The sequence below is a fragment of the Coregonus clupeaformis genome, chromosome 10 (assembly GCF_020615455.1).
Source record: "Coregonus clupeaformis isolate EN_2021a chromosome 10, ASM2061545v1, whole genome shotgun sequence".
In the NCBI taxonomy this organism is placed as follows: Eukaryota; Metazoa; Chordata; class Actinopteri; order Salmoniformes; family Salmonidae; genus Coregonus; species Coregonus clupeaformis.
This window is the reverse complement of record NC_059201.1, coordinates 24,005,516-24,293,873: the sequence shown is the minus strand read 5'-3', so window position 1 is coordinate 24,293,873 and position 288,358 is coordinate 24,005,516. Positions and strand designations below refer to the sequence as shown.

Below are 288,358 nucleotides of genomic sequence, written 5' to 3'. Positions count from 1 at the left end.
ATCTTATTCAAAGCATGAATTACAATGAAAGCTATAGTGTGCTGTTAGTCATCCAGTTATAATGTTTCCACCCAATTAAAGATGGAGCATAATGAATGAACAAACAAAGCGACAACAGGACAAATCTGGAATGATTAATATCATGGCAATTTCACTGATAGGACATTGACAGAAAAGGCTCAAACACTGCTTGCAATGCTTCTTTTTTAATTTCTAGGCACGTTCTAGGCACATTTGTAGCAATATATTGGTTTCATGACCTTTGAGTTCCGTAAATCCAAGCTTGCCACCAACTTTTCCACATAATAATCAAAACAGCTCAAACATTAACTTTATATACTGAAGAATATTAAACAGAAGAAAAATCTTCTTAAAAGATTTGAGTGCAAGAGTTCAATATACTTTTGCCACGCCTTTAACAATGTCAATGTTAGCTCTATATGTTTTCTACTCCATATTCTAATAGCAACAGAATTCATTTATAATCAGCATTCCTCATCTTTGTAACCATATCTGACTACAATAAGGTCCCTAACTCACACAGTAGATAGTGTAGTGGCTTTGTCCTGAATGGGCCTCTCCTGCACCACACACCTCAGCCTGCTGTTCACCTTCCTGTTGGTGGCTATGATCACCAGGGGGCTAAGCGCTGCATACAGCGACGAGAAGAATATGCGCAGGTCTGAGATCAGTGAGGAGCTCATGGTCTTCCTCACGGTGAGGGTGTACACCCACAGTCCATTATCCACCCCATAGAGGAGCACATACAGGGTCACCAAGGCCACTACAGCCTTAGCTGCCCGCCGCTCTGCCCCACCGCTAGCCCCAGAGCGGAGTCCCTTCACCTGCTGGCTGTGGCGGTACAGGAACACAAGGATGACCAGACTGGCCAGGGTCATCAGGGCCATAGGTACCACGTCCCTCCCTACCTGGACAGCCCCGTTCACCTGTGTGGACAGAGCAGTAGGAAAGCGAACATAGCAGAACTGAACATTAATGCTGTGCTGCATGAGGACTGAGTCATTCCGGGAGCCCAGGGAGAAGGCTATGGCTGACGAGCTCATGGAGGTGTTGATGACCCAAAGGGTTAGGAAGATCACTGCCAGGTAGCGAGCCACCAGGACACGGACGGAGGCCCAGCTGGAGCCGGGAGGAGCGATGCTCAGGCACTGGTAGGCACTCAGCACAAAGGTGAGCCAGATGGAGAGGGAGCGAGACGTACGGTAGACAAAGATCACCCCCTGGCAGCCCGTGTCCCCGAAGACGTTGGCCAGACGGAAGGTGGCCAGGGTCTCCAGCAGGCAGCGCACACCCACCACTAGCAGGTTGGCACAAGCCAGGTGCAGCACGATGGCGTCAGCAGGAAGAAGCTGATGCTCCTGGTACAGTGCCAGGAGGAATGCCACGATGACAGCAGTGTTTCCCGGAACGCCAACCACAGTGAGGAACAGGTACAGCATTCCCCGGACCACCTCCTCTGATTCCATGGCTGCAGGGATGAAGGATATGAAAATATATGTCATAGGCCTATCAGTATTTGTCAATATATTCAATAATCTCAGAAGGCCATTGCATTCATCAGTTCTCTTACCTGAGGGGTATGCTTTATGATGCAGTTGGAGTCTGTTGATCACAAATCTGTTTGTAATCCAGACCAAAGTCCCCATGACTAGTGAGTTTCCTTGTGTTCTTATACTCTTAGAGTGGTTCAGTAACTGTAGGGAGTGATCAGCATGCTCCACTGACTTTAGGCTGCTTTTCAGTCTCCCTCCAATTACCTGATATCAATACAGATGACTGCATCTGTTCCAGCTGTGGCCATATGGCACCAAAACATATGATCAGTACTGAGGACAGTCAGCCAGAATATAAATATACTGTAGGTCTCAGGAAGTATCTGAATGGGGACAAAACCCTATGTCTAATGCTCAATGCATTCCCAGCCAGACCTGTCACTTTCAATTATCATAGACTAGGTCTACTGCTCTATTTCTATGGTTCCTTTGAATTGCTTTCTGCTATGGTCCAGGTAAAGACTAACAACAAGGCTACAGTGCCCCCCTATGGAGAAAGATGTGACAAGATAGATAAGTGTATAATTTTTGCCAGAGAGCCGCATGGTGGAGGTGTCATAATACACATAAAACCTAGCGGTCAAACAGGGAAATGGTTCCAATCGTTTTTCCACCATTCATTTTTCCCATAGGGAATTTTAGAAACACTTAAAATAAGGGCTGTTTCGTGTAGGCTTACCCTGGTGTGACGTTTTGATAAACGTTCAATCTCTCTCGGACAAGGTGACTTTCATCAGTATATTCGTCTCTATTTACTCTCAGATTTGGAAATGGTATTGCTAACAGGTATTGTGTAAATTTTAAACTTGCACAAGACAGTTCACATAATTGCCAAGAAATGTAGCCAATTTATTCATTACTAATTTTGGCTAACATTACATAGTTAATTCAGAGATTCTTACCTTTGCCTCGATACGGCAGTCTCGTCCAGATCACCATGGCATTTGTAGTTCTTTATGATAGCCACATTAGCAGCTAATTAGCATTTCATTTTGGGGGGGGGTAAATACAGGCGAATATATTGATAAAAGTCACCTTGTCCTAGAGAGATTTACATGGCTATCAAAACGTCACGCCAGGGTAAGCCTACACAAAACACAGGCCTCATTTTAAGTGTTTCTAAAATCCCCTTTTGAAAAATGAATGGCGGAAAAACCATTAGAACCATTTCCTTGTTTGACCACTAGGTTTTATGGGTATTATGACTCATACTGTGGTACTCTATTAAAAAAGTTCTGACTTAGGAGTAAAATATTTACACCAAACTGAAAAATAATATATGAGCACCGTGTTTGTTTTACTTTCAGATTGATGCTTGTAATGAAATGCGTAACAAGTGAGACAAAGAGCCTGTTTGATGTCATTGATGTGGACCGCCTCACTGTCACTCTGTCAGAGATGAAAGTGCTGCTGAAGCAAGGCACCATGCGACATAAAAACACATTAGAATTGAATAAAAAATGTATCTTCCTGTAAGTGGATCCCACTCCAAGGAGTGTATACATAGTAGTGTACACCTCTACCCCTCCTCATTAGTCTTTAATAAGACATAATGTCTCCCACAGAGAGAGATGGGGATACGAAAAGTAGGGTGGGAGGAGAAATAGGACAGGAGAGTAAATAACTTGGTGAACAGAGTAGCTTTTAGAGATTTTCAACAGTCGTCTGTAGTTTTTGACAACCTCTTTGAGGCATTGCAATGAATAATACATCAATAAAGTAATTAGAAGGGAGGGGGGGACAGGTCTGGTCTTTGGAGGAAACACATTAAAAACCCTCTGCTCACTGACTTGGAACACATGATCGAATCCCCATAGAAGAACATGCATGAGCTTGCTCTCTAATTAGTCCTGTACTCATATAAACATTTTGATACACACATGGGGAAATAACACCTTTACATGATGTACCCCAGAGAGTGCTTCCAGGATGCGTTTAGCAAATTAAATTCAAACGTCACCTTAGCCTTTATCAAGGATCCTTCAGTATTGGTTGACTTTCTTCTAAGTTTGACTATTAGTCAAAAGGCTGTGCAGTCTAAATTACACATTCCAATTTTGAGAATGGAGCAACACTGTATTACAAATGTTCACTGTCTGGATTGTATGGTGCAGAAGAGTATTGGTGGAACAGGATGATTGTTTTGGAAAACTCTTCGAAAAAAAGATGCTAAGTAGAACCATACAGGGGTCTTCGGTTTGTCCCTATAGGTGAACCCTTTTTGGTGCTGGGTAGAACCCTTTGCAGAGGGTTCTATCTAGAACCCTCTATGTAGGGTTCTTCAAAGAACCCCCTGTATGTGGCTCTTCCTATAACCCTCTATGAACAGTTCCACCAGCCTTATTAGCCTTTAAATGTTATTATCTATGGCAATACATGACATACTGTATATCATAAGGCCTTTCTTTGAGGGCCTAGTTATACCCTAACACAGTGGTGTTAGGAATCTCCTGGTTTACAGGCCACATCAGGCCTGCAAGTCACATTATGCTGGCTTGCAAAGTGATGTGTATTTCCTATTGGAATCCAGCCAGAGTTAGGATATCCAACAAGTGGAATTGTTAATCACCCTCAACCTGCATTCAGTATGACTGCCAGGGTAGGGAATATTGAATACTGAGATTACCTCAATCATCTAACCTGGAACAACCAGCTCAGTAACGGGTGCAATAAATCCAACAGATTGGATTAGTTTAGAAAACTGTATGTTATTTATCTTTGTGTAGCATAAAATGTATTAACCAATCCCAATGTAAATGCAAAAAACACAGATATTACACTAACAATTCTGAAATCTCACTGCAATAGAACATGCTGGGAAATATTATATATAGTTCTATGTAGAACCCTTCTTGCCTTCCAAAGAATCCTGCTTGCCTTCCAAAGAATCATCAAAGAACCCTTTCTTCCAAAAACAGTTCTTAGGATGTTAAAGGTTCTAGGTAGAACCCTATTCCTCCAAAAAGGGTTATTCTGATCAAAATGGTTCTTGGTAGAACCCTATTCCTCCGCAAAGAACCCTTTTGGAACCCTTTTTCTAAGAGTATAGGTGAACAACGCAGTGTTAAGAATAGAGAATAGAACATCAGAATAGAAGGTTACTCTCCCAGTGCTCCCAATTAGACCAGACATATGTTATTGCTGGATAATGACCTGTGCTGCTGTGTGCTTAGGTGACATACTCCCAGGACAGGAGAGAATAGAGGAGAGCAGTGTAAGGGGCCAGCTGTGCATGTTAAAACCTCTAAATTACTTCCTAATAGCTTAATCAAACTGCTTTTACATCAACAATAACAAAAACCTCTGCTGGGGTATGGGAACACTAATACTGAATCTTACCCCTTGACAGGGCCATCCTAAAACATGACTGTTTCCAGAGTTTAGCCAAATTATGACTTTTTTTTCTTTAATTGAAGTTCCAATAGAATATGGCCATTGATGGCTGCCATCTGAATAAAAAAAACTGTTGTTCTTATTCTTGTTTACATATTGTAGCGATTCTTACATCTTTAGGAGGGGTGGGGTGAGTGTTCTAATGTTGTCCCCTAATAATCCCCACAGACTACAACATGCTATATATTGGAATTGCAGGGGAAATTAACCACACTGAATGCCCAATACTGTGTTCTTGTTTCTTTATCAATAATTGCAGGTAATAATATGCTTTCCGCAATCCTTGTCTAATAGAGAGTGCAATAAGTAACATTTGTTCACAGTTGGTGTATTCATAAGTCTGTTTAACAAACTTCATTTTCTGTCTCTATTCTTCAGTGTGGTACACAAGTTAGGTATCATGTTGGATCTCTGTGTCACCATCAAAGGGGTGTCCTTCCTGTTGCAAACAGGGTTAGGGATCCTGGGGAACACTCTGGTGCTGCTGGCCTACACCCAGGTCCTCTGCTCTGAGCGCCGACTCCAGCCTGTGGACATAATTCTCTGCCACCTAGCCTTCGTTGACCTGATGCTGCTCCTCACCCGCTGCGTCCCCCAGACCATGACTGTGTTTGGCCTGCATGACCTGCTGAATGACCCGGGCTGCAAGGTGGTCATCTACTCCTACCGCATCTCCCGGGCTCTGTCTGTGTGCATCACCTGTATGCTCAGTGTGTTCCAGGCAGTGACCATCTCCCCTGCAGGTGGACCCTGTTTGTCCAGGCTTAAGGCCCGGCTTCCCAGCCTCATCGTGCCCACCATCGCAGGGCTGTGGCTCCTCAACATGGCTGTATGCATCGCAGCTCCATTTTTCTCTATTGCCCCACGCAACGGCACTGTGCCTGCCTTCACCCTCAACCTGGGCTTCTGCCATGTGGACTTCAGGGACATGCTGTCCTACAAGATCAATGGAGTGGCAGTCTCTACACGGGACTTTGCCTTTGTGGGGCTCATGTTGTGGTCCAGCGGCTACATCCTTCTCCTCCTCCACCGTCACAGCCGCCAGGTGAGAAGCATCCGACGATCATCCCAGGGTGGAGGAGCTGAGACTAGGGCAGCCAAGACAGTGGTCACCCTGGTGGTGTTGTATGTTGTATTCTTCGGCATAGACAATATCATCTGGATTTACATGCTGACGGTAGCTAAGGTGTCTCCAGTGGTGGCTGACATGAGGGTCTTCTTCTCCTCCTGTTATGCCTCTCTCAGCCCCTTTTTCATCATCAGCTCCAATAAGAAGGTCAAGAGTAAGTTGGTGTGTGCTGCAGCCGACCAAGAGCAGCCATCAGTCGACACCCAGGACTCCAATGACAAGATGTAAAATGTTACCAAAACTCTGGGGAAAAAAATATTTTTTCTGGGGCTATTAATACCTCATGGATGGTCTTGTGATTTATTTTACGTAATTATGCCTATGTAGCCTACTTGTTATAGGCCTTTTATTTATTTGTGTAAATCATTTGCAGTTTTCAGGATTTTAGATTGAACTAGTCTGACCTGAGGTTCGAAACTATATTATCATTCTATTGGAGAAGCAGGAGTTGTGAAGATAGACGGCAAATACAGTAGCCTACAATACAATAATGTAGTCCAACTGTAAAAAGAAAATGAAAAAAATAGCTATACGAAATGCTATGGAAATGAACATAATGTTTACAAAAAATAATAAAAAAATGATTTTCTATTCTGTTCTATGTAGCTATTTACTTTTACTATATTCTATATGCATAGATTTTTATTCTGGAGTACGCTCTAGCTGTCACAGGATTTCCATTGGAATGTGGCGTTTCCACAGGCCACACGCGCAGCCGCTGGCTGCACAGATTTGACAGTTCTGACAGTTATGTCAACAAACAAGCAAGCGCCGATCAACCCGGAAAAAGGAAGTGCAAGAGCCTAAAAACAGTTGTGTCGGTGTGCATTCCTGCGAATTCGACTTGAAATACAACTGATAACGAAGTTTGCATTGGGAAAATCGTTTTGATAACTGTGATAAAATAGCTAATAAGTCATTGCAATTCCTACAGGCGAGATGCTGCTCACGTTAATTGGCTAGTTTACGTCGTCGAGCCGCGCGCCACTCCTCCTGGGCTGAAGAAGAGCTGGCGAGATACTGTCTTTGTTTAATGGTAGCTAGCTAGTTAGCTAGCTAGCTAACGTTACTTATTTCTAATCTAGATTATCTAGATGTGCCACGAATCTGTTTACCTATTTTGAATAGTGGCAAGTTCAAACGTGTTTTTTACGAGTTTAAAAGTATAGCCGAAGTTGCATCAATGATGGCAAGGCAGAGCTTGTTTGCAATCCACACTGCGACATCCCACTTGATGATACTGCTCCTGGATGATGGTTTTACTGACTGGTCTTCAATGTTTTTAGAATGATCACTAGTACAGAGTTTCACCTGAACACAGTTGAACAATTCTATCACCTATCTTCAACCACATTATCCTTTGGGGTAAGTTAAAATCAGTTGAATTTCTGTGTAGTTATTTTTTGTATTGTGGATAACAATTGTACAAGCAGCACAATGAAAAACAGTAAGCTATAGTTAGCTAGCAGTGATCATTTCTGGTATTGAGCGAACATGTTTTGTGGAAATGCCCATTGTACTCCACAATGGCATTGTTTTTGCTTAATCTCTAATGTTCTCTCCTTTGTTTTGTTGTTACACAAGCCTGGGTTGCAGCCAGATCTTATCTGTGCCTGTGTCCCCTGTGAAATGACCTGACACTGAGTGTTCACCACAATCATAAGACAATGGCGAGAATAGCATGGTATCAAGAGAAGGTAAGACATGCTGCACTTACTGACAATGTAATGAGGGTCTAAAATCCCCTACATGATATAATAAAAACTGAAGTGTGTCCATGTGTCAACAGATCGGTGCATATGATCAGCAGGTCTGGGAGAAATCTCTGGAACAGGCTGAACTTAATGTAAGTTCATGACGTTTGGTCTAATATGCTCATATTTCACCTGCCATTAGATTCATTTCTTATGTGATCAGCATTTGTTACAAATATAACTGTCTCCCACACAGGGCATTGACCGTAAACCAAAGAGGTCCGGTCATATCAAGCCAGACCTCATTGATGTTGACTTAGTAAGAGGTGAATATCCATTTATTACAAGGTGTTATATCTATGCTTATTTGCACTATTTGCTTATTGGATGGATATGGTGCATGCAACACTATAGATTGTGTCTCTCCTATTCCAGGGTCTACATTCGGCAAGGCCAAGCCCGATAGTCCATGGACGGCGTTGACCCGTAAGGGTCTGGTCAGGGTGATCCTCTTCCCCTTCTTCTTCCAGTGGTGGATCCAGGTGACCTCCAGGTCCATCTCCACCTGTATCCTGGTGCTCTACTTCATGCAAGGTAAACTCACATCTCACCTTTAGGAATGGTTCAGGTGTCTACTGTGGAATCCAATATTCTTTTTCATTAAACCTAAATGGGTCTGTAACTCTCAGTCCCCTATATAGTGTATTAATAGCTTTCTCTCTGTAGTGGCAGCAGCATTGTTGTACGTGGAGGTTCCTGCAGCCAGTGCTAGTGAGCAGTTTGGGCCAATGTGTCTGATGTTATTGCTGGGGACAGTGCACTGCCAGATAGTGTCCACTGAGTCCAACCGGAGCCCTTCAGTCAGCCCTGTCAGCAGCAGCGGCACCAGCCCTGCACGCAGGAGGAGGTAGGGTTCTTATTGCCAGTAACACACACTGCTCACACACACACTGTTCACACACACGCTGCTCACAAACATGGTGCTCAAACACATGCTGTTCATACGCACCCTTTTAAACACTCAAACGCAAACTGCTCTCACACTGTATAACATGTTCCCTTATTTTCTCACCCGTCATTCAGGCCAAGGAAGGGTAGAGGATTGAAGAGGACAGAGGGACAGGGGAACAACAGGGACACTGAGCTGCAGCTGGAGGAAAACCAGAGGTTGTACAGATCAGAGCAGAGAAGGGTAAGGCCATACAAACAAGGATCAGATCCTCTACCTGAGCATAAAACAATGATTGTTTGTGAGTCAAGCAGTCATTAACAGAGTTGCAGTTTTTCCTTTTTTTTTATGTCTGTGTGAATCAACATTTATTTGTTTCCTTTGTGGTGTTGCTGTTTATCCAGCTAATTATATTGCTGTTTGTGATGTTGTTCCTGACCAATCAGAGAAAGTCAGGCTTTGGGGCCTCTGATGAGCTTTCCAGTGAAGAAGAGGAGGAGGAAGATGATAAGGAAGCAAAACCACCCACTGGTGTAGCTGGACCGACACCTGCCTCTGTCATCAGGAAGAGACACCTTCACTCCTTCTCAAACCCCTCACCACCTCAGGTAAACCCTAAGACAGTGAGTCCTGCACATTGTAGCCAGAGTGAAAGGTGGACATTTAGTTTGACCAGTCCTATTATTTGCACAGGAGGAAAGTAGTGGAGGCACCAAGGCCACTAAGGTAAACCCTCGTCAAGTGGAGCACCTGAGGACCGAGGGCTCGCACCCGGCCTCTGACACAGATGACACGATGTGGGAGGATCTTCTTCAGGGGCCAGACTCTGCTTCCACTGGCAGCAGTGACAGTGAGGGGGAGGGGCGGTACTGCCCGGGCCTGACCCTCCCCCCATCCACCACTCTCAGCAGTGATGATGAGAACCTGCAGCAGGTGGGTCTGTCCACAAGGACTCACTTTAATCACAGTTCCTTTTAGCTACACCACACATATACCCTGTCACCTAATATGTAACCCCAAAAAGGGTTAGTATATCAGCACACCAGCTTTCTCTCCTGACAGGGCCAACTATCGTGGCTGCAGGCGTGCCACCCATCCAGAGACCGGGTCAGTGCCATCATCTGGGAGCAGGGGGAGTGCAAGAAAGCAGACATGTCAGTACTGGAGATCAGTGGGATCATCCTCACACGGGTACACCTCCTATGACCACTTCATTACACTCACTGATGCCATTTTGGTACAATTAACACACATTCAATACAGAGTGAATGCTGGTCTATAATGCTTTAGGGCTGGAATGGGTTTCTGACTGTTTCTATTTATAGAAACACCATTAGGGCTGTGTACTCTGTGCCCCATAACTCTGTCCTCCTAACAGAGGTGATATCTCCTGTGTAGGTGAAGGTGGTGGAGCAGGGCATGGGTTACCTAGCCCTGGGGGGGTTGGTCACTGCCACACTGGTGCTGCTTCCCTTTGGCTTCCGCCTGGCACAGCGGCTGGACATGACACGCCTGAGCTCCCTGTCCCTGGCAGAGCTGGGTGTCATGGCGGTGGGGCCGCCCGACGCCCAGACCTACGCCTTCCTCTTCATCACCACCGTGGAGAGGCTCTGCCTCACAGGACTCTTTTTCTTCATGATGTGTGTGGCAGAGAGGACCTACAAACAGGTCAGCATGTTAGTCCCACTGTTGTAGACAAACTACTACATAACGAACATGTTGGAAATGTTGCATGTTTCTCTTTCAACAGAGGCTTGTTTTCGCCAAACTCTTCAACCACATCACATCAGCACGAAAGGCCAAGAAGTCGGAAATCCCCCACTTCAGGCTGAAGAATGTGCAGAATATTAAGATGTGGCTGTCGCTCCGCTCCTTCCTCAAGGTCTGAGTTCCTCTCACTACTCGAATGCCTTTTTGTTGGTATACTTCAGTGTATGGTTTTGCCACTAGGGGGTGATGAAGGTCCTGCCCTCATTGAAATGTCCCCTAATATTATTTCCTATTCACCACAGAGACGTGGGCCCCAGCGTTCCGTTGATGTCATCGTCTCCTCCATCTTCCTCCTGGCCCTCTCCATCGCCTTCATCTTGTGTACACAGGTGAGACATATCGATAAAAAGAGTGTACTTTGTTTGATAAATACACAGTATTCAAATAAACATATCATGATTTACCATCCAAAATACCTGTTGTAAGACTGAATGTGCATTTGTTAAGCTCCAACCTGTACAAACAGAATAGATTTAAGATCATGAGTACTCATTTTCTATCTCTAACTGCCAGCTCCTGAACAGTCCCCACACATTCCTGGACTCTGAGACCAACTGGGAGCTCATGGTGTGGGGCTCCTCCCTCATCCTCTTCCTGCTCCGTCTGGCCACCCTGGGCTCCGAGACCAACTGTAAATACAGCAACGTGTCAGTGCTGCTGACCGAACAGGTAAGGCCCCCTGCTACACACACAACCAGGGGTATCGTGAACGCAAGATTCTCCATTTTTCACACAGAAAAGGAAAGATAAAACACAGAACAAATATACGCAGATTTTAAAATGCTTCTTATTGTAAATTCTGCTTGGCTTCAGTCAGTGTTCGCTCCAAATCATGAATGTAAAAGGACTCATTTCGTGCTTCAGTTGCACTTCTCCACTCGGATGAAATATCTTTGCTCTCGTCATTGGATCACCAGACAGCGTTCTGACTGATGTAGGCTAGGGCTGTGGCGGTCACGAAATTTCATCAGCCGGTGATTGTCAAGCAAATAACTGTCGGTCTCACGGTAATTGACCATTAATTAACATAAACACATTTAGCATCTCCTGGCTTCCACATATAGCCTACAAGCCACTGGTGCTGACCTTTGGAACATCTACATTTAAAAAAGTCTAGTAAATCCATGTAATATAGCCTATACCTTCACAATAAATCCATTATTTATTTTAGACAGGTCTAAAGAAGCATGATATGAAGAAAATGTAGTCTATTTCAGAAGAACAGAATAGCATACTCTGAGTTGTCCTGATCTGGCTATGCCAAATGGCTGTGGGCTACACTAGTTCATTTAGCAGACAAGATTTGCTTAGAATTCCATAGCATTATTTTATAGTATCAAGAATACAATTGAACAAAGCTGAGTAAAATAGAAAGGATATTTTCTCCAAACGATTTGAGGGAGTGCGCACATGCTGCTATTCTGTGTTGAGCGGTTAACAAAGAAATAGATATTCCTATATGCTTAATTTAGAGTTATTAATGTAACTTTAGTTGTTCTACAAACATTGAGCTATATGTTTGGATTTTAATACATTGTAAGGCTGCATGATGCGACTCTAATGATGATTTGAAAAAAGTCGCTTGAAAGGCATGAGCTCTGCTTTGTTTTTTGCATAAGGCCGTATACACTACATCAGTCACTCATTCACAATTTGACAAGCACTTGATAATACCTAGAATTTCACGGTGGCATCCCCTTTGTGTGTCCGTAATGCACCCTAAAAAAATCCATGCCTTTTGCGGCCAGTGGCCGTTGTGCCCTTCTTGCCGAGTTCTGCACACTCCATCACGTGATCGGGTCTATCTCACAGGCTACAAGTGAAGACAGACACATTGGGGATGCAACTGTGCGCTTCCTTATCCAATTTCTAGGTGCATATTGAAGATATTGGAAGAACTGTCCACATTTACTTTTCGTCAGCCAACAAGATGAGTAGGCCTAACCAACAGCAAAAGCACTAGCCTATGTCAATCTACTAGCCCCCATAGTACAAAGGTCGACCTAGTCTAGGACAGTTGTGGGATGCGATAGAACCCAAATTAATACAACCACTATCATCAAAAAACATTTTTTACGCAATGTGGCTGACGCAACAGATCAGAACGTTTAGCTTAAAATGTTGATAAACTATTAGGCTACTTCTTCACATTATAAGCGCAGCAATGCGCACATGGAAGTAGGCTATAAGCGTGAATGTTCCATTAGCGGAAAACACCATTATCAAAAGTGACCGCAAATGCAATTATGCATGAATTGCTTTTATTATAAAGGTGAATTTTTATGGTGGAAATTATGTTCCCCAAACTTGAAACTCACAAGCTGCTTATGTTTGCCAGTCATTTGATTTGATTTGAGGAGTTAGGCTCTACACCCGTTGTAAAGTGGATTAATGTGCATACATTTTTGGCCACTTTAGTTGTGATACAAACCTTGTTAAAACATATAGGCCTATAGGCTAGGCTACGTGAGGTGTTCGACTATGATTCGAAAAAGTCGCAAAAAAAAGCATTGTTTCTTATGCTGGACTTTATTCACAAGTGATAATATATCATTCACAAGTGATAGGCTAATATTGTCACCCATTAGACTATTGTTGATTTAATCTTGTCTTTACATATACTAAATTATATATGTGTGACATTTGTTTTGATTTAGAATGGACCATTATCATGCACCTGTATCGAAACAGGGGCAGCGGGAAAAAATACATGTCATTTATGCACTTAAATAGCGAATGGAGGATGCTTTTCCCCGTGGTTTATTTTCATGCCAGCCAGGTAGGCAATGTGCTTAATATTAGGAAAGTTGAAAAATAAATATAGTAGGCCTAGCCTATAGAAAGCTGATCCTCCTCTTTTCAGTAGAGGCCATCACTCTGTTTTCTCACGCAATTGCATAGCCTATTGAAATGTTGCGCAACATGTGCTTATGGGCTCTCATGAAGTGTTTGATTAGATTTTCGAAGACATTCGCATTTATGTCAGAGTAATTAGAGGGACAATAGAGTGCTGAGTACGAGGCAGTTAGCAAGTTTGGTAGGCTACAAATAACCATCAGCAGCATCAGAGCTTGGAGAAGCCTAATTACCGTGACTAAACGGTCACATGGAATTTGACTGCCTTCATGACTCGTGACCACCGGTGTGGCGGTAATACGGTCACCGCAACAGCCCTAATGTAGGCTACTTTTCTCTGGTACTAGTTCTTCTCTGGTAGCAAGTTCAAATGCAAGATTAACTTCAAGCAGAACTTTAGGAAATGTAGCTGGCTACATTCTTTCTATGATAAACATTAGAAATATGATGGCCAAAAAATACCTTGGTTTTTCATTGTAAGCTAACTTACTTATGTGTGGCTGCTAGCCAAATAGCATTGCACTTCTGTTGTCATCTGATGAAAATGATTTTCTGCCAAATGTGTTGCACAGCCAGCTCCAACTGGGTCTTCCACGAGGAGAAGCTTCTAGAAACAATGGGGTAGTTCAACGCAATAGTGAAATGCATGTGGATCTGCATGGGCGGTGTCTCTGATGTTTGTTTGATGTTTCAGAGATCTTGATATTGTGTATTAGGTATATGTTGTGAAATTGTTAGATATTACTTGTTAGATATTACTGCACTGTCGGAGCTAGAAGCACAAGCATTTCGCTACACCCGCAATAACATCTGCTGAACACGTGTATGTGACAAATAAAATTTGATTTGAAGTAGGATTCACATCAACGTCAAAGCTCTTCTCTTTCCCTCTGGATATCAGTGGTGGAAAAAGTACCTAATTGTCATACTTGAGTAAAAGTAAAGATACCTTTAATAGAAAATGACTTAAGTATAAGTGGAAGTCACCCAGTAAAATACTACTTGAGTAAAAGTCTAAAAGCATTTGGTTTTAAATATACTTAAGTATTACAAGTAAATGGAATTGCTAAAATATACTTAAGTATCAAAAGTAAAAGTATAAATAATTTCAGATTCCTTATGGGAGACCCATGGGGCGGAGCGCAATTGGCCCAGTGTCGTCCAGGGTAGGGGAGGGAATGGCCAGCAGGGATGTAGCTCAGTTGATAGAGCATGGCGTTTGCAACGCCAGGGTTGTGGGTTCGATTCCCACAGGGGGTATGAAAAAAATCAAATAATGTATGCACTAACTAACTGTAAGTCGCTCTGGATAAGAGCGTCTGCTAAATGACTAAAATGTAAATGTAATTAAGCAAACCATTCGGCACCATTTTCTTGTTTTTAAAATGTACGGATAGCCAGGGGCATGCTTCAACACTCAGACATAATTTACAAACGAAGCATGTGTTTAGTGAGTCCGCCAGATCAGAGGCAGTAGGGATGACATGGGATGTGAATTAGACAGTTTTCCTGTCCTGCTAAGCATTCAAAATGTAACGAGTACTTTTGAGTTTCAGGGAAAATGTATGGAGTAAAAAGTACCAAATTTTCTTTAGGAATGTAGTGAAGTAAAAGTTGCCAAAAATAAAAAGAGTACAGTACAGATACCCAAAAATACTACTTAAGTAGTACTTTCAAGTAGTTTTACTTAAGTACTTTACACCACTGCTGGATATGCACAGATGCCTTCTGGGAATAATTAAGTGCTTTGCAATAAAAGTCTTAAAGGGGTACTGTCAGTAATAATGACTCAATATAGTTTCAAAATAAAAGTATAATACAAAAACCTATGCTACAACTCTATTGAAGCAAAAAAGAAAAAAATACTTTAAATATGAAACGCAGGTAAAATGGTTTAAAACACGTTTTGCGTTTTGAAAAGGCAGATTTGTGAATGCTAATGCGACCCCTGACAACACGCACACAGACACACACACAATCGCGCGCGCGCGCGCGCGCACGCACACAAACATTACTTTAATACATCTCCCTCAATTATTTTCTTCTTTCAGATCAACTTGTATCTTAAGATGGAAAAGAAGCCCAACAAGAAAGAAAATTTGAACATAGTGAACAATGTTCTGAAGCTTGCAACAAAACTAATGAAAGTAAGGATGTCTCTCAACTTCAGCCCCATAATGACATTTTGGACTTTAGTCAAATCTACTGGGCTGGTAGTTGTTTATTCAGCATAACGTGCAATGAAAGCATCTCTGACTGGCTTCTCATACCAACCCTTTCACAGGAGCTTGACACCCCCTTCCGACTGCTGGGGCTGACTGTGAACCCTCTCATCTATAACATCACACGCGTGGTCATCCTGTCTGCAGTCTCCGCTGTGGTCAGCGACCTGCTCGGCTTCAACATCAGAGTGAGTGGAGACACTTCTAATCCCACAATGCTGTTGCTAAACACTGATATCTTTGTCATACAGTGAATCTTCACGTCTGTCAGAGTTGTTTTCCTCCTGGCACAACTTCCAAAAGTGAGTATATATGCTGTGTTTTTAAATGTGCCCTCCTTGTTGTCTCTCCTACAGCTGTGGAAGATTAAGCCTTAATGTGAACTTGCTAAACCACTAACTGTTGGACACTGGAGACTCTGCTAACTCCTACCATCCACAGCTTGCCATCTGTGCAAACCTACTGAGTGATCGCCTATGCATCTCCGTGCCTTCCCAGGAACATTGAACTTTAAATCACACAATACCATTGTGGTCATACACAAGCATGAGCTCTTTACAATCAATGATACACACATCCTAGGCTACGTAATCATTGTGGCCTGAACCGATCTGCTGCAGCAGTTCCAGTAACCCAGTGCCAGAATCTAGAAAGTCCCTGGACCTGGCCACTTCCTGGTTCTTAAGTGGAGAAACAGTAGCCAATGGGTGCCTTCTGAACACTGAGAAATTTGCTGGCCATTTGAATGTGAACCATTTCAAGACATGGAGAAAGGATGGAATAGGAAACAAGAATGAACAAACTGTTATGAAAGAATTTGACATTCCAGCATGGTTTGACATGTACTCAGCTGTTAGACAGCGTTAAATACTTTTTAAATGATTTTTTAAAATACAAATCTTCAAAATGGGTTACTGAACTAAATTGATGAATTGCATAATTTTATTTTTTATATGATATTTAACTACTCTAAACCGATTTTTGTGATATTTTAAGGGGAATGTAATGTAGCTTTTATGGGGGCTTTATTTATTTGGGGTTTGTCTGTATTTCATTACTGACATAATGGTACACATAGATTGTAACCTTTGGCCTTAGTACTGAAGACCAATATGTTCTGCTAAGCAACTATTCACAGATAGTATAGTTTGATTTAAAAAAATTACACAAAGAAACGTTAATAGGCTATAAATTAGGAATGTTTTATTTCCTTTGATAATAAATCTTTCGCAATTATTTTATTACTGCTGTCTGGTCAGTGCACATAATGTTCTCACTTCCACTGCCTACATAATATACACAGTGGTGTAAAGTATTTAAGTAAAAATACTTTAAAGTACTACAGACTCACTAAACACACATGCTTCGTTTGTAAATGATGTTGGAGTGTGCCCCTGGCTATCCATAAATAAATAAAACAAGAAAATAGTGCAGTCTGGTTAGCTTCATATAAAGAATTTGAAATTATTTATACTTTTACTTTTGATACTTAAGTATATTTGAGCAATTCCATTTATAATAATAATAATATCCAAAGCGACTTACAGTCATGCGTGCATACATTTTATTTTTTGTGTATGGGTGGTCCCGGGGATCGAACCCACTACCTTGGCGTTACAAGCGCCGTGCTCTACCAGCTGAGCTACACACTCCATTTACTTTTGATACTTAAGTATATTTAAAACCAAATACTTTTAGACTTTTACTCAAGTAGTATTTTACTGGGTGACTTCCACTTATACTCGAGTCATTTTCTATTAAGGTAATAAGGTAAGTTTACTTCTACTGAAGTATGACAATTGGGTACTTTTTCCACCACTGAATATACATTATATGCGCATCATAAATCTGTATATTATGAAGATTACGGTAAAGAAGTTGTGACGCAAATGGCACACCTTCTCATGCTTTTCTGGTTTGGAAGGACATCAACCGGTGCGGCGCCACCAACCTCCGCACAAGGACAGCGTCGACCACAATACGACTGAACAGTCGCGTCACCGGCTGGAGTGGGACAGAAACCTCATAGAGTCAGAGATAGCAGAACGTGCGGATTGGACGTCCGATCAATGTTCTAATTCCCTCATCGGCTCTCATATTGCAGGTAAATTGCAATAGCTTTTGAGAGTGTACAGTAAGTAGCCTGTGATATTTAGGTGTGAAACAACCATAGAGCTAGATAGAGGACTCTAGTGGTCAAAATGCCTTTTTAGCATGGGCAGCGCCATTGAGGCCATTCACCATTTTGAAGTAGTCAACTGGGTAGGACTTCCTATGGGTTATGGAAGGATCACATAATTCCATCCACGTCATTAGGAGGAATCAATGGGTTATACTCGGGACCAATTCATTATACTTATGAGCAAATATTCCATAATGGCAGGTGGCAGTAAATCGCCAACCTTGGCTTTATACCTGTTCAAATAACACACTCCAGGTGGCAGTATGCACCCTGTCAGTTTGTTTACCAACTCGTAGAAAATGGAGATGGCCTCAATCGCGCTGCCCATGCTCTCACAGACGCAATTATCGGACAGATAAGATGTTGCGCCCTCTAACTATCTCTATGGAAACAGCCGATTCGTCTATTATCAGTGTTCCCGACACAGACAGTGACCATGGCCCGAGACTATCCGATTGGACTGCAGTAGTGTCGTCGCATTATAATATTACATACTGCGGTAAATGGCTTTGGCATCATTTCGTGATTCCCGGTTTTTGTTAGCGCGCTTTTGATGAGTGCATATGGCTGCGCAATACATGGTGGCTGTGAGGATGAAATGGCAGTCCCTCACTTTGCTGTGTTGCAATATGCTTGAAGGCTGTTGACAGAAAAGGAAGCTGTATCTAACCTAATATAAAAGTAGCCTAATTACATTACAGCAAATGTCAAGTCGTGCCATTACTTTCTAATTTATTTGAAAGTTCATCAGACTCATAATACTTAATGAATTGTGATTTGAAGTGCTTTTAGTGTAGCCTATATACACTACATGACCAAAAGTAAGTGGACACCTTCTCATTGAACATCTCATTCCAAAATCATGGGCATTAATATGGAGTTGGTTCCCCCTTTGCAGCTATAACAGCCTCCACTCTTCTGGGAAGGCTTTCCACTTGATGTTGGAAGATTGCTGCGGGGACATGCTTCCATTCTGCCACAAGAGCATTAGTGAAGTTGGGCAATTGGGCCTGGCTCGGACAAACCATTTCTGTATGGACCTCGCTTTGTGCACAGGGCATTTTCATGCTGAAACAAGAAAGGGCCTTCCCCAAACTGTTGCCACAAAGTTGGAAGAACAGTATCGTCTAGAATGTCATTGTATGCTGTAGCGTTAATATTTCCCTTCACTGGAACTTAGGGGCCTAGGCCGAACCATGAAAAACAGCCCCGGAACATTAGTCCTCCTCCACCAAACTTTACAGTTGGCACTATGCACTGGGGCAGGTAGCATTCTCCTGGCATCTGCCAAACCCAGATTCATCCATCGGACTGGCAGATGGTGAAGCGTGATTCATCACTCCAGAGAACACGTTTCCACTGCTCCAGAGTCCAATGGCCTCAAGCTTTATACCACTCCAGCCGACACTTGGCATTGCACATGGTGATTTTAGGCTTGTGTGCGGCTGCTCGACCATGAAAACCCATTTCATGAAGCTCCCGACTAACCGTTCTTGTGCTGATGTTGCTTCCAGAGGCAGTTTGGAACTCGGTAGTGAGTGTTGCTTCAGCACTCGGCGATACCATTCTGTGAGCTTGTGTGGCCTACCACTTCGCGGCTAAGCCATTGTTGCTCCTAGACGTTTCCACTTCACAATAACAGCACTTACAGTTGACCGGGGCAGCTCTAGCAGGGCAGAAATTTTATAAACTGACTTGTTGGAAAGTTGGCATCCTATGACGTTGCCATGTTGATAGGCATTGAGCTCTTCAGTAAGGCCATTCTACTGCCAATGTTTGTCTATGGAGATTGCATGGCCGTGTGCTCGATTTTATACACCTCTCAGCAACGGGTGTGGCTGAAATAGCCGAATCCACTAATTTGAAGGGGTGTCCACATACTTTTGTATAGATTTTGTATCAACTTCAATTGAATTGAATATTGTTCAGATAGTAGATACATTTGTCATTCTTATTCAGGAAATATTAATACAAATGTAATGAGATACGTAGGCCTAGACCTACTGCTAGAATAAATCAACCTTGTGTTTCAGATTGTCTGGGGCCATGCCCTTCTAGAGCCTTTGGGAACCTGGTACGACAAGGACACAACTCCACCATGTCCGCAACCATTCAGAGAGAGACTGGCTCGGCCAACTCTGCTGAAGCCAAGAAAACAGAGCTCAGAGTAAACGAAAAGAAATGCTGTAAGTAGCCTACTGATAATCCTCCAAGAGCAACATCTTCAATGCAGGAGAGCTGTGCACAGGCAGGACCATAGGCAAGACAGCAACAATTCCGCTGCAGTCTGCATGATTGCCTCAGGCTGTTTTGACTGGCACAGAATGAGGTGTTATTTAGTTTTGTCTTCGTTATGATGTAAAGCTTTCCCTATGCCTGGAATGCATTTTTTGTTGATGCTGATGCACACATTAACAAGCAAATGAGTTTAAAAGGAATACAACTGCGTTTATAATATTTTGAGAGAGATTAGTCTTCTCTGAAAATTATTCTTTTGGGCAAATTATTCATCGTCTTTCCACATTATATATTTTTATCATGCAGATTATGTTGAAATCTGATTATATTTAGCCCATATTCTATACAGTATTCAGTCTATCTGCAGTCCTGTTGCAGCCGTAATTTATTTGAGAATAGCAAGCCATGGCTTGCCAGTTCACTTTGATCTATCCCTTTTAATCTAAGTATACAGTACATGGGAAATCAAGGATAAGAAATTAATCCAATGATGTTTGATCATACCAACCAACCACTTTGATAGTTAAATTGTTTTGCCTTATCTACTGTATCTCATTGAATTGTCAGGCCTGTGTATCACTGTCTATACTGTATATAGGTATACAGTATAGACAGTATACAGTAGTATCTGAGTTAGTCCGATGCTAATGCACTATAGTATGTATGTATGTCTGTCTGTCTTTCTGTTCAGCATGGGCATTCTACATGACAAACTCTCCCACAGTGATTGTAATGATCGGCCTACCTGCCAGGGGAAAGACCTATATGTCTAAGAAACTGACACGATACCTCAACTGGATAGGAGTGCCAACCAAAGGTGAGTGGGGAAAGACAGCCTCTACAACATCACTTTTGAAGACATTATACATGTCCCTTTAAGTCTTCCATTATGACAGACTATTGATGGTGGAATCCTCTGGTGTTTGAGATATCTTTAAATAAGCACTTCAGTCAACTTTAAATCACCAGTGTATTGTGTCCTATAAAGTAAGTGCCTTCATTATTAGGTAAATGTCAAGTTTTAAATAAAAAATTTAAAGCTCCTGAGAACTGAGATGCCCCATGTTGAATAGGATCCTAATTTGAACCAGTCCCATTTCTATGATGGGAGACAACCCTAACTTAATAGACCATGTAGACACTGATAAAAGCAAGTCATAACTCAGTTGTTGGTGCCATTTTGGTAATTTTGTAGTGTTTAACTTGGGTGTCTACCGCCGAGAGGCTGTCAAAGCTTACAAGTCCTACGACTTCTTCAGGCACGACAACAAGGAAGCCATGGAAATAAGGAAGTAAGTTACATTTGTTTTATTCAAGCAGAGCCATACTGAGAAAGCATTCACAATTGCCTTGCACACTGTTTTGATGGCACATTTTTCATTTTTATTTGCTTAGAACTTGAGTTCACATATGACAGACAAAGTTTTCTATCAATGGTAACATGTTAGAAAAAAAATGCATTAATCAAGTATTGTTTCCATCAGCATGGTCAGATCTGAGTCAATCTTATTGCTCCAGCAGCACTCCAGGTTCTCTCATGCATGATTTCACAGGTGTACTTTGCAGCCCCGGCTGGCGTCAATGGCTAGTGAGTTTCTGAATCAACACACTGTCTGCTGTGCAAGTAGTTATTCAGTGTACAAAATATCCATATTATATTAATAGGAATTTGTGATGGATTACTATTTTCCAACTAGCTGAAAGTTTTTTAAGCAAGCACTAAACTTGATCCAGAATAATCACTGAATGAGACATCTGAATAGGCTCAGAAAGTGAATGTAGTAGTCTGTGTAGATAATTGCCCTTTATAGACCTGTAAATGGCTTTACTGCTCTTGACAACATCACAGAATGCTGATCTAAATATATTGCTGCCACTCACTCTCTCCTTGCAAAATGTTGCATCGGTATGTTCCCTCACTGTTCTGTCAGTGTTACTATTCAGGTGTCTGTACAGAAGAAAGATAGGCATACAGTATATCATTCTGGTCTACTGGACTGCTTACCATAGAATCAAACACAAAATGATACAGGGGCCTTTAAGATTGAGTGTAAAAAATATATACAGTTAAGTCGGAAGTTTACATACACTAAGGTTGGACTCATTTCAACCACTCCACAAATTTCTTGTTAACAAACTATAGTTTTGGCAAGTCGGTTAGGACATCTACTTTGTGCATGACACAAGTCATTTTTCCAACAATTGGTTACAGACAGATTATTTCACTTATAATTCACTGTATCACAATTCCAGTGGGTCAGAAGTTTACATACACTAAGTTGACTGTGCCTTTAAACACCTTGGAATATTCCAGAAAATGATGTCATTGCTTTAGAAGCTTCTGATAGGCTAATTGACATCATTTGAGTCAATTGGAGGTGTACCCATTGATGTATTTCAAGGCCTACCTTCAAACTCAGTGCCTCTTTGCTTGACATCATGGGAAAATCTAAAGAAATCAGCCAAAACCTCAGAAGAAAAATGGTAGACCTCCACAAGTCTGGTTCATCGTTGGGAGCAATTTCCAAACGCCTGAAGGTACCACGTTCATCTGTACAAACAATAGTATGCAAGTATAAACACCATGGGACCACGCAGCCATCATACCGCTCAGGAAGGAGACAAGCTCTGTCTCCTAGAGATGAACGTACTTTGGTGTGAAAAGTGCAAATCAATCCCAGAACAACAGCAAAGGACCTTGTGAAGATGCTGGAGGAAACAGGTACAAAAGTATCTATATCCACAGTAAAACGAGTCCTATATATCGATATAACCTGAAAGGCCGCTCAGCAAGGAAGAAGCCACTGCTCCAAAACCGCCATAAAAATGCCAGACTACGGTTTGCAACTGCACATGGGGACGAAGATTGTACTTTTTGGAGAAATGTCCTCTGGTCTGATGAAACAAAAATAGAACTGTTTGGCCATAATGACCATCGTTATGTTTGGAGGAAAAAGGGGGTGCTTGCAAGCCGAAGAACACAATCCCAACCGTGAAGCACAGGGGTGGCATCATCATGCTGTGGGGGTGCTTTGCTGCAGGAGGGACTGGTGCACTTCACAAAATAGATGGTATCATGAGGAAGGAAAATTATGTGGATATATTGAAGCAACATCTCAAGACATCAGTCAGGAAGTTAAAGCTTGGTCGCAAATGGGTCTTCCAAATGGACAATGACCCCAAGCATAATGGCTTAAGGACAACAAAGTCAAGGTATTGGAGTCAATCCTATAGAACATTTGTGGGCAGAACTGAAAAAGCTTGTGCGAGCAAGGAGGCTTACAAACCTGACTCAGTTACACCAGCTCTGTCAGGAGGAATGGGCCAAAATTCACCCAACCTATTGTGGGAAGCTTGTGGAAGGCTACCCGAAACGTTTGACCCAAGTTAAACAATTTAAAGGCAATGCTATCAAATACTAATTGAGTATATGTAAACTTCTCACCCACTGGGAATGTGATTAAATAAATAAAAGCTGAAATAAATCATTCTCTCTACTGTTATTCTGACATTTCACATTCTTAAAATAAAGTTGTGATCCTAACTGACCTAAGACAGGGAATTTTTACTAGGATTAAATGTCAGGAATTGTGAAAAACTGAGTTTAAATGTATTTGGCTAAGGTGTATATAAACTTCCGACCTCAAAGGTTTTGAGAATTACACAAATATTAATTTTCACAAAGTCTGCTGCCTCAGGTTTTATGATGGCAATTTGCATATACTCCAGAATGTTATGAAGAGTGATCAGATGAATTGCAATTAATTGCAAAGTCCCTCTTTGCCATGAGAATGAACCTAATCACCCAAAAACATTTCCACTGCATTTCAGCCCTGCCACAAAAGGACCAGCTGACATCATGTCAGTGATTCTCTCGTTAACACAGGTGAGAGTGTTGACAAGGACAAGGCTGGAGATCACTCTGTCATGCTGATTGAGTTAGAATAACAGACTGGAAGCTTTAAACGGAGTGTGGTGCTTGAAATCATTGTTCTTCCTCTGTTCACCATGGTTACCTGCAAGGAAACACGTGCCGTCATCATTGCTTTGCACAAAAAGGGCTTCACAGGCAAGGATATTGCTGCTAGTAAGATTGCACCTAAATCAACCATTTATTGGATCATCAAGAACTTCAAGGAGAGAGGTTCAATTGTTGTGAAGAAGGCTTCAGGGCGCCCAAGAAAGTCCAGCAAGCGCCAGGACCGTCTCCTGAAGTTGATTCAGCTGCGGGATCGGGGCTCCACCAGTGCAGAGCTTGCTCAGGAATGGCAGCAGGCAAGTGTGAGTGCATCTGCACGCACAGTGAGGTGAAGACTTTTGGAGGATGGCCTGGTGTCAAAAAGGGCAGCGAGGAAGCCACTTCTCTCCAGGAAAAACATCAGGGACAGACTGATATTCTGCAAAAGGTACAGGGATTGGACTGCTGAGGACTGGGGTAAAGTCATTTTCTCTGATGAATCCCCTTTCCGATTGTTTGGGGCATCTGGAAAAAAGCTTGTCCGGAGAAGACAAGGTGAGCGCTACCATCAGTCCTGTGTCATGCCAACAGTAAAGCCAACAGTAAAGACCATTCATGTGTGGGGTTGCTTCTCAGCCAAGGGAGTGGGCTCACTCACAATTTTGCCTAAGAACACAGCCATGAATAAGAATGGTACCAACACATCCTCCGAGAGCAACTTCTCCCAACCATCCAATAACAGTTTGGTGACGAACAATGCCTTTTCCAGCATGATGGAGCACCTTGCCATAAGGCAAAAGTGATAACTAAGTGGCTCGGGGAACAAAACATCAACATTTTGGGTCCATGGCCAGGAAACTCCCCAGACCTTAATCCCATTGAGAACTTGTGGTCAATCCTCAAGAGGCGGGTGGACAAACAAAAGCCCACAAATTCTGACAAACTCCAAGAATTGATTATGCAAGAATGGGCTGCCATCAGTCAGGATGTGGCCCAGAAGTTAATTGACAGCATGCCAGGGCAGATTGCAGAGGTCTGGAGAAAAAAAGGGTCAACACTGCAATTATTGACTCTTTGTATAAACTTAATGTAATTGTCAATAAAATCCTTTGACACTTGTGGAATACTTGTAATTATACTTCAGTATACCATAGTAACATCTGACAAAAATATCTAAAAACACTGAAGCAGCAAACGTTGTGAAGACCAATACTTGTGTCATTCTCAAAACTTTTGACCACGACTGTATACACTACCGTTCAAAAGTTTAAGGTCACTTAGAAATGTCCTTGTTTTTGAAAGAAAAGCAATTTTTTTTGTCCATTAAAATAACATCAAATTGATCAGAAATACAGTGTAGACAAAGTTAATGTTGTAAATGGCTATTGTAGCTGGAAACGGCAGATTTTTTTTAATGGAATATCTACATATGCATACAGCGGCCCATTATCAGCAACCATCAGTCCTGTGTTCCAATGGCACGTTGTGTTTGCTAATCCAAGTTTATCATTTTAAAAGGCTAATTGATCATTGGAAAACCCTTTTGCAATTATGTTAGCACAGCTAAAAACTGTTGTGCTGATTTAAAGAAGCAATAAAACTGGCCTTCTTGAGACTAGTTTATGGAGTATCTGGAGCATCAGCAATTGTGGGTTCGATGACAGGCTCAAAATGGCCAAAAACATAACTTTCTTCTGAAACTCGTCAGTCTATTCTTGTTCTGAGAAATGAAGGCTATTCCATGCGAGAAATTGGCAAGAAACTGAAGATCTCGTACAACGCTGTGTACTACTCCCTTCACAGAACAGCGCAAACTGTCTCTAACCAGAATAGAAAGAGGAGTGGGAGGCCCCGGTGCACAACTGAGCAAGAGGACAAATACATTAGTGTCTAGTTTGAGAAACAGGCGCCTCACAGGTCCTCAACTGGCAGCTTCATTAAATAGTACCCGCAAAACACCAGTCTCAACGTCAACAGTGAAGAGGTGACTCCGGGATGCTGACCTTCTAGGCAGAGTTGCAAAGAAAAAGCCATATCTCAGACTGCCCATCTTTTCTTTTTATTGGCCAGTCTGAGATATGGCTTTTTTCAATTTGATGTTATTTTAATGGACAAAAAAATTGCTTTTCTTTCGAAAACAAGGACATTTCTAAGTGACCCCAAACTTTTGAACGGTAGTGTATATTATCTGAGGTTGGATTGCATACCTGCCCCCTTTTCTGCAGACCCACTGTTGAACCCTTTGATGGATTATAAGACTACTGTCATTGTATTTCCCTCTCCTCTCCCACAGACAGTGTGCTCTGGTAGCCCTGGAGGATGTGAAAGGATATCTAACTGAAGGAGGACAAATCGCTGTAAGGCATATACTCTTTCCTTAAGATTCCTTTTTGTCTGTTCAATATATTTGACATTTATCCACCAGTTTTGTGATGTTTGCTTTGCTTTGATTAGGTATTTGATGCAACAAATACAACAAGGGAGAGGAGAGACCTCATTCTTGATTTTGGGAAAGAGAATGCATTCAAGGTAAAAATGCAATGTGCTAAATTGCCAAATATATTTTTGAGTTTGAATTGTATCTCCATATAACGTTACTCTGTATTATGGACACCCATTCATTATTAAGATTGATAGTGTGTGGTGTGACACTGCATCCAGCCCTGTGGTGAGGCAGTACATTTTAGTAGCGCAGTCTGAGCTGCTTTCTTTCCAACAGGTGTTCTTTGTGGAGTCTGTGTGTGACGACCCAGAAGTCATTGCTGCTAATATTCTGGTATGTGCCGATGTCACCATATGGGATTGCAGTGCTTTACTATGACCCCAGGCCAGGGTCAAAACTATAACCTAATTATAAACTGACTATATCCTTGTTATGTCACGACTCTCATTGTTTCTTTGCCCACATTCTAATTTGTCATATCTCTAAACAGGAGGTGAAGGTGTCCAGTCCAGACTACCCAGAGAGGCACAGAGAGAGAGTAATGGATGACTTTCTCAAACGCATAGAGTGCTATAAGGTTACATACCAACCTCTGGATCCCGATGATTATGACAAGTAAGAATGACCAAAGCTGTCTATCTCAGTGTGTTGCCATTGAATAGGACATTGCTTCAATTAGAGGCAACTGTCCATACTGATCATCATGTGTTATACATAGTAGGCGTTAACGTTTGTATTTCTTGAGAATTCCTGTAAATTTGCTCAGATGTTCAGATGTAAGCCACCAGGTGGAGACAGAATACATACAGACAATTGTGTTACTGTGTCTCCCGTAGGGACCTATCCTTCATCAAGGTGGAGAATGTGGGCCGGCGCTTCCTGGTGAACCGGGTGCAGGACTACATCCAGAGTAAGATAGTGTACTACCTCATGAACATCCAAGTGCACTCTCACTCCCTCTACCTGTGCCGGCATGGAGAGAGCAATCACAACATGGAGGGCCGTATCGGAGGCGACTCGGAGCTCTCCCCAGGGGGAAAAAAGGTATGTGTCCTGTCCACCATGACCGTTAGGCCTAGTCCAGAGAGAGCAGTCCATAGAGATATATAGAGGACTCATCTTTGTATCTGTGCCATTATAGCATCTGTGATAGCATGGGCAGCGCCATTGAGGCCATCACCATTTTGAAGTAGTCCATTTTCTTCTTCACGATTGGCTGATCCCGCCTGATGACCCAGTTGGACATGACTCCAACAGGGTTACCAGGAGGGATCAGCCAATGAAGTTAAAATGATGGAAGCCCTCAGTGGCGCTGGCCATGCTAATACGGCCTTTTGGCCACTAGAAGCCTCTATCAATCTCTATGGAGCAGTCAGGCGTAACACTGACATGTGTCTTTGAGTCAGTGGATCCTACCGATTTTCTATGTAGATTTAGTTGAACAGCTAATGGAAAATACTAATTAAAGCTCCTGTACTTTAAATTTGAGGAAACACTGGTAACCTGATCATGTACTTATTATGTACTCTTAAATAGTTAATAGCATGTTTACCATGGCCATGTACAGTAAAAAGTACCCTGATGGATGGGCCTGTTATTGACACTAATCTCTCTTCACAATTCTTCACTTTCTTCTTTGCCCTTTCTGGTCCAGTTTGCCCATGCCTTGCGCGGCTTCATCGAGGAGCACAAACTGTCGGACCTGAAGGTGTGGACAAGCCAGCTGAGACGTACCATCCAGACTGCTGAGGAGCTGATTGTGCCCTACGAACAGTGGAAGATCCTCAACGAGATAGATGCTGTCAGTACTGACTTTACCGCTGATCTCTCACCTATCACTGGTCTAAAATAATGAATACCATGATGGTTTAATTTAGGTAGACACCATTTGTGATTTTAAATGAATTTGATATTTCATAAAGGACTTGTTATATTCATTGTTTGTATAATAAGTAAGGATTTATCATTATCTGGCAACTCAACTGCCAAGGCTAATTTTCCAGAGTTCTCTCTTTCCTGTCTGTTAGGGTGTGTGTGAGGAGATGACATATGATATGATCCAGAACTCCTTTCCAGAAGAGTTTGCCCTGAGGGACCAGGACAAGTACCACTACCGCTACCTAGGAGGGGAGGTAAAGTCCTACCCACTTACCACAATATGGAGCCCTTCTCTTGTTAGGCTTAGGGATGACTAAGGCTCAGTGTGTCCTCTCTCCCTCCCTGTAGTCCTACCAGGACCTAGTGCAGCGGTTAGAGCCTGTCATCATGGAGCTAGAGAGACAGGGCAATGTGCTGGTCATCTGTCACCAGGCTGTAATGCGCTGCCTGCTAGCCTACTTCCTGGACAAGAGTGCAGGTGGGTGAGCACACACCAAGCAGTACACACTTACTGACAGTGTCACAAACACCAGAGGTAATTTACACTTTTTTTTAAACTATTTTGTCTTTCATAGATGACCTACCCTACCTGAAATGTCCACTGCACACGGTGCTCAAGCTCAGCCCTGTTGCCTATGGTAAGACTTTGTGTTCATTAGGCTTATGGCAGAATAAATGGACAATTATGTTATGTGTTATGTTCACATCTGATGGAGTACATTTAAGTCATTTAGCAGATGCTCTTATCCAGAGCGACTTACAAATTGGATCACCACTAGTAGTTTGACAATTAGGAATGGGTCACATTAATTTATCTCTGGAACTATCCCCAGGCTGTAAAGTGGAAATGTTTTACCTTAATGTGGAGGCAGTGAACACACATCGCGACCGACCACTTGTAAGTAACATCGCATGTTATCCTCAGTGGCAAGGCTTTGCTCCTTTTTGGCATCCCTGCTCTGTTCTGTTCACATATCACATGCTTCACGGAACCTCTTTAACCAAACTAGCTCAAGCTATGTCTGGTTAAATGAGTAGTTAGTATGACTTTATATTTAACTTGTAGTAAGCTATGACTGATCACCTTTCCCTGCTTGCGAACACCGCCACCACTGCTCCAGTCTCCTTTAATAACTGACTTGTGTTGATGGGTGTACAACACATTGTGGTGTAAAGGACAACGGTGTTTACTGCATTACCTTTCCCCTCTGAACCTGCTGTTAGATTGTCTTCTTTTTACTTTGTTTTTATGGAGGCTTTTCAAAATCAGAATCACCTTTATTTGCCAAGTACATTTACACATACCCAGAATTTGTCTTAACAAGAAACGCAATGAGAATCTGACTGCCAACAGACTGCCTATAGGTACTTATCACAGTAGGAGGCCTCTTCTCTTGCTAGAACAAAATACGTACCTGCTGTGTACCGACCTGGTACCGACAAACCTGCCGTTTCTACTTGTAGAATCACAATGCTCGGCAGTGGCCGACAACTTGTCTTTGAGCCAATCTGAGAGCAAGAACCTCTACGTGGGGGAGCCGACAGTGACTTTTTCCGGTCTAATACACCCTTTTCATCAGAATTGTTCTAACTAAAACAATAAAGCTGCATAATACATATTTTTTTTCTAGAGCAAATCTTTATATATTTTACGTCTAGCTAAAGAGTTTTGTGCTTGAAGAAGGATTTTTTTGTTAGGTTTGCACTAGCTTATTAGTTAGCTAGCTAGCTAACGTTAGCTTGCTAACTGACAAGGCAGTTACACACACTTCATATGAAACGAATGGGGTGGTAAGTGCAGCACAATGCACACAACACTAAATACTTTACCAATCTGGCCACTGTAGATAGTAACATACACTATCAGTCAAAAGTTTGGACACACCTACTTATTCAAGGGTTTGTCTTTATTTTTAAAATTTTTTGCATTGTAGAATAATAGTGAAGACATCAAAACTATGAAATAACACGTATGGAATCATGTAGTAAACAAATAAGTGTTAAAAAAATATATATTTGAGATTGTTCAAGTAGCCACCCTTTGCCTTGATGACAGCTTTGCACAATCTTGGCATTCTCTCAACCAGCTTCACCTGGAATGCTTTTCCAACAGTCTTGAAGGAGTTCCCACATATGCTGAGCACTTGTTGACTGCTTTCCCTTCACTCTGCCGTCCGACTCCTCCCAAACCATCTCAATTGGGTTGAGGTCGGGGGATTGTGGAAGCCAGGTCATCTGATGCAGCACTCCATCACTCTCCATCTTGGCAAAATATCCCGTACACAGCCTGGAGGTGTGTTGGGTCATTGTCCTGTTGAAAAACAAATGATTATCCCACTAAACCCAAACCAGATGGGATGGCATATTGCTGCAGAATGATGTGGTAGCCATGCTGGTTAAGTGTGCCTTGAATTCTAAATAAATCACAGACAGTGTCACCAGCAAAGCACCCCCACACCATAACACCTCCTCCTCCATGCTTTATGGTGGGAAATACACATGCAGAGATCATCCGTTCATCCACACCGCATCTCACAAAGACACGGCGGTTGGAACCAAAATTTGGACTCCAGACCAATTGACAAATTTCCACTGGTCTAATGTCCATTGCTTGTGTTTCTTGGCCCAAGCAGGTCTCTTCTTCATATTGGTGTCCTTTAGTAGTGGTTTCTTTGCAGCAATTCGACCATGAAGGCCTGATTCACACAGTCCCCTCTGAACAGTTGATGTTGAGATGTGTCTGTTACTTGAAGTCTGTGAAGCATTTATTTGGGCTGCAATTTCTGAGGCTGGTAACTCTAATGAACTTATTCTCTGCAGCAGAGGTAACTCTGGGTCTTCCATTCCTGTGGCGGTCCTCATGAGAGCCAGTTTCATCATAGCGCTTGATGGTTTTTGCGACTGCACTTGAAGAAACTTTCAAGTTCTTGAAATGTTCCGTATTGACTGACCTTCATGTCTTAAAGTAATGATGGACTGTCATTTCTCTTTGCTTATTTGAGCTGTTCTAGCCATAAAATGGACTTGGTCTTTTATCAAATAGAGCTATCTTCTGTATACCTTGTCACAACACAACTGATTGGCTCAAACGCATTAAGAAGGAAATAAATTCCACAAATTAACTTTTAAGAACACCTGTTAATTGAAATGCATTCCAGGTGACTTCCTCATAAAGCTGGTTGAGAGAATGCGAAGAGTGTGCAAAGCTGTCATCAAGGCAAAGGGTGGCTTTTTGAAGAATCTCAAATATAAAATGTATTTTGATTTGTTTAACACTTTTTTGGTTACTACATGATTCCATATGTGTTATTTCATAGTTTTTATGTCTTCACTATTATTCTACAATGTAGAAAATAGTACAATTATGAGTAGGTGTGTCCAAACTTTTGACTGGTACTGTAATTAAATCACAATTGATTAGTTTCCATGAAGCAGCTGCCTGTAGCTGGCTGCCGAGAGTCAATGCAGTGTCTTAACTTTACCTAGCTAGCACAACATCTAGCTAGCTAGCGAATCATGATAACCATAATGTTAGCCAGCTAGCAAAAAATGTATCTATGGGCTGTAGCGATCTTGGAGAGTGAATTAAATTGTTTATTTGTCATCTTGCTAGTTAGTTATCTAGCTGTGGCCATCTGGCTATATCAACAAGGGCTTTCTACAACAATAGTAACATTCAAAAATTTGAATCTTTCAATTTAAATGATTATATAAAATTCTTGCTACCAATAGAATGTTATTTATATGGGGGATACAATCTTCCTAGCTCTGCAGATTTTGCTGTGAAGAGACAGAATCATTAGATCATTTGTTTTGGTTCTGTCCATTTGTAGCTTGTTTTGGACACAGGTCCAGGAATTGCTAAAGGATTGCAATATTTACTTGGAGCTAACCTTGCAGATAGCATTACTGGGTGATCTGAAAAGTCATAGTCAATCGATCAATAATATAATAATACTTTTAGCAAAAATGTTTATTTTTAATTCACAATCTGTAGAAGCAATGAGAATAGAAAGGTTCAGAACTTTTGTAAAACATCACAGTACAGTTGAAATGTATATTGCAAATAGAAATCCTATATGGATGGTGTTAAGAGATAGATGGGAGGTGTTGAATGGAGTTGAAGGATGGGACTAATAACAAATAATAACAAGATAACTAATAATGTAAGCATACTGTGTCCATAATAAGTATATAGGTTGTATGTTGGAAGCTTTTGGGAAAGAGCACAGTTAGAAAGATATGGCATATAGAAGCAAACCGGATGGACATCATGAAAAATGATCGGAGAGGTTGAGAGTAGAAGAAGTTCAGGAGCAAAAACAAATAAAATATAATTATTGTAAAATTGACTGTGTCCATAAAATGTAGATAGTAAGTATAAGCTGGAAGTAGAGGCCTAAGCATTGTTGTTCACTAATTTACCCCAAGTAGGGAAAGGATGGGGGGGTTGAAAAGTAATAAAGGGGAGTATATATATAAAAAACATGGGGGATTGGAAGTGATGCAGACAATTACATTGATGGAAGTTACAATCTATCTGCAATATTAAGCTGATCTACCCCCCAAAAAAAAAAAAAAAAAAAAATTGTTTACAAAGAAAATGAAAAAACATTGGGCCGCTTGAACTGGTCGTGACTGTAGACCATAAAACAACACACACGGACATGCATTTCCAAATAACGCTACTGCCACCTTCTGGTTTGAAGTATTTTAACAAGGCTGAGTGGCTGACTACTTCAAGGTCTTTGCTGTGTGAACACAAAAGGGAGAGACTGCCGACACTCTGTTCAGAAGTGCTAAGTAGTCGGCAGGCAAACGTTTCACAATCCTACCGGTGTGTCTAAGCTATTAGTGAGATGCAATAGACAATATATTTGAGAGGAGCAGAATTAAGTGGAATCTGTTAGTGCATTTTTTTTTTACTATGCAGAATCACCTTTTTCATATCACATAGCAAACGTCCTATTGTAGTGGTTGGTCAAGCAGAACGATTGTTTGATTGCTGTGTTTTGGGGAATCGGCCCAGTAACACTGTGTGCGCCCAGGTCTCTTTCTTTAATGCACCTGGTGTTTACCCATCTCCAACCAGGATAAGGTCCCGAGGGACCCAGCTCCCATCCTCCGGCGGAATAGTTATACCCCCCTGTCCAGTCACGACCAGTTCAAGCGGCCCAGGCTCTACAGTGCCGGCAACCGGCCCTGGCTCCCCCAACGCCCCACCCCATCGGCCCTGCAGTTCCCCGAGATGCCAGAGGGGGTGCTGCAGCAAAGCCAAGTTAGTGTCAGAAATGGATGGCTCCCTCTTAATTAATCACTCTTAATTCAACTCAGTCCCCTCCCTCCTCCCACCTGCCACCCCCACCCCAAGCCAATCCCCTCTTTATCCTTAGCATCCCCTCACTTCACCCTGAAATCCCCTTGATAATTCAGACTCTGTGATAAAAACAGAGTGGATGTCTCCCTGGCATGTTGTGGTCTTGTTGGTGGCTTCCCCTCTTTATAATTTGTCTGTCTCTCCCCCAACATCAGCAGTTTGTCTTACATGGCCTCCCCTTTTCATCATGGGCTGTGTGTCTCCATCTTGAATATGCACAGCACTATGCCTGTCCTAAATAAACTGCACCACTAACCTCTTTTACTAATTTACATCTTATGAATAGATCACTTAAGTACCATTCCAGATGATACACAGTTTAAAAGTCTTCCAGTAACCAGGTGTTATACATTAGTCATATGGTGATCTTAGGAGAAACATGCACTGAATAACACTTAGTGTCAGAGATCAATGCCATACAAGGGTCGTAAATATAGACATGTTGATGTCTTGAGATGCATATTCAAAGTTGCTGTTGTGATGCGAGTGTGTTGGTTCGCTTTGCTTTGTTGTGAGTTCAGTGCTTCAGCTAGTCTCCCCATTTCTATCTCTTTCTGTCTCTTCCTTTTCTCCCTCCCTCCCTGTCTGTGTTGTCACAGCCTCGGATAGGAAGCTGTTGTCTGTGAGTATTTAAGATAAATTCCCGCAGAACTCCTCCAATTTAGTGTATGTTTTCACTTCTTCACATGAGCTGTTATCTCAATAAGACAATGGGTTATGTATAGCATCTTTAACCAATATCATCATACAGTATGATGCTGTATCAATTTCAGTTCATGTACAGTGAGGGAAAAAACTATTTGATCCCCTGCTGATTTTGTACGTTTGTCATTTACATTTACATTTTAGTCATTTAGCAGACGCTCTTATCCAGAGCGACTTACAGTTAGCGCATACATTATTTTATCGAACCCACAACCCTGGCGTTGCAAACGCCATGCTCTACCAACTGAGCTACATCCCCTGCCGGCCATTCCCCCCCCCCCTACCCTGGACGATGCTGGGCCAATTGTGCGCCGCCCCATGGGTCTCCCGGTCGCGGCCGGCTACAAAAGAGCCTGGATTCGAACCAGGATCTCTAGTGGCACAGCTAGCACTGCGATGCAGTGCCTTAGACCACTGACAAAGAAATGATCAGTCTATAATTTTAATGATAGGTTTATTTGAACAGTGAGAGACAGAATAACAACAAAAAAATCCAGAAAAACATTTTAATGAGGGAAATAAGTATTTGACCCCCTCTCAATCAGAAAGATTTTGTACGTTTGCCCACTGACAAAGAAATTATCAGTCTATAATTTTAATGGTAGGTTTATTTGAACAGTGAGAGACAGAAAAAAACAGAAAAACGCATGTCAAAAATGTTATAAATTGATTTGCATTTTAATGAGGGAAATAAGTATTTGACCCCCTCTCAATCAGAAAGATTTCTGGCTCCCAGGTGTCTTTTATACAGGTAATGAGCTGAGATTAGGAGCACACTCTTAAAGGGAGTGCTCCTAATCTCAGTTTGTTACCTGTATAAAAGACACCTGTCCACAGAAGCAATCAATCAATCAGATTCCAAATCTCCACCATGACCAAGACCAAAGAGCTCTCCAAGGATGTCAGGGACAAGATTGTAGACCTACACAAGACTGGAATGGGCTATCGCCAAGCAGCTTGGTGAGAAGGTGACAACAGTTGGTGCGATTATTCGCAAATGGAAGAAACACAAAAGAACTGTCAATCTCCCTCGGCCTGGGGCTCCATGCAAGATCTCACCTCGTGGAGTTGCAATGATCATGAGAACGGTGATGAATCAGCCCAGAACTACACAGGAGGATCTTGTCAATGATCTCAAGGTAGCTGGGACCATAGTCACCAAGAAAACAATTGGTAACACACTACACCGTGAAGGACTGAAATCCTGCAGCGCCCGCAAGGTCCCCCTGCTCAAGAAAGCACATATACAGGGCCGTCTGAAGTTTGCCAATGAACATCTGAATGATTCAGAGGAGAACTGGGTGAAAGTGTTGTGGTCAGATGAGACCAAAATCGAGCTCTTTGGCATCAACTCAACATGCCGTGTTTGGAGGAGGAGGAATGCTGCCTATGACCCCAAGAACACCATCCCCACCGTCAAACATGGAAGTGGAAACATTATGCTTTGGGGGTGTTTTTCTGCTAAGGGGACAGGACAACTTCACCGCATCAAAGGGACGATGGACAGGGCCATGTACAGTCAAATCTTGGGTGAAAACCTCCTTACCTCAGCCAGGGCATTGAAAATGGGTCGTGGATGGGTATTCCAGCATGACAATGACCCAAAAACACATGGCTAAGGCAACAAAGGAGTGGCTCAAGAAGAAGCACATTAAGGTCCTGGAGTGGCCTAGCCAGTCTCCAGACCTTAATCCCATAGAAACTCTGTGGAGGGAGCTGAAGGTTCGAGTTGCCAAACGTCAGCCTCGAAACCTTAATGACTTGGAGAAGATCTTCAAATGGGAGTGGGACAAAATCCCTCCTGAGATGTGTGCAAACCTGGTGGCCAACTACAAGAAACGTCTGACCTCTGTGATTGCCAACAAGGGTTTTGCCACCAAGTACTAAGTCGTGTTTTGCAGAGGGGTCAAATACTTATTTCCCTCATTAAAATGCAAATCAATTTATAACATTTTTGACATTGTTTTTCTGGATTTTGTTGTTGTTATTCTGTCTCTCACTGTTCAAATAAACCTACCATTAAAATTATTGACTGATCATGTCTTTGTCAGTGGGCAAACGTACAAAATCAGCAGGGGATCAAATACTTTTTTCCCTCACTGTACATACACTTCACTACTAATAGTACTAATCATTTCGTTCCCTCTTTGTTTTATAATGATGATGGTGTATCATGAGAAGTTTCTTTTCATTGGTCTCGCTGAGGCAAAACACTAGTAGTAATATAAGACCTGTCTTCTTTGCCTTCAAGACAATAATTGGTCAGAGTGTTTAGACTCATGTTAAGACAGGGATAGAACAAACAACCGAGAATATTAATCATGTCTGTTTCTGTTTAAAGGACTCCCTGTGTGAAGGAATCGGCTATGACAGCCCAGAAGAAACTAGTGGCTGTGTTCGCTTCTGAGTGACTAAGAAGTCACCTTCAAGTTCAGCTGGTGCCTCAGTTTTTCCCTGTGACACTGAAGTTCTGCTCATCCTCTCCTCCATGTCCCTATGGCCTTCCACATCATATCATAATTTCCCTGCATGCCAAATATCTGGAACAACTGGTGGCACAACTATAACAAAAACACACCTCTTGCATGTATGCCAATAGAGATCGAACATGATCCTAAAAACCATGGCTGTTACTAGTCTTAGGCGGTAATGCCTTATGTGTATCAGAGACCCTTTGTGTCTTGTTGAATATATGTGGCAGCATGTTATGGTATCATGAAATCATTTCCCACTACTGCAGCATAAAACATTCTTGCCAATTATCAGATACAGTTGAAGTCGGAAGTTTACATACACCTTAGCCAAATACATTTAAACTAAGTTTTTCACAATTCCTGACATTTAATCCTAGTAAAGATTCCCGGACTTAGGTCAGTTAGGATCACCACTTTATTTTAAGAATGTGAAATGTCAGAATAATAGTAGAGAGAATGATTTATTTAAGCTTTTATTTATTTCATCACATTCCCAGTGGGTCAGAAGTTTACATACACTCAATTAGTATTTGGTAGCATTGCCTTTAAATTGTTTAACTTGGGTCAAACGTTTCGGGTAGCATTCCACAAGCTTCCCACAATAAGTTGGGTGAATTTTGGCCCATTCCTCCTGACAAAGCTGGTGTAACTGAGTCAGGTTTGTAGGCCTCCTTGCTCGCACACGCTTTTTCAGTTCTGCCCACACATTTTCTATAGGATTGAGGTCAGGGCTTTGTGATGGCCACACCAATACCTTGACTTTGTTGTCCTTAAGCCATTTTGCCACAACTTTGGAAGTATGCTTGGGGTCATTGTCCATTTGGAAGACCCATTTGCGACCAAGCTTTAACTTCCTGACCGACGTCTTGAGATGTTGCTTCAATATATCCACATAATTTTCCTTCCTCATGATGCCATCTATTTTGTGAAGTGCACCAGTCCCTCCTGCAGCAAAGCACCCCCACAGCATGATGCTGCCACCCCCGTGCTTCACGGTTAGGATGGTGTTCTTCGGCTTGCAAGCAACCCCCTTTTTCCTCCAAACATAATGATGGTCATTATGGCCAAACAGTTCTATTTTTGTTTCATCAGACCAGAGGATATTTCTCCAAAAAGTAAGATATTTGTCCCTATGTGCAGTTGCAAACCATAGTCTGGCTTTTTTATGGCGGTTTTGGAGCAGTGGCTTCTTCCTTGCTGAGTGGCCTTTCAGGTTATGTCGATATAGGACTCGTTTTACTGTGGATATAGATACTTTTGTACCTGTTTCCTCCAGCAACTTCACAAGGTTCTTTGCTGTTGTTCTGGGATTGATTTGCATTTTTCACACCAAAGTACGTTCATCTCTAGGAGACAGAACGTGTCTCCTTCCTGAGCGGTATGACGGCTGCGTGGTCCCATGGTGTTTATACTTGCATACTATTGTTTGTACAGATGAGTGTAGTACCTTCAGGCGTTTGGAAATTGCTCCCAAGGATGAACCAGACTTGTGGAGGTCTACATTTTTTTTCTGAGGTCTTGGCTGATTTCTTTTGATTTTCCCATGATGTCAAGCAAAGAGGCACTGAGTTTGAAGGTAGGCCTTGAAATACATCCACAGGTACACCTCCAATTGACTCAAATGATGTCAATTAGCTTGTCAGAAGCTTCTAAAGCCATGACATCATTTTCTGGAATTTTCCAAGTTGTTTAAAGGCACAGTCAACTTAGTGTATGTAAACTTCTGACCCACTGGAATTTTGATACAGTGAATTATAAGTGAAATAATCTGTCTGTAAACAATTGTTGGAAAAATGACTTGTGTCATGCACAAAGTAGATGTCCTAACCGACTTGCCAAAACTATAGTTTGTTAACAAGAAATTTGTGGAGTGGTTGAAAAACGAGTTTTAATGACTTCCGACTTCAACTGTACATCCTCATTAGCCATCACGTGACATTATGAACACAGAAAAACATAGTAGGATATTTTGATATCGTGGTCATATATAGTCTGTGTGGAACCAGTTACAATAAGAATATACTGTATATATTTTAGATTAGAAGTTAGTCCAGTGCTCTTAAAAGGGAAGTTGTCATGTAAATGAATGTATTTATCTGTCAATTATTTACTCTGTCTTCAGGTAACATGAAGGAGTAACAAAAATATGTAAACATGGTATAAGAAAAGTACTACGGTCCTAATTATCATAGTGTAGCTTCAAGACCTTTCTTATGAAATTCTTGCTGAATTGTCCCTTTGATTAAATTCATGGTTGAGGAAATGTTTTACACTAGTAGTTTTTTAAGCAACTCAATGCTTAGTTGAGAATCATGCCTTTTAACCAATTATTACAGACATGCCACTATTAATAAATGTGGCTTGTTAGCCACTACCACTGAAACCAAAACTGTGCAAATATCCCATATTTTAACAGATGCTCTGAGATATTTGAAGGAAATGTTTGACATAGTCAAGGTGTGACAAGATAAGGTTTTTCTGATCACACAATCTTTATAGGATGTTGATATGTAGAATACCAGAAGAAGAATGTACAGTAGGTGTATATTAAGTATTATAAACTGGGTGGTTCGAGCCCTGAATGCTGATTGGCTGACAGCCGTGGTATATCTACCACGGGTATGACAAAACACTTATTTTTACTGCTCTAATCACGTTGGTAACCAGTGTATAATAGCAATAAGGCACCTCAGGGGTTTGTGATACATGGCCAATATACCACAGCTAAGGGCTGTGTCCAGGCACTCCGCATTGCATCGTGCATAAGAACAGCCCTTAGCCGTGGTATATTGGCCATATACCACAACCCCTCGGGCCTTATTGCTTAATTGAGATGTTGCTATTTGTATAAATGTGTTTGACATTCTGCTGTGTTTAGAGTTTGTATTGTCTTGAATGTTTTCATTAATAACCTGCATAAAGTGATGAGGAGCTTTCTGGTCATTTGCACTGGAAGCCACTAGTCAGTAGTGGCACACAAGTATCCTTTTAATTAAGATAAAAGTTGTGCTATTACGCACACCCAATTATTCCAATGACTGTGTGAACTACAGTGTCACATTTATTTATGATGCGAGTTATTGCCTGTGCCTTTTGGGGCATGTTGAAAGCCTTACTGAAAACGAATATGTTCTGTGCATAATACAATTGTAAAGAGGTGTATAATCATACACAAGAAGGTTCCAAAGAAATGTCAAGAGTTGTGACTATATTTGATAGTTTTCCAAGGATAGCCTGCTCAGCTCAAGAATGTACTGTACTCAATACCCGGCTGCAGCATTATTCTCATGTGAATTTTGACATGTAAAATGTTGCCTGTTGATATGGACTTCATTGCATCAATTAGCTAGTTTAGCATAGTTTAATTGTATTTAAGATGTAACTGTATTAAAGAGTAATAAAATATGTAAAACAGGTGTAATTGATGTCTGCTTTTTCTGTGTGAGTTTTGGGGAAGGAGGAGGTGGCATGTTTCAAGTTAATTCGCCTAATCTCTGTACTGCTCAAGAGAACTATTAAGCACTATGCACACAAGCGGCAGGTAGCCTAGCGTTTAAGAGCATTGGGCTAGTAACCGAAAGGTCGCTGGTTCTTATCCCTGAACTGATTAGGTGAAAAATCTGCCTTGAGCAAGGCACTTAACCCCAATTGCTCCTGTAAGTTGCATTGGATAAGAGTGTCTGCTGAAATGTAAAGTTAGCTCATGTAATTTCACTTCAATTGCTGTAATTTGTATTTGACAGAAGTATGTGCTTGAGAAGGTATGTCACAGAAGTTAACATTTCTTTTTAAAAGAGACTGGATCCATCAAGTGAGTGGATATATCCCCTCTTCTAGCCAAAAGGAAACAGCTTGTGTACACGTCATATCTGTGTGGCAACAACGTTACGAATAACAACACACTCACATTTGTGACGTTCTACACATTAGACATTGTCGGTTCATATTTATTGTCCGAGGCAGGGGTACAATTTTCATCAGGTAAGCAAGTAAATAATGGTTCGATTATTAATTAAAGAGGTTAATTACGTAGCATTGGTATCTATGTAGCTAGTTATGTAAAGAGGTACAGCTAATGTTAGCCGTTTGCTAGCCAAACACTCGGCTAGCTAGCTAACGGTAGTTGTCAAGCTAGCTACCACTCAACATCAATTCATCAATCACATTGCTCATTCGTAACACATTTGCTTGTGTTTTGCTAGACAGTTTGTTGAGTTTTTACAATTTCACTGAAACCAGCTCGTCTCGTATTGTAGCTAGCAGAAGAGGAAAGTGGCAACAACATGCTAGCGTAGCTAACTAGCTTGCTAACTGGTGGTTGTCCTAGCACAAATACTATTGGGAGTGGCAGAACAAAGAAATGGTTGCAGTCAGTTGTTTTGCTTGCAATGCTGTGATCAGCAGTTTAGCCCCTTGTTTAGCCCCATTGAAGTGTCATCAGCATGCTGTGACTTGAAACAAATCACTTTTCCATTAGAAATTAAAGTAATGTCTAGCTACAAGGTTCCTTGGCCTGAATAAACTAGCATTCACTTCTTCAGTTTTACGCAGCCTGTGATGTTCCCTTGTTGAATGGTGTTTTATTCCCACAGTTTAAGGACCCCAGGATGTTGCGTCTGCGTTGCAAGACCAAAAATGGGAGCCACATAATGCAGGGCCTGACCCATCAGTCCTGTGTGCAGGAGCTGAAAAGCAAGATAGAGGAGCTGACAGGTATCCCCTGTGATGTACAGAAGATCATGGTTGGTTACCCTCCCTCGAGCTTGGACCTCCGAAATGGAGAAGCTCACCTCAAGGACTACCCCATCAAATCAGGTAGGCTATGTTGTCTCTCTCTTCTCACTTGAATCAATCACTTGACTTTCACACAGCTGGATACACGTCACCATGCAGTGTCATGGCTGTATTTGATTCAGAAAATGACTCGTGTTGCAGGAGACACTCTCATCGTTGAGGAGGAGGAGAAGAACAAGATGAAGACCCAGACAACAAATTCAGCTGTAACCAAGGGACGCCGCCTGGAGTCTCCCCCTGTGCTGGCCAGAAGGATCGTTCCAGCAGACAACTCCTGCCTGTTCACCAGTGTCTCCTACGTGGTGGAGGGTGGGGTATATGACCCAGCTTGTGCCCCTGAGATGCGAGGCCTCATTGCCCAGATCGTGTCCAGCGACCCCACGGCTTACTCTGAGGCGGTTTTGGGAAAGACCAACGAGGAGTACTGCACCTGGATCCGACGTGACGACACCTGGGGCGGAGCCATCGAGGTGTCCATCCTGTCCAAATTCTACCAGTGTGAGATCTGTGTAGTGGATACGCAGACGGTGCGTGTGGATCGATTTGGTGAGGACGCTGGCTACCACAAACGTGTGCTGCTCATCTACGACGGCATCCACTACGACCCACTGCAGAAAGAAACTCCTGGCTCCGACGCGCCGCCCCAGACCATCTTCTCCACCACAGACGACATCATCCTGGCCCAGGCCCTGGAGCTAGCGGACGAGGCACGAAGGAAGCGGCAGTTCACGGACATCAACCGCTTTGCCCTGCGCTGCATGGTGTGTCAGACAGGCCTAGTAGGACAGAAGGAGGCCCGGGAACATGCTAAGGAGACGGGCCACACCAACTTTGGAGAGGTGTGAGTCAGAGCACTCCTCCCCCCCCTACCTCACAACCACCACCCCCATGCCGCCACATCTGTGTCTGTATGATCCTCTACCTCACTTGGTCCAGTGAGATTCTGCAGACCCTGTGTTCTGTTTTACCCGTTAAGTATTACTACTACAGCTGTCAGCTCACAGGCTACTCTACTGTAAGGTTCTGATCTCATAAAAAATATCCTCTACAATTGTTTTGGGGACATTTTTAAGCTCTGTTTTGAGTCTTTACACTAAATGCAAAACATGATGAGTGATTGTTTGTTGAAGTCTTGTTGCTCAGCAATGTATCGTTTGTTCAGTTTGTTGACACTAATGGAGCAGAACTTTCTTAATACCAAAACTGGAGATGCCTGGAAATGCCTTGCTTTTTCAGTTCTGACTTGTTGTGGCACAATCGGCATAGCATTGCTAGATAGTACTACCACAGAAATCAGAAATCTTTTTCCAGGGCCATTGTGGCATGATACATATTTGATTTCACACATCAATGACAATATTAATTAAAAGGTTTTTGTTTGTGGATGCCTCACTAGTACCTTGAAAAACAGTGACAACTGTTGCAAAATATCAAATATAACCCCAGTCAGTCACTTTTATTATTTTGCAGTGGCAATGTCTTTAATATTTGTAATAGCAGAGTTTAGCTAGATTCCTTATAGGTCAATACAACCCTAAATTATTCAACAATGGTGCTGTGACAACTGTATAAGCTATTGTATAAGCTATTACTGAATTTATTTTGTTATTTTCTGCGGTGTGGGGTTGTCAGTCAGAGGTTGAAATATAACTCCATTCACCTTGGTGTGGAACATTAACATTTCATGCAATTATTATCATGCCATGGCTTTTTATTGTCAGAGAACCATGGCATGATAATAATTGCATGAAATGGCACTCTGACATTAAAAAGCCATGGCATTACCCACAGTGGGATTGATTTTTGTTTATTATATTTATTTGTGTCTATTTTATGGTGTAATTTAACTGAACAAGTGTCATTTGAATCCAGGCTCTGTCGTAGCCGGCCGCGACTGGGAGACCCATGAGGCGGCGCACAATTGGCCCAGCGTCGTCTAGGGTAGGGGAGGGAATGGCCGGCAGGGATGTAGCTCAGTTGGTAGAGCATGGCGTTTGCAACGCCAGGGTTGTGGGTTCGATTCCCATGGGGGGCCAGTATAACAAATGATGTATGCACTCACTAACTGTAAGTCGCTCTGGATAAGCGTCTGCTAAATGACGTAAATGTAATTGTGGTATTTTGTATTTCAGAGAATGGATAAGAAAATGCTATATGCCTGTTTTATTTACATTTTAATCTTGGAATTATTAGACAGAGACTGAATGATATAGAATGTAAATCTATGGGATGAATTATTTTATATTTGTAGTTCAGGTACTGTACACAATGTGCTTTGCTTCTCAACGTTCTCTTCATAATAGTGTTTTTCTTTTTCATTTCCCATTAGCCTCTCACTCACATACCCTGGAGGTCTTGTTGGACTAATGTGAGGACCACCAAGTGATGTCATAGTTGTAATGTTGTTCTAAAACCACGTTTCCATCCACAGTTTTTATGCAAGTTAAGTCATACCTTATTAAAAAAAGACAGCTGTGATGGAAACAGGAATCTTAGGTACAGTTTTATAAATGCCGACAGATAATTTGTTTGTTCGACATGGTGGGATCTTTTTGTCTGTGAAATTAATTATGTGAGAAATGTCAGTGCCCTTTATGCCCAAATATTGATATAATAACCATCATATCGAAGTAAACTTGGAGTCACGCGATGATGTGGTGTGTGGTTCTTCCACTACGACTCGGGAAACCATGCAGTTCATTAGGCTGCAGATTAAATAGATTATGAACTTCCCAGAGTGGTGAAAGTGCGCAGTGATGAGCTTGATGCTCCTTTCTAAGAAATATCGAGGGTCTTATTCTGGTGATATGATGATCTATGCTTGACTGCCGTTTGACAAACAAATATTATCACTCTTATCCATAATAATCTCATAATGTAGACTAGCCTACCCGCACTGTATCTGCAAGCTGTTGGATAGAGCGCACGTGCCAAGACCAGAGTAGCCACATCTTGCTATTTAACGCAACAGTTTTTGTGACAAAACTATCGGTAGAGTTGAAAATGTGATGGAAACACACTGAACTTTAGATTTTATTTGGTACATGAAAACTTTAGTGAAAAACTACATTTTGTGTGCACTACGACATCATGCACTGATGTTTATCCGCAAAAGGTCAGTTTGGTGGAAAATGCGCATATTTTCTTTATGTGTATTTTAGAATATTCGCATGAAAATCTGTCTCCAATTGGATGGAGACCTACTAACTGTGTGTTCAATCTAAATGCATGTCAAGAGGAAGACTGCCATTCTTCGTTATACTTTCACAGATGACAGCCACCATGGTCTCATGCCTTGCTCTTGAAGCAGAGCCATTGAGATTGTTGAACCTTATAATTCACACATGAAAATACATTAATTCTGACCGTTTTCTTCAAGAGGTTGATACTGTTGTTACTGGCAAAAAATGTTTTGTTGTTGGCAGAGGTGAACAGCCGGTGATTTATTTAAGCTTTTGTCAGCTGGTCAAAAACAGAGTGTCCCATATACAGTGGCTTGCGAAAGTATTTACCACCCTTGGCATTTTTCCTATTTTGTTGCCTTACAACCTGGAATTAAAATTGATTTTTGGGGGGGTTGTATCATTTGATTTACACAACATGCCTACCACTTTGAAGATGCCCCAAAAAACAACAAATAAGACATAAAACAGAAAACTTGAGCGTGCATAACTATTCACCCCCCCCCCCCATTCTTCAAGGCAAAACTGCTCCAGCTCCTTCAAGTTGGATGGGTTCCGCTGGTGTACAGCAATCTTTAAGTCATACCACAGATTCTCAATTGGATTGAGGTCTGGGCGTTGACTAGCCCATTCCAAGACATTTGTTTCCCCTTAAACCACTTGAGTGTTGCTTTAGCAGTATGTTTAGGGTCATTGTCCTGCTGGAAGGTGAACCTCCATCCCAGTCTCAAATCTCTGGAAGACTGAAACAGGTTTCCTTCAAGCATTTCCATGTATTTAGCACCATCCTTCAATTCTGACCAGTTTCCCAGTCCCTGCCGATGAAAAACATCCCCACAGCATGATGCTGCCACCACCATGCTTCTCGGGTGGTGACAGCACCATGCTTCTCGGGGTGATGAGAGGTGTTGGGTTTGCGCCAGACATAGCGTTTTCCGTGATGGCCAAAAAGCTCCATTTTAGTCTCATCTGACGAGTACTTTCTTCCATATGTTTGGGGAGTCTCCCACATGCCTTTTGGCAAACACCAAACATGTTTGCTTATTTTTTTCTTTAAGCAAAGGCTTTTTTCTGGCCACTCTTCCGTAAAGACCAGCTCTGTGGAGTGTACGGCTTAAAGTGGTCCTCCGCTGTGGAGCTTTGCAGCTCCTTCAGGGGTATCTTTGGTCTCTTTGTTGCCTCTGATTAATGCCCTCCTTGCCTGTTCTGTGAGTTTTGGTGGGCGGTCCTCTCTTGGCAGGTTTGTTGTGGTGCCATATTCTTTCCATTTTTTAATAATGGATTTAATGGTGCTCCGTGGGATGTTCAAAGTTTCAGATTTTTTTTTTTATAACCCAACCCTGATCTGTACTTCTCCACAACTTTGTCCCTGACCTGTTTGGAGAGCTCCTTGGTCTTCAGGGTGCCGCTTGTTTGGTGGTTCCCCTTGCTTAGCGGTGTTGCAGACTCTGGGGCCTTTCAGAACAGGTGTATATATACTGAGATCATGTGACACTTAGATTGCACACAGGTGAAAGAGCTGCAAAATCTGGACCCCTACAAATCATCTGGGCTAGACAATCTGGACCCTTTCTTTCTAAAACTAGCCGCCGAAATTGTCGCAACCCCTATTACTAGCCTGTTCAACCTCTCTTTCGTAATGTCTGAGATCCCCAGAGATTGGAAAGCTGCCGCGGTCATCCCCCTCTTCAAAGGGGGTGACACTCTAGATCCAAACTGTGACAGACCCATATCCATCCTGCCCTGCCTTTCAAAAGTTTTTGAAAGACAAGTCAACAAACAGATCACCGACCATTTCGAATCCCACCGTACCTTCTCCGCTATGCAATCCGGTTTCCGAGCTGGTCATGGGTGCACTTCAGCCACGCTCAAGGTCCTAAACGATATTATAACCGCAATCGATAATAGACAGAACTGTGCAGCCATTTTCATTGACCTGGCCAAGGCTTTCGACTCTGTCAACCACCGCATTCTTATTGGCAGACTAAATAGCCTTGGTTTCTCAAATGACTGCCTCGCCTGGTTCACCAACTACTTCTCAGATAGAGTTCAATGTGTCAAATCGGAGGGCCTGTTGTCTGGACCTATGGCAGTCTATGGGGGTGCCACAGGGTTCAATTCTTGGGCCGACTCTTTTCTCTGTGTATATCAATGACGTCGCTCTTGCTGCTGGTGACTCTCAGATCCACCTCTACGCAGACGACACCATTTTGTATACATCTGGCCCTTCATTGGACACTGTGTTAACAAACCTCCAAACGAGCTTCAATGCCATACAACACTCCTTCAGTAGCCTCCAACTGCTCTTAAACACTAGTAAAACTAAATGCATGCTCTTCAACCGAACGCTGCTTGCACCCGCCCACCCGACTAGAATCACTACTCTCGATGGGTCTGACCTAGAGTATGTGGACAACTACAAATATCTAGGTGTCTGGTTAGACTGTAAACTCTCCTTCCAGACTCACATTAAGAATCTCCAATCCAAAGTTAAATCTAGAATCGGTTTCCTATTTCGCAACAAAGCCTCCTTCACTCATGCTGCCAAACATGCCCTCGTAAAACTGACTATCCTACCGATCCTTGACTTGGCGATGTCATTTACAAAATAGCCTCCAACACTCTACTCAGCAAATTGGATGTAGTCTATCACAGTGCCATCCGTTTTGTCTCTAAAGCCCCATATAATACCCACCACTGTGACCTGTACGCTCTTGTTGGCTGGTCCTCACTACATATTCGGTCGCCAAACCCACTGGCTCCAGGCCATCTATAAATCACTGCTAGGCAAATCCCCGCCTTATCTTAGCTCATTGGTCACCATAGCAACACCCACCCGTAGTCTGCGCTCCAGCAGGTATATCTCACTGGTCATCCCCAAAGCCAACACCTCCTTTGGCCGCAATTCCTTCCAGTTCTCTGCTGACAATGACTGGAACAAATTGCAAAAATCTCTGAAGCTGGAGACACTTATCTCCCTCACTAACTTTAAGCATCAGTTGTCAGAGCACCTTACCGATCACTGCACCTGTACACAGCCCATCTGAAATTAGCCCGCCCAACTACCTCATCCCTATATTGTTATTTATTTTGCTCATTTGTACCCCCAGTATCTCTATTTGCACATCATCTCTTGCACATCTATCATTCCAGTGTTAATACTAATTGTAATTATTTTGCACTATAGCCTATTTATTGCCTTACCTCCATAACTTGCTACATTTGCACACACTGTATATATGTATTTCTGTTGTATTTTTGACTTTGTTTTGTTTTACCCCATATGTAACTCTGTGTTGTTGTTTTTATCGCACTGCTTTGCTTTATCTTGGCCAGGTCGCAGTTGTAAATGAGAACTTGTTCTCAACTGGTTTACCTGGTTAAATAAAGGTGAAATAAAATAAATAAAAGGTGGACTTTATTTAACTAATTATGTGACTTCTGAAGGTAATTGGTTGCACCAGATCCTATTTAGGGGCTTCATAGCAAAGGGGGTGAGTACATATGCACGCACCACTTTTCCCTTATTTATTTTTTAGAATTGTTTTAAACAAGTTATTTTTTTCATTTCACTTCACCAATTTGGACTATTTTGTGTATGTCCATTACATGAAATCCAAATAAAAATCAATTTAAATTACATGTTGTAATGCAACAAAATAGGAACGCCAAGGGGGATGAATATTTTTGCAAGGCACTGTACAATTCAGAAAACTCTGAATTCTATTTATAGAAAATGGACAGCATTTATCAGCATAATGAAAGCTTGTCTTACAATGAAATACTCTGGGTCAGGGCCGGCTTTGTGTGGAATATGTTTCCCTGTTCTTGCTTGGACTTTTCGAAGACTTTGGTGTGTAAGAGGTCTTGGGCATGGTTCTAGTGGGTGTTCAAGGAAATGTTCAATGAATATTGCACACAAAGCACTACAGAGAAACTGGGTTTACTTGATTTTTCCAATGTTGTGTCACAATAAAAGTAATCATTTAGGAGATTATTTGAGTGAATGTGTTTTTGTATTCGTTTTCAGATTCTAATGTGCTTTAAGCCCTTTAAATTGATACTGTATTGTCAACCAATGAAATATCTCTCTTAGCAATAGTAGGACTGCCATTCACTGTTAGCCTTCTGAAATGTAGCCTACTCTGTTCTAACAGTGTACAAGGGTCTCTGTTGGGATTATGCTTTAGTTCTATGTTGTAAAGCGTCTGATGGGAGAATGAAATGTGCAGCTCTATGACAGCAACCCTAGACACCATCAGTAAGGGGCCGATTCAGACTTAGGAAATGTACGCCTTTCCTATGCACGCCATTCCTATGCACTTCTCAGTATTTGGTGTTCAGGTTGACCTTATTCAGTCGCTTAACGCACTCTGCAGGTGTGGCTACCTTGCAGGCTCTGAATACATTTCATTCAACCCCTGAAAATCCTCCCACTTGCTGGCCAACAGATTTTCTCGTGGAGTTTTCAGTACATTTATCTTAAGCCATCCCTTTAAAGAAGGTGTACCATTTTAGTTCAAATGTTGTCGACAGACTCACTAGAATATATTGAGAGAACGGGTTCAGAATATTAGAGACCAATGAAAGAAAGCCATCTAAATATGTGCATATTCGTATCCGTTTCAGCACCAATTGGTAGATTAAAAAAGTACTCTGCTCTTGTTGATTATTTAGGTTTAGGAAAGTATTTATGAATCATTTAAAAAATGGTTTGGAGAGCCTTTATGCACGAAAGAAAGAAAACTGTGGTTTGATTCATTCTGAAAATTGCCACATTCAGTTCTTCAACCCATGGTAATTTTGAAAGATTAGTGTACATATAATTATAATAGGGAGAATAGTGTACCATAGTAGCCTGTACCCTCGTCTATTGCCTGCACTAACCATGGAACTGTGTGATGACATGGCCAAGTATTGCGCCATGCATCGGGTTCAAAATGTTAGGCTTGTTTTTTTAATTATCAACTGTTACTAATGATCCTCAGCAACAACCACACGGCCTGATGGCGTATACAGAGGAAGCAAATGAAGGTAAACGAAAATATTTTATTAAATGGAATGATAATGTAAACTATACCAACTGAAGGGAGCTAACAGTAAATTGGCAGTTGAATATGTGTGGTTATTAGGCCTACTGACGGACGATACGGATAGTGGTTAATATTTAACATGATAGAAATAGGAAACAGAGAAAGTCAGGGTAGCCTATAATTAAGACATTCGAGAGTGCACATCCCTGCAAGTAAAAAGACATACAATTTAAAATCTGCATAATGGCACAGCATTTCATAAACTTGACTGTGGGAAAATTGATACGTTGATATGCTCCAGTTTGCTGCCATATGATGGTTTCACATTTGTCTCCAGCGATTATAAGGTAAAATAGATCTAAAATAAGTGTCATTTATATTTACAATTCCCTTATCCAAACGGATTACTTATTTACCTAGCTCTTATCAATAGCTCTCGTCAAGTTGTAAATTACAGTGCATGGAGAATGGTGTTATGTCTATCGGAAAATTTTTAGAAAATGCTTTTTCCACTTGGAACGGGTGGGTTCGCTATACCTTATTCGTGGTTTCCTCGTGCATAAAGGTGGTGGAATTATTAGGGAATTAAGTCAAGGTCAGAATATTTTAATTAACCTTTATTTAACCAGGTAAGCCAGTTGAGAACAAGTTCTCATTTACAACTGCGACCTGGCCAAGATAAAGCAAAGCAGTGCGATAAAAACAACAACACAGAGTTATATATGTGGTAAAACAAAAGTTAAAAAAACAACAGCAAATATATATACAGTGTGTGCAAATGTAGCAAGTTATGGAGGTAAGGCAATAAATAGGCCATAGTGCAAAATAATTACAATTAATATTAACACTGGAATGATAGATGTGCAAGAGATGTGCAAATAGAGATACTGGGGTGCAAATGAGCAAAATAAATAACAATATGGGGATGAGGTAGTTGGGTGGGCAAATTTCTGATGGGCTGTGTACATGTGCAGTGATCGGTAAGGTGCTCTGACAACTGATGCTTAAAGTTAGTGAGGGAGATAAGAGTCTCCGGCTTCAGAGATTTTTGCAGTTCGTTCCAGTCATTGGCAGCAGAGAACTGGAAGGAATGGCGGCCAAAGGAGGTGTTGGCTTTGGGGATGACCAGTGAGATATACCTGCTGGAGCGCATACTACGGGTGGGTGTTGCTATGGTGACCAATGAGCTAAGATAAGGAGGGGATTTGCCTAGCAGTGATTTATAGATGGCCTGGAGCCAGTGGGTTTGGCGACGAATATGTAGTGACGACCAGCCAACAAGAGCGTACAGGTCACAGTGGTGGGTAGTATATGGGGCTTTGGTGACAAAACGGATGGCACTGTGATAGACTACATCCAATTTGCTGAGTAGAGTGTTGGAGGCTATTTTGTAATATAGCGTAGCTGTAGACAAACCTCCGCCACACCTTAATTTATTCGATCGCCACCCCAAACTAATAGCTGGTAAATAGCATGCTATTCTTATGCTTAAGTTCAAGGTCAGAATACGCATATAGAGAAAAGTGCATAAAATGGGAATTATGTTCCATTTAAGCGCGCTTAACTCTGTTCGGAATTCCCACCTAACTGAATACAGTAATGCTGCTTAGATTTGTTTTCCTTATGTACAATGCAGATGGGATTGATTTGAAAACTCACGTTGGTGAGCCAGTGAATATTTAATTGGAAATATTTTAGGATGTCAGCAAAAAGGCTATGACATGGCAATGCTATTGCACTGTCATGACTTCCTCCGAAGCTGCCTCCTCTCCTTGTTCGGGCAGGCTTCGTCGTCACCGGCCTTCTAGCCACTGCCGCTCCTCTTTTCATAATTCCATTTGTTTTGTCTTGTTTTTCACACACACCTCATCAGTCTCTGTATAAGTATTCCCTCTGCTCCCCATGTCTTTGTGTGTTATTGTTTCCATGTGGAGGTGTCGCTAGCTCGGTTGAACATTCATGTTACTTTTGTCGCTGGGATATTCACCCGTGTGTTTGGTTTTCCCAGTGCGCATTGAAGTCGCACTGTATTTGGTTTTTACATTGCTGCGAACTGCTGTATTGGACGAATAAACCATATTCTGTGATTCACACCTCCTGCGCCTGACTCCGTCCTCATCACCCACTACATTTACATTTTAGTCATTTAGCAGACGCAGTATATATATATATTGTTTAATCTTGCACAATTTAGTTACAGTGCCTTGCAAAAGTATTCATCCCCCTTGGCGTTTTTCCTATTTTGTTGCATTACAACCTGTAATTTAAATTGATTTTGGGGGGGGGGTTCATGTAATGGACATACACAAAATAGTCCAAATTGGTGAAGTGAAATTAAAAAAATAAAATGTTTCAAAAAATTCTAAAAAATGTATAATGAAGCCCCTAAATAAGATCTGGTGCAACCAATTACCTTCAGAAGTCACATAATTAGTTAAATAAAGTCCACCTGTGTGCAATCTAAGTGTCACATGATCTGTCACATGATCTCAGTATATATACACCTGTTCTGAAAGGCCTCAGAGTCTGCAACACCACTAAGCAAGGTGCACCACCAAGCAAGCGGCACCATGAAGACCAAGGAGCTCTCCAAACAGCTCAGGGACAAAGTTGTGGAGAAGTACAGATCAGGGTTGGGTTATAAAAAAATAATCTGAAACTTTGAACATCCCACGGAGCACCATTAAATCCATTATTAAAAAATAGAACGAATATGGCACCACAACAAACCTGCCAAGAGAGGGCCGCCCACCAAAACTCACGGACCAGGCAAGGAGGGCATTAATCAGAGAGGCAACAAAGTGACCAAAGATAACCCAGAAGGAGCTGCAAAGCTCCACAGCAGAGATTAGAGTATCTGTCCATAGGACCACTTTAAGCCATACACTCCACGGAGCTGGGCTTTACGGAAGAGTGGCCAGAAAAAGCCATTGCTTAAAGAAAAAAATAAGCAAACACGTTTGGTGTTCGCCAAAAGGCATGTGGGAGACTCCCCAAACATATGGAAGAAGGTACTCTGGTCAGATGAGACTAAAATGTAGCTTTTTGGCCATCACGGAAAACGCTATGTCTGGCGCAAACCCAACACCTCTCATCACCCTGAGAACACCATCCCTACAGTGAAGCATGGGGGTGGCAGCATCATGCTGTGGGGATGTTTTTCATCGGCAGGGACTGGGAAACTGGTCAGAATTGAAGGAATGATGGATGGCGCTAAATACAGGGAAATTCTTGAGGGAAACCTGTTTCAGTCTTCCAGAGATTTGCGACTGGGACGGAGGTTCACCTTCCAGCAGGACAATGACCCTAAGCATACTGCTAAAGCAACACTCGAGTGGTTTAAGGGGAAACATTTAAATGTCTTGGAATGGCCTAGTCAAAGCCCAGACCTCAATCCAATTGAGAATCTGTGGTATGACTTAACGATTGCTGTACATCAGCGGAACCCATCCAACTTGAAGGAGCTGGAGCAGTTTTGCCTTGAAGAATGGGCAAAAATCCCAGTGGCTAGATGTGCCAAGTTTATAGAGACATACCCCAAGAGACTTGCTGCTGTAATTGCTGCAAAAGGTGGCTCTACAAAGTATTGACTTTGGGGGGGTGAATAGTTATGCACGCTCTAGTTTTCTTTTATTTCTTGTTTCACATAAAAAAATATTTTGCATCTTCAAAGTGGTAGGCATGTTGTGTAAATCAAATGATACAACCCCCCCAAGAATCCATTTTAATTCCAGGTTGTAAGGCAACAAAATAGGAAAAATGCCAAGGGGGGTGAATACTTTCGCAAGCCTCTGTAGTAGATTCACTTTAATAATTTGTTGTGGGTAATATTTAATCTTGTTTGATAGTTTGCTGTATGGCCTAAACAACCCAGCAGGACTCAGTGACCAAAGGCAGTTATAATAAATCCCAATCCTACAAACAGGATTAAATAAATTGAATCATTGTCAATTCACTGGATTAGACATGTTATTTTAAGGAACCTTCAATCTCCAACAATAGGATTAGAAACCTGTGCATGACAACAGTGACACACGGCTACTCTCAGGGCTATTCCCACACAGGTATTCTGAGAATATAAAACACTAGTGGTAGGCATTTTTTGTAGATACTATAACAAAATTGCGTACTTCTTCAAGGATCAAGGTAACACCACTAAAACATGTAGTTGACCTACTACTACATAGATGTGTAGCTTGAATGAAGCCTCAATGGCTTAGGTGTACAGTGCTATGATTGGTTAAGAATGTGTGGCACATGGTTTATTATCACCTGTAGTAGCACAGTGCTGAACAGAAGCGCAGACGATGCAGGCAGGCAACAGGTGGACGGATGAGCCCTGTGCGATTGATGGAATGTGGGGTTATTAGCGCAAAGCCTGTACAATTGCAACAAATGACAGGTAAGCTTAATTATAATACAATAGAGAATAGCTATTTTTATATTTTTATAAGATAAAATAATGATTCTGAATTATTCTTGAAATTCAAACAAATGTATAGCCTACATAGATTTTGCTGTAAACTATCTGCATGGCTACTGTATATTGCCTAGATTGTATGGCAACTATTGATAATACAGATCAATTTACCTTCTTGCATAAGACACAAGACCAGCACGGCATACATTTACTCACAAGTTATAAAATTGCCTCTGTACAAACATACTGTAGCTGAGTCCAATGGGAGTATCAAGATCAGAAAAAGACATTGACCCTGGTGTTGAATGTCTGCTAGCAAACCTTAACCTGCCTTATGACAACAACGTGTTATTCCCCATATTATGTTATTGCCCCCAGTGCATGTGTATGTTTGAGCAAATCCTGCAACAATGTTTACAATAGAGTTTGTCCTGAATTGATGGAGAATGACACATTTGTTTTTCATTGTGTGTCAGGTGACTCACCATCACAGACACATATGGATTGTATTCAATATGAACCATGACTAAGCCCTTTGAGCAGTGGACAGGAACATTGTTCTGGCTAATAAGTAAATGTACTTCTATGTCAGAAGTGGTGAGTTGAAGTAATGATTAACTAGATGATCTGAGGTTTGTCATTCTGAGGAAATTAGCATGATGTCACACTACCTGTGTGATATAGCTAAGTTCTGTAAATACTGTACAACTGATAATACTGTGTGGTGATAACCTCCATCTATTTTCCCTTCTTTCACCCATAGGGCAGGCTGATCATACACATTGGCATGATAGGGGCATGAGGGTTAAAGTATTTTGTGTGTCTTGGTTAAACATCTGTGAAATATATAGCACAAAACACAATGGAGGTTATTCATTTCATATCTTCTGCATATCTCACATCTAGTGAAACATCTATAGGGGACTGATAACCACGGATAAGACATTTTACTACTTTTCTATCCAGTATCGACAGTATTATTCCACTTTGTCACACTTTTCTTTTGAACCAGAATAAATGAGGCCGTGTGCTCTCCATTGTCTGCTTGAGCTGCCACTGCCCTGCTATTTGCATTAGATCAATCCAGATTGGGACAGGTTAAAAGACAATAAACATTATCACGAACTTCGTCACATTCAAATCCACATCTCAAGAGCAGATAGAGATTTGGAAAGAGATTTTACATAAATGCCTGTGGATAGAGGACTTAACTTCCATAGGGAAATTGCCTGGTATGGAGTAACATGACAAATCCTGAGCAATGAACAGAACAGAACTGCTATTGTCTCTCTACTGACCTACTTAGTAGCCCCACTCAGGTGTTGAAACCACTCAAGGCTTTTCTTCTAAAACACCCCTCAATCAGGGAGTACTTTATTATGGTCTCAGACTATTTAATTAGAGGTTCATATTTCACATCTGTTTGTTTGTTGTGCATTCACACATAATACGGAAAATGGTGTGAAAGAGTTAGTTCAACAATCGATCCATCATTACCTACATCATTCTACATTTTCAAATGCATAATTTAACAAACAAGCAATGCTACTCTATCTATACCAACAGGTATATGGTTAAGTAGTATGTAGCGTTAAGGAGAGATATCATTTGTATTGTCTTTCATTCTTGCTGAAATTGATCCTTCTGAAGGAGATTAGAGTAGTGTGTGCTGTAATCTGAGTCACATGTGGCCAGGAGAGTAGTTAGCTAAGATATCTCACAGAAATAGACTTAGCCATGATACCCTGTTTTTCTCCACTAGCTCTGCTACTCATTCATCAGGTCTGTGTGAATCACTTATATAGTTATGTAAGGAGATCTGACTGTGATATAAAAAGGTTGAGAAAGGTGTGTGAGAGAGAGTTTGATAGGGAGAAAATAGATTGTGAAATGGATTATAATAATTGATTAGCTAAGTTTTATTAGTGGACATTTAGATATGAACATGTGAAATAGGAATGTGTGGTATATTCAAAGTACCAAAGTGTAATTAATTATTTTATTTACAGTGAGGGGAAAAAGTATTTGATCCCCTGCTGATTTTGTACATTTGCCCACTGACAAAGACATGATCAGTCTATAATTTTAATGGTAGGTTTATTTGAACAGTGAGAGACAGAATAACAACAAAAAAATCCAGAAAAACGCATGTCAAAAATGTTATAAATTGATTTGCATTTTAATGAGGGAAATAAGTATTTGACCCCTCTGCAAAACATGACTTAGTACTTGGTGGCAAAACACTTGTTGGCAATCACAGAGGTCAGACGTTTCTTGTAGTTGGCCACCAGGTTTGCACACATCTCAGGAGGGATTTTGTCCCACTCCTCTTTGCAGATCTTCTCCAAGTCATTAAGGTTTCGAGCCTGACGTTTGGCAACTCGAACCTTCAGCTCCCTCAACAGATTTTCTATGGGATGAAGGTCTGGAGACTGGCTAGGCCACTCCAGGACCTTAATGTGATTCTTCTTGAGCCACTCCTTTGTTGCCTTGGCCGTGTGTTTTGGGTCATTGTCATGCTGGAATACCCATCCACGACCCATTTTCAATGCCCTGGCTGAGGGAAGGAGGTTCTCACCCAAGATTTGACGGTACATGGCCCTGTCCATCGTCCCTTTGATGCGGTGAAGTTGTCCTGTCCCCTTAGCAGAAAAACACCCCCAAAGCATAATGTTTCCACCTCCATGTTTGACAGTGGGGATGGTGTTCTTGGGGTCATAGGCAGCATTCCTCCTCCTCCTCCAAACACGGCGAGTTGAGTTGATGCCAAAGAGCTCAATTTTGGTCTCATCTGACCACAACACTTTCACCCAGTTCTCCTCTGAATCATTCAGATGTTCATTGGCAAACTTCAGATGGGCCTGTATATGTGCTTTCTTGAGCAGGGGGACCTTGCGGGCACTGCAGGATTTCAGTCCTTCACGGCGTAGTGTGTTACCAATTGTTTTCTTGTTGACTATGGACCCAGCTGCCTTGAGATCATTGACAAGATCCTCCCGTGTAGTTCTGGGCTGATTCCTCACCATTCTCATGATCATTGCAACTCCACAAGGTGAGATCTTGCATGGAGCCCCAGGCTGAGGGAGATTGACAGTTCTTTTGTGTTTCTTCCATTTGCGAATAATCGCACCAACTGTTGTCACCTTCTCACCAAGCTGCTTGGCGATGGTCTTGTAGCCCATTCCAGCCTTGTGTAGGTCTACAATCTTGTCCCTGACATCCTTGGAGAGCTCTTTGGTCTTGGCCATGGTGGAGAGTTTGGAATCTGATTGATTGATTGCTTCTGTGGACAGGTGTCTTTTATACAGGTAACAAGCTGAGATTAGGAGCACTCCCTTTAAGAGTGTGCTCCTAATCTCAGCTCGTTACCTGTATAAAAGACACCTGTGAGCCAGAAATCTTTCTGATTGAGAGGGGGTCAAACACTTACAGTGGGGAGAACAAGTATTTGATACACTGCAGATTTTGCAGGTTTTCCTACTTACAAAGCATGTAGAGGTCTGTAATTTTTATCATAGGTACACTTCAACTGTGAGAGACGGAATCTAAAAACAAAATCCAGAAAATCACATTGTATGATTTTTAAGTAGTTAATTTGCATTTTATTGCATGACATAAGTATTTGATACATCAGAAAAGCACAACTTAATATTTGGTACAGAAACCTTTGTTTGCAATTACAGAGATCATACGTTTCCTGTAGGTCTTGACCAGGTTTGCACACACTGCAGCAGGGATTTTGGCCCACTCCTCCATACAGACCTTCTCCAGATCCTTCAGGTTTCGGGGCTGTCGCTGGGCAATACGGACTTTCAGCTCCCTCCAAAGATTTTCTATTGGGTTCAGGTCTGGAGACTGGCTAGGCCACTCCAGCACCATGAGATGCTTCTTACGGAGCCACTCCTTAGTTGCCCTGGCTGTGTGTTTCGGGTCGTTGTCATGCTGGAAGACCCAGCCACGACCCATCTTCAATGCTCTTACTGAGGGAAGGAGGTTGTTGGCCAAGATCTCGCGATACATGGCCCCATCCATCCTCCCCTCAATATGGTGCAGTCGTCCTGTCCCCTTTGCAGAAAAGCATCCCAAAGAATGATGTTTCCACCCCCATGCTTCACGGTTGGGATGGTGTTCTTGGGGTTGTACTCATCCTTCTTCTTCCTCCAAACACGGCGAGTGGAGTTTAGACCAAAAAGCTATATTTTAGTCTCATCAGACCACATGACCTTCTCCCATTCCTCATCTGGATCATCCAGTTGGTCATTGGCAAACTTCAGACGGGCCTGGATATGCGCTGGCTTGAGCAGGGGGACCTTGCGTGTGCTGCAGGATTTTAATCTATGACGGCGTAGTGTGTTACGAATGGTTTTCTTTGAGACTGTGGTCCCAGCTCTCTTCAGGTCATTGACCAGGTCCTGCCGTGTAGTTCTGGGCTGATCCCTCACCTTCCTCATGATCATTGATGCCCCACGAGGTGAAATCTTGCATGGAGCCCCAGACCGAGGGTGATTGACCGTCATCTTGAACTTCTTCCATTTTCTAATAATTGCGCCAACAGTTATTGCCTTCTCACCTTGCCTATTGTCCTGTAGCCCATCCCAGCCTTGTGCAGGTCTACAATTTTATCCCTGATGTCCTTACACAGCTCTCTGGTCTTGGCCATTGTGGAGAGGTTGGAGTCTGTTTGATTGAGTGTGTGGACAGGTGTCTTTTATACAGGTAACGAGTTCAAACAGGTGCAGTTAATACAGGTAATGAGTGGAGAACAGGAGGGCTTCTTAAAGAAAACCTAACAGGTCTGTGAGAGCCAGAATTCTTACTGGTTGGTAGGTGATCAAATACTTTTGTCATGCAATAAAATGCAAATTATTTACTTAAAAATCATGCAATGTGATTTTCTGGATTTTTGTTTTAGATTCAGTCTCTCACAGTTGAAGTGTACCTATGATAAAAATTACAGACCTCTACATGCTTTGTAAGTAGGAAAACCTGCAAAATCGGCAGTGTATCAAATACTTGTTCTCCCCACTGTATTTCCCTCATTAAAATGCAAATCAATTTATAACATTTTTGACATGCGTTTTTCTGGATTTTTTTGTTGTTATTCTGTCTCTCACTGTTCAAATAAACCTACCATTAAAATTATAGACGGATCATGTCTTTGTCAGTGGGCAAACGTACAAAATCAGCAGGGGATCAAATACTTTTTTCCCTCACTGTATGCATCAAGTTGTTTTGTGTTTCTTTTTAACGGAGCAAGATAAAGGTTTTCTACTACCAACTTCTATTACTGCCTTGGACTCCTTCATCCTTACAATGCCAAAGAGTGACACATGGCCGGGTGGTGTCACAATAGAGACGATGACTGGCATGGACAGTGCAGGCAGCTGTGATAGTGTTGTCAGCATGAACTCTGGATTTGTAAGTACATGTGTTATCCTCACATCTCTCAAGTTGTATTCCTGAACCCGCACAATACGTTTTGCCAAATACATTTTGTGACAAATGACTGCATCTCACATAGAACTAAACAGCTCAGAATGAACTGAATTGACAATACCTTAAGGGAGTTCTGGGGTTTTAAGTGTTTTTAAATGGGTCTTGTGTGTCTTGCAGAGTGACGATAGCTTTGAGCACCTGTCTGCTGAGGAGAGGGCATGTCTCATGTTCTTGGAAGAGACCATAGAGTCCCTAGAGACTGAGGAGGACAGTGGACTATCCAATAATGAGCCTGACTGCCTGCCCACCACCGGCAATGTGGCCACCAAGATGGCCCACCTCTCTGCCTCCATTGGCCAAAACAAACTCAACAGTGAGTGACCTGCCAAGGAGGGAATTAGATCCTCTTGAATATCAAAAGCATCTAATTAGTATTTTGTTTGTCTTTCAGATGTATCAAAATATCCCAGAGAGCAGCACGGTTACCTGGTTCCTACTCCGTTCATCCTGGCCAACAGCACCTCCTGCATCCTGCCCAAGGCTAGGCCAGGCATACCCCCAGATAAGGAGAACTCTCTCCCAAAGCCCAAGGTCACTGCCTTGGACAACAGGCCATGTCAGGGCCACCACCCTTGTGTACCCCCTGAGGTCAATGTTGTTGTGATTCCCCCTCCGTCAAAGCCCAAAGACTACCCTGGTCAGAGACCACCCCCTTCACCCAGAGGCCCTCTGTCCTATGAAGCCCTAGTGCAGCTAAGGAAGAGTGCCTCCATGAAGAGAACCCCTCAAAGTCCCACAGCTGAGACCAGAGACTGGAACAGGCAGCCCTCTGCATCAGACATACCCATTCACCCGCATCATGGAAGCACACCCAGAGGCCCCTCAGTCACCCCAGCCCAGGGGATACTCCCCCAGGAGCCCAGCAAGCACAAGGCCAGTCCCCCAGTCGTGTTTCCCCCCCAAAACAAAATACCTTCCCACACTGCGCTGAATAACCAAAAGGATACTGCCAACCCCACCACAGACTCCAGTGCCACTTCCTTGGGCTCATTGCCCAGTGACAGGCATTTGTCGGACCCCCAGAGGGTGAGAAAGGAGGCCTTACAAAAGCTGGGGCTCCTGAGAGACAATAATGAGTCCCAACCTAAGCCTGTTACGCCACTGTGCACCTCCAAATCTCACTCCTCCTTGGAACTAACGTCAGCCAGTGTGGGAGTCAAAGCTCCACCTCATGGTAACCCAACAAGAAGCCAGCCCTCAACCACCTCCCAGGGACCCAGAGAATCTAACATCAGGCCAGTACAAAGCAGCAGCAGCTTCCTACATCGCTCTAGTGAGGAGCAGCCCACCGTCCCCCTCTCACACCTGGCCAAACCGAGTGGGGTCAAAGCTGCCAACCTGGAGCGCTCAGGGTTGGGGCTTGGGAGCTACAAGTCTGACCATGGGATACCTCCCGATCCCCACTCCGCCACCCTGGGCAGCCAGAGGGAGGGTGGACGTTGCACCCCACCTGCTCCCAACAAAGCCCCAGAACAGGTGAAAACAACCCCCGCTGCACAGCCAGTGTCCCCCCACAAGACCCCGCACTGCCCAGGCATCAGTGTGGTGATGGTGCCCAGCATGGGAGAAGATAGACGAGAGGCACTTAGGAAGCTGGGGCTGCTGAAAGACTAGGCCCAGAGAGAGGGCAGCCAAATATCTGCCCAGTAGATAAACAGATATATAGAGGGTATAAAATGAAACAGACTTCCACCACCTTAGGGAGGGAAGCATCAAGAAGTGGGGAATGAACCGATTTCAGGAAATTTTTTGAGCATTGAACATGCTGGCTTATCAGGAAAAGACTGGCCTCTTTCTTCCTTTTCTCTCTTTAAGAGAGTACTGCAGTTTACTTTACTCAGTAGTGCTGAGCAATTAACTGAAATGTTGGTTCAATTATTTTAATTCAATTTTGTTCCGTTTTCTTTTCTGTAAGCTCAATGTGAACATTGCGCAGTTTCTCAAGAGATAAAGCAGAACAAGCCTGAACTGTGTGATGTAGTAGGGAGTTGTATTTTCCAACAGGCCAATATTCTACATAGTTTAGTGCAGAAAACATGGTAATTAACTTCAATGACGATAATCCATTGCGCCTGCTTGTCCGTCTGTGTGTTTCTTTTACGCCTGCAACGTTACGTTAGTGTGGGGCAGACACGGAGAGCAAGAGAAGAGACAGAAGAAAGCTCGATCAAGAGGGATAGAGAGCAGTTGCTTCACAAGTTATATCTACCTAAAAATACATGATCTAAGTATGCCTTATTTACTTTGAAGAACTACTAAAATTGTGATTTTGTCAGACAGCATAGGCAGCAGCTGTATAGAAACCAACCCAACCTCAAAAAGCACTAATCGCTCAGCACTAATTTACTGTTACTGCAGTTTAATTTTCATGTCAGTTGTTTAACAACATTATCAGTCACTGAACACTCTTTTAAAGCAGATCAGAGAAGTGCCTATCATAATTATTCACCCCCCCTGACATTTAGTTGCGTTACAAAGTGTGATTTAAAGGGATTTCTTGTGATTTTTTGTCACTGATCTACAGAAAATATTCCATTATGTCAAAGTGAAAAGAAAATTCTATAAATGTTTACAAATTAGTCAAAAATAAATAACTAAAATGTATTGGTTATATAAGTAGTCAACCCCTATGTTATGGCAAGCCTAAATAATAATTAAACAACAAAGACCAGAGAGGTTTTCCAATGCCTTGCAAAGAATGGCACCGATTGGTAGCTGGGTAAAAAAAAGCAGACACTGAATATCCCTTTAAGCATGGTGAAGTTATTATTTAGGCTTTGGATGGTGGATCAATACACTAAGTCACTACAAAGATACAGGCGTCCTTCCTAACTGAGTTGCCAGAGACGAAGGAAACCGCTCAGGGATTTCACCATGAGGCCAATGGGGATTTTAAAACAGTTACAGAGGTTAATGGCTGTGACAGGAGAAAACTGAGGATGGATTAACAACATTGTAGTTACTCCACAATACTAACCTAAATCACAGAGTGAAAAGAAGAAAGCCTTTAAAGAAAAATTTGTCAAAGGAATTGACTTTTTGTTCTGAATACAAAGCCTTATGTGTGGGACAAATCCAACACATCACTGAGTGCCACTCTCCATATTTTCAAGCATGGTGGTGGCTGCATCATGTTATGGGTATGCTCGTAATCGGCAGGTATGGGAGTTTTTCAGGATAAAAAGATACGGAGTGGAGCTAAGCACAGGCAAAATCCTAGAGAAAACCTGGTTTAGTCTGCTTTCCACCAGACACTGGGAGACAAATTCCTCTTTCAGCAGGACAATAATCTAAAACAAGGCCAAATATACACTGGACTTGCTTACCAAGACCACAATGAATGTTCCTGAGTGGCCTAGTTACCGTTTTGACTTAAATGGGCTTGAAAATCTATGGCAAGACTTGACAGAGCTTGAAGAATTTTGAAAAGAATACTGGACAAATATTGCATAATCCATGTGTGCACATCCTTAAGGGTCTGATTCCGACCCGAGTTAAGCGTGCATAAATGGAACATAATTCCCTTTTTATGCATTTTTCTCTCTATGAGTATTCTGACCTTGAACTTAAGCATGAGAATAGCATGCTATTCACCCGCTATTCGTTTGGGGTGGAGATCTAATAAATGAAGGTGTGGCGGAGGTGTGTCTACAGATATGGCGTATTCTGACCTTGACTTAATTCCCTAATAATTCCACCACCTTTACATGCGAGGAAATCATGAATAAGGTCTAGCGAACCCACCATTTCCAAGTGGAAAAAGCATCTACTTTATTTTTTCCGAAATAAATAATACTATTCTCCATGCAATGTCATTTACAACTTGATAAGAGCTATTGATAAGAGCTAGGTAAATGAGTAATCAGTTTGGATAAAGGAATTGTAAATATAAATGACACTTGTTTTAGATCTATTTTACCTTATAATCGCTGGAGACAAATGTGAAACCATCATATGGCAGCAAACTGGAGCATATCAACGTATCAATTTTCCCACAGTCAAGTTTATGAAATGCTGTGCCATTATGCAGATTTTAAATTGTATGTCTTTTTACTTGCAGGGATGTGCACTCTCGAATGTCTTAATTATAGGCTACCCTGACTTTCTCTGTTTCCTATTTCTATCATGATAAATATGAACCACTGTCAGTATCGATTGTCAGCTGGCCTAATAACCACACATATTCAACTGCCAATTTACTGTTAGTTCCCTTCAGTTGGTATAGCCTACATTATCATTCCATTTCATTACATTGTTTCGTTTACCTTAAGTTGCTTCCTCTGTAAACGCCGTCACGACCCTGTGGTTGTTGCTGAAGATCATTAGTGACAATTGATGATATAAAAAAATTAGAAATGTAAGCTAATTAAATCATTATGGAGCAGCGCGCAGACCAAGCCGTAACAGTTTGAACCTGACGTATGGCGCAATACTTGGCCATGTCATCACACAGTTCCATGGTTAGTGCAGGCAATAGACGAGGGTACAGCCTACTATTGTACACTATTCTCCCTATTATAATTCTACAGTATGTACACTAATCTTTCAACATTACCATTGGTTGAGGAACTGAATGAGGCAATTTTCAGAATTAATCAAACCACCATTTTCTTTCTTTCATGTGTAGAGGCTCTCCAAACCTGTTTTTTATGATTCTAAAATATTTTCCTAAACCTAAATAATCTACAAGATCAGAGTATTTTTTAATCTACCAATTGGTGAAACGGAGTCGAATATGCATATATTTAGATGGCTTTCTTTCATTGATCCCTAATATTCTGAACCAGTTCTCTCTATATATTCTAGTGAGTGTCGACAAAATTCAAACTAAAAGGTGCACCGTTTTTTAAATGGATGGCTTAAGATAAATGTACTGAAACCCCTATGTTGGCCAGCAAGTGTGAGGGTTTTCAGGGGCTTAATCAAATTTATTCCGAGCGCACACGGTAGCCACACCTGCAGAGCGCATTAAGCGTCTGAATAAGGTAAGTCTGAACACCAAATACTGAGAAGTGCATAGGAAAGGCGTGCGTAGGAAAGGCAAAGTCTGATTCGGCCCCTAAGAGACTTACCCAAGAAGACTCCCAGCAGTAATCACTGCCAAAGCGGTTTCTAACATCCCACTGGGCAAAAACAGTTTGAACCCCCAAAAATCTGCGATGACATTGAATCAACGTTGAAAACTAATTGGATTTGCAAAAAGTCATCAATTTAAGGGCATTTAGTATTTTTCACCCAACTTTTTTTCATGAAGTTGACAACTCAACCAAATGTAAATCAAAACTAGACGTTGAACTGACATCTGTGCCCAGTGGGATGTATTGTCTCAGGGGGTGAATACTTATTTAATGAAGATATATTAGTGTTTTATTTTTCATTAATAATAATTTAACAATTTCCTTTCCATTTTTTCCCGACTGAGCTTCCCGTTGTTAAATTACAGCCATTTGTTTTTCCTCCAACCCAATCAAAGAATATGTTTTGTACAGGTACTTTCCACCAGCTTTACCTTTCTCTGCCTCAGTGCACCCTCCTCTCCTCTTACAGACTATCAATCATACTACTCATTTTACACATGCCACTTTCGCAATGAGAAAGCCTACTCAGCTGTCTGTGTGTTATCGGATTATCTTGGACTGCACCTCTATGTGAACCTGTCCAACTGAACAGACCAGTGCTTTATTTTCTGTGGTGCTCATTCCTAATGTCCAAACAGCTCTTTCATTTCATTAAACAGTTTCATAGAGAGGTCAGTATATTATATAATAGTGTTGGAACCCTCTCTCTCGAAATATGGTCACAACATCAGTGTTGCTATGGTTCCACTGCAGTGTTATCTCTCAGTGAGGTATTATTGTAGTGGAGCCATATCCATGTCTGAGTGGAGTACTTAGCATATGATGGTGTAACCTCTCTCAACTGAAACGCCTGCCGCAGGTCAAGCCATATTGAACAATGGATGGAAAAATCTATCCATTGCCGAAGTGGGGAACACAATACAGAGAAAGAAAAATTAGATGATTTGATTAATCGATCTTCAGACGAAATGGACAACCCCCAAGTGATGTTCCATTGTGATGGCAATTTACAGTATGTGGTTAGGGACATTAAAGGGATAGTGCACCCAAATTACAAAATTACATTGATTTCCTTACCCTGTAAACAGTCTATGGACAAGGTATGACAGCATTCCATGCTTTGGTTTTGTTTACCTGGTTTCAAATGCTAACTTTTTCACATTTATGTCACAAATCCAATGCAAGTCAATGGTACCTATTTTAGCATTTCCATGCTTCATATCCAAATTATCCTAAAGTATCTACAAATGTATTGTGTAACTCAATTAAGTTAGTTATAGATGTCAACATGAAGCGTGAAAAGGCTAATATACAGTGCCTTCTGAAAGTATTCACACCCCTTGACTTTTTCCACATTTTGTTGTTACAGCCTGAATTTAAAATTGATTAACACAATACCCCATTATGTCAAAGTGGAATTATGTTTTTAGATATTTTTTTTACAAATGTATTAAAAATGAAAAGCTGAAATGTCTTTAATCAATAAGTATTCATACCCTTTGTTATGGCAAGCTTAAATAAGTTCAGGAGTTAAACATGTGCTTAACAAGTCACATAAATTGCATGGATTCACTCTGTGCAATAATAGTGTTTAACATGATTTTTTAATGACTACCTCATCTCTGTACCCCACACATACAATTATCTGTAAAGTCCCTCTGTCGAGCAGTGAATTTCAAACAGATTCAACCACAAGGACCAGGGACGTTTTCCGATGCCTCGCAAAGAAGGGCACCTATTTGTAGATGGGTAAAAAAAAAAAAAACGTGTTCAGTCTGCTTTCCAACAGACACTGGGAGACAAATTCACCTTTCAGCAGGACAATAACCCAAAACAAGGCCAAATATAAACGAGCTGCTTACCTAGATGACATTGAATGTTCCTGAGTTTCTTAGTTAGTTTTAACTTAAATCGACTTCAAAATCTATGGCAAGACTTTAAAATATTGTACAATCCAGGTGTGCAAAGCACTTAGACTTACCCAGAAAGACTCACAGCTGTAATCGGTGCCAACGGTGATTCTAACATGTATTGACTCAGAGGTGTGAATACTTATGTAAATTAGATATTTCTGTATTTTGTTGTTTTCAATAACTTAGCAAAAATGTCTAAAAACATGTTTTCACTGTCATTATGGGGTATTGTGGGTAGATGGGTGAGTGAAAAATAGATATTTAATCAATTTTGAATTCAGGCTGTAACAACAAAATGTGGAATAAGTCAAGGGGTATGAATACTTTAAGGCACTGTAGGTACCATTGACTTGCATTGGATTTGTGCCATAAATGCAAAAAAGTTAGCATTTGAAACAGTGCCAAAGCATGGATTGCTGTCATACCTTGTCCATAGACTTCTTACAGTGTAAGGAAAACAATGTAATTTGGGGTTAACTATCCCTTTAACTTAATTGTCAATGCTATTGAAATTTGTCATTTTCTGGAAAGGTAAATACATTTTGCTGCCAAACAAGTCCGGCTCAGATTGTTCCCAGGTTGTAATAATCAATTCAGGTCGGCTGTGTCACTCAGCTCCCTGGAGGTCACAAGGTTGCTTCACACTCATCTTGTTCCCAGACAACACGTCTTTGACACGTCTTTTCAGAGGACAGGAAACCGGAGGCCACCCTCCACCGTCATACATGGCCTGTTAACACTGCTGCTATGACAACACCACCCTGGCCCCAGTGCATTTGTGGAGTCATCCAGATGGTGTGACACAAACTGGTCTGACATGTTTGGCTCTCAGATCTAATTTCTTAGCCCTGATGCTTACCTTCCTGTTAGTGATGCTCAAAGCCAAATATTTTGCACAACCAGACATGTATTCTGGGAAGTGAAGTTGTACTACAGTCGTGGTCAAAAGTTTTGAGAATGACACAAATATTAATTTTTACAAAGTCTGCTGCCTCAGTTTTTATGATGGCAATTTGCATATACTCCAGACTGTTATGAAGAGTGATCAGATGAATTGCAATTAATTGCAAAGTCCCTCTTTGCCATGAAAATAAACTTAATCCCCCAAAAACATTTCCACTGCATTTCAGCCCTGCCACAAAAGGACCAGCTGACATCATGTCAGTGATTCTCTCGTTAACACAGGTGAGAGTGTTGACGAGGACAAGGCTGGAGATCATTCTGTCATGCTGATAGAAGTTAGAATAACAGACAGGAAGCTTTAAAAGGAGGGTGGTGCTTGAAATCATTGTTCTTCCTCTGTTAACCATGGTTACCTGCAAGGAAACTCGTGCCGTCATCATTGCTTTGCACAAAAAGGGCTTCACAGGCAAGGATATTGCTGCTAGTAAGATTGCACCTAAATCCACCATTTATCGGATCATCAAGAACTTCAAGGAGAGAGGTTCAATTGTTGTGAAGAAGGCTTCAGGGCGCCCAAGAAAGTCCAGCAAGCGCCAGGATTGTCTCCTAAAGTTGATTCAGCTGTGGAATCGGGGCACCACCAGTGCAGAGCTTGCTCAGGAATGGCAGCAGGCAGGTGTGAGTGCATCTGCACACACAGTTAGGCGAACACTTTTGGAGGATGGCCTGGGGTCAAGAAGGGCAGCGAGGAAGCCACTTCTCCCCAGGAAAAACATCAGGGACAGACTGATATTCTGCAAAAGGTACAGGGATTGGACTGCTGAGGACTGGGGTAAAGTCATTTTCTCTGATGAATCCCCTTTCTGATTGTTTGGGGCTTCCGGAAAAAAGCTTGTCCGGAGAAGACAAGTTGAGCGCTACTATCAGTCCTGTGTCATGCCAACAGTAAAGCATCCTGAGACCATTCATGTGTGGGGTTGCTTCTCAGCCAAGGGAGTGGGCTCACTCACAATTTTGCCTAAGAACACAGCCATGAATAAAGAATGGTACCAACTGTTAAGTTGCGTCAATTCAAATCTGGTAATGGAACAAAAAGAGGTCAATACACGTCTTCTAAAATATACTAGTATTTTAATTAATGCAAAACACTTCAATGGTAAATATGATGTTCGTATATACGGGTCCACTGAAACACCACGCAGGGCAGTCAGAGAACTAAGCCATTGTTCTAAGTTCTTCTTTAAATACTCTGACAGAGATCGTTCCCGCTCCCTGCTGGCCTATCAGAGTAGAGACTGAGCGTGGTTTAGACTTACTCAGCCTATCGTTGGCGCACAGGCTGGTCTCAGCCCCTTGGCGCTTCACTGTTGCCAGGCATTAGTTGTTATCTCCACAACTTGTCTCGAGTCAGCAACCTCAGACATAGTCTGTCCTTGAGCGGTTTAACAAAGAGGCAGTGTGTGTGTCTGTGTGAATCACAAGTCTGTCTCGGCCTACCCCCTAATGGTTCCTCACATTAATCATAGCTTGTTATGTTGACCAATTTATATCAGTACAGTACAAACATATTATGTTTAATCATTAATGCTTTCTTATTAAGCTAACAGCACATCTAAAATATAAGAGAATAATTTCCCACACAACACATCCTCTGAGAGCAACTTCTCCCAACCATCCAAGAACAGTTTGGTGACGAACAATGCCATAAGGCAAAAGTGATAACTAAGTGGCTCGGGGAACAAAACATCAACATTTTGGGTCCATGGCCAGGAAACTCCCCAGACCTTAATTCCATTGAGAACTTGTGGTCAATCCTCAAGAGACGGGTGGACAAACAAAAACCCACACATTTTGACAAACTCCAAGCATTGATTATGCAAGAATGGGCTGCCATCAGTCAGGATGTGGCCCAGAAGTTAATTGACAGCATGCCAGGGTGGATTGCAGAGGTCTTGAAAAAGAAGGGTCAACACTGTAAATATTGACTCTTTGCATAAACTTAATGTAATTGTCAATAAAAGCCTTTGACACTTATGGAATGCTTGTAATTATACTTCAGTATACCATAGTAACATCTGACAAAAATATCTAAAAACACTGAAGCAGCAAACGTTGTGAAGACCAATACTTGTGTCATTCTCAAAACTTTTGACCACGACTGTAGACATGAAATGAACAAGATACTCAGAAAGCTACAGAAAAAATATTTGATTAACAGTTACAGTACATGAGCAGCAAAAACCACTGTGATAAATAGTACATTCAAGGTTGGATAAACCATTGTATCACAGCATTAAGAGTCACTGCAAGCACTATGGCGTGTGGCATTAAGTAGTAGCATTATGTTCGCTAACATTTAAAAGTAGCAACAACAAAAAAACACCAGAAGCATCACATTGCGAGACCAAGTGTCCATGTAAAAGTGCCATTATATTGCTGGTTACTGAAAGTTCAATAGAGAACTACTAACAACCTAGGGTCAATCACAGTGGATGAATTAAATACTCTACCTAAACAAGCCAACGAATAGTGAGGTCTCTAGTGGTCAAAAAGGGTGGCAGGTAGAAATGTTGGATAGACTGGGGGAGGAGGTGACAGTAGAGTGCCCCTCTAGCCCAGCTCTCTCAGTTCCCCTCATTGGAGATGTATGTTTTGCTTTTCATCCTCTTCACCTTGCCATTGGATGGGGTGATCCCCAGTGACTCGAGGCAGAAGGGGTGAGGGAGGAGGGATTCAGCGCTGAGCGAGGGGCCGATGTTGGGGCCGATGTTGGAGCCGCTGGAGGTCAGGTGAGGCGTCCCGTTCCCCTGGGATGCTGAGTGAACTGCTGCAGGGAAAGAGGTCATCAGTGGAACAACCACACATGTAGGGCAAATTATCTGTTGAAGTTAAGTAGATAGCAGGCTAGATCTTTTGAATGTTTCCAGTAACTGACTTGGACCCTTATAAAACAATTTTGTACTAGCAAGCAGTACGTTGGTATTAAGTGGTGCTATAATTGTCACATTTTATTTGAATGTTGATTCCAAAAGTATCTGAATTGTATTATTTTATTATCTATTCAGGCACTTTCCCGTCGGTCTGCACACTTCATTAAATACCAATTAATAGTTTGACTGTTTTATGTTAACATTAATTGCACCTCAGTCACATTTGAATTCAGGTGAGAAGATTGCCCTCTGCAGTTTCCAGTAAGAAACAAGCCCTACCCATATATAATATTGAGCGCAGTGAAAAGGCGCTGGGCTATTGGTTCAGGGGTCAGGGGAAGGGCCTGTAGCTCCTGGTCTTACCAAGTCCCTTCAGGGGCTCAACGCCCAGCAACTGGTTGACTCTCTTAGGCTTGAAGTAGTTGCTGGCGAAGTTCTCGCTGTCGCTTGTTTTGTCACAAACTGAAATTAGGCGAACTCGCCCTAATATTCTGGTACTATGGTTTCTTACCTCCATTTTCTGTTTGGTGTCATTTCCCAAAAGTTCTCGGATTTCTTCATTGTAGATCTCTAGGTAGGAAGCCCTCACCGGGAACTTTGTATTTTCTGCACACTATTTTACATAGAAGACACCAAATGAATAAGAACCAGTTCTTGAGAGGAAACACTTGATGATAAAGCCCACTCATGCGACATACAGTAGTACAAGCTGGCCACTCAATGGGGCTCTGCCAGTCATACAAAAGGCCTTGTCTGAGGTCAGCTTTTTACAACCACAGCACTTCTAAAATAATGATCCCCACCAACTCATCCTTGGGAGTTTCTTGATGGCAGTACAATAGAGGTGAAGACTCTACCTGAATGCTCTCGAAGATGTGCTCAAAGACCCTTGGGATGACCCCTCTCTGGCCTGCTGGCTCAGACACCCCCTGCATGGTGAATGGTCCCATTGTACCCTTCAGTCACCCCCTGTTGGTAGCAAGAACAGTCTGTTTACACCATTGACATGCTTGTAGAAGAATGCCTATATGCTTTACAATTGACCTCAGCAGTTGTTTAATGGCAGCCTCTTCTCTAAATGATGAGCTCGGAGGTCATTAGCTAGGGGATATATTCTAATTGGCAGCGGCACACTTGTTTTCCTAACTGACGTGGTATTTAGTTCCATATATCTACTGGATATGTCCAATAACCTATGAGCTGCTGCTGCTGTATGTAATCCACCATAATCAGGTTGTGAAAATGTAGCAGAATTTATTGTAGGCCTACCTCAACCAAAGGGTAGGCGATTTCTCGTTGTACATCTGCTCAGTGGTTTGGTCAATGAAGTAGGTTCCATCAAAGGTGAATTGCTTTGGTGGCTCCTCCTTTGCCCCTGGCTTCTTGATGAAACACTGACAGCGACTCATCTCTACTGATACTACCATCTTACAATTCAAAATGTGCTCCCTATCATTCATCGGCCGACACCTGACCACTACCTTGATTGACTCTGCAGCCATTTTTGCCTCATTCATTGACTGAAGCCATTTTTACCTCAGTCTTCTTGGGATGTCTGATATCAGGAACGCTTACTGGTGACAAGCATGCAAGGCAACATCTGACTATACATTTTGATATCGACTACTGTGGGAAATTATTCTCTTATATTTTAGATGTGCTGTTAGCTTAATAAGAAAGCATTAATGATTAAACATAATAGGTTTGTACTGTACTGATAAAAATTGGTCAACATAACAAGCTGTGATTAATGTGGGGAACTATTAGGGGGTAGGCTGAGATAAGACTTGTGTCTCACATACACACACACACTGCCTCTTTGTTAGAACGCTCAAGGACATGTGTTCTGCTACAAAGATGTCTGGGGTTGCTGACTCGAGACAAGTTGTGGAGAAAACAACTGACACCTGGCAACAGTGAAGCGCCAAGGGGCTGGGACCAGCCTGTGCGCCAACGATAGGCTGAGTAAGTCTAAACCACGCTCAGTCTCTACTCTGATAGGCCAGCAGGGAGCGGGAACTATCTCTGTCAGAGTATTTAAAGAAGAACTTATAACAATGGACCAGTTCTCTGTCTGCCCTGCGTGGTATTTCAGTGGACCCGTATATACGAACATCATATTTACCATTGAAGTGTTTTGGATTAATTAAAATACTAGTCTATTTTAGAAGACGTGTATTGACCTCTTTTTGTTCCAATACCAGCTTTGAATTGACGCAACTTAACACTACCAATGTCAATCATCAGTTGTTGAATCCATTTCAGGCATTGTGCAAGCTAGATAGTAATAGGAAAATAAATAGCTAGCGTACTGTTATTTGGACACTAAACAATTAATCTAACTAGCAGCTATGACAGACATCTTTCCAGCTGACATGCTACAACTGAAGTGATCAGAATAGCCAAATCTAACCTGTTGATCTGGTCACAGAAGCATGACAGCAAATCAGAATGCTTGCTAGCTAGCTAACTAAGCTAAGGTACCCAGCCACATTGACCAAGCATCAAAGCAAACAAGTTCACAACCTGTACTAGCTAAACAGACTGCTAATCGGTTGGAATCATTTCTTGTCACGTCAATTATCCACGTGCTATAAAAACGTAGTATTGGCAGATGGCATCATGTCGTTCAATGAATACAATCCGTGCACATAAACAAAAGTCTATGCAAACAACAATATCATCTCGCTGTCTGTCCCCTTCCCACGGCGTTCCAAGTTGCTAGGCAACCATAAAACCACGTAATTTGTGAAAATTGCCTGTTGTCTTTCCAAAGATCCATAATCGAAATCACCTCTTGTTCCCCCTCAAAAACAACAGACTTAGATAAAGTTCATAGAAATATATGTGCATTTATGTATAAAATACGGCAATACATTATGCATAACCTGACAAAAAATATATATAAAACGTAAAAATAGGCGACACTTTGTGCTGTAAAGGGAGTCATGTACCATGCATGACATCTCAAAATGTGTTTCTCACAGAACATTTTAAAACATGCCTGTGAAAAACTGACAGTTTAACATGAGGCAGAAGCTTAACATACAGACCAAAAAAACAACAACACATATATCTAAATTCCTACTTTAGAAAATGTATATAATTAAAAAGTAGGTGCAGCTAAAACACAGAAGAAGAATATACATCTAAAACACACTTTTGACATTTTAAAAAACGACATCATAGGCTAAGTGCCAACATCTTACTCCATACCAGAGCCTTACATTTATCAAAACCCCAGCGATCAAACTTCCCTTTAGCAGGTGAACTGTGATAAGAAATGTTTCTCAAAAATCTCAAAACAATAACAAAAGTGCCCTAAGTGAAGCACTGAAGTGAATTAATTGTACTGTATTTAAGTGCAAAGAAATTAAAGGTGTCAGTGTAACACATGTTGTCAGTGTCTCTTAGAGAATGGAATACGTCAATCAATCCTATGTTCAGAAATTACTTTTAAACCCATTGCTTCCTCTGGTTATATTTTGCATTCTTTCTTTTGAAGCTTTGGTGTGCCTTGCCAACGTTCTCCTCCCACTCGTAGCAGTGGTTTACGCGGGAACAACTCAGCGGAAAGTCCAGCTCCTCGAACTCTGTGTAGTGCTCTATCAAGGCAGCAATGGTGCAGAATTCTATGTGGCAGTTCTAGTATATAAACATGAAAATTACTTATTATCTACGAATTGAAAATACATTAACGAAGAGCTTAAATTGGAAGTTAAAGAAAGTTGATGAAAATTGAATGATTGACCATAAGACAGCTCACCTCAAGCAGGTATGTCCCTTTATAGGTGTTGTCTATGAGGTGGGTGACGAGGCCAGAAGAGAAACGAATGATGAGAGAGCCACAGCCAGGTCTCTTAGGATGCGGGCACAGGAGGTACGAGCCCAGGACGTCCTCTGCAAGCAGAGAGGAGCTTCTGTCACTGTAACACATGAAGGGGGGGGTTGAAGACCAATGGCAGCCCTGAGATGACTGACATGAGTTCTCATCAAGCAAACACACCATAAAGCACACAAGGAACTGTTCTGGGATAAGTGTGAGTCAGGTAAATGTGTCTCAGTTGTTAGAGCCTGGCGCTAGCAACACCAGGATTGTGGGTTCGATTCCCGCTGGGACCACGCTATGCAAAAAATGTATGCACACATCACTAAGTCGTTTTGGATAAAAGTGTATGCTAAATAGCATATATTATTATTATTATAACAAATGAGAGGTGGTGACTCACGTGGCGATGCCTGCCCAACACCACACCGCTTGAGCCAGAGCTTCTTCTGTTTCGGCAAGGCTCGGGGGCCGGGCTCTCCTCACTGGTATTTTGTCCTGCCCCTTTCCTGTTTCACATTCAAGATAAGGGATTCCATAGCATCTTGGGATGATCACATTTCAAGAGGTCCCTCAAGGGAAATATTTCAAGGGGCTTGTTTGCTTTGGATAACCTCCAATCTATTTCCATTCCACCTCAAGTGGAGTCACAGTGGAAAAACTTACTGATGTGAGTACAACTACTGTTTCAAGGGAAACTGTGATAAAGGAGTTCATAAAACGTCATAACATGTTCAATTTAAATGCGTGGTAAAAAGCTTTTAACGTTACAGTAAATCTGACCCCTGTGAAAAATAAGTGCCTGTAAGTTTATCAGAGGGTGTATGTAATGACAAATCGATACCATGAAAACTGCCTACACCACAGACGTTGAGTGAGTGCCCATCACATAGCACTAAGGGTATGCATTACCTAATGAACTGTTTCACTCTTGAAAGAGCTCTCTGCACACTTGGCCCACCTTGTGGAGAGTTAAGCCGATCCTGAAGGTGGCGTTGTTTGTGAGGGCTGTAAGTGAAGGAGCGATAGGCCCCTGAGCACAGTACTTTGTTGCGGATGGCTTTCTTGCGCACAAGGGAAGGAGAGGTGAAGACCTCCTCTTGGATGCTTGGTTGTTCCTCAGTTGTTGCACTGTTGTTCTTCAATGGGAAGACCTACAATAAAGACCCATAGAAAGTGTTAACAGGTCAACAGCTAGGCCAGCACAATGTACAGGGCTCAGCTACACAAATAAAAAAATGGCACAGAGAAATAATGCTTTCACAATTAAGTTAAAACAAACAGGTTTGACTGACCTTTTCCCCTGGGAGTAAGCCCTGAGTGGGGGCCCTTCTGAAGGACACAAGGGCACTGACACTGAGAGGGAAGCCCTGGTTGAGGAGGGAGGGGGTGCAGTTGGGCAGTGGGCCTGCAGACTCATCTTGAGCCACCTCTGGGTGCTTCTCCAGGTAGGACAGCTGGAAACAGCGGCACAGCAACAGGTTCAGGAACTGGGCCTGGGAGGGAACACACCCAAAGAGAGACAAATGAGACAATAACCTGCAGCTTAAAGCCATCAAAGAGGGATTTCGTTGACAACCATCTTGGGAGGCAAAGATCCAACGCTGGTTCTTACTGCTCTGGCATGACTAGCCTTGAAGAGGTGGCAGTATAGTTGGGCATCAGGGTTGCCTGGGTTGTGTGAAACAAAGGCAAACTGGGCGTCCGAGGGGTGGGCGGTGGAAAGGGAGACCCTTCGTAGCGCATGGGCCATGAGGATGGTCTACAGACAAGGAAAGTAAAAAAGAATGTTGATGTAGTGCACACAGCTCTAACAACAATGATACACTTGCTTTGCTTTGGGAAGGTCAACTCTTACCGTCTCATCTTCATCATACATCTTCACACCTTTGATGGAAAATTTCAGGGACACAGACCTCCTTTTCTTGCATGTCTGTGAAAAAATGTAACACTTCAGTTAGGCACATCCTTCCAGTCTCTAAAGTGCCCTTTTTTGGGGCCAAAACAATATATATTCTTTGTATACAGTTTGTCATTGTTGTTCTGAACCCACTGCCTGCAATTCACATTAAATACAGTGGGGGGAAAAAGTATTTAGTCAGCCACCAATTGTGCAAGTTCTCCCACTTAAAAAGATGAGAGAGGCCTGTAATTTTCATCATAGGTACACGTCAACTATGACAGACAAAATGAGAAAAAAAATCCAGAAAATCACATTGTAGGATTTTTTATGAATTTATTTGCAAATTATGGTGGAAAATAAGTATTTGGTCAATAACAAAAGTTTCTCAATACTTTGTCATATACACTTTGTTGGCAATGACACAGGTCAAACGTTTTCTGTAAGTCTTCACAAGGTTTTCACACACTGTTGCTAGTATTTTGGCCCATTCCTCCATGCAGATCTCCTCTAGAGCAGTGATGTTTTGGGGCTGTCGCTGGGCAACAGACTTTCAACTCCCTCCAAAGATTTTCTATGGGGTTGAGATCTGGAGACTGGCTAGGCCACTCCAGGACCTTGAAATGCTTCTTACGAAGCCACTCCTTTGTTGCCCGGGCGGTGTGTTTGGGATCATTGTCATGCTGAAAGACCCAGCCACGTTTCATCTTCAATGCCTTTGCTGATGGAAGGAGGTTTTCACTCAAAATCTCGCAATACATGGCCCCATTCATTCTTTCCTTTACACGGATCAGTCATCCTGGTCCCTTTGCAGAAAAACAGCCCCAAAGCATGATGTTTCCACCCCCATGCTTCACAGTAGGTATGGTGTTCTTTGGATGCAACTCAGCATTCTTTGTCCTCCAAACACGACGAGTTGAGTTTTTACCAAAAAGTTCTATTTTGGTTTCATCTGACCATCTGACATTCTCCCAATCCTCTTCTGGATCATCCAAATGCACTCTAGCAAACTTCAGACGGGCCTGGACATGTACTGGCTTAAGCAGGGGGACACGTCTGGCACTGCAGGATTTGAGTCCCTGGCGGCGTAGTGTGTTACTGATGGTAGGCTTTGTTACTTTGGTCCCAGCTCTCTGCAGGTCATTCACTAGGTCCCCCCGTGTGGTTCTGGGATTTTTGCTCACCGTTCTTGTGATCATTTTGACCCCACGGGGTGAGATCTTGCGTGGAGCCCCAGATTGAGGGAGATTATCAGTGGTCTTGTATGTCTTCCATTTCCTAATAATTGCTCCCACAGTTGATTTCTTCAAACCAAGCTGCTTACCCATTGCAGATTCAGTCTTCCCAGCCTGGTGCAGGTCTACAATTTTGTTTCTGGTGTCCTTTGACAGCTCTTTGGTCTTGGCCATAGTGGAGTTTGGAGTGTGACTGTTTGAGGTTGTGGACAGGTGTATTTTATACTGATAACAAGTTCAAACAGGTGCCATTAATACATGTAACGAGTTTAAAAAATCCTACAATGTGATTTTCTGGATTTTTTTTCCTCATTTTGTCTGTCATAGTTGACGTGTACCTATGATGAAAATTACAGGCCTCTCTCATCTTTTTAAGTGGGAGAACTTGCACAATTGGTGGCTGACTAAATACTTTTTTCCCCCACTGTATGTGTCATTTAAGTAGCCATTAATATATGTCCATCTATTGCTTTCATGCCCTTTTTTTGGTTTGAGCACCTGCCCATGAAAAGATCTGTGCACGATCCTATCTCCACCATAAATCTTTGTTAACAGTCAAGACTTGTCTTAAAGTACTGCTGCTTTCTAATTTGTCATTATCAGCACCTACTTTGAGAGACTTGAGCTGTGTGTGCAACTGCTGCATCTGATCATCTAAACAGCAGTCATCCACAGGAAAGGAGCCAACATACTTCATAAAGAAGAAAGACTACATGTTACACATACTATCAATTATAGATAGACATCATAATGTAACCAGGTGCAGAATACAAGGGAAGTATAAAAGGCCACTAAGATTTCTTCCTCTTGGGATGTACTTTTATTTCAAACAAATATTACTTCTATATGGGGAGGAGAAAGATGTGTTTTGCTCTGTCAATGGAAATGGCTTACCTCAGCTGACCTTGTAACTGTGCCATCATCCCTGACCTGTGTCTCACCCATCCTTATCACTCCTGAGTTAGACTACTTCGTCCAGCTGTTTCTGGATGAGTTCTCCTGAGTGCTGCAGGAGCAGATAGCATTGTAGCACCCAGCATTATCAACATTGGACATGTCAACATCACATCTGGTAGTGTTATCTTCCCCATGGGAAAAATGCTTTTGTAACCAGGTAGTAGTGATAAAAAGAGCTGTGAACACATTATATAAACCTTTCAACTTAAGCAAGAAACAGGTATGTGTTTGGTGGTAGATAGTAAATCAACAGCAATTTCCAAAACTCGAGACTGTCAGATCTAACCAGTGCTTGACTTGGACTGAAATAGGTGCCGGTACTCATTATGGGTGCCGGTACTGTTTATATTTAGGTGCAGGAGCTACACAATACTTTTGAGCTAATATTCTATAAGAGGAACAGGAGCTCAAACAGTAGAACTTTTGAGGTGCCGGTACTCAGCTCCGGTGAGCTCCTGCCCAAGTCAAGCACTGGATCTAACCCTTGTCCTCGTGAATTCTGAAAATTCTATGCGCACCTGCAATCGAATAGGTTGTTGCGACTGTTTCGTTTGAATCGTCTCATTACAAGCCAAACATTGTCAGTAGCATACAGTAACCACCCTTAGTCCTACTGGTATGGATTTTAGCACATTTAAAATTCCATAGCTTTCAGCCTATTACTACAGCAGTCAGAGCACGCGGGTGACACACATTATTCTGTTGTATGAGCGGCCAGAGCAAACATTTACGCACGGATGAAGTCTTTCTAACCTGCAGTGGCAAGTTTGGTAAAAATCATGGCAATAAATACATTATAATAAAATACCTTAATTTAGTTTCAAACCAACACTCGTTTCACCTCCGCACTCGTATTCCGTACCCCGTGTCACAGTTCCAATTCCAAACTCTGATTTCCCCTCCTCCTCAAGGTTGCGTCACTTTATCAAGCTGACGGGTCCGTGTACATTTCGTTATTTTGATTTCCAATAAAAACGGAGAATGGAAAAACGCAAAACGGTTCATTTTCTCAATTGTTTTCTCAATTATTGTGTCAAAATTGGACATGGAGTAACGGAAAACAAATAACACCATTTATTTAATGGTCATTCGGAAACACAATGTTAACTTTCATTGCTATGCGGATGACACACAGCTCTACATTTCGATGAAACATGGTGAAGCCCCAAAATTGCCTACCCTGGAAGCATGTGTTTCAGACAAGGAAGTGGATGGTGGAAAATGGTTTACTTTTAAACTCTGACAAAACAGAGATGCTAGTTCTAGGTCCCAAGAAACAAAGAGATCTTCTGTTGGATCTGACAATTAATCTTGATGGTTGTACAGTCGTCTAAAAAAAAACAGTGAAGGATCTGAGCTTTACTCTGGACCCTGATCTCTATTTTGACGAACATATCAAGAATATTTCAAGGACAGCCTTTTCCATCTTCGTAACATTGCAAAAATCAGAAATGTTTTGTCCAAAAATGATGCAGAAACGCTAATCCATGCTTTTGTCACTTATATATTAGACTACTGCAATGCTCTACTCTCTGGCTACCAGGATAAAGCACTAAATAAACCGTAGTTAGTGCTAAACATGGCTACTAGAATCTTGACTAGAACCAAAATATTTGATCATATTACTCCAGTGCTCCAGTGCTCCAGTGCTAGCCACTGGCTTCCTGTTAAGGCTAGGGCTGATTTCAAGGTTTTACTGCTAACCTACAAAGCATTACATGGGCTTGCTCCTACCTATCTCTCCGATTTGGTCCTGCCGTACATACCTACACGTACACTACGGTCACAAGACGCAGGCCTCCTTATTGTCCCTAGAATTTCTAAGCAAACAGCTGGAGGCAGGGCATTCTCCTATAGAGCTCAATTTTTATGGAATGGTCTGCCTATCCATGTGAGAGACGCAGACTCGGTCTCGACCTTTAAGTCTTTACTGAAGACTCATCTCTTCAGTAGGTCCTATGATTGAGTGTAGTCTGGCCCAGGGGTGCGAAGCTGAACGGAAAGGCACTGGAGCGACAAACCGCCCTTGCTGTCTCTGCCTGGCTGGTTCCTGTCTCTCCATTGGGATTCTCTGCCTCTGACCCTATTACAGGGGCTGAGTCACTGGCTTACTGGTGCTGTCCATGCCGTCCCTAGGTGGGGTGCATCACTTGAGTGGGTTGAGTCACTGACGTGATCTTCCTGTTTGTCGCTCCCTCGGGCTTGTGCAATGGAGGAGATCTTCATGGGCTATACTCAGCCTTGTCTCAGGGTAGTAGGTTGGTGGTCTGTTGATATCCCTCTGGTGGTGTGGGGGCTGTGCTTTGGCAAAGTGGGTGGGGTTATATCCTACCTGGTTGGCCCTGGGGTATCGTTGGATGGGGCCACAGTGTCTCCCGACCCCCCCTGTCTCAGCCTCCAGTATCTATGCTGCAATAGTCTATGTGCCGGGGGGATAGGGTCAGTCTGTTATATCTAATGTTTAACTCCTGTCTTATCTGGTGTCCTGTGAGAATTTAAGTATGCTCCCTCTAATTCTCCCTTTCTCCCTTTCTCCCTCCCCTCCCGGAGGACCTGAGCCCTAGGACCATGCCTCAGGACTACCTGACCTGACTCCTTGCTGTCCCCAGTCCACCTGGTCGTGCTGCTTCTCCAGTTTCCACTCTTCTGCCTGCGACTATGGAACCCTGACCTGTTCACCGGACGTACTACCTTGTCCCAGACCTGATGTTTTCAACTCTCTCTCTCTACCACACCTGCTATTTCAACCTCTATGAAAAGCCAAGTGACATTTACTCCTGATGTACTGACCTGTTGCAACTTCTACAACCACTGTGATTATTATTTGACCCTGCTGGTCATCTATGAACGTTTGAACATCTTGGAGAAAAATGTGGCCTTAATGGCCATGTACTGTTATAATCTCCACCCGGCACAGCCAGAAGGGGACTGGCCACCCCTCAGAGCCTGGTTCCTCTCTAGGTTTCTGCCTTTCCTAGCCACCGTGCTTCTACATCTGCATTGCTTGCTGTTTGGGGTTTTAGGCTGGGTTTCTGTATAGCACTTTGTGACATCTGCTGATGTAAAAAGGGCTTTATAAATAACATTTGATTGATTGATTGATTAGTAACATGCCTGGCATTTGAAAATACCATGCATTTTGTTTTACCCGAATTCAGAACCAGCTTCAAATCATACAGATTATGTGTATGGTGTTAAATGCTCTTTGGGCATTTTCAAAAGCTTTCAAAAACTTAACATGCCAATAGAACAAACTCAAACACAACTGAACAAAGTTGGCTTGCACTACTAGCAGGCTACTGGCTACTGACTAGCTAGCAGTCTGGCTATCTAGGCCTATCTGGTTACTGGCTATAGTCATGCTAGCTAGTAGTGGTAAGTGGAAGTAAGTTAGTCCCTCAACCTGCTACAAGATTAAGCTGCCCGGCCAGAGCTACCTGCTGCAGAAAGGTCAGATTTCTCCATTACTTTCTGTAGCTAACCTAGCTAGATCTTCTGTCGGCTGATGGTATTTATTGACTGAGTAATGATGAACAGCAGTTACTGTAAATGGTTACCTATCTGGCACTTTGCATAGCTTCACATTCAACAATATCCAATTAAGCTATAGTCAGTGTGTGTGTGTGTGTGTGTGTGTGTGTGTGTCTGTCTGTCTGTCTGTGTGAGATCTGAATATTCCTGCAGGAGAAGGGCACAGTATGGCATCTGAGCAGATCATCATCAACTTCATGTACTTACATCAGTCAATTGTCCTACTTCTCTGAATGTATACAGGTGTAGGATCTTAATTTGATCACCCTGTTCTTGCAGGAAATTTCCTGCATAGCAGGAAATGCAAACGTGTAGTGTATTCAAGGTTTAAAAAAGGCTTCTAAAGTTTGTAATTTCCACTTTAAAATGTCAGAGTTGATTTGCCCTAATAAAAAAAGATTTACCTGCTGTGAGAAAATGATCAAATTAAGATCCTACATCTGTACATACCCCCTGTGGGGGGGTTGATGATCAGTGATACGGAACATTACTTGGTTACTGATCCCCCCCCCCCCCACACACACACACTCTCTCTCCTTTTCCTCTCTCTCTCTGTCTCTCTCACACACCGACGAGACCATTCAAAAAGTTCAGTCTGCAGATCCTCTCAAGCTCTGTCAGGTTGGATGGGGAGCGTCGCTGCACAGCAATTTTCAGGTCTCTCCAAAGATGTTCAATCGGCTTCAAGTCCTGGCTCTGACTGGGCTACTAAAGGACATTCAGAGACTTGTACTGAAGCCACTCCTGCGTTGTCTTGGCTGTGTGCTTAGGGTCGTTTTCCTGTTGGAATGTGAACTTTCACCCCAGTCTGAGGTCCTGAGAGCTCTGGAGCAGGTTTTCATCAAGGATCTCTGTGTACTTTGCTCTGTTAATCTTTCCCTCGATCCTGACTAGTCTCCCTGCCACTGAAAAACATCCCCACGGCATGATGCTGCCACCACGTGCTTCACAGTAGGGATGGTGCCAGGTTTCCTCCAGATGTGACGCTTGGCATTCAGGCCAAAGAGTTCAATATTGGTTTCATTAGACCAGAAAATCTTGTTTTTCATGGTCTGAGAGTCCTTTAGGTGCCTTTTGGCAAACTCCAAGCGGACTGTCATGTGCCTTTTACTGGGGAGTGGCTTCCGTCTGGCCACTCTACCATAAAGGCCTGATTGGTGGAGTGCTGCAGAGATGGTTGTCCTTCTGGAAGGTTCTCCCATCTCCACAGAGGAACTCTGGAGCTCTGTCAGCGTGACAATCGGGTCACCTCCCTGACCAAGGCCCTTCTCCCACGATTGCTCAGTTTGCCCAGGCGGCCAGCTCTAGGAAGAATCTTGGTGGTTCCAAACTTCTTTCATTTAAGAAGGATGGAGGCCACTGTTCTTGGGGACCTTCAATGCTGCAGACATTTTTTGCTACCGTTCCCCAGATCTGTGCCTCGACACAATCCTGTCTCGTAGCTCTACGGACAATTCCTTTGACCTCATGGCTTGGTTTTTGTCAACTGTCAACTGTGGGACCTTATATAGACAGGTGTTTGCCTTTCCAAATCATGTCCAATCAATTAAATTTACCACAGGTGGACTCCAATCAAGTTGTAGAAACATCTCAAGGATGATCAATGGAAACAGGATGCACCTGACCTCAATTTCCAGTCTCATAGCAAAGGGTCTGAATACTTATGTAAATAAGGTATTTCTGTTTTTTTGTTTTATCCATTTGCAAAAAAAATTTAAAAGCCTGTTTTCGCTATGTCATTATGGGGTATTGTGTGTAGATTGATGAGGGGAAAAATACATGTAATCTATTTTATAATAAGGCTGTAACGTAACAAAATGTGGAAAAAGGGAAGGGGTCTGAATACTTTCCGAATGCACTATATCTCTCTAACCCTGCTGTACCCTACCATGCTGAGCAGTGGTGTAAAGTACTTAAGTAAAATGACTTTAAAGTACTACTTAAGTCTTTTTTGGGGGTATCTGTACTTTAATTTACTATTTATATTTTAGACAACTTTTACTTCACTACATTCCCAAAGAAAATAATGTACTTTTTACTCCATACATTTTCCCTGACACCCGAAGGTACTCATTACATTTTGAATGCTTTACAGGATAGGAAAATGGTCCAATTCACACACTTATCAAGAGAACATCCCTGGTCATCTCTACTACCTCTTATCTGGGGGACTCACTAAACACAAATGCATTGTTTGTAAATTATGTCTGAGTGTAGGAGTGTGCCCCTGGCTAACCATAAATAAAAGAAAAAAGAAAATTGTACCGTCTGGTTTGCTTAATATAAGGAATATGAAATTATTTATACTTTTACTTTTGATACTTAAGTATATTTGAGCAATTACATTTACTTTTGATACTTAAGTATATTTAAAACCAAATACTTTTAGACTTTTACTCAAGTAGTATTTTACTTGGTGACTTTCACTTTTACTTTCTATTAAGGTATCTTCTCCACAACTGGTGCTGAGACAGTATGACTCTAGAACAGTTTTACACTATTTTAAATGGTATGTTCAACAGTGATTATCTCTCTCTATATATATTCAATTCAAAGGGGCTTTATTGGCATGGGAAACATTTGTTAACATTGCCAAAGCAAGTGGAAAGAACGATCACAAATTAAGTTAACTCTCTCTCTATCGACATAGCGATAGTATGTAGACTGGTTGATGGCACCTGCAGGCCCGTTTGAGGGACAACTGGACAGAACGTATCAGAATTCTTGGACTTCAGCTGAGACCCTCCTCTCCTTCCCCGTCCTTCATGGAAAGACCCTTCTTTACAATTCATGTTAGGCATGATGCTCTCAAGGTGTCTCTCTCCACTGGGCACACACTGGTTGAATCAACATTGTTTCCACGTAATTTGACTAAATTGGTTTAATTGAATGTTGAAATTTCCTTCAAGTGTGGTTTTTACTGAAAGTTGACAGATGGCATTTGTATGGAGGGATGTGGTGGGTGTGGTGGGAGAGAGTGGATAGATGGGTTTTGCTGAAAAAAACTCTCTCCCCCTACCTTCTCTTGATAAGTAATACAAGTAAATGTAATTGCTGCATTTTACCTGTGACAAAATGAGATTTCATGACAGTACTTTGTCTTTACACATCTTGTGCAAGCCAACTTTATTCAGTTGTTGAGTTTGTTCTATTTGCATGCTAACTTCATAATAAGTTTTGAATCTTAGCTACCATTAGTATTGTTTTTATCTTCCTGTCACACATGGTCTAATCCAGGGGTGTCAAACTCATTTTAGCTCAGGGGCCACATGGAGGAAAATCTATTCCCAAGTGGGCCGGACCGGAAAAATCATGGTATATATAACTTAAAAACAACAACTTCAGATTGTTTTCTTTGTTTTAATACGATCAACATACAACATAAAGATGGAGCCTGAGGACAGTGTGTCCAAAATAGTACAAGCACAACATCACTATTAATCATAAAACACGTCAAGTTTATTTGAAAATTCTAAAGAAAAAGAACACACAAACACACAATGCCTCAGTGATTAACAGAACGGTTTCACAGATCACAGAACTATATCAGGGTGTCATTTCTCAGGCAGAAATGTAGATAAAAATAATGAAATCCTGTTCCCCAAACAAGTGCAAGAACCACAGAGTCAAGAATAGGTTAAATATACAAATAAAACAAAATCAATTAAAAACAATAGCACATCAACATAAAAACATATAAACATAAAGCTGGAGCCTGAGGACAGTGTCCAAAAGCACAACATCACTATTAATCATAAAACACCTCAAGTTATTTGAAAGTTCTGAGGACAAAGAACACACAAACACACAATGCCTCAGTGATTCACAGAAGTATATCACAGATCACAGAACTATATCAGGGTGTCATTTCTCAGGCAGAAATGTAGATAAAAATTATGAAATCCTGTTCCCCAAACAAGTGCAAGAACCACAGAGTCAAGAATAGGTTAAATATACAAATAAAATAAAATCAATTAAAAACAATAGCACATAAACATAAAAACATATAAACATAAAGCTGGAGCCTGAGGACAGTGTCCAAAAGAACAACATCACTATTAATCATAAAACACCTCAAGTTATTTGAAAGTTCTGATGACAAAGAACACACAAGCACACAATGCCTCAGTGATTCACAGAAGTATATCGCAGATCACAGAACTATATCAGGGTGTCATTTCTCAGGCAGAAATGTAGATAAAAATAATGAAATCCTGTTCCCCAAACAAGTGCAAGAACCACAGAGTCAAGAATAGGTTAAATATACAAATAAAATAAAATCAATTAAAAACAATAGCACATCAACATAAAAACATATAAACATAAATCTGAAAGCGTTGCTCAAACTCCCGTAACAGTCCAGTTATTTTATCTTTGAACCGCTTCATGTCTGCCACATGTTGGGTCGCACACACATTTTTCAGACAGGGGAAGTGAGCTGCATCACCACCGGCAAGTTGCGTCTCCCACAATGACAGCTTCAACTTGAAAGAACGTATGCTGTCATAATACTGCGTGACAACTTTGTTGCGCCCTTGCAGCTGTTTGTTCAAGTTATTCAGGTGCTCTGTAACATCCACCATAAATGCAAGGTCCGGCATCCATTCTGCGGAATGAAATTCTAACACTGGTTTGCCCTTTTCTTCCATGAACTGTTCAATTTCTTCTCGTAAATCAAAGAAACGCCTCAGCACAGCACCTCGGCTTAACCATCTTACCTCAGTGTGGTATGGCAGGCCATAGATGTGGTCTTTCTCTCTGAGAAGGCTGTCAAACTGTCGGTGATTCAGGCTTCTGGATCGGATGAAATTAACAGTTTGGATGACCACCTTCATGACGTTATCCATCTTTAATGACTTGCAACACAAAGCCTCCTGGTGCAAAATACAGTGAAAAGTCAAAAAATCACGTCCTCCATTTGCAGATTGCACTTTCTCTCTGAACTTTGTCACAACGCCTGCTTTTTTCCCGATCATTGAGGGCGCACCATCTGTAGCCAGGCTGACAGCGCGGGACCAGTCCACTCCGACCCTGTCCAGCGCGCACGACGAGTGCGGTAAAAATATCAGCTGCTGTCGTTGTATCTGTCATCGGCACCAACTCCACGAACTCCTCGGTGACGGTCAATGTGTCATCAACTCCCGCGGATGAAAAAATGGCCAGTTGTGCAACATCTGTAATGTCCGTGCTTTCATCAATTGCAACCAAAAACGCAATAAATGACTTTACTTTTTGCTTCAACTGGCTGTCCAAATCCACCGAAAGATCGGAAATCCTGTCTGCAACTGTGTTTCTTGTCAGGCTGATATTTGCAAAAGCCTGCCGCTTTTCAGGGCACACAATCTCCGCTGCCTTCATCATGCATGTTTTTACAAATTCACCCTCACTAAATGGTTTTGAAGCCACTGCGATTTCATTAGCAATGAGGTAGCTAGCTTTCACTGCAGCGTCACTGATGTCTCGGCTGTGAGTAAACACAGACTGCTGTTTCTTCAGACCCAACAGTTCATTCACCTTCTCTCATCTCCGCTGTCCTTGAAAGTTGTCATATTTGTCGGCATTACGACTCACATAGTGGCGACGAAGGTTATATTCTTTCAGCACTGCAACATGCTCTGAACACACCAAACATACAGCTTTCCCATTCAATTCCGTGATTAAATAGGATGACCATTTTTCTTGGAACACTCTGCGTCCACTTTTCTCTTTTTTGACAGAGACATATTGGGGCAATGAAGGTTCCAAAGCACATAATGTTAAAAGTAGAAGCCGTAATAAATATCGCGGGCAAAACAAAGTAGCTCATTGGCTGCATGTGCTTGACCTACTTGCTCTGCCCCGGTATAAACAGTTTGCTTGCTTAACACAATTGCTATTGCGCCATCCAGTGGACGCAATTGGAACAGCAGTTTATTTTATTGAAAAATTGCAGCGCATTTTTATACTTTACAATGTTTTTTTTTGTTTGTTTTTTATCATCTCGCGGGCCGGATTAAACCCGTTTGCGGGCCTGATTTGGCCCGCGGGCCGTACGTTTGACACCCCTGGTCTAATCCTTTCTTTGTGCTGCCAACCTAGGCTGTAAACCCCCCCCCCCCTAAGATCCTGAATATTCGATGAGGGGGTGTGTACTTCTGGGTAAGAACAAAACGAAAAATGTAATATATTTTAAGTTTTCCATTATTCCATGTCCAATTTTGAAACAATAAATGAGAAAACAAGTAGATTTCTGAAATTCCGTTTTTCATTTCTGTTTTGATAACGAAACGTACACGGACCCTGACACCCACCGAGCCATTCACTGGTGTTTGGGCGTGACTATAAACATGGCTATCTTTCGAGACTGAATGTACAAAACATTAAGGACACCTTCCTACTATTGAGTTGCGCACCCCCCTTTTTCCCTTGGGAGAAAACCCGTTCTCTAGCCTTTTTATGACCATGTCGACTACCCCCCCTCCACTTTATTAATGAAACTTCCAGCACTTTATTAATGAGTGAACCAAATTGACATCTATTGATTTGTAGTTTGTAGCCACTACCCTACAATGTATAGTATACTTTAGCTCCAATTTACGATCCACCAGCAGGTGTCTGTACCCTTCCTCGAGACCATGACAGAATGAATAACAAGGAATTTAGTACAAATAAGCCATTTTAATAACGACTTGGAAAAAAGCATAACATAAAGAGTACACGCATGCAGGGTATACATGAGCTACACACCTTCAAAATGAAGTTTATTCAATCCTGCACTATTACACAGTTTTTTTTTTTTTTTTTAGCTTTATATGGTACAATGAACTGATTAGTTTGTTTTCACACTTTAAAAAAATATTCCCCTAATACTATGCAGTAGTACTGAACATAACAATGACAAACTGTGCTTCCTGATGTCAGTCTCCAATCAAATTAAGTATTTCAACCAAGGGCCCAGCAACTGATCAAGGAATGTTAATTAAAATAACATAACTCACTAAAAGGAAAGTTGTCTCTCATGCTCTCAAATTCACTTAATAACATATATCCCAATATCCTTTAAGATTTGAGTTTATCCAGATTAAATGTAGAGAAATCTATATTTTTATACAAGGAATGTGTCAAGCTAAAATATGGGAAAGTGGATTGGGATGAAATGTTAAAAATGAAAAGACAAGTCACTGATTTTATGTTAGATCTCTGCATATACACAAGTGTGTGAGGGAAATTGTGAAATTACACAATTGAATACCTAGGCAGTTTTACAGTTTTTGATGAGGACTTTCTACACAATGGCGTTTAAAAATTGGATTCACAGAAATGTAACAGTTCACAAAGTACAGTAAATTGACATGAAGTGATAACTGTCACATCCCTATCATACAGAGAAGAATTCTAGAGCCCCAAACAGGGGGAAAACAATGATGCGAAAGAGAGCAAGAATAGAGGCAGAGCACTGTGGTCTTCAGAGCTACAGTTAAACTTCCACTGCTGGGCAATAGTGAGCTCACTTCCTCTCCCTCAGAGACTTGCGGGCTGCTGGCTTGGCCTTCACTGCAGATTTGGCTGCTTCCTTCTTTGCAGGTGGTGACTTTTTGGGCGCTGGCCGCTTTGATGCCCTGCTCGTAAGCTTTTTGACGATGGGCGTTTTGGGCTTGCTCGCCGGAGCAGCTTTCTTCACTGGTGTGGGTGCCGCCTTAGCTGGAGGGGATGCCTTCTTTGAGGCTGCAGCTTTACTGGTGGCTGCAGGTTTCTTAACTGGGGGCACTGGTTTGTTTGCTGGTGGCACGGGTTTCCTCGCTGGGGGAGCAGACTTCTTGGCTGGCGGTGCTGCTTTCTTAGCTGGGGGTGCTGGTTTCTTGACTGGGGGTGCAGATCTCTTCGCAGGGGCAGCCCTTTTCTTGCCCTTAGCCCTTGACTGACTTGCTGGCTGTGACTTCTTGCTGGGTGGAGGGCGACGTGCTTTAGGTGGTGGCCGCTTCACAGCTTTCCTAAGGATTGTATTGAACAAATACACTGTTAGCAGTGAACCATTTCAAAACCTACTATGTATGACAATATAAAAATATTTTCTTCGGATTTCAGCAACTTGACCTTCGACTCACCTCTTAGGAGGGGGTTCATCATCTGACTCCTCATCCTCCTCAGACGACTCCTCTTCCTCCTCATCAGAGTCCTCCTCATCAGACGAGTCAACCATCTTTCTGCATTTGGCCTTCTCTGCCATTTTCTGCTCTTTCGCTTTCTGTTTTTCTGGGAACAGAATGGCTGGGCTGTGGAATAAGAAAGGACAATCTGAGCCAACTAAAAATAAAAAAATAAAATTAACGGGTATTTCAAGAGTGCAGCCATTTCTGTTAGATCCACGACTGTCTCTCATTACTGCCAGACTGCTGAAATATTCAGTACATCAGAGGTTCAGTAAACATGAATGATAACTGACATGATTTGTAGTGTAGTCAGCATCTTTCTAAACAGAGAATACTGTTCCTGGTACAGAACACAATTGTGTAATGATGTACAGAGGACAGCAATGAACTTCACATAGTAATCTTCCTAGAGTAGTGTTCTACCTGGGGTGGTAAGGGTAGCAGAGCTGGTAGGTCCCGTTTAGCCCATTCCCAGTGATCTGCTCCATCCAGCCCATCATTTTGCACTTCTGCAGGGTCCTCTTCAGGCTGTTCACTGAGGGAAGAGAAGTGCCCAGTGTCAATAAAGCATCTTAACATCTCTGATTCAACCCAGCTAATGAGAGCTCCTGCAGTTGCAGGTAGGTATTCACACCTTGTCAAAGCAGTGGTTCGGTTAGGAGAGTCAGGGACAGGTCTTACCCACACGGTACTCCATGCTGTCCTTGTTTGTCTCTAACAGGAATTTGCGGAGTGTGGTAGTGCTGCAAGTCTTGGGTTCGTTCATGGCCACGATGGCTGTCATGATAGCGTCCTCCAGGGGCCCACCTTTAAGCAGGAACTTGCCCCCTTCCCGCTTCAGCTGTGAGAGGGTAAGAGAGAGTGAGAGAAACACCTCAGAGCAAAGATCTAACATTATAGATGCCAAAGGCCTTTATGTAGTACACTGAATTGTGCATTCCTTTAGTAAAAGACTAACCTGAAATGTTCCAGAGGCACCTTTTCCAGTGATCTGCTCCAGTTGACCCTTGTCCACAGCTCTCACCAGGCCACTCTTTAGGATATCCGGCCTAGGAATGAAATGGGTGACTGCATTGAGAACCTTATTTTAACCTACACCAATCCACACCACTTTGATGGACATCCCACAGTTCAAAAGGTAGTGGGTTCCTTATTTTCAGACTGCATTAAACACACTGTAGATTTGGGTTGTGCAGAAGTTTGCATTACCATGTCAGGTAATACGTCAAGTTAGCATGTGTTTACGTACTCAGAGAATAACAGGACCCGATCACTGAACCCATCCTCAATCAAATATGACAATAAAAAGGTATTTACCGATGCTCCACGTTGAGTTGAGGAAAGTGCTGCTCCACATATTTCTTGATCAGGATGTAAGACGCCTCTTTGGGCTCACATAGCCGTGTGATGATCAGGGGCAGAGCATCCCCAAGGGTCTCGGCCTTCAACCCAGGTGCTACTGCCATCGGCTTCTAGTACCAAACCATCAGAATCACAGTCAAACTCAGTTGGTAGAGCATGGCACTTGTAACGCCAGGATAGTGGGTTCGGTTCCCGGGACCACCCGTACTGAAAATGTATGCAAGCATGACTAAGTCGCTTTGGGTAAAAGGGTCTGCTAAATGGCATATATTATATTATATTCAAATTATGTCTGCTAAAAGCCTAATGGGACAATCACATAAATGGCACATTGCTATTGTTTAAGTTTGTAGATAGGTGACTGAAAATACCTACCCCTTTAGCAGTGGGTTTATTAGGGGGCTGCTTCCCAATGGTAAAGCTTCCAGAAAGGCCTTTACCCTTCAGCTGTGCGAGTGAATAAGAGGTAAAGCAACATGAGTATGCAGGCCGATAAAGCACCAGATGCACTGGGTATAGGGCACCACAACAAGTAACCCACAGGTCATCACTAGGCGGCTTCCACCCAGTTACGTGACCCTGCACCTTAGAGGCTGCTGCCCCATATACATAGACTTGAAATCACTGGCCACTTTAATAATGGAATACTAGTCACTTATAATGTTTACATATTTTTGCTTTACTCATCTCATATGTATATACTGTATTCTAGTCTACTGTATTTTAGTCTATGCCACTCCAACATTGCTCATCCTAATATTTATATATTCCTTAATTGATTATTTTACTTTTAGGTTGTGTGTATTGTTGTGAATTGTTATATATACACTGCACTGTTGGAGCTAGAAACACAAGCATTTCGCTACACCTGCAATAACATCTGCTAAACATGTGTATGTGACAAATAAAATTTGATTTGACAGGTCAAGAACACTAGGATAGGCTGACGCCTAACATTTGCAATTCATGTTAATTCATGGTTACCTGTTTGATGGTGCCCTTCTCCAGCTGCCTCTTGAGAGCCTTCTTGAGGAGGAATTTCCTCTTGTCCAGCTCCAGGTTAGGGTATTTATTCACAATGTACTTCATGACAGAATGAGCTGAGGCCCCAGTCTTCTCCTTGCAGGACTGCAGAGAGGAAATATGATGAGTTGCAGGTGCTGCATTCGTGGGGAGTAAGGGATAACAACATCATAAAAAAGGTAATAAGAGTGTTGTGTACAGACCTCAATAGCCTCGATGAGGATGTCGTCCATCCTAGGCGGCTGCATGGTGGAGGTGTTCTTATTAGTGAGCGTTGCACGTTTGCTTGCAGACATGGTGGCCCAGGCGGGAATGGTCCTTTTAACCGGCTTCTTGACTTTCTCTTTCACTCCATCTTTCTCTCTGCTGCCAAACCACAACACAGCAAGCACAAAAATGTGAAATTAAACATGCATCTACATAGATATGAAAGCAACATCTGCAGGGTATGAGCACAAGCAACTCACTCCTTCTCAGCATCTTCCCCCTCAGCCTTCTTCTCCTCAGTCTTATTTCCAGTCGATTCATCAGGTTTCTCTCCCTCAGGTTTCTCACCATTCTCTTTTGGGTCTCCTTCACCTGTGCCCTCACCATCTCCTTGACCCTCCCCCTTCTTGGCTACTGGGGCTGCGGGTGCTACCTCCTGCTCCTCCTCAACAGAGGCAGATTCCTCAGAGCTGGCATCAGGCTCTGAAAAGAAATGTGGAGGGAGGAAGACAAGAGTGAATGTCAATTTAGCAAGTAGATCTAAAACTTTAATTACATGCCTCTCAACAACAAGAACTCTGAACAATGGGGAGATGTCTGATTCCAATCTTTCCTAAAATAATCACTAATAGGGAGAAAGACCCAGATTCACCAGAATTCCAATCAGGTTCTGTCAATTGGTGACTGTATTCACTCGTAGTCTGTCAATGCTGGGTACCAATATGAATCCCAAAGCATAGTTCCTGTTCATGTCGAGGGTCTTGAACTCACCTCCATCTGGTGCAGCCGAGGGGGGTGTCTCCTGGGGTGGAGTCCCAGCTGCACGACGTATAGGCATGACTCCAAACTGTTGACCATAGAGATGTAAATGATAAATTAAAACATTTCCTCAGCACTGACAGATAAATTATGTATTATCGATCACAATAAAGTTGTTGGATCTAAAGCAACTTAGCAAGACCCAATGGTAACATCAAGCAGTCACCCACTGCTTCTGTATGTGCGAGGCAACATCAATCATGGCCTGTGCATTCATCAAATGCAAGATACTGCTCTTTGCAAAGTACATTATCGTCAAACATCGATAAAACCACAAAGAGTGTGCAATTTTCTATGATGTTTTGGAATGGTGGGGGCATGTAAATAGTTAGCAAAAATTTATATCGGTTAAGATGCACGTCTTCCAGCAAAAATTCTAATATGGCCATTTTGTCCATTGATTTAGGCTACCCCACACCGTAATGGCGCTGCATAGAGCTGATGGTAAATGCACCGAAGTTGCATTGGAAAATAAGACAACGGCGCATGCATTTTTGCAAGAGCTCTACTGTCAAACGCTTTTTGCAGGGACTAACCATGAACAATTGTTAATATTCTTACCTTTTGACTTTCTATGAAGATGTTGAAATAAAAATCGTTTCGCTCTCCTTTCCTTTTTTTTTCTTGCTTACTTGCCCCTCCCCCTTGAACGTACACGTAGCAACCTCGTGGGGTGTGGTGTCACGTTGTGTGTGTTCTTTGTTGGTTCTTGCTATGCAGAATCCTTGGGACGTCCAACTCTGACGTCACCCCATTGAAGTTAACATTTACAAAACTGTTAATAAGGTAAGGGTTATAGTTAAGGTAGAGGTTAAGGTCAATGACTGTTTATATGACTGGATAAAGCCATCGACCACTTGACACCATTCATTCCTATGTTAAGACTCAATAAGCATTGAAGCCAAATGAAGTCAGTTAAGACAAGTACTGGTAACTGCATACTTGGGAGTTTGTCTGAAAGTGGTCTTGCAAAATAAGTGGGTGGATCGGATCAACAGCTATGGGTGTAACATCAGTGGGTGGATCAACAGCGACGGATGTAAGGTAACATCAGCGCTCCATTATTAGTTAGACCAGCCATTGCAGGTGCACTGGGGCTCAGTTTAATGTTTACATAGCAGGTTAAGAGAATTAGCGTAGCAGGTTAGGATAATTAACATGGCAGGTTAGGAGAACGAGGTTATGGTCAGGAAAAGCGTTTGACTTGTAGTGCAGGCCAATTAGCCACGCCAAATGGTCTTGAGTGGCAACAAATCTGTCCAATTAGCTGATCTGATTTCCATACATCACTTGTGGACACGCCCACTTACAGACTATCTATGCAGTTACCCATGACTCGATTAAGATTATGTCTCATGGAGACATAATGGTGCGTTCAAGACAACAAGGAACTCGGAAAAATACGAGGACAAATCATGACGTCAATGATCTCCAGATCGGAAAGTCGGAGCTCTAGAAAGAGGCTCGAGGTCCCGAGTTGGATGACCATTCCAAAAAAAAATCCCAGTCGGAGCTGATTATTATATATATTTTTTGAGTTCCCAGTGGTCTTGAACGCACTGAAGTCCGACATTTCCGAGTTCCCAGTTGTTTTGAACGCGGCATATCATGCCCAGTTTGAGCTACTCCAGGAAGTGACGTTGCAGGCTAGCCCAATGCTGCCCCCTCTCATTGAGTAACTCAAGTTGAAGGCCGACCGGAATACTGCAGGATTCCATTAGCAACTAAATTATCCTTATAACTTCTTCTGTGTGCGATTAGAGGAAATTATTGGTTCATGATTGTCATCGAAAAATGTTTTGTTTACACGAAGTTTGACCACGAAGATTGCTATTTTTCTATTCACTATAATGGGGAATCATGTCGTTTTCTGCTAACAATGCCTGCAGTACCGCGGCCACCTTTGAACCTCCGTGGCTTCAATGAGAGGGGCGGTCATTCTTCCCTTGTAAGGGAAAGTCAAAACAGTCAGTAGTGTAAAGTACCTAAGTAAAAATACCTTAAAGTACTACTTAAGTAGTTTTTTTGGGGTATCTGTACTTGACTATTTATATTTTTGACAACTTTTACTCCACTACATTCCTACAGAAAATCCTCCATACATTTCCCTGACACCCAAAAGTACTTGTTATATTTTGAATGCTTAGCAGGAGAGGAACATTTTCCAATTCACGCACTTATCAAGAAAACAGCCCTGGTCATCTGTGCTGCCTCTGATCTGGCGGACAACCTAAACACAAACGCTTCCTTTGTAAATTATGTCTGAGTGTTTGGAGTGTGCCCCTGGCTAAACAAAACAATTGTGCCATCTGGTTTGCATAATATAAGAAATTTGAAATTATTTATACTTTTACTTTTGATACTTAAGTGTATTTTAGCAATTATTTACTTTTGATACTTAAGTATATTTAAAACCAAATACTTTTAGACTTTTACTCAGGACAAGTAGTATTTTACTGGGTGACTTTCACTTGAGTCATTTTCTATTAAGGTATCTTTACTTCTACTCAAGTATGACAATTGGGTACTTTGTTCACCACTGAGTACAGTATGAAGATCTGTATGCTTCCCAGACGAAACATTCGTGCATATATTATGAGGACTTCTGACGTTTTTGTTCGTTTTGGACTTCAGCAAGGTTTTTTTCGGCTGTTGGGGCACACGAAATGTTTGAGGCAAGCCGAAGTCGGTAGCCGAAGTCTACGCCCCCTTGTCTGCGATTGGTCGACAGTAGACGGATTCTTCAATGAAGTGCCCGTTGTAATTCAACAAGAGGACTCGTCCTCATGCAAATTTAGACTTAGATCTAGGAAAAAACGTCAAAATCAATGTCTTGAGTTATCTTGCATTAATTCTGACTATTTTGAGGAAGCATATACTGGCTACGGCGTCTCAAAATTGACAAACAGTACTATTGCCGTTTTTTTCTTGTTTTTCAAGTGAAGGTCATTTAAGGGAGTATGTAAGCACACTCGTTGACGTTGGTTCGAACTGAAGCATGCTGACGCCTTATTATTAGGCGATGTCATGGCGACGTTGGGTCGCTAAACACGCGCAGAAACAAACGGGTCTAACGGTAGTCTCGCGCCGAACTGCGCATGTGCAAACCATTAAAGTTACTCCTTCACTATAAAGCTTTTACGAAAATGAAAACGTGTCAGTTTGCACGTTTCACGAGGTTGGAGTAAAAACATGTTCAACTACCTAAGACATTGACTCGAATCTAGGTTGTGCCTTTAGATTTTGAGAAAGTTAAGGAATAATTTCACTTCACTCTGACTTCTCAAAACCAAAACCCCGGCCTGGTCGGCTTGGTCTGTTTAGCAAGCGTTCCCGGAAGTCTCGCGATGTTGCGCCTCCGGGTTTTGAAACTCTGTGGTTAAGGCACAGATATTTATAACTAACCCCTTGTCCCAAGGATCCCGGATAGCACTAACCGTTCTTTAAGTCAGTGGAGAACGACTGCCCCCTCTCATTGAAGCCACGAAAGGCTGACTGCTGTACTGTAGGCATTGTTTGCCGAAAACAGGAACCCCCACTATAGTGAATGGGGAAATGACAATATTCGTGTTCAATGTTCGTGTAAATATTAGTTTTTCTCCAAAGACAATCATGGTACCAATTATTGTTTCTATTACATCAGATGTCCTTGAACCAATATATATATTTTTTAATCACACAGAAGATTATAAAGATATTTTAGCAGCTAATGGCAGTCTGCAGTACCCCGGTCAGCCTTCAACTTGAAATACTCAAGGAGAGGGGGCAGCACTGAGCTAGCCTGCAACGTCACTTCCGGGAGTTACTCAAACTGCGAAACCTGGAACACCACTTGTGGATCTGGAACGCATAGACACATTCTGAAGGCGCTGGTGTGTTCCAGCAAGGTAGTCACACTGTACAGATGATCAGATCTCAAAAGGCCTCGAGGTGTGGGTAACATCTTGGGAACCACATCAATATTATATATAGCAATCCTCTGATGTGCTCATGAAGACAACCTGAAATGCAACTAGAGCATTTGAGGGATTGTCGCAAGGCACGCGGTGGAGAATTAAGATCTACAAATCACCTTGTATTCATCCCAAATAACTACTCTTAACTAAATGTGATCAAAGTACGAAAATATGTGCAGCATCTCGCTCTGGTCGATCCCCTCGAACGGCATTACTTGCGTTCCATCCTGTGTAAAATGTGGATACTCCATGCTCTAGGCTCTGTAACCACTTGGTGACTTCTTCACTCACCGACCGAGACAGCAATTTATAGACATTTCAGTATCTGCTAGAATGTGTAACTTTACCAATGCACTAGGTGCTTCCTGAGACATGAAACACTTCTCCCAGGTGTTGTGATCTCAAAATCGGTTTAGCATGACGAAATGCAGCGACCTGGCTCGCAAGACGACCTACTGCAACGCACCCAATGAGTACTTATTTGGGATGCAAGGTGATTCATAAACCAGTGATTTTGCAGTGCTGTGCTCAACCCAATTCCATTGAATGCCAATGTTGTAAAATGCTTTTGAACATCTGAAAGTAAGAATGTAGCAATTCTAATTGAAATGCTGCAGTATATTATCTGGGATATGCCCCTCCCAGATATGCTTACCAGGCACTAGCCAGAACTGTTCCGACCCGAGGTCGAAACGCACAGCTGCCTGTATGTGGACAGCACTGTAGAAGGGCCGGGTTATGGCTGGGAAAACGTACCTCAATCCAGGGATGGAAGATGTTGCTGTACTAATTATCCCATTATCTAAAATGATGAATTGAGAAGATTGAAATACTGCTCGTTTTTAATTTTAAACTGTCCTTATGTCTATAGCAGAAGCCACAGCAGCCATTTTGGAATGGCATGTTGAACAACAAAGGAGACCAATTTGCTGACTATCCTTTGTTGGTCAACCGACGTGTCATTCCAAAATGGCTGCGACATTCCGACCTGAGAGGTTCAGACACAGACAGAAAGGGTTAACCCAGACATGTCACAGGGGCTATAAAGCTGAAGCATCCGTTTAGAACGTTTTCTCACCACCGAATATGGTAGTGAGATGAAGTCCAGTCGCGAGTGGGAGAGGATGCAACTAGGTGAGACTGGGCCGACATTCTGCTAATTTTCTGATCGATGAAACATCTGATCTCAAAATTCTGTTCCCAAAACTAAAATATGTTACGAACACAGTGCACTAAATTTGAAAGACTTTACGCTTTGCCAAAGTTTAAAAAAATCACGTTGTTTTGAAGGAGTGCAAGGTCAACTTGAGTTTGTGCACATGGGTACTTCAGAGGCATTCTATTACATATGCAAATACATGCTACGACGCGCCAATATGATCTCGCTAGCGCGTGCTTGGCTTTGCCTACCTTCTTGCTTGTTTTGCCCACTATGCTTAATTTGCTCTCACTGTAAACGACGCAGATTAACTATCTTTGGTTCAGATGTATTTTCTGCCTGAATTTCATGTGAAGACAGGTCTATTTACATTTCAGTCATTTAGCAGACGCTCTTATCCAGAGTGACTTAGTGAGTGCATACATTTTTCATACTGGCCCCCGTGGGAATCGAACCCACAACCCTGGCGTTGCAAGCGCCATGCTCTACCAACTGAGCTACAGGAGGCCTATCTAACCAGGCACCAGAAGTCACTGTGGACTACAGTGTAGGCCTACTTGATTGTAGCAGAATAGGGTTAACTCATAGATAGTTAGAGTACGCAACATTGTATCTGTCCCATTATGGCTCTGGGCCATTGAGGCCAGCTCCATTTTCAAGTAGTCAATTTTCATCTACTACTTCTATTAGTTGGTAAACAAACTGAAAGGGTGTACAGTCGTGGACAAAAGTTTTGAGAATTACATAAATACTAATTTTCACAAAGTCTGCTGCCTCAGTTTTGATGATGGCAATTTGCATATACTCCAGAATGTCATGAAGAGTGATCAGATGAATTGCAATTAATTGCAAAATCCCTCTTTGCCATGAAAAGGAACTTAATCCCCCAAAAAGATTTCCACTGCATTTCAGCCCTGCCACAAAAGGACCAGCTGCCATGTCAGTGATTCTCTCGTTAACACAGGTGAGGGTGTTGACGAGGACAAGGCTGGAGATCACTCTGTCATGCTGATAGAAGTTAGAATAACAGACTGGAAGCTTTAAAAGGAGGGTGGTGCTTGAAATCATTGTTCTTCCTCTGTTAACCATGGTTACCTGCAAGGAAACACGTGCCGTCATCATTGCTTTGCACAAAAAGGGCTTCACAGGCAAGGATATTGCTGCAGTTAAGATTGCACCTAAAATCAACCATTTATCGGATCATCAAGAACTTCAAGGAGAGAGGTTCAATTGTTGTGAAGAAGGCGTCAGGGTGCCCAAGAAAGTCCAGCAAGCGACAGGACCGTCTCCTAAAGTTGATACAGCTGCGGGTTCGGGGAACCACCAGTGCAGAGCTTGCTCAGGAATGTCAGCAGGCAGGTGTGAGTGCATCTGCACGCACAGTGAGGCAAAGACTTTTGGAGGATGGCCTGGTGTCAAGAAGGGCAGCAAAGAAGCCATTTCTCTCCAGGAAAAACATCAGGGACAGACTGATATTCTGCAAAAAGTACAGGGATTGGACTGCTGAGGACTGGGGTAAAGTCCTTTTCTCTGATGAATCCCCTTTCCGATTGTTTGGGGCATCTGGAAAACACCATGTCCGGAGAAGACAAGATGAGCGCTACCATCAGTCTTGTGTCATGCCAACAGTAAAGCATCCTGCGACCATTCATGTGTGCGGTTGCTTCTCAGCCAAGGGAGTTGGCTCACTCACAATTTTGCCTAAGAACACAGCCATGAATAAAGAATGGTACCAACACATCCTCCGTTGGCAACTTCTCCCAACCATCCAAGAACAGTTTGGTGATGACCAATGCCTTTTCCAGCATGATGGAGCACCTTGCCATAAGGCAAAAGTGATAACTAAGTGGCTCGGGGAACAAAACATCAACATTTTGGGTCCATGGCCAGGAAACTCCCCAGACCTTAATCCCATTGAGAACCTGTGGTCGATCCTCAAGAGGCGGGTGGACAAACAAAAACCCACAAATTCTGACAAACTCCAAGCATTGATTATGCAAGAATGGGCTGCCATCAGTCAGGATGTGGCCCAGAAGTTAATTGACAGCATGCCAGGGCGGATTGCAGAGGTCTTGAAAAAGAAGGGTCAACACTGCAAATATTGACTCTTTGCATAAACTTAATGTAATTGTCAATAAAAGCCTTTGACACTTACGGAATGCTTGTAATTATACTTCAGTATACCATAGTAATATCTGACAAAAATATCTCGTAACACTGGAGCAGCGAACTTTGTGAAGACCAATACTTGTGTCATTCTCAAAACTTTTGACCACGACTGTATACTGCCACCTCGAATGTGTTTGAACAGGTATAAATCCAAGGTTGGCGATTTACTGCCAATGTTTGCTCATTAATATAATTCATTGGCTGACTGCACCGGATGACCTGGATGTAATTATGTGACCCTTCCTTAACACACAGGAAATCCCTGTTCACTACTTAAAAATGGTGAAAGTCCTCAATGGCGCTGCCCATGCTAAAACAGACTTTTGGGCACTAGTCCTTATCTCTATGGGTTAACCTGAGTCTCCCCAAGATTAGGTCATCCCATACCTGTGGGTTAACACATGAAGCTACCAATGAAATCCTATCCAATAAGTATTTGTTATCAAAACTGGTTGAATATTTCATTTCCCCAATGGTTGGTTTCCTTCAGTTCCATTCTAGAGTTCAAATACCATACTGGTTTCTAGTCTGTCAAAATTAGAAATCATCTGAAATGTGATCAAAGACAATGGTAGATACAGACTTACCCACTTACATTTCTGCAGGCTGTATGTGAATGCCCTCTGCAGAGGTTTCCTCTCATCCACTACAGTGGAGTATAACTTCAGTTCAGTAACTACACCTGAATCAGAGATCACAGATCACATGAGCATTACATAGGAATGCTGGCAAACATCATAAGGCTATTTAAGACATGCAAGATATTACTTGTCCTACCACAATCATGCCCCATCTTACATCAGGCTCAACTAGTTCATTACAATATTTCCTCACTCTAATACAGGGTATAAAATAAGATAAGGTCAATCCCTGTTGAGGAAAAGTTACTGTCGCTAATTCACTTCAACCAAGGTGCATGAATGGAGAAAACTGGCAACTCTTAGAAGTCAATGGAAGTGGACTAGAATTATATTTATTTATTAGAAAAGGTTCAATAATAGAGTATAGTTGTTCTAGTTAACTTCATTGTCCTCCAAGAGTTAATTCGTACACTATATATACACACAAAAGTATGTGGACACCCCTTCAAATTAGTGGATTTGGCTATTTCAGCCACACCATTTGCTGACAGGCATATAAGAGTACACAGCCATGCAATCTCCATGGACAAACATTGGCAGTAGAATGGCCTTACTGAAGATGTGGCACTGTCATAGGATGCCACCTTTCCAACAAGTCAGTTCGTCAAATTTCTGCCCTGCTAGAGCTGTCCGGTCAACTGTTAAGTGCTGTTATTGTGAAGTGGAAACATCTAGGAGCAACATGCCGAGCAGCCGCACACAAGCCTAAGATCACCATGCGCAATGCCAAGCATCGGCTGGAGTGGTGTAAATCTCGCCGCCATTGGACTCTGGAGCAGTTGAAAAGCGTTCTCTGGAGTGATGAATCACACTTCACCATCTGGATGAATCTGGATTTGGCGGATGCCAGGAGAACGCTACCTGCCGAATGCATAATGCCAACTGTAAAGTTTGGTGGAGGAGGAATAATGGTCTGGGGCTGTTTTTCATGGTTCGGGCTAGGCCCCTTAGTTCCAGTGAAGGGAAATCTTAACGCTACAGCATACAATGACATTCTAGACGATTCTGTGCTTCCAACTTTGTGGAATACAGTTTGGGGAAGGCCGTTTCCTGTTTCAGCATGACAATGCCCCCGTGCACAAAGGGAGGTCCATACAGAAATGGTTTGTCGAGATCGGTGTGGATCTCCCGCAGCAATGTTCCTACATCTAGTGGAAATCCTTCCCAGAAGAGTGGATGCTGTTATAGCAACAAAGGGGGGACCAACTCAATATTAATGCCCATGATTTTAGAATGAGATGCTCGACAAGCAGGTGTCCTCATACCTTTGGTCATGTAGTGTATATTTTACAATTCCTATACTGTAGTCTCATTTTAGAGATGGCACATAACACTGGCACACTTTTAACACAAAATTCACTTTCAACTTCAGACTGCATTGCAAGCAATGTTAAAACAAAGTAAAAAAAATCTTCTTGTAGTGCAAACATCACCACTCTACAAAATAACCACCATTGATTGCATCTGCTATATTGTTTTAAATACCTTTTTGTCTTTAATGTATTTACAGGCTTTTAATTTGCTGTGTAGGTCTGAAGTATTACAAGCACTTCATGTTCAGCAACCCTGGCATTTGCTTTTTAAACTTGCGTTTTGCTTATTTCATTTGAATGCATCTATTGTTCATTGTTGTTGTTTATTTATGTTCATGTGATGTTCTTTTGTGGACTGATTTACATTGCTTCTTGAACGCATACCGCTGCCTCTTGGGAGGTTTACGTACATATCACATAGAGAGCAAGCCAAAGCAGAGGAAACACTTCCTGTGGTTAATCACTGATAACCTTTGACCACTGATGTCTTCAGTTGTCCCTGTGCATTCACTCTCTCTGCCTTCCCCTTCATTCCAAAATAACTTTTTACCCTGTTTTCAACCAAACAATGTGGAATCCAGGGAGGCTATTTATTTCACAATTATTATTATTGTTATTATAATTAATATTGTTATTTCTATTCATCAATGTTCTCCTCATTGTGAGCATCTGCAAATGTTAAATAAACATCCATATTTGCAGTCCTTAAAAAAATAATAAATTAAAGAGTCCGGAACCTATGTATCTTTAAGTCTCTTCTTAAAAAGTAACAAAAGAAAAGTAAGTTAAAATGTAAAACAAAAATATTTTCTATGTATAATACAGGTATTTAGTGCTTCCGCCATTAGAATTCAAACACAAAATGGCGGCATGTCTCAGAACCATAACGCAGAAAAAATTCCCGCTATATACATGTTGTTCTGCCCGCACGCATTTTGTTGGTTTGTCCGTTTGTTCTGCTACGAGGATGCAGTTATTCTATGTAGCAACAGCTGGCCTCTTGTCCTGGGGGCTTGCAGCAGCCACCTGCTCCCTTGTCAATTATCCTCCGACTCTTCCTCGGCCTCCCTCAGCCAGGTGAAGAAAGCGGTTACAGACTTGAGAGCCACACCCTTGCCCAGCTGCTCCGCAGGGTCCTTGCTGGTCTCCCACTTGTAAAAAGCGTCCTCCGAGATGACGTCCTCATCATACAGACAGTCAAAGAACATCCGGAGCAGGTCTGGAGAGACAGAGACAGAGGGGAAAGTGCTATAATAACCAAATCCCATGGCTTAAAGCAAGACTCCTTAATTGAAACGATAATAAATTGGCTCCCCGCCTACATTTTGGTAAAAAGCTGAGGGATGGGCCTAGAGAAATGTAACCACTCAAATTCATAGACAGAGCTACACTACCAGTCAAAAGTTTGGACACACCTACTCGTTCAAGGGTTTTTCTTTATTTGTACTATTTTTTTACATTGTAAAATAATAGAAGACATCAAAACTATGAAATAACACAAATGGAATCATGTAGTAACCAAAAAAGTGTTAAACAAATCAAAATGGGTGGTCCTCTGTAGCTGGGTGGTCCTCTGTAGCTCAGCTGGTAGAGCACGGCGCTTGTAACGCCAAGGTAGTGGGTTCGATCCCCGGGACCACCCATACACAAAAATGTATGCACGCACAACTGTAAGTCGCTTTGGATAAAAGCGTCTGCTAAATGGCTTATTATTATTATTATTAATAAAATATATTTTATATTTGAGATGCCTCAAATAGCCACCATTTGCCTTGATGACAGCTTTGCACACTCTTGGCGTTCTCTCAACCAGCTTCATGGTTGAGAGATCCTCTGCTGCAGAGGATAAGTTCATTAGAGTTACCAGCCTCAGAAAATTGCAGCCGAAATAAATGAAATCTGTCCTTTGGTCTGGAGTCCAAATTGGAGATTTTTGGTTCCAACCGACGTGTCTTTGTGATACGCGGTGTGGGTGAACGGATGATCTCCACATGTGTAGTTCCCACCGTAAAGCATGGAGGAGGAGGTGTTATGGTGTGGGTGTGCTTTGCTGGTGACACTGTCTGTGATTTATTTAGAATTCAAGGCACACTTAACCAGCATGGCTACCACAGCATTCTGCAGTGATACGCTATCCCATCTGGTTTGGGCTTAGTGGGACTATTAATTTGTTTTTCAACAGGACAGGCTGTGTAAGGGCTATTTTACCAAGAAGTAGAGTGATGGAGTGCTGCATCAGATGACCTGGCCTCCACAATCCCCCGACCTCAACCCAATTGAGATGGTTTGGGATGAGCCGGACCGCATAGTGAAGGAAAAGCAGCCAACAAGTGCTAAGCATATGTGGGAACTCCTTCAAGACTGTTGGAAAAGCATTCCAGGTGAAGCTGGTTGAGAGAATGCCAAGAGTGTGCAAAGCTGTCATCAAGGCAAAGGGTGGCTATTTGAAGAATCTCAAATATATGATTAACACTTTTATGTTTACTACATGATTCCATGTGTGTTATTTCATAGTTTTGTTGTCTTCACTATTATTCTACAATGTAACTTTTGACTGGTAATGTACAGTGTGGGAAAAAAGTATTTGATCCCCTGCTGATTTTGTACGTTTGCCCACTGACAAAGACATGATCAGTCTATAATTTGTATGCAAGGACTAACCATCCATGATATCAACATTTGAGTTTTAACCATGTTACATTGTTTACAAACATTGGAATAAAACAAGCTTATTTTGGGATCTAATGGGGTAGGACAGTTCAACTAAGCTCATGAGGGATTTATAAGTTATATTATTCAATAATTAAATGGGTATATATCATTAATTTATAAGTCAAAAAATGGATGTAGCAACTAAGGATTCTAGCTTTAAATGAGTCTCAGTTTTCATAGTAAGTTGGTGAAGACATTCTTTTTATATAATAGCAATGGCTGCAGGAGATAAAACCATAAAAGGATGTCTTCAGGGCGGCAACTAGCCTAGCGTATAGAGCATAGGTTCAATAACCGAAAGGTTGCTGTTTCGGATACCCGAGCCGACAAGGTGAAAAATGTGTCGATGGGTCCTTGAGAAAGGCACTTAACCCCAATTTGCTCCAGGGGCGCCGTACTATTATGTCTGACCCTGTAAAACAAAACATTTCACTGCACTGATGTGGTGTAGTGGTCTAAGGCCACTACATCGAAGACCTCCTGAGTGGCGCAGTGGTCTAAGGCACTGCATCGCAGTGCTAACTGTGCCACTAGAGATCCTGGTTCGAATCCAGGCTCTGTCGCAGCCGGCCGCGACCGGGAGACTCATGGGCGGCGCACAATTGGCCCAGCGTCGTCCAGGGTAGGGGAGGGAATGGCCGGCAGGGATGTAGCTCAGTTGATAGAGCATGGCGTTTGCAACGCCAGGGTTGTGGGTTCGATTCCCACGGGGGACCAGTATAAAAAAATAAATAATAATAATAAATAAATAAATGTATTCACTAACTGTAAGTCGCTCTGGATAAGAGCGTCTGCTAAATGACTAAAATGTAAAAAAAATGTAAATGTGTATGTGACAAAAAAATATTTTAGTTTTGTCAGGGGAAAAAAGTACATGTAAAATGGTTCTGTACAGGGTGTGAGACAGAACCGCGCTTTATCTTTATAGTGAATCTTGAGGTTTAACGTCTGAGTGGGATGTTACTTACTAGGAGGCTGATCCAGTGTGACTATCAGCGCCTGAAGTGCATAAAGTGCTTGTAGCTGTCGCTCAGTGTCTGAGTTAAGGTACTTGAGTAATACGGGCAATCTCCTCTGAATAATGGCTACATCCACTCGACAGGAAGTGCTTTCATCTACACAAGAAACAAAGATGGAGAAAATTGTTGTGAGCTGCTCTAGCTATATAATATATACAAAACAACAGAGGACTGTCCCAAGCTAAAGGAATGACAGCTTACCTTTCACCGCTGCCTTACACACAGCAGTCATCAGAGCTCTCAGGAACGGAGACGAGCTCATCTGAGATTCATCTAGATTTGCCTGGGATGTGGAGGACAACAAATCAAATCAAATGTTATTTGTCACATGCGCTGAATACAACAGGTGTAGACCTTACAGTGAAAATTTTACTTACAAGCCTTAACCAGCACTTAACCAACAATGCAGTTTGAAGAAAAATAAGTGTTAAGAAAAAATAGATAAGTAAAAAAGAAATAAAATAATAATAATTAAAGAGCAACAGTAAAATAACAGTAGTGAGGCTATATACAGGGGGTACCAGTCCAGAGTCAGTGTGCGGGGGCACAGGTTAGTCGAGGTAATTGAGGTAATATGTACATGTGGGTAGAGGTAAAGTGACTATGCATAGATAATAAACAGAGTAGCAGCAGTGTAAAAATAGGGGGTGGGGGACAATGCAAATAGTCCAGGTAGCCATTTGATTAGCTGTTCAGGTTTCTTATGGCTTGGGGGTAGAAGCTGTTAAGAAGCCTTTTGGACCTAGACTTGGCGTTCCGGTACTGCTTGCCGTGCGGTAGCAGAGAGAACAGTCTATGACTAGGGTGGCTGGAGTCTTTGACAATTTTTAGGGCCTTCCTCTGACACCGCCTAGTATAGAGGTCCTGGATGGCAGGAAGCTTGGCCCCAGTGATGTACTGGGCCGTACGCACTACCCTCTGTAGTGCCTTGCGGTCGGAGGCCGAGCAGTTGCCATACCAGGCGGTGATGCAACCAGTCAGGATGCTCTCGATGGTGCAGCTGTATAACTTTCAGGATGTGAGGACCCATGCCAAATCTTTTCAGTCTCCTGACTGTCTTGGTGTGTTTGGACCATGATAGTTCGTTGGTGATGTGGACACCAAGGAACTTGAAGCTCTCAACCTGCTCCACTACAGCACTGTCGATGAGAATGGGGATGTGCTCAGTCCTCCTTTTGCTGTAGTCCACAATCATCTCCTTTGTCTTGGTCACGTTGAGGGAGAGGTTGTTATCCTGGCATCTTTTCACTCCCTCCTCCCTACATTTTCTTCATCTGTTTCTGCTGCTAAGGCCACTTTCTACCACTCTAAATTCCAAGCATCTGCCTCTAACCCTAGGAAGCTCTTTGCCACCTTCTCCTCCCAGCTGAATCCTCCTCCCCCTCCCCCCCCTCCTCCCTCTCTGTGGATGACTTCATCAACCATTTTGAAAAGAAGGTTGACGACATCCGATCCTCGTTTGTTAAGTCAAATGACACTGCTGGTCCTGCTCACACTGCCCTACCCTATGCTTTGACTTCTTTCTCCCCTCTCTCTCCAGATTAAATCTTGCGACTTGTGACAGCCGGCCGCCCAACAACCTGCCCGCTTGACCCTATCCCCTCCTCTTCTCCAGACCATCTCCGGTGACCTTCTCCCTTACCTCACCTCGCTGATCAACTCATCCTTGACCGCTGGCTATGTCCCTTCCGTCTTCAAGAGAGCGAGAGTTGCACCCCTTCTCAAAAAACCAACACTCGATCCCTCTGATGTCAACAACTACAGACCAGTATCCCTTCTTTCTTTTCTCTCCAAAACTATTGAGCGTGCCGTCTTTAGCCAACTCTCTTGCTATCTCTCTCAGAATGACCTTCTTGATCCAAACCAGTCAGGTTTCAAGACTGGTCATTCAACTGAGACTGCTCTTCTCTGTGTCACGGAGGCTCTCCGCACTGCTAAAGCTAACTCTCTCTCCTCTGCTCTTGTCCTTCTAGACCTGTCTGCTGCCTTTGATACTGTGAACCATCAGATCCTCCTCTCCACCCTCTCCGAGCTGGGCATCTCCGGCGCGGCTCACTCCTGGATTGCGTCCTACCTGACCGGTCGCTCCTACCAAGTGGCGTGGCGAAAAGCTGTCTCCGCACCACGTGCTCTCACCACTGGTGACCCCAGGGCTCAGTTCTAGGCCCTCTCCTATTCTCGCTATACACCAAGTCACTTGGCTCTGTCATATCCTCACATGGCCTCTCCTATCATTGCTACGCAGACGACACACAACTAATCTTCTCCTTTCCCCCTTCTGATAACCAGGTCGCGAATCGCATCTCTGCATGTCTGGCAGACATATCAGTATGGATGACGGATCACCACCTCAAGCTGAACCTTGGCAAGACGGAGCTGCTCTTCCTCCCCGGGAAGGACTGCCCGTTCCATGATCTCGCCATCACGGTTGACAACTCCGTTGTGTCCTCCTCCCAGAGTGCGAAGAGCCTTGGCGTGACCCTGGACAACACCCTGTCGTTCTCCGCTAACATCAAGGCGGTGACCCGATCCTGTAGGTTCATGCTCTACAACATTCGGAGAGTACGACCCTGCCTTACACAGGAAGCGGCACAGGTCCTAATCCAGGCACTTGTCATCTCCCGTCTGGATTACTGCAACTCGCTGTTGGCTGGGCTCCCTGCCTGTGCCATTAAACCCCTACAACTCATCCAGAATGCCGCAGCCCGTCTGGTGTTCAACCTTCCCAAGTTATCTCACGTCACCCCGCTCCTCCGCACACTACACTGGCTTCCAGTTGAAGCTCGCATCTGCTTCAAGACCATGGTGCTTGCCTACGGAGCTGTGAGGGGAACGGCACCTCCGTACCTTCAGGCTCTGATCAGTCCCTACACCCAAACGAGGGCATTGCGTTCATCCACCACTGGCCTGCTGGCTCCCCTACCTCTGCTGAAGCACAGTTCCCGCTCAGCCCAGTCAAAACGGTTCGCTGCTCTGGCACCCCAATGGTGGAACAAGCTCCCTCACGACGCCAGGACAGCGGAGTCACTCACCACCTTCCGGAGACATTTGAAACCCCACCTCTTTAAGGAATACCTGGGATAGGATAAAGTAATCCTTCTAACCCCCCCTTACCCCACCCCACCCAAAAAAATAAAATAATTGTAAAGTGGTTATCCCACTGGCTATAAGGTGAATGCACCAATTTGTAAGTCGCTCTGGATAAGAGCGTCTGCTAAATGACGTAAATGTAAAAATGTAATGTCTCTGACCTCCTCCCTATAGGCTGTCTCATCATTGTTGGTGATCAGGCCTACCACTGTTGTGTCGTCGGCAAACTTAAGGATGATGTTGGAGTCGTGCTTGGCCATGCAATCATGGGTGAACAGGGAGTACAGGAGGGGATTGAGAACGCACCCCTGAGGGGCCCCCGTGTTGAGGATCAGCGTGGCAGATGTGTTGTTACCTACCCTTACCACCTGGGGGCGACCTGTCAGGAAGTCCAGGATCCAGTTGCAGAGGGAGGCGTTTAGTCCCAGGGTCCTTAGCTTAGTGATGAGCTTTGAGGGCACTATGGTGTTGAATGCTGAGCTGTAGTCAATGAGTCGCATTCTCACGTAGGTGTTCCTTTGGTCCAGGTGGGAAAGGGCAGTGTGGAGTGCAATAGAGATTGCATCATCTGTGGAACTGTTGGGGCGGTATGCAAATTGGAGTGGGTCTAGGGTTTCTGGGATAATGGTGTTGATGTGAGCCATGACCAGCCTTTCAAAGCACTTCATGGCTACAGACGTGAGTGCTATGGGTCGGTAGTCATTTAGGTAGGTTCTCTTAGTGTTTTTGGGTACAGGGACTATGGTGGTCTGCTTGAAACATATTGGTATTACAGACTCAGTCAGGGACAGGTTGAAAATGTCAGTGAAGACACTTGCCAGTTGATCAGCGCATGCTCAGAATCCGTTTGGCCCTGTTTAAAGGTTTTACTCACATCGGCTACGGAGAGCGTGATCACACAGTCGTCCGGAATAGCTGATGCTCTCATGCATGCTTCAGTGTTGCTTGCCTCGAAGCGAGCATAGAAGTAAGGCTTGTCTGGTAGGCTTGTGTCGCTGGGCAGCTCGCGGCTGTGCTTCCCTTTGTAGTCCGTAATAGTTTGCAAGCGTCCAGGTTAGAGTCCCGCTCCTTGAAAGCGGCAGCTCTACCCTTTTAGCTCAGTGCGGATGTTGCCTGTAATCCATTGCTTCTGGTTGGGGTATGTACGTACGGTCACTGTGGGGACGACGTTATCAATGCACTTATTGATGAAGCCAGTGACTGATGTGGTGTACTCCTCAATAACGCGAAAAAACACAATAGCACAATTAGTTAGGAGCCCGTAAAACGGCAGCCATCTCCTCCGGCGCCATTATATCATTCAGAGGAGCACAAAGGAGCTCCGCTTAGACATGGGAAAGCTGCACGATATCAGTGCCTGCATCTCTGTTACTTCACTTGAAATATGCAACACTATGCATTTATAAACCAACATGTGTATGACACGAAGCCAAACGTAGCTGTGCTGAGCTGTGTGGTGGGCTTAATGTTACAGTCTGTACCTCTGCCCAGTCAAAGATCTGCTCATCACTGGCCATGTCCTCCAGCAAGAGTCTCTCCAGCTGCTGGTTGAGCACCTCTGGGGACAGTTCCGTCGCAGAGAGGGCTGCCTCAGGACTGGAGCAGTCCGCCATAGTGAACTGGAGCTTCTGACAGGAGGAGGACATGGAGAAGAGGGGAGACAGAGAGGAGAGAAGGGTTAGGTTGCTGTAAAACTGTTTCTGTTGGGATGCCTCCATGCCGTAATACATGGTGTCTATCTCACTAACCTGCTGTGAGATGAAATCCAGGACGTCCTCTTCCTCCGGCAGGAAGTCACTCCAGCTGAGGCCTGACTTTCTCCACAAGGTGCCTACTTTCCTATGGCTCTGTGTAGGAGACAGACAGGACAACATGTCAGAACCCTGGCTTCCAATAGTTAATGGGTTTGCTGGCTTGATATGCACTTGGTAACTCACTCGCACCGCGACAAAAGCCATGCAAAAATAACCGACAGCTATATTAACACAGTTCTCTGTGAGAAAGATGCTGTGTGAAATTCTCTCTGAGGTCAGAAGAGCTAAAGGGGTAAGACATTCTTTCAGAAATAATCAACTAGAGGAGTAAAGCCCACACAATGTAACTTACCATTTGTTTGCATAGTATGTGCAGTATTTCAGAAAATAAGATCCCAGCTCTTCCCACAGGAAGTAAAGGTTTGCTTAATTCACTGTGGACAAACAGAGAAAAGCATTAGATGTCTCCAGCGGTTCCATCCCACCCAACTGTTTTCCTTCATATCACAGTTTACAGAAAGCCATAGCAGGGAATGGAGGTGTGAGAGCCAACATTAACACTCCATAATGAAAGAACTGCGATAGCAACAAGCAGCAATCCTTGACAGAGGGAACAAAATGGGGTACATTTTACTCATCCTGCAGACTATGTGAGATCTGAATAAATATGGGTTGCATGTGGACTGATCTGATCAAATAAGCTCTGTTGATGCAATAGTAAACCCCTCTTGATCTCATAGCTTTACAGGGAGATAACAATACAATATTGTGGCGATGTAGAGTAGCAGTGTTACCTAAAGAGCTCTCTCATAGAGAAGCCCCCGTCTCTCAGCACAGGGCTAAGCAGCTCGGCCAGATACAGCCAGATATGGGGAATGTCAATGGCCATGTCGTCCGCCAGCTCAAGGGTGTCAGCAAACCTGAAGGAAACACAGATATTCTGATGAGACGGCCATTTTAGATACAGCACAGTTGTTAGACGACACAGCTTGAATGAGAGCAGACGGATATGTAGGCAGGCTGACCCTTTGAAGAACTGGGGCTTGGGCAGGGTGCCCTGCTGCACTAACTGGAAGAGGAGCTGGCCCATGTGGTCCCGTGTGATCTGACTGCGCTCCAGAGTGGACTCCACCCCCACACGCACAAACACGTGGAGCTGAGAGGACAGGTCAAGCTCGTTCACACACTGCACAGCCTCCTACAGAGAATACAAACACACATCTTGGTGTTACAAACTTCCTGTAGAGAGTAAAATACAAAAGCATGCACACACAGTATGCAGAATTATAGCATTATTAAAGAGGACCTGACACAGATTAAGCACCATCAAATGTTATTACAATATGTTCATATACACCCTCGGGAAAATCCTTTTGTGACAAGCGAGCACATACATAGGTGAATATGTATGTATGTATGTATGTATGTATGTATGTATGTATGTATGTATGTATGTATGTATGTATGTATGTATGTATGTATATATATATATATATATATATATATATATATATATATATATATATATATATATATATATATATATATATACATATATATATACATACATATACATACATACATACATATACATACACACACACACACACACACACACATATATACAGTGGGGGAAAAAAAGTATTTAGTCAGCCACCAATTGTGCAAGTTCTCCCACTTAAAAAGATGAGAGGCCTGTAATTTTCATCATAGGTACACGTCAACTATGACAGACAAATTGAGATTTTTTTTCTCCAGAAAATCACATTGCAGGATTTTTTATGAATTTATTTGCAAATTATGGTGGAAAATAAGTATTTGGTCACCTACAAACAAGCAAGATTTCTGGCTCTCACAGACCTGTAACAACTTCTTTAAGAGGCTCCTCTGTCCTCCACTCGTTACCTGTATTAATGGCACCTGTTTGAACTTGTTATCAGTATAAAAGACACCTGTCCACAACCTCAAACTGTCACACTCCAAACTCCACTATGGCCAAGACCAAAGAGCTGTCAAAGGACACCAGAAACAAAATTGTAGACCTGCACCAGGTTGGGAAGACTGAATCTGCAATAGGTAAGCAGCTTGGTTTGAAGAAATCAACTGTGGGAGCAATTATTAGGAAATGGAAGACATACAAGACCACTGATAATCTCCCTCGATCTGGGGCTCCACGCAAGATCTCACCCCGTGGGGTCAAAATGATCACAAGAACGGTGAGCAAAAAGCCCAGAACCACACGGGGGGACCTAGTGAATGACCTGCAGAGAGCTGGGACCAAAGTAACAAAGCCTACCATCAGTAACACACTACGCCGCCAGGGACTCAAATCCTGCAGTGCAAGACGTGTCCCCCTGCTTAAGCCAGTACATGTCCAGGCCCGTCTGAAGTTTGCTAGAGTGCATTTGGATGATCCAGAAGAGGATTGGGAGAATGTCATATGGTCAGATGAAACCAAAATATAACTTTTTGGTAAAAACTCAACTCGTCGTGTTTGGAGGACAAAGAATGCTGAGCTGCATCCAAAGAACACCATACCTACTGTGAAGCATGGGGGTGGAAACATCATGCTTTGGGGCTGTTTTTCTGCAAAGGGACCAGGACGACTGATCCGTGTAAAGGAAAGAATGAATGGGGCCATGTATCGTGAGATTTTGAGTGAAAATCTCCTTCCATCAGCAAGGGCATTGAAGTTGAAACGTGGCTGGGTCTTTCAGCATGACAATGATCCCAAACACACCGCCCGGGCAACGAAGGAGTGGCTTCGTAAGAAGCATTTCAAGGTCCTGGAGTGGCCTAGCCAGTCTCCAGATCTCAACCCCATAGAAAATCTTTGGAGGGAGTTGAAAGTCCGTGTTGCCCAGCGACAGCCCCAAAACATCACTGCTCTAGAGGAGATCTGCATGGAGGAATGGGCCAAAATACCAGCAACAGTGTGTGAAAACCTTGTGAAGACTTACAGAAAACGTTTGACCTGTGTCATTGCCAACAAAGGGTATATAACAAAGTATTGAGAAACTTTTGTTATTGACCAAATACTTATTTTCCACCATAATTTGCAAATAAATTCATGAAAAAATCCTACAATGTGATTTTCTGGATTTTTTCCTCATTTTGTCTGTCATAGTTGACGTGTACCTATGATGAAAATTACAGGCCTCTCTCATCTTTTTAAGTGGGAGAACTTGCACAATTGGTGGCTGACTAAATACTTTTTTTCCCCACTGTATGTATGTATGTATGTATGTATGTATGTATGTATGTATGTATGTATGTATGTATGTATGTATGTATGTATGTATGTATGATATGATATATATATATATATATATATATATATATATATATATATACACACATACATACATACATACATACATACATACATATACACACACACACACACATACACCCACAATAATATATATACATACAGTGAGGGGAAAAAAGTATTTGATCCCCTGCTGATTTTGTACGTTTGCCCACTGACAAAGAAATGATCAGTCTATAATTTTAATGGTAGGTTTATTTGAACAGTGAGAGTAAGTTCTCTCACGTCACCCCGCTCGTCAGCACACTCCACTGGCTTCCAGTTGAAGCTCGCATCTGCTACAAGACCATGGTGCTTGCCTACGGAGCTGTGAGGGGAACGGCACCTCCTTACCTTCAGGCTCTGATCAGTCCCTACACCCAAACGAGGGCATTGCGTTCTTCCACCTCTGGCCTGCTGGTCCCCCTACCTCTGTGGAAGCACTGTTCCCGCTCAGCCCAGTCAAAACTGTTCGCTGCTCTGGCACCCCAATGGTGGAACAAGCTCCCTCACGACGCCAGGACAGCGGAGTCACTGACCACCTTCCGGAGACACTTGAAACCCTACCTCTTTAAGGAATACCTGGGATAGTATAAAAGTAATCCTTCTACCCCAACCCCCCCCCCCAAAAAATATAAAATAAAATAAAAATAAATAACATAAAATAAAAAATAAATAAAAATAAACAACAATATATATATATAAAACAAATGAAAATTAAAAATATACTCTAAAAAATTTAAAAAATCGTTTATTTTATATATATATATATATATATATATATATATATATATATTTATTTTTTAATTGTAAAGTGGTTGTCCCACTGGCTATCATAAGGTGAATGCACCAATTTGTAAGTCGCTCTGGATAAGAGCGTCTGCTAAATGACGTAAATGTAAATGTAAATGTGATAACAACAACAAAAATCAGAAAAAACGCATGTCAAAAATGTTATAAATTGATTTGCATTTTAATGAGGGAAATAATTATTTGACCCCCTCTCAATCAGAAAGATTTCTGGCTCCCAGGTGTCTTTTATATAGGTAACAAGCTGAGATTTGGAGCACTCCCTTTAAGAGTGTGCTCCTAATCTCAGCTCGTTACCTGTATAAAAGACACCTGTCCACAGAAGCAATCAATCAATCAGATTCCAAACTCTCCACCATGGCCAAGACCAAAGAGCTCTCCAAGGATTATCAGGGACAAGATTGTAGACCTACACAAGGCTGGAATGGGCTACAAGACCATCGCCAAGCAGCTTGGTGAGAAGGTGACAACAGTTGGTGCGATTATTCGCAAATGGAAGAAACACAAAATAACTGTCAATCTCCCTCAGCCTGGGGCTCCATGCAAAATCTCACCTCGTGGAGTTGCAATGATCATGAGAACGGTGAGGAATCAGCCCAGAACTACACGGGAGGATCTTGTCAATGATCTCAAGGCAGCTGGGACCATAGTCACCAAGAAAACAATTGGTAACACACTACGCTGTGAAGGACTGAAATCCTGCAGCGCCTGCAAGATCCCCCTGCTCAAGAAAACATTATGATTTGGGGGTGTTTTTCTGCTAAGGGGACAGGACAACTTCACCGCATCAAAGGGACGATGGACAGGGCCATGTACCGTCAAATCTTGGGTGACAACCTCCTTCCCTCAGCCAAGGCATTGAAAATGGGTCGTGGATGGGTATTCCAGCATGACAATGACCGAAAACACACGGCCAAGGCAACAAAGGAGTGGCTCAAGAAGAAGCACATTAAGGTCCTGGAGTGGCCTAGCGAGTCTCCAGACCTTAATCCCATAGAAACTCTGTGGAGGGAGCTGAAGGTTTGAGTTGCCAAACGTCAGCCTCGAAACCTTAATGACTTGGAGAAGATCTGCAAAGAGGAGTGGGACAAAATCCCTCCTGAGATGTGTGCAAACCTGGTGGCCAACTACAAGAAACGTCTGACCTCTGATTGCCAACAAGGGTTTTGCCACCATGTACTAAGTCATGTTTTGCAGAGGGGTCAAATACTTATTTCCCTCATTAAAATGCAAATCAATTTATAACATTTTTGACATGGGTTTTTCTGGATTTTTTTGTCTCTCACTGTTCAAATAAACCTACCATTAAAATTATAGACTGATCATGTCTTTGTCAGTGGGCAAACGTACAAAATCAGCAGGGGATCAAATACTTTTTTCCCTCACTGTACATATACATGGGAAAGCAGCGGTGCGTTTGGGCAATTAATAGACAGTGCAGTAAATAAAAATGAATAAAAACTTGTCAGTCTTGTCCAGGTCCGGATTCTACACAGACGGGTGCACCATAACCAATCACAGCTAGAGTAGGCCTATTATGCAAAAAGGCCATGCCATACGGGCCATGCCATTCACTTTGCAATTGCTGTTGCACTGCACTGGACTGTGTTTACAGGCAGCAGAACAGCGCAATCATTGTTTAGAAAGCAGTAGCAAAAATCACAAAAGAAACCTGAATGGTTTTCTGCAAATATATACAGTTGTGGTCAAAAGTTTTGAGAATGACACAAGTATTGGTCTTCACAACGTTTGCTGCTTTAGTGTTTTTAGATATTTTTGTCATATGTTACTATGGTATACTGAAGTATAATTACAAGCATTCCATAAGTGTCAAAGGCTTTTATTGACAATTACATTTAGTTTATGCAAAGAGTCAATATTTGCAGTGTTGACCCTTCTTTTTCAAGACCTCTGCAATCCACCCTGGCATGCTGTCAATTAACTTCTGGGCCACATCCTGACTGATGGCAGCCCATTCTTGCATAATCAATGCTTGGAGTTTGTCAGAATTTGTGGGTTTTTGTTTGTCCACCCGCCTCTTGAGGATTGACCACAAGTTCTCAATGGGATTAAGGTCTGAGGAGTTTCCTGGCCATGGACCCAAAATGTCGATGTTTTGTTCCCCGAGCCACTTAGTTATCACTTTTGCCTTATGGCAAGGTGCTCCATCATGCTGGAAAAGGCATTGTTCGTCACCAAACTGTTATTGGATGGTTGGGAGAAGTTGCTCTTTGAGGATGTGTTGGTACCATTCTTTATTCATGGCTGTGTTCTTAGGCAAAATTTTGAGTGAGCCCACTCCCTTGGCTGAGAAGCAACCCCACACATGAATGGTCTCAGGAAGCTTTTTTCCAGATGCCCCAAACATTTGGAAAGGGGATTCATCAGAGAAAATGACTTTACCCCAGTCCTCAGCAGTCCAATCCCTGTACCTTATGCAGAATAGTCTGTCCCTGATGTTTTTCCTGGAGAGAAGTGGCTTCCTCTCTGCCCTTCTTGACACTAGGCCATCCTCCAAAAGTCTTCGCCTCACTGTGCGTGCAGATGCACTCACACCTGCCTGCTGCCATTCCTGAGCAAGTTCTGCGCTGGTGGTGCCCCGATCCCACAGCTGAATCAACTTTAGAAGAAGGTCCTGGCGCTTGCTGGACGTTCTTGGGCGCCCTGACGCCTTCTTCACAACAATTGAACCTCTCTCCTTGAAGTTCTTGATGATCCGATAAATGGTTGATTATGGTGCAATCTTACTAGCAGCAATATCCTTGCCTGTGAAGCCCTTTTTGTGCAAAGCAATGATGACGGCACGCGTTTCCTTGCAGGTAACCATGTTTAACAGAAGAAGAACATTGGTTTCAAGCACCACCCTCCTTTTAAAGCTTCCAGTCTGTTATTCTAACTAAATCAGCATGACATAGTGATCTCCAGCCTTGTCCTCGTCAACGCTCTCACCTGTGTTAACGAGAGAATCACTGACATGATGTCAGCTGGTCCTTTTGTGGCAGGGCTGAAATGCAGTGGAAATGTTTTTTGGGGATTAAGTTCATTTTCATGGCAAAGAGGGACTTTGCAATTAAATGCAATTCATCTGATCACTCTTCATAACATTCTAGAGTATATGCAAACTGCCATCATAAAAACTGAGGCAGCAGACTTGGGGAAATTAATATGTGTGTCATTCTCAAAACATTTGACCACGACTGTACACTGAACAAAAATATAAACGCAACATGCAACAATTTCAAAGATTTTACTGAGTTACAGTTCATATAAGGAAATCTGTTAATTGAAATAAATTCATTAGGCCCTAATCTATGGATTTCACATGACTGGGAATAAAGATAAGCATCTCTTGGTCACAGAGAGAGCTTCCCCTTAAACAGTCAAGTGTTGCTTTAGCAGTATGCTTAGGGTCATTGTCCTGCTGGAAGGTGAACCTCCGTCCCAGTCTCAAATCTCCGGAAGACAAACAGGTTTCCCTCAAAGAATGTTCCTGTATTTAGCGCCATCCATCATTCATCCAGAAGTGTGAAAAACATCCCCACAGCATGATGCTGCCACCACCATGCTTCACTGTGGGGATGGTGTTCTCGGGTGATGAGAGGTGTTGGGTTTGCGCCAGACATAGCGTTTTCCTTGATGGCCAAAATGCTCAATTTTAGTCTCATCTGACCAGAATACCTTCTTCCATATGTTTGGGGAGTCTCCCACGTTTGCTTATTTTTTTCTTTAGCAATGGCTTTTTTCTGGCCACTCTTCCGTAAAGCCCAGCTCTGTGGAGTGTACGGCTTAAAGTGGTCCTATGGACAGTTACTCCAATCTCCGCTGTGGAGCTTTGCAGCTCCTTCAGGGTTAACTTTGGTCTCTTTGTTACCTCTCTGATTAATGCCCTCCTTGCCTGGTCCGTGAGTTTTGGTGGTTGGCCCTCTCTTGGCAGGTTTTGTGGTGCCATATTCTTTCAATTTTTTAATAATGGATTTAAATGGTGCTCCGTGGGATGTTCAAAGTTTCTGATATTTTTTTATAACCCAACCCTGATCTGTACTTTTCCACAACTTTGTCCCTGACCTGTTTGGAAAGCTCCTTGGTCTTCATGGTGCCGCTTGCTTGGTGGTGCCCCTTGCTTAGTGGTGTTGCAGACTCTGGGGCCTTTCAGAACAGGTGTATATATACTGAGATCATGTGACACTTAAATAAAGTCCACCTGTGTGCAATTAACTTATTATGTGACTTCTGAAGGTAATTGGTTGCACCAGATCTTATTTAGGGGCTTCATAGCAAAGGGGCTGAATACATATGCACGCACCACTTTTCCGTTATTTATTTTTTAGAATTTTCTGAAACAAGTTATTTGTTTCATTTCACTTCACTTTTTTACACTATTTACACTTACACTATTTTGTGTATATCCATTACATGAAATCCAAATAAAAATCCATTTAAATTACAGGTTGTAATGCAACAAAATAGGAAAAACGCCAAGGGGGATGAATACTTTTGCAAGGCACTGTAAATACCCCATATCAACAACACAAAATCCATGTGTACGTGTGTGTATAGTGCATATGTTTGTGTTGCATCACAGTCCCCGCTGTTCCATAACTACCCTGATAGGATGACTGATTACCTGAACCAGGTTGCAGGCACTGGTTACAGTTTGAAGCTTTTTCTTGAATGGGCAGCTTGCTGAAAGCCAGTCAATATTTAAATCACCCAGAAAATATACCTCTGTTGATATCACTAACATTATCAAGCATTTCACACGTTATCCAGATACTGACTGTTAGCACTTGGTGGTCTATCGCAGCTTCCCACAAGAATGGGCTTTAGGTGAGGCCTGTAGCCATATTACTTCAACAGTATTTAACATGAGATCCTCTCTAATCTTTACAGGAATGTGGTTCTGAATATAAACAGCAACACCTCCACCACTGGCATTTCTGTCTTTTCTGTAAATGTTATAACCTTGTATTGCTACCACTGTATCAAAAGTATTGTCTAAGTGAGTTTCAGAGATAGTCAGAATATGAATGTCACCTGTTAAGCTACATATGTTAATGCAGGCTATTTTGAACACTTTTCTGGGATGCTTGCTTGTTTTCATTGCTTTACTGGGAAGCTTAGCAGAAGTAGATATTCTCATGTTATTTATGTTAGTGCAAGGTGAGCTACACACAGTGGACTTCCTACTAGGGCACACCGCCTCAGCGCTAACCGCATAAATCTGGTTCATAGGCACATGATTGCTGCATACAATAGCTGTAGGATCAGCAGAGGCATTCAGGGCAGTTCGAGAGACATAAATTAGGTTACTTACATTGTGTCTAACAATGCCCCTGGTATAATGTACATTTGCTAAAGCATTATGATGACTCAGCGACACAATGGTAGGGATTAACTTGGGTCATTGATAAGTCATTGTCTCAACGCAGCCTTATGTTGTGAAAGGATCCAGGAACCCAAATTATTTGGGTTACACCCATTGAACTGCAATAATCCCGTAGCCTGTTGTGAAGAGAAAGAATCCTGCTAAAGCGTTCAATGCCACGATTCAGAGAGGGCACAGGACCTCGGTGTCCCGAGTGGCGCAGTGGTCTAAGGCACTGCATCGCAGTGCTAGCTGTGTCACTAGAGATCCTGGTTCGAATCCAGGCTCTGTCGTAGCCGGCCGCGACCGGGAGACCCATGGGGCGGCGCACAATTGGCCCAGCGTCGTCCAGGGTAGGGGAGGGAATGGCCGGCAGGGGATGTAGCTCAGTTGGTAGAGCATGGCGTTTGCAACGCCAGGGTTGTGGGTTCGATAAAATAATGTATGCGCTAACTGTAAGTCGCTCTGGATAAGAGCGTCTGCTAAATGACAAAAAATGTAAAAATGTAAATATGACGGGTCTTTTATTAGTGTCTAGCAGAGTCAATCAGCTCTTTGAAATCCAGTTTCAACTGTTCAGAGCTAGCCTTCATAATGTCATTAAAACCCACATGGACTACGATAGAATCAATGTCTGTGTCCTGGCGTAGTACATTTGGGAGCAGCTTAGTAATGTAATTTACTCAAGCTCTGGGATAGGACATTGTTTTTGCACCAGGAACAGTCACATTTCTTACCATGGAGCTGCCCAAAATCATGACTGGCGAGAAGGACGAGGAAATCCGCCCACTACCACGCTTCACAGGATGGTGCAGGCCTCTGACAGATTGAGAATCCCCGCTCGATCCAGAGCAGGAAGGTTGCCGACGTTGACTTCGAAATTGTAGGGGAAGGAGTAGGCACAGCGGCCGCAGACACAGGCAATCCCAGTGACGAAGGTGCAGGAAGATCAGGCTCCAGGGCGGCGAAACTATTCGTTGTTTGTATCCACTCCGGGCTTCTCGTTGGGAGTGTAGACTGCTTTGCGGGAGGCCGCTGTCTTCGGCTTCCACGGCTTGTGAGATGCGACCATTGTTGATTGCCATGCTCCTCTTCCTGTGCTCCTTCGACTCCGCTATCAGATGGGGGAGGAGAGGCAGGAGATGGCTCCCCTGGCGAACGAACTCCGGGCAACACCGGCCAGTCAGATAACATAAAACGTCAAGATGGAGATGCATCCAACATGCGAACGCCGTCCTGCCACCGGTGTAGAAAAGGTAAACATTCCACTCTGCGTTTTCCCCAGTTTCTTACGTAGGCTGGCTACCTGCATAATCAAGGATGCCACCTCAAGCCTATAATCCTCGGCAAGCAAACAATTGCCGCATTGGAACTCTGAGTGATCCAGTTTGTCCCGAAACGAAGCGTAATAGATACAGCTCCTACAGCGCTGGAACCGTTCATTTACTTCTCCAGACAAAGAGGGCTCCATTGGAAAACAAATCTGGGACTAATTTCGTTAGCTTGATGGCTAACGTTAGCAGCCATCAACATTTCTGGGATCTTTTATTTCAGCTCATGAAACCAACACTTTACATGTTGCATTTATATTTTTGTTCAGTTTAAATAGATAAGCTAGCTTTAGCCTTAGCCATGTAACGGGACTGCATAGCTAGATTGATTGTGTTGAGATTCCCAATCACTGCCCTTTACTTCGTGTTTTTTTCTCAAAATATTGGGTCAGTGAAACTGAAACAGTTCATCCCCTGAATGGATGGAGGCAGCAAACAATGTACTAGCTGTGATATACAACCTGATAGCAATATTTAATAGACTACCTAGCGATTTATTGGTGAATTTTATTAATCATGCATTGACTGCATCCATTTAATTCTGCCAACAATGCCTTAATCTATGTAATGGAATTTGGAGTGAAATAGAACCTCTTATAAAGTTGGTTTTGAAGTATAAACTGTGAATTTGATATTGTAGACCGATATTATGATGATCTGTTTGTTTAATTTCTGTAAAGCAGTTCAAATGGTGTCAGTTCCACTTTAAATGACTGTACCTTAAAGTCGTTGATGTGCAAGAACTCGTCAATGATAGCTTTGGACTTCCTCTCCATCTCCTCCTCAGAGAGAGCAGGTCTGTCTGGAGAATGGGCCACCACAGGCTCTGCTTTCACTGCAGGGGGAAACAACACTGTTACAAGAGCGCTCCCCTGCTAGAGAGAGTGTGTGTGTGAGTGTGTCCACTGACTGTGTGTTTAGTCAGTGTATATCTCTAGAACTGGGTTCTGTTCCCTCACCAGGCTCCCTGGCTCTGCAGCGCTCTGGCTCAGTCTTGTCTTCGCTGACGCTGGGCCTCCTGGGGCTCTCCAGCTCTCTGCAGGGCTCCTCGGGGCTCAGGGCCGGGCTCTCCAGCAGCTCTTTGGCACTGACGCCTCGGACGAAGGAACCAGGCCGTGACGGGGCTGAGCTCAGGGGCTTCTCGCTTCGCTCTCTCCCTGCACTGCTTCGACTGAGGGAGGAGAAAACACACACACACACAATGCGAATCAGAATGTTTTGCTTCGAAATAAGAAGTTCAGAGACCAAATCCATTATATACGTTTCAAAATATGATCATTACCTGCCCAAGGCTCTTCTAGTGTCATACTCTGGGTTCTGTGCAGGTGGGCTGGTGGGTTGAGATGGTGTGGACTGGAGTGCAGAATACCGGTTTAAACTGGCACCACCACCACCAGACCGGGATAATTCTGATGGGAGACAAGATGAAGCAGCAGACATTACAATTCAACCAGGACACAATTACAACTAATTCAACTGGATCACCAATGTGTGTGTGTGTGTGTGAGACGGTATGTCTCCTTACCGGAGTCACTGGCCTTGGCCCCTCCACTGCTGCCCTTCATCCAGTTGAGTGAGGCCCGTGGTCCCAGTTGGATCTTCTCATCCATCTGAGGCTAAACAGGATGATGACGGACAGAAACAGTTCACCTTCCAATACTCATATCATGTGATCTGGGCCTACAACGCTATAATGACCAAGAGTCTCTGAGAATGGAGAGCTGCCTCATACTTCATTGGTCCTGACACACAGAGGACTGTCTGGGTTTCTAACATATTTCCTCCAGCAGGGGGAGCCATGCTATCCAGCAGGTGGACGTATTATTTCGCCACTAGAACAATTTCATGAGGACAGGGTTGTGTGCCACATAGAAGTATTAATGAAGAACCACAGGATTCCTATAAGTGAGGAGATAGCTAATGCGGTGTACTGTAGACATTACAACACAGTAGCGTTTAATCTACTAGTTGGCATTGTATGGCAGTAGGGAAGACCATGCACCTAATACGAATGCAAACATGTCCAGGAAGACTTGTGCTTGTAGACCAATGAGGACACAATTCTTAATTGATCGGGTAAACATAACTCAAAATGTCAGGCTGACTTATGTCATCCAACTTGTAAAGACTTGAAGGAACCAAACATCAATTATTGTCTAATGCCATTTTGTAATTACAATGGAGTACACTACCTCCATGGTAAACCACCCAAAAGAGGAAGTCAAAAGTTGAGGTCTACAGGTGTTTTCGGGGCTGACCTTGGAGATCTTGGGGATCTTGGTGGGGTCGATGGTCCTGCTGTTCTTGGTCATGGGCACAGTGTTCCAGGTCTCCTCTCTCTGCTGCACACGCTGCTCCCTCTGCTGGTCTCTCTGCTGCTCTCTCTGCTGTTGCTCTGGAGGACAGAGGGAACACACGGGGGATGAGATGTTAATGGATTTATTAAAGACAACTCAAATAGTGACAACATCAACTCCTTATGGCCCAGGCTTGAGAGAATACTGTGGGGTGAGTTGAAAGATGGGAGAGAGTGGGGGAGCCTTCTGTCCACTGTGGGCCACCGTAGCATCTCTGAGTCTGCAAGCTATGGGGAGGGGATGCCAGTGTGGCTGTAAGCCTTAAAGAGGATTTAGCCCATGGGCCTGGCTGACCTGGCCTTCTCTTGGTGTCCTTGGAGAGCAGCTGCTGGTGCACCTTCCTCTGCTCCTCCTGCTCTTCGATCTTGGCCTCTTTGTGGATCTGCTCGATGGTCTTGGGTCCCTGGTCAGCTCTCCTGGACACCCAGTTGTGCTGGAGGAAAAGAGCAGTGTTAGACCTACGCAAGGAGTTTCCTCAGAGAGACAATCTGGTGTTTTGAATTAGTAAACTGTGTACAACATAATTGGCCTACAGTCACAGTCTTGTGTGGAGGGCTGTGCAGAACAATTTTTTATTCTACGCTCAAATCTCACTGATTAGTTTTCTTCCTCAGATCTAATTATTGGTGTGCTCAGGGAGCCTGCGTGAAATGGAGGTACTGAAAATGAACATTTTGATTTACTGTAATGGAAAATACATCCTCACAGCTGAGCTGGACAGACACAACCACAAATCTCAAGAATGCATGCATGCACATATCCCCACCAACACACAGGAGACACACACACACACACAACTTACCAATCGGAGATCTATCACATCTTGCAGCATAAACCGTATCCGAGACGATGTCTTCCGCTCCTTCACAATTTTCTCCATCTGATTGAAATACTGATCCATGCGAGGCTATGACAAGAAAGAGAGAAATTAAGGGTCAATGCAAAGTGGTGTATTAATACATTTTCACTATTCACTCCAGAGGACAGCCAGATGCTCTCCATTCATTTCATTCCACTCCATTAAGCAATTCACTGTGCACTTTATATCTTTATATTTTATATATTTTTTAAACGCAATATGCAACAATTTCAAAGATTTTACTGAGTTACAGTTCATATAAGGAAATCAGTCAATTTAAATAAATAAATTAGGCCCTAATCTATGGACTTCACATGACTGGGAATACAGATATGCATCTGTTGGTCACAGATGCCTTAAAAAAAAAGAAAAGGCAGGGGCGTGGATCAGAGAACCAGTCAGTATCTGGTGTGACCACCATTTTGCCTCATGCAGCGCATCACATATCCTTTGCATAGAGTTGATCAGGCTGTTGATTGTGGCCTGAGGAATGTTGTCCCACTCCTCTTCAATGGCTGTGTGAAGTTGCTGGATATTGGGGGGAACTGGAACACACTGTGGTAAACGTCGATCCAGAGCATCCCAAACATGCTCAATGGGTGACATGTCTGGTGAGTATGCAGGCCATGGAAGAACTGGACCATTTTCAGCTTCTAGGAATTGTGTACAGATCCTTGCGACATGGGGCTGTGCATTACCCTGCTGAAACATGAGGTTATGGTGGCGGATAAATAGCAAGACAATGGGCCTCAGGATCTCTTTGCATTCAAATTGCCATTGATAAAATGCAATTGTGTGTTGTCCGTAGTTTATGCCTTCCCATACCATAATCCCACCGCCACCATGGGGCACTCTGTTCACAACATTGACATCAGGAAACCGCTCGCCCACATGCACGCTGTCTGCCATCTGCCCAGTACAGTTGAAACCGGGATTCATCAGTGAAGAGCACACTTCTCCAGCATGCCAGTGGCCATCGAAGGTGAGCATTTGCCCACTGAAGTCAGTAATGACGCCAAACTGCAGTCAGGTCAAGACCCTGGTGAGGATGACAAACACACAGATGAGCTTCCCTGAGACGGTTTCTGACAGTTTGTGCAGAAATTCTTCGGTTGTGCAAACCCACAGTTTCATCAGCTGTCCGGGTGGCTAGTCTCAGACGATCCCGCAGGTGAAGAAGCCGGATGTGGCGGTCCCGGGCTGGCGTGGTTACACACGGTCTGCGCTGTGAGGCCGGTTCGACGTAATGCCAAATTCTCTAAAACGATGTTGGAGGCGGCTTATGGTAGAGAAATTAACATTATGGATGGATGGATTATCTTGGAAAATGATAAATGCTCACTAACAGGGATGTAAACAAATTTGTGCACAAAGAAATAAGCTTTTTGTGAGCATGGAACATTTCTGGGATATTTTATTTCACTTCACCTCATGAAACATAGGACCAACACTTTACATGTTGCGTTTATATTTTTGTTCAGTGTAGTATTGCTCCAGACTAAACTGAGCAGTTCGGGAGCAAGTAAAACAAAAGCCTTTTCTTGGCCTACAAAACACACACTACTAAATATGATTTACAGTCTCAGGGCTAAATGTGCCAGATCAAATAAAATAAAATGTTTTTGGTCACATGTGCCGAATAAAACAGGTGTACACTTTCCAGTGAAATGCTTACTTACAAGCCCATTCCCAACAGTGCAGTTCAAAAGTAAGACAAATATTTGCTAAATAAAAAAGGAAATAGTAACACAAAAACAATAACGAGACTAGCGTGGAACCCCGTATTATCTGCATATTCAACAGCGTCTAAGAAATATATTACCTTCAAGAGTGTTATCTTGTGATCAAGCCATCAATTTATTTTTATTATTGGTGTCGTAAAAATGTTAGCTAACGGGTTAGCAATTCGCATGTTTGACATTTCAGTGGAAATACTACTATTAAAAGCTTTTTGATAAGCGGTTTAGCAAAAAAATACGTCCCGTATAATCGGCATACGGTCACCAGTTATTGGCCACCTTACTATTTTGTTCAATTACAAGATATATCCGTTTAATTTTGTTTAAAAAAAAAGAGACACCAACCTCGTATCCAAAGTGTTTACTAGATAGTTGGCTAGCCTTCCGGTAAAGAATTATGACTTGCCTGTCAACTTTTCATTGGGTAGCCCGGTGCGCCTCCTGTGGACTCTTAAAAAATGGTTCTTCACCAACATATTCAGTGTTGTTATAACCAAATAATGTCTCAATTTGTTTTACAGATTAATCTTATGTTTTGAGAAAGTAGATAACAGTTGAATACCAAAATATAAATGAGTATGAATAATTTACATAAAATAAAACTTTTATTTCAATAATGTGCATTAACATAAACAATGAAAACACTGTTGGAGTTTGTGTTGCAGAGATGCACTTGGAAAGTAAAGGAAGAAATACACAAGATGGGTTGAATAAATATATATATTATATTTTAGACATATTTTTTTGTACAAATAAATAATTTCATATGAACACAAACAAAACAAACAATTAAATCTCGACCTCATTTACATTACATTTACGTCATTTAGCAGACACTCTTATCCAGAGCGACTTACAAATAGGTGCATTCACCTTATAGCCAGTGGGATAACCACTTTACAATGTTTTTTTTTTTTTTGGGGGGGGTTGGAGTAAAAGGGGGGGGTAGAAGGATTACTTTATCCTATCCCAGGTATTCCTTAAAGACCTCCATCCCTATATTGTCACAAAAATCACAATAAAAATCCAGCTCCACCGCTACCTCTGGATCCCACTGCACACACCTGCAGTGGAACCAGTGCTGGCAGAAGTCACAGCACACCCATGGCACCTTGGATCTACACTCCTGAAGGGAGCTTGCAGGCGGATCATGCTCCCCATGGCGAGGTGGTGACTTCTTTTATAAAAAAATAAAATAATAATCAAATTGATTAACATGGTTTTGAAAAATGTAGAAGGTCTTCAACAACAATAGTAACTGATACAACTGAGAGAGAGAAAAACAGATTATGAAGTACCTGAGAGTGGTGCCATGGGTGGCGTGACAGAGGTGTCCAGTGGAGCTTTTCTCTTCCTTTTCTGTGCTGCAATTTAAGAAAAAGTAGTGTTAGACAGAGTATGTTTCATGAAAACCCTTTTAACTTTTTTACATCAATACCTCTGGAGGAAGCTGCAGAAGTTTTGGAGGAGGTGGAGATGACTTGAGGGCTGGTGCTATGGACTGTAGATATGTAAAGATTATTATTATTTTTTTTACATTGCTGTTTTATAAAACAGATAAGTCATTTTTTCATAATTTAACATGTGTTTACCTGTGGAGGTGGCTGTATTCAAATTGCAGACGAGGCTGCTATGGTGGTGTGAACAGAGGAGACGGAGGAGGCAGTTGGTCCAGAGGAGGCTGTGTTGGTGGTGACAGACGGGGGGGTGGTGTGCATCGTGGTGGTGGTGGACAAAACCGCCGACGATGGCTTGGAGGAGTCGGTGTTTGTAATGGTGGGGTTGAGGGGCCAACGATGGTGTGGCCGGGAGAGTAGGCACGTGGCCTTCTTCTGCAGCTGGGGACTCCCGCGGCTCCTACAGGTGTTGCACACTGGGAGGCAGTGGTGATGCAGCTGTCAGGAGTGGTTCCAGCAGGGGGTCCAGCAGAGGCGATGGCGTCAATGGTCTCATCCATGGCAGCCCTCTCCTGTGCCCGCTGTGTTCTGAGGGCTGCCCGACGCTCTTTCTCCTCTGCCTCGGCCCTCTCCTTCTCACCCCTCTCCTGCCACTGGCGCATGTATTCCTCCCCGGTGATGCATGTGGCGACCATAGGGAGTCTTCTGTATCGGTCTAGCCGATACTTCAGGACAGTAAGGATGTGCCCCAGGTCCTTCGCTATCAGCCCCCCCTCTATTAGGGGGTGCTCTTCTAGAGCTAGGGCTGGGACTGGAGCAGGGGCTGAGGGTCCTCCTGTGATCACTGGGGAGGAGGTGCTGATGGACGGCACAGTGCTGCTGGTTACAGGAGAGGCGGTGGTGGGACCCGGTAGGGACCGAGACGGCATTAAACGGGACCCTTCAATGGCTGAAGGGTCAAAAGGGAAGAGGCCACACTTCTTATACCCTTCCACCACATAGCGCATGTCCTTGCAGCGCTGATACTGGCAAATTCTGATTTGTTTACCATGTAGGAGTGGTCAAAATGGCTAAGGTCTCCAGCTACCTTGGAGAACTCAGCCTTTAAAGGGCCAAAGTATGCCTCGTCCAGCGGTTGCAGGACATGGGTGCAGTGTGGTGGAAGACAAAGAAGTATAACCCCTTCCCTTAGTGCCGCCACGAGCACCTCCGGGTCTATGTGGCTCTTGTACCCATCGAAGAGGAGAAGGAGAGGGCGCTCTTTCACTGCATGCTTAATGAAGTGCTGAAACCACTTCCTGAACAGGTCCCCGTCAATGTAGCCACTGTTTGACCGTCCATACAAGGCTTGGGGGGGCTCCCAGTGTGTAGTGGCCACCGGGGAAACACTTGGGGTAGATGATAAATGGGGGTACGTCCTCCCCAGCTGCGTTGAAGCAGGCCAGCACTGTGATGTGCTCCTTGGTCCACGGAGCCTGCTGGTACACATGTTTTGCGCCCCGGGGAGCCAGCACTTTGTGCCTGCTCTGGTCGCTACGAAACCCAGACTCAACGCAGTTATAGATTTGTCTAGGTTTCTCCCTCAACCCACTCTCCTCCAAGTGCTTCTCATAAGAAGTGAAAAATGTGTCCATCGTCGGACGTGTGGCACACGCTCTCCCCCTGTCCAGGGTGTCCGGCATCCTCATGCTCAGGTTCTTGTGCCTCCTCCTGAACATTTCCCACCACCTCTTCCCCAGTGGTGGGATTGTTTCCCCTGGGTGCCGAAACCTACAATAGAATAGAATATATAATTGTCCATCCAGGATGAAAATGTTTGTTTTGGCATCACCATACACATCCACATCACACACATTGAGAACAGTCAGTCCAGCAATCTACATACATAAACACATAGAACACCAAATACCTGTGTATTTTGTCGTCGTATTTAATCAGCCTCTGTCTGGTGAAGGGGAACCCATGGCTGGCGCAGTAGATACAGTACTGCACCAGATAATTTTAATCCTCTGGTGCAAGCAATGTGGGTGGTCCACTGCGACAACCATGGGTCACCCGGCCGCTCAGCCTGTCTGCCATGGTCTGCCGAGGTACACCATGCACCTTGGTAGATAAGAAAAGGAAATTTACTAGCAGATAAAATTCACATACACATGGTAATCTACTAAAAACAAAAGATGCCTAACCTTGCCAGCCTGGTGGATAGCCATCCCTGCCACGCAGTCCTCCATGGCATGGAACATGTCCACCTCACTCCACTGCTTCCTCTTGACTTTCTCCATGCTGTGGTGGTAAATACATGTAGCTAAATAACTTGGCATTCTATACACATTTTAGAAAGATAAGTCAATCTGAATATGTATAAACATTTACATTTCAAAGCTAAGGCATTGAAAGGTCATGAAAGTTTTCACAATAACTGAAAGTGTACCCACGTTTTTTGTTTGATGTTATCTGTAATGAAAATTAGTGTCCCAATTAGTTTAATATTGATGCATGCATTGTAACATTTGACTAAATACTGCCTCTATGTAGCTGTTGTAAGATGAAACATACCCAACAGTGATAGGAGTCAAAAAGTTCATGGTTCAAAGTTCCAAATAGATTTTTGCAGATTGTGCAAAACGCCCCCGTCAAGAGGACTCACAGCTTGACAACATTCAGCTGTTTTCGTGATATGTATTATCTAACGCTCACAATTTCTTTCCTTTTTGCTGTCTTAGCAGTTCTATCAACATTTAGCAACATTAGAAAATCTGTTAGCTATATTTCAGAGGTAAAAAGTTGGATATTGAATTATGTGTGGTCTGTCGCGCAGTCAAATTTTACAATATGCAGCGTGTCCCACAAAATGTGTACATATATCACTTTTTTGAAAACTCTCAAAACCTAACTTAACTTACATAAATCACACTGAAAATCAGTGGTCAGCTAGCTAGAAGGGTGTCTTTAGTCGCAAAACTTACCGTTATTTTCCAGTCCATTAAAATGTTGAGCTCGAGGTGATTTAGTCCTCCAACCGCTAGAGAGTGTCCGAAGTTAGGGGATGTCCGATGTTGGGGCAAAATTAGCTATATACAAGGAGTACCAGTACCGAGTCAATGTGCAGGGGTACGAGGTAGTTGAGGTAATTCAGTATGTACATGTGGGTAGGGGTAAAAGTGACTAGGCAATCAGGATATATAATAAACAGAGTAGCAACAGCGTATGTGAAGTGTGTAAGTGTGTTTGTGTGAGTGTGTCTGTGCACTGTGTCAATATGCATGCGTGTGTTTTGTGTGTGTGAGCGTATGTAGTGTGTGTGTGTGTGTGTGTGTGTGTGTTGCAGAGTCAGCGTAGTATGAGTGAGGACCAAAGCGTCTTAAAACTCTGGCAGAGCTCAAAGAGGAGAACACTTCTGTACATGTCTAGGAGTCTTTCCTTTGGCCAGCAGCAGGTTAAAACAGGCCAGACAACAGCAGACAAGAGGGAGCAGTGAGATGTCTTCACCCATGTCTCGTCACCCACATCCCTGCAGGCTTCCCCATACCACCAGCTGGAATTCATTTAAGCCCCCTCCTTTCCCCTGTCCTCCCCAGCTCATCCCTATGGCTCACCTTGGCCTTCTCAAAGTCCAGGTCCTTGCCAATGGTGGTGAGCAGCCTGCACAGGCACTCCAGCGATTCCTCGTCGTGGTTCTTCAGCAGCTTGACCACACAGTCGTGCATGATGGCCTCTGTCAGCATCTTGAGTTTGAACAGCTCCCCAATGAACCGGATGTTCCCTATGGAGCGCCGGCGGGCCTTGTCCTTGGCCTCCTCCAGCTCTAACCGTAGTCTCTCTTGATCACTGGACTGGAGAAGAGATGGAGAGTAGATTGTCAGACTTAACAGCAAACAATGAGCCCCCAGTGCCCCCCACTAACTATTCACAACTAACATCAGTAACTGACTGGGTCCCATAGAATTCTCTGCTCTGTATTCCCCTACTAGGGACAATAGGTGACAGACAGGTTGGTGATCTGGGTAGTGTGTGTTTAGGGTTTAGGTACCTGTGCAGAGTCGAGCTCCTTCTGTTTCCTCTCAAACACCACGTCGTCCACCTTGTCCCGCTCAAACTCCTTCTGACAGCGGTTGAGCAGAAGCTTACGGAAGTTCACTGTGGTGCTGGGTTTCTCCGTCATGGGCACTTTGAGCTGGAGAGCAACCGAGATAAGGAACAATTTGGTTAGAGGGGAAGAAAAATGGGGGAAAGAACAGAGTAGAGAAACATTTTGAGTTGAACGGGAGATGAGGTGTCGAAAGAGTTAAATGGGGGACAGAAATATATATTTAGGGACATTTTGCTGAATGTTTATGGGGCTTTAGAGGACCCATGCATATACAGATTATCTATTTTCTTTTGGGGTTTTTTAGGTGGAAGAACAGCTTTAATATTGCAGATACATTGTAACTTCCATCAATGTAAGTGTCTGCATCACTTCCAATCCCACATATATATATATTTTCCCAAACATATACAGTTGAAGTCGGAAGTTTACATACCCTTAGGTTGGAGTCATTAAAACTTGTTTTTCAACCACTCCACACATTTCTTGCTAACAAACTATAGTTTTGGCAAGTCGGTTATGTCATCTACTTTGTGCATGACACAAGTCATTTTCCAACAATTGTTTACAGAAAGATGACTTCACTTATAATTCACTGTATCACAATTCCAGTGGGTCAGAAGTTTACATACACTAAGTTGACTGTGCCTTTAAACAGCTTGGAAAATTCCAGAAAATGATGCCATGGCTTTAGAAGCTTCTGATAGGCTAATTGACATCATTTGAGTCAATTGGAGGTGTACCTGTGGATGTATTTCAAGGCCTACCTTCAAACTCAGTGCCTCTTTGCTTGACATCATTGGAAAATCAAAAGAAATCAGCCAAGACCTCAGAAAAAGAATTGTAGACCTCCACAAGTCTGGTTCATCCTTGGGTGCAATTTCCAAATGCCTGAAGGTACCACGTTCATTTGTACAAACAATAGTACGCAAGTATAAACACCATGGGACCACGCATCCGTCATACTGCTCAGGAAGGAGACGCGTTCTGTCTCCTAGAGATTAACGTACTTTGGTGCGAAAAATGCAAATTAATCCCAGAACAACAGCAAAAGGACCTTGTGAAGATGCTGGAGGAAACACGTACAAAAGTATCTATATCCACAGTAAAATGAGTCCTATATCGACATTACCTGAAAGGCCGCTAAGCAAGGAAGAAGCCACTGCTCCAAAACCGCCATAAAAAAGCCAGACTACGGTTTGCAACTGCACACAGGGACAGAGATCGTACTTTTTGGAGAAATGTCCTCTGGTCTGATGAAACAAAAATATAACTGTTTGGCCATAATGACCATTGTTATGTTTGGAGGAAAAAGGGGAAGGCTTGCAAGCCAATGAACACCATCCCAACCGTGAAGCACAGGGGTGGCAGCATCATGCTGTGGGGGTGCTTTGCTGCAGGAGGGACTGGTGCACTTCACAAAATAGATGGCATCATGAGGAAGGAAAAGTACATGGATATATTGAAGCAAAATCTCAAGACATCAGTCAGGAAGTTAAAGCTTGGTCGCAAATGGGTCTTCCAAATGGACAATGACCCCAAGCATACTTCCAAAGTTGTGGCAAAATGGCTTAAGGACAACAAAGTCAAGGTATTGGAGTGGCCATCACAAACTTAGTGTATGCAAACTTCTGACCCACTGGAATTGTGATACAGTGTATAATAAGTGAAATAATCTGTCTGTAAACAATTGTTGTAAAAATTACTTGTGTCATGCACAAAGTAGATGTCCTAACCAACTTGCCAAAACTATAGTTTGTTAACAAGAAATTTGTGGAGTGGTTGAAAAAAACTAGTTTTAATGACTCCAATCTAAGTATATGTAAACTTCCGACTTCAACTGTACATATACATAGACATACATACACATAAATACATACATATACACATACAGTACCGTTCAAAAGTTTGGGGTGACTTAGAAATGTCCTTGTTTTCCATGAAAACATACATGAAATGAGTTTGAATAGAAAATATAGCAAAATGCATAGGAATTGTAGTCATTGACAAGGTTAGAAATAATGATTTTTTATTGAAATAATAAATTGTGCAATTCAAACTTAGCTTTCGTCAAAGAATCCTCCATTTGCAGCAATTACAGCCTTGCAGACCTTTGGCATTCTAGTTGTCAATTTGTTGAGGTAATCTGAAGAGATTTCACCCCATGCTTCCTGAAGCATCTCCCACAAGTTGGATTGGCTTGATTGGCACTTCTTACGGTCAAGCTGCTCCCACAACATCTCAATAGGGTTGAGATCCGGTGACTATAACGGAGTGGCCAGCACAGACAGAATACCAGTTGACTGCTTCTTCCCTAAATAGTTATTGCATAGTTTGGAGCTGTGCTTTGGGTCATTGTCCTGTTGTAGGAGGAAATTGGCTCCAATCAAGCGCCGTCCACAGGGTATGGCATGGCGTTGCAAAATGGAGTGATAGCCTTCCTTCTTCAAGATCCCTTTTACCCTATACAAATCTCCCACTTTACCACCACCAAAGCACCCCCAGACCATCATATTGCCTCCACAATGCTTGACAGATGGCATCAAGCACTCCTACAGCATATTTTAATTTGGTCTGCGTCTCACAAATGTTATTCTTTGTGATCCGAACACCTCAAACTTCGATTTGTTTGTCCATAACACTTTTTTCCAATCTTCCTCTGTCCAGTGTCTGTGTTCTTTTGCCCATCTTAATCTTTTATTTTTATTGGCCAGTCTGAGATATGGCTTTTTATTTGCAACTCAGTTGTACACCGGGGCCTCCCACTCCTCTTTCTATTCTGGTTAGAGCCAGTTTGCGCTGTTCTGTGAAGGGAGTAGTACACAGCGTTGTACGAGATCTTCCGTTTCTTGGCAATTTCTCGCATGGAATAGCCTTCATTTCTCAGAACAAGAATAGACTGACGAGTTTCAGAAGAAAGTTATTTGTTTCTGGCCATTTTGATCCTGTAATCGAACCCACAATTGCTGATGCTCCAGATACTCAACTAGTCTCAAGAAGGCCAGTTTTATTGCTTCTTTAATCAGCACAACAGTTTTCAGCTGTGCTAATATAATTGCAAAAAAAGGTTTTCTAATGATAAATTAGCCTTTTAAAATGATAAACTTGCCATTGGAACACAGGACTGATGGTTGCTGATAATGGGCCTCTGTACGCCTATGTAGATATTCCATTAACAATCAGCTGTTTCCAGCTACAATAGCTATTTACAACATTAACAATGTCCACACTGTATTTCTGATCAATTTGATGTTATTTTAAATGGACAAAACAATTGCTTTTCTTTCGAAAACAAGGACATTTCCAAGTGACCCCAAACTTTTGAACGGTTGTGTACATTTCCCTTTATTACTTTTTAACCCTACCACCCCTCCCCTAATTGGAGTAAACTAGTGAACAACAACGCTTAGGCCTCTACTTCCAGCTTATACATTTTATGGACACAGTCAATTTTACAATAGTTATATTTTCTTTGTTTTTACTCCTGAACTTCCTCTATCCTCAACCTATCCGATCATTTTCATGATGTCCATCCGGTTTGCTTCTATATGCCATATCTTTCAAACTGTGCTCTTTCACAAAAGTTATTAACCTATAACCTATATACGTATTATGGACACCGTATGTTTTACATTAGTTATCTTGTTGCTATTAGTTGTTATTAGTCCCAACCTTCAGCTCCATTCAACCCCTCCCATTCATCTCTTAACACCAACCATATTGGATTTCTATTTGCCATATATTTTTCAACTGTACTGTAATGTTTCACAAAAGTTCTGAACCTTTCTATTCTCATTGTTTCTACAGATTGTAAATGGAAAATAAACATTATTTTTGCTAAAAGTATTATTATATTATTGATCGATTGACTATGACTTTTCAGATCACCCAGTAGTGCTATCTGCAGGGTTAGCTCCAGGTAAATATTGCAATTCTTCAGCCATTCCTGGACCTGTGACCAAAAACAAGCTACAAATGGGCAGTACCAAAACAAATGATCTAATGATGCTGTCTCTTCGCAGCAAAATCTGCAGAGCTGGGAAGATTGTATCCCCCCATATAAATAACATTCTATTGGTTGCAAGAATTTTGTATAATAATTTAAATTGAAAAATTCTATGTTTTGAATCCGGCGTCGTTTTGCGTATCAGTTCATAAACCATGTGCCATGGAATCGATACGTCAAAAATCTCTTCCCAACTATTTTGCAATCTATATAGGACAGCTGTCAAACCTTCGGCCCTTAAATGGAATTGGTTTACTTTTTTATTTATCACAATTTTCTTTAACCAATTATGGTCTTTAATACAGGGCCAACAGACAAGTTCCTTACTTTTCCCCCTTCCACTTTCCTCTTCCATTTTTGCGGTAATGCTGCAATTATTTGGTTGTAATTTTGGGTAGAGCAGACATTTCCATATGTTTTTGTTTGCTGCATGTGCGACATAACTCCACCAGTCCTACCTCTGATATAATTTACAAAGATTATACCTTTTTTTTTTTATTCAAAAAATTACATAAAAAAAAAAAAATCAATTAGTATATTTGAGTTTAACCACAATATTTGTTGCATTATTTGTTCTGTCGTTTCTGGAGTCTTAAATTGAAATTGCAACCAACTTTCTACGGCTTGTTTTAGAAATAGTGATATTTGGGAGATTATTTCCTTTTCAAATACCTGAAAGTGAGAGGTTGTAATCGGAATAAAGGGAAAAAGGCCATTCTTGAACATAGGGTGAGACAATGTTACTAATTTGCTAGAGAACCAGTTCGGATTTAAGTATAACTTTTGTATGACTGAAGCTTTTAGTGATAGGTCTAATGCTTTCATATTTAGTAATTTCTGTCCTCCGAATTCATATTCATATCAATTCATAATAGGCCCGTTTAATTTTGTCTGGCTTGCCGTTCCAAATAAAATTGAATATTTTTTTCTCATATAATTTAAAAAACTGTTCGCTAGGCGTAGGCAAGACCATAAGCAAATAGGTAAACTGGGATAATACTAAAGAGTTAATCAAGGTGATTTTTCCACAAATAGACAGGTATTTACCTTTCCATTGTAGCAAGATCTTATCTATTTTGCTAACTTTCTATTAAAATGTATTTTGGGATATGTATACCGAGTATATCCACATCACCATCATACCATTTTATTGGTAAACTACACGGTAATGTAAAAGTTGTATTTTTTTTGTGATCCAATACATAATATAGTACACTTATCATAATTTGGTTGTAATCCAGAGAGGTTAGAAAATGTATCTAGATCCTCTATGAGGCTGTGGTGGGATTCAAATTGTGGATTTAAAAGAAAACATGAATCATCAGAGTACAATAACACCTTTGTTTATAAGCCCTGGATTTCTAATCCCTTGATATTATTGTTGGATCTGATTTTAATAGATAACATTTCCATGGCCATAATAAATAGATATGCCGATAGTGGACAACCTCCTTTTACTCCTCTTGACAGATTATCTTTTGATGTTGGCTAGCAGCATTCAGAGGAACCACAAGTAATCATGTCTGAATGATAAAGAACTGAGCATTACATACCGTGGTGAGGCAGCGGCACATGTTCCCGTAGGCCACAGAGAAGCCGGGCTCGTCGATGGCCTTCTCAAAGACCAGGTCGATGACACCCTTGAGGCGTTCCTCCGTGTCGATAGTGAGGTCCGTCACCTGCTTCATCAGCTGGTTGAACATCTGAGGCGTCAGTTTGTTGAGGATGCTGCGCACCTTCCGGAAGAGCTCCTGACAAGGCACCAACATCATCATCATTTATTGAGGTGAACATTCATTCACTCACACTTCATTTCATCTTCGGTCTCTTGACAACTCCTTGGTCACAACATTTCTTTCCTGTGTGGAGCCACTGCAGAAGAAACTCATAATATCTTGTAGTTGAGTAGGGTGTGTGTTTTGACTGTGTGGTTTTGTCTGATGAAAGGTTGGGCTCATCCTACCTGTGTTGTAATGACCTCAGGGTCGTCTGATGGCCCTGCCCTCTTCATGCCAGGTTTCCAGGCGTTCTCGGCCTTCTTCAGCTGCACCTCGTCGTTCGCCGACACGTTCAGGATAATCTTCCTGGGCGGGGGCCGCCGGGCACCACCCCCCATGTTCATCATCTGCTGGAGGACAGAGAAGAGAGAACAACACGTCACTTCTGCAGCTCACCACCAACAAAACACACCTCGCCAAGACTCCTCAGATAAGGGCTTGGGTTGTGTGCTCATATTCAGTTTACGACTTTCCTTGAATGAGTAAGACTTTGGGAAATGACTTCTCTAGCAAACCAACAAGAGATTCAAATCATTCCCCATGATTCATTTATCTCACTATGATCCCAGCCCAGCGATGTTGTTTGTTACTATACCAGAAGACTGTGGGAAATGAAACTCACAAGGTAATATTCTGTGAGTGCGTGTGAGAGAGAGAGAGACAGAAAGATGAGAAACACAAAGACAAGAGACATTATTTGAGAGAGAGAGAGCAGTGTTTCTGTTGGTGTCAGGAGGGGTAGTAATTACGTGAGCCTGGGATTGAGCGTGTGCGTGACTCACTGCAGTGCCGCCGCGTCCTCCACTCAGCTGCCTGCCAAAATCAGCAAAGGCCGGTGTGAAGTCAGGGCCTCGAGAGATCACCCTGGATTCCACAGCCCGGGTTGGCAGCTTGTTTTGGTTTATCTGCAGAGACACACAGGGAGCGAGATGGTGAACTGACAGACCAGCAGGGGGAGCAGTGATTCTCTAACACTGTGGGCCTAGCCATAGGGGAAAGAAGTGGCTGTATAATCAAAATCAAATAATGTTTTATTGTCACATACCCCGGATAGGTGCAATAATCAATATAATAATATAATAATCAATATGGTGAAAGCGCCATATTGCTTATACCCATCAACTCCTTTCAGATCTACATGAAGTGCCTGAGGTAGGGGTTGGGAGTTGTTTCTGGCCTACCACTGGGGAGAAAGAGACTGGCCAGACCCCCCTCCCTTAGGTCTATCCCACTGGTGTTCACTGAGCGGTGGTGGATTCTCAATAACAGTCCTAGATCACCACCAACTTTGTATGTTGTTTTGTGTTTCAGCTATGCTTTTGATAAATTATGTTTAAACACATTTTGTGACTGGCAAAGTGAGTGAAGTCAGAACCAGATGTGGAAGGAGAACTAAGGGGAACATTGTGGGGGAAGGGAAGGGGGAGAACAACTACAGCTCTCTCAGCTGTCCTTGACTTCCCTTAGTACTCTCCACTAGTGAACATTTTCTCAGGGAGAATAATATGACTCCTGGGACTGTACATCAATCGTTGCCAGTCTTATTGCTCCTTTTCTGGGGCTGAATTATCAACACTGCCAAGTGTGACATAATAGCAATGTGATTTTAATCAAAACAGGATGTCTATGGGCTAGCCACTATAGGCTCCAACAGTATGGAGCCTATGTGGAGAAGAGGGAGATTAATTTACCAGAAGCCTATCATTTCATTAATGACTATTAGACTGAATACCTGAAAAAACCTACACATCTGGTCTTATGTTTACTATAGGGATCACATAAGGCTACTCACACTATTTGTTCTATAGAAATACATAATCCCTTTTCAAAAGCAACTTGCTTTGCTAACATCTTACACTATCCATTTATAGTCCAGAATATTTACTGAACCACTGTGGGGTTTAGGGCCTTGCTCACAGCTAACTAATTCTGTCCACTAGGTTGAAGCTCTGATCAGACCACTCACACACACCTTGTCCAGAACCACGTCACTGATCTGAGGCAGCCCGTCTGGCTTCTGTGTACAGGCAGCCATAAACTGGAAGCCTAGCAGGAAGTCCCGGTTGTACTGACGCTTCCCGTTGGTCTCCGCCAGATCTGAGGAAACAACAAGAGGTGAAGAAAACAGCCCTGCTCATCTCATACTGTGCAAAGGTTGTATGACTTGATTGTGAAAACGAAGTGAAAAACACTAATGAAACTGAGGCTAATAACTGCCCTCCTACCTTCCTGGAAGAGGTCTGGGGGTGCTCCTATAGAGCCCTCCTTGTCCCCAGGGGTGGCCCCACTGTCACTGCTCTCCGTCTCTGAGGTGTGCCCTGCCCCGTTCCTCATGGGCTCCAGCTCAGCCTCCCAGTTTTCCTCTGGGGCAGGGGGCTTCTCCTCTGCCTCCATGGCTGGAGGCGCTGCTGAGGGTGGGGGTGGGGTGCTGCTACTACGGGGCCTGACGGGCTGCAGGGCCTGGTCTCCAGCAGCCTCCTCCACAGGCTTGATCTCATCCTGGGGGAGGGAGCGGAGGGAGAGGGGGTGAGATAGAGGGATAGAGCGGACTTCAAACATGGGGCTTGGAACACTGATCATGATGGATAACTCCTTTCCGACGTCCTCTTGACTTTTCATTGTAATCAGAGGGCTAATATCAATCAACACTATGCATGCCAGTCTCTCTTGGCTAAGAGTTGAGGAAAGACTGACTGCATTGCTTCTGTTTTTTTATAAGAAACATTAATGTGTTGGAAATTCCAAATTGTTTGCATAGTCAACTGAAACACAGCACTGACACACACACACACACACACACACACACTTAGCCCACCAGTCATGCCACCAGGGGTCTTTTCACAGTCCCCAGGTCCAGAACAAATTCAAGGAAATGTACAGTATTATACAGAGCCATGATTGAATGGAACTCCCATCTCATATAGCACAAGTGAACAGTAAACCTGGTTTAAAAAAACAAATAAAGCAATACCTCACGGCACAACGCCTCTCTCCCATGTGGCCTACTTTTTGCGTGCATGTATTGACATGTATGTGTAACTGATAGATGCACACCAGAGTATGTGTGCGGAGCGGAGCTGGAGCGTGCCCAATTTGACTGGAGCGCGTTTTCCCAATTTCGCTCCAGTAGCGCTCACTTCACGAGCTCAGGGCATGCCCGGTCCAGCATGCATTTGTAGGCTACTTGTGTTAGCCCCTTGCTTTAGCTAGTGTCATGTAGTTCGCTAAATATTTTCATAAAGAAACTGATAAGACACAGGTTCAAAATCAAGATGACTTACAAAGATGAGGAGGATCAAGAGCAAGAGAGGGAGTGTGGTGATGTAGTGTCCACAACTAAGGAATGAGGTGGGTAGCTAGCTAAGTGTGTCATTGTAGCAAAGTACACTGCTCAAAAAAATAAAGGGAACACTAAAATAACACATCCTAGATCTGAATGAATGAAATAATCTTATTAAATACTTTTTTTTTTACATAGTTGAATGTGCTGAAAATAAAATCACACAAAAATAATCAATGGAAATCAAAATGTATCAACCCATGGAGGTCTGGATTTGGAGTCACCCTCAAAATGAAAGTGGAAAACCACACTACAGGCTGATCCAACTTTGATGTAATGTCCTTAAAACAAGTCAAAATGAGGCTCAGTAGTGTGTGTGGCCTCCACGTGCCTGTATGACCTCCCTACAACGCCTGGGCATGCTCCTGATGAGGTGGCAGATGGTCTCCTGAGGCATCTCCTCCCAGACCTGGACTAAAGCATCCACCAACTCCTGGACAGTCTGTGGTGCAACGTGGCGTTGGTGGATGGAGCGAGACATGATGTCCCAGATGTGCTCAATTGGATTCATGTCTGGGGAACGGGCGGGCCAGTCCATAGCATCAATGCCTTCCTCTTGCAGGAACTGCTGACACACTCCAGCCACATGAGGTCTAGCATTGTCTTGCATTAGGAGGAACCCAGGGCCAACCGCACCAGCATATGGTCTCACAAGGGGTCTGAGGATCTCATCTCGGTACCTAATGGCAGTCAGGCTACCTCTGGTGAGCACATGGAGGGCTGTGCGGCCCCCCAAAGAAATGCCACCCCACACCATGACTGACCCACCGCCAAACCGGTCATGCTGGAGGACGTGGCAGGCAGCAGAACGTTCTCCACGGCGTCTCCAGACTCTGTCACGTCTGTCACGTGCTCAGTGTGAACCTGCTTTCATCTGTGAAGAGCACAGGGCGCCAGTGGCGAATTTGCCAATCTTGGTGTTCTCTGGCAAATGCCAAATGTCCTGCACGGTGTTGGGCTGTAAGCACAAACTCCACCTGTGGACGTCGGGCCCTCATACCACCCTCATGGAGTCTGTTTCTGACCGTTTAAGCAGACACAGGCACATTTGTGGCCTGCTGGAGGTCATTTTGCAGGGCTCTGGCAGTGCTCCTCCTGCTCCTCCTTGCACAATGGCGGAGGTAGCAGTCCTGCTGCTGGGTTGTTGCCCTCCTACGGCCTCCTCCACGTCTCCTGATGTATTGGCCTGTCTCCTGGTAGCGCCTCCATGCTCTGGACACTACGCTGACAGACACAGCAAACCTTCTTGCCACAGCTCGCATTGATGTGCCATCCTGGATGAGCTGCACTACCTGAGCCACTTGTGTGGGTTGTAGACTCCGTCTCATGCTACCACTAGAGTGAAAGCACCGCCAGCATTCAAAAGTGACCAAAACATCAGCCAGGAAGCATAGGAACTGAGAAGTGGTCTGTGGTCACCACTTGCAAAACCAGTCCTTTATTGGGGGTGTCTTGCTAATTGCCTATAATTTCCACCTGTTGTCTATTCCATTTGCACAACAGCATGTGAAATTTATTGTCAATCAGTGTTGCTTCCTAAGTGGACAGTTTGATTTCACAGAAGTGTAATTGACTTGGAGTTACATTGTGTTGTTTAAGTGTCCCCTTTATTTTTTTGAGCAGTGTATTTAAAAATCAGATAACTTAAAAGTTTTGTTCTATTATCTATACAATAGGCGATCATTGATTTTGGCCCAATAGGGCTGACATATTACCTCTTTCAATGAGAGGCTGGAAAGGACGTGGAGCGTCAGAGCGTTGTGCAAGCACCGCTCCGTGAGTGACGAGCGGGATTTCCAACCGCTGAACTCCGCTCACATACTCTGATGCACACGCACACACTACATATTCATGTTTTTAAATGTATGTAAATTAACTTTTGTCTGTAGTCTTTTTAGTTATATGTCAGACCCCAGTAAGACTAGCTGTCGCCATTGGCGTCGGCTGATGGGGATCCTAATAAAAATCTGACGATAACAACACTTCAAGTCATTAAAGTCTGTGTTCCACTGCCGCACATGTGGAAACATTTTCCATTTGAATTCCCCCCCCCCCGCAGAGTGAATAGGAAGCCTCATTGCTTACCTCAGTCTCCCTCTGTGGTGCATCTCCAACAGGACTCCCTTCATTTGGTTTCTTCCAGGTCTTTGGTGTAGCAGGAGCAGTCTGACATACTGCAGAGAAAACAACAGCAAATACATTTTGAAGTCAGCTATAGGCTAACGATTTACCACAAATCAATGACTAGAGACTTTTACAAGCAGAAAAGTGGCCTTCTCCCCAGCATAACCATAAAATCCAGCTGTTAGTGTAAGCACTGTGCTGTTCTCAGCAGTCAGCATTGAGTTCAGTCTGGCTGATCCAAGTCTTGTCCATCAGCAACCTTTAACTGTTGATTTATGGTATACACACAGGCATCCATGTGACATCCACACTGTCATATCTGTACCCATGGCTATGCACATACCTGTAGTGGGACTCTTTCTGGAAAGGGCTTGTAGCTGTGGTTCAGGCTTGCTGTCTGGTGTGATGAGTGCCTCTGTCCCTGCTTTGAGAAGGACGTCTTTAGTGTCCGAGGGCTTGCTGGGCTCCGCTGTGGCCTGCACTAGTGGCGGAAGGCCAGGGGGAGGCGCTGGAACCACAGGGCAGGAGGTCAGAGTGACTGGCACTACAGCGATTGGTGCGATAGGGTCTGTGACAGCAGGGGGCATCTCTGCCCTCACCTCACTGGGCACAGCCTCACTGCAGTCTTCTCTGGAGGCCAGGGCTGAAGCCTGGGGCTGGGTTGGGGAAAGGGAGGGAGCTAGGGGGTAGGGCTCCTGGGCCTGGGTGTTCATCTCAGCCCCAGTGTCAGCATGGCCATTCAAAGCCTTAGGGGTTAGGGCTGGGGAAGCAGCCAGGGTGCATTGGGCTTCTGGAAGAAGTTCCTCTGTGTTTGGGGTCTGGGACTGAGTCGTGGGTGGCATGGGCTTGGGGTCCGCTGCAGAGGAGGAAGGGGGAGCAGCGGGCTCCACTGCAGAGGGCTGCTCAATGGGGCCAGCTACAGGAAGAGGGGCCGGGAAGGGGGAAACCACCACTGGGGTTGGGGAGGGAAGCTCTGGATCCAAGTGGGGAGAGGGAGCAGTTACAGGTGCACTGGCCTCTCGCCTTTCCATTGAAGGTTCTGATTGTCCAAGCCCGGGAGAGGAAGACTTCTGGACAAGCGACTCCAATTTTGACTTATCATCTACTGGAAAAGAGAACAGATAACATTGTAATTAAACACAAAAGAAAATACAATTCTTTGTGCCAATCTCTTTATTGAGTCAACGTTCAGGTTCTAAAAAGCTTTTTATTCCTCAGTCCGCTGCTCTCAAAGCAGGGATGTATTCTGCCTGGAGGGTGGAGGGGTGAGGGCCGGGGGTAGAGGGTCAGACCTGGCCCTGGCTTGCTGGCTGCAGCCCCAGGCGTGAGCTGCTGCTGTGGCTGCTGCTGATGGGAGGGCTCCAGGCTGTAGGCTGAGTGGGCCTGGCCCTGGCCCTGCTCCGGAGTCTGGCTGCCGCCCGGCTGCTGCTGCGATTTGAGGTAGAAAATGTGAGGATAATGAGGGTGCGTCCATAAAAACTAGCAACACAGACAGACAAATAAGCACAAACGAGCACAAAAATAGAATTAAGCGGAAACAAGGAGACCAGTGGGTATGGTTAGATACATTAGCCAAGGAAAAGACGGAGGAAGACAAGAAAGGAGAAAGCAGGCAAAAGCGGAGCAAAGGAGAAGATGAAGAAGCAAAAAATAAAGAGTGCAAGAGTAGGGGAGGTGGAGAGTGAATGACAGGGAAATGGAGGCACACAAGGTTAAACAAAGCAAAAGAAGGGAGCGTAAAAAGAAACAACAAAAGACAGAAAGAGAGGAGAGACAATGTTAATGTCCAAGGAGAGGACAGGGAGGAAGTGTCACAATAAAAGCTTTCCCTCCACAGAATCCAGAACAAGAACTGTAATTTAAGATGATTGCCTATTTCTATACACGGGTTGGTTGTTTAACAAAACTGATGCGTGCGCAACTATGGGGCAATACAGACAGGGTTGGCTTAGATTGTTGACAACATGTAAACTATAATTCGTCTCCAATGTTTATTGAAAATATAAATACATTTGCACAATGAGCACTTGTCGTCTCAAATACATCGTTACAGTTGTTGGTTGGCTAGCTAGCCAATTTGAGCCATATTAGCATAGACAGTCAAAACACCTCAAAACAAGTCATGGTATCAAGAACAAGATAAAACTAGCTGAAACAAGCCACCTACAGTGAAGGAAAAAAGTATTTGATCCCCTGCTGATTTTGTACATTTGCCCACTGACAAAGAAATGATCAGTCTATAATTTTAATGGTAGGTTTATTTGAACAGTGAGAGACAGAATAACAACAAAAAAATCCAGAAAAACGCATGTCAAAAATGTTATAAATTGATTTGCATTTTAATGAGGGAAATAAGTATTTGACCCCCTCTCAATCAGAAAGATTTATGGCTCCCAGGTGTCTTTTATACAGGTAACGAGCTGAGATTAGGAGCACACTCTTAAAGGGAGTGCTCCTAATCTCAGCTTGTTACCTGTATAAAAGACACCTGTCCACAGAAGCAATCAATCAATCAGATTCCAAACTCTCCACCATGGCCAAGACCAAAGAGCTCTCCAAGGATGTCAGGGACAATATTGTAGACCTACACAAGGCTGGAATGGGCTACAAGACCATCGCCAAGCAGCTTGGTGAGAAGGTGACAACAGTTGGTGCGATTATTCGCAAATGGAAGAAACACAAAATAACTGTCAATCTCCCTCGGCCTGGGGCTCCATGCAAGATCTCACCTTGTGGAGTTGCAATGATCATGAGAACAGTGAGGAATCAGCCCAGAACTACACGGGAGGATCTTGTCAATGATCTCAAGGCAGCTGGGACCATAGTCACCAAGAAAACAATTGGTAACACACTACGCCGTGAAGGACTGAAATCCTGCAGCGCCCGCAAGGTCCCCCTGCTCAAGAAAGCACATATACAGGCCCGTCTGAAGTTTGCCAATGAACATCTGAATGATTCAGAGGAGAACTGGGTGAAAGTGTTGTGGTCAAATGAGACCAAAATCGAGCTCTTTGGCATCAACTCAACTCGCCGTGTTTGGAGGAGGAGGTATGCTGCCTATGACCCCAAGAACACCATCCCCACCGTCAAACATGGAGGTGGAAACATTATGATTTGGGGGTGTTTTTCTGCTAAGGGGACAGGACAACTTCACCGCATCAAAGGGACGATGGACGGGGCCATGTACCGTCAAATCTTGGGTGAGAACCTCCTTCCCTCAGCCAGGGCATTGAAAATGGGTCGTGGATGGCAATTCCAGCATGACAATGACCCAAAACACACGGCCAAGGCAACAAAGGAGTGGCTCAAGAAGAAGCACATTAAGGTCCTGGAGTGGCCTAGCCAGTCTCCAGACCTTAATCCCATAGAAAATCTGTGGAGGGAGCTGAAGGTTCGAGTTGCCAAACGTCAGCCTCGAAACCTTAATGACTTGGAGAAGATCTGCAAAGAGGAGTGGGACAAAATCCCTCCTGAGATGTGTGCAAACCTGGTGGCCAACTACAAGAAACGTCTGACCTCTGTGATTGCCAACAAGGGTTTTGCCACCAAGTACTAAGTAATGTTTTGCAGAGGGGTCAAATACTTATTTCACTCATTAAAATGCAAATCAATTTATAACATTTTTGACATGCGTTTTTCAGGAATTTTGTTTTGTTCTTCTGTCTCTCACTGTTCAAATAAACCAACCATTAAAATTATAGATTGATCATGTCTTTGTCAGTGGGCAAACGTACAAAATCAGCAGGGGATCAAATACTGTTTTCCCTCACTGTACAACTCCCCACATGGCAGCTTCTTGTCATTGTTGCTAGCTATCTGACCATCCAGAATCACAACACAAGGATTTCTGCCCCATTAAAGCGTGAGCATAGTTTGTGACGTTGTCAGCTAACCAGTCTATTAAAATGTTCTCAGCACATATATGACTCATTTTGTTTGAATCAATGAATAAGTATAGAATCTTATTCTGGATTCTTCATGGAGGGACAGAAACCAGAAACTACATGTTCCACAACAACATTTACTGCACAAGTGAGGGAGGAGATACAGTGATACATGCAGGTAGGTATATATATATATATATATATATATATATATATATATATATATGTGTGTGTGTGTGTGTGTGTGTGTGTGTGTGTAAGCCATATATCGGTGTGTCCAAGATTAATATGATAACTCATTTACTATGAACAATGAAATAGTGTTTAGGTCACCTTTGTAAAATAGCCAAGGTTTTCTGTTACTCAAATTGGATAGCAAAGGTTATGAAGGTGAGGCCAGGTAAGGCCAGGTGAGTGTGTTTGGGCCCAGTTGCAGAGCAATGGGTGGGGGGCAGGGAGTCAGGGACAGTGGCTGAAGTCTGAGTGGCTGGCTGTGTCTAACGCAGCATGGCAGAGGATGGATTACAAACACAGAAAATGTGCTGTGCCTGGTCTGGTGCATGGCTCTGTCTGTCGTAGTGCCAAAGCCCTGGTGGCTTAATCGCCTGCTCCCTCCCAACACCAAGCAGTCTGCCCTGGGCAGACATGGGTGACAGGCTAACAGCTCAGTTCAGTGGGCCAGTGGCACGCCATGGCAACCTGTGTGTGTGAGAGAGAGAGAGAAAATAAGCCTAAGAGCAGGCAGCATGAGAGTAGATGAGTCATTACCTGTGGTGGGGTGGGGGTGGAGGAGGGTCGTCCGACAGGGGGGGTTGGATTTCTGCTCCCTGTGCCCCCTGCCATGATCTCCTCTGTGATGTCCCTGCCGCCCTGGTTGGGGTCCCGGATACGGATCTGGGAGGACAATGACACGAAAAGAGCGGCATCTCACTAAAGCGCCAGAGTCTCAGAGCAACCCTTCCTCAGCCATTCAAAACAGTGAGTGTGCTGTGTAGTGCGTACAGGAGTGCATCTGTGACCAAAAGTTTCAGACATTCTTATTCATCTTCTGCAAATGTAGAGAGAAAAAGTTTAACACTATTTCAGCAAAGGCACTTGAAAGGTTTCTGGCAAGATAATATATTTTCATGTGGGTCTTCACAAGTGTGTCATAAGAGATTAAATTGACAATTATGAATTGTCAAACTGTATATTGTAATTGACAGAGGCAGGGAAATGGAGCGACAAAAAGTGACTTTTTCAAATCCTCCTACAGTCGCATGCAGGTAAGACGTTTTGATTTCTATATAGTACCAGAAAGAGCAGATTCTGAGGTTTCAACAACACTTACCTTTGCAAAATAAGTCTCAAATTTGAAGAGATTACCTCCATTTCAAAATATAAAGGATAAACGCTGTTCCATGAGCTTCACGAGTGAGCATGCGGCAGCAGATAGCCTACAGTAACAAACTAATAAATGCTATTGTGTTCTTTGAAATACCCAAGACCTTCATAAACACAACCAAAATATTATTTTGTTCCGATAGCATATATGAAATCTATTTATTAGACTGTTAGAATGTTGCAGTCAAAATGACTGCTAATAGGCTCAAAGTGGGGTCCCTCGAGGCCTGGCTTCTCTAGTGTTATACAGCCAGATTAAGGCCTGGCATACATTTCAAACCAACCCTCCTTCCACACACAGAAACACTCTCCTGGCAGCCTTGATCCAAATCAACCCATGTCATCCCTCATATACTTTCCTTCTTTTATAATGTAACTCAAAAGGGCTGATGTATCCAGAAATGTCTCATCAGAAATATCAGGGATCATTTCTCATATCCTCTCACAGTATGCATGTGGAAACAGACAAGCTGGTGCGTCACTGAGCAGATGGCCTATGCTAGACGGCAGCATGCTGAGATACTCACTGGTTTCTTCTCACGCTTGGCTGGTGGAGGTTGCTGCGGTGTAGGCACTATGATGGGGGGTGGGGGGTACACCTGCTGTCCTGGATAGTATTGAGGTCCGGGAGCTGTGTCAGGGAGGAGGAAGAAGAAAAGGGTAAGCAGAGTACAGTGTGTGTGTGTGTGTGTGTGTGTTTTTGTAGCTGAGGAACAAACTGTGACTTGAAGGGGTCTGTACTAAAATATAATTTTACTAGAAAGGGCTAACAGAGAGTCACAGTTAACAGCTAACAGAGTCTATCTGTGTGCTTTGTGGAGGGAGACACAGCCATTACTGGTGGGGTGTTTGTGTGCTTGGCTGAGACTCACCGTACTGAGCAGGGTACTCCCCCGGGCCAGGGCCAGGATAGAAGGTGCCAGACCCCGGTGGCTGCACTGAAAACTGCTGGGGCGGCCCCACATAGGGCGTACTGTGGCGATACTGCAGAGAGACAAATGGAGGGGATAGAATAGAACAAAGGGTTACAAGCAGTGTGGGGCAATAGGAGAGGAATGCCTGCTGGAGAGTAGCAGCAGCCTAGTCAGTCAGTCTCACCTGTGGGATGTAGTACTGGGCAGCCTGTGGGGAGGGGAAGGGCATGGGGGCCATCATCATCATGGTGGGCTGGTTGGGGGAGTACACCGCCGCTGTGGGGTTCTGAGAGCCAGGCCGCATAGAGTGAGCGTTGGTGGGGATGGTTGGCCGCGCTGTCTGCATCTGAGCCCTCTGGAAAAACTGAGACACACACACACAGAGAGACAAAGATAATAAATGAGAGAGAAGTTAGTCCCAGAGAAGCAAGAGAGGATCCACAACTGTCCTAACCGCAGACTCATCTCTTCATGCCTGTCCTGTGTGGTCTCATTTCAGCTTTGGGGACGCAGGGGCTCAGAGAGAGAAGCCACTAAGGCCTTAGGGACAGACGGCATCATCTCAGAGGACCAGGTGGATGGCACTTCCACTCCATCACTCTCTGTTCTGGTCTACAGAGAGACACTCTCAAACAGTCAGAGCACATCTTTCCCCAGGCAGCATTAACAAACCCATAGCACACCCATAGGACTCCTTGACCCCACCAGCTGGGTTCACTCAGCCCTCTCATCAGAGAGAGATGGAGGTTGTGAAAGGTCTCAGAACACAGCGGTCTACCAGCCGCCTCTGCCTCCCAACTTGCTGTGCTGTTACAACAGGGCTTTGAGAGCACTGTGCCATGCTGCCAGAGTCCACCAGCGCACAGCAACACCTGTACCTACTTATCTATCTCCGCAGCCACACATGCTGACTCTATATGCAACCAAATGGCCTTTACAATGCAGTGTCCACAACGTTCACATTTGTATAGTGCTCTAAGATAAATTGTTACTGTTTATACTATAGCTAATTTATACATACCTGGGGTTACAGTGTAATATAGTTCTGTGTATAGGTTGTGTTTACGATTTGGAGACAGCTCTTCTTCACACGTCAAAACACAAAATTATGAAAATGTTCTCATGACTGCAGAAGTTATGCTGATTGCAGAAGACTAAATATCACAATCAATGGGATGCTCAGTGCTTCCAGGCTCTTTTGGGGGAACTCATAACATTTTACGCAGCAATCAATGTACTCGGGGAAAGATGAAAGACTCCAAACAGCTGTGGCCGACATCCTAACGACTAGAGCTCAAGTTCACCACATAGTTGACTCAGGTTCCAATAATTCTTCAGAGACCAGGCACCCTGAAGTGTACACAACCTTTCTTTAAATCAGGTTCCTTTCATAAAAATAAAAACTTTGACCGAGGGTCCCATATGGCGGCGCACAATTGGCCAAGCATCGTCCGGGTTAGGCCGGGGGGGCTTTACTTGGCTCATCGCGCTCTAGCGACTCCTTGTGGCGGGCCGGGCGCCTGCAGGCTGACTTCGGTTGTCAGTTAAACGGTGTTTCCTCCGACACATTGGTGCGGCTGGCTTCTGGGTTAAGCGGGCAGGTGTTAAGAAGCGCGGTTTGGCGGGTCATGTTTCGGAGGATGCATGAATCAACCGTCGCCTCTCCCGAGTCCGTTGGGGAGTTGCAGCGATGAGACAAGATCGTAATCACAAAATTGCAGAGAAAAAAGGGGGTAAAAATTACACACAAAAAAGGAAGAGTTAACAGTTCTAATATTCTGCATGCAGTTCATCCAAACTAAGCAAACATGAGGAAAGAAAAATTGATCAAAATGATAGAATTATTAAAAAAGGTTTTGTTTGTTAAAAAGAGAGAAGATGATGAGAGTGAGTGTGGTGGTCTTAGATTATTATGTTGGGGGGAGAGAGGGGTTTTCTACTTAGAAAAATGTAGTGAAGATGATGGCCACAGGAAGACTCTGAGGTTAAAGGTTAAATGTTAGGGGTTAGGACCGGTAGGTAGGTAGGAGTGTTCCTCATGCATCTGCAGAGAGTTATGATAAGAGTCATTATTACCTGGATGGGCCTGAATCCTCCCTTGAGTATTGAAGCAAGAAAGAGAGAAAAGCCAATGGGAGACTGCACTGATGAGTGTGGAGCCCAACACAGCGGGCAATCATTCACAACACACACACACACACACACACACACACACACACACACACACACACACACACACACGCCGTAACAATATGCAGCCGGTGGACCCTTTTGCCAACTGGGTGGTTATCAGTCCCAGTGTGGAGCCGACTATTCCCACAGCGATGACTTAGCAACACAGACAGGGTGTCGAGGGCTGCGAGCCAGGGCCTACACTCTTGAGTTATGTGACATCACAGAGTCTATCTAGCTGCTACCATTCACATAGGAATAAACTCAGCCAGGCTCACTAGTGTGACCACAGTATTATTCCCAACATCTCGGAGTAAAGACAGAGAGAGTGAGGGAGGCGGGAGTCCGAGTCTATCCTGATGGGAACGCTCCTTTTTATTCCCTTTCAGTTTGCTTTGCCCTGGCAACATGCATGGTAGCCCAACTAGGATTTTGCTCCACTTTGGCTGGCAGACATGAGCTTGTTGGTTGTATCAAGGAGTGCCAACAATGATAGCTCTGCTTACAGTGGGGAAAAAAAGTATTTAGTCAGCCACCAATTGTGCAAGTTCTCCCACGTAAAAAGATGAGAGGCCTGTAATTTTCATCATAGGTACACGTCAACTATGACAGACAAATTCAGAAAAAAAAATCCAGAAAATCACATTGTAGGAATTTTAATGAATTTATTTGCAAATTATGGTGAAAAATAAGTATTTGGTCACCTACAAACAAGCAAGATTTCTGGCTCTCACAGACCTGTAACTTCTTCTTTAAGAGGCTCCTCTGTCCTCCACTCGTTACCTGTATTAATGGCACCTGTTTGAACTTGTTATCAGTATAAAATACACCTGTCCACAACCTCAAACAGTCACACTCCAAACTCCACTATGGCCAAGACCAAAGAGCTGTCAAAGGACACCAGAAACAAAATTGTAGACCTGCACCAGGCTGGGAAGACTGAATCTGCAATAGGTAAGCAGCTTGGTTTGAAGAAATCAACTGGGAGCAATTATTAGGAAATAGAAGACATACAAGACCACTGATAATCTCCCTCGATCTGGGGCTCCACGCAAGATCTCACCCCGTGGGGTCAAAATGATCACAAGAACGGTGAGCAAAAATCCCAGAACCACACGGGGGACCTTGTGAATGACCTGCAGAGAGCTGGGACCAAAGTAACAAAGCCTACCATCAGTAACACATTACGCCGCCAGGGACTCAAATCCTGCAGTGCCAGACGTGTCCCCCTGCTTAAGCCAGTACATGTCCAGGCCCGTCTGAAGTTTGCTAGAGTGCATTTGGATGATCCAGAAGAGGATTGGGAGAATGTCATATGGTCAGATGAAACCAAAATAGAACTTTTTGGTAAAAACTCAACTCGTCGTGTTTGGAGGACAAAGAATGCTGAGATGCTGAGTTGCATCCAAAAGAACACCATACCTACTGTGAAGCATGGGGGTGGAAACATCATGCGTTGGGGCTGTTTTTCTGCAAAGGGACCAGGACAACTGATCCGTGTAAAGGAAAGAATGAATGGGGCCATGTATCGTGAGATTTTGAGTGAAAACCTCCTTCCATCAGCAAAGGCATTGAAGATGAAACATGGCTGGGTCTTTCAGCATGACAATGATCCCAAACACACCGCCCGGGCAACAAAGGAGTGGCTTCGTAAGAAGCATTTCAAGGTCCTGGAGTGGCCTAGCCAGTCTCCAGATCTCAACCCCATAGAAAATCTTTGGAGGGAGTTGAAAGTCTGTGTTGCCCAGCGACAGCCCCAAAACATCACTGCTCTAGAGGAGATCTGCATGGAGGAATGGGCCAAAATACCAGCAACAGTGTGTGAAAACCTTGTGAAGACTTACAGAAAACGTTTGACCTGTGTCATTGCCAACAAAGGGTATATAACAAAGTATTGAGAAACTTTTGTTATTGACCAAATACTTATTTTCCACCATAATTTGCAAATAAATTCATTAAAAATCCTACAGTGTGATTTTCTGGATTTTTTTTTCTCATTTTGTCTGTCATAGTTGATGTGTACAGGCCTCTCTCATCTTTTTAAGTGGGAGAACATGCACAATTGGTGGCTGACTAAATAATTTTTTCCCCCACTGTATTTCAAACAGACCACAATGACATGGCCTCAACCGCGCAAGTTAAATGTTAATGCAAGATGCAAAATGTTAATGATGCTAATATCGGACCTTTCAATGACTGAATTTGAACTCTTACTAGAAAAGCTGGATGAAAACTACTCACATTAAACACCAGCTCAAAAACAATACCGATACAATTTACTTGGATGTCTCTAAAGTGGAGATATAGGCTACAACTAATATTGTCCTACCATACAACAACTTTATCCTTATGTCTGACCTCTTGGTTCGCAGCCTTAAAAGAGCAAAAGACTGACGTTACTTTAGCAAAGATAAATCAAGAGTAACACGGAGAGGTCGGATGACGTAATCCAGCTGAATAAAGAGAGGTTTTCGGAAGATGAATGAATTTTCAGATCACTATGTAACACTTTTTGTGCGTGGGGATTGCAACATATTTCAGAGACAAGGCCCATTTTCTCTGGCCGTATAATAGCCCTTTAGTTCTGCTTCATCTGCTTTCCGACTCCACTTCCGTGGCGGCACAAGAGAGGCCAGTGCCAGCACAGAGCAGAGCCAGTATGTGACAGGGCATGTCCTGTGTATTCTGTGCCAGTAAACAGTTCAGATTCAGACACACTGAGCCTGACTGACATAGGAGGCTGCCTATTAATAGTCTGTCAAAATGACCAACACAGAATGATCCAGAAGGTGAGAATGTTGGACAACAAGTTATGGACGGGGTGGGGGGTGCCTGTCTGCCTATGGGACCCAGTGTCTTTAAATGGCATCTGCTTCTCAGAAGGAGACACCAGGAAGGTGCTACGGGCTCCGTTTCTGTGCCCAGGATCGTCTCAGCAATCACATAGTTATGCTCAATCACACACATACACACACACACAATTCACAAACAAAACATGCAATCATATTCATATGAAGCATCTATTCATCAGATAATCTAAAAACACATTGACTCAGTATAACCCTCATTAAAAGGAGAAGAATCGAGAACATAGTGCATGCCAATGTCAGAAAACAGGACAAGATGTTTCCAAAATGTTGGCGCACTACTAGCAGTACCACACTTGTTGACACTAAGTCTGACTAACAGTTTGACTAGCAAGTCCACAACATGAGAAGAAGTCATCACTATAGTATGGCAAACATCTAGCATCGTTGTGCGACTGGCAGTCAGGCAACAGGCTTCTTGGATATGCCTTTAACAACAATGTGGCAAAAATCTAGAGAGAATGGCTGTTGACAAACACAATCAGACTGCATGCCTGGGTGGAAAGCAGGCGGGAAGGGGAGCCATATATTCTCAGAGTTTCCCAACTCCCGTCCTCAAGTACCCCCAACACTAGGGGTGTAACGGTTCACCAAACCCACAGTTCGGTACGTATTGCGGTTTTGGGGTGACTGTTCGGTTTCGGTACAGCAGGAAAATGAAACGGCAAAAGTTACTGTAGTTAATTTGTGTTTATTTAAGAAAATACAACCTATTGTTATTCCTGATTCCATATACACTGCTCAAAAAAATAAAAGGGAACTCTTAAACAACACAATGTAACTCCAAGTCAATCACACTTCTGTGAAATCAAACTGTCCACTTAGGAAGCAACACTGATTGACAATACATTTCACATGCTGTTGTGCAAATGGAATAGACAACAGGTGGAAATTATAGGCAATTAGCAAGACACCCCCCAATAAAGGACTGGTTTTGCAGGTGGTGACCACAGACCACTTCTCAGTTCCTATAATAATTATAATTAGTCATTTAGCAGACGCTCTTATCCAGAGCGACTTACAGGAGCAATTAGGGTTAAGTGCCTTGCTCAAGGGCACATCGACAGATTTTTCACCTAGTCGTCTCGGGGATTAGAACCAGAGACCTTTCGGTTACTGGCACAAAGCTCTTAACCACTAAGCTACCTGCCGCCACTATGCTTCCTGGCTGATGTTTTGGTCACTTTTGAATGCTGGCGGTGCTTTCACTCTAGTGGTAGCATGAGACGGAGTCTACAACCCACACAAGTGGCTCAGGTATTGCAGCTCATCCAGGATGGCACATCAATGCGAGCTGTGGCAAGAAGGTTTGCTGTGTCTGTCAGCGTAGTGTCCAGAGCATGGAGGCTCTATCAGGAGACAGGCCAGTACATCAGGAGACGTGGAGGAGGCCGTAGGAGGGCAACAACCCAGCAGCAGGACTGCTACCTCCGCCTTTGTGCAAGGAGGAGCAGGAGGAGCACTGCCAGAGCCCTGCAAAATGACCTCCAGCAGGCCACAAATGTGCATGTGTCTGCTCAAACGGTCAGAAACAGACTCCATGAGGGTGGTATGAGGGCCCGACGTCCACAGGTGGGGGTTGTGCTTACAGCCCAACACCGTGCAGGACGTTTGGCATTTGCCAGAGAACACCAAGATTGGCAAATTCGCCACTGGCGCACTGTGCTCTTCACAGATGAAAGCAGGTTCACACTGAGCACGTGACAGACGTGACAGAGTCTGGAGACACCGTGGAGAACGTTCTGCTGCCTGCAACATCCTCCAGCATGACCGGTTTGGCGGTGGGTCAGTCATGGTGTGGGGTGGCATTTCTTTGGGGGGCCGCACAGCCCTCCATGTCCTCGCCAGAGGTAGCCTGACTGCCATTAGGTACCGAGATGAGATCCTCAGACCCCTTGTGAGACCATATGCTGGTGCGGTTGGCCCTGGGTTCCTCCTAATGCAAGACAATGCTAGACCTCATGTGGCTGGAGTGTGTCAGCAGTTCCTGCAAGAGGAAGGCATTGATGCTATGGACTGGCCCGCCCGTTCCCCAGACCTGAATCCAATTGAGCACATCTGGGACATCATGTCTCGCTCCATCCACCAACGCCACGTTGCAACAGACTGTCCAGGAGTTGGCGGATGCTTTAGTCCAGGTCTGGGAGGAGATCCCTCAGGAGACCATCCGCCACCTCATCAGGAGCATGCCCAGACGTTGTAGGGAGGTCATACAGGCATGTGGAGGCCACACACACTACTGAGCCTCATTTTGACTTGTTTTAAGGACATTACATCAAAGTTGGATCAGCCTGTAGTGTGGTTTTCCACTTTAATTTTGAGGGTGACTCCAAATCCAGACCTCCATGGGTTGATAAATTTGATTTCCATTGACAATTTTTGTGTGATTTTGTTGTCAGCACATTCAACTATATAAAGAAAAAAGTATTTAATAAGATTATTTCATTCATTCAGATCTAGGATGTGTTATTTTAGTGTTCCCTTTATTTTTTTGAGCAGTGTATGATCATGAGTCATAATGCCTGATGAGAGCACAAATCGGGAATACCAACACTTTGTTTTTTCTTAAATGAAAACACACAATTACTCATCAACAACACAAAAATAAAGTACAATATGCATGTGAAATCAATATGTAAACATGGCTCAGACATTGTATAGGCCTATCCTGTAATGTTCTTACAAAGAGAAAAATATGCACACTTGTGTGGCACACAAAGGGGGAGTGTCTGTAGCACGGTACTTCTCATTTCACAATCCGGCGTAATTCATTGACAACTTCAGCTTGCTTATATACAGTTGAAGTCGGAAGTTTACATACACTTAGGTTGGAGTCATTAAAACCAGTTTTTCAACCACTCCACAAATGTCTTTTTAACAAACTATAGTTTTGGCAAGTCGGTTAGGACATCTACTTTGTGCATGACACAAGTCATTTTTCCAACAATTGTTTACAGACAGATTATTTCACTTATAATTCACTGTATCACAATTCCAGTGGGTCAGAAGTTTACATGCACTAACTTGACTGTGCCTTTAAACAGCTTGGAAAATTCCAGAAAATGATGTCATGGCTTTAGACGCTTCTGATAGGCTAATTGACATAATTTGAGTCAATTGGAGGTGTACCTGTGGATGTATTTCAAGGCCTACCTTCAAACTCAGTGCCTCTTTGCTTGACATCATGGGAAAATCAAAAGAAATCAGCCAAGACCTCAGAAAATAAATTGTAGACCTCCACAAGTCTGGTTCATCCTTGGGAGCAATTTCCAAACGCCTGAAGGTACCACGTTCATCTGTGCAAACAATAGTACGCAAGTATAAACACCATGGGACCACACAGCCGTCATACCGCTCAGGAAGGAGACGCGTTCAGTCTCCTAGAGATGAACGTACTTTGGTGAGAAAAGTGCAAATCAATCCCAGAACAACAGCAAAGGACCTTGTGAAGATGCTGGAGGATACAGGTACAAAAGTATCTATATCCACAGTAAAACGAGTCCTATATTGACATAACCTGAAAGGCTGCTCAGCAAGGAAGAATCCACTGCTCCAAAACCGCCATAAAAAAGCCAGACTACGGTTTGCAACTCCACATGGGGACAAAGATCGTACTTTTTGGAGAAATGTCCTCTGGTCTGATAAAACAAAAATAGAACTGTTTGGCCATAATGACCATCGTTATGTTTGGAGGAAAAAGGGGGTGCTTGCAAGCCGAAGAACACCATCCCAACCGTGAAGCACGGGGTGGCAGCATCATGCTGTGGGTAGTGCTTTGCTGCAGGAGGGACTGGTGCACTTCACAAAATAGATGGCATCATGAGGAAGGACAATTATGTGGATATATTGAAGCAACATCTCAAGACATTAGTCAGGAAGTTAAAGCTTGGTCGCAAATGGGTCTTCCAAATGGACAATGACCCCAAGCATTCTTCCAAAGTTGTGGCAAAATGGCTTAAGGACAACAAAGTCAAGGTATTGGAGTGGCCATCACATTTCCCTGACCTCAATCCTATTGAAAATGTGTGGGCAGACCTGAAAACGCATGTGCGAGCAAAGAGGCCTACAAACCTGACTCAGTTACACCAGCTCTGTCAGGAGGAATGGGCCAAAATTCACCCAACTTATTGTGGGAAGCTTGTGGAAGGCTACGCGAAACATTTGACCCAAGTTAAACAATTTAAAGGCAATGCTACAAAATACTAATTGAGTGTATGTGAACTTCTGACCCACTGGGAATGTGATGAAAGAAATAAAAGCTAAAATAAATCATTCTCTCTACTATTATTCTGACATTTCACATTCTTAAAATAAAGTGGTGATCCTAACTGACCTAAAAACAGGGAATTTTTACTAGGATTAAATGTCAGGAATTGTGAAAAACTGAGTTTAAATGTATTTGGCTAAGGTGTATGTAAACTTCCGACTTCAACTGTAGAGCGGGTACTACCTGTTTGCTGAAATGGGTGCGAGAGGGCGAAGTTCGTTACGTGGCTCAAGTACTTTCACGAAGTGTTGAAACCCCCTATTCTTCTCAACCACCGAGAAGGGGCGCATTTCCGTGGCTATAAACATATCTATCGCTCTTGTAATTTCTTTGGCCTGGTCAGAATCAGCTGCGAAGGGATGCTTGAATGCAGAGGGGAGACAAAGTCTTGTTTTTGTTTTTATTTTTTATTGTGGATTTCTGTCTTGATCCCAGTAGGATTACTGGGGTCATGTCGGCGTAAATGCGTCAACACGTTTGAGGTGTTGGCAGCTGCATAGGCTATTCTCATTGAGCAGTGGCAACATACTCTGTCCATCGCCGTTGTAATCTACTGGGAAGCCAAAACGTACTTGAGGAATGGAGTTGGGAAACACTGACTTCCTATATAAACAGGGCCTATTTCCACTGAGAGCAGAAGCTCTTTGCCAACCAATAACAGTAGTGTGGTAAAGTGCACTAAGCAGTTCTTGCTAAGGGAAAAGAAGGGAGGACAGACAAAATGGGGTAAGTTACCTGATGGTGGGTTGGTCGAGGGCCCGTCGCAAACTGATGGGGAGAAGGTGAGAGGTCCGGCAGAAAGAGAGTGAGGCAGCGATGGCAAAGCAGAGAGAGGAGGACAGTAACAAAGAGAGACAGAGAGACAAGATGAACAATGAGGGGCACACTGAGGCACGGTAATACAAAACCACAGAGAGAGCAGTAGATCTGCCACGTTGTCATGTTTACTGCCATTAGAGGAGATGATGCAGACCTGGTGGTTCCATATGACAGGGGGGCTGGGGCTGGGGCTGGGCATGGATGACTACATTGAAAGTGCAGATAGAACAGTACAATCCTTTAAGTATATCATCTTAAAGTCATTGGCACACTGAATAAATGCATTATGACTGGGTGACATTGTAAAATCAGGTAACACAAAATGATCACACCATTTACGGGAATGATTATCAACAACTTTTAGATAACTCAAGACTGGAAAGCATCACAGACACAGCAGATGCCAGAGGGTGTGTAGAGGACTTCCTGGAAGACACGTCATCAGACTCATTACTGAACCCAGAACATGTCAATCACTACCTCAGATGACACCGTACCCCTCCAGGCCAATCAAAATGAAACATGATCTGTCTGGGTTTCCCAAAGCACACCAGTCATAATACATACGAATGACGCAGAGAGAGAGAACGGGCACTTACCGGGCGACTCTGCGGCTGTGTGTTCATTTGCTGGGTCTGAGGAGAGTACACTAGAGGTGCTGAGCCAGTATTCTGTCCAGTGGTGTATGGAGACTGTCATAGGGGTGGGACAGAGGGATGGATGGATGTAGGAAAGAGAGGAAAGGACAGAGAGAAGGGGTCGTATTTAGGACAGAGAAAAAGGGAAGAGAGATGGAAAATGGTAGTTAAGAACAAGCTGATGAGAGATGGGATGACTCATCAGTTTGGACATTTCACCTGAGTTCACAATTATTTAGACCAACCAAACTGTTGTTCTCCTCAGCAATGGAGAATAATGGACAGTGTGTGTGTTAGCATGGTAAATCTACTGTAGTAGTCTAGTTAAACACTGAAAAAGACCAATGTCTCAGCCTATCTGGTACATTCTGCAGGGGTTAGGCCTGAGAGCTAAATATGGGGATATCTTGTGCTTGACTACATCTCCAAGGAGCTTTTATAATACCAGCCCCTGTATCGCATCACTTCATGTGTGCAGTGTAGGGAATTTAAGCAGCTCTTCTTGTCCTCATGAGAGGCTGGTGGTGTGGCTATATAGCTGGGATAATTAAAGTTGTGCCACCGGCTGCAGACACTATTATTAGGCCAGAGAGAGCAGCTCCTTCAGGCCGAGGCAGTGTGTGGGCTGGGGGGACCATGGTGAACACACAGGGTCATGGGAACCCTTTCAACACACACACACACACAGCTTCCGCAAAGGCTGACACATTATGGAATTGCAACCAAGTGTTTTTGATTATGTGTATGTGTGTGCATGTGCGTGTGCGTGTGCACTTCAAGGCAGTAGGAGAAACTAGCAAATCACAGCAAAAGCAATGTAATTGACTTGCTGTCTCAGTGACAAATTGATGACCCCTTTAGCAGGCTCTTATGGAGAGCAGAGAGGAAAAAAGAGAGCGCCGCAGCAGTCTGGAAGCTGCTGATGTCCTGTGGAATTCTGATCATTAAGACAAATGTGCTTCTCTTGGACTATTGACAAACAGCACAGGACATACAGAGTTACAAAAACACAACCGTCGACCAATCAACAGGCACTCTGTGTATTTAACTCATTAACAAACTCACACACTCGAAGCACGCTGCAACAGGCATTTTGATAAAGATGTTAGCGAGAGCGAGAGAAATACAGACAAACACACAGGCAGACGGACGGACAGACTAATGGTCAGATGCAGAGAGGATGACGGCGGAGACTCTGCTACACTCACCCCTCCGCCTGCCTCCCAGCCCTTAGGGTAGCGATATGGGGAAGCTGTGGGTAATGATACCTGAGAGAGCGCCTGCGAGTGGGCATGCCCTGGCGGCGTGCCCGCCAAGTTAGGGTGTCCCTTTGTGTAGTCGTGAGTTGTGTAGGGAGGACCAGGGTGCCTCGGTACCTACAGCACACAGAGAGAGATAGAGAGGACATCAGATGATTACAAAATGAAAGAGTCACTGAAGACATAGGAAGATAGAGGGTATATGCTTGTATGTGTGTTGAGTTACATGATATCCGGTATTTGTTAGTGTGTTGAAGCTGTATACATTTTGGCAAAGAATCACCCAGAGAATGTTCACAGTCACACATGCACAGGATTCCACAGGTCATTAGACTTGCTCCTGCTGAGGAATATAAATAAGGTGCTAAGGCAGGGATTAACCCCTGTCTGTTTCTGTGCAGAGGAGCCTATGCTGGACATGAAGTGTGTTGTGCCCTGCTGTGCAGACTCAGGCTCTGCCCTGGCTGTGAAGTGCTGCCCGGTCTTTCCCTTTGCAGTGTTTTACAGGCAGTGTGCTTCATGCTGTACTATCCCCCTGCCTTGCCACTGTGCTCTACTGTGAGCTGTAACCCACTGCAGGTGTTGCTGCGGCAGCAGGCCTGGCACAGCAGATAATGCAGGCAGCAGGCAGGCAGGTGCTGCCTACACCGCTGCTGCTTCTGCACAGGAGTCTCTGTGAGGTAGCGGTAACACTCCTCTGTTTGTCCTACGACAAAATTATACTGTTTTTCTCTTAACGCTGGTTTACTCTGCCTAGCATCTCTCTCTGTGTGGCCCATTTCCCCTGGTTGACCCAGGATAAAGCAGCTAATCTGACTTCTGTTGCCAGGGGAGGAGTCTCTGCCGGTGACTGATTCCACTGACACGCAGTGTGACAGTCTGGGTGGGGGAGGGGCAGGAGCCACACATGCAGGGGAAGAGAGTCCAGAAAGCAGCCCTCTCCTCAGCAGCAGAGCAGACCAAAGCCTTTCAAACCGCTAACCAATCCCACACAGTCATTTGCAACTGACACTTCTCAATGCTGTGTATGTCCTTATCAACTAGCTAGCATGACGTGATAGGACCTCAATTACATCAGACAACGTATGACAAAACTACCTTGTCGCACAAATCTGTATTCAACTTAAATACAAGTGAGATAGCAAAGTTGATAACCTCAGTGCATTATTACAGATTTGGTTTTCGACTCCTGTTGTGTATAAACCTTTATGCTTTACTTCCACTGGACCACAATCAATAGGAAGAGATGCCGGTGTCTGGTTTCCAAGCAGAGGTTCTGAAAATGATGTTCTATTTTTCATACGTTCTCAAATAATCCACAGCATCATCTCCAATGTATGGGTGGCTCCTGTCTCCTGTCTCCTCCCCCTCACAGACCCTTACCTCCAGTTCAGCACAGCATCATCTAGCAGAGCAGCAGCTCAGACACACACACACACACACTGCAGTGGAGAGGGGGTCAGCTCATGCATCAGAGTAAGTGGACTGGGGGCACAGCAGGGGTAGGTGGGGTGTGATGCTGACGGTTATTATGAATCACTATGTTGCAGTGGGCCCCTGAGGTGAAAGCCACATCTTTCCAGCAGCAGGCCGAGGTCAGGTTGAGAAGTGATCTCCCTTCTGTTTCTGTCATACATTACACATACGCAACATTACATACACACACCAGGCCTTTGTTTTCTAGATTTTATGAATGTGAGAACTAAACAGACTGTGCATCAGACCTGAGATGTGGTTGAGGTTTGCTTGTGAGGTTCACAACCAGAGTGTGTGTGGTATGAGCGTATGGGTATGTGGTGCAGTAGGAATGTGTGAGTGTGTGTGGTGCAGGGTATATGTACTCACGCTGTAGACGGCAGCGACACCGGGCTGTGTGGGGAAGATGCGGTCATCCAGGGATGGCTGAACCCGAGAGAACCTGGGACGCGTCATATTAAGGAAAATTCTGAAAAAGTGTCAACTTAAGGCCAAAACGGGTAAAAGGTGGGGACATCAACAACCTCAACAACAGCAGGAGCAACACACATTCACATGCTTTGGGATATTGATGCATTGTTCTAAACAGTCTACGGCTAATAAATCTGGCAAAAACATTCAAGTCTTTAAATTGAAACTTTCATACATCGCAAGTTTATCACATCTTTGTCCTCAAGTTCTCTAGTTCCTTTAGCAGGTTTTTAGCCAATGTTTCCCCATCCCGGACACCGCTGGCCCCCCTCCCTAAATGCCCCATCTCCAAGAGTACACTGTGTACCTTTACCAGGGAGCGTGTGTCAAAGGGAAATCCCGACATGGACTTCCAAAACTCCTACTCTAGGAATGATCGTGTTCCAGATGGCCGATTCCTATTTTACTCAAGAAACGAGTTTCATTCAAGGTACCAAATTCAAAGTTCATTTTAGAATCTATTACTAACTTAATAGGTCAATCATGACTGCTGAAAATAAATTCCTGAAATGTACTGTGTCACATCTAGGCCTAGTCTACTTAAAGAACCCCTTATCCAGGGACAGTCTGGTCTTTCTATTTCCTGATAGGGTTGTTAACATGTGATCATGAGTCATGACTGATGTTTATCAGGTTGTGTTCAATATCGCAAATGTCATAGTATTTACTGTATATTCTTATTGTGTATATATTTCCAACATCACAATTTTTTACTGCTTTTTATTACTAATTTGTTAATATTTTGATAGTGTACTGCACTGTTGAGGAGACCTTGCAAGTAAGCATTTCACTGTACCTTTTACACCCTGTATCCATGTGACAAATAAACTTTGATTTCATCAGTGACTGCAATGATGGAGTGATGAGGAGGATGAAAAGAGGGGGAATGCCAGACAGATAGAGGAGCTCAGTAACCTGCTCAGGCGGTTTGTTGGGACTTACAGCGGCACACACACTGGTCACATGATTTCAGGGAAATAGAACGCCTGGTTTTCTTCTTTCCCCTCTTGACACTTTTTAGTCATTCCCCAAATCCCGCCCTCCTCCCACCAATCCCTCTCTCCCTCACTCTTTCCTTGCCTGCAGGGGCCCTAGTCTCCCCTGGCTTCCCGCCAAAAACCACCACTCCTCCCAATATGTTTTATAACGGTGGAACTGGAGACAGCAGCTACGCAGCATAAAGAGGGCCTGCTATAGGTTTCCACACTTAACGTGCGTAGATCTACGGGTGTTCGTGCGCTGGGTGGAGTCAGATTTTCTTTAGAGTAATGTGCACCTTTTGGTAACATGATACCTCGCAGGTCCAGACTCCAAAATAGCAACATTCACAAGGGTGCGACAGAGGTTATTTTCATCTTCTCATTTGTTGTGAAAGCAAAATCAGAGTCTCTCTTGTCTTGTTAAAGTCTAAGTCATGTTGCCAGATGCGTCAATGGACTGGCACTTGTTAATGAATCATATTGGTGTTAACAAAATAGCTACTTTATTGAGGAAAAATGTACTTACTATGACTGATATGTGGTTGTCCCACCTAGCTATCTTAAGATGAATGCACTAACTAAGTCACTCTGGATAAGAGCGTCTGCTAAATGACTCAAATGTAAATGTATTCCCTTGCTAGCAAGTTGGCTAAACACTGCAAGCTATCTAGCCCTTTAGCTTCCCACATCGCCATGTGAAATAATCAGATTCAGAATTAAATAATATGCCCTGGCTAATATTTTTATACTTGTAACCTACATTATCGCAATTTGATATGCTGCTTCAATGTATTCTAAAAGTAGAATGTCATCCTGTTTTGGTCGCAGAGAAAAAGTACATATTTCGCAGCTGTTTTTACCAATAGCCTGGAATAAATAGTTATTACTTCTAAAACAAAATTCATTTTGGGGGGGGATTCTAATAAGGCTACAATGTTGTTTGGTTTATTGTTTGAACAGTCGCTGAGATTATATTTACTTATCAATGCAAAATAGGTTACTTTGATGCATAGCCTATAGATCAGATTAAGGAACCAAGCGAGCTTCATTGCCTACACAACCATGCCCCCATGACTATGCAAGGAATGATATGGCACGTTACAATTTTCATGTGGCACGGAGTACATAGAATGTCACAGCGCACTACAAGGAGCCGCCCCTTTTGTGACGAAAAACGACACTGCGCTACGCTCCGTAGGGTCAGTCTCCGTAGGGTATAAATATCCCTTATGTGGAAGAGGAAATAGAGCATCAAAAAGGCACTTGGAGGTGCTAAATAAAGCCAAACAGAGTCTGAGTGGAGATCCCTACTGTGAGTGTGACTTCACTAACCTTTAACATGGTCAGGGGGACAGCTATAGCCACAGTCTAGGGATAAAACAGACAGGAGTGAATCCTGGTACGGTGCGGTCTTGTGTGGTGTGTCTGTGTGAGAGGGGCTGGAGATAAGGGGGTAGTGACAATAAGGGAATGTGATTCGCAGGCAGCAAGGACGTTTCCTCCAGGGGTCAGAGGTTAGCAGGCCACGCGACAGCAGAGGGGAAAATGATCAAGTGAGACGAGACAGCTGACACCGCCAGGGATTTGGCAGGAGGGACCGCATGTCTCTTACTGGAATTACAATTTGATCTGATTGCTGCAATTGCGATGTAGTGATGAATTGCCTAACCAAATCCCTTTGCATGTGCAAAGCAAGATTTTGTTAACACAATATGATTCATAAACAAGTGTGAATCCATTGATACATTTGGCAAAATGTGGCTTAGACTTTGATCTGAAGGGCGACTGGAGGGGAAAGAACTGGCTGTCAACAAAGGCCAGTGTCCTAGCTACCATATTTTGTTATACAAGCCCAATTCCACTGGGCCTTATAATGACACGCATACCCACATATTACCCTCAGAGGCAATGGCACTAGGGATGTGATGGTCATGAAATTTTAGATGACGGTTACTGGTCAGCCAAATGACTGCAGACACCGAAGACTTGCTTGCTTGTTTCAGCAATGAGAAACAAACGTTTTATCACGTTGTAAAGAGTTCATCCAAGTTACTGCAGAAACTGACTCTACTGCACAAATGACCGGCCGTCCCTTCATCAGTCAGCTGTTCGTTCCACACACACAAAAAAAACTAATATTATAAAAAAATGTTTACCGTTTTGAGGGTTATTGTATTTTCATGACTGTCTTCATCCATAACCGTCAGTTACACGGTTAACGGTAATTGTGCCAGCCCTAACTGGCACTACCCATTCAACCCTGCAAGCACCAGCTACAGCCATGAGAGTTGCTGACCACACTAATTAGTCATTAGTTTGAGCTTCAATTAGTTTCTGCAGCGAGAGCGGAGGAAAATATGTCATCTATTAGAGTTACAAAAGGCCAAGGGATCAGACAAAATAAATTAATGTCTGTACAATTATGCACAGCCAGGTAATCAGCTCATCGCTACCTGTGGCCAATAGGGACTGGAAACAAGTGAGCTTTAGCAACTGTAGGGAACCTAGGCTTCAGCTTCATTAGAAAACATGTCATGTTTTGATGCAGCAGACAGAACACAGTGAAACTTGGGAAGGGAAACCCTGGTCTGCCCCGGACAGCAACCTTTTTACATGCATGTAAAACACTCTGATCGGTGAAGGGCACCTATCACAGCTCAGTAGACACTGGCACTGTACCATGATGTTAACAAAAACCAACCCTCTAAGCCACTCTGCTCCTTTGCCTCCTGCCAGGTCAGCCCAGACCTGTAACCTAACCCCAAAGCCGATCTCAAGTACAGGTTCAGGTATCCAGGCTCTGACACAGATCACCAGGTTCTGCAACAGTCTAGTAGTTCATTACCAATCCAATGTCTAGTTCATTACCAATCATTTTGGGGCCACTGCTACAGGCACTATCCTGCATCCTATCCCGACCCCTATTTTGCCTTTGAACGTACAGTAGCCAAGACCCTCCACCGACTTTTCCCAATTAGAGCCAGCAAAGGAGGAAAAGCAACTGGAAAAGCCGCTGTGTCCCTGTATCATCATGTAAAGCCACTTATGTGCGGCGTGTGTATGTGGGAGTGCGAGAGAGAGAGAGAACGAGAGGTGCTGATAGAATAAGAGAAAGGAAAGGGAGAGGGAGTAGTTCAGTGTTAGAAAGTCAAATAGGATTTTCTGCTGACTTGACTGTTCTGCAGACAAATTAGATCAACTAAAAAGTGTTTCTGTGAGAACAAAATGTTGGCCTAAATGAACAAAATCTCAAATGACCTTCTGAATCACCAGACTCACAGAATGCCCAGAGAAAGGAGTCACTTTCAAGAGTGAAGAAATCATTACACTTTATAATGACAAGAAACAGACATTTTTGTTATAGCATTGATATGCAAATTGTATCTACTACAGAGTATTCTCCTCTACCCATCTAATAGCACAGTGACTAACCCTGAGGCTCCCTCCCAGTCTGTAGTTGTAGCAGCCTGGAGCTATAGCCTACCTGAGGCAGAGTGCACTGGGTTCAGAGTGGAGGCACAGGAAGTGACTGGAGACAGCCAAGATGGTGCAGACACAAAACCACCCCTTCACTGTGCTCCGTTCCGTTGGCCCACCAGACCAGGTTCTCACAGCACTGAATAAACATAAGGTTCAAGACGCTGCCTGCTGTGGCCTGGGACTGCCTCTCACTACAGTTACTACTGACAATACATGGGAAGTTAGCTTATTCAGACGCCTTTAGCAGATCTTGGAGCAAGGTTCTTGAGAAAATGTAAGGTTGACTTTACTATAATTTTAATGAGAAGTCTCCTGTGTTAAAAAGAGCCATCAAAGTGTGGCTTGGGCTTTTAATCAGTGTGAGGTAGGCTTGGGCGGGGTATTTAGAAGAAAAAAAACATTTTCAATACTGTCAATTTGTTTTTGTTTGTTTGGGGCGCCCTAAAGCTCATGCTATGCCACTGCTTATAACTTTTAAGTTAACTATCTTAGATGTGCCAAATAAATTATCTCCACCTCAGGGCTCCAGCTATGCATTTGGTTTGCTAACTTGATAGCTAAGTGGCTAGCTTGAAAGATCAAGCTTCTTGGTTACAGCAGATCCCTGCTTCCCTAATTAGTCATTTTTTCCCCCATTTGGAAAGAAATAGCATCCCTTGTGTGTACTGCTGGTAATACCATATACCCTGGTATGGTACAAGAACGGTATGAAAATCTGGATACTGCCCAACCCGAGTTTGAGGACATTATCCTTCCATAACGAAGCAGGTTAGGAGACTGAGGTTAAGGTTAGGAAAAGGGTTAGAAAAAATACTCTCCTAACCTGCTACGAAAATCACTTTGTATCTAAGTGCCGTGAAAAGTGTGTCCCGTTGTTTTCAGGCTGCTATTCCAGTAGCTTTTGGTTAACAGCAACAGTGAAAGAGAAGTCTGATGTTTGCAATCATTGTACAAATTTGGTTTAAAAATAACATTTCTGGTGAGTGTTTTGCATTGATTTGTGTCCGGTCCAATGATGTATATAAAACCTGGATAGCTGATGCTACGTCTTGGCCAATAAGAGCCTTTGAAGCCACCAGGCCACCATTATCGTACTCTAGGGTGTTCACCCACAGCATGCTTATTTCATTCAATGTTTGTGAAAATAGAGAATTGCATCAGAAAAACAATAGTCCAAACCCTATGTCTCTACCATATATAGTTCAAAAGTTAGACAATTTACTCAGAGAATTTAGCATGATTAGAATGTAATTATGGCCATGGTCAAAAAGTAACCGCTGCCCAATAGAACTCTGTCACTGCTCCGTGGGCAGAACGCCAATTTCGAACGTCAACTGACAAGCTAGCTAGTGGCTGCAGGTTCGTGTGTGATAACATGGGCTTTTTCTAAATGAAATCTGCGGAATACAAAACAGATTTTGAGCACACACAGCATTCAGAAAGTATTCAGACCCCTTGAATTTTGTTGCGTTACAGCCCTATTCTAAAATTGATTAATTAAATGTTTTCCCCTCATCAATCTACACACAATACCCCATAATGACAAAGCGAAAACAGTTGACATTTTTGCAAATTTATAAAACATATTTACATAAGTATTCAGACCCTTTGCTATGAGATTCGAAATTGAGCTCAGGTGTATCCTGTTTACATTGATCATCCTTGAGATGTTTCTACAACTTGATTAGAGTTCACCTGTGGTAAATTTAATTGATTGGACACAATTTTGAAAAGGCACACACCTGTCTATATAAGGCCCCACAGTTGACAGTCCATGTCAGAGCAAAAACCAAGCCATGAGGTCGAAGGAATTGTCCGTAGAGCTCCGAGACAGGATTGTGTCGAGGCACAGATCTGGGGAAGAGTACCAAAACATTTCTTCAGCATTGACTGTCCCCAAGAACGCAGTTGCCTCCATCATTCTTAAATGGAAGAAGTGTGGAACCACCAAGACTCTTCCTAGAGCTGGCCACCCGGCCAAACTAAGCAATCGATTGTCACTCTGACAGAGCTCCAGAGTTCCTCTGTGGAGATGGGAGAACCTTCGGGAAGGACAACCATCTCTGCAGTACTCCACCAATCAAGCCTTTACGGCAGAGTGGCCAGACGGAAGCCACTCCTCAGTTAAAGGCATGACAGCCCGCATGGAGTTTGCCAAAAGGCACCTAAAGGACTCTCAGACCATGAAAAACAAGATTATCTGGTCTGATGAAACCAAGATTGAACTCTTTGGCCTGAATGCCAAGCATCACGTCTGGAGGAAACCTGGCACCATCCCTACGGTGAAGCACAGTAGCAGCATCATGCTGTGGGGATGTTTTTCAGCGGCAGGGACTGGGAGACTAGTCAGGATCGAGGGAAAGATGAACGATTCCAGGAATTCTGTACAGTTCCTTGCGACATGGGGCCATGCATTATCATGCTGAAACATGAGGTGATTGCGGAGGATGAATGGCACTACAATGGGCCTCAGGATCTCGTCACGGTAACGCTGTGTATTGAAATTGCCATCGATAAAATGCAATTGTGTTCGTTGTCCGTATCTTATGCCTGCCCATACTATAACCCACCTGCCACCATGGGGCACTCTGTTCACAATGTTGACATCAGCAAACCGCTCGCCCACACGACACCATACACGTGGTCTGCGGTTGTGAGGCCGGTTGGACGTACTGCCAAATTTTCTAAAACAACGTTGGAGTCGGCTTATGGTAAAGAAATTAACATTCAATTCTCTGGCAACAGCTATGGTGGACATTCCTGCAGTCAGTGGCATTGTGTTGTGTGACAAAACTGCACCTTTTAGAGTGGCCTTTGATGAGGGGAAAAAAACAATTTAAACCATTTTAGATTAAGGCTGTAAAGCAACAAAATGTAGAAAATGTCAAGGGGTCTGAATACTTTCCGAATGCACTAAATATTTTGCCTTGCACATTCACCCTCTGAATTGCACACATACACAATCCATGTCTAAATTGTTTCAAGGCTTAAAAATCCTTCTAACCTGTCTCCTCCCCTTCATCTACACTGATATAAGTGGATTTAACAAGTGACATCAATAAGGGATCACAGCTTTCACCTGGATTCACCTGGTCAGTCTCATGGAAAATTCCTAATGTGTACACATCACATAAAGTTGTCTAGATAGAGCATACCTATTATCATACATACAAAACCACGCTCACATTACATAAGTCTAGATTTGTGTACAGCTCTTTTGATGGTGGACATGCTAGCTAGCTGTCGTGTGGATAAGTCCAGCTTGTTCCAGAGCAATCGTCCAAAGAACTGCAGACTGCCTTGGAAGGCCATGTTTTTCACTGATGGATGTGCCAGCAGGTGCAGGTCCCATTGGTCATAAGCTTTGGCTGCTGCTCTGGTGCGCCCCCGGAGGATGGGTGAAGACTCCCACCTGAACTGGTCTGACATGTACTCAGGCAGTTTGTGCTGTGTCGCCTTGAAAACAGTCACTAGGGTGTTGTAATGGATCCTGTCCGTCTGTGGTTCGATTCCAGGTTTTTGCAGAAAAACCTCTGTCTTTGTGTTCCCTCCGTGAATGCCCAGTCATGATACGAGCAGCCCTGTTGATGATACGCTGTAGCTGGTTAAGACCTGTCTTATTCCACTGATGTAGGGTGGGAAGCCATACTGTGGTACAGTAGTCCAGGTCAGTTATCATGGTGTGGTAGATTGTCAGGAGGATGTCCTTGGAGACGAAGTCCCTTTACCTTTTTAGAGCGCCAAGCCCAGAAAGCAGTTTCCCTGTGACCAGGCTAGCGTGTTCAGTCCAGTGTAGGTCCAACTTCCTCCCCAGGTACTTTATGGCGTTTACTTGTTCATACGTTTTTTTGTCCGTCTGTTATTGTGATAGTTCTGCCTGTGTCTCAGCTTTTGTGGGATGCCAAACAGCATTGCCGTGGTCTTATGAGGGTGTAGGGAGAGCTTGTTGTCAGCGAACCAAGTTGGGTCCCTCTTGATGTCATTTGATATGGTCTCCTCACACTCCCTGGTGTATTTGCTGAGTAGTATAGGACTCTCTCATCTGCATATATATGTATGCAGCATTTCTCCAGCACTGATGGAAAGTCATTTATGTAAATGCTGAACAGCAGGGGTCCAAGCACATTCCCTTGTGGGACTCCATTCACCACAGGTACCTGGGCTGATTGCGCGCTCTGCAGTTTGTTGTACTGACTCCTTCCCTGTAAGTATGATGTGAACCACTTGATTGCAGTGCTGTCAAAGCCTAGTTTCGCAAGCTTCCTCAGGAGCGTGTGGTGGTAAACAGTGTCAAAAGCTTTCTCCAGATCCAAAAAGAGTGCTGCTGTGACCTGGCTGTTACAAGCCGACTTGATGTCCTCCACAACCCTTTGCACTGCTGTAGATGTGCTGTGTATCTTCCTAAAGCCTTGTTGATAGGCTGTAAATAGGCTGCTGAGTGAGAAATAGTTGGCAACCTGTGTCTGCACCAGCCTTTCCAACACTTTGGAGACAGCACATAGAACTGATACTGGACGGTAGTTGGCCACATCCGATCTATCCCCTGAATTGGTGTTATATAAACCATTTTCTATTGACAAGGATTTCCCCAGTTGAGATTGACAGGTTGAGGATATGAGTCAGTGGACCCACTATCACTGTGGCAGAGTCCTTTAGAAGCCTGTAACATTGTTGATATTATTAAGTATGGATGAAGAGGTGATTCATATGTACAATTTAACTGTTTATGGATTTTCTAATAGTCCTTTCACAACTGAAGAAATATTGTGCACTGACAATGAATGTAGTTAACGTTAGCAGCCAGCCTAGTACACAAAGTATACAAAAAGGCCACCAGTGAACCCAGTGTTTTTTAGAGAGTCTGAGCGAACCAGTTCCTACGTTATATTGTACTAAGAGTCATTTATTGATCTTGACTATTGCAATTTCTTTCTACTGGCTTCATGGGGGAGTAACTTTACATCAAATTGATCTTAAATTGGTCAGCAATATTGAAAACCTATTATTATGGGATCATGCATTAACTTCTCCAGTTTTACATTATACTCATCAATATTGTGTTTGCTTTGTAGGGAAGAGAGGGGAGCTACATGTTTTCATTTCAACAGCTACAGGTTTTCAAAGATTATTATTTATTTTTTCTTCATTACAGACACTGTAATACACACTTTTTAAAAAAACAATACATAGTGTTGTAGGAACGGAACAGAAGCCAATCATTTCTAAATAAAAATATATCTTTTTTTTTAAATATAGAGTTCTTAAGTTGCTGTTCCCACTACAACAAATAAATGCTTAAAAAGGGAGTGTAGCACCTATTTCTCAATGCCAGAAACACATAACATCAACTTAGAGCACCCCAAGAAAGATATGCTTGTCCATATATGTATACATTCTTACATTCCATTCCTTACTTAGATTTGTGTGTATTGGGTACATGTTGTGAAATTGTTAGATATTACTGCACTGTCGGAGCTAGAAGCGCAAGCATTTCGCTACACCCGCAATAACATTTGCTAAAGACGTGTATGTGACAAATAAAATGTGATTTTGTTGTGTTACGGCCTGAATTCAAAATGGATTAAATATAAATGTTTTGGTCACCCATCTACACAAACTACCCCATAGTGTGAAAGTGAAAACATGTTTAGTAATATTAGCACACTTTTTGACAATGAAATACACAAATATCTCATTTACATAAGTATTGACACCCGAGTCTATACATTTTAGAATCACCTTTGGCAGCGATTACAACTGTGAGTCATTCTGGGTAAGTATAAGAGCTTTGCACACCTGGATTATACAATATTTGCCCATTATTCTTTTAAAATGTCTTCAAGCTGTCAAGTTGGTTGTTGATCATTGTTAGACAGACATTTTCAAGTCTAGCCATACATTACATTTAAATTAAAACCAATTATGCCACTCAGGAAAAGTCAATTTCGTCTTGGTAAGCAACTTGTATATATTTGGCCTTGTGTTTTAGGTTATTGTCCTGCTGAAAGGTGAATTTGTCTCCCAGTGTCTGTTGGAAAGCAGACTGGACCATGTTTTCCTCTAGGATTTTGCCTGTGCGTAGCTCTATTCCGTTTATTTTTATCCTTAAACTCCCTAGTGCTTGCCAATGACAAGCATACACATAACATGATGCAGCTACCACCATGCTTGAAAGCATTAAGAGAGTGGTACACAAGTGATATGTTGTATTGGATTTTCCCAAACATAATACTTTTTATTCAAAACATAAAGTATATTTTTTGAAGTTTTACTTTAGTGCCAGGATGCATGTTTAGGAATATTTGTATTATGTACAGCAGGGTTCTTCAATCCTGGTCCTGGAGGGCCGAAACACTTCTGTTTTTTATTTCTACCTGGTAGTTAATTGCACTCACCTGGTTTTCCCAGGTCTGAATTAGCCCCTGATTAGAAGGAGAGGATGAAAAACAGAGGTGTTTCGGCCCTCCAGGACCAGGATTGAAGAACCCTGATGTACAGGCTTCCTTCTTTTCATTGTCATTTAGGTTAGTATTGTGAAGTAACTACAATGTTGTTGATCCATCCACAATTTTCTCCCATCACAGCCATTTAATTCTGTAACTGTTTTGAAGTTACCAATGGCCTCTTGGTGAAATCCCTGAGCGGTTTCAAATCAAATCAAAATCAAATCTTATTGGTCACATACACATATTTAGCAGATGGTATTGCGGGTGTAGCGAAATGCTCGTGTTCTAGCTCCAACATTGCAGTAATAGCTAACAATTCACAACAATACACACAAATCTAAAGTAAAAGAATGGAGTTAAGAAATATATAAATACTAGGACGAGCAATGTCGGAGTGCCATTGACTAAAATACAGTAGAATAGAATACAGTATATACGTATGAAATGAGTAAAGCAGTATGTAAACATTATTAAAGTGACCAGTGATTCCATGTCTATGTATATAGGGCAGCAGCCTCTAAGGTACAGCGTTGAGTAACCGGGTGGTAGTCGGCTAGTGATGGCTATTTAACAGTCTGATGGCCTTGAGATAGAAGCTGTTTTTCAGTCTCGCGGTCCCAGCTTTGATGCACCTGTACTGACCTCGCCTTCTGGATGGTAGCGGGGTGAACAGGCCGTGGCTCGGGTGGTTGATGTCCTTGATGATCTTTTTGGCCTTCCTGTGACATCGGGTGCTGTAGTTGTGCTGGAGGGCAGGTAGTTTGCCCCCGGTGATGCGTTGGGCAGACCGCACCACCCTCTGGAGAGCCCTGCGGTTGCGGGCAGTGAAGTTGCCGTACCAGGCGGTGATACAGCCCGACAGGATGCTCTCAATTGTGCATCTGTAAAAGTTTGTGAGGGTCTTAGGGGCCAAGCCAAAAGCTGTTGCGCCTTCTTCACCACACTGTCTGCGTGGGTGGACCATTTCAGATCGTCAGTGATGTGTACGCCGAGGAACTTCTCCACTGCGGTCCCGTCGATGTGGATAGGGGCATGCTCTCTCTGCTGTTTCCTGAAGTCCATGATCAGCTCCTTCGTTTTGTTGACGTTATTTTCCTGGCACCACTCCACCAGGGCCCTAACCTCCTCCCCATAGGCTGTCTCATCATTGTTGGTAATCAGGCCTACAACTGTTGTGTCGTCTGCAAACTTGATGATTGAGTTGGAGGCATGCGTGGCCACGTAGTCATGGGTGAACAGGGAGTACAGGAGGGGGCTGAGCACACACCCTTGTGGGGCCCCTGTGTTGAGGATCAGCGAAGTGGAGGTGTTTTTTCCTACCTTAACCACCTGAGGGCGGCCCATCAGGAAGTCCAGGACCCAGTTGCACAGGGCGGGGTTCAGACCCAGGGCCCCGAGCTTAATGATGAGCTTGGAGGGTACTACGGTGTTGAAGGCTGAGCTATAGTCAATGAACAGCATTCTTACATACAGTCGTATGAAAAAGTCTGGGCACCCCTCTGAGGCTGCATAATAATTTACTCTGTCGTCACAGAAAATGATCACAGAGGCATGCCATTCATTTTCTAATAAAAGCTGAGTACTGGAGTATTGTCCAGACAAAGATTTTTAGTGTAGCAATATTAAGTTGTATGAAATTAAATCAGATGTGAAAAATAGGCTATGCAAAAATTTGGCCACCCTTGTCATTCTGTTGATTTGAATACCTGTAACTACTTAGCACTGATTAATTGGAACACACAATTGGTTTGGTGAGCTCATTAAGCCTTGAACTTCATTGACAAGTGCATCCAATCATGAGAAAAGGTATTTAAGGTGGCCAATTGCTAGTTGTTGTTCTCTTTGACTCTCCTCTGAAGAGTGGCAACATGGGGGCCTCAAAACAACTCTCAAATGACCTGAAAACAAAGATTGTTCAACATTATGGTTTAGGGTAAGGCTACAAATATTGGAGGCAAAGGCGAAGGATGGTGAGAACGGTCAAAAACAGCCCACCTCCAAAGACCTACAACATCATCTTGCTGCAGATGGTGTCACTGTGCATCGTTCAACAATTCAGCGCACTTTGCACAAGGAGAAGCTGCACGGGAGAGTGATGCGGAAGAAGCCTTTTCTGCACACACGGCACCAACAGAGTCGCTTGAGGTTTGTAAACGCACATTTGGACAAGCCAGCTTCATTTTGGAATAAGGTGCTGTGGACTGATGAAACAAAGATTGAGTTATTTGGTCATAACAGGGGGCGTTATGCATGGCGGCAAAAGAACACAGCGTTCCAAGAAAAACACTTGCTACCCACAGCCCAAACTTTTTCATACGACTGTATATTGGCTGTTAGATGTAAACCAAGCTTACTTTTACTTTGCTGCTTTTGGGTAAAGTTTGTCGACTTGAATATGAAGTAAAACATTTTTTTAAAGTGTTTTTTAAAATAAATTATTAAAACTGTTATGACTGTTATAGGTAGCCTATCGGTTAAGAGTGTCGGGCAGTAACCGAAAGGTCACTCGTTCAAATCCCAGCGCCGGCAAGGTGGAGAAATCTGTCGTTCTGCCCTTGAGCAAGGGAAACACTGAGATGAGAACTATGTAGATGTCTCTATATACATAGATAAACATCAATGTCAACTGCTCCCTGGGCGCCGATGACGTCAATTAAGGCAGCCCCCAGCACCTCTGTGATTGAGGGGTTGGGTTAAATGCGGAAGACACATTTCGGTTGAATGCATTCAGTTGTGCAGCTGACTAGGTATCCCCTTTCCCTTTAAATGTTCATGACAGTCTTCAGCCATAATAAGTCAGTTACACAATTATACAATAACTGTGTGTGGCCAGAGATGGTGCTCCTGGTTGCCAGAGAGACACCCTGTGCTGCTGCACGGTTATTTGAATATCCGAATGGACGTTAGTATTTGAATACTTGACTTTTTTTATAGGCCTTTTTTAAAACCGAAAAGCCTTTTTCTAAATTAATTTAAAATAGCCATGTGACATTGTTACATACAAGGATATACCAGGACATTTCAAATGATTAATTTAATAAAACAAACTTTTCAATGTAGTTTGCACATTGCGGCCAATAAAAAGACCAGTAGCATTCACATGTGTAGCTTGTTGTTTATGTTGGCCAATCAAAGCGGCAAAGATGGCTCAAGTAAGTGGAGTGAGAGTTCACTAATGCAATGCAAGATGGAATCAAATTACGGATTTAAAAGGAGTAGGCGACAACGAGCAACCAACAGGTAGGCTTTTGTTTTATCTGAATTGGGTTGTGGAGAAAGTGCCAGCCTAGCTAGCTAGCTTCCCTAGGCTACTCCAGTCAAGAGAGGCACTGTTTCTAAATACAATTGAGTATGTTTATCTGCACAATGATAATTAGATATTAAACAGATTACGGCAGAGTATGGCAATAGTCATGTCAACACCTTACTCTGCTTATCTTAATCAACGTAAGGTTGCATATACCGATTAAAACCCTTGGTGCTCTAAGCAATCTTTCAAATTATTAAGACACGTAAACTGCTTAAAGTCGGCATTCCAGCGGTGTATTTGATCTGTGCATGTGCCAGTACAGTCAGCGCAAGCCTCAGTCAGCTCTTTTGCGCGAGCAAACTTTATATGTCCAAATTCACAATCAAGTAGGCTTTGCAGAAATTACATGGTCGCTGTGGTAGAACGTTTATTTTGATTGCCGATTTTCTGTATTTAAGTCTCATCAGGTAGCCTGATTTCAGATGTGTCCATGTAAACAGGATTATTAGGGAAATCGTTCTTCTTGCAAAGCATGTAAACGTTTTAAACAAACTATTATATTCATCTGACTATCCACAATAATCGTATTGTGTGCATGTAAACGTACTCATTGTGGCTGCTGCAAGTTAGCTAGCTAGTCTTGGCTGTAGCTGAGTTGCCTTGGCATCTCCCTTAGTCTGCTCACTCCCATCTCTCTCTCAGCCTGTTCCACTGCAGCAATGGAGCGCCAGCCTCTCCCTCACGCAGCAGTGCTCAGTTTAAAAATGTACGTTAAAAATAAAAACATGTATTTAGAATATCCGGATATCCAACAAATATTCATGATACTATTCAAATAGTGAAATTATGTCAAACCCCCATCCCTACTGCACACCCCAGACAATGGCAGTGCTGCTTAGCATGCAGCACGAGAGGCCAAGGCTGCTCTTCCCACCGTCTCCCAACAAAGGCCCAGGTCAGCCTACAGCAGCCCGGGCTGAGCCGGGAAGTAAAGGCCTCCCTTCTCACTCGCTCACTCTTTACAAGGGCTGGGAATTGCCAGGGACCTCACGATACGATATTATCAAGGTACTTAGGTGCCGATACAATATGTATTGCAATTGTTACGATTCTGTATGTATTGCTATTCGATATTGCGATTTGATTTTCCAAACATATTGCTCACTATATGTCTGCTGCAGAGAGACGAGAGAGCATGAGAAAATGAGTTTTGATCAGTTATGGGACTAAAAGTGCTCAAAACATGTCTCACTATTTAAAAAGATGGAGAACAAGCTATAGGATTAAAAATTACGGCGGTTTGGAGCAGAAACAGCAGACTAGTTTTAGTTCTCCTTTTTTTTCTTCTCAATCGATACTTGGAGTCAAGCTATGTAACTATCAATTCCCCCTCCCCATCACTACTCTTTACTCTTTATTTTTCCTCAATCCTATTTTCTCTACTGACATTGATTGCTTCATCCTTTTCTTCCATTTTACTTTTCTAATACAATTGTTTTGTCTTGCTTATTATTATCATTATTATTATTGAAACAGGGTTCATGCGCAAAGTAACTTGTTAAAATTAATGAATGTGGCGTCATGGGTAGTTGTATGCTCTATTGAGCAGGGTAACCCCTACATTCAGTATACATATCTGCAGTGGACTTGTAAAGTTCACTATATATGCAGTGGAGCTGTAATGCAGTAGGAACAGCTAAGACTAGAAGTAGATTAACACTAGCCTATACTGTGCAATGCAGTTGAGTAATATGTACCCAACAGAGAGGTCATGTAGGGCCGTATAGCACCCGTTAGAGTTCAGGACAGGTGCGTTATGTATGCATGTTGAAATGTTCTCAAACTGTTGGAGATTTTTTTTAAATATAAAAAAAATACTGAGTAGGCATTCAGACGACCCAGGTCTAGCCTGCAGGTCTAGCCTGCGCCTTGGATGGTGTATCAATACACCCAGTCACTACAAAGATACAGGCAACCTTCCTAACTCAGTTGCCACAGCTCTGCTTCTAGCTCCTAAGCAACTTTGCAGTATTTTGTTTTTTTGTGTGTTATTTATTACATTATTAGCCCAGAAAGTTTGTGTTATTACATACTGCCGGAAATAATTTTTGGATATCAGAGTGGCGGTAACTCACCAGCATTACGACCAGGAATACGACTTTCCTCAAATGGATCCTTTGTTCGTACCCCCCAGGGCAATTGAACTTATCCCAGAAGCTGCTCCAAGACGGCGCCGGCGGAGAAGAGGTATTCGGAGTGGACTTCTAGTCCGACTCAGGAGGCGTGCACACCATCCACCGCTTCCGAGTATATTACTCGCTAATGTTCAGTCTCTGGACAATAAAGTAGACAAGCTCAGGGCGAGGATCTCCTTCCAGAGAGACATCAGGGACTGTAACGTACTCTGTTTCACGGAATCATGGCTCTCTCCGGATATACTGTCCCCGTCCATACAGCCAGCTGGGTTCTCAGTACATCACACAGACAGGAATAAAGAACTCTCCAGGAAGAAGAAAGGTGGTTGTGTTTGTTTAACTACTGATGGTGTGATAACATACAGAAACTCAAGTCCTTTTGTTCACCCAACCTAGAATACCTCACAATCAAATGTCGACCGTATTACCGTATTATTCTCTTTAGTTATAGTCACAGCCGTGTATATTCCCCCTCAAGCCGATACCACGACGGCCCTCAAGGAACTACACTGGACTGAGGCAGCATTTATTGTAGCTGGGGATTTTAATAAACCACATTTGAGGAAAACGCTACTGAAGTTCTATCAACACATTGGCTGTAGTACTCGCACAGCTAAATAACTCGACCACTGCTACTCCAACTTCCAGGATGCCTACAAGGCCCTCCCCCGCCCTCCCTTCAGCAAGTCAGATCATGATTTTGATCTCCATTTTGCTCATCCCTTCCTATAGGCAGAAACTCAAACAGAAAGTACCTGTACTAAGGTCTATTCAACGCTGGTCTGACCAATCGGAATCCATGCTTCAAGATTGTTTTGATCATGCAGACTGGGGTATGTTCCGGGTAGCCTCTGAGAATAACATCGACGTATACACTGACACGGTGACTGAGTTCATCAGGAAGTGTATAGCGGATGTTGTTCCCACTGTGATTATTAAAACCTACCCAAATAAGAAACCGTGGATAGATGGCAGCATTTGCGCAAAACTGAAAGAGCAAACCACCGCATTTAACCATGGTGACTGGGAATATGGTCGAATACAAACAGTGTAGTTATTCCCTCCATAAGGCAATTAAACAGGAAAACGTCAGTACAGAGACAAAGTGGAGTCGCAATTCAACGGCTCAGACACGAGACGTATGTGGCAGGGTCTACAGACAATCATGGATTACAAAGGGAAAACCAGCCACGTCGCGGACACCGACGTCTTGCTCCGGACAAGCTAAACACCTTCTTCGCCCGCTCCCAAGGACTGTGGGCTCTCATTCTCCGTGGCCGATGTGAGTAAGACATTTAAACATGTTAACCCTCGCAAGGCTGCAGGCCCAGACGGCATCCATAGCAGAGTACTCAGAGCATGCGCAGACCAGCTGGCTGGAGTGTTTACGGACATATTCAATCTCTACCTATCCCAGTCTGCTGTCCCCACTTGCTTCAAGATGTCCACCATTGTTCCTGTACCCAAGAAAGCAAAGGTAACTAAACTAAATGACTATCGCCCCGTAGCACTCACTTCTGTCATCATGAAGTGCTTTGAGAGGCTAGTTAAGCAGAGGGCAGACAGAGAATAACATGCTCCCACACTCTTGACCACACACAGAGTGAGAGAGCGAGAGGAGGGGAAGTCACCAGGAGGGTCAGTGAGCTTAATGACATTGATGTTTTTCTATATAGATAGAAATCAACATAGTTTGATGCATCTCATTTTAGTATTTCCCCTATATTCATTTAGCCAAATCATTGCCGCCACTCAAAAATATATATATTTGTTTTAGAAAATTATGTTCAGGATAAAACGTCTTCAGTGTAAACTTAAAAGGCTAAAACCAGATATAAAGTATGTAGAAATTATAATGGAGCTATATATTTTTAAACAAGATCATCTTTGAGAACTAATAATCACCAAAATAATCTTGATCCATTTCTGTTTCCAAAAATTATATTGATGCTACTCAAACTTGACAGCAAGGGTAACTCTCAAAAGAATCCAAAAGCCATGAGTTTCAATATGCAGTGACTTGACATAGGCTTACTGAATATCATTCATACAATCATGAAATATGTATATCCCCAACTACAAATAAAATAGGAATACCAGTAAACGCAAACTGGATAAAACTCATTACACTGTACTACAGTTGCTAACGTAGCCTACCAGCAAATATGCATGTGGCGTCACTACGGTGTCAAGATGGGCATACCGGTGTTGCACCGGCTGCCATCTACTACCCGGTTTAACGCACGGCCTAGCTAGCTAACTCAATAAATACAGTTAGCATCTCTTTATGGATACCGGGGAGAAGGCCCAACTTAGTTAGCTAGGTTACTACTGTACCCAGCTAGTTTACATTCACTAATACGAGGTAGCAAGAAAATAGTTTTAGGACGATTAGCTAACTACGTTTTGATGGCTACAAAATCTAGTCCACCCAAACCGCAACCCTCTCGTCTCTCACACAATACTGGCCCGAATAAAATAGTTTGCCAATATGTTAGCCGGATTAGCTAGTTACGTGTCTACAGCTGCAAATATGAAAGTGGCTGACTAGTTAGCTAGCTACCGGTAAACCGAACAAAGCCGGTGCGGTGGCCCTCTAGCAGTTAGTTAGCTAACTAGCTACGCCAACTCGTGAAATTGTGTCTAGCCCGCAGTTTCTGATCCCCACACGCACAACAGTTCAAATTGCATTGGCCAATAAAATTCATTATCTGCAGTTTAGCTAAATTGACTAGTTAGCCATTTTAGCAAATTGTCAATAAACCACTAATCTGTTAGCTAGCTAACGTTAGCAAGCTAATTGTCCCCTCCCTGTTCTTGGAAACATCAGTCATTCACCCGCACCCAACCGCTCACCAATACGTTACCTACTAGCTAGTTACCTAAATGTTTCTCCCCCGAATACTTGACCAAGAGATGGCAGGGTTATTCTTGTCAATGAAGGATACTGAGGAGGCGGCAAGGCGTTCGGCTGAGGAGCGCCTGGGGCTCCCGACGGTAAAGACACCGAGGTCAGGGTAGCCCGCAGTTGGCTCGACGGAGACGGGCCAGTTCCAGGTCCACTTACTGCGACAGTGGCGGGTTTTGGGACTATTTTCGCCGGCAAACTCATTGCAAAAAAATAAACAAAAGAAAACAATACACTAATAAATACTGATACAAAATATATCTAGCTTTCATAAATATAGCAAGCGTTGAATATTATTGAAACAGGCCGCAAGTCCTTTTGCCGACAGGGCTAGCTAGCTATTATAGCAACTCAGAATAGCTTTTTTTCATGGAAAGTCGCTGTTCGGGTCTGTGGTGCTATTCATGGGGACAGTGGGAGGTTTGCCTCCCTTGCCCGCCCGGACCTCTGCAGATCCGGTTCAGTTCTTCCGAGCACTATCGCCGGCGTCTTTTCTCCTTCGAAAATTTAACATTTGTTTTCAACGATAGATTTTTCTATAATCATTTTTCCACGGAGATGGGAGACTTCGTCAACATGGCGTTGCGGCCGCTTCCAGTCCAGTAGGACAGATGATTCGGCTATTCTCGTCCAATTACGGGTATGTTCGTCTTAACTACAGCTATAGAAAATGACGCTTGCGTTCATGTGGCCAATTATCTATACTGACTGGCACATAGGCCTACATTCATGTATATTGAGTACTGCATTATTCTTGTTCTAAATAACTACGCTTTATGCTATTTTTAAAGAATGCATGGTATTTATTATTTTAACTGTGGTGGCTGTCTTGAAGTGTGTGTGTAAACTAAACTGTCTCCTGCTATATGTATAGGGTCATTCTCAAGAACCACTCACTGAATAATGTGTATACAAATGTAATCAGGTTCAGGTACTGTAATCTATACACATAATAATGATGGACCGATGGTGTATTTAGAGGCAGAAGGGAACTTTGTAGTAGATTGTACTGTCCTCGGTACTGTATTGTTCGTGTGCAGCGACATCTAGCGTTGATAACAATCAATTTACATGCTATTAATTTAGTTTTAATGTTTGGGAATACAACGGAGGCTCATCATTACATTAAATGTGTCACTATGAAGCCTCAGATGGGCCATCGAAATAGAATGGTGACAACATTTCTATGAGATTAGAACAATTAGAGAAGTCATGTCATGCATGACCAGATACTGAATGGTAAAACTATTTTTGTTATGTGACTTGTTCAATGGTTAATATACTCAGTAGTGTAAAGTACTTAAGTAAACACACTTTAAAGTACTACTTAAGTAGTTTTTTGGGGTATCTGTACTTTACTATTTATATTTTTGCCAACTTTTACTTCACTATATTCCAAAAAATATATATATATAATTTTTACTCCATACATTTTCCCTGACACAGAAAATAACTCGTTACATTTTGACAGGAAAATCGTCCAATTCACACACTTATAAAGAGAACATCCCTGGTCATCGCTACTGCCTCTGATCTGGCGGACTCACTAAACACAAATGCTTATTTTGTAAATTATGTCTGAGTGTTGGAGTGTGCCCCTGGCTAACCGTCAATTAAAAATAAAATAAAATTGGGCCGGCTGGTTTGCTTAATATACGGAATTTGAAATGGTTTTTACTTTTACTTTACTTTTGATACTTAAGTACATTTTAGCAGTTCCATTTACTTTTGATACTTAAGTACATTTAAAAACAAATACTTTTAGACTTTTACTCAAGTAGTATTTTACTGGGTGACTTTCACTTGAGTCATTTTCTATTAAGGAATCTTTACTTTTACTCAAGTATGACAATTGAGTACTTTTTCCACCACTGAATATACTGAACAAAAATATAAACTCAACATGCAACAATTTCAAAGATTTTACTGAGTTACAGTTCATAGAAGGAAATCAGTCAATTTAAATAAATTAGGCCCTAATCTATGGACATGACTGGGCAGGGGCGCAGCCATGTAGAATGAGTTTTTCCCTACAAAAGGCTTTATTACAGACATAAATACATTTGAGGGGCCTTTTATTGTCCACAGCACAAGGTGCACCTGTGTAATGATCATGCTGTTTAATCACCTTCTTGATATGCCACACCTGTCAGGTGGATGGATTATCTTGGCAAAGGAGAAATGCTAACTAACAGGGATGTAAACAAATTTGTGCACAACATTTGAGAGAAATAAGCTTTTTGTGCATATGGAACTTTTCTGGGATCTTTTATTTCAGCTTGTGAAAAATGGGACCAACAATTTACATGATGCGTTTATATTTTTGTTCAGTACATCCTTAAGTTTCAGAATGCTCTGATTTAAAAAATATATTCAAATATGTCTTATCATATCAGGCATTCAGCAATTCTGTGAGGGTCACTTCCTTACAATGCCACTACTGCATATACTGGAGACATTAACCCAATCAGACTTTAAACAAATTATATGATGTAGTGTTAGGTTTTGTTGATGCAGAAACAAGCTAGGCCTACACATATAGCTCATTGACCGGCTCAATCATGGGCAATAATAAAATATGGCTTTTACAATCCACTTGTTATGACAGGAATTTGACTGGTATTATACTGTAGATGTGATTGACTGTTTCCTCTGGATTATATCTCAGTCCAAATCCAGGAATTGCAACTCTTGTCATTTTATTTTGCAGTCTAAACATATACAATAACTGAAGACACAACATATAGAGGTGGATTGATTGGATACAAACAAAAAATAAATATCACTCCCTGTAGAAAAATAACGCATATGACAACTTCATAAAACCTGATTGAGAGAAGTTCCCATTCATTTTCCCCTTTTTAGAACCATTCCTTTGGTTTCCAGTGTTAAAATTGTCCCTCCTTTATGTGAACATGAAGGCACATTTTCAGAGTTCCATTGGGGAAAGAGAGGCTGATTTCTATAACACATTTTCTTTATGGAGGGAGTTGGGGCTGGCTCAACTTCCAGCTTCAGTCCTCATAAGGACCATGAGAACGGTATAGTGGGTAAGATTTTCAGTGGTATCGAGACCAGTACTCTCCTTCCTTAGAGACTTTACCTCTGCCTCTATTTTGCTCCATGTCCCCAGTGCCCATTTTGCCACCTGCCAGACCGACCAATGTGTAGCTAGGCATCACCAAAGCTCACACTTGTGTTTAGGGTTCATTGGGGCATCTGCCTTGCAGCCAAAGTGCTCGGAGAACTCATGGGAATTGGAGATGGTGCCAATAACTCGAAATCTTGACGGACTGTGTGGATCTGTGATGATGCCCTCATGCGAGCTTTCCGGAGTTCGAACTGAGCACCATACCTACACATAGCAGGAAGCACAGACACATATTATTAAGGATTTTAGAGTGAATAGTCCTTTATTTACATTATCAATGTAATAGGTCATTCAAATTAATACATAACAATGTTGAAGGCAGGCATGCTAGAGAATGCATTACTAAATTTGCCACAGACATGGAGGTACTGTAAGTGGCACAAACCTGGGCGAATCCAACAAAAAATAACTGAAGATTAGTCATCCCCAGGGCGGGCAGTGTGGCCTCCTCTCCATTCTTTGCAATCCAGTTCACATAAGCCTTCAAAGCAGACAAGGGTCATGTTACAGGCATCATGCATTATCCTCCTCTTGCCATAGAGAACAGTAAAACATTTATTTTTATTTTTAAAGAGTCTCTTTCTTGCCCTCAGACCTTCCAAATACTGCATCCCACATTGATGATTCTGAAACGTCTGCACATTTCAGTATGCGTGTTTGTAAGTTGAATTGTCAAGTCTACTTCCCCCCTAGCCCACCCTAACAACACCTCCCTATCATACAAACCTTGTAGGCAGCCTTCAGGCCACCATTGTCAGCTATGTTCTCTCCTAAGGTTTGTTTTCCATTGAGGGGTTCCTTGTTGATGCTGTAGTTACTGTACTGCTCCACCATACACTGGGTCTGCTTCTTAAAGGCCTCCACAGACGAGTTCTTCCACCAGGAGCGGAGGTTCCCATCCTTGTCGTACTCCCTCCCTTTAACATAAAGCCAAATATACTTCAGAAAGGGAGACCTCATTTGAAATCATAATGTGCCATATGTTTGATTGGTGTGATGCTTACAACTCACAGAAATTACAGCCTATAATAATAATAATAAATTTTTTTGGGGGGGAGTGCGGACATAGTCCCCCACTACCACAAATTATGCAGTAGAGATTCCCACATCTGGGGAATTCGAGGGCCGAGCCTCACCCTGTGTGTACCTCCTTCATGATCAAGGTGTCTCCCCTGCCAGGTACTGTAAGTGTACAGCCTAGCTATAGTTCTAAAATGAGTCTTTTAGTTTGTAGAAAAACTTCTATATTCACATCCTTTTATTCTGAGTCTCCCATATAAAGTAACAAGAGTTAAGACACTACAACGTATATGAAAATACAAAGTCTTACCTTGGTCATCAAAAGCATGTGTCAACTCATGTCCCATAACTACACCAATCCCCCCAAAGTTCAGGGCCCTGGAAATGTATTCAACAGTTCAACAAAATCCTTTCAAGTAAATAAAAGCATTTTATAACAAAGCAATTACATTCTGGGCTATGTGAAGGCACTCAAGGAGACACCACACACATACTGTATACAATTCACGCAGGCACACACACAAATGTGGTGTACTTGTAATTTTGCCTGAGATGGGGAGGTATTAGGGAACTGAAAAGGGAAGAGGGACCTACTTTGGCCATGAGCGGCTATAGAAAGGAGCTTGAAGGATTCCTGCAGGGAGCACCATCTCATTCTTGGTGGGATTATAGTATGCATTTACTGTAGGAGGGGTCATGCTCCACCTGTGTATGCAAGACAAAGGATATAAGACAGACAGGGAACAAAAGCCTGAGATCAGGGTGGCAACCAGTCGTTGACTCTCCCCTATCCCCTTAGCTAGGCTGTTGACTAGAGATCAGTGTGAAAGCATGAGAACCCTAAACTGCTCTCTTATACTATGTATTGAGAGAAAAATATCAGTTCAGCTGAGGGAAATTGGCTGCCGGGGAACGTTTCTGGATGCCAGTAGTATTCCATAGAGTCAGCAGAATGGGAATTTGTACCTGTCAGAGCATTTGACCTCCTCCCTAGAGAGGCGAGCAACGGGGGGGGTTATAGACACTCACTGGTCTCTGTTGGGGGTTTTCCTTAGCTGGTCCGCAGTCACTCTGGCAGAGAAGTTGTAGTACTGCATGACATTTTGAAAATACAGGTCAGACACCACCTCAAACTGAGAAAGAGGGGAATCAGGTTAGGGAGAGAAAGAGGTTTACACACAAGCAATGCAAACAGGAGATACTGTACATTTGGCAACCCTCAGAACCAGGGTGTCTTACAATAAAATAACATAAATGAGTTGGGTCTTTTTATCAACATATGATGAGACATGGACTTCATAATATAGAAGTATGCATATTCAATGTAATCACATATTTACCTACATCATTGAACACTTTGTCAAGCTCCTTGGGGTCCATTATGAATTTTGGATATCCAACCATGTTGTAAATGGCATCAGCCTATAACAGAGCAGATGAGGTGAATTGAGACAGATGCTAACACCAGATGGCACTGCAGAGTTACTGTTTCACGAGCAGTACGATAAAGCAATAAGGACTATGATTTCTGTGTCCTGTCTGGCAATCTCTTATGGAATACAATGGAAATGCTATTGCTGCAACATACCTTATGTTAGTTACAAGGGAATAAACTTTTCCGGAGTTGCTAGTCTGTGTAATGACAAGTTCCTTTCCCCAGTAGTGGAAAACATCTTTCTACAACTTAGTCAAAGCAACCCATCTCTCCCACCTTCTCTTTGGCTGCCTTTTTGGTCCCCTGGTCCATCCAGTCCACATACTTCAGGCTGTCCTCAAATGCCCATTTGATCTCAGAGACCATATCTTCTGCCTGATAGACAGACAGGGAAAAGGAAAGGCTTGTCAGAATCTCACCCAGTGGCAGCTCACAGTGGAGGTAGGTAGTGCATGCGTGGGCGATACCTTGAAACACTTACAATGGCCTTGCTGTCCTTAGCGAAGGTGGCTTTGACAAAGAGGGCCCCGAGAGCAAAGCCGAGGGCACTGTCTGTGTCGCTGACGCACAGCTTCCAGCGTGGGGTGCAGCTCTGAAACATCACACCAAACACATGAGAACTATGACACCAAACCACCTATACACAAAAACACTGACATCACCTACACACAAGATAGCACTGTCTCTCAGACTATACCAAACCTATACAAATACTTGAAAACACTGCATGATATCAACCCAGTCTGTAACTGTATTCGATTTTAAAATGCCCCTCAAGCATGAAATAAGTAGTACAGTGTTGCTTTTGAATAAAAAATATTTCCTTGGAATCCATGACCTAAAAAATATTTCCTTGGAATCCATGGCTATGCCTTGGAGGTGAAGCCTTTATCAGAGTATGTAGGGAGACAGCATGTTCCCCTTTAAAAGGGCTGACTGTTGTTTTTGTAAGACTCTCAGAGATTGGCAACAACAGGACAGCCCTATCGTCCCCAACTTCCTCTCGACTACTGGGAATATTAGAATCCAAACTAAGACTATGCAGACAGAGGAAAGGGGGAAAGGGAGAGGTCAACAGAGTGGAAACAGGTGAGCGAGAGAACGAGAGATAGGAGTAGAGACAGGGGAAACATTGACACAGTGAGTGGGGGGTAGAAAGGGAGAGGTGCTAAAAGTGTTGTGTAGAGGCTTTCAGGAATTGTGCACACCAGTGGAGGCTCCTCAAAGGAGGAAGGGGAGGACCATCCTCCTCAGTGAATTTCATAAAAATAAAAATGGTAAAACATTGAAAAACATTATTTTTAGATAAAACTATACTAAATATATTCACGCCACCAAATAATTGATTAAACACACGGTTTTGCAATGAAGGTCTACAGTAGCCTCAACAGCACTCTGTAAGGTAGCACCATGGTGTAGCTGGAGGACAGCTAGCTTCCGTCCTCCTCTTGGTACATTGACTTCAATACAAAACCTAGGAGGCTCTTGGTTCTCACCCCCTTCCATAGACTTACACAGTAATTATAACAACTTCCGGAGGACGTCCTCCAACCTATCAGAGCCCTTGCAGCATGAACTGACATGTTGTCCACCCAATCAAAGGATCAGAGAATGAATGTAGTACTGAAAGCATAAGCTACAGCTAGCTAGCAGTGCAGTGCATGTGGTGAGTAGTTGACTCAAAGAGAGAGAAAGACAATAGTTGAACAGTTTTCAGCAGATTAATTAATTCAAAAATGAAGGAGAAGCAAGAAAGAGGGAGAGAGTGTCATTTTTTTTCAGTTTCAGTTTCACTTACTTAGCTAGCAAATGCAGCTGGCTAGATTAGTTACTCAAACACCCAGCTCAAACAGAGGGATGCTATGTTAGCTAGCTGTAGCTCAGTTGGTAGAGCATGGCGCTTGCAACGCCAGGGTTGTGGGTTCGATTCCCATGGGGGGCTAGTATGAAAAATGTATGCACTCACTAACTGTAAGTCGCTCTGGATAAGAGTGTCTGCTAAATGACTAAAATGTAAATGTATCCAACACAACACTGGAACTCTTCCAAGTCAAGGTAAGCTTTTGGATTGATTAAGTTATTGCCACCGGGGCTCACCGGTGTAACTGCTTACTGACTATACACTAACGTTATTGTTTGATTGTAGCTGGTTTACTAATACATTAGTTTTATTACCTATGTTGACTAGGACGTTACCTTAGCTAATATGGGGAGAATGATGTAGGCTGTGTGTAAGCGGTTATGACATAGTTTGGAAAGGTTTTTTCCAAACACATACAGCTGATGTGTTGTTCATTGAAGTCCACAAACGAAGGGAAAAGGTGAGAGGAGGAGAGTGCATAGAGGAGGAACTGTGTTTATGCGTGATCAGCGGTGTATTCATTCTGCCGATTCTGTTGAAATGTTTTTCTTAAAACGGAAGCAAACGAAACAGGGATAAAAATACCTGAATTTGTCCAATAGAAACTCTTGTTTGCAACTGTTGGACTAATCATTACACCCTAGATAAGCTAGATGCAGGCAAGAGTGTGCAAGGCGCTTTTGAATGTGTCACTGTCTGTCCATGTGTCACTGTCTGTCATCTCAACATTTTCTCTCGACCTGTGTGCACCTACGTTGTAATCTTTCATTTATAGGCTAGGTTGTAGCAAACTCATGATGGGTATAGGGAAAATTTGAGTATCATGTAGTAGCCTAAACCTATCAATGTTACATTGAACTGGGTGAATGGAATATGTATGACAGTCATCCAACATGCTGTAATAGAAATAAGGCCATGCTTATGAAAATAAAAAATAGTCCTCCCTCATCATAAACGGCACTGACCGCCACTGGTGCACACACACGTGCATAAACACACACACAAACTCCCCAGGATGAGAAAGCTCTTGGTATGTTTTGACAGTGTGACCCCAGAGGAAAGCAAGGCCAGGGGAACAGGATCTTTCTCAGATACAGTGGGGGAAAAAAGTATTTAGTCAGCCACCAATTGTGCAAGTTCTCCCACTTAAAAAGATGAGAGAGGCCTGTCATTTTTTATCATAGGTACACGTCAACTATGACAGACAAATTGAGATTTTTTTTCTCCAGAAAATCACATTGTAGGATTTTTTATGAATTTATTTGCAAATTATGGTGGAAAATAAGTATTTGGTCAATAACAAAAGTTTCTCAATACTTTGTTATATACCCTTTGTTGGCAATGACGTTTTCTGTAAGTCTTCACAAGGTTTTCACACACTGTTGCTGGCATTTTGGCCCATTCCTCCATGCAGATCTCCTCTAGAGCAGTGATGTTTTGGGGCTGTCGCTGGGCAACACAGACTTTCAACTCTCTCCAAAGATTTTCAATGGGGTTGAGATCTGGAGACTGGCTAGGCCACTCCAGGACCTTGAAATGCTTCTTACGAAGCCACTCCTTCGTTGCCCGGGCGGTGTGTTTGGGATCATTGTCATGTTGAAAGACCCAGCCACGTTTCATCTTCAATGCCCTTGCTGATGGAAGGAGGTTTTCACTCAAAATCTCACGATACATGGCCCCATTCATTCTTTCCTTTACACGGATCAGTCGTCCTGGTCCCTTTGCAGAAAAACAGCCCCAAAGCATGATGTTTCCACCCCCATACTTCACAGTAGGTATGGTGTTCTTTGGATACAACTCAGCATTCTTTGTCCTCCAAACACGACGAGTTGAGTTTTTACCAAAAAGTTCTATTTTGGTTTCATCTGACCATATGACATTCTCCCAATCCTCTTCTGGATCATCCAAATGCACTCTAGCAAACTTCAGACGGGCCTGGACATGTACTGGCTTAAGCAGGGGGACACGTCTGGCACTGCAGGATTTGAGTCCCTGGCGGCGTAGTGTGTTACTGATGGTAGGCTTTGTTACTTTGGTCCCAGCTCTCTGCAGGTCATTCATTAGGTCCCCCCGTGTGTTTCTGGGATTTCTGCTCACCGTTCTTGTGATCATTTTGACCCCACGGGGTGAAATCTTGCGTGGAGCCCCAGATCGAGGGAGATTATCAGTGGTCTTGTATGTCTTCCATTTCCTAATAATTGCTCCCACAGTTGATTTCTTCAAACCAAGCTGCGTACCTATTGCAGATTCAGTCTTCCCAGCCTGGTGCAGGTCTAACAGACTCTCACAGACCTGTAACTTATTCTTTAAGAGGCTCCTCTGTCCTCCACTCGTTACCTGTATTAATGGCACCTGTTTGAACTTCTCAGTATAAAAGACACCTGTCCACAACCTCAAACAGTCACACTCCAAACTCCACTATGGCCAAGACCAAAGAGCTGTCAAAGGACACCAGAAACAAAATTGTAGACCTGCACCAGGCTGGGAAGACTGAATCTGCAATAGGTAAGCAGCTTGGTTTGAAGAAATCAATCCCAGAATCCCAGAACCACACGGGGGGACCTAGTGAATGACCTGCAGAGAGCTGGGACCAAAGTTACAAAGCCTACCATCAGTAACACACTACGCCGCCAGGGACTCAAATCCTGCAGTGCCAGACGTGTCCCCCTGCTTAAGCCAGTACATGTCCAGGCCCGTCTGAAGTTTGCTAGAGTGCATTTGGATGATCCAGAAGAGGATTGGGAGAATGTCATATGGTCAGATGAAACCAAAATAGAACTTTTTGGTAAAAACTCAACTCGTCGTGTTTGGAGGACAAAGAATGCTGAGTTGTATCCAAAGAACACCATACCTACTGTGAAGTATGGGGGTGGAAACATCATGCTTTGGGGCTGTTTTTCTGCAAAGGGACCAGGACGACTGATCCGTGTAAAGGAAAGAATGAATGGGGCCATGTATCGTGAGATTTTGAGTGAAAACCTCCTTCCATCAGCAAGGGCATTGAAGATGAAACGTGGCTGGGTCTTTCAACATGACAATGATCCCAAACACACCGCCCGGGCAACGAAGGAGTGGCTTCGTAAGAAGCATTTCAAGGTCCTGGAGTGGCCTAGCCAGTCTCCAGATCTCAACCCCATTGAAAATCTTTGGAGAGAGTTGAAAGTCTGTGTTGCCCAGCGACAGCCCCAAAACATCACTGCTCTAGAGGAGATCTGCATGGAGGAATGGGCCAAAATACCAGCAACAGTGTGTGAAAACCTTGTGAAGACTTACAGAAAACGTTTGTCCTGTGTCATTGCCAACAAAGGGTATATGACAAAGTATTGAGAAACTTTTGTTATTGACCAAATACTTATTTTCCACCATAATTTGCAAATAAATACATAAAAAATCCTACAATGTGATTTTCTGGAAATGTTTTTCTCATTTTGTCTGTCATAGTTGACGTGTACCTATGATGAAAATTACAGGCCTCTCTCATCTTTTTAAGTGGGAGAACTTGCACAATTGGTGGCTGACTAAATACTTTTTTCCCCACTGTATGTGCCTAATGATGACAGTGACTCAGCTAAAGTATTTCTTATCAGCTCCTTGTTTAATTAAAGGGACACTTTGGGATTTTGGCAGAGGCCCTTTAACTACTTCTCCAGTGTCAGATGAACTCGTGGATACCATTTTTTTTTTATTTTTTGAAGGAAGTTGCTAACTAGTGCAATTGCTAACTAGCGTTGCTAGTAGATACCCACAGACTTCCAGTCATTGCGCTAACACTAGTTGGCATTGGCTCACAAAATTACCTCAAACTTTCTTCATACTGGACAAAGACTCTGGAGAAGTAGATAAAAGGCCTCTGCCAAAATCCCAAAGTGTCCCTTTAAGTTCCCCTTTAACGCCACTGACAAGTGCACATCTCATTAAGTTTTATCTATGCCAATTTCTGTTTACAGTTTACTTTATAGGCACATAGTTTCAGCCACTAATTTATTTTTATCTGTGCTATAAGCAAATATAGCTTTACCTCTGACTGAGGCAGCAGGAAAAGCCGGTCCCCCTTGAGTACCCTTATGTGTAGGTCTGTTGCCAATTTCCCTGCCAGTTTACAGCCCTGACGCTATCTCCATCTCTCTCTCACCTTCTTGGTTCCGTACATGACTTCAAAGAAGCGTTGCTCAGCATCCTGGAACTTCTTGTCCAGGATGGACACCATCTTCCTCACCACCTTCATGATCATGTAGTTGTTCAGGACACTGCTCAGGTAGGAGTAGATTAAATAATTACACCATTCATCGCATTAACATTTCAGGAAAGGAAGCAAAAGGTTATATTCTATATGTAGTTTGCATAACGTTTTATAATGTCCCCTGTGCTGCTCATATCATATCACTCTCCGAAATCTTGCATAAACCATATCACCCCAATGGTTACCTTAATTACAAAGTGCTGTCCATCAGAATTTTAATATGAATCATGAGTGGAAGGAAGGGATAGGAAGTGATTCTAACCTCTTGTTAGTGCTTGCAATGAGGTCAGAGACCTTCTGGAGGTAGTCCTTGGCGTACACCACCACAGGCTCCGAGTCATTTAGGGGAACAGGAGCAAACACATCCGTGAGGTAGGGCATCCAGTCCACCGCAGGAGCCAAGGTCTACAGACACACACAGAAACAATGATACTGTCAACATCTACTCGTGCACTTCCATCAGATTTGTATTTTTTTGCTTTTTTAATCAGCAGGTATGAACAGAAAGTAGAAAGAAAGACCTAGGAGAAGGCACTGTTAATCCAAAAATGCAATCTATGCAAAATACACTTGTTGATTGAGACAGTTCAATCTACTGTATGTTTGTATCTGGTGATACTGCAGGTGGACATGGTGTTGATGTTTGGATCAGCTGAAGGGGCAGAGAGACGCAAGTTGGGCTGGTACTGACCGGCAGATCCTTTGCCTGGATCTTATGGTAGATTAGCTCCTCGTCCCTCCTCTCCTCCTGGGGTACGGTGATGTTGGCCAGGGTGGTCTCAAAGTCCACAATTTCCTGCATCAGCGATCTGGACGTCTCCTGTGAGCCCCCCAACAGGACCCCTAACTCCACCAGGAAGTCTAGGTATGCATTCAGATACTGCCAAGACCATGTAGGCAGCACAGAGGGAGAGATGTTGGTTAAATTCAATTAAAAACACAATCCAGCACTAGGAAAATACTGACTATTACAAGCAGAGCGTTATCCCTTGAGCTATACATTCTTTCTCTATTATTTCTTCATTTTCTGTTCAAGTGGGATACTGTAGGGTTTTATACTGCTCCTTTGGTTGTTTTCTATTCCTACTAACCAGGTTTCCATCCAACCTTTTTATACGAGTAAAGTACATGTCGGATAAAAAAATGTCACAACAGGCCTGATGGAAACAGCACATTTGTCGACAAAAAAATGTAGACAAAACCAAATATTGATATAATAACCATCATATCGAAGTAAACGTTGAGTCACGCAATGATAAGTTGTGTGGTCCTTCCACTACGACTCGGGAACGCATGCTGTTTATTAGGCTACAGATGAAATAAGTTACGATGAACTTCACAGGGTGGTGAAAGTGCACAGTGATGAGCTTGATACTCCTTATTCTAGTGACAGGATGATCAATTCTTGGCTGCCATTTGACCAATAAAAATAATCTCGCTCTTTTGTCCATAATTATCTCATCATGTAGGCCCCTCAAACTGAACTCTGGACCTCGAAGCCAGTTCCACTGCGTTTTTTCATTGTTCCCCTCTAACCAGGGACTGATTTAAGACCTGGGACACAAGGTGGTGCAATTCATTATCAGGTAGAACAGAATACCAGCAGGCTCCGGAACTCGTAGGGTAAGAGTTGAATACCCCTGATTTAGGCTATACTCGCACTGTATCTGCGAGCTGTTGACTAGAATGCATGTGTCAAGACATTCGCTATATAACATTTGTAGTGACAAAACCATCAGTAGAGTTGAAAATACGATGGAAACCCATTTAACTTTTTTTTTTTTTTTATTCGGTACATGGAATGTAACCGCATAAGTTATTTTTATGTGCACTACATCGTCACGCATAGCCTTTTATCAGCAACAAGTCAATTTGATGGAAACACATCTCTGGTGGGAAAATTAACATATTATTTTTATGTACATTTTAGAATATTCACCTGAAAATCTGTCGCCAATTGGATGGAAACCTAGCTACTGAAACATAAATATCTAGCGAGATAAGTTTCTCAGTATAGTGTGCCAATTTATAAAGTTAATTTCCTAATTTAATCTGGCCTCTGTATCAAGGCACGGATCTATTTTAAGTCCTCCCTTACCCTGTCTTTCATCATGCTACAATTTTTGCAATTTTTAAGCCCATTCACCCAGTTAAACCCTTAGAGCCATAGTGCAGCCGCCTGTCAGTACCTTTGCATTGGCAGTTTTGTTGAGGTAATAATCGCGAGAGGGGAGCCCCAGCCCGGATTGATCCACCTGTACAGTAGGTAAGAAGAACAGCACATGACTACCAGCTCACACCCCATTGAAACATTTCAGCGCTCTGAGCAAAGTGAGCCTGTGTCCCCACTGTTGCTTTGACAGTATAGTATTAAAGGATCTACAGTATACTGCAGCTTCGATTAACCATACAATTTCTAACATCTCCTTTACAAGAAAGAGCATGTAAATGTGCATGTAAATCCTCTCTGAGCAGATCTGGGGATAAGTGATGTTTGATTAATGTTCTACCAAATGTAAATAGGAATGTAAATCAAAAGCTAAATAAGTTAGGAGAAGGCCTGTGGGAGTAGCTGGGCCTAGAGCCACTGTCTGGGCCTGGGGCCACTGTCTGAGCCTGGAGCCACTGGGGCCACTGGCTCTCCTCTCACCTGGATAATATTGCTGTTGGAGCTCTTGGAGTCTGTGCTGACAAACACAGTGAAGAAGGGGGAGCAGTGGTAGTTGGCTGACACAGTGCGTAGAATCTCCTGGAAATTGTTGTTGTCCCAGGAGCCAGTTAGGGCCCATCCTCCCATCTGAAAAATAAAATGTATGATCTCCTTCAGAGAGAGGCTCACTTAAAACCTGAGAGGTTGTGATCCTTAATATCAGGGCAATGGATACATCAAGGATAAATGAAAAAAAATTAATGTATGTAACTATTTACATTTACTGTATGTCATAAAGAATACGTTACACATCTATTAGCACATCAAACATGACATTATAGCTACATAGGGCCATGTCAGACGACTAGATGAGGATGCCTCTTGAGGAGAGAACTCACCTGATTGATGAGCTCCTGTAGAGGCTGAGCCCCTAACTCCTCGATCTTAGTCTCATTCATACAGGCCTTGTAATACCTCTGGGCCTTCTCCTCAGCCTTGCTCAGCCCCTTCATGGTGGTGTTCTCTGCCAAACACAACATGTTTTACAGTTAAGTCTTCTCCAAACTTCTCTTACATAACAATGAAAGGATAACTGTTACTGGCTTTCGTTTTTCCATTTATGTTTTGAGGTTGGACTTCAGCCCGTATAGCTCTTTAGCACGTAGGGCGCACAGATTGGTGACACCTCGTTAGTCAGTATGTGCTACACCTGTGCTGGTTGCCATCTCGTTAGTGGGAAGGTGTTTCACCAGTGCTGGCCCAGGTGCTATTTAAGAGTGACTGGCCCAGTGCTCCAGTTGTCTTGAGAGATGTGGAGGGTCATCACCTTTAGTTGGTGCTCAATATTTTGATTTCTAGACAAACAATCCTTTATCTGATCTTCCCTGTTCATTTTGCTCAACTTTTTGGTTTGGTTCCTGTCTTTACGTTTGGTGTGGGTTTTTCTTTGTTAGCCTCTTTTTGGGCAAATGTAGTGGGCGCTCCTGGTGGGTGTCTTTTAGGTCCCAGTTGTTGTTGCTAGTCAACTTTCAGTGGACACCCCCATGAGTGTTTTTCAGAAACCCACCAGTTTCATTTTGGTTGTTGGTCAGTGACTCTTTGTTAGTTCCCCCTTCGGTTTGAGCGAAATGTTTGGTTTTCTTGCTGGGGAACGTAACTATAACACACCTGTAGAAAGAACAGTGAGGCAATAAAGCCTAAACTCACCAGAAGCGGGTGAGCGGAGCAAGCAGAGCGAGGCAGGTGGAAAGGACGGGACAGGCAGAGCAGTAACTGTATGCTAGCAGGATAGTTCATATCGCCAATCATCTTTGCTTATAGCGAGGTTGTTTCCATAAGTGGATAAATTGGTCTAATTTAGCATGTATGGTAAAGCCTCAACCCTAAGCTACCTCTTCCAATTGAAATTAGCTAGAAAAAAGTGAATGACACAATTTTTGTTTTGTGTTACTACAGTGCCAGCAATAAAATGCAAAAAGAGACTCTTTCTAATTGAGCGAGATGTCAAAGCAAACAACCCGCCCAACAATGCATTCTAAAATAAATCACGCATGCTCTACTTTTAGTTTAGGACATAACTTTTTGCTTGTATTTCTCTAGGTTGTTTAGGGAGAGAGGGGCAGCTAAGGACTCCCTATCCCCTAAGGAGGAACCTTACCTAGCAGGTGCTTCATGACGGCCATGTTGCGCTCCCATAGGTTGCTGAAGGGACCCCATCGGGACTTTCCCTCAGGGAGGGGGTTGTTCCTCACCCATCCCCCACAGGCAAAGTTGTAGAAGTCATGGCAGGGATCCACAGAGCGGTCCATGGCTCCCATCACAGCACTGGCCACAGTAACGCATGGCTCCGTCCGACACATGCCAGGGTGAGCTGCCAACAGGGATTGGGACAAGCAGCTAAACATACTGTATATAATATATTTTACAGACACTGCTACTTTAGCCTCAACAGTTGGACAATACTATCTCTTTGCTTAAACAGCTAGTATATTTCAGGGCCTTTAAATAAATCATCCAAAATATATAATGAGATCGAAAACGCACATGGGTGTTTTCAGACCATCTGGAAACCATTGTTTTCTACAGGTAACTGCCAAAACATAACCTCAGAAAAATAACTTCTCTCTCTAAGCTCTTGAAATAAACAGTGAAAAATAGATAGATGGAGTTTCCATAGAGGAGAGAAGGGCTGCCCCTCGAGAGGTTGTGTCACAGACGAGGTCACTGTCAGTCATCGTCCCACTTTATACAACGGGTGGATCTAAACCTGAATGCTGATGGGTTAAAACCGCATTCCAACCAATGTCTATTCCACAAGTTACCACCTGCTAAATCTATGATGTTGAAATGCCCAGGGGCGCAACTTTGGTTTTAGAAGTGGGGGGGACATACACTACCGTTCAAAAGTTTGGGGTCACTTAGAAATGTCCTTGTTTTACATGAAAACATACATCAAATGAGTTTGAATAGGAAATATCGCAAAATGCATAGAAAATGTAGTCATTGACAAGGTTAGAAATAATGATTTTTAATAGAAATAATAATTGTCCTTCAAACTTTGCTTTCATCAAAGAATCCTCCATTTGCAGCAATTACAGCCTTGCAGATCTTTGGCATTCTAGTTGTCAATTTGTTGAGGTAATCTGAAGAGATTTCGCCCCATGCTTCCTGAAGCACCTCCCACAAGTTGGATTGGCTTGATGGGCACTTCTTACGTACCATACGGTCAAGCTGCTCCCACAGCATCTCAATAGGGTTGAGATCCGGTGACTGTGCTGGCCACTCCATTATAGACAGAATACCAACTGACTGCTTCTTCCCTAAATAGTTATTGCATAATTTGGAGCTGTGCTTTGGGTCATTGTCCTGTTGTAGGAGGAAATTGACTCCAATCAAGCGCCATCCACAAAATGGAGTGATAGCCTTCCTTCTTCAAGATCCCTTTTACCCTGTACAAATCTCCCACTTTACCACCACCAAAGCACCCCCAGACCATCACATTTCCTCCACCATGCTTGACAGATAGCATCAAGCACTCCTCCAGCATCTTTTCATTTGGTCTGCGTCTCACAAATGTTCTTCTTTGTGATCCGAACACCTCAAACTTCGATTAGTCTGTCCATAACACTTTTTTCCAATCTTCCTCTGTCCAGTGCCTGTGTTCTTTTGCCCATCTTAATCTTTTCTTTTTATTGGCCAGTCTGAGATATGGCTTTTTCTTTGCAACTCTGCCTAGAAGGTCAGCATCCCGGAGTCGCCTCTTCACTGTTGACGTTGAGACTGGTGTTTTGCGGGTACTATTTAATGAAGCTGCCAGTTGAGGACCTGTGAGGCGTCTGTTTCTCAAACTAGACACTAATGTATTTGTCCTCTTGCTCAGTTGTGCACTGGGGCCTCCCACTCCTCTTTCTCTTCTGGTTAGAGCCAGTTTGCGCTGTTCTCTAGTACACAGCGTTGTACAAGATCTTCAGTTTCTTGGCAATTTCTCACATGGAATAGCCTTCATTTCTCAGAACAAGAATAGACTGACGAGTTTCAGAAGAAAGTTATTTGTTTCTGGCCATTTTAATCCTGTAATCGAACCCACAATTGCTGATGCTCCAGATACTCAACTAGTCTCAAGAAGGCCAGTTGTATTGCTTCTTTAATCAGCACAACAGTTTTCAGCTGTGCTAACATAATTGCAAAAGGGTTTTCTAATGATCAATTAGCCTTTTTAAAATGATAAACTTGGATTAGCAAACACAACGTGCCATTGGAACACAGGACCGATGGTTGCTCTGGATAAGAGCGTCTGCTAAATGACTAAAATGTAAATGTAAATGTTGCTGATAATGGGCCTATGTAGATATTCCATTAGAAATCAGCCGTTTCCAGCTACAATAGCCATTTACAACATTAACAATGTTTACACTGTATTTCTGATCAATTTGATGTTATTGTAATGGTCCAAAAAATTGCTTTTCCTTCGAAAACAAGGACATTTCTAAGTGACCCCCAAACATTTTTTCAGTTGGATAAACACTCCAAACATCCTACCCGACTGCTCGGAGGCGTCCACATGGTCCTAAAGCACACCGTTGCATTGTTTTGTATCACATTGAAATGTTAAAACTGGGGGGGACAAAAATGCCATTTCAAAATGTGTGTGTGGGGGTGGGGGGGGGACATGTCCCCCCCCCCATCCCCAGTGAAAGTTGCGCCCCTGGAAATGCATATTTACTCTGTTCCATCTGACTGCGCAATCCACTGTCTCATCAGCCCAGCAAGGCAATTTATAAATTTGATCGCCACTATAAAAAGCATCTAGACATTCTCACATTTCTTTTAGACTAACATTTAGTTTTCAACAGCGGAGATTTGTCTGTCTCTCCGACATTTGCAACATTGTTTCAATATTCAAATTCGATCACCAGCTGTCCCATAGTAATGAACGTGTCGGGAGTTGGGATGAAACAGAAAGGCAGGCAGCTTTTCTCAGCCAGTCGAAATCATGAATCGGCATCATATTTACGGATATATACAAAGAACTATCAATAGAAAACAGGTCAAACGAAGTGCAGCTAGTTTGCTGTCTTTACAGCTTTGTTTGAAGTGATTGTGTTAGCTGTGTTGTTGGCTAGCTCCTCTGAACAACAGTGTCCTGACGAGAGAGCACATTTTCTACGCCACGCGAAATCACACATCATTAGCTCATTGTTATGGATATATCCAAATAAATGTCAATAGAACACAGCTTAAACAAACACAAATGCAGCTACTTTGTTGTTATTCTGGCTGCAATGTTTGACGTGACTAAGTTAGCTGTAGTTGGCTAGCTAGCAAGCAAGGGATAAGAACATTGTCAGCCAGTATGGCAATGGAACATTTAGAAAGAACGACTGGATACAGAACAAAAAGGTTGTGTCTCTGGCAACCGAACCGATAGAACGAACGACCAGCCGGCTTGGGTAGCAACCCTAGATTTGTGTCGGGACTATATCTTGTGGAAGGATCAAATAGTATGAATAAAGTTTTCAAAATAACATTAATGAAAATATGTAAATTATTATTTGAATATGTTGGTAACCCGTTGTATAAAAATGATATTGCCCTCGAAGCTGGTGTTTGGAGGATATATTGGCACGGTTTGTATTCAGACCCTTTACTCAGTACTTTGTTGAAGCACCTTAAGCAGCGATTACAGCCTCGAGTCTTCTTGGGTATGATGCTACAAGCTTGGCACACCTGTATTTGGGGAATTTCTCCCATTCGTATCTGCAGATCCTCTCAAGCTCTGTCAGGTTGGATGGGGAGCGTCGCTGCACAGCTATTTTCAGGTCTCTCCAGAGATTTTCAATCAGGTTCAAGTTCAGGCTCTGGCTGGGCCACTCAAAGACATTCAGAGACTTGTCCCGAAGCCACTCCTGCGTTGTCTTGGCTGTGTGCTTAGGTCGTTGTCCTGTTGGAAGGTGAACCTTCTCCCAGTCTGAGGTCCTGAGTGCTCTGGAGCAGGTTTTCATCAAGCGTCTCTCTGTACTTTGCTCCGTTCAGCTTTCCCTCGATCCTGACTAGTCTCCCAGTCCCTGCCGCTGAAAAACATCCCCACAGAATGATGCTGCCACCACCATGCTTCACCGTAGGGATGGTGCCAGGTCTCCTCCAGATGTGACGCTTGGCATTCAGGCCAAAGAGTTCAATCTTGGTTTCATCAGATTAGAGAATCTTGTTTCTCATGGTCAGAGTCCTTCAGGTGCCTTTTGGCAAACTCCAAGCTGGCTGTCATGTGCCTCTTACTGAGGAGTGGCTTACATCTGGCCACTCTACCATAAAGGCCTGATTGGTGAAGTACTGCAGAGATGGTTGTCCTTCTGGAAGGTTCTCCCATCTCCAGATGGTTCTTGGTCACCTCCCTGACCAAGGCCCTTCTCCCCCGATTGCTCGGTTTGGCCGGGCGGTCAGATCTAGGAAGAGTCTTGGTGGTTCCAAACTTCTTAGATTTAAGAATGATGGAGGCCACTGTGTTCTTGGAGACCTTCAATGCTGCAGAAAGTTTTTGGTACCCTTCCCCAGATCTGTGCCTCGACACAATCCTGTCTCGGAGCTCTACGGACAATTCCTTCGACCTCATGGCTTGGTTTATGCTCTGACATGCACTGTCAACTGTGGGACCTTATATAGACGGGTGTGGGTGTGTGCCTTTCCAAATCATGTCCAATCAATTGAATTTACCACAGGTGGACTCCAATCAAGTTGTAGAAACATCTTAAGAATGATCAATGGAAACAGGGTGCACCTGAGCTCAATTTCGAGTCTCATAGCAAAGGGTCTGAATACTTATGTAAATAAGGTATTTTTTATATTTATTTTTTCTATACATTTGCAAACATTTCTACAAACGTGTTTTCACTTTGTCATTATGGGGTATTGTGTGTAGATTGAGGATTTTTATTTATTTAATCCATTTTAGAATAAGGGGTCTGAATACTTTCCGAATGCACTGTACCTGTCACACCTGAATGTGCTCCACAGGTGCAGGGTATCAATCACCCAGCCAGGCCCCTCTCTCTGGGTTCCCTCACTCATGGACAATGCCGCAGCACGGTTGGGGAAAATTCTCAGCAGGCCATTGTCCGTTGCTGCCATTCTAAGATGGGCATTTGTTGGCTTTGACGTGATTGGCATATATTTAACTGGCTGTGGAAGCAGGAGTGTAAACTGAGCTCACTGAGTATTCTTTCCCTTTCACTGGACTGAAAGGTGATGGATAACAATTTTGTTAGAAAGTTCTCTGGAATTTGGGACTAGTTGCAAAAGCTGAGGGACAGCCCAGGGGCATTTGGCAACTCCCTTTGTGTTATTTTGGGAAAGGTTATTTGGGATGTGGAAAACATGTTTATATTTTTATAGGGATAATAATTCATAACCCAAAGTCTAGTTAGTCCATTCTCATTCTGTCTCATGTTTAAGGCTGTTTTTTTAGGACAATAAGTTTAGTTTTTTAATCAATGATTAAAATTATAGCTGAATAAAAGGAGTGGAAAGGTGAATGGTCTAGTAAAAGCACATAACAGACGACAGTGATTTGTCGTGTGGGCTGATAGGTGGTTGAATATGAGGAAGTGGCATTTGGTTCCCTTTTCAAAAAACAAGGAAATTAATACTGAGCTGAGAAAATACAGACGGTACAGTAAAGATTTGTACCTTAGAAAATCTTGGCAGATTATATGAACATGAAGGAGCAACCCTAGGTTGTGTTTGGTCAATTCTCTTCTCAGGATTATTTAGCCAAATCAGGCTTAATAATCTCAGTCACTCACTCTCTTTGTAGAAGATCCCGACAGTGATGAGCGAGAAGAACAAGGCAACAGACAGTGCACACACTAGGACCAACAGCCTCCGCTCAGTGTGTGTCTTCTCAGCCCAACACCTGGGACCAGGACCATGTCGCAGTGTCACCTGTACACACACACACACACACACTGCAATGAGCACAGGGCACCACAGTGTCATCTCCATAGATACACATACACTGGTTATGTGAGTAAAGGTTACAAAGATTGGTACACAAGTCACCCTTAACCACAGTACTCAGGCAAACAAACCACTATGTTCTATGATCCTATGATGAATGGTATCCTCTGTCTGGTCAGAGATGATACACTCAATACCACAGAGGCACTGGGGTTAGTACTGTGTGAATGTCCTGGTTATGGTTGAAATGACTCGCATGGTTTTAATAACAGATTATATACCATATCGCCTTTCAACACCCCTCTATATGAAGGTAATGTATTCATCTTTTGTTCATTCTTTTCTAGTTCTTCAGAAGGTATCATTAAAATGCATTGTGCCTCTGCCCCAGATAACGGGAAGGCAGAGCACTAACCACAATGGATGAACTACGACATTGTCATGTTTTTTAACTGAAAGAGCCATCAGTCAGAAAAAAAAAAACACAGGCCCCACAGAAAACATGTCATTATTATCCATGGGAAACTGTGAAAACGATTTGGCCTCGTTTTTCAGCTTGGTCATTAAGAAATGCAGCAGCCATGACTGAATCCAAACAAGAGTGGTCTTGGGGGGATGGTTTAATGTGGGTGTCTCTTGTGTGTGTGTGTTAGCATGTGTCAAGCGTTTGTACATTCACTCTGCCTAAACAGTACACAGTCACTCACCCTTCCAGATAACTTGAAACAGTCTAACCAGGCCTTGTGTCTTGAAGTCGCCATTTAGCTTCAGCCAGCTGGTGCGCAACCATGGCAATGTTGGTTTGACATTGGAGAGCCTATCTCTGGGGGGACCATCAATAAATTACACTATGTAAATGGAACGATATTTTCATGTTGCACATCTTTTAGTTGTATCATTAAAAACGTTCAATATTTCTATATGAATTTCTACAATTTATAGTTGTTTGAGGTTTTTAAGTCATATAAATGTTGAGCTATTGACATTTTAAAATATTGTCCTATGTCATTTACTGATGATCCCTAACTAGCCCCATAGGGATATCGAATGTCAAACCAAATTGACCATGGGCATTACGATAGGTCATGTGCAGCTGCTCTCCGAATTGATGATTACTTGTGTGCTGCCAGCTGTGGGCAGGATTGAAATAAACCCAACCCAAGGAAAACTGCTACGGTACCCTTCATTCCGTGACATACCATTTTTTCCCCCTATCTCGCAAATCTCCATTTTGGACAAGACTGACTATGACCAAAATTCTCCTATTTACACTTTGTAGTACATTTTTACACTATAATAAATGTATCTGACTCATATCGATACCACATAGGCGTTTTCAAAACAAGAAGTTGCTTTTTAGGGGCAGTCGCTCTTAAACTACATTTGTAAAGCAGTAAACTTTTCATGTTGGTCCTTCTTTTGTTATTGTGTACATAGGCATTCATTGGTGATAAGAAGCTTATTTGGGCGCAGGATCTGCTCAATTACTGTAGGAATTAGTGTGGTTTCCCCTGACTTTGAACTTTACACACCCTGTGAAAACCAATTATCCCAGACCTGTTAAAGAATTAGATTTAGTCCCATTAGCTAAGGCAAGAGTTCAAATGTCACACTGAATGTGAGCAGCCCTGGTGCCAAAGCCGCAACAGGCTTCCTAATCCTTCAGACTTTGATTTTTTACATTTACATTTTAGTCATTTAGCAGACTTACAGGAGTAATTAGATTTAAGTACCTTGCTCAAGGGCATGTCGGCAGATTTTTCACCTAGTCGGGTTGGGGATTCGAACCAGCAACCTTTCGGTTACTGGCCCAATGCTCTTAACTGCTAGGCTACCTGCCACCCCCACTTTCAGAGGTTTGGGTGTTTAAAAAAAACTTTAATCTGTATTTCTGTGTGCAATTGAGAAGGTACTTCTGCCAAGTCAGTGTGGTTGAGGTCTGTGCTTTATCGCAGACTCTCACAGTAAAAACCACTGCACAATGTGATGGTAGAAAAATAGTTTTTTTTATTAAACGTTCTGGATATGTTATTTCTCCTCTTAGCCAAAGGAAAATATGTTAGGAATGATATGATTTCAGAGGAAGCTCAGATTCTCAGCAGGAGGAAAAGAGCTGGCTGAAGTAAAATGGAAATATTTAACCCATGAAAACCGAAATTATCTAGTATAACAGACTTCTAGCCAGACATGTGTGAAGCCATTGACTCAGACAGCGCAGGTCCAATGTATAACCTGTTATGATTCTCAGTTACGTAGCTACTGTTGTTGCAGCCTCTAAAAAGTTAGGCAACAGTGTCTTCAATATACCTTTATCTACTGATACGTTTGTCAACATTCCACAGTAGGTGCAGTGTGTTGTTCTGCTTTCTCCCACTTAATCAGTTGTGGATAGTGGATATACGCTATATATACAAAAGTATGTGGACACCCCTTCAAATTAGTGGATTCGGCTAATTCAGCCACACCCGTTGCTGACAGGTGTATAAAATCGAGCACACCACCATGCAATCTCCATAGACAAACATTGGCAGTAGAATGGCCTTACTGAAGAGCTCAGTGACTTTCAACGTGGCACCATCATAGAATACCACCTTTCCAACAAGTCAGTTCGTCAAATTTCTGCCCGAGTAGAGCTGCCCTGGTGAACTGTAAGTGCTGTTATTGTGAAGTGGAAACGTCTAGGAGCAACAACGGCTCAGCCGCAAAGTGGTAAGCCACACAATCTCACAGGACTGCCGAGTGCTGAAGCACGTAAAGATAGTCTGTCCTCGGTTGCAACGCTCACTACCAAGTTCCAAACTGCCTCTGGAAGCATCGCTAGCACAATAACTGTCGTCGGGAGCTTCATGAAATGGGTTTCCATGGCTGAGCAGCCGCACACAAGCCTAAGACCACCATGCGCAATGCCAAACGTTGGCTGGAGTGGTGTAAAGCTCGCCACCATTCGACTCTGGAGCAGTGGAATCGCGTTCTCTGGAATGATGAATCACGCTTCACCATCTGGCAGTCCGACGGACAAATCTGGGTTTGGCGGATGCCAGGAGAACGCTACATGCCCGAATGCATAATGCCAACTGTAAAGTTTGGTGGAGGAGGAATAATGGTCTGGGGCTGTTTTTCATGGTTCGGCCTAGGCCCCTAAATTCCAGTGAAGGGAAATCTTAAGGCTACAGCATACAGTGACATTCTAGACGATTCTGTACTTTCCTGTTTCAGCATGACAATGCCCCCGTGCACAAAGCAAGGTCCATACAGAAATCGTTTGTCAAGATCGGTGTGGAAGAACTTGACTGGCCTGCACAGAGCCTTGACCTCAACCCCATCGAACACCTTTGGGATGAATTGGAACGCAGACTGCGAGCCAGGCCTAATCGGCCAACATCAATGCCCGACCTCACTAATGCTCTTGTGGCTGAATGGAAGCAAGTCCCTGCAGCAATATTCCAATGTCTGGTGGAGGCTGTTATAGCAGCAAAGGGGGGACCAACTCCATGTTAATGCCTATGATTTTGGAATGAGCTGTTCGACGAACAGGTGTCCACATACTTTTGGTCATGTAGTGTTTCTCTGTTAAAAATGAGTGGTTCTTGGTGACTATTTAGTGCAGGGGAGAAAGAAGAATCTTGCACAGGGGTTATTTCAGAGTTGTAAGCATAGAATTAGGAATTAAAATACTTTAATAGGATCTCTATGGTTAGAAGACTGTTGTATCCATTAGGCAGAGAGTAAAAATACAGATGGAGTGTGTTTATATACTTACATCTGTGGGCTGAAAAATCCTATCATAACAGTGCAGGTACAGTGAACACATGGGTTTTCAATATGATTAACTTTAGTGTTAATCTGACAGACTTTGTATCAACAGGAAACCTAGGATACCACAAGCAGTGAGCTCCTCCTTGCCTGTCAAATATTATAGAAACACATGCAACTTGAGACATCTGTTCTGTAGGATGGGCTCTGCAACTGATTATCCAAGCGTTTTGAAGCACCCAGAAATACAGATACTGTATGGGCCTCTGTAAAGGGTAGTTTGTTTTGCCTCAGCATCAGCAGATTATAGTATTTCTCCTCAAGTAGCCCTCAATGTTAAATGTAGCACATGGCTGACAGAGAATAGCAGGCTCTCAGGAAATACCATGACGCTCAAAGTCCTCACAAAGACAATAGAATATCTGGAATTTGATTAGCTCAATGCTTATTCATTTCTTTGGAATGGAATTTGTCATTCAATGCAAGCAGATCATAACATAACAACAGAAGCAGCAGAATGAGTGCGTATAGACAGACTTGGCATGTGTCAGAGCTCTTCCATTATTTTTATACGAAGGAATAGTTGTGCCTACCTGCATGCCAGAGGGGTAGATCTCATCCCTGTTGGAATCTACCAGGTCATCTTCATTCAGAGTGGCTCTCTTGTACGTGGACATCTGAAAGGTCAAATGCAGAAAAGACTCCCTCAGTGCTTCCATGCTCCTCAAGACCCTCTCCTTTCCTTTCCTACGGTCAGGATGTGTGTGACGTTTACTCTTTAACAGGAATATTAAATTCAGCGCCCCAGTGTTTCCTACCCTCTTCCCTCCACCTCCCAGGCACACTCACCACCTCCCTGCCCCCTACTCAACAACCCCCCATTGCATCATTCGGCTACTCCTGGGGGCTAATCTCGTGGGCGCCCTCAAAACTTTGCTTAAAAAGTCCTGTAAAGGTTTTCAAAGAAACAGCCCTTCCTCTCTAGCAACTATGTTGTTCTGCTCAGCCCTCCTTCAGTACACGCTCTCCTGGAGCTCCAACTAAGCCCAACCTAGCCAAACAAGAAACAAAACAGAGAGGGAACTTGAGAAAAACAGGAAGGAGCATTGACTTAATCGACTTACGTGACTGAGAGTGAGGGAGTGTGAGAGGGAGTGTGCGCATTCCACAGATGGGTTTCATATAGATTTAGGGAGGGAACTTTTGTAGGTTAGTTCACTCCCACTCTCCTATCCATAGGACTTTCAAGACCAGAGGGTGGAGTCTGGATGGAAATGCCCTCCGTCATGCTTTCAGTTGTTGCCCGGGTTACCGTCACCCGATAGGCATGACAGTCGATTGTTCCAATCCTTACCCTGTCTAACCCCTTACCCTTCATTTCTTAAAAAATTATGTCCATTGTAATTAGGTAAACTGCTATAATTTAAAAGTGTAGTACTAGTTCTTCTCCTGTTTTCAATCTAATCCATGACACTTCCCCTTAGGCCAAGCTTCGTTTCCTTCTCCTATAACTCCTGTCAACAGCTATGCATCTTCAGCCTCCAGACACCAAATAGGCAGCTGTAACTGCTAGACCAGCCTGCAGCCAAACCACAGACTCCACTCCTACCAAACCAAACCCAGCTTTCTAGTACATGGACAGCGCCAGTCAACCCTACCGGCAGTATCACAAGGCCTGAACAGCACAGCGGACAGCCACTAGTGTTCTGTTAACCTCCACCAGGCCACTCTGCAAACATGCCCACTGACGCCCACACTGATATACTTTGCTCTCCTTGACAAGGTCCTGCTCAGTCCCATCATCACCCTGTGGAGGGACCGTTCTGATGAGAGAGAGAGAGATGGTGGGAGACACACAGAGGTGATGAGAGGGATGAGAAAAAGACTGGGAGACGACTTCTGTGGCAACCACTTATTTTTAGTGGTTTTCAAGTAAATTTTCAGACTGAAGTGAGCTTCAGTTCTCAGCATAATGCCTACTACTGTATGTGGAAGAAGATGGCGCTGCAGTGGATAGCTGCCGTCTTACGGGCTCCTGACCAATTCTGCTATTTTGTGTGTTTTTTATCCTGATCTTATCCTTTTTTTTGGTTAATATTTCCACCATCATTTCCTATGACCGAAAACCACTTCTGGACATCAGAACAGCGATCACTAACCTCGATTTGGATGAAGATTTCTACTTCAACAAGTCGGCAATGTACTGCTCATTCCGGACCAGGCCCTAATCCCCGGGACTTGAAAGAGGAAGATACGGCGCAAGAGAGTTAAACAAACGGGCTCCCTGACGAGACTATGTTGGCAAGTAAATAAACCGCCTCTACCCTACAATCACTAGAGAACAAGTTGGATGAGCTCCGTTCGAGACTATCCCATCAACGGGAGCTGAAGAACTGTAATATCCTATGTTTCTTGGAGTTGTAGCTGAACAAGGAAATGGATAACATACATCTAGCTGTTTTTTCTATGCATCGTCATGACCGAACAGCAGCTTCGGGTAAGGTTAAGGGGGAGGTGTGTGTCTCTTTGTTAACAACAGCTAGTGCCGATCTCTAATGCTAGTGCCGATCTCTATTGTTAAGGAAGTCTCAAGGTTTTGCTCGCCTGAGTTAGAATACCTCATGATAAGCTGCAGACCATACTATTTACCAAGAGACCATACTGTTTACCAATATTTTTTGTAGCTGTCTATTTACCACCACAAACTCCTTTTGGCCGGTGATTTTAATGCAGGGAAACTGAAATCCGTCTTAACTAATTTTTTACTAGCTTATCACCTGTGCAACTAGAGGCGAACATACTCTTCATCCCCTTTAGTCCACACACAGAAACGCACACAAAACTCTCCCTCACCCTATCTCTATCCTCCTGATTCCTGCTTACAAGCAAAAACTCAAACAAGTGGTCAGATGAAGCGTATGTTAAGCTACAAGACTGTTTCACTAGCACAGACTGGAATGTGTTCCAGGATTCATCCGATAACATTGAGGAGTTTACCACATCAGTCAACGGCTTCATTAATAAATACATCAACGACGACGTTCCCACAGTGACCTTATGTACATATCCCAACCAGAAGCCATGGATTACAGGCAACATCAGCACTGAGCTAAAGGCTAGAGCTGCCGCTATCAAGGAGTGGGACACTAATCCGGACACTTATAAGAAATCCCGCTACGACCTCCGACGAGCCATGAAAACGTCAAAACATCAATACAGGACTAAGATCGAATCCTACTATGCCTGTCGGATGTGGCAGGGCTTGCAAACTACCACGGATTACAAAGGGAAACCCAGCCGCGAGCTGCCCAGTGACACGAGCCTACCATATTAGCTCATTTCTTTCTATGCTCGCTTCGAGGCAAGCAGCACTGAACCATGCATGAGAGCACCATCTGTTCCGGACTACTGTGTGATCTCGCTCTCCGTAGCCAATGTGAGTAAGACCTTTAAACAGGTTAACATTCACAAGGCTGCAGGGCCAGACGGATTACCAGGACGCATAGTAAGAGCATCTTCCCTGAAATGTTTAACCTCTCCCTGACTCAGTCTGTAATACCTACATGTTTCAAGCAGACCACCATAGTCCCTGTGCCCAAGAACGCCAAGGTAACCCGTCTAAATGACTATCACCCCGTAGCACTCACATCTGTAGCCATGAAATGCTTTGAAAGGCTGGTCATGGCTCATATCAACACCATCATCCCAGACACCCTGGACCCACTCCAATTCGAATACCGCCCCAACAGATCCACAGATGACGCAATCTCTATTGCACTCCACACTGCCCTCTCCCACCTGGACAAGAGGAACACCTACGCCAGAATGCTGTTCATTGACTATAGCTCAGCGTACAACACCATAATGCCCTCAAACTCATCACTAAGATCAGGACACTGGGACTGAATACCTCGCTCTGCAACTGGATCCTGGACTTCCTGATGGGCCACCACCAGGTGGTGAGGGTAGGCAACAACACATCCACCATGCTGAACCTCAACACGGGGGCCCCTCAGGGGTGCGTGCTTAGTCCCCTCCTGTACTCCCTTTTCACCCACGACTGCAAGGCCGCACACGACTCGAACACCGTCATTAAGTTTGCAGACAACATGAAGGTGGTTGGCCTGATCACCGACAACAATGAGACAGCCTATATGAAGGAGGTCAGTGACATGGCAGTGTGGTACCAGGACAACAACCTCTCCCTCAACGTCAAAAAGACAAAGGAGATGATCGTGGACTACTGGAAACGGAGGGCCGAGTACGCCCCCATCCACATCAGCAGGGCTGTAGTGGAGCGGGTCGAGAGCTTCAAGTTCCTCGTGTCCACATCACTAAGGAATTATCATGGTCCACACACACCAACACAGTTGTGAAGAAAGCACAACATCTCTTCCCCCTCAGGAGGCTTAAAAGTTTTGGCATGGGCCCTCAGATCCTCACAAAGTTATACAGCTGCACCATTGAGAGCATCTTGACTGGCTGCATCTCCGCTTGGTATGGCAACTGCTTGGCGCTACAGAGGGTAGTGCGTACGGGCCAGTACATCACTGCCATCCAGGACCTCTACACCAGGCGATGTCAGCGGAAAGCCCTAAAAAGTGTCAAGGACTTCAGCCACCCAAGTCATAGACTGTTCTCTCTGGTACCGCACGGCAAGCGGTACCGATGCAGAAAGTCTGGAACTAACAGAACCCTGAACAGCTTCTACCCCCAAGCCAAAATTGTTAGTCAGGGTACCTATTGATTACTATTTAACTATCTGCATTGACCCCTTTTGACTAATCACATATGCTGCTGCTACTGTTTATTATATTTCCTGTTGCCTAGTCACTTTATCCCTACCTATATGTACATATTTACCTCAATGACCTCGTACCCCTGCACATCGACTCGGTACTGGTACCCCTTGTATATATGCAATTGTGTATTTATTCCTTGTGTTATTATTTTTCAATAATTAATTTTTTCTTCTCTCTGTATTGTTGGGAAGGGCCCATAAGTAATCATCACAGGTTAGTCTACACCTGTTTATGGAGCATTTGACAAATACAATGTGATTTGATTTGATATGCATAGCTGATGACTGAGATTCCAATGACAGACATTTTCCTCCCCTTTTCTGTTTGTTATATATATATATATATACATACATACACACACACACACACACACACACACACACACACACACACACACACACACACACACACAGTACCAGTCAAAAGTTTGGACACACCTACTCATTCCAAGGTTTTTCTTTATTTGTTCTATTTTCTACATTGTAGAATAATAGTGAAGACATATGAACTATGAAATAACACATATGGAATCATGTAGTAACCAAAAAAATGTTAAACAAATCAAAATATATTTTATATTTGAGATTCTTCAAAGTAGCCACCCATTGCCTTGATGACAGCTTTGCACACTCTTGGCATTCTCTCAACCAGCTTCATGAGGTAGTCACCTGGAATGCATTTCAATTAACAGGTGTGCCTTGTCAAAAGTTAATTTGTTTCCTTCTTAATGCGTTTGAGCCAATCAGTTGTGTTGTGACAAGGTAGGGGGGTATGCAGACGATAGCCCTATTTGGTAAAAGACCAAGTCCATATTATGGCAAGAACAGCTCAAATAAGCAAAGAGAAATGACAGTCCATCATTACTTTAAGACATGAAGGTCAGTCAATCTGGAAAACTTCAAGAACTTTGAAAGTTTCTTCAAGTGCAGTTGCAAAAACCATCAAGCGCTATGATGAAACTGGCTCTAATGAGGACCGTCACAGGAAAGGAAGACCCAGAGTTACCTCTACTGCAGAGGATAAGTTCATTAGAGTTAACTGCACCTCAGATTGCAGCCCAAATAAATGCTTCACAAAGTTCAAGTAACAGACACATCTCAACATCAACTGTTCAGAGTAGACTGCGTGAATCAGGCATTCAAGGTCGAATTGCTGCAAAGAAACCACTACTAAAGGACACCAATAAGAAGAAGAGACTTGCTTGGGCCAACAAACACGAGCAATGGACATTAGAACAATGGAAATCTGTCCTTTGGTCTGGAGTCCAAATTTGAGATTTTTGGTTCCAACCGTCTTGTTTTTGTGAGACGCAGAGTAGGTGAACGGATGATCTCCGCATGTGTAGTTCCCACAGTGAAGCATGGAGGAGGAGGTGTGATGGTGCTTTGCTGGTGACACTGTCTGTGATTTATTTAGAATTCAAGGCACACTTAACCAGCATGGCTACCACAGCATTCTGCAGCGATACGCCATCCCATCTGGTTTGGGCTTAGTGGGCCAATCTTTTGTTTTTCAACAGGACAATGACCCAACACACCTCCAGGCTGTGTAAGGGCTATTTTACCAAGAAGGAGAGTGATGGAGTGCTGCATCAGATGACCTGGCCTCCACAATCCCCGACCTCAACCCAATTGAGATGGTTTGGGATGAGTCGGACGGCAGAGTGAAGAAAACAAGTCAACAAGTGCTAAGCATATGTGGGAACTCCTTCAAGACTGTTGGAAAAGCATTCCAGGTGAAGCTGGTTGAGAGAATGATAAGAGTGTGCAAAGCTGTCATCAAGGCAAAGGGTGGCTGTTTGAAGAATCTCAAATATAACATATTTTGATTTGTTTAACACTTTTTTGGGCACTACATGATTCCATATGTGTTATTTCATAGTTTTGATGTCTTCACTATTATTCTACAATGTAAAAAATACTAAAAGTTAAAGAAACACCCTTGAATGAGTAGGTGTGTCCAAACTTTTGACTGGTAGTGTGTATGGCTGTCCCTAAGCCTCCTTGTATGGAGCGAATGCATTTTACACCCAAAACATCAGCAACTCTTCAGTCACAATCTACAATAAATACATGTGGTTGATGAGTCGAGGCACCACGTTACTGTACTAAACCTACATAAGTTGGGATATTCACTGGCACAAACCCACCTAATGCACAGTCATTCCCAAGAGCACACACTCATATTTAGACACTTTCCTGGCACTGATGTGTCTGCAGATGTGCCTCAGAGCATTCCTGCATGTTGCCACAGATTGCCACAGTTAACACTGCATCAAAGGCCCAATGGTGACAGGGTCTTCCGTTTCCTGCTGTTGAGAGGTGGAGTGACTAATGTAAGGCTAGTCAGGGTTAGGGGGTTATTTCATGACTCAGCAGGAGCACCTGTGTAAGTGTGTATCCTGTCAATAGACTTTGTCAATGAGAACACCTCTATATTTTAGGAGTCGGATGCTACCGAGGCCACAGATAGTGGTAGTGTGAGGTCATAGGATCTCATATAATTACGTTATGGAATGCCTAACAGGAAGAAAGGACACATTCACTCTGATTTCTTAAAGCCTTTCTGGGTTTGGTGCATATAATGAAAGGCAATGCCAGCTCACTGTTTTGCTGCACCCAAAGGTGATTATTGACTAAAACGTACTGTGATACACAAACAACAGTTCAACCAACCAGGTAAATTAACCCCACATGACCCACAACAACCATATACAAGTGATCCCTTGGTCCCGTGGTGTTATTATTCGTTTATTAGGATCTCCATTAGCTTTTGCAGAAGCTACTCTTCCTGGGGTCCACAAAAAAACACAAAACATAACAAGTAACAAAACACTGATACACTGATGGACAAGGACAGTCACACAAATGTAAAATACAATGACATACAAACAATACAAGTAAAAAATGATACAAAGAATACAACAAAAAAACTATGTGTTTACATGTGTTTGTCCTCTCATAGTCCCTGCCGTTCCATGAGCTGTTGTTTAATCTGGTTTTTAAAGGTAATTTTGCTGTTAGCTTGAGTAATTGAAGATGGGAGTTCCATGCGATCATGGCTCTGTATAAAACTGTGCATTGCCGTGAATTCGTTTTGGACTTGGGGACTATGAAGAGGCCCCTGGTGGCATGTCTTGTGGGGTATGTATGGGTGTCTGAGCTGAATGTTATTTGATTGTGCTGACAATCTGGAATTTTCGTCACAGTAATATTTCTCATACAAACTAGAAGAGAAGCAGTTAATCTCATCAACCCTCAACCAGGAAAGACTGGGATGCATGTTGTTGATGTTTGTTCTGTATGTGCAGTTAAGGTGTGCTGCTCTGTTTTGAGCCAGCTGCAGCTTTGCTAGGTCTTTATTTGCTGCGCTTGACCATATTACCGGACAGTAATCAAGATTGGACAAGACCAGAGACTGAACAACTAGTACAATTGATTTGTGTCAAAAACGCAGAACATATTTTTATAACAGACAGACCCCTCCCCATCTTCACAACAATTCTGTCAATATGATTTGACCATGATAATTGACATTCCAATGTTATACCTTTAGCTTGCTCAATGTCACACCCTTTATGTACAACTCCAGTTGAGATGTAGGTCTTTGAGAATGTTTTGAACCAAATACAATGCTTTTAGTTTTAGATGTATTTAAGACCAGTTTATTAATAATCACCCATTCTGATACTGACTGTAACTCCTTATTTAGAATTTCAGAAAGCTCACTGGCTTTGGGTGCTGACATTTAGAATCACCCACATACATAGTCATTCTAGCTTTGTGTAATACCAGTGGCAAATCATTTGTAAAAATAGAGAAGGCTGCACTGAATACAGCTCCAACTATCATCTTTTTATCCATGGACTATTATTTCTCATGGTCTCATGGACTGGGTCAGGGACATGACCCTACATAGTGTCTTTGCTTGTGTTCCTCCACAGCATGTGGGGATGTGTCTCATAGAACAGCAGATGGCTATGAGAGGTCAATATTCCAGGATTCTTGGACCCCAGTGAAGCCATGGCTTCTGAGCGAGGCTGTAAACCACAAGCATGAGTCAGTAATTCATCACTGATCCTGCAAACCAGACAATTATTTGTGGCACAGGAGCATTCTCCAGGAATAACTACATTACATGTGTAAGGGGAGTGTGTGTTTGTGCATGTATTTGGGTATGTGTTTCTGGGATATGGGCATGCATGGCTAGGACCACAATTTGCAAATAAATATCAGTTTCACAAGGCCAAATGTCTATGGACTATGACAGAGGGTTATGTGGTTTTGGTCCACGGCTGACATTGGCATCTTGTTAATTTGGCGTAAACATAGCTATCCCTTGAATTGCAAAGAACTAAGAAGATTATCCTCTCCATCAATTAAATTCATTTCATAACTGACAAGTGAGTAACAGATCTCCTTCAATCTCCTTAACGCTTTACACTCGTACCCGGGTTGAAAATGGCAAATTTGGGCACTGATAAGCGCCTTAATTGTATGGGTTTTGACTGACAGTTGTTCTGAACTTGAGCACTGCATGCAACAAGAAGTTGCCCCCATCCCTCCTGCTAATTGGGCAACTTTTGAAAATGTTTTGTTGTCTGAGTGAGGAAATGCTATAAATTAAGAGGACTCTATGTATTTTGAAAGATGAGACGTTGATGATTATAATAAATAACGCTTTGATGTCATACAAGCAAGCCAAACACCTGTGAGTCCAAATGTGTTCTTCACATTTCCAGAACATAAAACATGTAATATACAGTGTGAACGTTTATGATCCCTGTTTGATGTACAGTTAAAAGTCTATTGTGAAGAACATTTGCAGCAGAACACGCACCTGAATGCACGCATGACTCCTTTCTATGTGCATCAAAATTATGATCAGTTTCTCTGAATAGCTCTGTAAAAGCATAACACTGTAAGACTGTATTTGATAACTTAGCTAGTCATGTTGGCAATAGAACAAGCTTTGAAATTAATTGTGTAAACAACAGCATTAAATTGTGTGATGGCGGGGATGCAGGGCTGTGTTCAAAATAACTACAAGTGTGCTTGGTCTAGTTCCTCAACGACACAGCTAGGAGAGCTCAAAAAAGCACCTTAGTCTCTGAGTCATAAAAGTGTATTAAAATGACCTAGGAACTTTGCACACTTTGGAGAGGTGTGTGGATACCAGTTAGTCCTCTCAATCAAACCCCTTACACATGTTTTTTGTCTATGTGTAATCAGGTGCGCGTCCTTACTCAACATTGACAGGAGGGCTCCAAACAAAAGACAATAACTAAATTGACAAAACTCCTAAAAGGAATGAAATAAACCAAAACGTGTTTCTCACAAGTGTAGCATAGGTTGTGCACTCTGCAAACAATGTGTCCTCTCTGACAATGAGAACGGTAAAAGACTGGAATAATAATATATTGAATGCATTAGAAAATGCCGTAACCAAACAAACACTGTAGATTAGAAATTATAGGAATTAATGGTAAATGTACTACTGGTGATATACAGTGGGGGAAAAAAGTATTTAGTCAGCCACCAATTGTGCTAGTTCTCCCACTTAAAAAGATGAGAGAGGCCTGTAATTTTCATCATAGGTACACGTCAACTATGACAGACAAATTGAGAAAAAAAAATCCAGAAAATCACATTGTAGGATTTGTAATGAATTTATTTGCAAATTATGGTGGAAAATAAGTATTTGGTCACCTACAAACAAGCAAGATTTCTGGCTCTCACAGACCTGTAACTTCTTCTTTAAGAGGCTCCTCTGTCCTCCACTCGTTACCTGTGTTAATGGCACCTGTTTGAACTTGTTATCAGTATAAAAGACACCTGTCCACAACCTCAAACAGTCACACTCCAAACTCCACTATGGCCAAGACCAAAGAGCTGTCAAAGGACACCAGAAACAATATTGTAGACCTGCACCAGGCTGGGAAGACTGAATCTGCAATAGGTAAGCAGCTTGGTTTGAAGAAATCAACTGTGGGAGCAATTATTAGGAAATGGAAGACATACAAGACCACTGATAATCTCCCCCGATCTGGAGCTCCACGCAAGATCTCACCCCGTGGGGGTCAAAATGATCACAAGAACGGTGAGCAAAAATCCCAGAACCACACGGGGGGACCTAGTGAATGACCTGCAGAGAGCTGGGACCAAAGTAACAAAGCCTACCATCAGTAACACACTACGCCGCCAGGGACTCAAATCCTGCAGTGCCAGACGTGTCCCCCTGCTTAAGCCAGTACATGGCCAGGCCCGTCTGAAGTTTGCTAGAGTGCATTTGGATGATCCAGAAGAGGATTGGGAGTATGTCATATGGTCAGATGAAACCAAAATAGAACTTTTTGGTAAAAACTCAACTCAGTCGTGTTTGGAGGACAAAGAATGCTGAGTTGCATCCAAAGAACACCATACCTACTGTGAAGCATGGGGGTGGAAACATCATGCTTTGGGGCAGTTTTTCTGCAAAGGGACCAGGACGACTGATCCGTGTAAAGGAAAGAACGAATGGGGCCATGTATCGTGAGATTTTGAGTGAAAACCTCCTTCCATCAGCAAGGGCATTGAAGATGAAACGTGGCTGGGTCTTTCAGCATGACAATGATCCCAAACACACCGCCCGGGCAACGAAGGAGTGGCTTCGTAAGAAGCATTTCAAGGTCCTGGAGTGGCCTAGCCAGTCTCCAGATCTCAACCCCATAGAAAACCTTTGGAGGGAGTTGAAAGTCTGTGTTGCCCAGCGACAGCCCCAAAACATCACTGCTCTAGAGGAGATCTGCATGGAGGAATAGGCCAAAATACCAGCAACAGTGTGTGAAAACCTTGTGAAGACTTACAGAAAACGTTTGACCTGTGTCATTGCCAACAAAGGGTATATAACAAAGTATTGAGAAACTTTTGTTATTGACCAAATACTTATTTTCCACCATAATTTGCAAATAAATTCATAAACAATCCTACAATGTGATTTTCTGGAAATTTTTTCTCATTTTGTCTGTCATAGTTGACGTGTACCTATGATGAAAATTACAGGCCTCTCTCATCTTTTTAAGTGGGAGAACTTGCACAATTGGTGGCTGACTAAATACTTTTTTTCCCCCACTGTATGTAATGGGGAATCGATAGACACTAACAATCAAACGCTAACAATTCAAACAATGAAGTTATGAAGCAATTAATGTGCATAAATTGGTGGGAGAGAGCACATTCTGGAGAGAGAAGTGCATTGTGCATCTGGGCGCTGCATGGTCAATCTGACATCTGCATTGGCCGTGCAGCATTTACGGTGATACAGCCTTTGTAGAAGTCAGGGCATTCATACTCCTTGCACTTCGCGGAGCAGCGCAGAGCTGTTGTGAAGGAAGTTGTCAAGGAAGTGAGTTTGTGTTTATACAGGATGTACCGCCCCCACCTATTGTCAACCAATCATGTCAATGCGGAGCTATACAGAGCCCTCCGTATTGTTACAAAATTTGGGAGGCGCACAGCAATGCTGTACAGAGTTTGATTTGGCCTCTGCATGCCTCCGACCACATTTTCGGGTCAAGCATAAATTGGCTTTTAGTCTAGGCCTCTGCAATGTATTAGTGCACTGAGATGGGCACAAATATATATATATTTGCTACTGCTCAACAAAAAAAATATTGGTCGACCAACAGCCTATCGACCAAACAATAGAGCAGTCGACTAATTGGGGTCAGCCCTAAAATCAACAGTGTAATGTTTGGATTCAGTCCAGTGTTGTGTCCTCAACTTTGGTCTAATAATTTTCCCATAATCTTCCAAATGTTTCCTTTCAATTGCTACCATACTTATGCAAATGCTTTTCATATTTCTTCTGTAAGAAACATCAAATGTTTGCCTATCCAAATAGGTAAATTCCCACAAGTATAAAGGGTTAACGTTTTCTCTCCAAATTTACTAATCAAACAACATTTTAGTCACCCTCCAAAACACAGTGTAACTGTGGCAGGAAGTCGCTGTTGATCTTACTTACAAGTTAAGCATCATATCTGGAGATCATGATAATGTGCTGGACAAGAGTAGTGAGGGAAAATACCATTCAGTTCATCTTTTATCTTACCAAGCTGTCTAAATGAGTTCTCCACACCTGTTCTAAGACCTGTAGGCCTACCTTTCCTGAGTAAACAGGGTTACAAGCAGGTCACGGAAACTGCATCCTATAAGTGACCATCCCTACAGGTAAAGCCAGATGAGAGATAGGTAGGCCTGTCCTACATCTTTTGTTAAACTACTGATGTTCCTTTACATGAGAAGGAACTGTATTCCTGAAACGGCCAAGTCATTAGTAAAAAGAATGTAGTAAGTCTCTAACTGTAGCCTACCTATTCGAACCATAAGGTATGGAACCTTGGTTCATGGGATGCGGTACACATGAAATGCAGTGATCTACTGCAGTTAAATGTAATAAAAATGTGTTCCCTCCTTCTGTACCGAAAAATGTGAATCATGACCCAAAAACCGAGGTATGTGGATTTAGTTAACCATTACACCCCTAGAATGTAGGCTAATTAAACTGGGACTGGTGAACTACACTGCATGTGTCCTACAATGCATGTGGACTTACTAGGAGTGTAATGAATATGTACTTTATATTTTTCTAGAATTGTCTTAAACTGCTTTTGCTTTAAACTCACAGAGCCACTCCGAGGGATCATGGACCATAGCCTGTCCCTGCCACATGTAGGTTGTCCAGAGTCAGTGAGCCACACTACAGTACTATATACAGTTGAAGTCGGAAGTTTACATACACTTAGGTTGGAGTCATTAAAACTCGTTTTTCAACCACTCCACAAATGTCTTGTTAACAAACTATAGTTTTGGCAAGTCGGTTAGGACATCTACTTTGTGCATGACACAAGTCATTTTTCCAACAATTGTTTACAGACAGATTATTTCACTTATAATTCACTGTATCAAAATTCCAGTGGGTCAGAAATGTACATACACTAAGTTGACTGTGCCTTTTAAACAGCTTGGAAAATTCCAGAAAATGATGTCATGGCTTTAGAAGCTTCTGATAGGCTAATTGACATAATTTGAGTCAATTGGAGGTGTACCTGTGGATGTATTTCAAGGCCTACCTTCAAACTCAGTGCCTCTTTGCTTGACATCATGGGAAAATCAAAAGAAATCAGCCAAGACCTCAAAAAAAAAATTGTAGACCTCCACAGGTCTGGTTCATCATTGGGAGCAATTTCCAAATGCCTGAAGGTACCACGTTCATCTGTACAAACAATAGTACACAAGTATAAACAACATGGGACGACGCAGCCGTCATACCGCTCAGGAAGGAGACGCGTTCTGTCTCATAGAGATGAACGTACTTTGGTGCGAAAAGTGCAAATCAATCCCAGAACAACAGCAAAGGACCTTGTGAAGATGCTGGAGGAAACAGGTACAAAAGTATCTATATCCACAGTAAAACAAGTCCTATTTCAACATAACCTGAAAGGCCGCTCAGCAAGGAAGAAGCCACTGCTCCAAAACCACCATAAAAAAGCCAGACTACGGTTTACAACTGCACATGGGGTCAAATATCGTACTTTTTGGAGAAATGTCCTCTGGTCTGATGAAACAAAAATAGAACTGTTTGGCCATATTGACCATTGTTATGTTTGGAGGAAAAAGGGGGTGCTTGCAAGCCGAAGAACACCATCCCAACCGTGAAGCACGGGGGTGGCAGCATCATGCTGTGGGGGTGCTTTGCTGCAGGAGGGACTGGTGCACTTCACAAAATAGATGGCATCATGAGGAAGGAAAATTATATGGATATATTGAAGCAACATCTCAAGACATCAGTCAGGAAGTTAAAGCTTGGTCGCAAGTGGGTCTTCCAAATGGACAATGACCCCAAGCATACTTCCAAAGTTGTGGCAAAATGGCTTAAGGACAACAAAGTCAAGGTATTGGAGTGGCCATCACAAAGCCCTGACCTCATTCCAACAGCAAATTTGTGGGCAGAACTGAAAAAGCGTGTGCGAGCAAGGAGGCCTACAAACCTGACTCAGTTACACCAGCTCTGTCAGGAGGAATGGGCCCAAATTCACCCAACTTATTCTGGGAAGCTTGTGGAAGGCTACCCAAACATTTGACCCAAGTTACACAATTTAAAGGCAATGCTACCAAATACTAATTGAGTGTATGTAAACTTCTGACCCACTGGGAATGTGATGAAAGAAATAAAAGCTGAAATAAATCATTCTCTCTACTATTATTCTGACATTTCACATTCTTAAAATAAAGTGGTGATCCTAACTGACCTAAGACAGGGAAGTTTTACTAGGATTAAATGTCAGGAATTGTGAAAAGCTAAGGTGTATGTACATTTCCGACTTCAACTGTAGATACTGCCCCTCAGCAGTAAAACAAATGTTAACACTTTAGTGTACCCTAGGGGGAGCCGCTGTAGCTAAGAACATATTTAAAAGATTCCAACATCACACACACAAACACAGCCATGTAAATAGCTTTCCATTGTGATTTGACACAGTTATCACAGCCAACCCACAACGGTGGTCTTCTGTAGCTCAGCTGGTAGAGCACGGCGCTTGTAACGCCAAGGTAGTGGGTTCGATCCCCGGGACCACCCATACACAAAAAAAATATGTATGCACGCATGACTGTAAGTCGCTTTGGATAAAAGCGTCTGCTAAATGGCATATTATTATTATTATATTTACAAACCAGTCCAACACATCACGTAGGCCCAACATTAGGTCTAATGTTTTACTACCCCAGGCTTCTTGAGGCCATAGATGAGACCGACTGCGTCGCTGAAGACTGCAGCTCATGACCTATGATGTCACACAAGCCCTGGTGGTAAATGTCTTTCTCTGCGTGTTTTCTTTGGGAAAAAAAACCTGATACTGAGAGGTGCCGGCTGAAAACAAATATTATTTTCAGCCGGCACCTCGCAGTATCAGGGCGTTTTCTCCAACACAAGCTAAACATACAAAACTATAGGATAACCCTTATTAGCCCAGAACATAACATCAATATGACTCTGAGAGGTTCTGTAAATTCTGACACCCAGGTGCGTCCTCTCATACGCTGTTCTCTTTCTATATAGGCATACACAGAGTGGCCCCAACATCCATTATCATCATAAAGATACTACATTAAATCACCAGATAATGACTCCAATAACAGCTTTAATATCATTAAATAACATTTTTTATCATTCAAAAACATAGAGAAACTATAAGTAGAGTTTGTCTAAGCAATTGTTAATAAAGCAATGATTGTAGAGTTAATTATACCTTTATAACACTTCAACCCCACCAATCCCCTATAAACCATCACAAAACTCCTGGATAATGTGATTCCCACATCCTTGTCAAAGGACACTATGAACTTGGTGTCCCTTCATGATTTTCATTACAGAACCCTTATGCAGTCATGTGTACAGTAAAACAATACTGCAGTTGAGATCATTCTGTATCCGATATGATGTCAGGGACATAACCCTAAATTCTCCACACACAAAAACGACCCACAAAAAGTAGTAAGGGCTACTGCTCAATGAATGAGAGACATCATGTAGGCTCCCTTCCAGGTGTAACATGAGAATATCTATAGAGAAATACTTTATCTGCATGATGTGGGATTTAAAGAGCAACTGCCTCTAAAAAACAACTCCTCATTTAGAAAGCCTTTGTGGCATCGATATGAGTCAGAAACATTTATTCTACTATCGAAATTGACTACAATGTGTAAATAGGTTAATTACGGTCATAAAGTCAATCGTGTCCAAAACAGAGTTTTGTGAGACTTGTGCTCGTGACTGCATCACAACTTATATGAAGGTTGGGTTTGTTTCAATCCTGCCCACATGCCCACAGCTGGCAGCACATCAGTAATCATCCATTCTAAGTGCAGCTGTACACGACCCAATCGTAATGCCTGTGGTAAATTTGGGTTGACTTTGGATATCCTTATGGGGCTAGTTAGGCACCATTGGTAAATTACACAATGTACATGGAACAATATGTAAAAATTCCAATAGCTCCAATTTTAAATTAAATTGTGGAAATGCATGTACAAATATTGAACGCATTTAATAAGAAAATGAAAAATTGTGCAACATGAAAATATTTGTCTCATTTACAGTACATTGTGCAATTTATTGCGGCGATGGAGGATATGGAGAGAAGGTTGGAGAAGCAACAGCTGCGCTGGAATGCGATCAATATGGTTGATAGTTCTGATGATATGGTTTGGGAGAATGAGTGTCAAGGACCTGAATGGTCTGTAGTGGAAAGTAATAGGAGAAAGAGAGACCATGCTACTGAAAGCAGTGGTGCTTCTAGTGCAGAGAGCGTGAAGAGGGTGAAGATAGGAAACAAGAGTAATGATGTGTCGGAGTTTAAAGTTGTGATGGTGTTTGATGTGACCACAGGGCCGCATTTACACCCTATCCCATTAACGTAAAGAAAGAGATAGGTGAAGTAAAACTAGCCTGGTTCATTGGAAATGGTAGACTGCTAATATTCTGTGGTCAGCAGCGGAAGATTCTTCAAATAGAAACTCTCAATGGGAAGAAGATCAAAAGCCATGTGTTTGAGAAGGTTTTGTCTGAAAATGTACTGCATTGGATTCCTTAGTTTAAATGTCAGAGAATTTGTCCCATCCCCATTGTGGTGTTTTAAATGCCAAAGAATGGGACATGTAGCTGCTCAGTGTAAAGAAAACAAAAGTGTGGAGGGGAACATGATTACGGTGACTGTGGGAACAATGTGAAGGCTAAGTGTTGTAATTGTGGGGTGGAACACAGTGCAGCATTTGGTGGATGCCAGGTGCAGAGAGAGGCTGGAGAGGCCCAGAGATATAGAATCATGATGTCTCATATGCAGAGGCTGTAAGACAGATTGGTAGAACTATAGGCGGACTGATGGAGCTACCATGGTTGCTCCCATAGTAAGTGGACCTACTGTCAGAACTGGTGCTTCTACTAGTCCTGACATGGTTTCGAGGCCTGTTTGGAAATCTTGTTCCCATAAATGTGCTGTGTCAAAAGGACACTTTGATAGTAAATAAAAGTGACTTCATAGCTTTCATTGGAAAGGTTATCAACACGACTCGGATTGTGGAAAGCAGAAATGCCAGGTTGAAGATTATTGTGGTTATTGGCAACAGTTATTAGGAGTAACATGTTACTGTCGACATGATTTTTGAAATGCTAATTGTCTCAGCATGATAGAGATAAGTTTGATGGGGTTGGGAGGGTTTTGGGGAGGGGGCGGTAACCTAACGGTTAAGAGTGTTTGGCCAGTAACCGAAAGGTTGCTGGTTCGAATCCCTGAGCCGACTAAGTGAATGATCTGCCGACATACCCTCGAGCAAGGCACTTAACTCTAATTGCTCCTGTAAGTCGCTCTGGATAAGAGTGTCTGCTAAATGACAAAAAAAATTATAATAATGGGGAGAGTTTGTTTGAAATTAGAAGGGGTTTATTTATATTAAACGTTTGTTTGCGGACCGCCATTATACCATAAAAATGCAGTCAAAGATTTTTACAACTAACCCAAGATAGACCAGAGCCCGTCGTTTCCAATGGGAGCAAATTAATCATAGTAGGCAGAACAAGCATGAAGGTGGGCAGAGCCAAGCACGAGCTAGTGAGATCCTATTGGTGCGTTCTAGCATTTATTTGCATACTCTGTGAAGTGCACAATAACTGTGGCAAAGGGTAAAGTCTACAAAACACAATCCACTCTGTTTGTTACAGATTCTACTTTTGGAAACAGAAAACTTTACATTTATACATCCGGTGAAATATCTGGCTCATTATTCTATTTGTGGTGCAGTCGCCTTTTAAGGAGTGGCATATGGAAGCTTGTTTACACCTGGACATTACAGCTCAGGTAGATAACATTAGATTACCTGTGTCTGCTGTTGCATGTAGGCCTATGTTTACTGCCAAGAAACTCTCATGCTCACCCTTGGGCCCTAGGTAATGAATAACCACTATACAAACAAGGATGGTGACAAGTAACAAACTAGCCGAATAAACTAAACTCCACGATTTACCATGGAGTTGAGCAGCGACCAGTGAGGGTGGACTGCACAGGAGGTTGGTGGCACCTTAAGTGGGGAGGACGGGTTTGTGGTAATGGCTGGAGCGGAATGGTATCAAATACATTCCATTGTATCTGTTCCAGCCATTATTATGAGAAGTCGTCCCCTCAGCAGCCTCCACTGGTAGACTGGAGCTCTGACTTAACATAAAAACGTTTTTTTATCAAAAACTATGGATTTCAACACCAAAAGAATAGCCCGCATTTACTCATGACATTGTATTGGGTTAATGCGGGCGTTTTATGTGACGTCAGAACTCCAGTCCGCCCACACTAGTTGCTCCTCAACACCATCCTAAATCGTAAAGTTTAGTTTAGTCAGCTAGTAACAAACCAACTATGGATTTAACATTAGCCTATAATTTTTTTCCTACAATGAAAGTGTGTTCAAGACATAGTAGAAGGCTTTATCTGCCTACATGATCATAATAAGGCAACAATTATTAAGTCAGTGAGTAGGCTAGACTAAAATGCAGGGAATTACTTGTTTTGGTAATGCAGAAACCAGTTGCCCCGGGAATTATGCTAAAGTTATTACCTCATGTCATGGTCGCAAACGTTAATGAAAATCGTAATTGCACACTATACTTTTTTTTTGCGCACCAGGTCATCACACATAGATGCTCCAAATGTAGATGATTTGTTAACAGCAACGGCAGCCAACAAATTCAGTTCATAAACATAAGGTTTGTAATTAAGACACATTTGATATGGAACAGGTTCTTACCACCATTATTTCAGCTCACTCCGTCTATACGGTCCTCTTATGTGCCTTCAGCGGACAGCTGTTGGTGTGCCAGACGCAATAAACGAGCGACAAACTATTTTCGGTCATATAGTGCGAACATACAACGAGAAAGTACCACGTAAATATTGAGTTTCCATGCTGACCCTTGAAATAACATTTCCACCCAACAGCAGAATGAGAAAGGACGGTTCTCTATTATTCTAACCAATAGGATTTGAGAAATGTGCGGGTCTTAATAAAACATTTTTATTACCTTTTCTTAGAAAATTCCACACTTTGTGGTGCAATTAATGTACAAAAAGTTCTTAGGAAAAAATGGTCGCTATTGACTAAGTATCCAAAACACTAGGCCTATGTATTTACAGTACATGATTGCCTAGGCTATGTAGGTACAGCTAGGTACACATTGTTATATTTTGCCCTACTTAGGTTCCGTGTAGCTCAGTTGGTAGAGCATGGCGCTTGCAACGCCAGGGTTGTGGGTTCAATTCCCACGGGGGGCCAGTATGAAAATGTATGCACTCACTAACTGTAAATTGCTCTGGATAAGAGCGTCTGCTAAATGACTAAAATGTAAAATAAATTACAACTGCTACCTGTTTTGGTTTATGCAATTTTAATGGATTTGCAAATAATCTATTCCTAAGGGAGATATATAATTGATCTAAGGCAATCATTCTAGGGTGAGGGGTGGTTTAGCTGAAATTAATTTAAATGTGTTCATAAGGATTACAGAATTTAAGGATTAAGGAACCTATTGTTGACTGGGCGTTTCTTTACAGTCTTAACATGCAGAGCAATCATTTAAAATGTGGAGATTAAAGAAAATAAAACTGCAATAAACTTCTAAAGTAAACGAGTGCCTAATAGGATCAGAGGGATTATAATGCCGTCATTTTCACAGTTCTACAGGACATTTGTGAAAGTTGGCCTTGAGTGACATGCTACTAGGCCTATTGGTGATGTAGAAGGTAACAAAGTATTGGCTCTGGCTGGTCCAGTCTTTGTAATCATCCTTTGCTATAATATAATTGTATTTTTGCTGAATATGAAAATAAAACTAACAGGAATAGGAATAGCAGAGGGACTCAGATGGTGTTTTAGCCTATACTAAGTAGGCCTTCTATTATTCAGTTCAGTAAATAATTGTATCCAAGCAATTCATTGCTACTTAAACAGAAGAGATGTATATTTTTCACCATGACAAATACTCTAACATGTTATAGCCTCCCTCCCTCACAACGAAAATGCAAGTCCTGCTATGTCTATTCCCCTTCAATTGATACACTGGTGGCAGTGGTGAGATGATCCCAGTAGTGTAATTGTTTGCCTGTTCACACTGGGGTTTGTGTGTTGGATGCTTGGAGAGAGAGGGTAGGTAGTGTAGCTTTCCTGTATGAGAGATAGCCAATATAACATTGTGTGAATAGTCACTGGTCTCTAGTTACATCTAAAGTATACAAAATGATGAACAAAAATCACTGAAGATAAATTGGTGCATTATGGCGTGTTCAGGTGCTAGTCAGAACTAGGTAAAATAAAAAATAAAAATCTTGCAACTAGTGACTGCAGGCCGCCCAACAACCTGCCCGCTTGACCCCATCCCCTCCCCTCTTCTCCAGACCATCTCCGGTGACCTTCTCCCCTACCTCACCTCGCTGATCAACTCATCCTTGACCGCTGGCTATGTCCCTTCCGTCTTCAAGAGAGCGAGAGTTGCACCCCTTCTCAAAAAACCAACACTCGATCCCACTGATGTCAACAACTACAGACCAGTATCCCTTCTTTCTTTTCTTTCCAAAACTATTGAGCGTGCCGTCTTTAGCCAACTCTCTTGCTATCTCTCTCAGAATGACCTTCTTGATCCAAACCAGTCAGGTTTCAGGACTGGTCATTCAACTGAGACTGCTCTTCTCTGTGTCACGGAGGCTCTCCCGCACTGCTAAAGCTAACTCTCTCTCCTCTGCTCTTGTCCTTCTAGACCTGTCTGCTGCCTTTGATACTGTGAACCATCAGATCCTCCTCTCCACCCTCTCCGAGCTGGGCATCTCCGGCGCGGCTCACTCCTGGATTGCGTCCTACCTGACCGGTCGCTCCTACCAAGTGGCGTGGAGAGAAGCTGTCTCCGCACCACTTGCTCTCACCACTGGTGTCCCCCAGGGCTCAGTTCTAGGCCCTCTCCTTTTCTCCCTATACACCAAGTCACTTGGCTCTGTCATATCCTCACATGGCCTCTCCTATCATTGCTACGCTGACGATACACAACAAACTTCTCCTTTCCCCCTTCTGATAACCAGGTGGCGAATCGCATCTCTGCATGTCTGGCAGACATATCAGTATGGATGACGGATCACCACCTCAAGCTGAACCCTGGCAAGACGGAGCTGCTCTTCCTCCCGGGGAAGGACTGCCCGTTCCATGATCTCGCCATCACGGTTGACAACTCCGTTGTGTCCTCCTCCCAGAGTGCGAAGAGCCTTGGCGTGACCCTGGACAACACCCTGTCGTTCTCCGCTAACATCAAGGCGGTGACCCGATCCTGCAGGTTCATGCTCTACAACATTCGGAGAGTACGACCCTGCCTTACACAGGAAGCGGCACAGGTCCTAATCCAGGCACTTGACATCTCCCCGTCTGGATTACTGCAACTCGCTGTTGGCTGGGCTCCCTGCCTGTGCCATTAAACCCCTACAACTCATCCAGAATGCCGCAGCCCGTCTGGTGTTCAACCTTCCCAAGTTCTCTCACGTCACCCCCTCCTCCGCACACTCCACTGGCTTCCAGTTGAAGCTCGCATCCGTTACAAGACCATGGTGCTTGCCTATGGAGCAGTGAGGGGAACGGCACCTCCGTACCTTCAGGCTCTGATCAGTCCCTACACCCAAACGAGGGCATTGCGTTCATCCACCTCTGGCCTGCTGGCTCCCCTTCCTCTGCGGAAGCATAGTTCCCGCTCAGCCCAGTCAAAACTGTTCGCTGCTCTGGCACCCCAATGGTGGAACAAGCTCCCTCACGACGCCAGGACAGCGGAGTCACTCACCACCTTCCGGAGACATTTGAAACCCCACCTCTTTAAGGAATACCTGGGATAGGATAAAGTAATCCTTCTACCCCCCAAAAAAAAAAAAATAAAATAAAATAAAATTTTTAAAGTGGTTATCCCACTGGCTATAGGGTGAATGCATCAATTTGTAAGTCGCTCTGGATAAGAGCGTCTGCTAAATGACGTAAATGTAAATGTAGGAAACTTCCGACTTGTTAACTAGTTGTAGTAGCCTATACACGTGCCGCGTTCAACCAGTTAGCAAGTCGGAAATTACCGAGTGTCCTAGTTCCGACTAGTACATTAACGCGGCATTAGGCTATCGAGGCCAGGGTTAATAAATCTGTTAAATCTAGTTTAAAAACAGCTTATTCTTAGTTCATAGATTTGTTTAATTCTGTAATAAACAGTTATTGGTTGAAACGGTGTGCTTATTTAGCTGCTTGCCACATATACTGTATCAGTTTAAATGGCGCACTGCAATATACTAATAATGGTAAAAGTCAAAATGTGTGCATTAAATTTGGCAAGCAACTGTATTCTTACACATTTAAAAACTAGGCTATAAAGTCATGACAGTTTATAAGCTACTTATAAACGTTTATATTAAGTATGTAGACCTATAATATGTTTCAGTTTAGTATTTCAAATGCAGACAATGAACTCGATTGATTTAAGGCTTGGATTAAATATTTTGAGTAGACCAAATGCAACAGTGAAACTGGTCGACAGGCGGCACTCACGATCCAGCTCTTCATATTATGGTGCCATTATTTATAGGGTGGTTTCTCGCCATCGTGGTGGGATACCAACCGCTATCCTCAGCCCCCAAGACAGAGCTGGTGCATAGCCTTATAAAAGGATTGTCAAGAGCGAAAGGAAGACACAGACAGAAGTGTTTTGCTACAGAAGCTTTAATAGAGGCCGCAGTAAGTGTATTCCTTTAACTCTTTGTATTAATTGACTATTTTTTGGAATATCAGGCGATTTCAATGCTTTATCGAGTGCAGGCTATTTAGAAAATATCAAAATAAAATATCCTTGCAATTTGCTGTATTGTCAGGAAAATCGGTGCAATTGAAAATGCTACTACATGTGTATCGCTTAAAGCTATATTACCCTATATATGTAGCTGTAGTATAAGTTTGTGTGATTGCAGATTCTTTTAGGTAGAACTCGCATTCTTCCCAACACGTGATTGAACATCAATACAACAATAGCAGTACCCTCCCTAAGGGTGAAGTTTTTTTTATTATACCAATACTACACTAAATCACATATGTAGGCCAATAGCCAGATTCATTCATTTTTGGTTGATATCCTGTGCTGTTGGATGTTAATTTTGATCATAAAAAGGTCAACTAGTATTGAGTGCTCAACTATAGTAATATTAAATGTCAGAATTCACAACACAATAGTTCTCCTGAAAATAATTGTCATAAGGTACTGTTTCCCACCAATAAAGCTGAAAAGGTGGAGAATACACAGACAGAGACAGACAGAATGATAGAGCAAATATTTCAATCCATACATTTGGATTGAGCATTCTGCAATTTACTCAATCTGGCTGGCAACATCCTTCTTTTCAGGTTCTTCTTTTAACCAATGTCAGACAGTCATTGCTCCCTAGACATGGCCACTGTACGTACCAGTGATGCACATGGATTATCTTTCAAGTTGATTTGTGATTGAATTGGCACTAATGGGGTGGAATGTTTAGCCTATGCTGAGGAGAGGACGATATCATCTCATCTACAATTGAGCACTTCAAATGTCTCCTGTATGTGCCTTATCTAATGACAGAATTAATTACTCTTTGTATGGTCTTATGTAGCTATTCATGGGGCCTTTATAAGCGCTACAGGCATTAAATCTTATCACCTCCTCAACAAGGCAATGGTAGTTCAGAGGGGAAATAATGCCAGTGCTAGAAACATTTAAACATTACAAATATCACCATAGATATCCTGTACACAGTGTACAGCATACCCTAGGATAAGATCCAAACAGGCCAGTTGGAACACAACATTGATTGAGCTGGATTGATTCCTTCTTCTCCCATTACATTTTAGATGGGCCAAGGTAATCTGTTTGGGGGAATGTGTCTGAGGTCAGTGTTATCCCAGAATGGAGGAACCTGTGTCACAGAGCCCTGAGCAAAACAGAAAGAAAGAAGGAAAATACATAAATAAAGTTGCACACTCTAATTATAATCCCAAACCCTGAGCTCATGAACATGATTAAACCTAATCCCAGCTCCATTCAAACAGATCGAACTCTGTACAGGGACCCAGTTTATCTCTTAGAAGTCAGCTACAGAGCTGGCAGGTGAAACAGGAAACATCTGCCTCTGTCTTTGATACGGATTGGTATTCCAACCGGGACACTTTTCTCCTTGACACCATGGACCGAGATGGACTCTCGATGGTGGTGACCCTCCTTTTCTCTTGCATTCTCCTGGTGGTCATCCTGAGACTGCTCTGCTACTTTACCTGCAGGCTGGCTAGTATGCTGCCGATTGGTGGGCCCGGCCACTTCTGAGCTTTACTCAGAGGATATGCCTGCATCTGTGGCACGGTAAAACCTCTCCTCTCCTTAGAGACCAGCCTAGCAGCTTTATATGAGCCCAACTACAGCATGTTGTATACTAATGCTGTAGGAATTGCGTTGTCTGTTTTAATAGCATGAAGTAACAGGGCTCATTCGCACACAGTTTCAAGACTTTGTGAAATACCATTTTCTTTCAAGCACGTGTAACAATATATTTGCCAAACTCTCTTCTTTATAAACTCTGAACCTCAATTAAAAAACGTTCTCTCGTTTACTTGTGGGTGGAAGTGTCCTGTCAATCATTTGGTGTTAATCGGCTTTGTTATGGCTGTTAAATCTCTCTGTGCTATGGCCCACAATCCCATTAAAGTGACCTTGACCACAGCACAGGGGAGGGACAGGGGAAGGACAGGGGAGGGGGGTGTAATAATAGATTAAGGCTGGCTGCTCAGGGCCCATGTGGCCGGGTTGGGACTACACTACCACAATACCATTCCTTCTATTCACTGTGAATGTCTAAGTTGAAACCTACCTACTTTCCCCATTCTTTGCTGCACTTTAACGCAAACTCATCATCAACTTTATTTCTGTGAATCAACTGAATTTTGTGTGTTCCTTCATCAACACTGATTTCTCCTTATTTTACAGACTCCCTCTAGTTTGGGACGTGGTATGTGATAACAGTACAACGATAGAGAGAAAGCATCATGAAGGTGACAATCCTGCTCATCTGCTCCTGCCTAGCCTGCGGAGGCCTGGGGAAGCCACAGTTTCCTGGTAATACACACACCTGTCAATAAATGTAATGTCTCTTAACAGCATCCAGCTGTTTGACTGAAATCCATCAGGAAGAGCTGAGAGGGGACACATACTAAAACAGATCTGTTTCTCTCCCCTTCTCGCTGAAGTGTGCACTTGTTCACTCCCGTTCATAGATATAAAAGGAAAGGGACAAGTTTAGGAAATGTGGTGGAAAGATCCTTTAGCACATGCATACACCAATCCAATGCTCCTGAAGTCCTTGAGGAGGAGTGAATAAGTGCACACTTCAGGGAGAAGGTGAAGAAACAAAATTGGGCTTTGATTTATTGGAGATGTGACATGTGCAGAAGTCTTCAACTGCTCTTTTTAAGGAAGTGACACTTATCTGTTGTTTATGCATCCTGTTTAGAATAACACGGCTTGTTAGAGTTATAATTGTCAGTCTATTGACCCAACTGAACATAATTCACACTGCATTTACAGTACGATGCTAGTGAACTTCATTTTCTCTGTTCTCTCTACAAAATGACCAGAATCATTTAGCTCCTGAAAGATTATTTACAGATCAGGAGAGGTTCACAAAATGGATTCCAGATGTGTAATATTTCTCCCTATAATGTAAGAAGATTAGGTTCCTTCTTATCGTAACATCATTTAATGTATGTGCTGGTGTATAGTAGGCAACATGTGATTTCAGAAATAAGAAGCTTACATGCTGGAGATGTCAGAGGTTATATGGTTGGCAGTGGCAGACCCTACAGAACATGACATTATAAATACAGTACATGTGTATGTGCTTATGGTCATCCTGTTGGTCTCTTGATATTATCATCCATACTTGTTCGTATTATATGTCATGCTGAGACTTAAAACCAGTAACGAAATAAGTTACTCACAAAGGAACTTTGACATCGTCTGGGGGTAAAACATTAATTAGAAAGGTTATAACTAGGTTATGAAATACAAGTGAAAAAGTAAGTGATGAACGCCAATGTTCTGTACATTACCTAATGAAATAATCTTCTGTGTTCATCAAGTTTTTGCCATCAAAAAATGTTTCCCTGGAGGAACCTCAACGTGTATTCCATTTAATTTGGGCATATTCCGTCCCACTTGTCCCAGTACTTTCACAGGTGTTACAGATAATTTCTGATGGCCTCTTTCCCTCCTTATTTCAAACTAAAAGTCTACCTCCGTGTTGCAGACCAAGAGAAAGATCCCTTGTTCTGGAACACATGGGCCCAGCGTACTTTGAAGAATGCCCTCACACTTCAGAAGCTCAACCAAAACACTGCAAAGAACCTCATCCAATTCCTTGGTGATGGTAAGTCATGATTACAGGAGCCTTTTTCATTCCATGAGTATGTGCCATACTGTATGATGAAGTGAAGTCTTAACTCTATGCAATCAAAGACTTTATGTGCAGCATACAGATTTAGTATTTTTATACAGTTCCAGATTATCTTTCCTAGTGGTTGTAGGAAACAAGTATTTTGATAAGTATATCCTCCTCATCAATCCACAGACGTTTCCATCAAAACATTCTGGTGGATTGATGTCATCCAGTCAGAAGTAAATAGTATGTTTCAGGCTTTCTAAATCGAATGTTGAATATGGGAGCCATCGAGCATTACAAATATATGCTGCCAGTGCCAATGGAAAACATGGCTTCTGCTTTGTGTTATGTTATGTAGTGACCCATTAAACTGTCCCCCCCAAAGGACCTTAACTGTCTATGTTTTATATGCAGCAGTATACAATGTACCTTTCTCTATCATGTATGACAACCATGCTTAAAACAGTCATGCTGGATAAATGGAAAGTGCACGTCAGTTCACATCCTCTACAAAAGCATCAATTTTGACACCCATAAAAAAACGAAGGGAAAATAGATAGTCACCTCTAAAAATATACATTTTGTTGACTTGTGAAAAGGCAGATCTCAAGTAAAAGCTATTTTGGCGGGGTTCCTTACCACCAAATGTAGAGTTGTCTGTTCAGTGGGCAGAGCAGCTGCTGTGAAAAGTGACCACAGAGCAATGTTAACCAGATGGAAAACCATAAGGTGTTAATGCATGAGATGGAAAGGCTCTCTATCCCTTAAATAGATTCACACCATAACAGAGCGAGCACTGCTTTGCTTTTGTTGTGTAGGAATGGGCATTCCCACAGTGACGGCAGCACGAATACTGAAGGGGCAGCTGAGCAGACAGAGTGGGGAAGAGACCCAGCTGGAGATGGACAAGTTCCCCTTTGTTGCGCTTTCCAAGGTCTGACCTGGTCTGTTATCATATAGAAGACCTATAGAATAGCATGCATTATTGATCTGGAAGTAATGAATGGTTCATACTTGGCAAGAAGCCACACATCATAGAACTGTCTTTACAGTTAAGGCAGCAGCACATTCCACACATGATTGGTCATGTAGTAGTCTGTGTCAATGATTTTGTAAGAATTTAGAATGTAAAAGGAATTACACAATCTGAGCATTTAGAGGTGATGTTTGGAGGTGTGGATAACACCAACACGGCATGCACAACAATGTCTCCTACTACATTTCTATATAATTCACACATTACTGTCCTGTCTCTGCAGACGTATAACACCAATGCCCAGGTGGCAGACAGCGCAGGTACGGCCACAGCATTCCTCTGTGGGGTGAAGGCCAACGAGGGCACGGTGGGTGTGAGTGCAGCTGCCGTCCGCTCCCAGTGCAACACCACACAGGGCAACGAGGTCACCTCCATCCTCAGATGGGCCAAGGAAGCAGGTACTGTCTCATTATAACCCATGTTTATTCACAGTACCTCTCCACACCAGATCTACTAAGGCTTATTTGGCCATCCTGAGATAAGCAATAGAGACACACCATGATAACATTGTAAACGTAGGCATGCATGCATCTCAATGGGGAGTTTATAGCTACATATGTATTTTCTCAAAGGCAGAGTCTCCCTAGCATGCCCCAACGACTTAGAGACATGGCAGGAATGAAAACAAGACTTCTGGAGTAGAGGTCAGATAGGATCAGGGATCCAATCATTCCTTAGTGACCAGACCAGGCAGGCCTGAGCCCTTCACATACTGTAACACACAGAAATAGATAACTCACATCAGGAACAGTCTTTAACTCTTTAGTTTCTGACCCACTCATCCTCAGTGGAGATATTTGTATAACCACAATTCTCTATCTAACATAGTAAGTACTATAACCATGATAGGTAATCAACAAACAAAAAATACAGAAATGGTCATTTCTCAAATGACTGAAAAATGAACTGACACTCTGTTCAAGTTCAACTAGAATTAGCAGATTCTTTGGAGCAATTGGTTGTCTTCAGATCTGGCAGACTATTGCACAGAATCCAAGCAGCAGGTTCAAAAACTGTTTGTGTGTTTGTTACCCAGGCAAGTCAGTGGGAATAGTCACGACAACGCGTGTGAACCATGCCACCCCCAGTGCGGCCTACGCCCACTGTGTGGACAGGGACTGGTATTCCGATGGAGAGATGCCTGCTGAGGCAGTACAGGCGGGCTGCAAGGATATCGCCAGGCAGCTCTTTGAGAACATTCCCAACATCGATGTGAGTCACAGCATATACACTATATATACAAAAGTATGTGGACACCCCTTCAAATTAGTGGATTCGGCTATTTCAGCCACACCCGTTGCTGACAGGGTATAAAATCGAGCACACAGTCATGCAATCTCCATAGGAAAACATCGGCGGTAGAATGGCCTTACTGAAGAGCTCAGTGACTTTCAACATGGCACCGTCATAGAATGCCACCTTTCCAACAAGTCAGTTTGTCAAATTTCTGCCCTGCTAGAGCTGCCCCGGTCAACTGTAAGTGCTGTTACTGTAAATTGGAAATGTCTAGGAGCAACAACGGCTCAGCCGCAAAGTGGTAGGCCACACAAGCTCACAGAACGGGCCTGTATAGTGCTGAAGCACGTAACATGTACAAATCTGTCTGTCCTCTGTTGCAAAACTCACTACCGAGTCCCAACATTTCTCTGGAAGCAACGTCAGCACAAGCACTGTTCGTCTGGAGCTTCATGAAATGGGTTTCCATGGCCGAGAAGCCGCACACAAGCCTAAGATCACCATGCGCAATGCCAAATATCAGCTAGAGGTGTGTAAAGTTCGCTGCCATTGGACTCTGGAGCAGTGGAAACGCGTTCTCTTGAGTGATGAATCACACTTCACCATCTGGCAGTCAGACGGACAAATCTGGGTTTGGTGGATGCCAGGAGAAAGCTACCTGCCCCAATGCATAGTGCCAACTGTAAAGTTTGGTGGAGGAGGAATAATGGTCTGGGGCTGTTTTTCTTAGTTCCAGTGAAGGGAAATCTTAACGCTACAGCATATAATGACTTTCTAGATGATTCTGTGCTTCCAAATTTGTGGCAACAGTTTGGGGAAGGCCCTTTCCTGTTTCAGCATGACAATGCCCCTGTGCACAAAGCAAGGTCCATACAGAAATCGTTTGTCAAGATCGGTGTGGAAGAACTTGATTGGCCTGCACAGAGCCCTGACCTCAACCCAATGAATTGGAATGCCTACTGCGAGCCAGGCCTAATTGCCCAACATCAGTGCCCGACCTCACTAATGCTCTTGTGGCTGAATGGAAGCAGGTCCCGCAGCAATTTTCCAACAGCTAGTGGAAAGCCTTCCCAGAAGAGAAGAGGCTGTTATAGCAGCAAAGGGGGGACCAACTCCATATTAATAACCATGATTTTGGAATGAGATGTTAGACGAGCAGGATTCCACATACTTTTGGTCATGTAGTGTATATAATATGGATCCTGATATTACAGAAAATATCCAGTAATCATGCTAAAAACAGAGCATTTTTATAAGCAACAACTATTGTCCAAAACAATGATTGCTATTTATTCTGTATAAATTGTTCAGACAGTAATTTGGAGCAACTTGCACCTGTAATGTAATGGCTCAAAAATAATTCCTCTCCTGATTATTCTTGTCATGGATTAAGGTTGCATGGCGGAACCCGGTTACCGAGATTTACTGGGATTTGTTGCCCAAAACCACTCCCTTTTCCCGGGATAAATAACTTTGAGAAACCTGTAAATTATAATACATTATTTATATGAACAGCATGGCGTGAAATGGAACTGTTAAATTATATGTGATGTCTAAATCTGGCTTCTATACGGCCTCTGCATGATACAGTATATCATCAACGTTCAGGGTGTGGACAGACAGCGCATCTCAGTATGGAGCACCGTTCACAATGCATGTAGACCGATCATCTCATTATGGTAACTTTTTTCCTTGTGACAGGTAGGCCTGCATTTGCTGCAGCATAGTTTGTGCTACAGTAATATAAAGACCAAATACGCGTCTAATTTACCCATCTCCATCTGGCTTACGAGGGTCACCATATGTTTTTATTGTAAAGATTATTTTTTTAATTGCAGCAACAGAGTTTTAAAACAGCCTATGGGTTATGCATAATAAGCTTCTAATTTATAGCCTCTTTCTCTTGCATGCAGGAAAAGCTAGACTAGAATAGACTCTATTTTTTTGTTGTTGCATTTCTTATACCAATAGACTATTCAAAGAGGGATGCAAGCTCTTGGTTGCTGAATGTTAAATACAGCAGCCAATAGAACTCACGGGTAGTTTGACAGAAAAGCGAACGCGCGATGGCGGTAGGCTATAGCATTTATTTATTCAGACCCATACCCATTCAATCTTTGTGAAGAGAAGTGAAAGCCTTCTGCATCGAATTGTAGTCCTATATTATTCAAGGTTGCAATTAGAATGATAAAGATAAGGACAATGAAATGTATTTCATTTAGCCAAACTGTTGAAAGGAGGAAGGAATGAAGCAACAAGAGAGAAAAAGATGAGGTAGGCTAATAACATTAGGGGAAATATTATGAAAAGGTATAGATGCGTCAGTCTACTATTTATATACTGAACAAAAATATAAACGCAACATGCAACAATTTCAAAGATTTTACTGAGTTACAGTTCATATAAGGAAATCAGTCAATTGAAATAAATGCATTAGGCCCTAATCTATGGATTTCACATGAGTGGGCAGGGGGGCAGCCATGGGTGGGCCTGGGAGGGCATACTGTAGGCCCACCCACTTGGCAGCCAGGCCCATCCAATCAGAATGAGTTTTCCCCACAAAAGGGCTTTATTACAGACAATCCCACAGGTGAAGAAACCGGATGTGGAGGTCCTGGGGTGGCGTGGTTACACGTGGTCTGCGGTTGTGAAGCCGGTTGGACATACTGCCAAATTCTCTAAAACGACATTGGAGGCAGCTTATGGTAGAAAAATGAACATTCAATTATCTGGCAATAGCTCTGCAGTCAGCATTCCAATTGCACGCTCACTCAAAACTTGAGACATCTGTGGCATTGTGTTGTGTGACAAAACTGCACATTATAAAGTGGCATTTTATTGTCCCCAGCACAAGGTGCACCTGTGTAATGATCATGCTGCTTAAATCAGCTTCTTGATATACCACCCCTGTCAGGTGGATGGATTATCTTGGCAAAGGAGAAATGCTCACTAACAGGGATGTAAACACATTTGTGGACAAAATGAGAGAAATATGCTTTTAGTGTGTACGGAACATTTGAGATTTTTTTATTTCAGCTCATGAAACATGGGACCAACACTTTACATGTTGCGTTTATGTTTTTGTTCAGTGTACAAATAAAACCTATTATATTCCCAAATTAAAATCAAATTCGCTAGCCTGAACGATGTTCGTAATTACAGTCCATATAATGCGGGAGAATACAATAGAGTACACACTCAAAAGGAATAGCCTACTGGAGCCAGTATCATTTATTTACCCAAGAGAGCATATAGCTAGCTACATCTATGGGCTTTTATGTTTTTCTGTCCTGCGTAATGTACAGTAGACTATCATACTGTATGTAGGCTATTGGATAACGGCACAATCCTTTTTTGGGATAGGGCTCATTAAATGTCTTTAATGTATGGCTCATCAGGCTCAGGTAGCATCAGGCATGAATTTTCGATCAACGCTCTAATCAAATCCAGACAGGCCTATTTATATGCTTAAAAATGCTTTTGAATGACACTTCCGGTTTTGGCGGGAAATACCAGGTTACCCGGGAGAAAAGTGATTTATTCTCGGGATGGAACATTTGTAAAATACCAGGAAAATATTCAACCCTACCGGGGATGTCCATAGATATAAATCAAATGTTTTATCTCTATGGTGGGTGTCTAGGTGATTATGGGAGGAGGGAGGAAGTACATGTTCCCCAAAAACCAGTCAGATGTGGAGTATCCTGGAGAGAAGAAACACTTTGGTACCCGCATCGATGGAAGGAACTTGGTGGAGGAGTGGAATAACAGAATGAAAAACAAGGTCAGCTGTTTAGTCTGTCTTAGTCCTTCTCTCTCCTCTTCTACCATGTCCTGCTGTTTCTTCCTTGTTCTTCTCTGTCCTCCACCTTTCTCAATCTTTCGTATCAAGAACATTTGAATAATTTTAGGTTGTCACAGGGTTAGATCAATGCCATATGTATTGTTTTATTTTTTAAATGATCAGAAAGCCCACTATGTATGGAACAAGAAGGAACTTTTATCGCTAAATCCTAATAGTGTGGATTACATTTTGGGTGAGTGATTTTTAAAAATTGTTGCTCTATACTGATTTCACGATCGGCCTGTTTCATCTTTTGTTTTCATGTTAACCACTGTTGATCATCTTCTCTACCTATTTCTCAATATAATAAACCCAGCTTCCCGTGTTAACACAGGTCTGTTTGAGCCGGGAGATCTTCCCTACGACCTGGAGAGAAACAATGAGAGAGATCCTTCCCTGACAGAGATGGTGGAGGTGGCCATCAAGATCCTGAGGAAAAACCCCAGGGGATTCTACCTGCTGGTGGAGGGTGAGTGTTGTTTTACACTCTGGCACCAGTAAATACTGTATCTGTTGCATAAGGTTAATTAATAATGTATATCATGTTGAATGTGAAGTTTGCACAGCTGAGGCTGCTTTGCCAATGCTGATGCTAGATTTTCTCATCTGCCTGAGAGAGAGAGAGGTTAACCAGGCTGTGCGTCGGCAGGGGGGCGCATTGACCATGGGCATCACGAGGGTAAAGCCAAGCAGGCCCTGCATGAGGCAGTGGAGATGGACCGGGCCATTGGCCACGCCGGCCTCATGACCAGCATATATGACACAATGACTGTCGTCACTGCTGACCACTCTCACATGTTCAACTTCGGAGGCTACACGCCAAGGGGGAACACAATATTTGGTGAGAAATGGATGATTTTGCAACCATGTATTGTATGTGGCTACACTCAGTCATCAGTCACTTGGATGTTGTGGATGTTGTGATTAATTGTTTGTGATGGAGATGGTTGAGTATTTTCCTCTCTATCCACAGGACTGGCTCCCATGATGAGTGATGTGGACCAGAAGCCCTTCACCGCCATCTTATATGGGAACGGACCAGGGTTCAAAGTAGTCAATGGTCTGAGAGAGAACGTCTCCACCCTTGACTACGGTAACTGAAATCTTATCATCAATGCAGTATTGCCATTTTGACAGTCCTCTTTCTTAGAGAACACCACTTGGTCTTTGGCATGCCAGAAAATCATCCATCTGATCCCTTTCTCCTTCCCTTTCTCTACCTCCACCCTTTCCCTTCCCTCCCTCTATCCAGAGGAAAATAACTACCAGGCCCAGTCTGCAGTGCCGCTGAGTATGGAGACTCATGGAGGAGAGGATGTGGCTGTGTTTGCTAAGGGCCCCATGGCTCACCTGCTGCACGGTGTCCACGAGCAGAACTACATTCCCCATGTCATGGCCTATGCTGCCTGCATCGGCCAGAATAGAGACCACTGCATGTCATCCAGTGGAGCCTCTAGTCTCAGCGCTGCTCTGCCCAGCCTGACAGCTCTCCTCACACTCACCCACCTCCTCTGCTGACCTTTCACCCCAGCCCCCCTCCTGCACCACACCCACCCCTCCTCTCTGTATACATGTATTACTCTCACACCTTTTTTATAGTGTCGATATAATGTGGATTTTATTTTTTCTAATGTTGATTTTTTTTAAATAATTCTGTACAGTTTAATTACTTTGGGACAACTGTAAGGACATTTAAAGTGGAACTGACAGTGTTTTAACTACTTTGCAGATATGAAACAGAAAGACAATCACAATATCAGTCAAAAATATCAAATTCCCAGTTTATGCTACAAAACCAACTTGATAAGAGGTTTTAAAAATTGGTTCTATTTGGCTCAACATTACATGACGTACACTAAGGCATTGCTGGCAGAATAGATGGATGCAGTTCAATGCATGATTAATAATAATTCATATATAATTGGTAGTCGAAGAAATACTGCTATCAGCTTGTAAATCACAGCTGGCCTGGTACATTGTTTGCTGCCTCCATTCGGGATGCACTATTTCAGTTTCAATTACTCAATATTTTTGACAAAAATGGGTGAATGTCAATACAATCAAACTAGCAAGGGCAATGATCACAAGTCAGTCATAATGTGGCTAATATGCTAGCATATCTATTTATGTAACTAGCTAAAAACACAGAGCCTAATGTTAGCTAGATAGCTAGCTAGCTGCTAGGAGGACGTCATGAGTGAGTGAGGACGTTCACCGACTTTTTCCCCTCGTATCGTTTTTTCGGTGGCTACATAGCTAGAGATGCACGTGTCATTTGGTTAGCTAGCAAGAATAGTTAATCGCTTTGCTAGCTATGCTGAATGACTGTTATCCAGTTAGCACATCTCTTGCGTTCTTCTCCAATTTCAGAGCACTCTTGTCTGAATGTGCCAGAGCGCTGAATAACTGATGAATTTATGAACGCGCAAGACCTGCTGAATATGACTGTGTCAGTAACCGTAGGCAAAAAAAGTAATAGTTAGTCACGAACACTCTATATAACATGTAAACAGCCTAACCAGCTCTGCTAGGGTGAGTAAAATGGTAATTTGTGTCAACTTTGGCCAGTTAGCTTGAGTGCTTGGTTGGGAAAACGCATGCATTGGCAAGCAAGCTGCAGAAGGACAGGCTATTCCCCATCATTTATCAGTGCAATTTTGATGGCCAACTAGCTGAAAAAGTTTGAGAGGGTTGTTGTTGATGTGCATATAAGGAAATATAGCCTACCTTTTTATGGTTGTTTGATCAATTGGACTGTAAAGTTCCCAAATGTAAGTGGACTCCCGTGGTATTTAGCTACATTTTTGCGATGTTGCAACTGCCTGTAAACACACAGTCCAGTTCAAAGTGAATGATGGCAGGCCCTTGTGGGAAATGGCTTGTTTGCATATAAGCCTACTGTACATCTAATTGGCTATGGTGCACCGGTCTGCGTAGGCTCCGGTCCTGGACGAGACAGATGTTTTTATTAGGTTTTATTTACCGCAGTGTCTATTAATTGTCCAAACGCATGGCCGCTTTCCCACTCTATATTGCTATAGAATTTGCACTAATACCTTAGTATACGTAATTCTCAAACATTCTAAGAATTTATGAAAACGTGAAAATGACCATATCGAAGTGCTCACTAGTCAGAAAATGTATAAAATAAGTAATTCTTCCTGGGGATGTATATGAACAGATTTTAATAAGATGTTGCTAAAATGCTGTCAGATCCACTTTAAAAGAATAGTGTTTTGAGCATTGGTGAAGTTTAATCAGATTTAGTGTTAGGGAAAATAGGAGGATATCACTTCCTTTCTACTGTATCATATAGGATAGGTTGTGTTATTCTACTTTGGTATTTATCACCATTCAGGTAACACCAAAACTATGTGAAGAATTCTGTCATATCAGTGGGTTTAAGAGAAGGGTATATCTCTGAATTTATATCAATCATTGTATGGGAAAAAATTATCTCCCAGTATTAATGACAAATCAATGTTGCTGCCCACCTATATATTTGTTTTCTGTCAATTGCATGACTATGAATCAGTCAATTTTTAAAAGAAGCCAGTTCCTTTTATAAATTAGAAACCTAATGTAACGTTCCCCTAGATTTGAATGTGAATATTTTAAAACAGTATATACAAACAGGAAAAATAATCTACTTCATAAGCTCTCATCAGATTCCCTAAACAATTGTGTAAACATTACAATAAGGAAAGTAGAAGCTATTTTGAATGTATGGTTTAAACAAACAAACCCAAAACATTCATTCCATGTCATTTGTACATACTTCCCTAAAGCACTGAATTCAGTGCCCACTGTCAGAATTTCATAAAAATAAGTTAGCCAATAAACTAGGTCCTGTTGGTTTTTCTGAAAATGTTGTGTTTACATTCTTGGTGTGTGTACTGTAAATGGTAGATAATGTGTCAGTTTGCCAGGAACTGATTTTGGTTGCACTTTCAATAAGCATTATGGGTACCATTTGGGATGGAATATATATTATAACAAATGTGTCACTTCATTGAGGAATGTTTAATGCTACACAAATTAATTTGTTCCATTTTTCATATTGGAATTTTTCAAATACCTTGTCAAAAGGAAGATTTTAGCTATTTAAATAAATGTTAAAATAGTGCAGTTGGAAGCGATTTCAAAATAGACAACAGAAACAGAAAATTGCAACAATGTAGAATAGCTGGAATGTTATGTTCAAACAAACCCATACCCAGCATTTGATGCATTGTGCATCTTGTCAACAACATGCACTGCTGTGGTTTGTGTGGAATGTGAATGGACTCAAGCTACATAGCCCTTGGCATAGTATAGTAATTGGAAAAACAGAGAAGGACTCATGGTGACTGGAGCATGAAATTGGAGGTTTAGCTAAAATGGGTATGAAATATAGTTCACACACATAGTTCGCGCTCTGGGGCATTCTTTATATGGGTGCTGCACATTGAGCCTGCTTGGAATCTGGGCCCTGGGGGTCTGTGTCTGGTGTCTTCCTCCTACATAAACCTTCTCACTGCAGGAGACGCTTTACTCTGATCATCTCATCTTCCACCAGCCAAGATAAGACGGCAATCTATCTGATGATATTTCTGTAATCCTGTCTTGTCTTTTGTAGGAATAATTGGGGGAATTTAACAGTTTCAAGCTTTAAAACATAAACATTGAAGTATACTTTTAACTGCCTCCCCTACTCATTTATATGCTTGTTTAAAGTACAGTAATAAAAAATAAATACGCCTGGAATATATGGCTTCTTCTGTAATGCACAAACGTAAGTACTTTGCCTTAAATGAAAGAGGCCAGTTTCACCAACTGTTTTCATTTCCTGCTCCATCTCAAACAAGGTTAATCATGAACCAACTAGGCTGATAGTAGAGTTGTTAGTTTTCTTTACATTGTTATTTATACTGTACCTCCCCACCCATCACAGCACCACTACTGTCTCCCCAACAGGAGAGGATAACTTTTCTCAGTTAGCACCAAAGGAGACCACAGCAGTCTTGCAGCCACAGTCCTTTGATGAATCCGAAATGTGGGTTTTGGATTCTCGAGAATGCATTCCAGAATTGTGATTGGATTCTTATTGTTTCCCTGACCACAACTCGATCTAGTAATAAGCATGTGATCCATCATCCAGTCAGAAAGTTCCCCTCCATTCTACAATATCTGTTGCAACAGCTCTCTTGGAAGTCACAATCTTATTTGCTTTTTGGAGAGTCATTGGCATGGTAAATATATTATATAAGTTGTGAGTCACTTTTGAGTTGTTCACCAGATGTTACATTTTACATTTTTGTCATTCAGCAGACACTCTTATCCAGAGGGACTTACAGTAGTGAGGTCATTCATTTTCATACTTTCTTCGTACTGGTCCCCGTGGGAATTGAACCCACAACCCTGGCGTTGCAAGCGCCATGTTCTACCAACTGAGCCACACAGGACCTTTGTTGGCATGTGAAATGTGGGTTTTTGGATTGTCAATAATATTTAGTGTGTCACTTTTGAGTTGTGGATTGTTTAGGCTCGGCAAATGGTCCAGGGACAAAAGGAAAGCACACAGGACAATACCCAATGACTGGTCAGCACTTCCCCCTCTGAGGCGCCAAAATGTATCTCTGTTACAGTATCCAGAGGACTGACTATTGAATATGTGATACAATAACACTATAGTATCCATGTTTGGTATCAATCTGAAACTTGCTCACTGAGGATAACTCTGATGCTATCTAAATTATATGGATGTATTATCTCTTTGCTAACTTGTATCTGTACAGGGTGAACTCTGAATTACTCTATGCAAAGGGTTGTTATTGTCTTCTCAGGAATTCTGTCTCATTTACGTTGGCCTCATCCCCCACACAAACCTTTAGATGCTGTGATACCATGTGGAGATTAAACTGACCACCAAGGCCCACACTGTAAACTTGGTATTGTTTGATTGGTTAATGGTCGTTGGTTTTGGTTGTGAAGGTTACACCTTCAGATGTTATAAATGGAATTAAATGCCTTTCTTCTCACTCTTATCCTGTATCCAGCCCATGGAGGAAGATTGTATGATCAATTCAAATTGCCTCTGGCTTAGTAGGCATCTCTTTTTTCATGTTTTGTCTTGTAAGTTAACCTTAGGATCTACAGTGCCTTGCAAAAGTATTCATCCCCCTTGGCATTTTTTCTATTTTGTTGCATTACAACCTGTAATTTAAATGTATTTTTATTTGGATTTCATGTAATGGACATACACAAAATAGTCCAAATTGGTGAAGTGGAATGAAAAAAACTACTTGTTTAAAAAAACTCTTAAGAAATAAATAATGGAAAAGTGATGCGTGCATATGTTTTCACCCCCTTTGCTATGAAGCCCATAAATACGATCTGGTGCAACCAATGACCTTCAGAAGTCACATACAGTGGGGAGAACAAGTATTTGATACACTGCCGATTTTGCAGGTTTTCCTACTTACAAAGCATGTAGAGGTCTGTAATTTTTATCATAAGTACACTTCAACTGTGAGAGACGGAATCTAAAACAAAAATCCAGAAAATCACATTGTATGATTTTTAAGTAATTCATTTGCATTTTATTGCATGACATAAGTATTTGATACATCAGAAAAGCAGAACTTAATATTTGGTACAGAAACCTTTGTTTCCAATTACAGAGATCATACGTTTCCTGTAGGTCTTGACCAGGTTTGCACACACTGCAGCAGGGATTTTGGCCCACTCCTCCATACAGACCTTCTCCAGATCCTTCAGGTTTCGGGGCTGTCGCTGGGCAATACGGACTTTCAGCTCCCTCCAAAGATGTTCTATTGGGTTCAGGTCTGGAGACTGGCTAGGCCACTCCAGGACCTTGAGATGCTTCTTCACGGAGCCACTCCTTAGTTGCCCTGGCTGTGTGTTTCGGGTCGTTGTCATGCTGGAAGACCCAGCCACGACCCATCTTCAATGCTCTTACTGAGGGAAGGAGGTTGTTGGCCAAGATCTCGCGACACATGGCCCCATCCATCCTCCCCTCAATACGGTGCAGTCGTCCTGTCCCCTTTGCAGAAAAGTATCCCCAAAGAATGATGTTTCCACCTCCATGCTTCACGGTTGGGATGGTGTTCTTGGGGTTGTACTCATCCTTCTTCTTCCTCCAAACACGGCGAGTGGAGTTTAGACCAAAAAGCTCTATTTTTGTCTCATCAGACCACATGACCTTCTCCCATTCCTCCTCTGGATCATCCAGTCTGGTCATTGGCAAACTTCAGACGGGCCTGGACATGCGCTGGCTTGAGCACGGGGACGTTGCGTGCGCTGCAGGATTTTAATCCATGACGGCGTAGTGTGTTACTAATGGTTTTCTTTGAGACTGTGGTCCCAGCTCTCTTCAGGTCATTGACCAGGTCCTGCCGTGTAGTTCTGGGCTGATCCCTCACCTTCCTCATGATCATTGATGCCCCACGAGGTGAGATCGTGCATGGAGCCCCAGACCGAGGGTGATTGACCGTCATCTTGAACTACTTCCATTTTCTAATAATTGCGCCAACAGTTGTTGCCTTCTCACCAAGCTGCTTGCCTATTGTCCTGTAGCCCATCCCAGCCTTGTGCAGGTCTACAATTGTATCCCTGATGTCCTTACACAGCTCTCTGGTCTTGGCCATTGTGGAGAGGTTGGAGTCTGTTTGATTGAGTGTGTGGACAGGTGTCTTTTATACAGGTAACGAGTTCAAACAGGTGCAGTTAATACAGGTAATGAGTGGAGAACAGGAGGGCTTCTTAAAGAAAAACTAACAGGTCTGTGAGAGCCGGAATTCTTACTGGTTGGTAGGTGATCAAATACTTATGTCATGCAATAAAATGCAAATTAATTACTTAAAAATCATACATTGTGATTTTCTGGATCACACAGTTGAAGTGTACCTATGATAAAAATTACAGACCTCTACATGCTTTGTAAGTGGGAAAACCTGCAAAATCGGCAGTGTATCAAATACTTGTTCTCCCCACTGTAATTAGTTAAATAAAGTCCACCTGTGTGCAATCTAAGTGTCACATGATCTGTCCCATGATCTCAGTATATATACACCTGTTCTGAAAGGCCCCAGAATCTGCAACACCACTAAGCAAGGGGCATCACCAAGCAAGTGGCACCATGAAGACCAAGGAGCTCTCCAAACAGGTCAGGGACAAAGTTGTGGAGAAACATAGATCAGGGTTGGGTTATAAAAAAATATCTGAAACGTTGAACATCCCACGGAGCACCATTAAATCCATTATACATTTTTTTTGAAAGAATATGGCACCATTCCAAGAGAGGGCCGCCCACCAAAACTCACGGACCAGGCAAGGAGGGCATTAATCAGAGGCAACAAAGACACCAAAGATAACCCTGAAGGAGCTGCAAAGCTCCACAGCGGAGATCGGAGTATCTGTCCATAGGACCACTTTAAGCCGTACACTCCACAGAGCTGGGCTTTATGGAAGAGTGGCCAGAAAAAAGCCATTGCTTCAAGAAAAAAATAAGCAAACACGATTGGTGTTTGCCAAAAGGCATGTGGGAGACTCCCCAAACATATGGAAGAAGGTACTCTGGTTAGATGATACTAAAATGGCGCTTTTTGGCCATCAAGGAAAACGCTATGTCTGGGGGGGTGAATAGTTATGCACGCTGAAGTTTTTTGTTCTATTGTATTATTTCTTGTTTGTTTGACAATAAAACATATTTTGCATCGTCAAAGTGGTAGGCATGTTGTGTAAATCAAATGATACAACCCCCCCCAAAATCCATTTTAATTCCAGGTTGTAAGGCAACAAAATAGGAAAAATGCCAAGGGGGGTGAATAATTTCGCAAGCCACTGTATATGCCTAGGATAATGCTTTGTTAATGTCAGTATTGCCTTGTAACTTCAGCTTTATGCCTTGTAAGCGAATTCATTCATTTTACAATGTAATTAAATATCTGCCTTTGATATAGACAATTCTCAGACCAATTCTTGCTAGTCAACATCAACTCATTGCCTAATGCTTGCTTGTATATTGTTATTTATCCTATGGAGACAGATCATTCATTTCATGGGCTAATTGCATAGTCTTATTACGAGTCACCTGTGTGGTGTATAGTATATAATATACATATCAAATATCACCCCACTACAATTGTTCCCAAGGTGTTCTCATGTCCGGCATGTAAAATGTGGGTTTTGGATTATCAATAAATATTTGTTCAACTATCTGTTGCAAACTTGTAACACCTCTCCTGATATCACAATTGTTTTTGCTCTTTGGAAAGTAATTGATGGTTAACATCTTATATACAGTGGGGGAAAAAAGTATTTAGTCAGCCACCAATTGTGCAAGTTCTCCCACTTAAAAAGATGAGAGAGGCCTGTAATTTTCATCATAGGTACACGTCAACTATGACAGACAAAATGAGAAAAAAATTCTAGAAAATCACATTGTAGGATTTTTAATGAATTTATTTGCAAATTATGGTGGAAAATATGTATTTGGTCAATAACAAAAGTTTCTCAATACTTTGTTATATACCCTTTGTTGGCAATGACACAGGTCAAACATTTTCTGTAAGTCTTCACAAGGTTTTCACACACTGTTGCTGGTATTTTGGCCCATTCCTCCATGCAGATCTCCTCTAGAGCAGTGATGTTTTGGGGCTGTCGCTGGGCAACACGGACTTTCAACTCCCCTCCAAAGATTTTCTATGGGGTTGAGATCTGGAGACTGGCTAGGCCACTCCAGGACCTTGAAATGCTTCTTACGAAGCCACTCCTTCGTTGCCCGGGCGGTGTGTTTGGGATCATTGTCATGCTGAAAGACCCAGCCACGTTTCATATTCAATGCCCTTGCTGATGGAAGGAGGTTTTCACTCAAAATCTCACGATACATGGCCCCATTCATTCTTTCCTTTACACGGATCAGTCGTCCTGGTCCCTTTGCAGAAAAACAGCCCCAAAGCATGATGTTTCCACCCCCATGCTTCACAGTAGGTATGGTGTTCTTTGGATGCAACTCAGCATTCTTTGTCCTCCAAACACGACGAGTTGAGTTTTTACCAAAAAGTTATATTTTGGTTTCATCTGACCATATGACATTCTCCCAATCCTCTTCTGGATCATCCAAATGCACTCTAGCAAACTTCAGACGGGCCTGGACATGTACTGGCTTAAGCAGGGGGACACATCTGGCACTGCAGGATTTGAGTCCCTGGCGGCGTAGTGTGTTACTGATGGTAGGCTTTGTTACTTTGGTCCCAGCTCTCTGCAGGTCATTCACTAGGTCCCCCCGTGTGGTTCTGGGATTTTTGCTCACCGTTCTTGTGATCATTTTGACCCCACGGGGTGAGATCTTGCGTGGAGCCCCCAGATCGAGGGAGATTATCAGGGGTCTTGTATGTCTTCCATTTCCTAATAATTGCTCCCACAGTTGATTTCTTCAAACCAAGCTGCTTACCTATTGCAGATTCAGTCTTCCCAGCCTGGTGCAGGTCTACAATTGTGTTTCTGGTGTCCTTTGACAGCTCTTTGGTCTTGGCCATAGTGGAGTTTGGAGTGTGACTGTTTGAGGTTGTGGACAGGTGTCTTTTATACTGATAACAAGTTCAAACAGGTGCCATTAATACAGGTAACGAGTGGAGGACAGAGGAGCCTCTTAAAGAAGAAGTTACAGGTCTGTGAGAGCCAGGTGACCAAATACTTATTTGTTGCTTGTTTGTAGGTGACCAAATACTTATTTTCCACCATAATTTGCAAATAGATTCATAAAAAATCCTACAATGTGATTTTCTGGAAAAAAAATTCTCAATTTGTCTGTCATAGATGACGTGTACCTATGATGAAAATTACAGGCCTCTCTCATCTTTTTAAGTGGAAGAACTTGCACAATTGGTGGCTGACTAAATACTTTTTTTCCCCACTGTAAGTTGTCACTTTTGAGTTGTGGATTGTTCACCAGATAACTGTATAATGTAACAATAGCCCCTGACCCTGCTCCCCATAGTGATTGAGCTTAGTAGAGCACCGTTATAAGCATGCCACAGCCAATCAACTCCCTCTCACCCAGTTCAGTATTAGTATGGTCTTTGAGAGTTCAGTTTTAGTATGGTGTTTGATAGATGGAATAGTACACAGAGCTACACAGGGTGAATAAGTGAAAGCCAGCCATTCACTGGGCAGTTTACAGTAATCTAATAATTGTTGTGTATTATATCACAAAGCCATATTACTAAAGAGAACTGAACAAGTTCCAATTGTTCATTCGAATTTGTGCCCTTTCGACCTCTGCCGGTATTGACAACTGTTGTATTGACAACAAATGTTTCTTATGAATAGGAAAGCAAATTCCTCTCCAGCCCTCTCTCTGTATTGTGTTTTAATGAGTGTGGAAATACCGGAAAGCCCTGCTTTCCCTGCTGTGCATATTTCCATTTGGTTTCCTTTAATTATCCTCCCTACAGCCTCCCCATTATGATAATTATGATAAATAAAGGCCTAAAATGCCCTGTGATGTTAGGAAACTGGAGCATCCAATTTTGTGAACTCAAGAATGAAACCAAGACTTACGTCACATTTAGAGTGAGGAAATTTGCAATCAGAGGAGGTAAAGTACATACTCCGCAAACCTAAGTGGCTAATTGCAAACACTCTTTACACAATAAATAAAAAATGCAACAGCAGGGAAAAAATCCTATTAACTGTAACAAATATATTTATTTAGATGTGAGAGGTTGAAATGGGTTATTACTTATTTTTTAGAAACCCATTCAAAATAGTGAAGAAAAATTTGTGTTCTGAGTTTGTGGTAAGTTCTGTCCCCAGTCCTTTTTATTTCACCTTTATTTAACCAGGTAAACCAGTTGAGAACAAGTTCTCATTTACAACTGCGACCTGGCCAAGATAAAGCAAAGCAGTGCGATAAAAACAACAACACAGAGTTACATATGGGGTAAAACAAAACAAAGTAAAAAAATACAACAGAAATACATATATATACAGTGTGTGCAAATTTAGCAAGTTATGGAGGTAAGGCAATAAAATAGGCTATAGTGCAAAATAATTACAATTAGTATTAACACTGGAATGATAGATGTGCAAGAGATGATGTGCAAATAGAGATACTGGGGTACAAATGAGCAAAATAAATAACAATATAGGGATGAGGTAGTTGGGCGGGCTAATTTCAGATGGGCTGTGTACAGGTGCAGTGATCGGTAAGGTGCTCTGACAACTGATGCTTAAAGTTAGTGAGGGAGATAAGTGTCTCCAGCTTCAGAGATTTTTGCAATTTGTTCCAGTCATTGGCAGCAGAGAACTGGAAGGAATTGCGGCCAAAGGAGGTGTTGGCTTTGGGGATGACCAGTGAGATATACCCACTGGAGCGCAGACTATCCCTATCCCCTATGACATCCCCTATAGACAGTCCTATCCCCTATGTACCTAGCCTTGCTGCCTCAGGGCATTCTCTTCAATGACATTGTAATCCACTGTGATGAATGTTTATTGTATCTCAGCAAGGTTATTATAGTAAACGAAAACTGAAAATATATATATAATTTTTTTAATGCTAAAACTATTTCGTAAACAAAAAAACACAACTATACTGAAACCATTATCTAAATATAGAGACCCATTCCAAACGTACCTGAGGAAAACTAGACCCATTCCTTATAGACCTGGGAGGATCCAGACCCGGTCCGATCCGAGTGAGGGAAGCAGCAGAAAAGTCATTTTTTAAGCTACTTTATTAACTGGAGCTAAGAAAGCGCGAGAGGAGGGAGAGAGGTAGCGTTCTAGCAGGCGGGGGATGGGGCGTATTGTGAGTGGGTGACATGGGGTGCAGGGAGGAGAGGAGGGAGAGAACGCAACCAATCAAGCCGACTCATGCTATAGTAGACTAATAGCTGCCATCGCTAGGTTATTTATCATCAAATATGATTACTTAGTACAGAGGCTTGCGAAAGTATTCACCCCCCTTGGCATTTTTCCTATTTTGTTGCCTTACAACCTGGAATTAAAATTGATTTTTGCGGGGTTTGTACCATTTGATTTACACAACATGCCTACCACTTTGAAGATGCAAAATATTTTTTGGGGACAAACAAACAAATAATACAATAGAACAAAAAACTTCAACTTCCAAAGTCAATACTTTGTAGAGCCACCTTTTGCAGCAATTACAGCTGCAAGTCTCTTGGGGTATGTCTCTATAAGCTTGGCACATCTAGCCACTGGGATTTTTGCCCATTCTTGAAGGCAAAACTGCTCCAGCTCCTTCAAGTTGGATGGGTTCCGCTGGTGTACAGCAATCTTTAAGTCATACCACAGATTCTCAATTGGATTGAGGTCTGGGCTTTGACTAGACCATTCCAAGACATTTAAATGTTTCCCCTTAAACCACTCAAGTGTTGCTTTAGCAGTATTCTAAAGGGTCATTGTCCTGCTGGAAGATGAACCTCCGTCCCAGTCTTAAATCTCGGGAAGACTGAAACAGGTTTCCCTCAAGAATTTCCCTGTATTTAGCACCATCCATAATTATTTCAATTCTGACCAGTTTCCCAGTCCCTGCTGATGAAAAAACATCCTCACAGCATGATGGGGTGATGAGAGGTGTTGGGTTTGCGCCAGACATAACGTTTTCCTTGATGGCCAAAAAGCGCCATTTTTGTCTCATCTGACCAGAGTACTTTCTTCCATATATTTGGGGAGTCTCCCACATGCCTTTTGGCGAACACCAATCGTGTTTGATTATTTTTTTCTTGAAGCAATGGCTTTTTTCTGGCCACTCTTCCATAAAGCCCAACTCTGTGGAGTGTATGGCTTAAAGTGGTCCTATGGACAGATACTCCAATCTCCGCTGTGGAGATTTGCAGCTCCTTCAGGGTTATCTTTGGTGTCTTTGTTGCCTCTCTGATTAATGCCCTCCTTGCCTGGTCCGTGAGTTTTGGTGGGCGGCCCTCTCTTGGCAGGTTTGTTGGGTTGCCATATTCTTTCAATTTTTTAAGAATGGATTTAATGGTGCTCCGTGGGATGTTCAAAGTTTTAGATATTTCTTTATAACCCAAACCTGATTTGTGTTTCTCCACAACTTTGTCCCTGACCTGTTTGGCGAGCTCCTTGGTCTTCATGGTGCCGCTTGCTTGGTGATGCCCCTTGCTTAGTGGTGTTGCACACTCTGGGGCCTTTCAGAACAGGTGTATATATACTGAGATCATGGGACAGATCATGTGACACTTAGATTGCACACAGGTGGACTTTATTTAACTAATTATGTGACTTCTGAAGGTCATTGGTTGCACCAGATCGTTATTATTGGCTTCATAGCAAAGGGGGTGAAAACATATGCATGCACCACTTTTCCATTATTTATTTCTTAGAATGTTTTGAAACAAGTTTTTTTTTAAATTCCACATCACCAATTTGGACTATTTTGTGTATGTCCATTACATGAAATCCAAATGAACATCCATTTAAATTACAGGTTGTAATGCAACAAAATAGGAAAAACGCCAAGGTTTTTTTTTTTTCACTCTCGTGAAAAGCAAGAGCAGCAGCATAAATGATCAAATGTCTCTCTCTCTCCCTCACTTTCTCTTTCTCTACTGCAGCAGTCGTGTTAGGATCTGTATGGATTGGTGTAAACATGGGCAAGAGAGTAAACCTAACCAAACCTACATCCTGGCCATGGAGTTGTATTGAGTCCTCTAGTGGCCAAAAGCCTGTGTTAGCATGGGCAGCGCCATTGTGGACTTCTGCCATTTTGATTTAGTAAACTGGGCAGGACTTCCAACTTCATTGGCTGATCCCTCGTGATGTTCGGTTGGCATGACCTGATGACTCTTGGAGTCGTGACAGCTGGGTCATCAGGAGGGATCAGCCAATTAATTTTACTTGTGAAGAAGAAAATGTACTATTTCAAGATGTAGATACAGAGCAGAGTAGATGGCAGCATGCACATTAAACGTTTGTTTGTGGACCGCCATTATACCATAGAAGAAGAAGACAAGTGCAGTCGCCCTGTACATTACAGCTCAGCTGCTGCATGTAGGCCTATGTTTACTGCCAATAAACTCTCATCCCTGGGCCTTAGGTAATGAATAACCACTATATAAACAAGGATGGTGACAAGTAACAAACATGCCGACTAAACTCAACTCCACGATTTACGATGGAGTTGAGCGGCGACCAGTGTCGGTGGACTGGAGCTCCGACGTCACATAAAATAACGTTTGTATCAAAAACTACAGATTTCAGCACAACTCCATTGTAAATCGTGGAGTTGAGTTTAGTAAGCTAGTAACAAACCAACTATGGATTTAATATTAGCATATAATTTCTTTCCTACAATGAAAGAGTGTGTTCAAGCCATATTTGGTGTAGTAGTTGGCTTTATCTGCCCACATGATCATAATAATAAGGCAAAAAGTAGGCCTAGGCTAGAATAAACTGCAGGGAATTACTTGTTTTGGTAATGCAGAAACCGGTTATCTGAGGAATTATGCTAAACACACTACCTCATGTCATGGTCACAAACGTTACTGAAAATCACAATTGCGCAACATTCATTTTTTCCTCACAGAGATGGTCCAATGGTCCAAATGAAGATTACTTCTTTACAGCAACAGCAGTTAACAAATTCACACAGGGTAAAATACATTTTATACAGAACAGGTTCTTACCACCATTAGTTTAGCTCACTCTGTTTATAAAGTCCTCATGTACCTTCAGCTGACAGCTGTTGGTGTACCGGACACAACAAATGTGTGACATTAACTTTATTTTCGGTCATATAGTGCGACCATAGACATGTTGGTTGCTAAGCAACAAAACCAACTCGTGCACAACTATGGGGCAAAACAGACAGGGTTGGCTTAGATTGTTGACAACATGCAAGCTATATTTCATCTCCAATGTTTATTGAAAACAAATAAATGTGCACAATGAGCACTTGTTGTCTCTCAAATACGTCGTTACAGTTGTTGGTTAGCTAGCTAGTGAGTTTAAGCATTTTTAAGCATTTTAATGAAATCAGTCAAAATACCTCAAAACAAGACATGGTATCAAGAACAAGATGAAATGAGCTACTTACGCTTCCCCATATGGCAGTTTCTTATCATTCTTGCTAGCAATCTGGCCATCCAGAATCACAACAACACGCTGACATCTGCCCCATGGAAGCGCGCACATCGTTTTCACAACATTATCAGCTAACCCATCTATACAATGCGAAAGTATCACTGTAAATATCGAGTTTCCATGCTGAGCCTTGAAATAACATTTCCTTCCAATAGCAGAATGAAAAGGGCCAGTTCGCTAGCATTCTAACCAATATAATTTAAGAAAGGGGCGGGTCTTAATAAAACATTTTGATTACCTTTTCTTAGAAAGTTCCACACTTTGTGGTGCAATTAATGTGCAAAAAGTTATCCTGAGGAAAAAAGGGTCCCACTTTATCAAGTTTCCAAAACACTAGGCCTATGTATTTACAGTACATGATTGCCTAGGCTACATGTAAGTACAGCCAGGTACACATTGTTAGATTGGCCCTACTTAGGTTACAACTGCTACCTGTTTTGGTTTATGCAATTTTCATGGATATAAATAAATAAATAAACTGTTCCTAATGGAGATAGATAATTAATCTAAAGCAATAATTCTAGGGTGAGGGGTGGTTTAGCTGAAATTAGTTTAAATATTGTAACGACCCGGTATTGTGTTCTGTGTTCGTGGGTGTGTTATCGTTCTCATGGGTGCTAGCAGGGGTTAAATATGCCAGGACAGATGGAAAGGTTGGGGGGTATGATGGGTAATCCCGCGGGGTTTTGGAATGCTTAAATAGGGGTTACGGTCTCATCTCTCTCTCTTCTGTCCGGGACCCTTGACTTGACATGTTATATTTGTGTATGTTCGAGGTTTAGCGGCGTGGGCTGTGGCCTGAACAATAGCCCATTCAGGAATAAACCGATGTTCTGCCTGTACACCTTGTGCCCGTCTCTCTTTTACTTTATGTCCCAGCTGGGTCATTACAATATGTTTATATAATGCATACACAATTTTCTCATGGATTAAGGAATTTAAGGATTAAGGAACTTGTATTGTTGACTGGGTATTTCTTTACACTCTTAACATGCAGAGCAATTACTTATAGGGAGGTTTCTCGCCATTGTGGTGGGATACCGACCTCCCAGACAGAGCTGGTGCATATACTTATAAAAGGATTGTCAAGAGTGTCAGGAACAGACACATGAAAACGTAAACGTGCTTTATCAACGGACAGAAGTGTTTTTGCTACAGAAGCTTAAGAACCCACAGTAAGTATATTCCTTTAACTGTTTGCATTAATTGACTCTTTGTAATATTAGGCAATTTAAATGGTTTATTAATGGCATTGGTTGAAGCTCAGTGTTAAATTAAAATCTCCTTACCATCATACAGTATTTTAGCCAATATGACACCAATCTCGATTCACAAATAAACTTGATTGGAGGTACACAACACACTCCCCGCCTCTTGTCATGAGCCGTCCGGCCATTACAGAGAACCACATACCGGAAAACAGGATCTTTAGCTATTTAATTTTCAGAGTATTTTCTGCACCTACCTAGCTCAAATTCTAGACGTCGGATTAAAACGAGACTATAGCGTCCATAAAGGGACCATTTGATTTAAAAAAATGTCAGATTTACTAAATTTGTAGGTGCAACAGTTATTAAATGTATAATTTATCACTCTCACATGCTCATTTCTGTCCATTAAGAACCAACGATGTGTTACCTTTTTGTAGCATCTGACAATGTTAACATATTTTCAGCCGAATCTGAGTTCTAAAACCGGGACAGCAACCTGGTTGCTCAGCAACTCAACAACACAAACAGCTCACCGCCTGCACCAGCCAGGCAGCAACCAGTCATGATAAGTGGTTGAGGACAAACCTAGGCTACTATAGATAGCTATATGTTGGAACTCAAAGAGGCGCGTTCACACTGCCTTAGCCCGGGGCTAAGCGAGTGTTCACACTTGCTCATTCTAAAGTGAGCTAGCACCAACCTCAGCCCAGGGCTAGCTGGCACTGCTCCGGAGCAGGGTTAGCACCGACTTTTCGAGGCTAGCCCAAGAAACACTGTGCCAAAATAGCTAGTGTGAACCGGGGGTCAAGAACAACACATAGAATTTTCACTGTCCAATCTCAAAAGCTGCACTTTCACTTTTTTGTGAAAATGCTTTTGTCGAATATACCTTGGTCAATGGAAACCTGCCTAGTGATGGTTTCCATTGACCCAGGTTTATTAGACAAAAGCAATGTCACCAAAAAAAGTATTTGCGACATGTAATGGAAACGGCAGATATAGGACCCTTTTTTTAAAGATCGACAACGTTTTTATTCGTGCGACAGGGGTGGATTTTTCTTTTATCCAACTTTTTTTATTGCAACAAATTATAATTGCCAAATCATTTTGAAGGCGATGTCACCGCGTACCTACCCACCTCATTTTTGAATGCTTTTAAAACATGGAAGCCAAATGCAGAAACTATTGATACAACCAGAGAGGAAGAGAAAGAGAGAGGCACAACTCTCTGTATGGAGATGGTGTTGATTTTGGTCAACAAAAAATGAATGGATTATTTGCTACGTGAGGTTTATTTGATCGAATAGAAGTTTCGTAATGCTTAAAGGCCATTTTGCAAGTGAAATTTGCAACCCTTGTAGATAGCAAAACAATTATAATGAATGAAATCCCCTGCTAAAGATTTTTTTGGGTGAAGCACGTACGCTAGTAAGCAATGCCCCAGCCTGTGATTTTGCCTGCGACGTTCGTTCAGGTGAAGACTCTGGAGCTGACATATGGTGAAGACACCGGTTCTACAAAGAAGTAGCTATTACTCCTAGAAGTCCTAGAATAAAACTAAAATTATCTGCTTGAAGGTAAGTGTCTCTTTTATGCGTGTACATGCTTTTTGTTGGTAAAAGGCATGAACTTGACATTGCTAGCTGGCAACTACTTCACTAGCAACTGGCAAGCTGTATCAGGCAGCTTTAGAAATGAGGGGAAAACGAATAGCTGTATTTGCTAAGCTATCCATCTGATTGATAAAGTTGATAAAAAATGCCATTTGCTAGCTAACTAGATTGAAACTGCTTGGGGAAAGTTAGCTAATGTTACCTAACGCCCACCATCCGTCTGAGTTCACCACCTTAGCTAGCTAAGTGGACTGTAGCTAGGTTTCTAGAAAACAACAACAATATATTTGCTAGCTATAATACTGACTGACTATTGTGAACACTTTTTGTCAAACTACTTCGTTCCCCTGCCTGTTTATTGATTCACTGGTGACTGAAAAAGTTGCCAAGAAAAATACCCCTCTTGATAGGTTGTTGAGTTGGTATAATTTGGCTTAATAGGCCATTAGTTAACTAAGTTACTGACTGACTGGCTAATTCTTATTCATGTTTTCAGTGTTGTTGCATTTCAGATGAAGAGGGAGTTTAATCACTAGAAAGCGGCATGCAGACAGACCAGGGCCCGTATTCACAAAGCATCTCAGAGTAGGAATTACTGATTTTAGGATCAGTTTTGCCTTTTATATCACAATGAAAGATCACATTGACAAGTGGGAGCTGGTACTAGATCACTATTCCTACTCTGAAGACGCTTTGTGAATAAGGGCCCGGGAAGAAAGCTGTTGCCCAATATCTTGCACAGCAGTCTTTCACCACAGGACCCTAGAGGTATTACAGTCAATGCTTATGAACCAAATATTTGTATGTGAATTTCCATTTCAATGACACTAATAAAATGGTTGAATTGTTCATCAACATATGCAGTGAACATGGCTTTGGTGATGAAAGGTACATAATGCATTTGTCATCTCCCTATTAGGCCACTGCATGCTGACACACATCTTCAAGCTTCCTGACTGACTACTGGGGTCTTCAGTGGTTCCAGAAACAAGGGCCTTACCTGGGAGTACAGCAACAGTCTCTCTGTCTCGCAGCCATTCTGTCAACATGTATTGTATGTAACCACTCAAATTCATAAAAACTGCTACGGACACAAGCACCGACTTACAGTATATTCACTTTATCCCATTCTTTAATCTTATATATTTTAGTTGAGACACCTGTATGATATAAATTAATAAAAATTAATTCAATCTGGACATGAGACTTGCATTTATTTTAGACCTTTTAAATTATAAGCTCTAAGTGTATTTGTCTGGATGTTTAAGTTATCACAGAAGTTAGTGAAAAATGTGAAGACAAACATGCTATGAAAAAGTTTGTTTTGTAATCTTACAACAACAACAAAAAATAAGTTGTTTATACAAAACTATTGCATTTGGTCACCCCCAAAATGTGGCCATTGAAAGTCTGCGGCTAGGGGTGACAGGGTGGCAGGTTTGTTGATGTGCTTCTCTAGAGTTCCATTGCCCAGTAGACTCACCTAGAAGAAAGGGGGATGGATACATGTTAGTTTTGATAAAAGTCTGGGAGACTTTTACAGGTAGGAGAGAGCATGAGTTGGATGCTAGCATCACACAAGCAGACTGCCATAGTGAATGAGGTTTACATAGTGCATCAAGTATACTATTATGAGTGGAGCTTACATCTCTGTGCTCTGGAGAGATCGCAGGTAGTTGGGCAGAAGGCTCTGGAGGTCCTTGGACCAGTCTGTCTCTGTATCACCTAGAGAGAGACGGATAGAGGTAGTGAGTGTACTTGAAAGAGAGAGCCCTCACCCTTGACCTATCACTGGCCCAGGGCCTCCCGCCTAACCCTCTTATCACAGTCTCTCTGACAGGGAGTTAGTCCAGGAGTAGACCGTATTATGGTGCATAGATAGGGCTTCTCCACTTCTTATATGAATGTAGTATTAGCTCTTGAAATTGTATAATGCAATGTAAAGGAAAATATAATATCATGACTTCCTGGCACGAAGTGCTCCATGTTCCTGCTGATAGCAAGCCTCAACCTGGATGCATGACTAATAAGATGTTATATTTAATGAGTCCGGCGCAAAGGATCTACTGCTTCTCCGAGACCAGGCCCAAATCCCTGTCATTCGCGTATAGAACAGATGGAAATTCAGGGGGCGGAGATCGGGGTGCCTTGTGAGAATTTGTCAGCGAGTGGGTAACCCGCCTCTACCATCCGTTCTATTGGCCAACGTGCAATCACTGGAAAATAAACTGGATGATCTCCGCTCTAGACTATCCTACCAACGGGACATTAAAAACTGTAATATCTTATGTTTCACCGAGTAGTGGCTGAACGACGACAGAGATAATATTCAGTTGGCTGGGTTTTCCGTGCATCGGCAGGACAGAACAGCTACGTCTGGTAAGACAAAGGGTGGGGGTGTGTGTCTATTTGTCAATGACAGCTGGTGCACGATGTCTAATATTAAGGAGGTCTCGAGGTATTGCTTGCCTGAGGTAGTGTACCTCATGATAAACTGTAGACCACACCATCTACCAAGAGAGTTTTCATCTATATTTTTCGTAGCCGTCTATTTACCACCACAAACAGATGCTGGCACTAAGACCGCACTCAATGAGCTGTATAAGGCCATAAGCAAACAAGAAAATGCTCATCCAGAAGTGGTGTTCCTAATGGCCGGGGACTTTAATGCAGGCAAACTTAAATCTGTTTAACTAATTTCTACCAGCATGTCACATGTGCAACCAGAGGGAAAAAAAAAACTCTAGGATCACCTTTACTCGACACACAGAGATGCATACAAAGCTCTCCCTTGACCGCCATTTGGCAAATCTGACCATAATTCTATCCTCCTGATTCCTGCTTATAAGCAAAAACTAAAGCAGGAAGCACCAGTGACTCGGTTAATAAGGAAGTGGTCAGATGACGAAGATGCTAGCACAGACTAGAAAATGTTCCGGGATTCTTACGATGGTATTGAGGAGTACACCACATCAGTCACTGGCTTCATCAATAAGTGCATTGATGACGTCGTCCCCACAGTGACCGTACGTACATACCCCAACCAGAAACCATGGATTACAGGCAACATCCGCACTGAGCTCATTTCATCCAGCTGTTTTCATCGACAAGATTGTTAAATGGAAACGCACCCTAGCAGGTAATTGTCGCATCTATTTTCTATGCAAACTTTGTAAATGTCAACAACAACAAAAATCACTGGGCATGTTAATGGAAACATGGCTAGCGTTGTCATGGAAGAAGTTGAAGAGTTTTTGAATCAGTTGAATGCCCAGTGGAAGTGGAGTATGAGGTGAAAATTCGGACATTTGATTGCAAATGCGGAGGGAATCAAAAAGAGAACGCAGAAGGCTGTTGTACAAAACACCTGTCTCCACATTAAATCTTCAAACTAAGAGCAATCATGGCATTCTGCTGAGCTTTACAGTGGGGAAAAAAAGTATTTAGTCAGCCACCAATTGTGCAAGTTCTCCCACTTAAAAAGATGAGAGGCCTGTAATTTTCATCATAGGTACACGTCAACTATGACAGACAAATTGAGGGAAAAAAATCCTGAAAATCACATTGTAGGATTTTTTATGAATTTATTTGCAAATTATGGTGGAAAATAAGTATTTGGTCACCTACAAACAAGCAAGATTTCTGGCTCTCACAGACCTGTAACTTCTTATTTAAGAGGCTCCTCTGTCCTCCACTCGTTTCCTGTATTAATGGCACCTGTTTGAACTTGTTATCAGTATAAAAGACACCTGTCCACAACCTCAAACAGTCACACTCCAAACTCCACTATGGCCAAGACCAAAGAGCTGTCAAAGGACACCAGAAACAAACTTGTAGACCTGCACCAGGCTGGGAAGACTGAATCTGCAATAGGTAAGCAGCTTGGTTTGAAGAAATCAACTGTGGGAGCAATTATTAGGAAATGGAAGACATACAAGACCACTGATAATCTCCCTCGATCTGGGGCTCCACGCAAGATCTCACCCCGTGGGGTCAAAATGATCACAAGAACAGTGAGCAAAAATCCCAGAACCACACGGGGGGACCTAGTGAATGACCTGCAGAGAGCTGGGACCAAAGTAACAAAGCCTACAATCAGTAACACACTACGCCGCCAGGGACTCAAATCCTGCAGTGCCAGACGTGTCCCCCTGCTTAAGCCAGTACATGGCCAGGCCCGTCTGAAGTTTGCTAGAGTGCATTTGGATGATCCAGAAGAATGTCAGATGAAACCAAAATAGACGTTTTTGGTAAAAACTCAACTCGTCGTGTTTGGAGGACAAAGAATGCTGAATTGCATCCAAAGAACACCATACCTACTGTGAAGCATGGGGGTGGAAACAACAGGCTTTGGGGCTGTTTTTCTGCAAAGGGACCAGGACGACTGATCCGTGTAAAGTAAAGAATGAATGGGGCCATGTATCGTGAGATTTTGAGTGAAAACCTCCTTCCATCAGCATAGTTGACGTGTACCTATGATGAAAATTACAGGCCTCTCTCATCTTTTTAAGTGGGAGAACCTGCACAATTGGTGGCTGACTAAATACTTTTTTTCCCCACTGTATCTTTGGGCACTGTAGAAAAACTGAAACCTTGTAGCAGGTGACTTCTCTGGATTGCTTTTTGCGTAAGGATAACTACTGGGTGCTTTGTTTGTGAAGGTAGTTTTGTGTCAACACAAACTCATCTACAAGAACTGTAGCTTTCTCAAGAATGAGATCCTCATAAATCTTGGTAGCAACCCTTTCATGAAGGCAATTCTTGAACTGCTCGAGAAGTATGAGTGTCTTTAAATCCTCAAGGTCCTTGACCTTTTGAGAACCACACCACCGATCAAAAAGAAATGCTTGTTCCCTTGCGAACTCAACTTGGCTTTTGATTCTGTCTTTCGTAATTTACAGAACTGTTGTCTGTATGCCTCTGGGACCACCTCGTAAGCCCACTCATAAGCCCGAAGGACAGCAGCTTTAACAGTGTCATAGTCTGAACTCTGGTCAAGAGAAAGCGACATACACTTTCTGAGCTTTTCCCACAAGAACACTTGAGGAGCAGTGACCCAAACAATATACATCCACCTCCTTTTCATTGAAAGGCGGTACAAGCTGGCTGTTCTGACCAAGATCAAACTCTGTTGAGGGTGCAGGATGGCCTGACTGAATTCGGATCGCTTTCAGATCCATCGCTCTTAATTGAATGGCATGTGCATGTTCATCTTGTTCTTGTCTGGCTGCACGTTCTCGTTCTTGTTGTTTGGCTGCACACTCATCTTGGCTTTCCCGGTGCTCCTACTCTAATTTCTGTTGTTCAAGCTCTAATTTGTTGCTCCAACTTTGCCTTTAGTTCTAACTCCCTTATTTGCACGTTTACGGGATGTACTCTACTACCCTTATAATAATAATATGCCATTTAGCAGACGCTTTTATCCAAAGCGACTTACAGTCATGCGTGCATACATTTTTGTGTATGGGTGGTCCCGGGGATCGAACCCACTACCTTGGCGTTACAAGCGCCGTGCTCTACCAGCTGAGCTACAGAGGTCCTTAGCACCCTTTTCATCAGCCTCTCTCGCGGAGACGATTTCCTCCTCCACCAAAACAGTACCGATCAACAATTTGGCTACTGCTTTTGGATCACCAGATGCCACTTTGATGTCATAATGCTTTGCAATGATGGGCAGATTTGCCTTCATTCATTTATCTAGCATCTCCCATGTAGGGTTTTCCACAAATGCTTCCAACTTAATGTTTATGCAACTTTCAATATGATTCCACCAATCTTATACCTGCTCAAGGTGGATGTCAGTGACAGAAACTCTACCACAAAAGTGTATTTTGAACTTGCAAATATCTGGGCACAGCAGAGCTTCAGAGTAGGTGACTAGAGTGACTACTATACTCATGGGAAACAAGATCCCTGATGAGCTCCCATTTTGTTACTTTCCCCAGCAAGAAAACCAAATAATGTCGCTCAAACAGAAGGGGGAACTAACTAAGAGTCACTGACGACAACGTGAATGAAACAGGTGGGGTTTTATGAGGGGTTCTGAAAGACACTCATGGGGGTGTCCACTGAAAGTTGACTAACAACAACAACTGGAAACTAAAAGACACCCACCATGAGCAGCCACTAAATTTGCCCAAGAACAGGCAAACTAAATTAAAACCCACACCAAACTTAGACAGGAAGCTAACCAAAAAGTTGAGCAAAACGAAAAAAGGGAAGATCAGACAAAGCAATGTTTTTCTAGAAATCATATCGGGAACGCCAACTAAAGGTGATGACCCTCCACATCTCTCAAGACAACTGGAGCACTGGGCCAGCCACTCTTAAATATCACCTGGGACAGCACAAGTGAAACACCTTTGACTAACAAGATGGACAAGACAGCACAGGTGTAACACATACTGACTAACAAGGTGACACCAATCAACTCTAATCTAATCAAATCAAATGTTATTTGTCACATACACGCGTTTAGCAGATGTTCTAGCGGGTGTAGTGAAATGCTTGTTCTTCTAGCTCCGAGAGTGCAGTAATATCTAACAAGTAATATCTAACAATTTCACAACATATACCCAATACAAACAAAACTAGTAAGGAATGGGATTTAAGAATATATACATATATGGACAAGCAATGACAGAGCGGCATGGACTAAGATACAGTAGAATATTATAGAATAGAATGCAGTATATACATATGAGATGAGTAGTGCAAGTATTGTAAACATTAATAATAATATGCCATTTAGCAGACGCTTTAATCCAAAGCGATTTACAGTCATGTGTGCATACATTTTTACGTATGGGTGGTCCCGGGGATCGAACCCACTATCCTGACATTACAAGCGCCATGCTCTACCAATTGAGCTACAGAGGACCACCATTAAAGTGACTAGTGTTCCATTTCTTAAAGTGGCCAGTGATTTCAATAGGCAGCAGCAGCCTCTAATGTGCTAGTGATGGCTATTTAACAGTCTGATGGCCTTGAGATAGAAGCTGTTTTTCATTCTCTCGGTCCCAGCTTTGATGCACCTGTACTGACCTCGCCTTCTGGATGATAGCGGGGTGAACAGGCAGTGGCTCGGGTGGTTGATGTCCTTGATTATCTTTTTGGCCTTCCTGTGATATCGGGTGCTGTATGTGTCTTGGAGGGTGGGTAGTTTGCCCCCGGTAATGCGTTCGGCAGACCACACCACCCTCTAGAGAGCCCTGCGGTTGTGGGCGGTGCAGTTGCCGTATCAGGTGGTGATACAGCCCGACAGAATGCTCTCAATTGTGCATCTGTAAAAGTTTGTGAGGGTTTTAGGTGCTAAGCCGAATTTCTTCAGCCTCCTGAGGTTGAAGAGGCTCTGTTGCGCCTTCTTCACCACACTGTCTGCGTGGGTGGACCATTTCAGTTTGTCTGTGATGTGTACGCCAAGGAACTTGAAGCTTTCCACCTTTTCCACTGTGGTCCCGTCGATGTGGATAGGGGGGTGCACCCTCTGCTGTTTCCTGAAGTCCACGATTATCTCCTTTATTTTGTTGATGTTAAGTGAGAGGTTATTTTCCTGGCACCACACTCCCAGAGCCCTCTTATCCTCCCTGTAGGCGGTCTCGTCATTGTTGGTAATCAAGCCTACTACTGTTGTGTCGTTTGCAAACTTGATGATTGAGTTGGAGGCGTGCATGGCCACGCAGTCATGGGTGAACAGGGAGTACAGGAGGGGGCTGAGCACGCACCTTTGTGGGGCCCCAGTGTTGAGGATCAGCGAAGTGGAGATGTTGTTTTCTACCTTCACCACCTGGGGGCGGCCTGTCAGGAAGTCCAGGACCCAGTTGCAAAGGGCGGGGTTCAGACCCAGGGCCTCGAGCTTAATGATGAGCTTAGAGGCTACTATGGTGTTGAATGCTGAGCTATAGTCAATGAACAGCATTCTTACATAGGTATTCAGTGTGCAGTGTGATGGCGATTGCATCGTCTGTGGATCTGTTGGGGTGGTAAGCACATTGAAGTGGGTCTAGGGTGACAGGTAAGGTAGAGGTGATATGATCCTTGACTAGTCTCTCAAAGCACTTCATGATCACAGAGGTGAGTGCTACAGGGCGATAGTCATTTAGTTCAGTTACCTTTGCTTTCTTGGGTACAGGAACAATGGTGGCCATCTTGAAGCATGTGGGAACAGCAGACTGGGAAAGGGAGAGATTTAATATGTCCATAAACACACCAGCCAGCTGGTCTGCGCATGCTCTGAGGACGCGGCTAGGGATGCCGTCTGGGCCGACAGCCTTGCGGGGATTAACATGCTTAAATGTCTTAATCACGTCAGCCATGGAGAAGGAGAGGCCACAGTCCTTGGTGGTGGGCTTCGACAGTGGTACTGTGTTATCTTCAAAGCGGGCGAAGAAGGTGTTTAGCTTGTCTGGAAGCGAGACGTCGGTGTCGGCGACGTGGCTGATTTTCCTTTTGTAGTCCGTGATTGTCTGTAGACCCTGCCACATACATCTCGTGTCTGAGCCGTTGAATTGCGACTGCACTTTGTCTCTATACTGATGTTTTGCCAGTTTAATTGCCTTGCGTAGTGAGTAGCTACGCTGTTTGTATTCTGCCATATTCCCAGTCACCTTTCTATGGTTGAATGCGGTGGTTCGCGCTTTCAGATTTGCGCGAATGCTGCCATCTATCCACGGTTTCTGGTTAGGGTAGATTTTAATAGTCACAGTGGGCACAACATCACCTATACACTTCTTGATAAACTCAGTCACCGTTTCAGTGTATACGTCTAAATTATTTTTGGAAGCTACCCGGAACACATCCCAGTCCGCGTGATCAAAACAATCTTGAAGTGTGGATTCCGATTGGTCAGACCTGCGTTGAATAGTCCTTAGCACGGGTACTTCCTGTTTGAGTTTCTGCCTATAGGAAGGAAGAAGCAAAATGGAGTCGTGGTCAGATTTGCCGAAAGGAGGGCGGGGGAGGACCTCATAACCATCCCGGAAGTTTGAATTGTAATGGTCGAGGATTTTGGCAGTGCGAGTACAACAGTCGATATGTTAATAGAACTTCGGCAGCCTAGCCCTCAAATTTGCTTTGTTAAAATCCCTGGCTACAATTTTTTTAAATTTTATTTCACCTTTATTTAACCAGGTAAACCAGTTGAGAAGAAGTTCTCATTTACAACTGCGACCTGGCCAAGATAAAGCAAAGCAGTGCGATAAAAACAACAACACAGAGTTACATATGGGGTAAAACAAAACAAAGTCAAAAAATACAACAGAAATACATATATATACAGTGTGTGCAAATTTAGCAAGTTATGGAGGTAAGGCAATAAAATAGGCTATAGTGCAAAATAATTACAATTAGTATTAACACTGGAATGATAGATGTGCAAGAGATGATGTGCAAATAGAGATACTGGGGGTACAAATGAGCAAAATAAATAACAATATAGGGATGAGGTAGTTGGGCGGGGCTAATTTCAGATGGGCTGTGTACAGGTGCAGTGATCGGTAAGGTGCTCTGACAACTGATGCTTAAAGTTAGTGAGGGAGATAAGTGTCTCCAGCTTCAGAGATTTTGCAATTTGTTCCAGTCATTGGCAGCAGAGAACTGGAAGGAATTGCGGCCAAAGGAGGTGTTGGCTTTGGGGATGACCAGTGAGATATACCCGCTGGAGCGCAGACTACGGGTGGGTGTTGCTATGGTGACCAATGAGCTAAGATAAGGCGGGGATTTGCCTAGCAGTGATTTATAGATGGCCTGGAGCCAGTGGGTTTGGCGACGAATATGTAGTGAGGACCAGCCAACAAGAGCGTACAGGTCACAGTGGTGGGTATTATATGGGGCTTTGGAGACAAAACGGATGGCACTGTGATAGACTACATCCAATTTGCTGAGTAGAGTGTTGGAGGCTATTTTGTAAATGACATCGCCGAAGTCAAGGATCGGTAGGATAGTCAGTTTCACGAGGGCATGTTTGGCAGCATGAGTGAAGGGAGGCTTTGTTGCGAAATAGGAAACCGATTCTAGATTTAACTTTGGATTGGAGATTCTTAATGTGAGTCTGGAAGGAGAGTTTACAGTCTAACCAGACACCTAGATATTTGTAGTTGTCCACATACTCTAGGTCAGACCCGGCGAGTGTAGTGATTCTAGTCGGGTGGGCGGGTGCAAGCAGCGTTCGGTTGAAGAGCATGCATTTAGTTTTACTAGTGTTTAAGAGCAGTTGGAGGCTACTGAAGGAGTGTTGTATGGAATTGAAGCTCGTTTGGAGGTTTGTTAACACAGTGTCCAATGAAGGGCCAGATGTATACAAAATGGTGTCGTCTCGTGAGAGGTGGATCTGAGAGTCACCAGCAGCAAGAGCGACGTCATTGATATACACAGAGAAAAGAGTCGGCCCAAGAATTGAACCCTGTGGCACCCCCATAGAGACTGCCATAGGTCCAGACAACAGGCCCTCCGATTTGACACATTGAACTCTATCTGAGAAGTAGTTGGTGAACCAGGCGAGGCAGTCATTTGAGAAACCAAGGCTATTTAGTCTGCCAATAAATGTAGCCTCAGGATATGTGGTTTCCAGTTTGCATAAGGTCCAGTGAAGTTCTTTGAGGGCCGTCGTGGTATCGAAAATTCTCTTGGGAGATAATATGGTCGGCATTTGATTGTGAGATATTCTAGGTCGGGTGAACAGAAGGACTCGAGTTCCTGATTGTTACTACAATTAAACCATGAGTCGTTAATCATGAAACACACACCTCCGCCCTTCTGCTTCCCTGAGAGATATTTATTCCTGTCTGCGCGATGAACTGAGAACCCATCGGGCTGGACCGATTTCGACAGAATATCCCAAGAGAATCATGTTTCCGTGAAACAGAGGATGTTACAGGCCTTGATGTCTCTCTGGAAAGAAATCCTTGCCCGTAGTTCGTCGAGCTTGTTAACCAGAGACTGAACATTTGCGAGTAGTATACTTGGAAGCGGTAGGTGGTGTGCGCGCCTCCTAAGTCGAACCAGCAGGCTGCTCCGAGTGCCTCACCTCCGCCGGCAATGTGTTGGGTCAGCCTCTGGAATCAGTTCAGTTTCCCTGTGGTCCTCTGTAGCTCAATTGGTAGAGCATGGCGCTTGTAATGCCAGGGTAGTGGGTTTCGATCCCCGGGACCACACATACGTAAAAATGCGTCTGCTAAATGGCATATTATTAAACAAAGGATCTGCTTCGGGAAAGTCGTATTCCTGGTCGTAATGCTGGTGAGTTACCGTCGCTCTGATATCCAATATTTTTTCCCGGCTGTATGTAATGATGTCAAACACTTTCTGAGCTAACTCGAAACCTTAATGACTTGAAGAAGATCTGCAAAGAGGAGTGGGACAAAATCCCTCCTGAGATGTGTGCAAACCTGGTGGCCAACTACAAGAAACGTCTGACCTCTGTGATTGCCAACAAGGGTTTTGCCACCAAGTACTAAGTAATGTTTTGCAGAGGGGTCAAATACTTATTTCCCTCATTAAAATGCAAATCAATTTATAAAATTTGACATGCATTTTTTTGGATTTTTTTGTTGTTATTCTGTCTCTCACTGTTCAAATAAACCTACCATTAAAATTAAAGACTGATCATTTCTTTGTCAGTGGGCAAACGTACAAAATCAGCAGGGGATCAAATACTTTTTCCCCTCACTCATATATATATATATATATATATACACAGTTGAAGTCAGACGTTTACATACACTTAGGTTGGAGTCATTAAAACTTGTTTTTCAACCACTCCACAAATGTCTTGTTAACAAACTATAGTTTTGGCAAGTCGGTTAGGACATCTATTTTGTTCATGACACAAGTCATTTTTCCAACAATTGTTTACAGACAGATTATTTCACTTATAATTCACTGTATCACAATTCCAGTGGGTCAGAAGTTTACATACACTAAGTTGACTGTGCCTTTAAACAGCTTGGAAAATTCCAGAAAATGATGTCATGGCTTTAGAAGCTTCTGATAGGCTAATTGACATCATTTGAGTCAATTGGAGGACTACCTGTGGATGTATTTCAAGGCCTACCTTCAAACTCAGTGCCTCTTTGCTTGACAACATGGGAAAATCAAAAGAAATCAGCCAAGACCTCAGAAGAAAATGTGTAGACCTCCACAAGTCTGGTTCATCCTTGGGAGCAATTTCCAAATGCCTGAAGGTACCAAGTTCATCTGTACAAACAATAGTACGCAAGTACAGTGGGGGAAAAAAGTATTTAGTCAGCCACCAATTGTGCAAGTTCTCCCACTTAAAAAGAAGAGAGAGGCCTGTAATTTTTCATCATAGGTACACGTCAACTATGACAGACAAATTGAGATTTTTTTTCTCCAGAAAATCACATTGTAGGATTTTTAATGAATTTATTTGCAAATTATGGTGGAAAATAAGTATTTGGTCACCTACAAACAAGCAAGATTTCTGTCTCTCACAGACCTGTAACTTCTTCTTTAAGAGGCTCCTCTGTCCTCCACTCGTTACCTGTATTAATGGCACCTGTTTGAACTTGTTATCAGTATAAAAGACATCTGTCCACAACCTCAAACAGTCACACTCCAAACTCCACTATGGCCAAGAAGAAAGAGCTGTCAAAGGACACCAGAAACAAAATTGTAGACCTGCACCAGGCTGGGAAGACTGAATCTGCAATAGGTAAGCAGCTTGGTTTGAAGAAATCAACTGTGGGAGCAATTATTAGGAAATGGGAGACATACAAGACCACTGATAATCTCCCTCGATCTGGGGCTCCACGCAAGATCTCACCCTGTGGGGTCAAAATGATCACAAGAACGGTGAGCAAAAATCCCAGAACCACACGGGGGGACCTAGTGAATGACCTGCAGAGAGCTGGGACCAAAGTAACAAAGCCTACCATCAGTAACACACTACGCCGCCAGGGACTCAAATCATGCAGTGCCAGACGTGTCCCCCTGCTTAAGCCAGTACATGTCCAGGCCCATCTGAAGTTTGCTAGAGTGCATTTGGATGATCTAGAAGAGGATTGGGAGAATGTCATATGGTCAGATGAAACCAAAATATAACTTTTTGGTAAAAACTCAACTCGTCGTGTTTGGAAGACAAAGAATGCTGAGTTGCATCCAAAGAACACCATACCTACTGTGAAGCATGGGGGTGGAAACATCATGCTTTGGGGCTGTTTTTCTGCAAAGGGACCAGGACGACTGATCCGTGTAAAGGAAAGAATGAATGGGGCCATGTATCGTGAGATTTTGAGTGAAGACCTCCTTCCATCAGCAAGGGCATTGAAGATGAAACGTGGCTGGGTCTTTCAGCATGACAATGATCCCAAACACACCGAAGGAGTGGCTTCGTAAGAAGCATTTCAAGGTCCTGGAGTGTTCTAGCCAGTCTCCAGATCTCAACCCCATAGAAAATCTTTGGAGGGAGTTGAAAGTCCGTGTTGCCCAGCGACAGCCCCAAAACATCACTGCTCTAGAGGAGATCTGCATGGAGGAATGGGCCAAAATACCAGCAACAGTGTGTGAAAACCTTGTGAAGACTTACAGAAAACGTTTGACCTGTTTCATTGCCAACAAAGGGTATATAACAAAGTATTGAGAAACTTTTGTTATTGACCAAATACTTATTTTCCACCATAATTTGCAAATAAATTCATTACAAATCCTACAATGTGATTTTCTGGAATTTTCTGAAATACTTTTTTCCCTCACTGTATAAACACCATGGGACCACACAGCCATCATACCGCTCAGGAAGGAGATGCGTTCTCTCTCTTAGAGATTAACGTACTTTGGTGCGGAAAGTGCAAATCAATCCCAGAACAACAGCAAAGGACCTTGTGGAGATGCTGGAGGAAACAGGTACAAAAGTATCTATATCCACAGTAAAACGAGTCCTATATCGACATAACCTGAAAGGCCGCTCAACAAGGAAGAAGCCATTGCTCCAAAACCGCCATAAAAAAGACAGACTACGGTTTGCAACTGCACATGGGGACAAAGTTCGTACTTTTTGGAGAAATGTCCTCTGGTCTGATGAAACAAAAATAGAACTGTTTGGCCATAATGACCATTGTTATGTTTGGAGGAAAAAGGGGAAGGCTTGCAAGCCGAAGAACACCATCCCAACTGTGAAGCACGGGGGTGGCAGCATCATGCTGTGGTGGTGCTTTGCTGCAGGAGGGACTGGTGCACTTCACAAAATAGATGGCATCATGAGGAAGGACAATTATGTGGATATATTGAAGCAACATCTCAAGACATCAGTCAGGAAGTTAAAGCTTGGTCGCAAATGGGTCTTCCAAATGGACAATGACCCCAAGCATACTTCCAAAGTTGAGGCAAAATGGCTTAAGGACAACAAAGTCAAGGTATTGAAGTGGCCATCACAAAGCCCTGACGTCAATCCTATAGAAAATTGGTGGGCATAACTGAAAAAGCGTGTGCGAGCAAGGAGGCCTACAAACCTGACTCAGTTACACCAGCTCTGTCAGGAGGAATGGGCCAAAATTCACCCAATTTATTGTGGGAAGCTTGTGGAAGGCTACCCGAAACGTTTGACCCAAGTTAAACAATTTAAAGGCAATGCTACCAAATACTAATTCAAATCAAATCAAATCAAATTTGATTGGTCACATGCGCCGAATACAACAGGTGCAGACATTACAGTGAAATGCTTACTTACAGCCCTTAACCAACAGTGCATTTATTTTTAACAAAAAAAGTAAAAATAAAACAACAAAAAAAGTGTTGAGAAAAAAAGAGCAGAAGTAAAATAAAATAACAGTAGGGAGGCTATATATACAGGGGGGTACCGGTGCAGAGTCAATGTGCGGGGGCACCGGCTAGTTGAGATAGTTGAAGTAATATGTACATGTGGGTAGAGTTAAAGTGACTATGCATAAATAATTAACAGAGTAGCAGCAGCGTAAAAAGGATGGGGGGGGGGGGCAGTGCAAATAGTCCGGGTAGCCATGATTAGCTGTTCAGGAGTCTTATGGCTTGGGGGTAGAAGCTGTTGAGAAGTCTTTTGGACCTAGACTTGGCACTCCGGTACCGCTTGCCGTGCGGTAGCAGAGAGAACAGTCTATGACTAGGGTGGCTGGAGTCTTTGACAATTTTGAGGGCCTTCCTCTGACACCGCCTGGTATAGAGGTCCAGGATGGCAGGAAGCTTGGCCCGAGTGATGTACTGGGCCGTACGCACTACCCTCTGTAGTGCCTTGCGGTCGGAGGCCAAGCAGTTGCCATACCAGGCGGTGATGCAACCAGTCAGGATGCTCTCGATGGTGCAGCTGTAGAACTTTTTGAGGATCTGAGGACCCATGCCAAATCTTTTCAGTCTCCTGAGGGGGAATAAGCTTTGTCGTGCCCTCTTCACGACTGTCTTGGTGTGTTTGGACCATGATAGTTCGTTGGTGATGTGGACACCAAGGAACTTGAAGCTCTCAACCTGTTCCACTACAGCCCTGTTGATGAGAATGGGGGCGTGCTCAGTCCTCTTTTTTTTCCTATAGTCCACAATCATCTCCTTTGTCTTGGTCACGTTGAGGGAGAGGTTGTTGTCCTGGCACCACACGGCCAGGTCTCTGACCTCCTCCCTATAGGCTGTCTCATCGTTGTCGGTGATCAGGCCTACCACTGTTGTGTCGTCGGCAAACTTAATGATGGTGTTGGAGTCGTGCCTGGCCATGCAGTCATGGGTGAACAGAGAGTATAGGAGGGGACTGAGCACGCACCCCTGAGGGGCCCCCGTGTTGAGGATCAGTGTGGCAGATGTGTTGTTACCTACCCTTACCACCTGGGGGCGGCCCGTCAGGAAGTCCAGGATCCAGTTGCAGAGGGAGGTGTTTAGTCCCAGGATCCTTAGCTTAGTGATGAGCTTAGAGGGCACGATGGTGTTGAATGCTGAGCTGTAGTCAATTAATAGCATTCTCACGTAGGTGTTCCTCTTGTCCAGTTGGGAAAGGGCAGTGTGGAGTGCAATAGAGATTGCATCATCTGTGGATCTGTTGGGGCGGTATGCAAATTGGAGTGGGTCTAGGGTTTCTGGGATAATGCTGTTGATGTGAGCCAAGACCAGCCTTTCAAAGCACTTCATGGCTACAGACGTCAGTGCTACGGGTCGGTAGTCATTTAGGCAGGTTATCTTAGAGTCCTTGGGCACGGGGACTATGGTGGTCTGCTTGAAACATGTTGGTATTACAGACTCAGTCAGGGACATGTTGAAATTGTCAGTGAAGACACTTGCCAGTTGGTCAGCACATGCTCGGAGTACACGTCCTGGTAATCTGTCTGGCCCTGCGGCCTTGTGAATGTTGACCTGCTTAAAAGTCTTACTCACATCGGCTACGGAGAGCGTGATCACATAGTCATCCGGAACAGCTGGTGCTCTCATGCATGCTTCAGTGTTGCTTGCCTCGGGCGAGCATAGAAGTGGTTTAGCTCGGTCTGGTAGGCTTGTGTCACTGGGCAGCTCGCGGCTGTGCTTCCCTTTGTAGTCTGTAATAGTTTTCAAGCCCTGCCACATCCGACGCAGCGCCAGAGCCAGTGTAGTACGATTCAATCTTAGTCCTGTATTGACTCTTTGCCTGTTTGATGGTTCGTCGGAGGGCATAGCGGGATTTCTTATAAGCGTCCGGGTTAGAGTCCCTGTCCTTGAAAGCGGCAGCTCTACCCTTTAGCTCAGTGCGGATGTTTCCTGTAATCCATGGCTTCTGGTTGGGGTATGTACGTACGGTCACTGTGGGGACGACATCATCGATGCACTTATTGATGAAGCCAGTGACTGATGTGGTGTACTCCTCAATGCTGTCTGAAGAATCCCGGAACATGTTCCAGTCTGTGCTAGCAAAACAGTCCTATAGCTTAGCATCTGCATCATCTGACCACTTTTTTATTAACCGAGTCACTGGTGCTTCCTGCTTTAGTTTTTGCTTATAAGCAGGAATCAGGAGGATAGAGTTATGGTCAGATTTGCCAAATGGAGGGCGAGGGAGAGCTTTGTATGCGTCTCTGTGTGTGGAGTAAAGGTGGTCTAGAGTTTTTTTTCCTCTGGTTGCACATTTAACATGCTGGTAGAAATTAGGTAGAACAGATTTAAGTTTCCCTGCATTAAAGTCCCCGGCCACTAGGAGCGCTGCATCTGGATGAGCGTTTTCCTGTCGATTTATGGCCTTGTACAACTCATTCAGTGCAATCTTAATGCCAGCATTGGTTTGTGGTGGTAAATAGACAGCTATGAAAAATATAGATGAAAACTCTCTTGGTAAATAGTGTGGTCTACAGCTTATCATAAGATACTCTACCTCAGGCGAGCAAAACCTCGAGACTTCCTTAGTATTTGATTTTGTGCACCAGCTGTTGTTTACAAATATACACAGACCGCCACCCCTTGTCTTACCGGAGTCAGCCGTTCTATCCTGCCGATGTAGCGTATAGCCCGCTAGCTGTATGTTATCCATGTCATCATTCAGCCACGACTCGGTGAAACATAGGATATTACAGTTTTTAATGTCCCGTTGGTAGGATAACCGTAATCTTAGGTCATCCAATTTGTTATCCAATGATTGAAGATTGTCTAATAGGATTGATGGAAGAGGCAGTTTACTCGCTCGCCGTCGGATCCTTACAAGGCACCCCGATCTACGTCCACGATATCTCCGTCTCTTCCTCACGCGAATGACGGGGATTTGGGCCTTGTCGGGTGTCTGTATGATATCCTTCGCGGCCGCCTCGTTGAAGAAAAAATCTTCGTCCAATACGAGGTGAGTAATCGCTGTCCTGATATCCAGAAGCTCTTTTTGGTTATAAGAGACGATGGCAGAAACATTATGTACAAAATAAATTACAAATAACGCGGAAAAACACACATAATAGTACAAATGGTTAGAGGGCTGTAAAACGGCAGCCATCTTCTCCGGCGCTGTTCTGTCAACTGTAGGATCACCAGTACACAGGAAACATTTAGTTTTAATTGAGTGTATGTAAACATCTGACCCACTGGGAATTTGATGAAATAAATAAAAGCTGAAATAAATCATTCTCTCTACTGTTATTCGGACACTTCACATTCTTAAAATAAAGTGGTGATCCTAACTGACCTAAGACAGGGAATTTTTTATAGGATTAAATGTCAGGAATTGTGAAAAATTTAGTTTAAATGTATTTGGCTAAGGTGTATGTAAACTTCCGACTTCAACTGTATTTGCGAGAAAAAACTAACATATGGGGGATTGGAATTGATGCAGACAATTACATTGATGGAAGTTACAATCTATCTGCAATATTAAAGCTGATCTAAAATATATATTTTTAAAAGAGGTAAAAAATAAAATGTACAAATAATTAAAGAGCAACAGTAAAATAACAGTAGCGAGGCTACATATAACCAATGGCCAAAGTCAGACAGTCAATGCGCTCTAGACATGGCGTAAAGCACATGGATTATCTTTCAAGTTGATTTGTCTTTGAGTTGGCACTAATGGAGTGGAATGAGCAGGCTATGCTGTGGGAGAGGACGATATCATCTCATCTACAATTGAGCACTTCAAATGTCTTCTGTATGTGCCTTATCTAATGACAGAAGTAATAACTCTTTGTATGGTCTTATGTAGCTATTCATGGAGCCTTTATAAGCGCTACAAGCATTCAATCTTATCACCTCAACAAGGCAATGTTAGTTCCGAGGGGAAAATAATGCCAGTGCAAGAGACATTGAGACATAAAAAATATCACCATAGATATCCAGTACACAGTGTACAGCATCCCTAGAATTAAGCCAAAACCCAGAGTTCTTGAAAGTAAAGGATCAAACCGACCAGTTGGAACACAACATTGATTGAACTGGATTGATTCCTTCTTCTCCCATTACATTTTGGATCGGCCAAGGTAATCTGTTTGGGGGAATGTGTCTGAGGTCAATGTTATCCCAGAATGGAGGAGCCTGTGTCACTGAGCCCTGAGCTCCTTGACACCATGGGCCGAGATGGACTCTCGATGGTGGTGACCCTCCTTTTCTCTGGCATTCTCCTGGTGGTCATCCTGGCACTGCTCTGCTACTTCACCTGCAGGCTGTCTAGTGTGCTGCCGATTGGTGGGCCCGACCACTTCTAAGCTTTACTCAGAGGATAGTCCTGCGTTTGTGGCACGGCAAAACCTTTTTAGAGACCAACCGAGTAACTTAATGAACTCAACTAGGGCTGGGCGATATGGCCTAAAAATCATATCTTCTTTTCACTCTGTCAATTAGGTTAGTATTGTGGAGTAACTACAATGTTGTTGCTCCATCCTCAGTTTTCTCCTATCACAGCCATTAAACTCCAACTCTTTGAAAGTCACCATGGTGAAATCCCTGAGCGGTTTCCTTCCTCTCTGGCAACTGAGTTAGGAAGGACGCCTGTATCTTTGTAGTGACTGGGTGTATTGATACACCATCCAAAGTGCAATTAATAACTTCACCATGCTCAAAGGGATATTCAATGTCTGTTTTATTTGTATTTTTACCATTCTACCAATAGGTGCCCTTCTTTGCAAGGCATTGAAAAACCTTGCTGGTCTTTGTGGTTGAATCTGTGTTTGAATTTCACTGCTCGACTGAGGGACCTTACAGATAATTGTATTTGTGGGGTACAGAGATGAGGTTAAAAATCATGTTAAACAATATTATTGCACACAGAGTGAGTCCATGCAACTTATGTGACTTAAGCAAATGTTTACTCCTGAACTTATTTAGGCTTACCAAAACAATGGGGTTGAATACTTATTAACTCAAGACCTTTCAGCTTGAAATGTTTTATTAATTTGTAAACATTTCGAAAAACATAATTCCACTTAGACCTAAACTCAGATTTTATACTAATGCTGTAGGACTTGCATTGTCTGTTTTAACAGTAGCGAGGCTAACAGGGCTCATTCGCACACAGTTTCAAGAATTTGTGAAATGCCATTTTCTTTTAAGCACATAATGGTTATTTAGAGCAAATGTAACAATACATTTGAAACCTCTTGTTATGGCTGTTAAATCTCTCTGTGCTATGGCCCACAATCCCATTAAAGTGACCTTGACCACAGCACAGGGGAGGGACAGGGGAAGGACAGGGGAGGGGGGTGTAATAATAGATTAAGGCTGGCTGCTCAGGGCCCATGTGGCCGGGTTGGGACTACACTACCACAATACCATTACTTATATTCACTGTGAATGTCTAAGTTGAAACCTACCTACTTTCCCCATTCTTTGCTGCACTTTAACGCAAACTCATCAACTTTCATCAACACTGATTTCTCCTTATTTTACAGACTCCCTCTAGTTTGGGACGTGGTATGTGATAACAGTACAGCGATAGAGAGAAAGCATCATGAAGGTGACAATCCTGCTCATCTGCTCCTGCCTAGCCTGCGGAGGCCTGGGGAAGCCACAGTTTCCTGGTAATACACACACCTGTCAATAAATGTAATGTCTCTTAACAGCATCCAGCTGTTTGACTGAAATCCATCAGGAAGAGCTGAGAGGGGACACATACTAAAACAGATCTGTTTCTCTCCCCTTCTCGCTGAAGTGTGCACTTGTTCACTCCCGTTCATAGATATAAAAGGAAAGGGACAAGTTTAGGAAATGTGGTGGAAAGATCCTTTAGCACATGCATACACCAATCCAATACTCCTAAAATCCTTGAGGAGGAGTGAATGAGGGCACACTTCAGGGAGAATGGGGAGAAACAAAATTGGGCTTTGATTTATTGGAGATGTGACATGTGCAGAAGTCTTCAACTGCTCTTTTTAAGGAAGTGACACTTATCTGTTGTTTATGCATCCTGTTTAGAATAACACGGCTTGTTAGGGTTATAATTGTCAGTCTATTGACCCAACTGAACATAATTCACACTGCATTTACAGTACGATGGCTAGTGAACTTCATTTTCTCTGTTCTCTCTACAAAATGACCAGAATCATTTAGCTCCTGAAAGATTATTTACAGATCAGGAGAGGTTCACAAAATGGATTCCAGATGTGTAATATTTCTCCCTATACAATAAGAAGATTAGGTTCCTTCTTATCGTAACATCATTTAATGTATGTGCTGGTGTATAGTAGGCAACATGTGATTTCAGAAATAAGAAGCTTACATGCTGGAGATGTCAGAGGTTATATGGTTGGCAGTGGCAGACCCTACAGAACATGTCATGTCCCTCAAAAAATGGTTCCCTGGATGAATCTCAACATGTATTTCATTTATTTTGGGCATATTCCGTCCCACTTGTCCCAGTACTTTCGCAGGTGTTACAGATCACTTCTGCTGGCCTCTTTCTCTCCTCATTTAAAACTAAAAGTCTACCTCCGTGTTGCAGACCAAGAGAAAGATCCCTTGTTCTGGAACACATGGGCCCAGCATACTTTGAAGAATGCCCTCACACTTCAGAAGCTCAACCAAAACACTGCAAAGAACCTCATCCTCTTCCTTGGTGATGGTAAGCCATGATCACAGGAGCCTTTTTCATTCCATGAGTATGTGCCATACTGTATGATGAAGTGAAGTCTTAACTCTATGCAATCAAAGAGCTTATGTGCAGCATACATATTTAGTATTTTTATACAGTTCCAGATTATTTTTCCTAGTGGTTTTAGGAAACAAGTATTTTGATGATAAGTATATTCTCCTCATCAATCCACAGCCGTTTCCATCTAAACATTCTGGTGGATTTATGTAATCCAGTCGGAAGTAAATAGCATGTTTCAGGCTTTCTAAATCGAATGTTGAATATGGGAGCCATCGAGCATTACAAATATATGCTGCCAGTGCCAATGGATAACATGGCTTCTGCTTTGTGTTATGTTATGTAGTGACCCATTAAACTGTCCCCCCCAAAGGACCTTAACTGTCTATGTTTTATATGCAGCAGTATACAATGTACCTTTCTTTATCATGTATGACAACCATGCTTAAAACAGTCATGCTGGATAAAGTGAAAGTGCACGTCAGTTCACATCCTCTACAAAAGCATCCATTTTGACACCCATAAAAAAACGAAGGGAAAATAGATAGTCACCTCTAAAAATATACATTTTGTTGACTTGTGAAAAGGCAGATCTCAAGTAAAAGCTCTTTTGACAGGGTTCCTTACCACCAAATGTAGAGTTGTCTGTTGAATGGGTAGAGCAACTGCTGTGAAAAGTGACCACAGAGCAATGTTAACCAGAGAGAAAACCAAAGGGTGTTAATGCATGAGAGGGAAAGGCACTCTATCCTTTAAATAGATTCACACCGTAACAGACCGAGCACTGCTTTGCTTTTGTTGTGTAGGAATGGGCATTCCCACAGTAACGGCAGCACGAATACTGAAGGGGCAGCTGAGCAGACAGAGTGGGGAAGAGACCCAGCTGGAGATGGACAATTTCCCCTTTGTTGCGCTTTCCAAGGTCTGACCTGGTCTGTTATCACATAGAAGAGCTGTAGAATAGCATGCATTATTGATCTGGAAGTAATGAATGGTTCACCAAGAGCAACACCAATATACCAGGTCACATACTGTCTATGTCATACGATAATAATGTATTATTATGTTACATACTTTGCAAGAAGCCACACATCATAGAACTGTCTTTACAGTTAAGGCAGCAGCACATTCCACACATGACTGGTCATGTGGTAGTCTGTGTCAATGATTGTGTAAGAATTTAGAACACCAACACGGCAGGCATAACAATGTCTCCTACTACATTTCTATATAATCCACACATTACTGTCCTGTCTCTGCAGACGTATAACACCAATGCCCAGGTCGCAGACAGCGCAGGTACGGCCACAGCATTCCTCTGTGGGGTGAAGGCCAACGAGGGCACGGTGGGTGTGAGTGCAGCTGCCGTCCGCTCCCAGTGCAACACCACACAGGGCAACGAGGTCACCTCCATCCTCAGATGGGCCAAGGAAGCAGGTACTGTCTCATTATAACCCATGTTTATTCACAGTACCTCTCTACACCAGATCTACTAAGGATTATTTGGCCATCCTGAGATAAGCAATAGAGACACACCATGATAACATTGTAAACGTAGCCATGCATGCATGCCAATGGGGAGTTTATAGATACATATGTATTTTCTCAAAGGCAGAGACTCCCTAGCATGCCCCAACGACTTAGAGACATGGCAGGAATGAAAACAAGACTTCTGGAGTAGAGGTCAGAGATCCAGTCATTCCTTAGCGACCAGACCACATACTGTAACACACAGAAATAGGTAACTCACAGCAGGAACAGTCTTTAACATTTTACATTTACATTTTAGTCATTTAGCAGACGCTCTTATCCAGAGCGACTTACAGTAGCAATTAGGGTTAAGTGCCTTGCTCAAGGGCACATCAACATATATTTCACCTAGTCGGCTCGGGGATTAGAACCAGAGACCTTTCGGTTACTGGCACAACGCTCTTAACCACTAAGCTACCTGCCTCCGTTTCTGACCCACTCATCCTCAGTGGAGATATTTGTATAACCACAATTCTCTGTCTAACATAGTAAGTACTATAACCATGATAGGTAATCAACAAACAAAAAATACAGAAATTGACATTTCTCAAATGACTGAAAAATGAACTGACACTCTGTTCAAGTTCAACTAGAATTAGCAGATTCTTTGGAGCAATTGGTTGTCTTCAGATCTGGCAGACTATTGCACAGAATCCAAGCAGCAGGTTCAAAAACTGTTTGTGTGTTTGTTACCCAGGCAAGTCAGTGGGAATAGTTACAACAACGCGTGTGAACCATGCCACCCCCAGTGCGGCCTACGCCCACTGTGTGGACAGGGAATGGTACTCCGATGGAGAAATGCCTGCTGAGGCAGTACAGGCGGGCTGCAAGGATATCGCCAGGCAGCTTTTTGAGAACATTCCCAACATCGATGTGAGTCATAGCATATAATATGGATCCTGATATTACAGAAAATATCCAGTAATCATGCTAAAAACAGAGCATTATTTCAGACAGTAATATTGAGCAACTTGCACCTGTAATGTAAAGGCTCACAGATAATAATAACGGCAAAATATTCAACCCTACTGTGGATGTCCATATAGATAAATCAAATGTTTTATCTCTATGGTGGGTGTCTAGGTGATTATGGGAGGAGGGAGGAAGTACATGTTCCCCAAAAATCAGTCAGATGTGGAGTATCCTGGAGAGAAGAAACACTTTGGTACCCGCATCGATGGAAGGAACTTGGTGGAGGAGTGGAATAACAGAATGAAAAACAAGGTCAGCTGTTTAGTCTGTCTTAGTCCTTTTCTCTCCTCTTCTACCATGTCCTGCTGTTTCTTCCTTGTTCTTCTCTGTCCTCCACCTTTCTCAATTTTTCGTATCAAGAACATTTGAATAATTTTAGGTTGTCACAGGGTTAGATCAATGCCATATTATATATTGTTTTATTTTTTAAATGAACAGAAAGCCCACTATGTATGGAACAAGAAGGAACTTTTATCGCTAAATCCTAATAGTGTGGATTACATTTTGGGTGAGTTATTTTTATAAATTGTTGCTCTATACTGATTTCACGATCGGCCTGTTTCATCTTTTGTTTTCATGTTAACCACTGTTGATCATCTTCTCTACCTATTTCTCAATATAATAAACCCAGCTTCCCGTGTTAATACAGGTCTGTTTGAGCCGGGAGATCTTCCCTACGACCTGGAGAGAAACAATGAGAGAGATCCTTCCCTGACAGAGATGGTGGAGGTGGCCATCAAGATCCTGAGGAAAAACCCCAGGGGATTCTACCTGCTGGTGGAGGGTGAGTGTTGTTTTACACTCTGGCACCAGTAAATACTGTATCTGTTGCATAAGGTTAATTAATAATGTATATCATGTTGAATGTGAAGTTTGCACAGCTGAGGCTACTTTGCCAATGCTGATGCTAGATTTTCTCATCTGCGTGAGAGAGAGAGGTTAACCAGGCTGTGCGTCGGCAGGGGGGCGCATTGACCACGGACATCATGACGGTAAAGCCAAGCAGGCCCTGCATGAGGCAGTGGAGATGGACCGGGCCATTGGCCACGCCGGCCTCATGACCAGCATATATGACACAATGACTGTCGTCACTGCTGACCACTCTCACATGTTCAACTTCGGAGGCTACACGCCAAGGGGGAACACAATATTTGGTGAGCAATGGAGGATTTTGCAACCATGTATTGTATGTGGCTACACTCAGTCATCAGTCACTTGGATGTTGTGGATGTTGTGATTAATTGTTTGTGATGGAGATGGTTGATTATTTTCCTCTCTATCCACAGGACTGAATCCCATGTTGAGTGATGTGGACCAGAAGCCCTTCACCGCCATCTTATATGGGAACGGACCAGGGTTCAAAGTAGTCAACGGTCTGAGAGAGAATGTCTCCACCCTTGACTACGGTAACTGAAATCTTATCATCAATGCAGTATTGCCATTTTGACAGTCCTCTGTCTTAGAGAACACCACTTGGTCTTTGACATGCCACAAAATCATCCATCTGATCTCTTTCTCCTTCCCTTTCTCTACCTTCACCCTTTCCCTCCCCTCCCTCTTTTCAGAGGACAATAACTACCATGCCCAGTCTGCAGTGCCGCTGAGTATGGAGACTCATGGAGGAGAGGATGTGGCTGTGTTTGCTAAGGGCCCCATGGCTCACCTGCTGCACGGTGTCCACGAGCAGAACTACATTCCCCATGTCATGGCCTATGCTGCCTGCATCGGCCAGAATAGAGACCACTGCATGTCATCCAGTGGAGCCTCTAGTCTCAGCGCTGCTCTGCCCAGCCTGACAGCTCTTCTCACACTCACCCGCCTCCTCTGCTGACCTTTCACCCCCTCCTGCACTACCCCTACCCCTCCTCTCCGTGCACATGTAATACTCCAACGTCTTTTTTCCCGTTGTAATGCAGATTTCATTTTTTCAATATTTTTCTATTCATTTTTTTTATTTTTATCTTTCTGTACAGTTTAATGACTTTGGGACCACTGCAAGGGCATTTAAAGTTAGTGTTTTGAGTGTTGTTCACGTTCAATTAGATTTTAGTGTTAGGGAAAATAGGAGGATATGACTTTCTTTCTACTGTATCATATAGGATAGGTTGTGTTATTCTACTTTGGTTTTGATCATCATTCAGGTAACACCAAAACTATTTGAAGAATTCTGTCATATCAGTGGGTTTAAGAGAAGGGTATATCTCTGAATTTATATCAATCATTGTATGGGAAAAAATTATCTCCCAGTATTAATGACAAATCAATGTTGCTGCCCACCTATATATTTGTTGTCTGTCAATTGCATGACTATGAATCAGTCAACTTTTCAAAGAAGCCAGTTCCTTTTGTAAATTATAAACCTAATGTAACGTTCCCCTAGATTTGAATATGAATATATTATTTCAGCCACTCCTCCGACCTAAACAGAGAGCAAACAGTAAACAGAATCTACTTCATAAGCTCTCATCAGATTCCCTAAACAATCGTGGAAACATTACAATGAGCAAAGTAGAGGCTATTTTGAATGTATGGTTCTTTTAAAAATTTCAATGGTATGTATTCCATGTCCTTTGTACATACTTCCCGAAAGCACTGAATGAAAAGTCACCACCTGTCAGAATTTCATACAAAATAAGCTAGCCAATCTCTTACCCAATAAAGGAAATCCTGTTGGTTTTTCTTAAAATGTTTTGTTTACATTCTTGGTGTGTGTACTGTAAATGGTAGATAATGTGTCAGTTTGCCAGGAACTGATTTTGGTTGCACTATCAATAAGCATTAAAATATTAAGGACACCTGCTCTTTCTATGACATAGACTGACCAGGTGAATCCAAGTGAAATATATGATCCCATATTGATGTAACTTGTTAAATCCACTTCAGTCAGTGTAGATGAAGGGGAGGAGAAAGGTTAAATAAGGATTTTTAAGCCTTGAGAAAATTGAGACATGGATTGTGCATGTGTGCCATTCAGAGGGTGAATGGGCAAGACAAAATATTTAAGTGCTTTTGAACGGGGTATGGTAGTAGGTGCTAGGTTTATGTCAAGAACTGCAATGCTGCTGGGCTTTTCACAC

The 288,358-nt window shown here is 42.9% G+C and overlaps 12 protein-coding genes, 1 long non-coding RNA gene, 1 other non-coding gene and 1 pseudogene across 27 annotated transcripts; 7 read left to right on the top strand and 8 right to left on the bottom strand.

The window, feature by feature from the left end:
• Positions 1–535: 535 nt before the first annotated feature.
• Positions 536–1,677, bottom strand: LOC121575972 (olfactory receptor class A-like protein 1). Its single transcript, XM_041889271.1, has 2 exons — positions 1,592–1,677; positions 536–1,489 (listed from the first exon to the last, which is right to left on the bottom strand). Exons 1-2 carry the CDS (start codon positions 1,665–1,667, stop codon positions 537–539), a joined length of 1,029 nt encoding a protein of 342 aa, XP_041745205.1. The 5' UTR covers positions 1,668–1,677; the 3' UTR covers position 536.
• A 3,690-nt stretch (positions 1,678–5,367) lies between these two features.
• On the top strand, positions 5,368–6,324 carry LOC121575971 (olfactory receptor class A-like protein 1). Its single transcript, XM_041889270.1, has one exon. The coding sequence runs from the start codon at positions 5,368–5,370 to the stop codon at positions 6,322–6,324; it is 957 nt and encodes a 318-aa protein (XP_041745204.1).
• Positions 6,325–6,860: 536 nt separating this feature from the next.
• On the top strand, positions 6,861–16,828 carry LOC121575380 (protein PHTF2). The gene is made up of 17 exons (XM_041888445.2): positions 6,861–7,461; positions 7,681–7,793; positions 7,886–7,942; positions 8,047–8,116; positions 8,226–8,384; positions 8,517–8,697; positions 8,874–8,982; positions 9,186–9,347; positions 9,433–9,672; positions 9,802–9,930; positions 10,138–10,407; positions 10,490–10,621; positions 10,752–10,838; positions 11,023–11,178; positions 15,417–15,512; positions 15,650–15,775; positions 15,944–16,828. Exons 2-17 carry the CDS (start codon positions 7,764–7,766, stop codon positions 15,962–15,964), a joined length of 2,025 nt encoding a protein of 674 aa, XP_041744379.1. The 5' UTR covers positions 6,861–7,461; positions 7,681–7,763; the 3' UTR covers positions 15,965–16,828.
• Positions 16,829–17,523: 695 nt separating this feature from the next.
• Positions 17,524–37,203, top strand: LOC121575970 (6-phosphofructo-2-kinase/fructose-2,6-bisphosphatase 2). 4 transcript variants are annotated; one of them, XM_041889267.1, is made up of 16 exons: positions 17,524–17,691; positions 19,803–19,955; positions 20,732–20,824; positions 21,203–21,299; positions 26,259–26,322; positions 26,420–26,494; positions 26,685–26,741; positions 26,899–27,023; positions 27,245–27,452; positions 28,063–28,209; positions 28,436–28,540; positions 28,635–28,764; positions 28,862–28,924; positions 29,120–29,184; positions 33,379–33,564; positions 36,710–37,203. In XM_041889267.1, exons 2-16 carry the CDS (start codon positions 19,868–19,870, stop codon positions 36,773–36,775), a joined length of 1,569 nt encoding a protein of 522 aa, XP_041745201.1. In that variant the 5' UTR covers positions 17,524–17,691; positions 19,803–19,867; the 3' UTR covers positions 36,776–37,203. The 4 variants fall into 4 exon arrangements, with proteins under 4 accessions (XP_041745201.1, XP_041745202.1, XP_041745200.1 ...); XM_041889268.1 differs by lacking the exon at positions 33,379–33,564 and adding an exon at positions 34,263–34,285 and having other exon boundaries at positions 20,699–20,824; XM_041889266.1 differs by having other exon boundaries at positions 20,699–20,824.
• Positions 37,204–40,723: 3,520 nt separating this feature from the next.
• LOC121575969 (ubiquitin thioesterase OTU1) lies at positions 40,724–43,572 on the top strand. The gene is made up of 3 exons (XM_041889265.1): positions 40,724–40,823; positions 41,435–41,657; positions 41,778–43,572. The coding sequence occupies exons 2-3, from the start codon at positions 41,450–41,452 to the stop codon at positions 42,479–42,481; spliced, it is 912 nt and encodes a 303-aa protein (XP_041745199.1). The 5' UTR covers positions 40,724–40,823; positions 41,435–41,449; the 3' UTR covers positions 42,482–43,572.
• A 10,588-nt stretch (positions 43,573–54,160) lies between these two features.
• Positions 54,161–61,964, top strand: LOC121575968 (specifically androgen-regulated gene protein-like). Of its 2 annotated transcripts, none has more exons than XM_041889262.1 (4): positions 54,161–54,253; positions 59,529–59,689; positions 59,885–60,080; positions 60,159–61,964. In XM_041889262.1, exons 1-4 carry the CDS (start codon positions 54,184–54,186, stop codon positions 61,379–61,381), a joined length of 1,650 nt encoding a protein of 549 aa, XP_041745196.1. In that variant the 5' UTR covers positions 54,161–54,183; the 3' UTR covers positions 61,382–61,964. The 2 variants fall into 2 exon arrangements, with proteins under 2 accessions (XP_041745196.1, XP_041745198.1); XM_041889264.1 differs by having other exon boundaries at positions 59,525–59,689.
• Positions 61,965–73,427: 11,463 nt separating this feature from the next.
• On the bottom strand, positions 73,428–79,647 carry LOC121575967 (SH2 domain-containing protein 5). Of its 3 annotated transcripts, none has more exons than XM_041889260.1 (10): positions 79,372–79,647; positions 78,447–78,558; positions 78,163–78,243; positions 76,276–76,350; positions 76,033–76,179; positions 75,713–75,913; positions 75,379–75,571; positions 74,821–74,926; positions 74,358–74,517; positions 73,428–74,236 (listed from the first exon to the last, which is right to left on the bottom strand). In XM_041889260.1, exons 2-10 carry the CDS (start codon positions 78,495–78,497, stop codon positions 74,048–74,050), a joined length of 1,203 nt encoding a protein of 400 aa, XP_041745194.1. In that variant the 5' UTR covers positions 78,498–78,558; positions 79,372–79,647; the 3' UTR covers positions 73,428–74,047. The 3 variants fall into 3 exon arrangements, with proteins under 3 accessions (XP_041745194.1, XP_041745193.1, XP_041745195.1); XM_041889259.1 differs by having other exon boundaries at positions 79,318–79,646; XM_041889261.1 differs by lacking the exon at positions 78,163–78,243 and having other exon boundaries at positions 79,318–79,647.
• Positions 79,648–88,677: 9,030 nt separating this feature from the next.
• Positions 88,678–94,249, bottom strand: LOC121575379 (heterochromatin protein 1-binding protein 3). The gene is made up of 12 exons (XM_041888444.2): positions 94,142–94,249; positions 93,533–93,608; positions 93,022–93,244; positions 92,758–92,917; positions 92,516–92,659; positions 91,907–91,978; positions 91,487–91,641; positions 91,128–91,218; positions 90,851–91,010; positions 90,593–90,704; positions 90,125–90,292; positions 88,678–90,010 (listed from the first exon to the last, which is right to left on the bottom strand). Exons 2-12 carry the CDS (start codon positions 93,597–93,599, stop codon positions 89,527–89,529), a joined length of 1,836 nt encoding a protein of 611 aa, XP_041744378.1. The 5' UTR covers positions 93,600–93,608; positions 94,142–94,249; the 3' UTR covers positions 88,678–89,526.
• A 4,880-nt stretch (positions 94,250–99,129) lies between these two features.
• Positions 99,130–99,204, bottom strand: trnaa-ugc. The gene has a single exon. It is a non-coding gene; the product is annotated as a tRNA-Ala (tRNA).
• A 3,771-nt stretch (positions 99,205–102,975) lies between these two features.
• On the bottom strand, positions 102,976–183,920 carry LOC121575377 (eukaryotic translation initiation factor 4 gamma 3-like). Of its 5 annotated transcripts, none has more exons than XM_045222896.1 (36): positions 183,346–183,920; positions 163,945–164,044; positions 162,049–162,216; positions 160,802–160,894; positions 160,357–160,407; positions 160,119–160,151; positions 152,154–152,174; positions 150,262–150,441; positions 150,036–150,147; positions 149,691–149,794; positions 148,549–148,683; positions 145,189–145,375; positions 144,240–145,001; positions 143,858–143,946; positions 140,658–140,931; positions 140,405–140,529; positions 139,182–139,337; positions 138,618–138,779; positions 138,208–138,405; positions 132,592–132,735; positions 132,158–132,394; positions 125,369–125,473; positions 124,861–124,999; positions 124,468–124,604; positions 123,735–123,825; positions 123,492–123,618; positions 123,169–123,380; positions 122,929–123,044; positions 112,419–112,591; positions 112,188–112,313; positions 111,746–111,827; positions 111,388–111,486; positions 111,121–111,267; positions 106,751–106,832; positions 106,499–106,645; positions 102,976–104,037 (listed from the first exon to the last, which is right to left on the bottom strand). In XM_045222896.1, exons 1-36 carry the CDS (start codon positions 183,507–183,509, stop codon positions 103,856–103,858), a joined length of 5,460 nt encoding a protein of 1,819 aa, XP_045078831.1. In that variant the 5' UTR covers positions 183,510–183,920; the 3' UTR covers positions 102,976–103,855. The 5 variants fall into 5 exon arrangements, with proteins under 5 accessions (XP_045078831.1, XP_045078833.1, XP_045078834.1 ...); XM_045222898.1 differs by having other exon boundaries at positions 138,618–138,782; positions 139,215–139,337; XM_045222899.1 differs by having other exon boundaries at positions 139,215–139,337.
• Positions 128,252–128,644, bottom strand: LOC121575378. Its single transcript, XR_006002320.1, has 3 exons — positions 128,603–128,644; positions 128,463–128,528; positions 128,252–128,341 (listed from the first exon to the last, which is right to left on the bottom strand). It is a non-coding gene; the product is annotated as an uncharacterized LOC121575378 (long non-coding RNA).
• A 1,645-nt stretch (positions 183,921–185,565) lies between the features above and the next one.
• LOC121575376 (endothelin-converting enzyme 1) lies at positions 185,566–228,664 on the bottom strand. Of its 3 annotated transcripts, none has more exons than XM_041888440.2 (19): positions 228,504–228,664; positions 209,461–209,544; positions 204,961–205,099; positions 199,320–199,532; positions 198,061–198,185; positions 197,663–197,809; positions 197,202–197,267; positions 195,704–195,892; positions 195,275–195,417; positions 194,905–195,019; positions 189,393–189,503; positions 189,188–189,286; positions 188,821–188,898; positions 188,506–188,609; positions 188,071–188,181; positions 187,787–187,854; positions 187,183–187,373; positions 186,842–186,937; positions 185,566–186,660 (listed from the first exon to the last, which is right to left on the bottom strand). In XM_041888440.2, the coding sequence occupies exons 1-19, from the start codon at positions 228,507–228,509 to the stop codon at positions 186,484–186,486; spliced, it is 2,262 nt and encodes a 753-aa protein (XP_041744374.1). In that variant the 5' UTR covers positions 228,510–228,664; the 3' UTR covers positions 185,566–186,483. The 3 variants fall into 3 exon arrangements, with proteins under 3 accessions (XP_041744374.1, XP_041744375.1, XP_041744373.1); XM_041888441.1 differs by lacking the exon at positions 228,504–228,664 and adding an exon at positions 209,992–210,021; XM_041888439.2 differs by lacking the exon at positions 228,504–228,664 and having other exon boundaries at positions 209,461–209,972.
• Positions 187,505–187,644, bottom strand: LOC121576074 (annotated as a pseudogene).
• Positions 228,665–232,373: 3,709 nt separating the features above from the next.
• On the top strand, positions 232,374–244,358 carry LOC121575375 (alkaline phosphatase). Of its 2 annotated transcripts, none has more exons than XM_041888437.1 (12): positions 232,374–232,496; positions 234,766–234,894; positions 236,084–236,203; positions 237,034–237,149; positions 237,475–237,649; positions 238,288–238,463; positions 242,131–242,271; positions 242,455–242,524; positions 242,666–242,800; positions 242,981–243,172; positions 243,305–243,424; positions 243,584–244,358. In XM_041888437.1, the coding sequence occupies exons 2-12, from the start codon at positions 234,825–234,827 to the stop codon at positions 243,847–243,849; spliced, it is 1,581 nt and encodes a 526-aa protein (XP_041744371.1). In that variant the 5' UTR covers positions 232,374–232,496; positions 234,766–234,824; the 3' UTR covers positions 243,850–244,358. The 2 variants fall into 2 exon arrangements, with proteins under 2 accessions (XP_041744371.1, XP_041744372.1); XM_041888438.1 differs by lacking the exon at positions 232,374–232,496 and adding an exon at positions 234,061–234,144.
• A 14,936-nt stretch (positions 244,359–259,294) lies between these two features.
• On the top strand, positions 259,295–287,961 carry LOC121575374 (alkaline phosphatase-like). Its single transcript, XM_041888436.1, has 12 exons — positions 259,295–259,640; positions 281,584–281,712; positions 282,633–282,752; positions 283,586–283,701; positions 284,042–284,216; positions 285,007–285,182; positions 285,393–285,533; positions 285,720–285,789; positions 285,931–286,065; positions 286,244–286,435; positions 286,568–286,687; positions 286,847–287,961. Exons 2-12 carry the CDS (start codon positions 281,643–281,645, stop codon positions 287,110–287,112), a joined length of 1,581 nt encoding a protein of 526 aa, XP_041744370.1. The 5' UTR covers positions 259,295–259,640; positions 281,584–281,642; the 3' UTR covers positions 287,113–287,961.
• The last annotated feature ends 397 nt before the right edge of the window (positions 287,962–288,358 follow it).

Bases quoted from the DNA above. Each gene is read 5' to 3' on its own strand.
- LOC121575972 (XM_041889271.1), bottom strand. From the start codon at position 1,667: ATGGGGACTTTGGTCTGGATTACAAACAGATTTGTGATCAACAGACTC. The intron at 1,490-1,591 runs GTAAGAGAACTG...TCATCCCTGCAG, and splicing joins TCATAAAGCATACCCCTCAG to CCATGGAATCAGAGGAGGTG.
- LOC121575971 (XM_041889270.1), top strand. From the start codon at position 5,368: ATGTTGGATCTCTGTGTCACCATCAAAGGGGTGTCCTTCCTGTTGCAA.
- LOC121575380 (XM_041888445.2), top strand. From the start codon at position 7,764: ATGGCGAGAATAGCATGGTATCAAGAGAAG. The intron at 10,622-10,751 runs GTCTGAGTTCCT...TATTCACCACAG, and splicing joins CGCTCCGCTCCTTCCTCAAG to AGACGTGGGCCCCAGCGTTC. The intron at 10,839-11,022 runs GTGAGACATATC...TCTAACTGCCAG, and splicing joins CCTTCATCTTGTGTACACAG to CTCCTGAACAGTCCCCACAC.
- LOC121575970 (XM_041889266.1), top strand. From the start codon at position 19,868: ATGTCCGCAACCATTCAGAGAGAGACTGGCTCGGCCAACTCTGCTGAA. The intron at 21,300-26,258 runs GTAAGTTACATT...CCTCTCCCACAG, and splicing joins GAAGCCATGGAAATAAGGAA to ACAGTGTGCTCTGGTAGCCC. The intron at 29,185-33,378 runs GTAAGTAACATC...ATCTCCAACCAG, and splicing joins CACATCGCGACCGACCACTT to GATAAGGTCCCGAGGGACCC.
- LOC121575969 (XM_041889265.1), top strand. From the start codon at position 41,450: ATGTTGCGTCTGCGTTGCAAGACCAAAAATGGGAGCCACATAATGCAG. The intron at 41,658-41,777 runs GTAGGCTATGTT...CTCGTGTTGCAG, and splicing joins GGACTACCCCATCAAATCAG to GAGACACTCTCATCGTTGAG.
- LOC121575968 (XM_041889262.1), top strand. From the start codon at position 54,184: ATGAGCCCTGTGCGATTGATGGAATGTGGGGTTATTAGCGCAAAGCCT. The intron at 54,254-59,528 runs GTAAGCTTAATT...TAACGGAGCAAG, and splicing joins ACAATTGCAACAAATGACAG to ATAAAGGTTTTCTACTACCA. The intron at 60,081-60,158 runs GTGAGTGACCTG...TTTGTCTTTCAG, and splicing joins TGGCCAAAACAAACTCAACA to ATGTATCAAAATATCCCAGA.
- LOC121575967 (XM_041889260.1), bottom strand. From the start codon at position 78,497: ATGGGTGAGACACAGGTCAGGGATGATGGCACAGTTACAAGGTCAGCT. The intron at 76,180-76,275 runs GTAAGAGTTGAC...CCTTGTCTGTAG, and splicing joins TGTATGATGAAGATGAGACG to ACCATCCTCATGGCCCATGC. The intron at 74,518-74,820 runs GTGAGTCACCAC...CATGTGTTACAG, and splicing joins TGTTGGGCAGGCATCGCCAC to TGACAGAAGCTCCTCTCTGC.
- LOC121575379 (XM_041888444.2), bottom strand. From the start codon at position 93,599: ATGCCTATACGTCGTGCAGCTGGGACTCCACCCCAGGAGACACCCCCC. The intron at 92,660-92,757 runs GTCTGTACACAA...TCCTCTCTGCAG, and splicing joins TCCTCATCGAGGCTATTGAG to TCCTGCAAGGAGAAGACTGG. The intron at 90,293-90,592 runs GTAGAACACTAC...CTTATTCCACAG, and splicing joins TGCTACCCTTACCACCCCAG to CCCAGCCATTCTGTTCCCAG.
- LOC121575377 (XM_045222896.1), bottom strand. From the start codon at position 183,509: ATGAGTTTGCCGGCGAAAATAGTCCCAAAACCCGCCACTGTCGCAGTA. The intron at 148,684-149,690 runs GTGAGTATCTCA...TTCGTGTCATTG, and splicing joins CCAAGCGTGAGAAGAAACCA to TCCTCCCAGATCCGTATCCG. The intron at 123,619-123,734 runs GTAAGGAGACAT...GTCTCCCATCAG, and splicing joins GGCCAAGGCCAGTGACTCCG to AATTATCCCGGTCTGGTGGT.
- LOC121575376 (XM_041888439.2), bottom strand. From the start codon at position 209,586: ATGGAAGCACTGAGGGAGTCTTTTCTGCATTTGACCTTTCAGATGTCC. The intron at 197,810-198,060 runs GTGAGTTCTCTC...TTTATTTTTCAG, and splicing joins TACAGGAGCTCATCAATCAG to ATGGGAGGATGGGCCCTAAC. The intron at 187,855-188,070 runs GTAGGTCCCTCT...ATACATTTCCAG, and splicing joins TATAGCCGCTCATGGCCAAA to GGCCCTGAACTTTGGGGGGA.
- LOC121575375 (XM_041888437.1), top strand. From the start codon at position 234,825: ATGAAGGTGACAATCCTGCTCATCTGCTCCTGCCTAGCCTGCGGAGGC. The intron at 236,204-237,033 runs GTAAGTCATGAT...TTTGTTGTGTAG, and splicing joins CATCCAATTCCTTGGTGATG to GAATGGGCATTCCCACAGTG. The intron at 237,150-237,474 runs GTCTGACCTGGT...CTGTCTCTGCAG, and splicing joins CCTTTGTTGCGCTTTCCAAG to ACGTATAACACCAATGCCCA.
- LOC121575374 (XM_041888436.1), top strand. From the start codon at position 281,643: ATGAAGGTGACAATCCTGCTCATCTGCTCCTGCCTAGCCTGCGGAGGC. The intron at 285,790-285,930 runs GTGAGTTATTTT...GTGTTAATACAG, and splicing joins TAGTGTGGATTACATTTTGG to GTCTGTTTGAGCCGGGAGAT. The intron at 286,066-286,243 runs GTGAGTGTTGTT...GTGCGTCGGCAG, and splicing joins ATTCTACCTGCTGGTGGAGG to GGGGGCGCATTGACCACGGA.